Here is a 285,591-nt window from a genome sequence, read left to right as displayed (position 1 = left end):
CTCTGAACCTTCCTCTCAGTTTTGCTAAACCTAAAACTTTTTGTGAACCTAAAACTGCTCTAAAAGAAGTAAAGTTAAAAGAAAACAAAACAAAAAGAGAGAAGTCCCTGTCAGGGCCTCCCTCAAGTCCTGAGATCCCTACCCAGATCTCTCATGTCCACCTTCCGGATCCCTCGGTACTATTTCATGTGTTTGGTCCAGAAATTTTAGTTGTGGCGAGTGGGAAAGGGTGGAGTGTGCTCTCTCTGTCTTGCCTGGAACTGAAAGTTCAGCTTCTGCCTTTGAATTTTCTTCTTTCTGGGCGGTGGTGCTCCCTGGGATTGACCACTGTCCTTAGACATCATTCTGAGGTCTGTGGCGCGGCCCGTCACCTTCGCCTTCCCCAGTAACTTCCCTCCGATACCCCCGAGCCTGGCGCGGCCGACACTCGACATATGCGCTGCAGGTTCAGGCCCCGCCCTCGGGGCCCTCCTGACCTTGTCCCTGACAAGCCAGAGCGGCTTCCAGTTTGTGATGGGTGGAAGCACCTCTCTCTGCCTCCCACTGCCTCCTCCAGCAGCACAGCGTGGTTTGCCCAATCCCTGTCCTGCCGTAGGCCCTCCTGTTGATTTCCATGGCCTAACTCAGTGGTCCTCGCAGGGTAGGTACAGCTGTCTGCACATGCAAGTTCTCACCCACATTTCCAGGGGGAGAAAGGCTTCAGGCCACGAGTGCATGGAGACCTTTGGCAACGTCGAGGGTTCCTGTCCAGAGGTTCCCAGAAATTGCCTCCTCTCCTGCCTGTCCTGCATGCCAGACCTGCCTTCCCAGCAGCCCACTCGCCAGCCCCACATCCAGCTGTCATTCCCTAGAGCGTCCACCCCATGCAGTTGTCATGGACACATAGCGTTCCTCCGTGGAATGTGCCCCACCGTGGTCTGGGGTTCCTGCTTCTGTGTGGTGGGGGCCACAGTGGAGTGGGGAGCATAGCGTCCAGAGCCATTTGGCTGGTCAGATGGCATCAGGTGAGTTATTGTTCTTCTCTGTATCTGTTTTCCCATTTGTTAAATGGGAGTGATTCTAGGAGTTTATGGGGCTGTGTTGGGGTTAGCAGTAAGGTCCACAACAGCTAGGCTCCTTGTAGGTGCTCAGGAACGGGGAAGGAGAGATTTCGTTTGAGACGATGTCCCTGCTGTACTCCTGCATGGGCACCAGCAGAACGTGCTGGCTGGAGCTGTGATGTTGAGAGGCCTCGTGGTCGCGGGCTGCCTTGTGTGGAGGCTGAGCTGGCTGTGCTCTCCCTGCCCCCTTCCTGCTGCTGTGCCAAACAGACATGGAATCCAGCAGGAATGTGCAGTGCATTCTTCCCAGGATACCCGGGCCACCTGCACCATGTGGCTGGGCTCTTGGAGCACATGGACCCATGAGTTATGTCCCCACCCACACCCACTCCCACATGTGCCCCATTTTCAGAGGGAGAATCTGACACCTGGCTAGAGCTGCAGGTGAGGGAGGGAAGTCCCAGATAAGTGAGTGAGTCTTTGGAGTCTTCCTGTCCTCTTTCTCAGCCCTTCCAGGTTCCCCCCATGGCCCTGCCGTGCCTGCCTGCTCCCTGGGATGCCCTCGGCCTGTCTGAAGGCCCCTCATCCTTTAGACGCTGACCCGTCTTGTCTTCTGTAGCCTCCTAGTCCAGGGACTCACTATCGACTTAACTCAGACCTTAGCATTATTTCCTAGTTTTATGTTGCTTTCTTGAAGCAAATGGAAGCCTTGAGACCCCATTTTCGGCAGAGGACAGAGCCTGCTGATTTCAGAGCCCTGGCTCAGCTGGGGTGATAGAACCCAGGACCCCAGGTATCTCTGGGCAGGTGCCATCTTGGATGCTGTGCTGTGCCAAGCACAGTGCCTGGCACCTCCTTCTTAGGGTGTGCCGGCTGGCCAGCTGAATCCTCTTTTTGTTGTTGAGAAGCCTTGGGGCCCAGAGAGAGGAAATACCTTGCCAAAGTCACCCAGCTGGGCAGTGGTGGGGCTGGGGTTGAACCAAGGTCCGTGCTGCCAAGCATGTGAGTTCTGCCCTGAGCCAGCAGCTCAGGTGCAGCCAGCATGGGGGTGGCTGTGGGCCTGTCAGAGGGGATACCCAGCCCTGCCACCTGGAGAAGCAGGACCTGGGGCAGAGGGGATCTAACTGGGATCAAGGTTTCGGCCACTCACCAGCTCTGTGTCCCTGTGCCTGGTCAGTGAGCTCACCTGACATGCCTGTGGGCACACGTGGCCTGTCGTGCCGCAGCCTTGAGGTGAGATGGCTGGTGAGAGGGACTCAAGTGCTGCTGCATTGCAGGGATGTAGGGAGGCCTTATTAACAAGGCCAGGCCGAGGAGCCGCTGTTGTGCATCAGTTTGGTGAAAACAAGCGCGAGCTGCCAGCCTGAGAAGCTGGGATTAGGCTCCCTTTGGTGGATGCACACGCTGCACACCCATGCACATGCGGCAGTGCATGTACCACATGCACATGTGCACATACATGCCACACACACAGGGACACTTCTCCACAAGGAGGAGGAGAATGTTGAGGGATGGAAAAATGCTCAGATGGTTTCAGCCTGGACTTAGGTCCAGAGCCTCAGAGAGAAGAATCTTTCCGGACTATTGGGATCTGGTGGAAAAATCTCCTCTCTGGGGCTCCTCTGTGCCCTCTGTGGTCCCCTGAGACTCCCTGACATCTCCCAGCAGAGCCCTGAGCAGAGCATCTGCGTTGGAGCCTCCCATGGGCCTGCGTGCCTGCCTGCAGCTCTGCCTCCCTGCTCAGATGCTCAGTTCTTGAAACATGCTTCCGAGCAGCCTGCGCAGGCTCTAGGCTCTGGCAGCGTCTCCACGCTGCTCCCAGCGGCCCTTCTCCTGGCAGAGGCAGCCTGCGGCAGCTCTCCACCCAGTGGTGACAGGCTGCTTTTGTTTGGAAACAGAAGAGACACCATTGCTGCCTTTTTTGTCCCTTTCCCAAAACACGAGGCTCGAGTTCAGTGATGCCTGTAAAGCTCTGTCTCCACGTGTGCATGTAGTGGGCCCCCAGCCCTTAGCATCCTGCCCCCCTCTCTGTCCACATTCTCCTCCAAGTCCTTAGAACATAGTGACCTTGCCTGCTGCCGGAGGTGTGCCAGCCAGGGTCCCACGGGAAATCAGTCGTTTGGCTACAGACGTGTGGGGTCACTGGGCAGACGTTGGAGGCTCTCCTGATTGTCACTGACCCAAAAGATCACTTTCGGTTTTTGTGACTCAGAAATGAGCTCAACCCACCCACCCCTCAGATGTTCTAGACCTGGGCTGAGTCCTCCAAGTGGCCGTCAGCTGTGGGGTGTCTGTGTGAGCGTTTTACAGAGACCCACGCAGCTGGACTCTCCAGAGAGGAGAACGGAAATTTGACTACGTGTCTTACCAGCTTACAAAGAAGGGGGTTTGCGTTTGGTCTCCTGTTTCCTGCACCCCCGTGTGTCAGTGGTTGTTTGTTTATTTTGATCTGGGCCCTGGGTGGCACTATGTGTTGAATAAATAGGATAGGGATGGCTCCACAAATGTTCCCTGGTTCCTGGGTGGTCAGGGGGCCTGAGGAGGGACTCGGGGCCATCCTAACGACCTTATGAGTAGTCAAGGAGGGTTCTGGCATCTGGACGCCGGTTGTAGTGTAGGTGGAAAGTTGAAGAGGCTCTTAGACACAGCAAGTGGGAGAAAGAACCTGGGAGAGTGTGCCCCTGGCCAAGGAGGTGGGTATCAGGTTGAGTCACATGGGGGAGGGGTGGTTGGAGTGGCGGGCTGTGAAGAATTGGAAGAATTCAGAGGCCCAGGGAGGCCATCTGGATGGAGAGTGTGAGCCAAGGCCCAGAATGGAGCATCAAGGGGATCCAGTCTGGTCGGGCTGCAGGGTGTGGGAGGGGGCTGCAGGGTGTGGGAGGGGGCTGCAGGGTGTGGGAGGGGGCTGCAGGAGCTAAGCCTGCGAGACAGGAGGAGGCTGGTGGTGGGAGCGTGGGCACCCGGCTCCCCGACCATAAGCCCTGATGGGCCTGTGTGTGTTGGAATGCTGGGACCAGGTCAAGCCTGAGGACTGGACGTGCTGCAGGGGGCCAGGCACCCAGAGCAGCCCAAAGCCTGTGAGAACAGTGCAGGGAATGTGGGGGAGACGGTTGTGTGAACACAACCTGACCACTGCTCAGCAGGGCAAGGTGGCGAAGGTCAATGGTCCCTTTTTCTGACGCTCTTGGTCTCTTAGCCATAGTGACCATGAAAACTGGAGTGGACTTGAGATTAGAGTCTCAGTTCCCGTTTCACCTCATGGGTCTCCTCCTGGCTCTGAATTCCCTGAAAGCAACTCTGCCCTCTGGGAGGGACGACTGGGTGTAAACCTCGCATAAATGCTTCTGATGAAGGGAACCTGCCCACGGAGTACTGAGGATGTAAATGTGCAGGCCCATGTATTCTAAAGTATAGTGGGGGGCTGTAGAAAGAAAGGGACATGTTTATGTCATGGGTCTCTCTGGAAACTTGGAATGTGGGTGTGTGTGTCAGAGGGCTGAGGGGCTGTGCCAGTGGGGCTGACTCCCCAGGGCCAGTGGCGATGGTGGCTAGAGGCCTGGCTTATCACCCCAGCTTGTCACCCCAGCTCTGAGGCCTTCCACCTGCCGCTGTTCTAGGCACTAGCTGCCCCCAATGCCCTCCAGTGTATGGTTCCAAGTGGCTCCGAGCATCCTATGGCTGCCTCCACCCCTTGTCTCCACCCTCGACACCGGGGCGCACCGTGGCTGAGCAGTGTAGGGAGCTGGGGATGTTTGTCTGCACTGCTGCTGCGTGGCTGACTCAGGCGGCCTCTGTGGAAAGATGGGAGAGAGCTGGTGGCTCTGAGATGGTCTGGGTCCAGCTGTCCAAATAGACCAGTTTAGTCCTCTGATTGCCCTGGCTTTCCTAGTGTTATTCCCTACCCTCCGGCCAAGAGCAGAGCACAATTCAGGTGAGAACAGGGAAACACACTCGCACAGCTGATTTTAAGAAGACAGAAAGTATTTAGAATGGGAAGGATCCATGTGGGCAGAGTGAAGAGCCCTGGGCGTAAGTGGTTGGGGTTCCCTTCACGAGGACCAAGAGGGGACTGACACCTATTAGACACCTGCTGTGTGCCAGATGCTGTCATGAGTGTGTTATCTGGCTGGGTCTCCACTGCTCTCCTCTGCAGGGGAGATGACAGTGCCCGATCTGGTTGTAAAGAGACTCTGGGGGCCGGCCCCGTGGCTTGGCGGTTAGGTGCGCGTGCTCCGCTGCTGGCAGCCCGGGTTCAGATCCCGGGCGCGCACTGACGCACCGCTTGTCCGGCCATGCTGAGGCCGCGTCCCACATACAGCAACTAGACGGATGTGCAACTATGATATACAACTATCTGCTGGGGCTTTGCGGGGGAAAAATAAATAAATAAAATCTTTAAAAAAAAAAAAAAAAGAGACTCTGGGACGGCGACCTTAGGCAGTGGGCTGGGGTCCAGGTTGTGAGGAGCAGGAATCAGCCTTGTTCTCTCCAGGCCTCTCTGGGAAGTCCGAGCTCAAATTCTGTGCCTTTGACAGTACCCGAGTGAGGTGCCAGCCTTATGGCATGAGTGCTGGGCAGGGTGACCTGGTTGAGCCAAGCTGTTATTTACCACATGGGGTATTTCTGGGAGAAGCGCTGGGCTAAGAGCTGGTGTCGGATACCTCTGGGAGCCTTTCTAAATTCCTTGTCTCCTCCAGGATCACACAATTCTTGAGAAGGGCCTCTTCCTAGTATGTCTACACCTGCTGGGCCCAGGGCCTTCTGCGATGTGGTGGTCCACACTGCCCTGTACACGGGTTTAATCTCTCTCTGGAGGATCCGCATTTCCCAGAAGGTGCTTTCAGAACCAAGCATACCTCAGACCCTCGTCGGGACCTGCTCTCTTGGCTGGGTTGGCAGATGGCCAAGTTGGAACACTTGGGGGCATCTGGCAGCTGTGCCCATCAGACGCATCTCGGGTGTGTGAGTCCCATCTGCTTCCACAGGCCAGGGAGGGCAGGATGGGAGCCTGGCCAACTGGGGAGTGAGCCGTGGGGCCTGGACCAGGCCGTCACACTGCGATGACAACTGGGATTATCGCCCTAGGTGGTAATTCCCACATGACAGTTTCAAGTTTCAGGTCAAGAGCTGAGGCTAGTCCTCTGTTTCCTCTTACATCTGGACAGAGATCCTCGCCAGCTTGTTTTTCGGCTGGTTCCTCAGCTGTTTTGGAGACACTCTGCTCCATAGAGACCTTTGTAGCCTGTAGATTCTGAGGCCCCAGGGGAGTGGGGAAAGCTCTGCTGCTGCTGATTCTTGCTGCAGAAGAGAACTGTGGAAATGCCTTGCATCCGAGACAATGGAGGTTCCTGGTGGACCAGCTCTGGGCCTCTGAGAAGGGCAGAGAGGGACCAGCATTCGGAGCTCTGGTGGGCTTTGCAGTGGGCCAGATGAACAGAATCACTGTGCCAGGTCACCCTCTGACCCACAGCAGCCTGACAGGTGCCACAGGCCTTGCTGACAGGTGGCTCCCAGCCCTGGGAAGAACTTTCCCATTAGGCACAAGCACGTGGGCCCTGCCACATTTCCCAAAGCAAAACCCTCAGCCTCACACAGAGGTAGAGAACCATGACAAGTACACCAGGAGAAGTCAGGCAGGAGGAAATCCTGCGGTTTTCTGGAAAGGAGCGACATAGTGCCGATAACTAGCACAGGTTGGACCATATGAACAGCCAAGGCTTGTGATCATTATGATAAATGATACTTGTGCTTCTGGACGCTTCCTCCCTCCGGCAGGGGAACAGTGGCCTGCTCATTACCCCCTCAGGGTGTGTGGGTGGAGTGTCATTATCCCATTTCATTGGTGGGAACACCGAGAGATGAAACGGGTCTCTTTGGGGCCATGGTAATCCTGACTTGTTTGTTGTCTCTGTTTTGCAGGGATGAGTGAAGAAGGCCCCGGAGGTTGGGTGCGGGGGAGGCTGGGAACAGAGGAATTATATTTCCTCTTCCAAATGTAAGTCAAGGATGGGAGAGTTCCTGGCCACTTGACTCATGTGCACGGAAGGTTTTTAGGAGAAAATCCCTTGTGGCCTAGACTTTGATCCCCTCCTCCTGGTCTGTTCCTTGGCTTTTGACATCTGCTCATATCTGGTACATCTCAAATTCTGGTGCAAAATACAAAATATCACTCCCTTGCCCCAGCCCACCCCAAGTTCAGCCCCAAGATGCCTGAAGTTGGGATCCAGCTCAGGGTGTGGCTAAACCCTCTGAGGCTCCAGGCGGTGGCCTTGGCCGGGCGGACCTGCCTGGGTGGATCCCTGCTTTGCAACTCAATTTGCTAGCTGTGGGGCTCAGGACATGTTGTTTTCACTTCCCAACCTTCAGCTTTCACCTGTAAAACAAGGTACCGATGGCTGCCTTACAGAGGTGTGAGGATTCAAGGCAGCACACCTGGCCAGTACCATTGCCGCTGTTGTGTGTTGTCCCCTGGGTGTCTCAGAGCCCCTGACTCAGGCTGGCATCTGGGTGTCTTCCCTCTGTGCATCTATAAGCCAGTGAACCTCCCAGGAGTGCCATCGATTGGGGTGACCCGTGACTAGGGTGGGTGAGATTTGCAGACTAGCCCCCAGGACTGACCCAGAGAAACGCCTCTCCAGGGCAGGAATACGGGCAAGCAGATGGTTCCCTCTCCTGGTGTGGGGTCTCCAGCTCACCACTGGCCCATTTCCTCATTTGTTCCTCCAACAGAGAGGACCTGGGGATCCACCGAGAACAGAGTGGGGCTGCCATAACAGAACACTGTAGACTGGATGGATTAAACAACATTTATTTCTCACAGTTCTGGAGGCTGGGAAGTCCAAGATCAGTGTGCCAGTTGGTTTGGTTCCTGGTGAGGGCCGTCTTCCTGGCTTGTGGATGTCTACCTTCTCACTGTGTCCTCACGTACCAGAGAGAAAGCGAGAGCTGGTGTCTCTTCCTCTTCTTATAAGGCACTAATCCCATCCTGGGGTCCCTGCCCTCATGACCTCGTCTAAACCTAATTACCTTCCAAAGACGCCATCTCCAAATACCATCACATTGGAATGTGATGTTAGGGCTTCAGCATATGAATTTGGGGGGGACACAGACATTTGACCCATAATGTGCTCACAGGCACAACGTCAGTCTGTCCCCAGTGTTGGTCTCTGACTTCTGGATGCTGCGAGCTTGTCACTTTAGTCCCTTCAGTTTCCTCACGTCTGCATAAACCCCCTTTCAGAGTGGGGCAAAGGGAGTGTAGTGAACCCCCTTCTCAGGCCCTGTGTTCAGGGAGAAAGAATCTGAAAGTTCAGGGGCTTCCCACTCTGCCCTTGAGGGAGGGGCTGACTTCATTGTGCAGGGAGTTCAGAATGTGGCTCAGTTTCCATAATTTCTGACTTGTACAGTCGCAAGATATCCAGGTGGTTCCAGTCCATTCTTGAGTAGGAGTCTCGGGCAAATCCTCAGTGACTTAGCTTCTGAGCAAGAGCGGCACTGGTAAAAGAGAGTCCAAGAGGACACAGACATGTTGGGTGGCTGCAAGGTGCAAGGCCTGGCCTGTTGCCTTCTGACTGTGTGGAGCTCAGTGGCTGCCCTTTTCTTCTCTCTCTGCTGTCTGAATCCAGAATGTGGAGGTGCTGTGGGCACGCTGCTGAGTGTGGGCAACACAGGTGGCCACAGCCACCTGTGCACGCGCTTGGGATCCGAACTGGCCAACCCTGGGCTGCCGCAGCAGAGCGCGTGCACCCAACCGCTTGCGCCACTGGGTTGGCCCCCATCTTAACCATTTTTAAGTGTACAGTTCAGTGGTATTAAACACATTCATATTATTTTACAACCATCTATACCATCTGTCTCCAGAGCTCTTTCATCACCCAAACAGAAACTTCATATCCGTTAAACAATAATTCCCATTCTCCCCTCTCACTCCAACCCCTGGTGACCGCTATTCTACTTTCTGTCTCTATGAATTTGCTTATCCTAGGTCCTGGACTGAACATTTGTGTCCCCCCCAAATTCACATGTTGAAGCCCTAACTTCCAGTGTGATATTTGTAGTTGGGGCTTTTGGGAGATAATTAGGGTTAGATGAGGTCATGAGGGTGGGGCCCTCGTGATGAGATTAGTGCCCTTATAAGAAGAGACACCAAGAGCTAGTGTACATGCTGCTTGCTTGCTCCCTCCCTCTCTCTCCCTCTCTCTCCCTCTCTCTCCCTCTCTCTCCCTCTCTCTCCCTCTCTCTCCCTCTCTCTCCCTCTCTCTCCCTCTCTCTCTCTCTCTCACCCACCATGAACACCCACCAAAGTGAGGCTGTATGAGCACACAGCAAGAAGGTAGCCATCTGCAAGCCAGAGAGAGCTCTCACCAGAACCTGGCCATGCTGACACCCTGATCTCAGACTTCCAGCTTCCAGAACTGAGAGAAAATAAACTGTTGTTGGAGCCACTTAGTCTGTGGTATTCTGTTACTGCAGCCCTAGCAAACTAATACGTTCCTGTAAATGGAAGCATACAGTATTTGTCTTTTTGTGACTGGCTTATTTCACTTAGCGTAATGTCCTCGAGGTTCATCCATGTCATTGCATGTTGCAGAACTTCCTTCTTTTTTAAGGCTGAGTAATATTCCATTTTATGTACGTGCCACATTTTGTTTATTCATTTATCCGCCAGTGGACACTTGGGTTGCTTCCACCTTTCTGCTGTTGTGAACAATGCTGTTGTGAACATGGGTGTGCATGCACCCCTTTCCTGACCCTCCTCAGGCTTCCTTCAGGAGAGGCCGAGGTGGAGGTGGGGAATGCAGGTGTTCCTCCTGCCCTCCCAGGCTTGCCTGGTGAGTGCCTGCCCATGGGGCTATGATGACTACCAGATGCGGGGAACCCTTCCCTCCCACCATCTTTTCTTTCTTACCCTCCTCTTTGTAGTGGGAATGGAGGGGGACGGGAGGACCTGCAGCTGTGCGGTGACCGTGGCCCAGATCCTGGCTGAGCGCCATTGCCGGCATTGAGGGACTCCACTGATCACTTTCCAGCCTCGCTTCCCATACCGCTCCCAGACCGCGGTCCTGCCCTCCATGCCATTCTCTTGAAGGGCACTGCCCATCTTCACTTCTTTGCCTCCTTCCACCAACTCTTCTGGCCTGTTCCCTGCTACCAGGTCTTGGCCTCAGGTGCTGGAAACCCAGGCTCCCCTTTGTTCTTCCTTCTCTCTCCGTCCACGTCCTCTCAGTCTGGCCCTCTTCATTGTGTGTTCTATGTGCCTGGCGTCTATTCCCACTGAAGCTAGGCCCTCCTACCCGTTCACCTGGAGTGACCATCCCAGAAGCCTCTGGCCCAATCCCACCTGCACTGCCACACCTAGAGTGTCACCTGCCCCTGTGTGCCTGGGGCCCTTCTCGTGTTCTAGACCTCTGTGACCCCCAGTACCTCCTAAATGAAGCCTGGAGTCCTTGGCCCGCAGCCAAGGCTCTCCATAGAATTGCCCTGTCCACCTTTCTCTCTTATTCCCAGCATGCTGCCTTTCCTAGCCTTTCTGCATTTGAAAGCCACCGGAGGTCCTGCAGTTGACTTGGCCTGACACTTTCTGTGGGGCGGGGAGTCTCTGCAGCCCCTCTGCTGGTTGGAGGCTCTGTTCTATCTCACACAGACCTCGCCTCCATAAAGCCCTTCCACGTTGCTCCCAGGGCGGGGCCGTCTCTCTGTCTCTCCGACTCCACGCAGCACTTTCAGGCCCCTGGCAGCATCTGTGTCTGTCTCCTGGGGCTGCCATAACAAATGACCGCAAATTCAGTGACTTAAAGCAACAGAAATGTATTCACTCACAGTTCCTGAGGCAGAAATCCAAAATCAAGGAGTGGGCAGAGCCACACTCTCTCTGGGGGCTCCCGGGGAGAATCCTTCCTTGCTGCTTCCAGCTCCTGGTGGCTGCATCATTCCTCTCTGCCTCCGTCTTCACGTGACCTCGTCCTCTTCTCCCTGTGCGCTCTCCTCTTCTGTCTCATAGAAGGACACTTGTCCTTGGATTTAGGGTCCATCGGATAACCCAGGGTGATCTTGTCTCAAGGTCTTTGACTTAATTACAACTGCAAAGACTCTTTTTCCAAATTAGGTCCCATCTAGAAGTTCCGGGGGTTAGGATGTGGACATATCTTTTTGGGCCACCACTCAACCCACTACAGTGTCCTTCTCACCTTTGTGTTCCAGGGGAAGCCATTGTCTGCTTCTCTCACTCCATTAGGTCTTGGCTTTGTGGTCACTTCCTCGGGAAGGCAGTCTCTGCTGTCCTGCCTGAGGATCCGGCTGCCCTTCATCATGGCCTTGCTGTGATGCACACGTCATGTGCCTCCTGGGATTTTGCCAGCTCCCAAGGGCAGGGGCTGGGTCTGTGGTGCTTGCCATCATGTACCCAGCACAGTGCTCGGCACGAATTAGGGGTGCTGCACATCTTGGCTGAATATTGGGTGCTTAGTAAATACATTAGTTTGATTGTCTGGAACCAAACTGCCTCCAGGAAATCTTTCTGAACCCTGTTATTACAGAGTCAAGGTGGTGCTGAAGAAGAATAGTTACATCATCCCATGGCCAAGGGCTGCGGCTCTTCCCAGCTGGTATTCCAGCCTCTTCCTGGCCCGCCCTGGCACCAGCCGGGCCCAGGCCCAGAGCATCAATTATCTTTCCCTCCTCCAGGATCTAAGAGCTTTAGGCACAGGTGAGTTCTTGGAGACAGAAGAAGGTCCTTTATACTGATTGTGGGGCCTCGTCTGCCCACATTGGGGGCACTCAGTCTTCAGTGCTGAAAGTTACCAGCAACACTGGCCTCCTGGTGATTCAGTCTCCAACCAGCTGGAACCCAGACCCCAAGTGGGAAGACCCATGAGAGCTGTTGTATCAGTCGGCCTGTCTCCTCCAAGAGAGCTCAGCCCTGTTCAGGGCATCTAAGGCTGCCTGGAGAGCTGAGCGTCAGGCCATGAGCAGGGCAGGCTCAGGCCCTTCCAGACTGGCATTTTCCAGCTTGTCAGGGGACGTGACTAGCCTCGGGGCCTTATCTGCGGCACACACTGGTCTGAACTGTGACTTGCCCCTGCCCAGGCAGCTGGGGCTTTCCGTGCTGGCATGGTAATGTCGTTGTCAGGGTGGCAGCGTGAGGGCTGAGAGGTCCCTCTGTGCCCCTCCTTTTCCTACAAGGGCTCTGATGGCAGGCCTCTTGCCAGGGTGCAGTGGCTAACTGGATGGGGGACATCTCATTTATAAAGAACTTTGACCCACTTGATGTAGATGCCAGAAGGGGCAGCTGCCAGCCTGACAGTGGAGGAGAACACAGAAGAACCTCCCAGGGGGCTGGCCCAGTGGTGTAGTAGTTGAGTTTGTGCACTCCACTTCAGCAGCCCGGGGTTTGTGAGTTCGGATCCCGGGCATGGGCCTACGCACCGTTTATCAAGCCATGCTGTAGCAGCATCACGTAGACAAAATAGAGGATGATGGGCGCAGATGTTAGCTCAGGGCCAATCTTCCTCACCATAAAAACGAACCAACCAAATATCTCAGAAAGTACAGCAGCTTCTCACTGCCCGAGGGTGGCCCCTGGTTCTGGTGCCAGGCAGTACTGACGTCTGTCCAGAATGATGCTCTTGGTCTTCAGGAAACAGCTGGATTATGTTCTGGGTTCCCTGTTTAACAGAGAAAAACAGGTCAGTGGTTTTTTTTTAGAGGTGAAATTACGTAACCTGAAACTAAATATTTTAAAGTGAATAGTTCAGGGGCCAGCCCAGTGGCGTAGTGGCTAAGTTCACACATTCCACTTCAGCGGCACGGGGTTCACAGGTTCGGATCCCAGGCACGGACCTACGCACCGCTTATCAAGCCATGCTGTTGCAGGCGTCCCACATATAAATTAGAGGAAGATGGGCACAGATGTTAGCTCAGGGCCAGTATTCCTCAGCAAAAAGAGGAGGAGTGGCAACAGATGTTAGCTCAGGACTAATCTTCCTCACAAAAAAATAAAAAATAAAGTGAGCACTTCAGTGGCATTTAGTATATTCACAGTGTTGTGCAACTACCACCTCTGTTTAGTTCTAAAACATTTTCATCACCCCAAAAGGAAACCCCGTACTCATTAAGATTAGGTATCTACTGTCTCTCTCTATGGGTGTGCCTCTTCTGGACATTTCATATAAGTGGAATCAGAAATACATGGTCTTTTGTGGCTGCTTTTTCATTTAGCATAATGTTTTGGAGGTTCATCCATGTGTAGCATATATCAGTACTTCATTCCTTTTTAAGGCTGAATAATATTCCATTGTATGGATATACCAAAATTTTTTTATCCACTTATCAGTTGATGGACATTTGGGTGGTTTTACCTTTTGGTTATCGTGAATAAGGCTGCTTGAACATTCCGGTACAAGTTTTGGTTTGAACACCTGTTGCACTTCTTTTGGTTATATACCTAGGAGGGGAATTGCTGGGTCTTATGGTTATCAGCTTGGCCTTTTAGAAATGTCTTCTCTTTGGAATATGTTTGGAAAGCGACCAAGTAGGCAGGTGATACAAGTGGACCTGGGCGTGGTCAGGCGCCACCTATTTCTCTTGGAGATTCAGTTTCCCTGTCTGAAAAATGGGCATCTAGAAGTTCCTGCCCATTAAAGGGAGTGGGACGAATTCAAGGAGATGACATGTGTGGGTGATCAGCCCTGTGCGCAGCCCAGAGGAAGTGCCCAGCAAAGGGTAGCGGGTATTTTAGTGGGTACTTTGTCAAATATACATCAAAGATTTGAGGCTTTTCGCCTGTTTGGGAAACTTACTTCCCTGAAGGACCGCAGATGTTCCCTGACTATATGTGGGATTCTGCTACAAAGGAAAGGAGCCAGGCTTGAACACCGAGCCATAGGACCCTTGGCCCATCCCATGGATAGAATCCACTATCAGCGCACACAGTGGCTAGAGGAAGGCTCGAGGCTGTGGATGAACGTGGGGTCCAGAGCCAGTGACCATCTGTGGAACCTGTGGGCTCTTAGGTGAGACCTGGACCTCTCTGTCCCAGCCTCAGTTTTCTGAGCCTCTCCCAGAGGCGCCATGCCTCCCTGGCAGGACTCACCCCAAGGATGTGAGCTACTATAAAAGTAGCCAGCACTGCACGCCCACTACCACTGTGCTGCCTGCCTGTGACCCAGGAGAGGGCGCAGGGCTGGGAGAAGAGGGCAGGAGGCTGGAAGGAGGGCTTCTGCAGATATGATGAGTGGGGGCTCCATTCCTGCCACTGCAGAGACCTCCCACTGCAGCTGGCTGAGCCACCGGAAGGAAGATGGTGTTTGATCCGCTTTTATCTTTGCAAATAAATACAGCCCAGCTGCTGGCTTACAGTGTAAACAGGGATGGGAGACCACCCAGCCATGGTCTTTCCAAGTGATGGAGTGCCTCCCACCCCACCCAAGTTCCCCATGTCCCCTCTCCTTTCCTTCTGACCCCGGTGCATGTTTATCAGAGACTGATTCCCCTGTTCGTTTCCAGCTGTCTCCTTGTCTTTTCTGAGTGGGGAGGGCTGAGAGCATGACTTTTGTTCCTCCTGAGGGCCTGCTCCAGGCTCACGCTGGGGCACGTTGGCCTGAGGGTGGGAGAGGAGCTAGGATCCTGGAGCTCCACACCTCTGGTGGCACCACAGCAGCCAAAGGCCAGATCTGGGGACCCTCCAGGCACAGCGGGTCCAGGAGACGAGCCCCTGCAGCAGGGGAGCCCCTGCAGCAGGGGTCCCAGCAGGGCCAGGAGAGGCCTCGGAGGGAGACTCTTGCTCCATGACTTGCAGAAACGAAAATGGGGAGGGGAGTGTTGAAGTTACTGGGGGCCCGTTGAGGGGCTGTGGGGACCGAGGCTGGTCTGAGTGCAGATGGGGTCTGGCTGGCTCTCTGAGAGGAGAGACAACAGCGACTGCAGGCACGTGCGGTGCAATTATCGCTGGGTGGCAGGAGTCCTGCCTGAGCACGGCGTGTGATCTGTGATTGACCAAATCCCCCTTGACCCTCAGAAAATTGGCTGGCAGGAATCTCATCCAGCCTGGATCGGGATAGTGTGGGGGGCCAGGGAAGTGGCCCTAAAAGGGGGATGTGTACAATCTGTAAGAAAAGAGGTGGGCTGGCCCCGTGGCTTGGTGGTTAAGTGTGCGCGCTCCGATGCTGGTGGCCCGGGTTCGGATCCCGGGCGCGCACCGAGGCACCACTTCTCCGTCCATCCTGAGGCCGAGTCCCACATACAGCAACTAGAGGGATGTGCAGCTATGACATACAACTATCTACTGGGGCTTTGGGGGGAAAAAATAAATAAATAAAATCTTTAAAAAAAAAAAAAGAAAAGAGGGATATCTCAGAACCCGGCATGTGACTGCTGGAAACAGTGGCTGTGCCAGTTTGACTGGTCAGTCGGTCAGTGTGATGCCAGGAGCTCCTGTTGAGGCTGCATTTACAGAGCATACGCAAAGCTTTCCTTTATTGTCCTTATTATTAAACGAATACACAGGTAGAAGAATAGAATGAAGCCCAGGTACCCATCACCCAGCCCACTCTCATCAACTCGGGGAACACACCACTTGCGATTTTCAATTCTGTGCTTATTTCATGTTTATTTCCGATGTGGTTGCAGGGGGCTGCTGGTGATTAAGGGAAGCCCCCCTCATGCCCTCCCCCAGCACAGCCACCCCAGTATTGCTACTGGTTGGGAGGGACCTTAGGAATTTGTGTGTGCGCGTGTGTATGGTTAAGTACACATAACGTAAAATGGACCATTTTAATCATTTTTAAGTGTACAGTTCAGTGGTAAGTACATTCACATTATTGTGCAACCATCACCACCACCCATCTTCAGAACTTTTCGTCTTCCCAAACTGAAAATCTGTCCCCATTAAACAATAACTCCCTTTCCCTCCCCCCAACCTCTAGTACCCACCATTCTATTGTCTTGTCTCTATGAATCTGATGACTCTAGGGACTTCTTAGAAGTGGACTCATACAGTAAATTTTTCTTTTTGTGACTGGCATATATCCCTTAGCATAATGTCCTCAAGTTTCATCCACGTTGTAGCACGTGTCAGAATTTCTTTCCTTTTTAAGGCTGAATAATATTCCATTGTGTGTCTCTACCGCATTTTGTTTATCCATTCATCTGTTGATGGACACTTGGGTTGGTTCCACGTTTTGGCTATGGTGAATAATGCTGCTGTGAAAATGGGTGTGCAAATCTGTTCAAGTCCCTGCTTTCAATTCTTTTGAGTACATACCCAGAAGTGAACTTGCTGGATCATATAGTAATTCTATGTTTGATTTTTTTAAGGAGTTTTTTTAAACCAGTGTTGTCCTTGAGGTGTAAGAAGGGGACATGATCTGGACACTGACTGGGACTGCCTCCTGGGACTTATTCCTCCTGCTTTTTCTTTTCTTTCCAGCTGCCTTTTTTTCTTGCATCAAGGAGCATATTTTGGATTTGCGGAGTGCCGGGATTGGGGCAGCTAAACCAACTTGCCTGGAGTGGAGGAGGTTTCAAATTTCACTGTGCACATCCCTTTTCCACATTAAGCCAGTCACTGACTGCCCAGCTCTGAATCCCCAAGCTCTGAAGGGACCTCCCTCCCCTCCTCCCCATGGTTAACTGGTCACTTGATCTGCCCTCACCTCCCTGAGCCTCCTTTAGCCGTGGGATCCCAGGCCCACGCCCTCTGCTTTCCAGTATTTGGTTTCAGCTTTGGGTAGAACTTTGCAGGAAGTGCCCAGCTGCTGAGGCCACCAGGTCCCCAGTCCTGCCCAAGGTGATGAGGCCCAGAAAGGTTTTTCCCCTGGATGTTCCTGGTAGAGGAGGGGAGAGCAAGGCCTTTCTCTCACTTTTCTTGGGAGATGGCGGCTTTCAAAATTCCCAAGTAACATGCTTTATGCTCAAGCAGAGGGGGACCTTGTGTGGTGTGGGGAGCGCGGGTGTGAAAAACTGCAGAGTGAGAGGAAGGCAGGTCCCTGTGTGCTGGTTAGAGTGGGAGATAAGGAAATCGAGGGCTTCCCCCCCCCATCACCTTTGCATTAGAGCAGACTGGGAGAATCAGCGAAAAGAAAGGTATCACATCTAGATTAGTTGGGACAGTAGGCTGAAGCCCTCAGATGGAATGCAGCAGGGGTGACTGGCCATCTGGAACCCAGACTTAAAAGCATCAGCTATTCAGACATCAATTTGGGGAGATGTGTGCAGAGTGAGAGAATGGCCAGATTTCTAGCCGCCTGGATCTTCATAATTACCATGGAGTCTGGCTGCGTCCTGGTCCCTCAGTCTCACCTGGTGGAGGTGAAGTGTCCACGTCAGAGTCAATGGTCCCCCTCAATACTGGCTGGCAAATCCTCACTGGGCACTTGGTTTTGCACCAGGTTTTAGCCAGAACATTGTTTTGCAAATGTGAAATCTTGCAGTTTCTCTGGAGTGAGCCCTGAGGCTCCGAGTCTCTCCTGGAAGTTCTTACTGGGGACACTCGGTGTTGATTTGACCTTGGACGTGAGCTCAGTGTAGTCACAGGTCTGGAAATTGGGTGGCAGTGGTTAGATAAAGGGTGCTCTTCCAGGCGATGAAGAATATGTTGACTTTTTAAAAGATTGTTATTTAAAAACAAATAAGCAAACAGTTTAAAGGTTATTAGAGAGACATATGGATGCTGATAATTCTGAGCTAATGTAAAAGCCGATCCAGAGGAGGAGTAGGGAGCAGAGTCAGGGAGCTGGTGAAAGAGATGGGCTCAGGAGGGAGGGAGGGGCGTGGCTGCCGCCCTAACAGCGACAGTAAACGTGTTAGAGCTGAGTGGGCCTTTGTCAGTTGTCTAGTCCAGCGGCGTGATTTTAAAGTCAAGAAAACTGAGATACGGAGGGCTTAAGTGACCTGCACTAACTCACAGGTATGCAGCTGCCGGGGCGGAACCAGAGCCACACTTCTGAGAAATTCTCACTACAGCTCTCAGAGCCGGCCCACCCGCCCCACCTGGAGGACACCGGGTCGCAGGACTAGAGCAAGACCCCTGTGGCCCAGGGAGATCGTTCAGGTTGGCTTTAAGGAAGGCCCTACCTGACAGCTGAAGCCTTTGACCCGGGCCCCCGCCGCCTTTGGAAGCAGCTCCGTGGTAGGCAGGTTGCCAGTTGGGGCTGCTGTGACATAGGGTTCATATTGTGGATGCTGAGTGGACAAGAAGGCCTCTGTGTTTATTATATTTAAAAAAAATCTGGGCTGGCCCTGTGGCCTACTGGTTAGGTTCGTGCACTCTGCTTCGGCGGCCTGGATCCCAGGTGCAGACCTGTACCACTCAGCCAGGCTATGGTGGTGACCCACATACAAAAAATAGAGGAGGACTGGCACAGATGTTAGCTGGGGGCTAATCTTCGTCAAGCAAAAAAAGAGGAAGATTGGCAACAGATGTTAGCTCAGGGCGAGTCTTCCTCAGCAAAAAAAAAAAAAATTGTGATTCCCTGAAAGGAAGTAGAAGCTGTTTTTGGGGTGGGGTGTGGGGTTGGGGTTCTACATAAACAGGATTTTGTTTTTTTAACGCTTTTGAACTCTCCCCCACCCATTCTCAGGGATGCTGGGCGAGAGCTAGTTTAGTGCCTTTGCAAAATTTTGGGAGGAGGAAGCAACATGACCCTGGCCTCTGACTGTCCTGCAAGGACAGTACAAACCAAAGGCCAGCGGGGCTGAGTGTTGGTAACCAACTCAGTGGTCTTGGTACCCGGAGCCCCTTCAATGACCCGTGGGTTAAGGAGACCAGGGCATCTCTGTACAGCTTGTTGGGGGAGTCAGTAGGAGCCCACCCAGCTCTCGGGGTTCCCCCACCCTGTCTGCTACTCTCAAGCCACCACTGCCCTCTGCTGGGACCCTCCTGTGGACACACACACAGGCAGAACCTGCCCTGGCCTTTGCAGTCACTACCTCTGTGCAGACACCGGGGACACGGTGTGGGTCAACGTGGCAGCGATCACAGTGCCAGGTGCCGGGTTGGGGTAGTGCAGCGGATCTTGGCCCTGGCGGCCTGCTGGAATCCACCGGGAAGCCTTTACAGTCACCGGGACCCGGGCCTCCCTGAGCGTCTGATTCGGTTGGTCTGTTTGGCCCCAGCTACATTATGTTTTTGAAGCTCCCCAGGTGATGCTGACGTGTAGCCAGGGCTAAGGCCCCTTGTTAGAGGGCGTGTGACCTCTTGGGACAGAAGTGGAGAACCTGGGAGAGGCTGAATTGTGTGAGGAAGCTGGGACTTGGGCCATCTGTGGGCACCTGCAGCGTGGCAGAGGAGCTGTACAGGGCACTGGCGGCCAGTCTTAACCTGTGGTCAACGCCCAGTCACTCCAACCACGGCTCTTCTCAGCCGCCACATGGAAAGAACTGAAAACAGTCCCATCTGGGATTGCTGGGTCGGCTCTGGAAGCCCAAGGGTGGCCCTGTGCCCACCTGGCCTGCGTGGTCTGGATGCCACTGGCACCCGGAGCCTAAGCCCAGTGTGGGTGTGCTTGGTGGCAGAAATGGTTAAAAACCGTGAATGCCCGCCACAGGCGTCACCTATGGTGGTGACGTTCGGGCAGGGCTGCTTGCAAGTGAGTCGTGGTGAAAGTGACCTAGCCCTATTGATGTAACCCAGTCGGGATGACCTCTGGGAAATCCCATGGACCGTGAAGCGCCCTTTGGAAAGAGTCAAAAGTGACCTCATGTGAGGCTTGGAGCAGGCTGGGCCATTGTGGGTTGATGTCCTGGTGAGGGGTCTGCTGGATTAGAAGAATTCTGAGAACAGAGCTACAGAGAAGCCAAGGGGTATGGGCTTTGCCAGTTTAGCCAGGGAGGAAGAGAGTGACCATCTTCAGGTGCCTTTAGGATGGAGGTGTTACTCTCTGTAACTAGATAGTGCTGAACTCCAGGGAGCCTATTGTAGGAAAAGCCACTCTGTGTTTTCACAGGGACACTCAGATTGGGGTAAAGGTGGTCTAGGGTTTTGCCAGACCAGCTGGGAGGTGGGCTGAGAGTCAGTGGAGGGGCCGGGTGAGGTGAGCGGAGGGGAGGGGGCTGCAGCACCCATTCCCTGGGCAGGGCCTGGCAGACCTGGAGCGCTGATCACGGTGGCCACAGCTTGCGCCTGGACCAGTGTGCTGGCCCGTGCTCCTTGTCCCATCAGATCCTCACAGACAGGTGTGCAAGGACCGTCCCTGACAGCAAGACGCTAGCATTTAGGGTCCACCTTTTCGTAACAGCTCAGGCCCACTCCTGGGACAAGGGCACATGTGCCCCAGACAGTATTCAAAGCCCAGCCTCTTATTGTCTGGGGAGTGAGCCACTGTTTCCTCCCCTTCTTGCCCTGTGGTCTTCAGCCAGTCAGTTGTGAAGGTGAGGTCAGCGTACTTGAGGTCCTTTTTGGACATCTACGGGTGACGGATGGTGTCAGCTGGGACAGGTGGGGCATGGATGCTCCTGGGCAGATGGTCTTCCAGCCGTCCTCCCTGTCTCTAACCCAGGCTGCTTCTCTGCACACACAGATGCGTCGTTCGGAACACCACCTGGGTATGGCTGCACGGCGGACCGGGCCGAGGAGCAGCGCCGGCACCGGGAGGGGCTGCCGTACATCGATGACTCGCCCTCCTCCTCGCCCCACCTCAGCAGCAAGGGCAGAGGCAGCCGGGACGCACTGGCCTCAGGAGCCCTGGAGTCCACCAAAGCGGTGAGTCCCCAGGCGGGTGGGCCAGGTGTGAGACGGGGCTTGGGCTTGGCTCCGAGCCAGCTGTCCTTGTCCCAGTGGCTCCCTGAAGCACAGCCACTCACTCAGGGTTAGGTAGCAAGTGGGTGGTGGAGCAGCCAATGGTTGGAAGTCGGAGTCACTAAAACCTCCTTCCTCATCCCTCCACCTGGGGCACCTGCTGGTGTGGAGACCACCTGCCAGGTGCGTTAGCGGGGCAATGGCAGAACTCTGAGCCGAGCACGGAGGAGGCAGGCAGCGCGAGCTGAAAGCCACCATCTAACCCAATGGGACCTGTGGTGGGGGCTCCAGCAGTGGTGCCAAGCGGGATAGTGTCCCAGCTCCTGTCCGTGTGCCCCACACAGTGCACTTGCTCCCTTTGACCAAAGGGGGTGTTGACGATGATGCCATCCATTTGACCAGGGTCTTCCCCTCAAGGTCTCATTGTCATTAACTGTCCTGCTGTCACCTCCGCTTTACAGACATGGAACTGAGACCCCCAGGTCACGTGGTCAGTATGTAGTGGCACATTCAGCAAACGCCCTGCCACACACTCAGAGACGCCCCTGGGCTGGCCCCTCTCTCGTGGGCACATAGCTCCGAGTTGTGGCAGAGCTGGCATGCCAGCCTAGCCTGGCACGCCGACCTTACTGCTCTCAGCCATCCCACAGCTCGGGAGGGGCACTTCTGAGGTGCCCTGGGGCCCAGACATGCACCCGCTGCTGGTGGGACAAGGGCACCCCTTTGACCTCTTGGGTTCCTGCCTTCTTGGGCTGAGAAGATCACTGGCCCCCAGGGTGGGTTACACCTCTCTGTCTGTCTGGTCCATTTGCCCTGATGACAGATACCTTCCCCCTTCTGCGTAGCTTGTTTCTGGGTGATTTCCAGCCCGAGTTTAAAAACAAGAGAGAAGAACCTGCTTTTCCCTGTTGCTGTAAGGAAGCGCTGGACGCGTTATCTTTTTGCTGCGGTTGCTTCTCTGCTGGGGCTGGCACTTTAGCTGCAGGACTGCTTCTGATTTATGCTTTTGTCATTTCTAAAGTCTCCAGGGCTGGGCAGTCTTCTCTTTCTGAAACGTGAGGATAAGAGGGGAAGCCAGTGTGTGACACATACCTGCCTCGCACAGCTGCTTACCCAATGTCCAGTGTCACCGTTTTGCACATTGGGGAACGGAAGTTCAGAGAGGCGAAGTAACTTGTTCGAGGCCACACGGCTACCAGATTTGAAGCCTTCTCGATTCCTCAGCTGACACTTTCCCTCAACTACCTTGCCTGTCTTGGTGCACCCCCTCACTTCTTGCTTCGCGAGTACGGTTTGGTATAGACAAGGATCCTTACGGCCTTGAAAAAGTAGGCTGAGTCCTGAACTTGAGACGGATCGTTTCTGTCCATCCGTCATCTCTGAGGGCTGCCTTCACCTGGCACTGTCTTGCTTCACCTTCAGGCCCGTCCAGGAGGCTGATCTGCCCTTCCGTGCCCCTCAGCCCTGTGCAGCTTGGCCACCCACCCCCACCAGGATCCTGCCCTCAGACCCTCATCTACACTGACTTGGAGTTCTGCCCTCATCTTTTAGCCCCCAGTTCAGGGGTTCGTCTGCTGTGGAGCCTGTCCAGATCCTGGTCCCCCCTCCCTCCTTTAGCCCCCACGGGAGCCCGTAGACATTTCTCACGTTACACACACAGCAAGAGGCTGCACATGTGTGCCTGCTGGAGCTGGGGTCTCCAATACCAGGCCCACCTCCTGGCCCAGAGCAGGTGTCAGGAGGCGCCTGGATGAGATGGGAATTTTTCTTTTCTTTTTTTATTGTGTTAAAATACACGTAACGTAAAATTTACCATCTTGACCATTTGTTGAGTGTACAGTTCAGTGGTGTCAAGTACGTTCATGTCGTCCTGCAGCCATTGCCACCATCCATGCCCATAACTCTTTTCATCCTGTAAATCTGAAACTCTCTGCCTATTAAATACTAACTCTCCGTTCTCCCCTCCCCCAGTCTCTAGCAAGTGTAATTCCACTTTCTGCCTCTATGATTTTGACTACTCTGAGTACCTCATATGAGTGGAAGCCTACGTTATTTGTCTTTTTGTGACTAGCTTATTTCGCCTAGCATAATATCCTCAAGGTTCATCCTTGTTGTAGCGTGTTGCAGAATTTCCGTCCTTTTTAAGGCTGAAGAATATTCTGTTGTACGTATAGACCATATCTTGGTAATCCATTCATTGATTGATGGACATTGGGGTTGCTTCCATGTTTTAGCTATTGTGAATAATGCTGCTATGAACATGGGTGTACAAATATCTCTTGAAGACCCTGCTTTCAAATGCTGGGTCGTATGGTAGTTCTATTTTTAATGTTTTGAGGAACCTCCCTACTGTTTTCCACAGCAGCTGCACCACTTTACATTCCCACCAACAGTGCACAAGGGTTCCAGTTTCTCCACATCCTCGCCAGCACTTATTGTCTTCTGATTTTTTGATAGTAGCCATCCTAATGGATATGATGTGGTAAGATGGAAATTTGATTGGAGAAAGGCTGTGGAGTTTTGTTCCAGAAGCCTTCTGGTTAGGTGCTTGGAGCCCCAGGGTGGATACCCCTCACTGCCCCAGAGACAGACACAGCTTCGACTTTCTGGTTTCCCTGCCTGCTGTGCACTGAGACTTTCTTCTTTCGTTTTTGATTTCTGGTTTGAAGAAGACACAGCTGTCACTTTATAGCACCCACAAGGAGCGTGGTTGTCTTGAGGCCATAGGCGCATGATCCCAACCAGTTAGGGGTGGGGGTCCCTGCCCGCCTCTCTCCTTTCCCTGCCCTCCTGGGTCGGGCTCATCCCCTGGTGCCAAGCTCGAGCCCTTTGGGCCGTAAGGCTGTTAGGAGGACCCTCCTGGGAACTCCATGGCAATGCAGGGGCTCAGTGGACTCCTGGGTTGCAGGTCTGCTCTGTGAACACCCGCCCCAGGGGTAGGTAGGGAGTCAGCAGAGGCTGGCACCCTCTTGCCTGAAACACTGTGGGAAGGACTCAGGCAGCCACACGGGGTGGATCCTGGTGCCTGATGCTCCCTGCCAACGCTGAGAGTCTATGATGTTCTCCATCCCTGGGCGTTCTCAGAGGTTCCTGCCTGACTTGACCAAGCTGTCTGCGTTTGCTCCTTGAACAATGACTGTGGAGACCCAGACGGGGACAGAAGCCCCAGGAGAAGGCAGGCTACCCCCAGGGGCACACATCCTCCATCTCTGCAATGCAGGAGGAAGATGCGCATTAGTGAGCCCCTTGGAGGCACCAGGAAGAAGAGCAGGCTCTGTGCAGGCCGTTTCGATGACCACTGCCCCTCTCCCCTGGGAGGGCAAAGCTGGCACCACTGGCCCAAAGGAAGCAAGGCAGTGTCATGGACACTCCTGGGAGGCTGGGGCCAGAGCTGCTGGCTAGTGAGTGTGACCTTCCTTCAGCAATGTCAGGAAAAGGGATGAGGATCCAGGCATCACCCCTAGCTGCCATCCTGGGGTCAGGGGAGGCAGGGCCTGCAATCTGCCAGGTCAGTATGGTCATTCCTTCCTGGGGTCCTCAAGTGTCCTGGCACCTTCCCACCTGTTTGTTCATAGGGGGGATGTCAAGGCACAGAGAGGGGAGCTGACATTGTCTAGCAGCCTCTCCTCACCAGGCTCCATGCTTTGTGACATGCTCCGTAACTTTGTTTGCTCCCCACAGGGACCCTATCCCCAGGGTGCCAGCAAGGGGAAGGCCCAGAGACATGGCTGATACGACCCCAGCCCCCACCTTCTCATGTTCAGGGTCCTTCAGTGATGGGAGGAGCCAGACAGGGCCTCCAGCCAGAGGCCTCTTGTGGGCATGTAAGGTCCGGAAAGCACATACACACTTGGGTTCAGCTGCTGCTGCTCTGCAGAAGTGGCTGTGCCCCTGTGCTGCCTTGGCAGGTGGCTGGCAGGGCCCACGATGTTTTGGGTTTTTTTGTTTTCTGTTTTTTTTTTCAGACAGAAGCCAAAGTAAATGCGTATATTCAGTTGATCACTCAGAAGTCAATTTTGCATTTTTATAAAGGAACTGAAAGCTGTCTCAGGAGTGTTTGAAGACAAACAGGCCTGCTTTATAATTTTGCCACTGGCCATCCCCACACTTAGGACATCTGGTCAACAGTTGTGTCCATGGAACAGAAATTGTGACTCTTGACTCATGCTTTTATCTGAGCAGCCACAAATTCACTTTTATGATTCACTTGTCACGGACTTGGCGATTGTTCAGATGCCCTGGGGTGGCTCTGCACTGGGCACAGCAGGATAGACATCGCCTGCACCCTGGGGCTCAGTACCCCCTGCGTTACGCAGCTCCAGGGTCCTGACTTCAATAGGACCTTAAATAGGTCCTAACTTAAATGGTCGTCCTCACCTGTCCTCCTGCAAAGTTGGGGAAACCAGGTGTTTGCGCCCGGCTGGCCTGTTCTCTTCTCACCCGAGAGCCTGCCATGGTGGGCACAGGAATCAGACTGCCTGCCTCCCTATTTGGAGGACGGGATCTGTAGGAGCCTCCTAGCCCCTGCCCTCTGCTGGCTGGGCTCCAGGATGATGTACAGCCCCGTTGCTGATGAAAGCATGGCCCCTGCCCAGAGAGAAAGAGAGGGTCCTTCACCCAGCAGCTGTGCTGGCTGCCAGCTCCTAGCCAGGAGCAGCCCGCTGCTTCAGAGCCCAGGTTTTGCACCCCCCCGCCCTCTTGGGGTTGAGGATGAGGGGTGCTCCTTGACTTCTGCCCTGCTGTTCACATTCCTGCAGCTCAGTTCCAGCTCTGGCCCTCGGCTCACCTTGTGGGCGTGGCTGACAGGTGGCAGTTCTGTTTTCCTGTGTGCCTTGGTCAGTTTTTCCTACCTTGTTGTCATGCCCAGGTCTTCTAGCCTCAGGATTTGTGTTGTTTGCTCCCTCCGCAGTCCCCTGCCCCTTCCCTGGCCTTCCTTCCACCTTCTTGTCTTCTTTTTCCAGTTGCTCTTTCCCCCAGCTTCCTGCCTCCCCACTGTTGTTTCCCCACTGTCATGGTTCTGACTGGATTCACATGCCCTTTCCAGAACTGGCACGTGTGAAAGGCAGAGTCATAAGTAACCCTGGCCCTGGGCCTGCCCTTTGCTCTTTCTTCTGTGCCTTCTCTCCCGCCCTCTCTCCTCTACAAGACGGAGCTGGCTGGTGACCAAGTTATCCCTGTCTGATGCCGCCAGCACCATTTGGTTCAGGGTTCAGGAGCAGATTTTTAGTCTAGGAGAGGTACCCACACCGTATCTTTCCTGGCCCAGCACATTCCAGGCCAGACATTCCCTGGAGCTGGCCGCGCCCTTCAGAACAGGGAGAGCTGGACTAGGCGCCATCCTGCCTGCGTGCTTTTTCCTCCAGGCTTTCCAAACCTGTGGGTGGAAGTGAGTCGTAGTGCTACCACCCACGTGAGCACCAGCGTCTCGTGCTGGGTGAGGCTCTGCCAGCTGCTGGCGCTCACAGGAGCAGGATTGTCCTCAGGACACAAGCAGGGCTAGGCGGGTTGCTGCCGCTGCTGGAAGGGCCTTCCATTGCCTTCACCTTCACCTCTTCCCTTGCTTGAGGTGAGAATGGTGCCCTGACACAGTGGGAGGCATGTGCAGGGTCAGCTGAGAGCTGCTTCTCTGAGGCCCCCCTCAGTTACGGTGTGGCCTCAGTGGACTGAGATGAGAGGAGGCGACAGGATCCCCCCACCCTGCACGTGTGTGCACCGTGTGCAGTGGACTTGCTGACTGCAGTAGCACTTCAGGGTCCTGGAGCAGGCTGTAGTGATAGTCCTGGATCCCAGGACCTGCCTGTCTCACAGACGAGAGTTCCCTGAAGGAGCCCTCAGAGCTTCGGAAGGATGCAGCCAAAACTAGGGCACAGCCAGTTCTAGATCCATTCACTGGTTGGTTTATTCGTGAATCTTCATGGAGCGCTTGTGTGTTCCAGGCCTGTGCTGGGCGCAGCAAGTTTCAGGATCAGGCACAGGGTGTCCTGAGGCTCCCACCTATGGAGCTGCTGCCTAGAGTCCTGGGGGGAGGAGGGCTGTGTGGTGTGGACCTGGGTGTCCTTTCCTGGGGTGGCTCTCAGTGAAGGTCTTAATGGCTCCCCCATACACATGTTGCATGCACTTATGCACACATACACATGCACACACACATGCGTGTACCTAGCTCATGCACACTTAGAAGATTCTCAGAGCCAAGTGGTGGTCCAGGAAGGCTCTTTGAGTGTTCCTACTGGGCAGCAAGGATGTGCTGCAAGCCCCAGGAACACAGAAAGCAGAAGCAGGTGGGACATGGGGATTGGGCCCGCTTCCCCAGCTTATGCCCAGGCAGCAAGGCTCAGGGCAAGAGGGCAGTTGCCTGAGACGGTGGGGCTCATTGGGTAGGCCTAGCTCTAGGGCCCTGTCCCCCAACTCCTGGGCCTGGGCACTTCCTGCTTGGCCTGCCGTCTGTACCACGAAGTGCTTGCCTCCCACCAGGCCAGGGAAATGGAAAGGGACATCAGGGTTGGGAGCACAGAGGGGCCACACTGGGGGTCCTGATTCCAGTCAGATCCTTCCTGGAACCCAGTGGTTCTCTCCTGGGGGCAGTTTGGGCCCTGGGGAACATGTGACATCTGCAGATAGTTGTGGCTGTCACAACCCAGGGTGGGGAAGTGTTGCTACTGGCATCTGGTTGGGTAGAGGCCAGAAATGCTGCTCAATGCCCTCCAAGGTACAGGATGCTCCCCACCCTGTACCCAATAGAGAATTCCCCAGGCCCAGATGTTGGGTGCTGAGGGCCAGGAGCCTGCCCCTCATCAGTGATCTCCCTGAGAGGTTTGGGAAAGCGGTGACTGAAGGAACAGTGCTCTGCTTCCACACCTCAGGGCTGCCACGGCGGGGTTGTCTCACACTCGCCTGTGGGTTGGGAGACCTAGTGGTGGAATGGGCAGGGCTGTTACATCACCTTCCATGAATGTGGGGCCCCTCCCCACCTGGTGCCTCCCTCGGACTGCAGTGGGGCCCGTGGGTACAGGGCTGGGCAGAGAGAGCACAGCCTCAGCCTGGTGAAGCGCAAGTGGGCCGTGGGCATGGCCAACCTCTGGCACAATTGCCTCACTGGCCAGTGGCCAGGGAACAGGTGGGGGGATTGGCCAGGAAGTCACACAGCAGTTTTCACAGCCTTTGGCATCATCGTCTGTATTAGTTTCCTGGGCAGCTGTAACAAAGTACCCCAGATGGGGGGCTTAAACAACAGGGAGTTGTTTCTCATAGTTCTGGAGCTGGAAGTCTGAGATCAAGGTGTCGGCAGAGTTTGTTTCTCCTGAGGCCTCTCTCCCTAGCTTAGAGACGGCTGCCTTCTCCCTGTGTCTCTCGCTGTGTGTGTCAATGTCCTCCTCTTCTTTTTTTTTTATATTGAGATATAATTGACATATAACATTATATTAGTTTCAGGTGTATAACACTCGATATTTCTTTTTTTTTTTTTTTTAATTTTATTTATTTTTTCCCCCAAAGCCCCAGTAGATAGTTGTATGTCATAGCTGCACATCCTTCTAGTTGCTGTATGTGGGACGTGGCCTCAGCATGGCCGGAGAGGCAGTGCGTCGGTGCGCGCCCAGGATCCGAACCCGGGCCACCAGCAGCGGAGTGCGCGCACTCCGGCCACGGGGCCGGCCCTAACACTCGATGTTTCTGTTTGTTGCAAAATGATCACCACAATAAGTCTGGTTAACATCCATCACCACACATAGTTATAAGTTTCTTTTTCTTGTGATGAGAACTTTTAAGATCTACTCTCTTAGCAACAAGTATGCAATACAGTGTTAACTGTAGCCACCGTGCTATTACCTCCCCAGGACTTACTTATTGTATAACTGGAAGTTTGTACCTTTTGACTACCTAATCTCCTCATCTTATAAGGACACCAGTCATATTGGATTAGGGCCCACCCTAATGACCTCATTTTAACTTAATTACTTCTGTAAAGACCCTATTTCCAAATACAGTCACATTCTGAGGCACCAGGGGCCACGTTGCACATTATCACAACTAGGATTGGAACCCAGTCTTCCAGCTGCATGGACTCTACCCCCTGCATTGACATCTAGTGATGTCGGCTCTATCTTTTGGGAGCAAAGGCAGCAGAGCCTCACTGACATTTAATAGGGGCATCGACGGGAGGGTGAACCTTGCCATAGCCCACCCGTAAGAGAGTCTCTGCCAACAGAGTCAGAAGAGCAGATTCGAGGGACAAAGGCCCAAGCCCAAGGAATGGGGTTCCCCTTGAGGAAGTGGCAGCAGCTCCAGCTCCACCCCTGTGGCCAGAAGGGAGGGTGTGTGCAGGGAGGCGGTGCTGGTAGGCCCAGTCGGTCCAAGGGTCAAGTGGCAGCAGCAGAGAATCCAGGTGAGGCGAGCACCAGGCAAGGAGTGGGGAGCAGCAGAGGGAGTCCGGGTGGCCGTGTGGTGACCCCCAACACCCCCTCGGCTCAGCCTCTTCCAGAGGTCACAGGCAGAAAGTGTGGAAGGAGGCCTTCTCGGGCCTGCTCAGCTCCAGACTGCCCATTTCCTGGTGTCAAGACCAAGGGTGGCCCTTGGCTTTGCTGGGTGACCCTTCAGAATTTGCAGTGACCACGAGCGAGTGGCTGACATGCCAAGGCTCCCCTGCCTCCCTTTATTTCCCCATGGAGACTTCTCTGGAGGCTTGTCCTCAGGTTGACAAGCAGGGCCACCTCAAGCATCATCTGCCGGGTCTGACTGTTGTCTGTTTCTCCTGCAGAGTGAGCTGGACTTGGAAAAGGGCCTGGAGATGAGGAAATGGGTCCTGTCTGGAATCCTGGCTAGCGAGGAGACTTACCTGAGCCACCTGGAGGCGCTGCTGCTGGTGAGGAGGGTGAAGGGGGCTGAGCGAGAAGGAGTAGGGGCACAGAGAGCTGTCTGCTCACACGTCCCAGGTCATCCGTCGGAGCCTGGGGGCAGCCCACCCTCCCCCGGAGTCATTGAGATGCCTGTGGGTGGGGGGGTCAGAATATTCCACCTCTGTAGAAGCTGGACCTCTTCTAGGGGTGGTGGGTACCAGAGTAAGACAGGTGCCAAACCAAGCTGGCTTTAATTTTTTATTTTTAATGGAATTTAAAAATAAAAGCACGTGGGGCTGGCCCTGTGGTGTAGTGGTTAACTTCGACGTGTTCCGCTTTGGCAGCCCAGGTTCACGGGTTTGGTTCCGAGGCGCGGACCTATACCACTTGTCAGCCACGCTGTGGTGGTGACCCACATATAAAGTAGAGGAAGACTGGCACAGATGTTAGCTCAGGGCTAATCTTCCTCAGAAAAAAATAAAAAATAAAAAAATAAAATCACATATGTCACATAATCGTGATTTTCTGTGGTCATACCATGCGCCTGACAAATGGTGAGCCCTCTCATCTATGCCGCCTCACTTGTGCCACCTCACCTGTCACCTGTTCCCTCTTCCAGCCCATGAAGCCTTTGAAGGCTGCTGCTACCACCTCTCAGCCAGTGCTGACGAGCCAGCAGATCGAGACCATCTTCTTCAAAGTGCCTGAGCTCTACGAGATCCACAAGGAGTTCTACGACGGGCTCTTGCCCCGCGTGCAGCAGTGGAGCCACCAGCAGCGAGTGGGCGACCTCTTCCAGAAGCTGGTGAGTGAGTTGGCGCAGGTGCACGGCAGCCGCCCAAGAGCTCGTGGCTGGGCAGGGGTCAGGCCTCTCCTTCGACCTGCAGGGGTGTACCGTCCAGGGCTCTCAGGACACCGAGATAACAGTGACAAGTAAGAGTCTGGGGTATGTCTCACTACCTCAGATGCCAGAGGGCAGGTTGCTAGAGGGGGGCTCTTCCACAACACCCACACTGGACCCTGGCACGAGGCCCACCCCTGTGTACATCGCTGGGTCCGCTCAAGGCTCCCAGTCTCCAGACTGGTCCAGCTGCCCCTTGAGGGCCTCTTTGGACCAAAAAGATGCTGCTGCCCAGGAGACCAGGACTCGGACATGGGGCAAAGGAGACTGGGTGGGGATCGGGGGGATCCTGGAGGGGCAAGCGCAGGTGGGAACCTAGCGGAGGTTTATTATACTTTATTTCATTTTTGCAGTTATCTGAATTAAAGGCTCTTGAATCACTTGGAAAAAATTATTTTTTTAATTGGGCAGCAGGGGAGACTTGGTCAATAAAAAGCAAGGTAGTGGGAAAGAAAAGTGCTCCCAGTTCTCAAAGGAGGGCCCTGGCAGAGAGCCGTGGTGAAAATGGGCCATCCAGGTGGCCCTCGGCTCCTACCAGCAGCTGTTTTCAGAACAGCTGTTTAATGCTGGAGATTTTGACAGCGACACCTTGCAGGAATCAGGACTAGTCTTTGTGGACAGGCTGGAGAAACGCAAGAGGGGTTGGCTTGTAACTGGGGAGCGAGGACCGAGGGACATCGGCTTGCGATGTGAGGGGGTCTGGTTCCCGAGTAGCAGGGCTCGGCTCTGATCAGGGGCACAAGAGGGCCCGGGCTGCCCATCTCGCCTGAACAGAGGCAGCCTTCTAAGGCAGGTCCCATCTTCACCACCGTGCAGCTGAGGAGACTGAGGAATGGTGGGTCACTTGCCTGGACACTAACCCTGGTTTGTCTGTCTCCAAGAAGAGTGCTTTCCCCTGCCTTCAAGAGCCGTAAGACTGAAAGGCAGGTTGTGGTGGATGAAAGAAGGATTTCTGAAAGGGTTTGATGGGCCAAAACTGCCAGGAAACCGTTCGGCAGAGATGGCCATGGGTCTGGGTTCGGGTCCCAGAGGCGGAGCCCCCTCACAGGACAGGAGAGGCCCGCTGTGAAGGTAGGTCAGGGGCCTCTCGGGCCTTTGCTGACCACAGGGCCCAAGAGGAGCCAAGGATGTGGCTTGTAAAAAGTCAACAGGATCAGTACAATCTGGTGATCAGACGGAGGGTTGGCAGGCCGGGCCACACCGGGACAGGGGATGCATTCGGGGTGCACACTTAACCAAGATGTGGATAAGGTGGACCTTGTCCAAAAGGAGGAAACAGTTAAGGGACCTGGAATGAAGGAGGAAACTCTCAGGTGGGAGCTGCCAGATCAACATTTGTATTCCAACATGAGAGGTTTATGTGTAAAAAGGAGTCCCCTGCTCTTTGTGGGTCTAAAGAGGGAAGCCAGTCAGTCTCTTTAGATGGAGGCTGTGGGAGATCAGGATAGAAGAGCCTGGCAGCTATCGGCGCTGCTCAGCAAGGAGGTCACCCCCAATGCTGGGAGCCCCCGTCCTGGGAGAGTTGCTTGAAGGCTCGTGCCAGGCAGGCTTGTGTGACGGGGATTCCGCCTCTGAGGTCCGCTCATCCTGATTCCAGGGTTACCCGGTCGTCTTGTGCACGTGCACTTTCCCTGGAGTGTTCTCCCTCCCAGGGGAAACCAGTCTTCCAGGGGCAGGAGTAGCCCAAGGTCACCAGGCCCCTCTAAGTGCGCAGAGCATGGCATTTACTGAAAAGCAGGGCCCCCAGCCCTCCAGGCCGCCCAGACATCCAGCTGGCCCTGACCAGGCCAGCTGGCCTCACCTTGGCTCTCGCTTGGGCTCAAGCATTCCGTTCCAAGGCATGGCTTTCCTGTTGGTGGTCCCCGCCCTCCACGGCCCTGGGCTGCAGACATACTGGAGCAGAGATGCAAGGAACATATGAGGCGCCTGTTTTGTTGATTCTCGCTCCCTGGGACCCCTTTCCCTGTGGCCAGAGAGCAGGAGGCTGTATTTTGATGCAGGTGCTCCCATCTTTGAAGAATCATGTTGTGGGAAGAAACTGCAACCGGCACTCTTCCCCAAATAACGTTCCAAAATTACTTGGAAACTTTAAAAAAAAATTTTCATAGTCTGATGAACACTGGAATTTGGAAAGTTTCCTTTGGTTTGCCTGGTGTCCTGGAGCTACCTTTGTGCGTCAGATGTTGTAGCAGAAAGACTGGATAGGGAGGTGGGGCCACGTGTCAGGCCCCAGGAACCTTGTGTTGAGTGTTCACATGTGTGCCACCCGGGCTGGGTGCTGGGGTCTCCGCAATGACAGACAGACACGTCCCTGCTCTGTCCCTTTCAGATCAGCATGGCAGGGTTGGCCCAGCACTGCTGTCAGGCTTCCCAACTGGGAGAATCTTAAGACCAAAGGGCCCACGATGCCCTCCCCCAGCCATGGCGCTTCTGCCTCTCAGGAACTCGGGAGCCACACCTGGTAGCTGGAAAGCCGGGTCTGGACTGTGCCTGTCCCCTTCCTGTGGGGCTGCACGGGTTAACTGCCACCCATCAGGGTTTTGTTTCTGGCTGAAATTTTATCGGCTCAGTTTTTTGTTTTTCTAATTATTTCAAACTTCCAGAAGAGTTGTAAAAGTAGTACAAAGACCTCCTATGTGTCAGATAGACTGATTGTAACATTTTGCCACATTTGCTTGATCTTTTTTTCTCTTTTTCGTACATGTGCGTGCGCGCGCGCGCGCACACACACACACACACACTGAATAGTTTGAGAATAAATTGCAGATATCTGCCTTTTTACCCCTAAATACTGCAGTGCGTATTTGCTAAGAACAAGGACGTGCTCTTCCATAGCCCACAGTACAATTATCAACTTGAGGTAATTTCACGTTGATGTGATACTGTTACTTAACATGCAGTCCATAAGCAGATTTCTCCCAGGTCTCCCTCGCGTGCTTTATGGCCATTTTCATTCTCGGGTTGAGGATCCAGTCCAGGTCACGCGATGAACTTGGTTGTCATGTCTCTTTAGTTCTCTTCGGTCTATACCGGTTCCTTGGCCTTTGCTTGTCTTCTGTGACATTTTTTTGAAGGGTACCGGCTGGTTTGGGTCTGTCTGCTGTTTTGTCAGGAATAGATTTGGGTTCTGTGTTTCTGGTGGAAAAAACCACCCCAGCAGTGGTACTGTGTCCTTCTCCATGCCTCGTATCAGGAGGCATATGATCTCTGTCCCATTATCGGTGCAGTTCAGTTTTCAGTTTGCTGAAAATGTGGGAATGAATTGCTTGGAACTTCTCAAAGGCACACGGAAGATGCAAACTCCTTGAGGAAAAGAAGTAGGAGAAGAATTAACGAAAGCGGTTTTGTGTGAGTTTGCTAGGGCTGCCAGTCTGGGGGCTGAAACAACAGAAATCCATTTCCTCACGGTTCTGGAGGCTGGAAGTCTGAGATCAAGGTGTGGGCAGGATTGGTTTCTCCTGAGGCCTCTCTCCTTGGTGTGTAGACGACTGTCATGTCCCTGTGTCCTCACATGGTTGTCCCTCCTTGTCTGTGTCCTAATCTCCTCTTACAAGGACACCAGTCATGTTGGATTAAGACCCACCCTAATGACCTCATTTTTAACCTAATCACCTCTTTAGGCCCCATCTCCAAATACCGTCACATCATGAGGTGCTGGGGGTTAGGGCTTCAACATAGGGATTTTGAGGGGATGCGGTTCAGTAGTAACATGCCCTCAGGGCTCAGCTCAGCTGCCACCTCTTTGGAGAGGCTGTCCTGCCCACATCATCTAAAGTAGCCCCCCCCACCCCCGCTCTCACCCCTGCTCTGCTCTCAGCCATCCGCTGTGTTCCATGTTTGTTTACTTATTTATCGTGTGTCTCTCCTGTAGGCCACTCACAGTGTTGGAGTGATTCACAGCTGTGGTGACAGTGCTTAAAGCAGGGCCTTCGTTTTGGTGGGAAAAGCTCAGTGACCAGCGGAGGAGGGAGGGGAGGAAGTGCCCTGGGGCTGACCATTTGATGAAGAACCTGGTGGGTGGTTGGGGATGCAGTGACTCATTCGGGGTGATCAGTGCAGTAGGGGCCAGGCGGGGCCTCCCGTAGCTGCTGCCTTTCCTCCTGCGCCCCCAGGTCCTCTCTGCAGCCGCCACGGGGAACAGGGCCAGAGACCAGATAGTGCCAAGGGTGCCTGGCTCACCCAGCACCTGGGATTGTCATCTGAAGAAACATAAAATTCAATATAAATGCAAATGCCTGTAGAAATAAAATTTAGGTTCGACACAGAACAAACGTCAGGATCAGCAAAAGCCTTAGGCTTCTAGTTCCTGGTCGGCTGCAGTGGGAGGCCGGGCCAGCAGGCCCCGGTGTCCGCCCTTATTTTCCCCAGGCCTGAATTTGCTGGTGCAAGATGAGGGCTGGTTTCCCATGGCTGCCTCTCAAGGTGACCTGGGGCCCAGAGATGGTGGTGGCTGCACACACCCCGCCCCGGAAGTTGTCACTCAACTGAGTGTCTGAGTAGGAGGCTAAGTGAGGAGACCCCTATTAATGCCTTTGGTTTGACAAAGGACAAACAGAATGCCTCTAGCCTTGCAGCTGGCAGCCAGGGGTCACCCACCTGCCAGGTGCACAGTTTGACACACCTCGGCCCTCTCACCAGTTCTGGGCTGGGCTCACGTCTGGGCAGCAGGAGCCTCTCTTCTCCAAGAGCTGCTGGACTGTGTGGTTCTTACGTGTCTGAAGAGATGGGACATGAGCAGGGCCCCATGGAGGGGGAGTGACCTCCTTCTTCACTGTGGTCTCCTGCAGCCAGAACGAGAAGGTGCCATTCCATGCCACCTGCATAGAGACACTTGTCCACGTTCACTGACAACCTAGAACTTTGCTGCTGGTGGCACAGTTTAAACGGGTGGGGTGGGAGGAATAAGCAGCTGTGGAAGGGAACCGTTACCTGCCCGGGGCTGTGAGTCACTTCTCAACATATCTGGGAGAGGGAAGCGTGCTCAGTGCGTGGGGAGGGGAAGCAGGTGGGAGGCAACAGCGCAGAAGAGCTGAGGTTCCTGCAGCTCTACACTGGCTGCTGCATCTGGGGTTTTACCAGAGCTCTGCACAGAGTCCCATTTCTCAGAAAGATGGAGAGCAACGGCAACTGTCCCGCACCTGTCCCACACCTGTCCCACACACTCTTCCTTCTTCCCTGCAGGCCAGCCAGCTGGGTGTGTACCGGGCCTTTGTGGACAACTACGGAGTTGCCATGGAAACGGCTGAGAAGTGCTGTCAGGCCAACGTTCAGTTTGCAGAAATCTCTGAGGTATGCATGATGCTGTTGACAGGTGCATCCCTCTACCTCCCACAGGTGGGCTGTGGGCTGGTCGTTGGTACACTGTGACCTGGGAGAACAAGATGCACCAAACTGAGGTCTGGTCATAAACCTCAGCTCTGTTTCCAGAAGCCTCTGGGTTGGCTCTGTGAGCCCTGTGCAGGGGACACTGCTGTGAGCAGACAGAAGGAGCAGCCCAAGAGCACCCTGCCTCACAAAGGACCAGGGCCTGATTCTGGGGCTCGGCCAGGTCCCCTGGACAGATGCTCTCTTGCAGCGTCTGTGTGCAGTGGGGAGTGTCGTAGTTGCCCCCTCCCCGCCCCCGTTAACAGAGGTCTCAACACAGGAGTCCTGAGGCTGACTTTGCACCTTGTCGCTGGAGAGCAGGTGGGGAGGCGTCATGCCCTATTCCTCTAGCCTGCCAGCCACCTTGAGAGCTGGGGCAGCTGAGCAGCTGGCACAGGGGAGCGGGGCTGCTGTTGCTGCGCTCTGTAGACCCACATGGGAGGAGAGCTCCAGGCTGGTACCACACCAGGCCCTGGAGGACCAAAACCTCAAGCTCTGGAGTGTTAGCATGAGGGGCTTCGAAAGAGCCCCTCAGATACAGAGAGGACAAGTGGGCCGTCGGGGCGCTGGTGGCCGTGCTGGGGACGGAAGCCGCAGCACCCTCCCCAGGCTCCAGACGGGGGTTCTCCCTGCCCTTCCACATCTTGTTTCTGCCCCCATGGCAGTTGGGTGACATTTTCCTCTTTCTGGGCCTGTAGTCCCTTTTGATGTCTCTGACTCCTCGGAGCTCTGACTTGCCTTCCTTCCTCCACCAGACAAGGATTCTGGGTGGAAAACCTCGTGTAAGAAATCAGCATTAGGAAGAGAAATGAAACTAGAAATAGGGAGAGTTGGGTCCCTCTTGCTGGGATATAGTCACAGCCAAACTGTCCTACCTGGCTCTGTTCTGGGGCTTTGTGCCGTTTTATAATTTATTACAGGAGGTGGGGTGTGGTGGGTCCTGGCGCCGATTGTCTCCCGTGGTGATAACATGTGCCTCACTGTTCCTCCAGAGCCCATGGGGCGCCCCACTGCCTGCCTGGTGCTCCTGGGAACGGGCTACACGCACCCACGGCTCCAGGCTGGCTCCTGACTTTCCTCCCTGCCCTGGTTTGCCTGGAGCATTCAGTCCATTCCTGTCTTTAGCTCATTCAGTTAGCAAACCCCCACACCCCTAACAGCTGGAATGTTGGCACAGAATCCTGAGTGACCTTGACAAATTAGAGACCTCATCCTTTAAGAGCATGGTTAAATGGGGCCAAGTTCAAGTCTACCTGGACAGGTTTCTACAGAGGAGGGAAGAAGCAATGGTGGGACGCCACTCAGGGGTCACACGGTCCCACCGACCATGCCCAAGTGGGAATCTGAGCCGAGCCCGGGATGCAGGGAGTGGGATGGCGTCTGGGGCCAGCCAGAAGCCAGCCTTCTGTGAAGCTTGCACCGTCAGGTGGCATCCACTTTGATTCTCCATCCATGTTTCAAAAAAGACTCAGAGAAATTGGAGCCACCTAGACAGAGCAAAAAGAAGCCAGAGGAAACAGAAGCAGCAGGCCATGTAAAGGTGTTGGGGGTTGCATTCTGGGGCATCAGAGCTCAGATGTGGGGGCTGGATGATTGCCTCCAAGGACAGGGAGTGGTGGAGCAGTGGTCCTTCATCTCCTCCCGGGACCAGTCCTGAGCAGTGGGTGTGTGGCTGCGTCCTGTTAGACTGGAGTTGCCCAAGCTGGACTCTGTGGAATACTGGCTCCCAGCTGATAGATAATAGGAATTTTGGGAAAAGGGCTTCTGGAGTCGAGTCAAGTTTGGGAAATGTCAAGTTAAACCAAATTTGTAAGTTTCCTTGAGGTAGGACTTCCCTGAGCTCCGAGATGCTCGCGTGCATTGCGCTGTCCAGGGGCACGTGGCTGCTTCCCAGGCTCATGTGACCACGGCACCTGATTTTTGCAGTCTCTTGTTTAGCTCCCACACCTCCTCACACTCCCTCACACCCTTTGGGAACTGCTGGTGCAGATGTATGGAGGAATAATCACCGTGCATGAGGGGTGTTGAACTCTCAGGAAAGGTACCAAAGTGCACTGTGGAGTTTGGCCCCAGTGAACTTAAAACAGCGTCATTTTCAGTCTTGAGAGGTTTCCTGCAGCACAAGAGGTTGGGGAAGCAAACTCCAAGCCCTTTCCCGTCCCTGTGCTGTTCTTTTGTTCAGAAGCCTGAGATTAACCTCAGCTTCTTTCCAGAGACGATTTCAGGCACACAGGGATCTTTTATCCTCATTTCTCTTGGTTACCTTGGACCAAATCAGTGATGCCTTCGACGCAGTTGTGTCGAAACACGATGTGCCCACTGAAAAACTCTGCTGTCCTCAGGACTCTTAGCGCCTCATACGTTAGCAAGTATGTTTGCAAGTCAGGAGAGGGTGGGGTGGAGGTGGATATGGGTGTGAGTCTCAGTGGTGGTGCGCCCCCCGCCCCAGCCGTCTCCAAAGGCAAGTGCTCTTCTGACCCACCAGCCTCCTGCGCGCTAGTTAACTGCGCCGAGAAAGTGGTTCTGTGTGCATTTACGAAGGGCCCTGTGGTTTGCCTCAGTTTGCAGGATTCTCTGTGTCAGAAACTCTCAACCAGGGGTGATTTTGTCCCCAAGAGACACTTAGAAATGCCTGGGGATTTTTGATTGTCACAACAGGAGGCGGAGGTGCTACCACACCTGTAGGTGGAGGCCAGGGATGCTGCTCATCATCCTACAGTGCACAGGATAGGCCCCCACAAGCAGAATTTCCGACCCCAAATGTCAGTGGCGCTGAGGTTGAGAAGCTGTCCTGGGTGAACCGCACGTAGCACCCAGGACGTGCCGTGTGCTCAGCTTGCCCTGTTTTTCATGCTGTGGCCCAGGACTCACCCGTGAGGTTTGCCGCATCTGTGGCTCTTTGTGGTGAGAGAAGGGTGAGATTTCTGCTGAAGGTTCCTGACCATGGAACTTCCTGCCACATCAAAGCTGCTTCAGTCGTCCCGGGTGAAAATATGCTTTTTTCTCTGCAGAACCTGAAAGCCAGAAGCAACAAGGATGCCAAGGACCAGACGACCAAGAACTCTTTAGAAAGTGAGTTCTTTCTGCCAAGGCCTCTTCTTGCCCCTTGCGGGGGTGGCTGCTGCAAGCAGATGGGGCATCTGGTGGAAAAGTGAACACAGCGCCCAGTTGGGTCACCTGCTAGTGCCTTTGCTGCTGTAGACTTCCAATAGTGAGAGCAGGGACGAGGAAGGAGCAGCACTGGGCATGGTCCTGGATGCGGGCAGCATCAGGCTGCCACCAGCAGTAGCAACCAGGAAGAATGGCAGGAGTTAGCAAACGCCCACAGACCAGACACTGCCGAGCATTTAAAATGTCATCGTGTTGTCCTCAACAGCCCTGTAAGGAGGAGTTCATCTTCCCTTTTTTTCAGATGACAAAACAGGTTTAGAAAGAAGGTAACCCGCATGTAACACAGGTCCTAAGGGGCCGGGCAAGGGGTGAAGCCAGAGTTGTCAGGCTCCAGGCCTGCGTGTTCAGCCTCCTCACTCCGGGCAGACAGTGGGATCAGGGATGATAGGTCCCTTCTCACTTCCGATTGTTAGGATGGTGTGAACAATTATACTCACAGAGAACAGCAGACGTGGCTCCCGTGCCAGAGCTTCACCACGCTCTCAGCCTTGGTTTCCCCATCTGTAAAATGGGGTAACAATGCATGTCCTACATTAGTCATGGGAGTCATGTGAGGAAATGCACCTGATGTGTGTCAGAACCCATCTAAGCATCTGTGCCCCTGGTGGGCCAGGCTCACCATCATCACAGAGAAGTAAGATGGCCAAGGCTGGCTGGGGCTCCTGTGTTGCTGGAGTCCAGGTGTCCACAGACACTTGTAAATCCGAGAGGTGTGTCAGCACCTGAGTCAGTTCCTGCTGTTCTCAGAATCAGGCCTCCAAACTGTGCAGGGGTGGATGTGGAGAGCAGTGTGCTGGTCCGCTCCCGGGGGACCCTCTGGGCTGGAGAGCGGGCCTCCTACCAGGGTTGGGACCCTTGCCAGCCCATCCTCGCCAGAGTGCTGCCAGGCTCCCCAACCCCCAGGGGCGGGGCATCAACACTGAGCCCTTTTTAGCACTTGTCACTGAGTCAGCAGGCTTGGGTTCTGACCAGCAGCTTGGCCTTCTTGGTGCTCTGGGTTTGCCCTGGTCACTAAGCAAAAGCTGCTCAAGGTTTGCCCTTGTCATTGAGGAGGTGGGAGTTCCCAGGGGATATGGAGGTTGGGGCTGCTCCCTCCGCCCCAGCACTTGCAGTGAGGGTGGGCAGACGGATGGTCTGGGTCTGCTTTCTCTGTGTGTGGCCATTTCTCACCCTGCTCCTCTCTCCGTAGCCCTGCTCTACAAGCCTGTGGACCGGGTGACGCGCAGCACGCTGGTCCTGCATGTGAGTCGCTCCGCCCGGGGCCTTCTCACCCTGGGGTTCTTGACTGCTGCTGTCCTGGAGCTGACGCTGATGTCTGTCAGTTTTTCCCACCTGCTCCCTTATCTGTCACCTTTATTGAGGATGTGGAAATGGGTGCCTCTGCCACCCAGGGGCCCACGGGAGATGGAGGGGTGAATGGAGCAGGCTCTCCAGTTGTCCCAGGTGCTCTCCCAGGGCTGGGCGCAGGGAGGGAGCATCCTGTCGCACGTGGGAAGGGCCTTGCCATCGGGGTGGGGGCACAGAGGGCAGGTGCATTCTGGCCCAAAGGGATGACCGCTGCCTCCCAGCTGGGGACAGGGTGCGTGGGGAGGCCCCCACCTCGGTGGGGCTGCCCCTGAAGGCAGTGGGGACTCACTGAAGGGGTCGTCTTACTACTGAGAAACAAAACCAGAAAAAAAAAATGGCCCCTAATCCTACTGCCTGGGTGACTCTGTTCATATATATTTAGAGCAAGTTGAACACATGTGTTTTTTTTTTTTTTAATTTACAACCAAGTCGCTGAAGTATGTGAAGTTTTCATTTCCTTTCCTGCTTCCTCCCCACAAAGGAGCAGCCACCACCAGGATTCTGAATGCGTGTGCCACATGTGTGAACATCTTTTTTAATACACAGGTGTCATGATGTACATATCATTCCACACCTTGCCTTTTTTCCCCTTAATATTATACCATGGAGATTGTCCCACTTTGCCCCAAACAGCTCTGCCTTGTTCTTTTTTAAGCTACATAGCATTCCATCAAGTGGACATTTCATAATTTCTTACCATGGTCTGATTAAGGGTTATTGGATGGAGGGAGATGAGATGAGATTTGTGGTTTGGAAGGCTCTGGTGGGTGACCTGTTGGAATCTCAGAGACCCTCTATTCCGTCCCCTCGCCATGATTAGCCCAGGCCTGCATGGCTGAGCATCCTGGCAGGGAGAAGTCTGAGCTGCCCGGGAGCAGTTGTGGGGGGCTGACCTGTGACCCCCAACGCAAGAACCTTCCTCTGCTCTTATGTCATCTCTCTGGATTCTCCTTGCAGATAGGATTCAGGAGCTATAGACCTTGAGCACGAATTACGTGCATTCCTAGTGGAGGAGTCAGTATTCCCATCTCCATTCCAAAGAGGCTTAGGCTCTTATCTGAAGGAGGGGGAGCCGGGAAGGCCCAGGGCTTTCCCCTGACCTTGCAGGGACCAGTGGATCAATCCCTTGCAGGGACTGAAACCGACACTGCTCCCTAGGGTACATGCTGCAATGTCTGGAGACAGTTTTGGTGGTCACAACCACAGACAAGGAGGTGCTACTGGCATCTAGTGGGTAGAGGCCAGGGATGGTGCCAAACATCTCAGAGTGCACAGGCCAGCCTCCACCACAAAGAGTTATCCAGCCCAGAATGTCACCAGTGCTGAGGTGGAGAAAGCCTGCCCTAGACCCTTAGAATGGGAGCCCTTCTAGCAGTATGCAGCCAGCATGGGCTTGTGGGAGCGCCATTTAGGACCTGCTTCTGGAATGCTGCTTGCATAAGCACTGTCCAAAGAGATCCAAGCCCAGGCCTGTCGTGAGAGGTGGCGGTAACACCTGGGGAACCAGTAGCCCTGGGTTATGCACTGTGTGTGTCTGTGGTTTGCACACCACAGTGGATGCCAGGGCCGCACTCGTGTCCTTTCTCTCGGGCAGGACTTGCTGAAGCATACTCCCTGCAGCCACCCCGACCACCCTCTGCTACAGGACGCCCTCCGAATCTCGCAGAACTTCCTGTCTAGCATCAACGAGGAGATCACGCCCCGCCGGCAGTCCATGACCGTGAAGAAGGGAGAGGTGAGCGTGACCGGAGGTGGTCTGGGTTTGCCCAGCCTGTCCACGCCAGGGGACACAGGGCCCCTCTCTGGTCCTCAGCAGACTGTCCCTGGACAGTTCAGCCTAACACAGGAAACACATTGCCCTTTGGGGTCCTTGACTCTGGCTGGGTAAAATCAGTCCTGTGTGAAGGGCGTCAGGGTGGAGCGGCTGGGGTGTGCGCCTCACTTGGACACCTCTTTCCGTTGTGGCGGATTCTGTCCAGGGCCCACCTTTTCTTCCCAAACCCTTGCCAGCACGGGGTCCCCGCTGAGGAGGCCGGTGAGAAGGAGGGCAGCATTTTGTCTGCCTAGAACCACCTAGTTCCTCCTGAGTGTTCTTTCCTTAAAAACAGTTGTCACCGGATTTAAGGATTTAAAAGGGGGAAGAAAGGCATGCGTGGTTTATATTTGTGACAGGAGGAGGGCTAAGTCTTCAGCCAGAAAGGTTCTTCTTCCCCCTCCTCCCTCCCTCCCTGACAACCACCTGGGTCTTTATCTCCCTGCATGTCATCAGTAAGAGGGTGTAGAACACAGGGGCCCAGAATGCACTGACCCAGCCCGGTGGCCTCTGACCCTTCCTGGGAGGGGCCCAGCGTGGCGCTGGGCTGGTGCTGTCCCGGGCGGGCAGCGCATAGTGAGATGGCAGAGGTGTGCCCGTTGGGGAGCCGGCATGCAGCATAAACACCCTTTGTCGGAAGCAGCACCGAGGCAAGGCGAGCTGGCCCATGGCTTCTGGGGTCTCATGTGGGGACAGGAGCCAAATGACCTGGGCAGGACACGGGCTGGCAGAGAACCTGACTGTAGCTGCCCCTGAGAGCCACTTCCTCCGCTTTCTTCCGGTTCGTGTGCCAGGTGCTCTGCACTGAGGGCCGATCTGCCCAGCATCAGGGTTTCTTTTTCTCCTCCCGCCCTGGGCTGGCAGGCAGGCCGCCTTCGGCCCCATCCTCTGTACACCTCTTTGGGAAGTGGTACCCTGAGTGCTGGGTGGAAAACTCCCACGTGCCCGGAGTCTCATCAGACTTGACCACGTGTGAGGGGTTTGGTCAGTTTCTCCTGCTGGGCTGGCTCAGGAATGGCTGTGGAGGAGGGAGCTGTCCCCTCCACTCTACTCTCTGGGTTTGTCCAGGCCCTGGAGCCAGGCCCACTCTGAGATGTGATCACAGCATCACTGTTGACTCACACAGCAGGCATCCTGGACCTTACTGCCTCCCCTCCCTGGCCTGTTCTTCATCTTTATAGCAGGGTGGAAACACAGCCCCACCACACTGAGTGCCAGGGTACCCAAAGGGGCACAATTTATGGGAAGAGCCCCACCGGCTGGCACATGGTGGCAGTCCCGGCCATCTGTGTTAGCTCCTCGGCAGTCTCTGAGCTTGTGGAAGGCAGGAGTGGGTCCCCAGCACCTCCAGGGGCCCCACACCTGGTTGTCTGATGGCTGGAACCTGGGGGGATGGGGTTCAGATCTCGTTTCCTGGAGCAACAACGGGGTCCTGGTTCACCCCACCCCCGGCTCAGGGACGCCAGAGAGCAAAGCTTTGGCCTCCCTGTAGGCAGTTCACCTGGATCTAACCGGATGTGCAGTTTGCTTCTGCCAAGACTCTTTATACCCAGTCGGTTCGTACCCTACTCTCTCTTCCTCCTGGGATGCTGGCTCTTTCTCTTTTGCCGACTGTTCTTTTCTTTTCTTTTTTTTTTTTTTTTGTGAGGAAGATCAGCCCTGAGCTAACATCCATGCTAATCCTCCTCTTTTTTTTTGCTGAGGAAGACCAGCTCTGAGCTAACATCTATTGCCAATCCTCCTCCTTTTTCTCCCCAAAGCCCCAGTGGATAGTTGTATGTCATAGCTGCACATCCTTCTAGTTGCTATATGTGGGATGTAGCCTCAGCATGGCCGGAGAAGTGGTGCGTTGGTGCACGCCCAGGATCTGAACCTGGGCCACCAGTAGCGGAGCGCGCGCACTTAACCCTAAGCCAGGGGGCCGGCCCCTCACCAACTGTTCTTTAATGAGAGTGCTGACCTCCTGGGGAGCAAATTGCGAGTTCTTTTCCCCTTAGCTTTTTGTATGGTGTATCTCTAACTGCCATTCAGGATCCCCGGAGAGAAATGCCTTCTTGATCCTTGAATCATTGGAGGCAGCTGCCTTAGGGAATTGAGGAAAATCAGATGTTGCCTGGGAGTTGGCAGCCTGGCCCTTGTCCCTGCATCTGTCATAACAGGCCTACTTCCGTGCTGACCCCCAGTCGGGGTCTCGGGGTGACTGAGCAGGAAATGTGTAGGGGCCAGGGGCTTTTATCTGTGCCCATCCCCACCCCCTGCCAGCGTCTGGCCTTGTGGCCTCAGTGATATTTGCTTAGTGAGAGGGATCACTTGGGTACCTCAACTGTGAAAAAGGGAGGAGGGCTGTTGACCTCTGAAAGGTCATGAGTCCGACTTGCACGAGCCTTCATGCAGACCTTTCCGTCTGGTGCAGGGTAAGGGAGATGGTGGCTAGACCAGGATGACAGACAGATACCCGCACTCGTGCCCCTGCCCACAGCCATTCCAGGGGCAGGCATCACTAATCAATCGGGCACTGACAGCCTGAGCTTCCTCTTCAGTGTACCCTTCCGGGCTGCCCAAGCCGGTTTGCAATCCCCGTTGCAGTATAAAGGACGCTGGACAGGCGGTCTCCCGACCTGGGTTCAGTCCTACCCACTGCTTACCTGCAGTGTTGCTTTGGGGACACCCTTTTTCTTTGCAGGATGTCCATACTCTCTGAGAGCAGTGACTCAGGGCGTGGGGCCTCTCCACAGGGTTGTTGTGAGGCTGAAAAGGTTTTACGACCTGAGGGACTGTATGAAAGCAAGGGGCAATGATTTCCCCATGTGGGCACCATCTGTGTTGGAGGTGGCGGGAGCGCCTTCTGCATCACCAGCCAGGAGAGAATGTACAGGTCCCTGGACGGGTGCGAGCTGCAGGCTGCTTCCTTTTAGAATTTGCAGCTGAGGGGCCCGCCCAGTGGTGCAGCAGTTAAGTGCGTGCACTCCGCTTTGGCGGCCCAGGGTTTGTCGGTTCGGATCCCAGGCATGCACCAACACACTGCTTGTCAAGCCATGCTGTGGCGGCATCCCATATAAAGTAGAGGAAGATGGGCCCGGATGTTAGCCTAGGGCCAATCTTCCTCAGCACAAAAGAGGCATTGGATGTTAGCTCAGGGCTGATGTTCCTCACAAAAAAAAAAAAGAAGAAGAATTTGCAGCTGGGGAGGGGCTGGGCTTGGGAAATACCTATTTTTTTCCCAGGTGCCTGTCTCTAAATTTGGTATCTGACATTGAATATCAAGTTTTCAAAGAGAGAGGATCTCTGCTTCTGAATTCTCATGACAGCTCCGTGAGGTCAGAGGTGTTCTCCCATTTTACAGGTGAGGAAACCATGGCTCAGAGAGGTTGAGTGACTTGCCCATGGTCACACAGCCACTAAGTAGCGAAACCAAGATGTGAGGCATGTGTCTCCTGACACCTGTGTGTACCCCCCAGGTGTATTATGATTTGGGTCCCTCTCGCCCCCTATGGACTAACGGGACTGTCCACCCTCCTCTTGTCCCTACGTAACGGGCTACCTGGAGGTGGGTGGTTACAGGAGCAGGGTGTGCCCCTTTCTGCTTGGCACACTGCCCTGGTCTTAGGCATCAGGTGGAGCCACGTCCACGGCTTCTCCTGCTGGGAGTATGTGGTGGGGGCTCTGTTTCCAGCTCCCCTGGCATTTGGTAGGGAGAGGACAGGTGCCTCCTCCGCTTGGGCGTTTGGAGGCGTTCCATGGGCGCTGCTGGCCTCCTGGGAGGTGGCATCTCCCCACCTGCTCGGCCTGGGTTAGGGTGTGTGGAGAGGCCCAGGTGTGAGCCCTGAGCAGGGCCAACAGCCCCCACCCTCTATGGCTCCTGTAACTTCGTCATCCTTTTCAGCCAGTTCCCACAGCTCCAGGAAGTGGCTTTGGACAGCATACAGGTGACTTCCTGACGCTGAACTGTGGCCGGCAGCGTCCTGGCCCTGGCACCCCTGGGGCCTGTGAGCAGCATGTGCTGCCTAGGAGGACACCCTCCTCGGCCTCCTAGGAACCTGTCAGGATCCTGCAGGCACCTTTTCCCCCAGGCCCGGGTCCTGTGGGCTGGTGGGTGGGTGCTCATTCGTTTAGCTGAATTAACTTTGCAGTTCAATGCCCAGATCCACACTGCTGGGTGATTGCCCCATGTGGCTGCCTGTCTGTCTGCTCCGAGCTGTGTGCCGTGTGCTGCACAGCATCCCCAGCTCAGGCTTGCAGGGGAATAGGATGATCCTGTTTGGATATTTTGTTTCCTAAGAGCCAGCTGTATCCTGGAGCTATTTTCTGCCGGGGGTTCTGGAGGCCCCTCATGGAAGAAGAAGGCAGGCAGACGGGCTGAACAGGAGCTGCTGGGAAATGTCACTGGTGCAGGCTGAGGCCGAGAGGTGGTGAGGCTCAGGTGGAGGAGACAGGAGGCCTTTTGGTTGAGGATTAGAGTTTCAGGGTCCAGACTGTGGTGGGGGTGAAGACAGGGCAGGGGCTGGGGTCCCCAGGGCCACCAGATGCCAGCCTGGTGGTATCAGCTGTGGGATGGGGGTGTGCCTAGACCACGTGATGTTCACAGTTTCAAAGATGTCCACCATCTGGGGGCCATTAGTTCTGCCTTCCAAGTCCCCCATAAGAAGCTAAAGGAAGCCTTGGCAGGCAGAATTCAAAAAGACCGTGAAGCCATAAGGGCGGCCAGTGCCCCACATGTAGGCCTTTTCTTGGCCCTTCATAAATATTTGCAGGTGGAGCTTAGATTCTTGACCTCTCTGGACCCGGGTTCTGATTATTCCAGGAGCTTGGGTACATTACTCACCTCTCTCAGCCTTGCCTTCTCCGTGGAGCAGGATCCTGCTGCCTGGGACAGTTGTGCCAAGTGAGATGAGATGTTCCGTGTAACGCCTTCTCCACATGGGGTCCAGCGCCTAGAAAGTTCTCAGTGAACGATACTGCTGTGAATCGGCAGCGTGCTTCCCAGGCCCACCCCGCCCTGCACTCAGCAGGTCCCTTCTGGGCCACCTCGTGCTGACTTCATCCCCCTGATGTGTTGTCTTGTGATGTCTCTCTCTAGGGCGTGGGAAATGAGAGGCTTTCTCGGGGACCAGGGAGTGGAAGTTTGCTCTGCAGGGAGGCCAAGTAGCCAGGTGCTGAGAGCCCAAGAACAGGCGAGAGGGAGGGAGGGATGGACAGGACCCTCAGCGTCATACTCGGCTGCAGGTGTGTGGCGGCCTGACTGGGGACCCTTGTTGTTCCACCTGCTGAACCTCCAGAATCCACCAGGTCACCTCACAGCCAGGGCTGTGTCAGTGGGCCATCGCACTCAGCTAGCTCTCCTGGGGTGCAGGCCTTGCTCTGGGGGCACAGGAGTGGGGGCTGGGGCTGCTGGCCTCCACCAGGGCTAGAATGTGCCAAATCCAGCCCATGCTTGGAGCAAAGCCAGGCTCCCTCTCACCTGGCAACTGACGCCTCCACCTTGGTCCTTGCCCCAGCCACCTTCCTTCTCTTCTCACCCCCAACCTGCGCCGTCCTTAGCGACTTCCTGGTCTCACCTGGCAAGGCCCTGCTGATTTGTTTATCGTCAAACTCCATTTTTCTGTGCCTGAGGAGACTTCCCAGCACCCCCTGTGGAACCGTGGTCTCTGGCTTCTCTGTGTGTGTGTCTTGGTCTGTTTGGGCTGCTGTGGTATGCCATTAGTTGAAGGGCTTAAACAGCAGACCTTCATTTCTCACAGTTCTCGAGGCTGGAATTTCAAGATCAGGGTGCCAGCGTGCTAAGGTTCTGGTGAGGGCCTGCCTCCTGGCTTGCAGACGGCCATCTTCCTACCGTGTGCTCACGTGGCCTTTCCTCACTGCCTGCGTATGGAGAGAGATCTTTGTCTTCCTCTTCTTGTAAGAGCACCAGTCCCATCATGGGGACCCACCCTCATGACCTCACCTAAACCTAATCACCCCAAAGGCCCTGACTCCAGATACCATCGTGTTGGGGGTTGGGGCTTCAACATATAAATTTTGGGGGGATGTAGACATTCAGCCCATAACGGTGTGACTCTTCCAGACTGGTCTTCCAGAGAGGCTCTGGGTGGGCTCTACCTGGGGTGGTGGTGGTGTGGCCCAGGTGACAGCCAGAGGAAGCCGGCCAGCCTAGGGGAATACCCCTTGGGAAGGAGACACCCTCCTCAGGAGACTGGACACATGATGTAGCCTTATCAGTTTCCTTGTCTGTAGAAATGGGGGTGACAGTGCCACCCCACTAGTCACGTGGCGTGCAGGAGGACTTATGACGGAGAAGCTCTGAACGTGGGGCCTGTGCCCACAGGGAACTCAGCAAATGGTAGCCGATAGCCCCGTGTGAGGCTCATTTAATCCTCTAAAAAATACCACCAGGGGCCGGCCCCGTGGTTTAGTGGTTAAGTGCGCGCACTCCGCTGCTGGCGGCCCGGGTTCGGATCCTGGGCGCGCACGGACGCACCACTTCTCTGGCCATGCTGAGGCCGTGTCCCACATACAGCAACTAGAAGGATGGGCAACTATGACATACAACTATCTACTGGGGCTCTAGGGGAAAAAAAGGAGGAGGATTGGCAATAGATGTTAGCTCAGAGCCGGTCTTCTTCAGCAAAAGGAGGAGGATTAGCATGGATGTTAGCTCAGGGCTGATCTTCCTCACAAAAAAAAAAAAAATGCCACCAGGCAGATCTTTCCATCTACATCTTTTTTTATTTTTATTTTTATTTTTTTGAGGAAGATTGGCCCTGCGCTAACATCTGTTGCCAGTCTTCTCTTTTTGCTTTGTTCTCCCCAAAGCCCCAGTTCACGGTTGTGTACCAGAGTTGTAGCTCTTCTACCTGGGCTGCCGCCTCAGCATGGCTCAATGAGCGGTGAGTAGGTCCGCGCACGGGATCCGAACTGGTGAACCCTGGGCCGTGAAAGCAGAACGCAGAACTTAACCACTATGCCACCAGGCTGGCCCCCATCCACATCTTATCTTTAAGGAAACTGAGGCTCAGAGTAATGAAGTGGCTGAGCCAGCGTTACCTCCATGGAGAGAGGAGAGGGAGGGGCGGGCTGCCGGCAATGGCGGTGCCTGAAGGCCTGAGATGCCTCACTCTCTGGGGGGTCCTGGCGGGTGATGTTATCGGTTATTGGAGGACGCAGTGATGTTCCCCACCTGGGATGTGGAGGGGCTCCCCAAAGGGAGTGTCGCCTCACCACCTGGTGCTTTTTCTCCTATCACCACCACTTCACCCCACAACACACATGGGATCATGTACACAAGGACACACACATACACATAGGGATATACACAGACACCCAGGAACATACACATGGGGGCCCACACATGGGCACAGGGACACAGACAGACATGGAGAGACCAGGACCCGCACACCAACAGGGACACTCACATATGGAGACGCACAAACAGATTCTCTCTCTTACACACACGCTCCTGCAGTCCCAGGAGGACCTGGCTCTTCTGAGTCACTGCCCCTCAGACACTCTAGAAGCCTGGTGCTGTCCCTGTCCTGGGGTCCAGTGGGGTCCCAGCCCCTTTTCTCTCCGACAGCTGCACACAGGGGTGCTTGCTTTGGGTGAGACGCTGAGTCAAAGGACAGTCCTTTCCAACCATGTGACCTCACACCATCTCTAGACCACAGCCTGGGGCGCCAAGTGTGGCCAGAGCCCTGCCCCTGCCTGTGTCCTCTAGAGGACCTGACGGGTGGGCTGGACCGGAAGTTGGTGCTGGTTTTGAGGACCCTGGCACAGGGCTGGTGAGCATTTCTGAGAGGGGCTTGTCCTGGGCAGGCACGGGCTTCCTGGCTGTGCACTGGTCCCCTGTAGGCTGGCAGGGTTTCCCCGCAGGAGCCAAGGTTCTAGCGAGGAGGCCCAGGTGATGATGGTACAGGGTCCAGCGGCCCGTCTGGACCCCTCGCTCACAGGGCAGAGCGGCTCCTCACGAGGCCTCACGCAGATTCGCTGTTGGACCTCCATCACTGCTGTCTCTTCCTTGCATCTCCTGTCCTCCTCCTCTGGATCACTCCTCTTTCCTGAAACAGTGTCTGCACAGAGATGGGTTTGTTGCTGGTTTTTCATTGGGGGCTATTTCAGTGGCAGGATCCTCCTGGGGCTTCAAGCTAGGCTCTGAGCAGGGCTGATCCCAGGCCCCGGCTGGCCAGCCTCCTGAGCCAGGAAGGGAGCATCTGTCCAGGGGTCAGGGCCTAGCCTGTGGGTCAAGGTGGGACCACCAGGCTTGAGAGTCTGAGACCCAGGCCTAGGGGGCTGGAGGGTGTGGATGGAGACAGTGTGACACCCAGCCCCTCTGCCAGGGTCTAGGCTCGCCTCATGGATTTGCCAGTGTCATAGTTGGGAGCCCTGTTTTCCCGGGGCTGGGAGGCCCCTCCTGCCCACTTGCTGGACTGTTTCTGTTTGGGCACGCAGCAAGACCCTGGAGTGGGCTGGGGTTCAGCAGTGAGGCTCAGCTCCTCCTCGGGAGGGAGGGCAACTGTGACATGACTGGGGAGCTCGTGGTGAAAGAGGCTTACACTCAGAGGACAGCCACTGCTGTCCACCACCCAAACTGCAAGGGGCTGGCGGGTGACATGCACTGACTCACGTGCTACTCGCATGGCTGGGATGCCCCAGGGGTGGTGAGGCTGGCTAGGAAGTGTCAGGGCCCCTGCAGCTTTGGGGCATCTCTTAGAAAGATGAGGGTTTGCACAGGCAGGGGTGCGTGGAGAGAGGCCAGTTGACTGAGTCCGCCCATCAGAGCCTTGCAGGGCTGTAGTCCCAGCCCCAGGGCGGGCCACGTGCTCCCCACTGTCAGCCCTGTGTTCTCTCAACGTGGCAGGGCAGGTGTGTGGGCTGCCACAAGTGCCAGGGTGACACTTGGTGGCCTCGTGGAGGATGAAAGTGGCATCTGAGGTGGGACTTCAGATGAACATGTGAGCAGCAGGACCTGGCAGGGAGAGAGGGTGGGCCAGCTATGGGCTGGGGGGTGGTCAGGGCTGGGACTTGGGGCATTTCTGACCTGCCGACAGAGGGACGAGTCCACTTCTGAGCTGGGCATACGGGGCCCTCTGCTGGTGATGGCCAGAAACTCAGCCTCTTTGGAGAAAGAAGGGCTGTCTCCCCATGTCTCCACCCCTCACAGAAGATCCCTTGGTCTCCACCTCCTGGGCTGGGAGACCGTCAGCTGTGTCCCTGCTGAAGAGACATCCATCTATTCATTCCTCAAGGACCTCAGTGTCCCAGGACCCTTCCCGGACCTGCCTCCCCACGCAGTCAGGTCTGCCCCTGGGTCTCCAGCCAGGTATTTCCAGGTGCACACACTTTCCCGTGGGTGCCAATGCCAGGTGAGCCATCTGCCCATAGGCGGTGGGCTGAGGGTGAGTGGTGATGAGTCACAGCCTTGGCACGCCAGCAGCCTTCCAGCCTTTAGTCTCATAGGCACCAGCAGCTCTCATTTAAATCATCAGTTCCCCTGAGCCAGAGGCTGGTTAGCCATTGTGAGCTGAGCTGCATATGACGGTGACATGCAGCCTTCATACCCAGGAGTATTAAGAAGCCAGGCCCAGGCTGCGCTTGCTTCTGAGGGGCCCTGCTGTCTCCAGCTCCTGCAGAGAGTGTGGGAGAGTTCAGGGAGGCAGGGACTCTCCGAGAAGACTCTCAGGCTGCAGATGGCGGCAGAGCCAGGCACAGGGACCTGCTGGGGACATGAGAGGATAGGGATGAGCATGCGTCTTACTGGGGAGATGCTGTGGGTCTTTGCCTGCTCTAGGGTATGTACCTGACCCTTGGGACCCTTCCCTGGCCATCACAGTGAGGGGCGGGGAATCACCCTCTCTAGGGGCCTTCCTTGAGGCCAGGCTGGCTGGGTGCCCACTAAGCACTTGGTCTCTCTCTCCTGGGCTTGTGAGCTCTGAGGGCAGACCATTGAGCGTTGCCGCTTGCTCAGTCACTGGGCTGCCTGGGACAGGTGGTGGACCTCTCTAAGGCTCAGGTTTCTCATCTGTGAAATGGGCATGTGGACCTGCCCACAGGGTATTGTGGGGATTACATCAGATAGTCAGGCCACATGCTTGCACAGCACACCTGGAACGTGTATGGGGAGGGCTTACTATGTTAGCCTCTTGTTCTGTCCCTGTGTCTTCATCATAGCACATCCGACCTGGATGAGGTGCTAGACCCTGTTTGTCAGATGAATTACCAACTTACCTCCCTATGCCCATTGAGCAATCCCTGAAGCTGTGCGAGCCAGCGGGACCGTCCCTTGGCTTTCAGATGAAGCACCCGGGTGCAGAGGCACAGGTGCCTCCCGTTCCCCTGCTCATTCTGGGTCCAGTGGACCTGGGAAGGCTGCCTGGGGGTCAGCTTGTTGGCTCAAGCTGCCTACCTCAGGGTACAGGTGTCCAAGTGGGCATCAGAGGTGTAACCCCCTTCTGGAACCCTGCTCATCAGTGGGCACTGGCCTCAGGAGGACTAGGATATGGGGTCCCAGCTATGGGCCCCCCGCCTGGCTTCCCGCTGCCCTCAGAACCAGGCGAGACCTTACCGTGATTGCCAGGGCTGCCCCCTTCTTGGAGTGCTCCAGCCCACCTTCTCTCCAGTCACCAGGCTACCCCCTCCATCCCCGGAATGCCAAGCTCTTCTTGCCATGGGCCTGCGCTGTGATGGTCCCTGTATGAGAATGTCCCCTCCTTTTCATGGCTGGCCTCTTGTCCGTTCTGGGTCTCCAGTTGCTTGCCCTGGAGAGGCATAGGCCACCCTGTTTAGAGGGGTTCTCCCGCCAGCGTTTTGACAGCAGACCATTGACTTGGCTATAACATGCCCTCCCCAGCCTCCAGGCCAATGATCACTACCCCGTCCATTCACCCTCTTCCACAGGCCAAGCACACAGGAGGGGCTCAGAAGCTTTGTTGAACAAAGAGGAATGCTTGTGGTGTGTGTGTTTGCGGGCTGATGAGATGGAGGGAACACTTGGAAAGTGGATCTGAGGGTTGGAGGTGGAGGGATGAAGGCCCGTGCCCCCGAGCTGGACCGCTGCCCTAACGAGAGCTCCCCTCCCCCCTCAGCACCGGCAGCTGCTAAAGGACAGCTTCATGGTGGAGCTGGTGGAGGGGGCCCGCAAGCTGCGCCATGTCTTCCTGTTCACTGACCTGCTCCTCTGCACCAAGCTCAAGAAGCAGAGCGGAGGGTGAGTGACCACGCAGCCCTCGCCCCGCCGGGAGGGGACAGTTTCTCTCGGGGGACATGAGCTCTGTTTTGTATATGGAGGAAGCCTAGGGTTTTTTTCCATTCGACTTGAGCCTGGAGAGGTCAGTAACTATGTGGCCAGGCTGCTCTCTTTAAGCTATATTCTGTTTCCAGCTGGACATGATCCTAGGCTCAAGGTCAGAGGTCGTCATTAACAATCTGGAGACATTCTGGGTCAGGGTCGGTGACCCAGCTATTAGCTTCTCAGGTGAAGGGGAAACCTATGACTTCACAAACTGTTGGAGGACTGTCATGTCATGAGCCATCCAGGAAGTGAGAGACAGGTTGAGGGCTAGAGAGTCTGGTACAGTTCAGAGGGTTTGATGGGGAGGATGGAGGGCATCCACCCCTCCCCTACCCTTGACAGACATCACTAGATGATCACTGCACTTTGTTTCCCTGAGCCTGGTGATAGCTTCTAAGTTATCCTCAGCATAGGCCTGCAGACCCCCCACACCTCTCCTCCCAGGGATCAGATCACCCAGGTTGCACAGGCTGGAATGGAGGAAAGAAGGTCGCACTGGGAAGGGCCAGGACTGGGCTCTTCCCCCATTCTGCCCCGTTGCCATGCTGAGCAGGTTTAACCAGTCAACTCAGAAGAGAGCCTCGGTTTCCCCTTTTGCCAAGGCAGGCGATTAAACCGGGTGGATCTGCAGCCCTGGGGACGACTGCAGTCCTGTCCTGACTGTCCTTGGCAGCCTTGACGTGCTCCCACATCAGAAGCCACAGAATAAGGCACCACAGAATAAGGTGGATCAGGGCTTGCCAGACCCCTTGGGCCTGTGTCACGTGTGCGGAGTACTTGTTCCCAGGGTGCTCTGAGGCTGGTCTGCCAGTGGCCTTATGCCAGCCTGTCACACGGACCATGAGCTGGGTTTTAAGATCGGGTAAGCTGTGCATGGCCATTAGGGTTCTCCGGCTTTTGAAAGCAGTGACGTCAGCAAAGGAAGGCGGTTGGCACGTCAATGTGCTCCTTCTCCCCCTAGCAAAACCCAGCAGTATGACTGCAAGTGGTATATCCCGCTCACGGATCTGAGCTTCCAGACGGTGGACGAGTCAGAGGCGGCACCCAACATCCCCCTGGTGCTGGACGAGGAGCTGGAAGCCATGAAGATCAAGATCTCGCAGATCAAGAGTGACATCCAGAGAGAGAAGGTGGGGCTGGCTGGGAGGGAGCAAGGCCAGGCTCTGCAGTAAGTGGGCAGCAGCCCCTTACACATGGGCCAGTAGGCGAGCTCTGCTGGGCATCTGGCCCCTCTTCTGGTCTCGGGATCCCTGTGAGCCCTAGAGCGCTGGGCACCCTCGTCAGGCTTGGAGCCAGGATGTGAGGTGGGCTTGGTGCCTGGCTGCCCTGATGGGCAGTAAGTCCCGGCAGGGGTGCAGCCCCTCCAGGTGTTCTGGACTGCCCCAGGCAGGCAGCTTGTTCTTTCCGGAGAGGTTCAGAAGACTAGAAACAGTGAGGATGAGCCCCTCTTGTGTAGGGTCAGCCCAGGCTGGAGCAGGTGGGTCCCTAGAAGGTTGGGTCTTGGTCCAGGGACTCCTGGCTGAGGTGGGCGCAGCAGGACAGGTGTCCTCCTCAACCCTCACCCACCTGCCCAGCCTACTGCACCTCAAACCAGCAGGTTAAAGAATGTGCAGGGAGGGCCGGCCCCGTGGCTTAGCGGTTAAGTGCGCGCGCTCTGATGCTGGCGGCCAGGGTTCAGATCCCGGGCGCGCACCGACGCACCGCTTCTCTGGCCATACTGAGGCTGCGTCCCACGTACAGCAACTAGAAGGATGTGCAACTACGACATACAACTATCTCCTGGGGCTTTGGGGGAAATTAAATAAATAAATAAATAAAGAGTAAAAACAAAAGAAAAAAAACAAACAAGAATGTGCAGGGAGCCCCAAAACCGGCATGGACACTAGGTTGTTTATTCAGCTGGATGGGCCTGTGGCCTCCATGGCAGTGTACCCACGCAGAGGGGAAGCCAGGGCTGCGTCCTCAGGGCTTTCACTGCACTCATCCCCATTGTGCCCTTCGTCTAGCAGCAGGTGGCACCATCTCCTCCCTGGGATGGAGGGGTTGCAGGAGGGAGGCACATGGCACAGGGCAGGCAGGCCCTGGGGATGCGTCTGGCCCTCCATAAGGACCCTCACAAACACTATTGGAGGCTGCTGCTGACGTGTGGTTGGATCCAAGACAAGGGACTCTCGGGGTCATAAGGGGCCCCTGAACATTGTCCAAGTTTAGAGAGATTGAAAGAAGGGAAGTTTGTAAAGGTCTCTCTTCTCTGCCCTCATGAGAGGAAGGACTTAATTGCTTCAAGAAAGGCTGACTGAGCATGTCTAGCAGCCTGCGCTGGGCCTTGACCCTGTGGCCAGCAGTGGCTGACCGAGGCCATGCGCCATGCTGAACCACCAGATGGGGTCACCACCCTCTGCGGGCTGCGCATCCAGGGCTGTGGGGACAGGCCGAGTGGGAACAGGTAGCACTGGGCCCCAGAATGGAAACGTGACCGTGCGGCCTCTCCTTGCAGAGAGCAAACAAGGGCAGCAAGGCCATCGAGAGGCTGAAGAAGAAGCTGTCGGAGCAGGAGTCGCTGCTCCTGCTCATGTCCCCCAGTATGGCCTTCAGGGTGCACAGCCGTAATGGCAAGGTGAGTGCCCTCACCCCCACTCCACCAGCGGTCTTCCCTCAGCTCCCCCAGGCAGACCCTCCTGGCCCCCGGCTCCCAACCACCTGGAATCCTGCTGTGCTACAGCCGAGACCTGCCAGCCTGCCCGTGTGGTGGCTGTGGTCCCCCACTACTGTGTGGCCTTTGCAGTGGCAGCCCTTGTCCTCTGGAGGGTGTTGCTGCACTGAAAGAGGCTTGTCCAGAATGTCACACAGGCACAGGGGCCCCTCTGCCTGGTGCTTCGGGCTGTAGCCTCCAGGTTGAGTGGCAGCTGGCTCCACCCCCACAGCTGGGAGGTGGCAGACTCCCTGGGGTCTAAATAGGGCGGGTGGGAGGACTCACAGGTTTGTGCAGACCTGGCCCTTGGTAAGGGCCTGCTCTCCAGGGACCTCTCATGAGTCTGGCTCCTGGTGCCGTCTGTAGCCTGGGCCTCTCCCACGCACATGTGATGGGTATCACACACTGCGTGTGTGTGTGTCAGCGTGCAGCTGGGCTGTACGGGAGCCCTGTGTCTGGGTCATGGCTCAGGGCATGTGGGTTGGATGGAGGTGGCCAGGCGGCATCAGCCCTCACCTCTGCAGATCCCACCTGGTAACTTCCTCTGAGGCCCTAAGCCCCAACACGTCACCCCCTGACCCAGGCAGTCTAGGCGGGGGGCTTGTGCCTGAGGCGGACCTGCACAGGGCACAGGAGCTGTGGCCTGAAGCCCAGGTGGCAGAAAGGGCAGAGAGTGCCTGAAGCACCAGGCCGTGCTGTGAGCACACCCGGCCAGCAGCACAGAGGTGTCATACCCTGGAGGGGCGGGCCACAGAACCGGAAGTGGACGGTGACGGGGAACAGCGTCCTGGGCCTGCCGAGTGTCAGCTTGTCTGGGGTGGAAATAACGGGTGTGTTCTCCTTGCCCCCTAGAGTTACACATTCCTGATTTCATCTGACTACGAGCGTGCCGAGTGGAGGGAGAACATCCGGGAGCAGCAGAAGAAGTGTAAGTGGCCTCTGCATGAAGAGGACTTGCACTTGGGAGCGTAAGGGCTGGACGGTCATCAGTTCCTGTGGTTTCAGAGCTTTTTTCCCCCAAGGGGCTAGCAGTGGGACTCTTTTATCCAAGTGAGATGTACGTGGAGCTCTAATTTAGAAAAGAAATTGGAGAGGAACTGTCCTGATAGGGCTTCCTGCCCTCTGCTCTCCCTGCTTCCCGCGTCTCCTAGCGTCTCCTGTGCACCCCCCACCTGCCCTCTGACCTCTCCTGTGAACCCCTGCCCTTCGCCCCGGCCTTCCCTGAATTCCTTGCCTGCCTCCTGGACCTCCCTAGCCTGCTCCCAGCCTGCCCCTGGGGCCACCCTCCTCCACCCCTTGGGCCTACCACACACATAGCCCACCCCCCTTGCCTGCCCCCTGGGCCTTCCTCACCCCCAGCTGATGCTGATCCAAAGGATCCTTGGGCTGGGCAGCTACACTCTGCTGGCCCCACTGCCTTGTCCAAGTGGCCAGCCTTGACTGCTCTCAGGACAGGGTGCTTGCTTCCCTCTGGGACAGCCCATTCTCTGGGCGCCTCCCTCTGTTAGTGGTTCTTTGCCTCTCCTCCGCTCAGAGCTGCCCCCTGTCCTGCCTGGCAGTGTTCAAGTCCTGGGGCTGCAGCTGCCTGGTTCCCTCCCCTGCCCTTCAGCCGTGTGGTTTGGGATTCCTAAGCCATCATTGCTAAGAGGTTTCCAAATGCGCCCTGTATGCCCTGTTCCTCTTGCAGGGGGAGCTGGGCTGAGCACCATATCCCAAGTGGGCTGGGGCGCCACACGCCTCTGTCCTGTCCTGAGGTCCCGTCCCCCCAGGCTTGTCATTCATGCCTGTGCTGAACCACACCTTCCCCCAAGGTGCCCCTGCATCCGGGGGATGAGGCACTCCTGGCAGCTCTGATGGCTGGTGCCTGCAGCCCTGTCCGTGTGCCAGGGTTTTCTGTTATGACCAAGGGACCCAACCATTTGCAGCGTGGTAGCATCTGTTCCCTGCTCAGTGCTATACCCAGAAATAAGCCCCTTTTCCTCACCTGGTGGAGAGATAGGGGCCTGTGTTAGCAGAGTAGGGGACAGAGCTGTGCCAGGGGTCTGTTTGGGGGGACCCCACAGGAAGATGCTCCAGGTTGCCCTCAGAATTGCCTTGTGGCTGTGCTAAGGAGGCAGGCTGACTCTTTTGTTTGTAAGAGCAATGCTGAGATTTCTCCCACCCTCTGAGCCCAGCCTGGGCCCTTTGGGGCCACACCTTGCTCTGCGGCTTACCAGCGTCTCCCCAGGGAGTAGATCGCCGCATCCTGAGCCATCACAGCCTGTGCTGTGCTCCTTTACCAGGGTGGGGTGAGGGTCCAGTGGGTCAGAGAACGTGCCCTCGGTGTCCTGGGAGGTCCGAGGAGCCATGCCGACTTGCCGGTTGGTGCACCTGTGTTCCCTGCTTTCAGGTTTCAAAAGCTTCTCCCTGACATCTGTGGAGCTGCAGATGCTGACCAATTCGTGTGTCAAACTTCAGACTGTCCACAGCATTCCACTGACCATCAACAAGGAAGGTGAGCTGTCATCCAGAGGGCCGCTGTCCCTTTCTGCTGTTAGCACTGTCCTTGGGACCAGTGGGTTTTTATTCCAAAGGAATGTGTGTGCTGCTTAGGGCCTGTTGGCCTCTCCCAGAAGTGGACGGGACAGGTGAGGAGTGGCCTCTCCCAGGAGTGGACTGGACGGGTGAAGAGTGGCCTCTCCCGGGTGTGGACGTGACAGGTTAGAAGTGGCCTCTCCTGGGAGTGGACAGGGCGGGTGAAGAGTGGCCTCTCCCAGGAGTGGATGGGACAGGTTAGAAGTGAACAGGACGAGTTAGGAGTGGACTCTCCCAGGTGGCCACCACTGGGTGGTTGAGAAGACTGATGACTTCCATCCCTGGTCACAAGACACTCCTCAGACGCCCTGTGCTCTGGGTCTGGTTCAGCCCCCCTGTCCTCCCAGCCCTCCCCTCAACCAGGTGCTTCCTGCCCACACCTTTGGTCATGCTGCATTTTTCATTCACTGTTGCGTACACTCGTGCACACACAGTCACACAGGTATACACATGCACACATGCACACACACACACCATCTGTGTCACATGCTACCCTGACCCCTCTTCTGTTCTGGGAACCCTGTCACGTGTTGTCTCAGTGACTGGTCTGCCTGTGTTGTGGGCCCAGCTCAATCCTAAGGTCCCCGAGAAAAAGGCCACGATGGATGTGTTTCTGGCTCATGACGTCACCTTGCCCCGTGCTGAGCAAATGGCAGCCACACGGTGCCCCCTGCAGGGCTGATTTTGAAGCAGAGCCTGTCTTCTGCCTCCCTCTCCCAGGAGCACAGATGCTCACCTCTCTGGTCTCTTGCACAGATGATGAATCTCCTGGGCTCTATGGGTTCCTGAATGTCATCGTCCACTCTGCCACTGGCTTTAAGCAGAGTTCAAGTAAGTGGCTGGTTTGGGGAAGAAGGCAGCAGGGCACTGAGCCACAGGATGTGGGGAATGAAGGACGTGGCTTAAATTACCATCAGGAGCCTTTGACCCCTGATCCCTGCGAGGTGCCAGCATAGGTTGACTTCCAACATCCACCAGGTGTGGAGTTGTTTTCCCCAGTGGATCCTGCCCTTTCTGGTGCCTGTCTCAGGTCCTGCGAGCCGGTTAGCTGCCCCCTGCAGGCAGGTCCTATAATCGCAGGGGCTGGCGTTTGATACAGACACTAAATGCAGCCTACGTTCGAAGCCTGGAGGGCTGTGGGCAGCGGCACCCTGACCCCGATCAGCACAGTAGATTTGGCTGCTCTGACGAGCTAGACGGATGCTCTTTTCCTCCCTTCCCTCCAGGGGGCCCCTCCCAGCTACCGGAGCTGTCAGAGCAGGGAGGGCTGGTCATATTTCAGTCCAGGTGCAACACACACAGCACCTCTCCGCATGGCCCCTCCACACAAGCTCTCAGGGTCCCTTGTAGAAGGACATAGGGCAGGCACCGTGCTACTGACCTTTCCTGCTGTTGCTACAAAACACCAGGAAGTCCCCAACAAGCCACAGAATAGGAGAAGATATTTACAAACCATATATATATATCTATATATATATATGATAAGAGACATGTATCCAGAATATATAGAGAACTCTTACAACTCAATCCCAAGAAGACAACCCAGTTTAAAATAATGAGCAAGAGATTTGGGGAGACACTTCACCAAAGAAATTCAATTAGCTAATGAGCACATAAAAAGATGTTCATCTTCGTAGGGAAATGTAAACTAAAACCAGAGTGAGATACCACTTCATACCCACTTGGACAGTGATAATCAAAAAGATGCATGGTGACAAATGTTGACAGGGATGTGGAGAAACTGGAACCCTGAGACTCAGCTGGTGGAGATGTAAAGTGGTGCAGCCACTCTGGAAGACAGTTTCACAGTTTGTTAAAAAGTTAAACATACCCCTACCGTATGACCCAGCAACCCCGCTCTTAAGTATTTACTCTAGAGAAATGAAAACATACGTCCACATAAAGACTTGGAATGAACGATAAACAAAACAGTTCATCCATGCAGTGGAAAACTGCTCAGCAATAAAAAGGAATGAGCTCCTGTTACAGGCAACAACATGGATGAACCTAAAAAAAAGCTAAACAAAAGACGCCAGATGCAAAAGACTACATACTGTATCATTCCATGTGTATGAAATTTCTAGAAAAGGCAAAATACAGAGATAAAAAACCTATTGGTGATTGTCTGGGACTCTAGTGGGAGGAGGATTGACTGCAAATGAACCCAAGGGGAGTTTTTGGGGAGAGGGCAGTGTCCTGAAACGGTGGTGGGGTTGTTTGCACAAGTGTTTAAATTTACTAAAAATTCTCAAATTTACAATGGAGGATGGTATGGTATGCAAATTATGCTTCCGTAAAGCTGTAGCACGTGGATAACGGTTCCCCTGGGCCCCTGTCTCTCGGGCTGCCCATAAATGCTGGTGCTTCTGGGGTTCCATCTGGGCCTTCCTCCATCACTGCATAAACTCCCTCCTTCCTGCTCCTGGGGGGCTTCCCATCAGCAACGCAGATGACGCCAGAACTGCCTCTCCATCCCCACCTCTCGGCTGGCCTCCCTCTCTTACCTTGCTGTCTGTCTCCTCAACATCCCACTCTAAACTCCACATTCCCAAACTGAACCTGAACCTATCACTTGTGGCCCCCAAACTCATTCCTCTTATTTTATGTCCTGCCCCACTGAGGAGCGCCGCCCTCCCCCTGTAGCCAGGCCAGAAACCGCCATCCTGTTCACCGGTCCTATCAGTGAGGTGCCGTACTCCGTCAGTGGAGTTTATCATCTCTGGCCGCCTGCCACAGCCTCCATCCACCCCCGGCAGTGGCCTCCTCCCTGGTCTCTACTGCCAGGCCTCAGCCCCCTTCTCTCCCTCTGTATCCATGACCCTCCCACAGCACTGAGCTGCCTTCAGTTCCCTGTGCTGGCCTGCAGCACCCTTTGCCCCAACTCTTCACCTGGTAAAATTCATAGTGAGGTCTGCACAGCTTGTAGGCGCTTCTCCTGGCCCCCTGCCCTTCTCTGTGGGGCACTTGTTCCCCTCGTGGTGATGGCGCATTCACCTTTGCCTAGCCCACCAGCTGTAGGGTCCTGCTGGCATGAGGGCATTAGCCAGGCTTTGCCTAGTGACCAACTGAGTGAATGTCCTATGAGGTGCTGGTTCCCAGCTGCGCTACTGAGCAGGGTCACTGTGTGAGGGCTGGTGTTTGTGCTGGCTGGTGGTTTGGTGTCTTATTTAAAAAAGAAAACTGACACCATTTTTTCTGGTTTTGAAAATAACACCTGCTCTTATAGAAAATTCAGGTAATGTGGTAAGCATGATCACCCTCTCCTGTCGCCCTCTGCAGATCTGTACTGCACCCTGGAAGTGGATTCCTTTGGGTATTTTGTGAATAAAGCCAAGACACGTGTTTACAGGGACACGGCTGAGCCGAGCTGGAACGAGGTGAGGCCCTGCTTCCTGGCGAGTCTGGCCAGGATATGGTCCATGGGGTGTCTGATCCCTCATGGTTTCCCTTGCAAGTGACGCTGCCAGCTTTCCGGGAATCCCGAGGGGGCGGGGGTACGAGTCTAAGAGATTTTATCTCTGTGTTCCTGAGAATCCTACCCCTTCCCTCCCCATCACCAAGAAACGGCCTATTTTGCTGGAGAGCTTGGTGTTTACTTAGTAGGTTTCCTTAGTGTTTTTCCTCAGAAGTTAGAATGAGCTCGCCCTCTCAGTTTCTGGAAGCCTGGGGCTCTCGCACTTCTCTGGATGTGGGGCCTGGAGTAGGGACCACAGGCCCACTCCCTGGGCCTCGCTGGGCTGAAGGGTCCTTTTGCTTCTCCCGGGGTGTTGGGTCTGTGTAGTCTGCTGCTCTCTTTTCCTCCATCTTGGAGAGCTGTTCTGTGACCCACTTGTCGTCTTGCCTTGAGCCTTCGGGAGTGGAGGAATGACTGCAGAGCGGCTAGTACTGATGAAGCCCCCAGATCCGGGAGAATGCCATCTCCCACCTCCTGGGACAGCTGCGGCCCTCAAAGGCGTCATGCTTGAGGATGCGCGTGGAAGTCGCTGGGCTTCAGAGAGCTGCCTGCTCCCCCGCAGAGGAGGAAGCTATGACCCAGCGGTCCGCCTGGTCCACCCTGGATCATGTGGCTGATGGAGCAGCGGGGCTGTTACCTGGGTCTCCTTCCTTGGCGTCTGCTACTCTGGTTGTTAGACTTACTGCCTCAATAAGACTCGGGCACGGGGAGCCGATAGAATTACCTGGTCGTTATAGCCCTGGGCGTCTCTGCAGAAAGGGCTGATGGTTGCTGTGACAAGGAGGGATCAGAGCCAGAAAGAGCCACAGAAGAAGGCTTTGCAGAGAGCAAGAGGGCCTGACTCCACAGAGGCAGCGAGAAAGGGGGTCTAGACGGTATGCAAAGGGTTCAGGTGTGAGCCAGCAGTGGAGGCTCAAGACACCGAGGCACGGAGGGATCCCGAGCAGCAGGTCATCTGGCAGCCACCCTAGCTGTACGTAGGGATTGTCCAGGGGTCTTACATGTTCCTGGCACACATAGCCTTCCCACCTCGATTCAGGCTCAGAAATATCTGCTGTTTTTTTCCCTTCACCCTCCTCCATTTCCCCACCAAGAACCCATGCCTGCAAAAGCATTGGTGTGAAATGCAGAATTTCCTGACGACACCATAGGGCGATGGAGGAGAAAGTTAACAAACACCGCACAGCAGACCTCAAAAGCCTGCAGAAGCAGTGCTTTCCTCCTCGCGCCCTCTCTCTCCTGTATCACCTCCCCAGATCGATTTTTTTTCCTTTCAGATAGACTTTATTTTTAGAGCAGCTTTAGGTCCACAGCAAGATTGAGCAGAAAAGACAGAGATTTCCCCTGTATCCCCTGCCTCCTGCTGCAGCCTCCCCCACTATCCACGCACCAGAGTGAGGTGTTTCTTGTAATCAGTGAACTACACTATCACCGAAAGTGACACATCATTATCACCCCAAGTCCATAGAATATCTGCGTTTGTAACCAGCACCCCTAAATTCTGATGCAGGTGGCCTAGGGACCGCCCTCTGAGATGCTTGCTTAAGGAGTTTGGATTAGGATTGAGAGACATTCAGAGCTTCCAGAAGCGTCCAGACTGAGCCACAATGTGGTGCTCACAGGGAAGTAGCTTCTGGGGGTCTGTGTCCCAGGACTAAAGTGAGGAAGGTCCTCCTGGGCAGCAAGGAAGCTGTCTGTTGAGGAGCCATGGCTCGGAGGGCCTCTCGGGCCTGTAGTACTGACCACCACACACTTGGACCTGTTAACTGGGGACTTTCCTCTTTTCTTGGGGCTGCAGGAGTTTGAGATCGAGCTGGAAGGCTCCCAGACCTTGAGGATACTATGCTACGAAAAGTGTTACAACAAAACAAAGATCGCCAAGGAGGATGGCGAGAGCACAGATAGGATCATGGGGAAGGGCCAGGTCCAGGTAAGGCTGCCACCCTCCTGTCCCCCCCAACCCGCCCGCACACACACAGACATCGTCACGCATCTGCCCCTGGACCCGCTCACACCCCACCTCCAAATGCTCCATGTTCTTTCCCCATTCCACAGTCAGGGACACTGAGGTGGCCTGGATCTGGGTGGGGTGCGCCTGGGCTTGCAGAGTGAGGCAGGCCCATCTCTGAAATATCCACTGTCGGAGGCTTGGGCTGGTGCCTTCACAGGTCCTTTCCTGCTCCCTCTGTCTGTCTGTCTGAGTGTCTGTTATGCCCCATCTTGTTCCCAAAGGAGTTTCAGTTCAACTTGTTTTTCCAGCCGGGGCCTCAGTTCCTCCTTAGCCTTAAGAGAGCCCAAAGGCAAAACGGGGAGGTGGTTATGAGGCCACCTCTTCTTGGAGGAGCACAAGAGTCTCAGAGTCAACCCACGTAACATCCCCTCTCTGGCTTCTAGACCCACCTGGGGGTGGGGGCACAGCTGCATCCCTAAATGGGGTGGGCAAAGGTCCTCCCAAGAGTTGGCATAGAAGCCCCCAGTGGGCCAAGAGTAAGTGCCCATACAGGACCAGCAAGGGGTCCCCAGGTCCTCAGGGAAAACCATCCAGGCCCTCAGTCCTTCAGAAGCTTACCCAGCTCCTGGAAGCCCACCACCAGCTTTCTCACTTCTTGGTAGATAGGAGCTGCGCCCCCTGCTGTGTTTCTTGCAGCCTCACCTGCACAGTTCTGTACCCTGATGGGAGAAAGCCCTAATGTCTATTCACTTCCCTTGCAGAACATCTTGCCAGAGCCAGCTAAGTGGTTCCTCCCCGTCCTCCCCTGGAGGTGGGCACTGCCCCCCACCCCTGCAACCCACTTGGTACCCTTGGACCCTCAGATGAGGCCTCCAGGGAGAGTGGGTTGGGTGTTCCAGGTGGCTGTGGAAGGACAGGGCTCTCCAAGAAGCCCCACCTCCCTTCCCTAAGGGCAGGAAGTAAAACTCCTTTTGTGGTGAAATACTGCATTACAGGAATGATGGAGAGAGAGGCTGAGTCGCCCCGGACTCATTCATTGTCTTTGCTGCTGAGGGCCCACATGCTCATCATTCAGACCAGCAAGTCCTTACTTAGTGGCAGCTCCACACCCCACTCTCATTCACCAGGTTCTCGGGAGATACACGCTGCCCGTTTTCCCACCTTGGAAGCTTGTTAGGAAACTCAATGGCTCAGGGCCTCCAGGGACCAAGTCTAAAAGCAGAAATGCTCATGTGACTGCCGTGTTCCTGTCCCCAGGCCCACCCACCTGCAGACACCACCCAGAGATGGGGGGGCCCTTCTGCCTTACAAAGACACAGGGAGAGGAAGCCGATGAAATCTTCCACGCCACATACCTTCCTAGGGGAGCAGGCCCAAGGCCTCGGTCAACGCCACAGGCAGGACTTAGGGCTGGGCCTCTGAGGTAGGGAGTACCCAGGGGGTAGGGGACATCAGCCCAGGGTGACACTTGAGCAAGTCCACCGAGGTTTAGAGTGCATGTCGGGGAGCAGTGCAGCAGCCTTTCCCAGCACAGGGAGGGCAGGATCCTCGGCCTCTCTCCAATGGGGATGGTCTCTGAAGGCTACTCCCTGTCCGGGGCCACTCGGCAGATGTCCTAGAGCTGCGTCCTTCCTGTGGCTTAGCTCGCGGGTGAGGAGGGGCTGGTTCCTCCTTGCTCCCCATCAGCTCCACGTTCCATCAGACAGTCGTAGGGTTTTGGTAGAGCAGGGCTTCCGGGTGGAAGAAGCAGAAATGCAAGCTAGCATCTATCAGTCATCCCACTTCTGGGGTCCTGACCAGAATCTGTGACCAGCCAGGTCCACTCTCGACCAGAGTTACCCCATGAGAGCTTGGCGTGGGTCCCACTGTGACAGATGGGGCATTGCACGGGGGTGGCTCGCACGCGTGACGTGGATACTTAGCGCTCTACAACTCGTGTGTTGATTCTCCACAATGTCCTTGAGATCCAGCCCCGTATTTCCACACAGATCTCGTTCACCCTTTTGGCTTTACGGGGAATCCCGTGGAGTGAGTCGACCGCCTGGATGGGCTGTTCAGCTCTTGATGGACGCTGAAGTGGTTTCCAGATTTTGCTGTTCCGTGAGCGTCCTGGTGCTGGACTCCTTTGAGAACCGACATGTTTTGGCACCTCCTGGGTGACAGTGTAGTTCGGGCCCGTTCAGTCTTTACCGTCTACTCTGCTGGACAACTACAGCTCTCCCTCTGCTCCCCCTCCCTCCCCCTCCATGTTTGCATCTGCTCCCATCCCGCGCATCCCTCACCACACCAGGCCCTGACCCAAATCTTGGAGAGGCCCACGGTGAGCTGAGGACGCCAGTGGGCTAGGTGCCTGGCTCTTTTGTTCGATTCAGATTCCACTGATCTTTGACTCAAATCATCCAGATCCTCCACCACTAGAGTCCCGAAGATGGCGAGATTTGAACCAGGGCCTCAGCACTGTCGCTGGGTAACCGGGGGTCTCAGTGGGAAAGAAAAAAGAACCAATACTGATCTTCCTCTTATTGAATCAAGCCCTCTTTGGAAATCCTTTGCTACAGTACTACTGGATGCAAACAAAATATTTCTTGATGCACACAACCTGTGCTCGCAGTCAGGCGAGCACCCTGCCCCATCCCAGGAAGAAGAGAGCAGTAAGGTTGTGGGGGGCGGCGAGGTGCGTGTTTGACTTGCTGACTGTTCTCAGCTCCGTTCTGCTTTTATGCCGTTGTGCTCGGAGGGATCCTCCTCTTGAGAGCTCTCCCTGCCGTTCCTTTTAGGAGGACCCAGATATAAGATGGGAGGGAGTAGAGGACGTGGACCCGGCCAAAAAGAAATAACTCGTGACACTTGTCGAAACAGCAAGGCAGACTTTATTTAAAATGTAGACTTTATTTATCACCAGCAGTCCAGTTTTAGAATATTTGCATCACCCAAAACAATTCCCTCATTCCCATTTACAGTCACTCCCTGTTGCCACCCCCAGACCCAGGGACTGTCTAGATAGGTGTAGGCACCACTGCAGTGGGGAGAGAGATGGGGCTCAACTCTGAATACCACAAGGAAAAGTGGGGATTTATAGCCAAGGAGCAGGGGGAGGGGTCAGCAGATGGAAAATTCCTAAGAGGAAACATCAGGGGTGAGGGGGATTCAGGTGACATGGACCTGATGGTATTCTAGCTGAAGGCAGGCCAGGTGACTAGACATCCCCCGGGGGCAGAGATGGTGGAGGAATTGAATGAGATGTCCGCGGTGATCAGATGTCCAGGGTGGGGGATTCTTGCTAAAATTGGGCCCTTGAGGACATGCCCAAGGATGAGGCCTAGTTGGAAAACAGCTCAGCGGAGCCTGCTGGAGTTTGGTCAAGGAGAGACTGTCAGCATCCACAGCGCCACCACACCTCTTGTGACCTGGGACAAGTCATCGCTTTACCCATCCAGACTTGTTTCCTCATGTAAACTGTGGTGGGGGCCGTGGAGCCATCTGGGGGGCCTCCAGTGTCAGCTGTTGCCATTACTACTGTTTGTCATCATTGTTAGAAGTGAGTGGGAAGCCTGGCCCTGAGCCATCCTGAGCCAGGAAGGAATCCCAGTGTGACAGGAGGGGCATTTGTGACTCATGCCGAGTAGGTGGCGGCTGGCCCGGCCCCTAGTGACCCAGCTTCCAACAGGGCTTGTTTATGAACCAGGATCCCCAGGAGGGAGAAGGTAGGAAGTCAGAGGAGAAGTGATGATGCCCTGCAACCCAGCCAGGCCTCTTCCCCTCCTCCCGCCCACGGATGCTGTTTTCTGTGTGGGGATTGCAGGGGGCAGGGCGTCCATGACTCCAGGGGCCCAGACTAACTGAGCCCAGGTTTTTCCCAGTAACATCAGGCACCTTCTGAGCATGCCACGTAGGAGGGGAGAGGGCCTATGCCCCCCATACACACCTTGACTCGTAAGTTGAGTGGAGAGCCCTTCCCATGAGCTGGGGAAGGGCAATACGCTGGGAGTGTCCAAGGGGGGTCAGGGAGAAGTCCAGAGCCAGCCAGGAGGGCAGAGGCCAGGCAGGCCCCGAGGGTTCCCCCCGCCCCCAGCAGGAGGCCAGGGAACCAAGTCTCCAGCAAAGCTGCTCACAGCTGTCTGGGCAGGAGGCATCAGAATCATCTGGGGAGCTAAGTCCCACTCCCCTGGGTTTGGGGTTCGGATCAGTCTACCTTGACTCCTCTACATGGTGCTGATGAGCCGAGGGTTTAAGAGCCGCTGGCCCAAGGCTCAGGTTTCAGCCCTTGCTCTTCAGGGGACTGTCCTGCGTGAGTTGCCAGGTCCCCACTTCCCTTCCCGAAAGATGGAGGCTCCATGAGAGGAGAGTGGAGGGCTCCCCCGCCAGAACCCAGGGTGGGTGAGCTTGTTTGCTCAGAGCATCAGGCCACAGGCCAGTAAGGCAGAAGACACAGTGTAGCAGAGATGCAGCCCTGGGGAGCTGACTATCCAGGAAAGAGTTGCAGGCACATGAATCATAACCCTGGAGTGTGGAGGTGCAGGGGCCCCTGGCGAGGGTCCTTTCCCAGCTAGCTCTGAGCCTCAGCAAGCCGTCTGAGCGAGTAAGGCCATCCCAGTCCATCCTCAGACACTAAGAGCCTATCGTGCCACCCTAGTGGTCGAGGGCCTCCTGCATGCCGGGCCCCAGGGACCTCGAGAACAAGAAGACGTCTGTCACCTGGCTTCACAGCCCAGAGCATAGAGGCTTGGAAGAGAGGATGCTGCCAATGTGCCGAAAGCCAGAGCAGGCGCTGCCCCTGGGCAGCCAGGTGGCTTGGATGGTGTGGTTATTTGGCAAGAGTTGGGGTAGAGAGAAACCTCCACAGAGTTGGAATCACTGAGTCTGAGACTTCAGGGGAAGGATTTTCCTAAGCAGAGATGTCAACATCCTAAGTTCCGAGAACAGCAGGAGCACAAGATTCTTGGGGGGGTGCACTGGTCCCAGCGTAGCTGGAGGGCTGGCCGAAGGAGTCCAGTCAGTACCTGACCGGGTGTTGCGGGGCCAGGACGGGGGCCCAAAGGCACTGCCTGAGTGCCTGGGGCCGGGGCGGGCATCCAGGGATAATCACCAGGGTTGGCAAAGCCCCGGGAAATTGGAGCCTTGCAGCTGTTAAGAAGTTCTTCCTTCAGCCCTTTCCTTCTCTCTTCGCCATTTGCGAATTTTCTGTTGCTAAATCAGCCTGTTTCCTCTCATTAGCAAGCAACTTTATATCAAGTCCTAGAATTTTGTCCTCTAGCATTTCTCCTGATATTTTTTGTGTCTAGCTGGGCTCACAACTCACGTTCCAGTGGGGGCATCAGAGTTGATTTTTTAAGATGTTTTATGTGAGTCTCAAATGAGACTGGAGTCTCAGGTCTCTGGCTTGACCCTTTGCTTTATTCGAATCTGGTGCTTGGGGATGGCTGTATGCAGTTTCCCAAACTTCTCTGCCTGGGTTGCTTGCCTCATGCATGGAAACCTGGCTGGATACAGGCCAGCAGGCCCGAGTGTGCCCCTTCTAGGTGCGCCCTGGCACCGGCACTTCAGCCCTCACCAAACTGTGAAGTCTGCCCACTCTCAGGCAGTCTCCCCATTCAACCGCCAGTTCTGTAGCATTTGGCCCCAACAGCCCACCAAAGTCCCTGAGAACAGCTGTGTGAATGTGGAGATGCCATCAAGACTTGTACATACGTGTTCACAGCAGCACTGACCATGACAGCCCCAAACTGGAAAGAACCCAAGTGTCCATCAGCTGGTGAGTAGATAAACAAAATGTGGCACATCCATACAGTGGAATGTTATTCAGCCCTGAAAAAAGAAGAAAATTCTGACACATGTTAAAACATAGATGAACCTTGAGGACATTATGCTAAGTGAAATAAGCTAGACACGAAAAGGACAAATACTGTATGATTCCACTTATATGATGTACGTAGGATGGGCAAATTCCTAGAGACAGAAAGTGGAATAGAGATTACCAGAGGCTGGGAGGAGGACAGGAATGGGGAGTTATTGCTTAATAGGTAGAGTTTCTGTTCGGGATGATGAAAAAGTTTTGGAGATGGATGCTGGTGATGGTTGCACAACATTGTGGATGTACTTCATGTCACTGAATTGTGCACTTAAAAATGGTTAAAATGGTAAGTTTTGTTATGCATATTTTACCACCATTTTTCAAAAGAGTTAAAATGACCACAGGGTTCAGGATGGACATGGGAGCCTAGACTCAGCGAATCACCCCCTCCGTGAAATCCCCAGCCATCAGAGGGCGCAGTCGGCCCCTGCTTGGTGCAGCCTGGTGGAGAAGCCCTCCACTCTGCCTCCCTTCCCACAGCCACACCTCGGAGCCCTAGCACGCTCACCTGTAAAAGGGCAGGCACCTGGCTCTCAGCAGCCCCCAGTGCATGTAGTAAATGCTCACTCTGTGCCAATAAATGTTTTACTGTATATATATATTAAATATATTTACATTATATATCATATACATCTATGTCTGGGCACAGAGATACCACAATGAATGAAATAGACAAAGGCCCTGTCCTCAGGGAATTTACATTCTAGCTGGGAAGGCAAACATCAACCAAAATAAAGATAAGAGCCACGGAGATGCGCCAGACAGGAGGGAGATGGGGCATGGGGGAGATGTGGTTTTCAGTTGGGTGGTTGGGGACGGCTGCTGTCAGAGGATTATCTCAGAGCCATGCACCTTCGGTCCACATGTGCCGGGGCTTCCTGTGTGCCTGGGGGGAGGGAGGGTGCCTTCCTGGGTACTTTGTGGGGGCTAAGAGATAAATGAGACGTGGCCCATGTTGCAGGGACATGAGCAGGAGAGAAACCGACAGCGAGTCCCAGGGGTCTCTTGCACCAAGAACATAGAATGGGTAGTGATTGTTTTCAGCAGACACTGAGGAAGATTTTAGGCTGCAAAAGTTGTAAACGTGTAAAACCACTTGAGAAAATCCTTGTACCGATTCCCCAGGATTTGTCCTGGAGAGACATACTACTGCCACCGTGGAGAGAGTGTGGGGATGGTGAACTGGGCCCTGCCTGCTCTGTTGCGGTCCAGTTTGCTACCCTCTTATCTTTTTTTCTTTAACTGGCATACCATACGGTGCATCCATTTTTAGTGTATAATTCAACGCTTTTTAGTAATTTGCAGAGTTCTACAAGTATCACCAACAGTCCAGTTTGAGAATATTTGCGTCATCCCAAAACAGCATCCTGGTTCCCACTCACAGTCACTCCCTGTTCCCACCCCCAGACGCAGGCTGATCTGCTTTTTGTCTATAGATTTGCACATTCTGCACGTTTCATGTAAATGGAATGATGCTCTATTATGTAGTCTTTTGTGACTGGCTCCTTGCACTTAAGCGTAATGTTTTTGAGAGTCATCCACGTCATAGCAAGTATCAGCACTTCATTCTTCTTTATGGCTGAATCAGATTCCGTTGTATGTATTTATGTACCTTGTTGTGTTTACCCATTCACCAGCTGACGTACACCTGGGTTGTTTCCAGCTCCTGTGATTATGTTAACGCTGCCATGAGTGTGAGCACATGAGTCTCTGTGTGGACACCCTGGAGTGGAAGGCTTGGTTGGGCAGCCAAGTAGAACTTTGTAAGGACCTGCCCTGCTCTTCCAGAGTGACTGCAGCATTTCACATCCCAGGGGCAGTGTGTGAGGGTTCCTGTTTCTCCACATCCTTGCCAACACTTGCTACCACATGTCTTTTTGATCATAGCTGTTGCAGGGGGTGTTGCTTTATCTTTTAAAGTGATGCTGGAGCCTGCTTGGGATCAGAGAAGGGCAGCAAAGGGATAAAGATGTGGATGACAGACCTCAAGAGAACAGGTTGTAGTAATAAAAGGAGGACCGGGAGACCACATTTTTCTCCCAGGGAGGTCCTCTGGTCGTCTCTGAGAAGACCCACCTCAGGGAGTTGGTTACGGTGTAAACAGGGGGAGCTCAGTCAGGAGCGCTGGGGAAGCCTTGCTGGACCGTCCTGGGTGGTGAGGGTGGGCACGGAGGAAGCCAGTCTACAAGGTGGCAAGTGAGGAGGGAATGGGCATTTCCTCCTTTGGACAGTTTAGTCCTTGCCCCCCGAGGCCGAGGGTGATGAGTGAGAGGACCCTGCAGTTGTCCATCGGTGGCCCACCTGGTCGTGCCTACTACACAGCAGGCAGAACAGCCCCTGGTCCTCACCAAAGCTGCTTCGGGGCAGCGCTCAGCCCTGCTCAGCTTCGCCCCCACCACCTCCCTGGCACGGATGCATGCGGTAGTTTTCTAGGCAGACCTCAGGGTGACCGTCCACCACGCCCACCACCCACAATTGTTCCTTTGAGGCCCCCACCTTGTCCAACCCCAGAGGAGACAAGCAAGGATGCAGACCATCCTCCTGAGAGCACTGGCCGTGGGCCGATACCCAAGCCTGCCCAGTCCACATCCCCAGCAGCAAGCGTGTTCCTCGCCTTGACGTTGAGACCCCGAGGGGGCCCTCATGGGCGTCTGGAGTGTTCTCGGGTTTTTCCCTGGACTGCCATTTCCTGGTCCTCTCCCCTCAGTCATCTGTTTTTCCAAACCCTGTCCCCCGCTTGTTTACTTCTCTGGTGCTTTAAATAGCCACATGAGAGTGTACCAGCCTTGAATGTTGTTTGGGGCTGGACTGAGTTGAGCCTCAGATCTCATGTGTCATTCTTCATGCTGTTTCCACTCTGCTCTGCAGGCTCTGGCCTTTGGAGCTGAGCCAGCCTGGGGATGGCCTTTCCCACTGGGAAAAGTCCAGGGTCCCTATCCAGGGCCACCTCGTGGGCTGGGGGCCCAATGAGGAGCTACCTGCAGCGCCGTGGCCCAAGTCTGCTCTGGAGGCCAGCTTGTGCCACTGCCTCTGGGGCCAGGTGACTTGGGCCTGAGTATCAGTGCTGGGGGTAGACAATGGTGCCAAGCCTGCTCATCACAGGCCCGCTGTGCTCTCAGGGGTGTGGGCCATGGGGTGCCCCACCCTCAGCCCAAGATACTGTGTGCTCGTGTGTGTGTGTGTGTGTGTGTGTGTGTGTGTGTGTGTGAGGATATCAGCCCTGTGCTAACATCTGCCAATCCTCCTCTTTTTTTGCTGAGGAAGATTGGCCCTGGGCTAAAATTTGTGCCCATCTTCCTCCACTTTATATGGGACGCCACCACAGCATGGCTTGCCAAGCAGTGCGTCGGTGTGCGCCCGGGATTCGAACCGGCGAACCCCAGAGCGCGCGCACTTAACTGCTTGCGCCACCAGGCCGGCCCCAGCAGTGCGTGCTCTTACTGGGGTCACCGGCTGGGGTGGTGCAAGCCCTGGAGGGTCCTCAGGGCACGTCCAGCCGTGAGGGCGACTGGCCAGGCAGACACGTGTTACTCAGCGTCTCCAAATGCCCCCACAGGAAACCAGCCACTTGAGAAGGAAGACTGGCTTTTCTGGGCTTTAGAGAAAACCGTGACGCATTGGAGTTCCCGTAAGCAATAGGCTGCTGGTGGGGGGCGGGGATGTTTTTTCCACGCAGAGACCAAAAAAGTAGAGCCCAGGGGTGCTCGGAAGCTTTGACCTTACTGAGCCAGGCTGCGGGGCGGGGCTTCCCGTGAAGCCACTCAAAAGGCAGCCGAGGCCTGGAGCTCTCTGTGCTCCCGTCAGCTGCACTCCTGTCCGGCCACGCAGGCCTCTTGGAGCAGCAGGGCCGAGGATGCGAGAGACGCTGTCTGCCCCCGCCGCCATGCAGGGCCTCCTGCGGTACTTCCACCCCCACTGGGCAGGCCGGAGCTGCGCGGCCTCTGCCGAAAAGTACCTGTGTGCTCGAGGCACTGCCCTGTGGACCTGCATCCGAAACCTCACATGCAAGGGCAAGGTGGGCCAGGGGTGTGGGTGGGCCGTGGCTTCCCAGGTGGGCCGTGTCGGGGCAGGATCCCTGCCCCCCGCCGATGTCGCAGATAGCTCCTCTCCCTGTCCCTCTGCCTGCTCAGACTCCAGGCTGCTTGTCCACTGTGATTGCTGGTTCTCAAGGGGAGAGGGGCCACTGATGACCCTTCATTAGAGGGAAAGACAAGGGTCTCCTGCCACACCTGCTCCTGTTTCCATTTTTTAAAACTCCCAGAGGTGGTGGTCAGCTCTCCCTTTCCCGGGGAATGAGAGGAACGGCGCCTGCCCCCTTCCTTCCTGGCGGCCAGGACACGGGCGTTGGAGGTGATGGAGTCTGGTCAAGAGCCGACTCGATCTGCTGGTCCCAGAGCGTGGAAGGGTCCTGGCGTCATCCTGCTGCTGCCTGCCCTGGTGAAGACCCACCTACCCCTGGGCCCTGCCCGAAGCCTGGGATTCACTCTGGTGGAGAAGCGCCGCTGGGAGGTTTCCTTTTCTGAGTGGTTTTTAACTGACCGGTCCCCGCTCACGGACCCTGCCTCTCGGGGTAGAGTCCCCGTGGCCTGGGAGTTGTGGCCTCTAAGGACCTTCTGGGACAGATGCAGAGGAAGAACCTGTGGCCACACAGCCCTGGAGGGAGACGCTCTGTCACCTTGTGTTTTTCTGTGTCAATCTGGCCGTACATTTCAGATCCTTGGGAGTGTTAGCCAGTAGGACCTAGAAGAGGAGGTGAGCAGGGCTCACCCCCAGGAGTGCCTGTGATGAGCCTCTGTGCTGAGCAGGTCCAGGGGGACAGGCCCAGGAGCACACACCGGTGAGGGAGAGGCAGCTGGGCCCTGTTTTCCAGTGCCTCAGCTCCAGAAGGCCCAGCTGCCACCCCTTGGGTCCCTTGCAGTGGATAAACGTACGATGCCTGTCCTGAGCGCCCCTCTAGACCTGGCACTGTGCTTAGTACCGTCGTGTGTGTGTGCATGTGTGCAGAAATCGTGAGGCTTAGTCCCTGCTCTTAAGCGGCCTGCCTAGTAGCAGAAAACCGTCGCTCAAAGCAAGTGATGAGGAGTGCCAGGTTACATGGTGTCGGACAGTGTTTCCTGACCTGGCTTCACCCCAGAATCTCCTGGGGAGGTTTCACTTATGCGAACCCCAGATCCCACCTGGAGCCACTAGTCCAGCTCTGCATGTGGAGCCTGGGGAGGTATTTTTTTTAGCAAGATCTCCCCAGGTGCTTATTCACCCAGCCCAGCCCGCTGGTGGGGAGTGTGCACTTCCCACAATGGGGGAGATGGAGCCCTTGTGGATGGGGGACACGTGGCCTGCCCACGAAGGTCAGGATGTCTTAGAGCACACAGATTGTTAGGTGGTATTAAACAGCATGGTCCTACAGACCAGTGTTTGGACAGTGCTCTGTGGGGGTAGAAGTTAGAGGGGCTTCCTCCAGCTCCCCTCACTTGCTGCATGATTTGGGGCTGGGCTCTGGGTCCTTCTGGGCCTGACCTTAAGCCACAGGACTGGCCTGGGCTGGAGGCTCCTCCCGCCGTCGTGCACACTAAGGGAGAACGCAGTGTCTCAAATACTTGGATGGCATGCCCCCAAGAAGTTGCTATTGAAAATGGGCTTCCAGAAATGTCACTTAAACTGACTGCTCAACCCCCACTGAGCTGCAGGTAGCGATGGTGGGGAGATGGCTCCCACTGCCGGGCTGCCAGCATGGACTTCAGTTCCCATCTGGAAGGGGTGAAGGGAGGAGCTGGGTGCAGGGCCCTGGACTATTGCCAGTTCATACCTGGGGTGAGCCTGAGACCCAGGCAGCAAAGGTCTGAGAGCAGGAGGACCAGCCATAAGGTTCCAGGGGTTTCCACCAGGTTCTTTTCTGTCTCTGGACCCTTCTCTGTCTTGGCCTCTGGATAGAAGTGTCAGCCACAATCCAGCTCTGACTCAACTCAGGAGTGGAGAAGTAGCACGTTTGGGCTTCTGCCCAGCAGGGCATCTGATAATCGTGACTCCTTGCTTTCAGCTGGACCCCCAGGCCCTGCAAGACAGAGACTGGCAGCGGACCGTCATCGCCATGAACGGGGTATGTACCCACAGGGTTCTCTTGGCGCCCACTTCCGCCAGAAGGTTATGGTGGCCCCGGAGCCTTCCAAAACAATCAGAAAGAGGCTAAACCTGGGCTCGCATCTGAGGGAGAGCGTGGCTGGAGGAGGAAGAAGCCCTGCAGGTCAGAATTGAAGCACAGTAAGGAATCAGTTTGGTGTCTGTCACTCGCCAGGCGCTGAGCATCCCTCCTCGAACAGTGATCCAGTGGCATCACTGGGACAGACAGGGCCTCGACCCTGGGGTCTGCCTCTGGAAACTAAGACCCCTGATTAGCCTTCAGATTTAGATCTTAAAAAAAGACACTACCATGCAGCAAAAAAGGTCCTGGCATATGTGACAGAATGTTAACTTTTGATAGATGATTTGTGGCTTTTCGTTATAATATTCTCTACTTTTTCTCTAGTTATTTTTTAATTATGATTAAGAAAGGAAGAGCAGCAATAGGGATTGTGGAGTGAGGTTCTGCGGAAGTCAGTCCTTAAATCACCATAACTGTTCCTGGCTCTTGCTGAGTTGGCCGGGGGGCTGCCCCGCACTTGGCCAGCTTGCCCAGGGCGTGGAAAGATTTGACAAGACCCCGGGGCCCGTGGGAACTTGGGCTGTGAGGACCAGAAGGGTGAGGGGACCATGCCCCTTCTTCCCCTGCAGATCGAGGTGAAACTCTCAGTCAAGTTCACCAGCAGGGAGTTCAGCTTGAAGAGAATGCCTTCCCGGAAACAGACAGGGGTCTTTGGAGTCAAGATCGCCGTGGTCACCAAGTGAGTGGCAGGGGCTTGGGCTTGCATCTGGTGTTTCTGGAGGAAAGAGTGGGTGTGAGTCTCCCCTCCCTGCACAGCACGGTCGCTGCACAGGATGCCTCCCAGGCCCGTGGGACACTGTGCGCTTAGCTGCCTCCTGTGTTTACTGCGAAACTTGTCCTGTCAGCTCAGGAATGTCCTTGCCCTCTTCCTATGTGGATAGGCTGGCCCCCACACGACTCCCAGAGCTGCGCAAGGGCGGGGTTTTCTTCCCTTGACTGGAATTTGTCATAATCAAGGTTCCTGTTGAATGATGAGAACCCCTGTGCCTTTGTCACAGGTCAGTTGTCCAAGGCCTGTCTGTTGGTTTGAGGGCAGTTCTCAGAGACACAGGCTGCTTCCTCCCAGAATCTGTTTGCTTCCCTGGGATGGAATCTGACTGGGCCCCTGACCTCACTGGCCGTCTGAGCCGGGGCCTGCATCAGGCGTTTCCCGGACACCTGATTGTGTCTAAACACTGATTCCCACCTCCAGCTGCACCCCTGCTGTCCCCACAGTGCCTCTGGCCGGCTCTGGGTGTGAGCAGGAAGGCCTCTGTCAGCAGCTACCCCAAATAAGTGCCACTAATGAGGGTGGCTCAGGAGAGAGCTTTGCTGGCTCCTGAATCTGCTTGCTAAACTAGACTAGTTGCTAAAGCTAAGCCTCCAGACAGCACCGTCTCCCATTTTTTAAGTATTCTTACTCCGGGGTCCTACACAGAGGTGCTGCAATTGTCTGTTGTTAAGACTTAGAAAAGCGTTGAGGATCCCAGGATTCCGAGCGCTGGCATTGGGCAGCCCCGTGGCGCCGTTCATGCAGCAGGCTCCGGTTGAGTTGCTGCTGTGTGCAGGGTTCACCTCTCGCCAAGGCTGGAGGGGGTGGGATTCATCTCTGGAGCAGCAAGAGGGTGGCAGGCTGAGACTGGGTCCCATCTCCTGACTCAGAGACCAGACCGCTTTCCAGGACGCTGTGCCGCTGCCTCGTAACCCCAGGCCTGGGCCAGCTTTGCTCAGAAAAGCCTGCTGACCTTCCCCCAAAGACACCAGGCCCTGATGAGCTATAGGCAGTGATGATCGTGAGCTCACAGAGCAGACGAGGCTGTGTGTGCAGCCGGAACCCAAGTGCCTTCACCACCCCATCTCCAGGTGTCTGGGTGTGTAGACAGCCACGCGAAGGCTGCTGGGCACTGAGGTGTTTCCCTCCCCCGCAGGAGGGAGAGGTCCAAGGTGCCCTACATCGTGCGCCAGTGTGTGGAGGAGATCGAGCGCCGGGGCATGGAGGAGGTGGGCATCTACCGCGTGTCTGGAGTGGCCACGGACATCCAGGCGCTGAAGGCAGCCTTTGACGTCAGTGAGTGTCATCTTGGGCCGTGGGGCCGGAGGTGTGGGCATGGTGCCGAGACCCTCAGGGCACCTCTGTGGCCCATGCTTGTTATCTCCTGCTCCGCACCTTTGCTTCACTTACTGTTCTGTTATTTTTTAAATGAGAGGAAAAGGGAGTTGTGGGAGGAGGTTCTGCAGAAGCCACTTCTTAGCCTGTCCTAACTGTGCATGCATGGATCTTGCTGAGTTGGACTGGGCCCCCACCCCCGTGGAGCCGCCCCGCCTCTCACTGGGACTCGGCCTCCTTGCCCGGCGGGGGGGTAAGAGGTCTGGAAGCCGTGCAAAGGGCTCTGAGGTGACCGAGCTTCTGCCAGTGCTGTGGCATCTCGTCTTCCTCACCCTCGCACACTGAGAAGTTGGTGGAACTGCCCCAGTTGCCAGACGAGGAAACTGAGACCCCAGAGGGTCCTCAGAGTGGAAGGTGGCAGAGCCAGGACTTTCGTGCTTGTGTATGCTGCCTTCCCTGGCCTGGAGCCCTGGAAGGCCGAGCTCCCCTGGGTGGGCCCTGTCATAGTTCTTGCTCCCTCTGGGCCACCAGAGTGGACCTGGCCTGTGGCTGGGAAGACCAGTGGCCACCTGAGCCCAAAGGGAAGACCAGTTTAAACGCTAAAACGGAGCAAATAATCCCAGTGTCGTCCTGTTATCAGGAGACACTGGCAGCCAGGTAGTGGCTAGAGGGCAGAGCCACCCGATTACGGCCCAGGCACCATGCCTGTCCTCCTCCAGTAGCCTCGCAGTTTCCTTGTGGCAGCTGCCCCCTTGCCCAGCAGGGCAGGTGTGAGGAGGACAGTTGGATGAGCTGCTCAAGGGGGAGGAGCCCGAAAAGTGGTCAGTGCCAGCTGTGCTGAGCTGAGGCAGGGAGAGCGGACCCTGATTAGGGATCCACGAGTGCTCCATCTCTGCTCCATCCAGATAACAAGGACGTGTCTGTGATGATGAGTGAGATGGACGTCAACGCCATCGCCGGGACGCTGAAGCTCTACTTCCGCGAGCTACCTGAGCCCCTCTTCACTGACGAGTTCTACCCCAACTTTGCCGAGGGCATCGGTGAGCACAGGAGGCGTCTCCCACCTCCCCTCTTGTCTGCTGGTGCCCTTGGGGGGTTGTCAGTGGTGAAGTGGGGGAACCCAGGCTGTTCCCCCTCCCTCACAGTCTGCTTTGCAACCCAACTCTGCAAGTGGCGGGGGGACCGAGAACCAAGCGGGTCCTGGAAGGGCTCTGCCCGTCCTCCAAGGGCTGCCCGCTCTCCCCGTCTATCCAAGTAGCCCGAGGGTGAAACAGCCACAGGCCTCCTCACTGGAGCAGCTGCCCTTCTCCCCTAACCCCAGGTCCTGGCCTATCAAGCATGGCTTCATTGCCCGACCTGACCTTAAGTCAATCTGAAGGTGGATGTCCAATGTGGCACTGCTGGTGTATGGGGCAGCTGCAGCCCCTGTGCCTGTCTCCCAGGGCCATCCAGCAGGGGACCTGGTCCGCCCAGGGTGCACAGAGTGATGAGGCAGCTGCCAAGGCCTTGCAGCCCTCTTGCCCCTCACTTCCTGCTTCCCCCTCTGCCCAGCTTCTCGTGCCTCAGGCTCTTCCAAGCAGGAGGTAGGAATGACCAAGTTGGCCAGGAGGGCAGCTGTGCCCGGCGCCTCCTGCCACTCTGGTCCCTGTGGTTCCTTTGACCCCTTTGAGATGTAGACAAGGTTTTCATGATGGCCCACCGCCACACAAGCACCCATTACAAAGTCCTCACTGGGGGCCAGTGCTGTGTGGGCCAGGACGATGACGGGCCTGGACTGTCCTGTGCCCTCTGACATGGGCCCCGGGTGCTCCATCTGGCCACTCGAGAGAGGTCTCTAGCCCGTGGTTGTGATCACGAGAAGTTAAGAGCTGCTCCCCCTTCCTCTGCAGCTCTTTCAGACCCTGTTGCAAAGGAGAGCTGCATGCTTAACTTGCTGCTGTCACTCCCAGAGGCCAACCTTCTGACCTTCCTCTTCCTTCTAGACCACCTAAAAAGGTAAGCTCAGCTCTTCTACAGGGGCCCAGGGCTCTAGGACCCTCAGGCAGCAAGGGGTGATCTACCCACGCACCACTGGCTCCTGTCCGACTCCCCAGCACCTAGGGCCGTCTCTCTCCTCCCCTGTTGGCAGTTACTTACCCCCTCTGGATACTAGAGCCATTGCCACCTCCTCCCTCTTTGCCACCCTTCCCCTCTGCACCATGGCCCTAAGTAAAGAGCATGTTTTAGCCCCAGCCAGCTGTGTGCTCGGGCTTCCTCTCCCTGCAGGTCATGGCCCAGAGCTGGCCCAGCAACCTACCAGCCTCAAGTACCCTTCATCCTGGGCCCCTCCAGCCCAGAGGAACCAGGGTGGGGTCTGCTTTCAGCACAACCAGGGGTGGGGTGGCTGTGCTGTGGAGCCAGCCCAAGGCAAAAAGGGGTGGTGCCCTCCACTGCATTCCCTAGGACTCCAGGGTGGCCCATCCCCTCTGCCTCGCCTCCGTCCTGAAGGCGGTGTCCCAACAGCAGCCTCTGCTTTGGCCCTTCGCAGGGTGGCAGAAAAGGAGACAGTGAACAAGATGTCCCTGCACAACCTTGCCACGGTCTTTGGCCCCACGCTACTCCGGCCCTCAGAGAAGGAGAGCAAGCTCCCTGCCAACCCCAGCCAACCTATCTCCATGACCGACAGCTGGTCCCTGGAGGTCATGTCCCAGGTACGAGGAGAGAGGCTCCAACCCACACCGCCCAGCCTCACGGAGGTGGCCTCTGCCTGTCCCACCTGGGTCCTGCCAGTCATTTTCACCCGAATTGTACAAGGGAGGTGGCCAAGGTTCAGAGAGGACTTGCCCAGGGCCCCGTGGCTGGGAGGGGCAGGGAGGGCTCTTCCCTCTGTACCTTACTGGGCTTCTCAGGGCCCATCCCACCTGGTGGTCCTTCAGGTGCATCCAGATCTCTTGCTGTGAGGGGCTTGTGTCACCAGCACTTGCAGCATGAGGGTGGCCTCAGTCACCAGGCCCTGGGCTCTGGCCAGGAAGATCTCCTGCCTGTGCCATGAGCACCTCTTTGAGCCCCTTTCTTCCTCCTGCTCTACCCCGGCAGGTCCAGGTGCTGCTGTATTTTCTGCAGCTGGAGGCCATCCCTGCCCCGGACAGCAAGCGACAGAGCATCCTCTTCTCCACCGAAGTCTAAAGGTCCAACTCCATCTCCAAGAGGCCGGCAGAACGGCCTGGAAACCTCCTGGCTAAACAGGCCATCCAAAGAGTGGGAACCAAACCTTCTTGAGGAATAATTGGGCCACCATCAAGGGCCAGGCCATCTGCCAAGAGACGACTACCCATGGCAAAAGGCCAAGTGGCCTAGGCAGTTCTAGGCCCCTCAGCCCGTGGGCCTGTGAGCTCCCAGCTGGCATCAGACTGGTTTTCCACGCTGCCACCAGAGGGCACCCCAAGCCAGCACGTCTCAGAGGACGGGCCTGACCGGGGACCAGGCGAAGGGAGTGGTTGTTATGAACTTAACATCAGAGTTTAAAAGATTTCTAATGGATCACTCATCAAGATGCACCCTTTCCAGGGAGAAGGGAACACAGCCAGATTCCCTTACTGTTGTGTCTTGAATAAACACTGCTGCTGCTTCATACTGTAGGGGCCATGGCCCCGTCCCTGTGTGGGTGGGGGCATTTCAATTTCCCTGACTTAGAAATTCGACTCCTGTTTGTAACAGGGTTTGAAAAGCTAAGTCGACACTGTGTAACATTTGACCCTTTTCACCTCCTTTCTTCTCTTTTTTTCTAGAAGGATCTCTGTGCAGAAGTGAGTCTTCTTCCTGTTCTGTCCTGTTGCTTTGTTTTTGCTGTTCATGTGCTCCTCGGAAGACAGCTCCCCAGGGAGCCGTGTAACTTCCTGTCCCGGACACCAGGGGGAGGGAGGCCCAGGCTGCGCACTTTATGGCTTGTTCCCTGGGAGAGTGACCCTGTTCGCCATCCCGACTGCCCACCGGGCGGATGCTCTCCTCTTCGGCTTACAGTGAAAGGCCTTGATCGCTCTGTCTTCCTCCGGCCTGTCTCCCTCTCTGCCCGCACTCTCTCTGCCCCCTTTCATCCCCCACACAGATCACTTCATTCCCTTGCTCTCTGCTGAACAGACTCAGTAAACTTTTGTAAAAGTTTGCTCTTGGCAGCAGCTTACTGACAGCTTGTTTTAAACTTTGATCCGAATAGCCTTTTGATACTTGAATATTTTTAAGTTTTATACGTAGTTTCTAATTTTTTTCTTAACAGATTCAGATACCTAATAAGATATTAGAATGTACTCCAGGGACAGTCCGTGTCCCAGCGGCATTTTGTCTTCCTCTAAGCACCCACTCTGCTTTCATCAGGACCCCCTTCTGAAGTCTCCTGAGCATTGGAAATGTCGGCAGTTAGGATCAGGGGCTGCTCCCCACTCCAGGCCGAGGGTGGGGGCTCCCATCCCGGAGCAGGTGGAAGGACAGACCTGCCCTCCCTGCTCTCCCTGCTCTCCGTGCACCTGTGCAAAAGCCGGGCGTTCTTGGTGACCCTCCTGACTGTCTGACTTAGAGGAAGGAGAACTGCGGAGGCCACTAAGTATTTTGAAGAAACAAATCTATGAACAGTTGCATCACTTTTTTTAAAAAGAAGAGTTGGGGCGAGGAGAAAAGAAAAGAAAAAGGAAACAGAGAGGCAAATTTTCCACGTTGGTCTTGCAGGAAGAGAGGATGTAGATGACAGAGGAGAGAAGTGATGATGTGACTTAGGAAAGGGTGTTCGCTTGTCACAGGATTTCACCAGTAACGGGTGGCACAGTCCCATGATCCTTCCCGTGTCCCTGGGTGGGCGGGGAGGTGGGAGGGCTCACCTGGTGTGTCGATGGCAGTTCTTGCCCGAGCTTGCAGCACATGAAGGGCAGTGCTCCCCCTACTCTCCCTGCTTGTGGACCTGCCAAGGCAGGGGGCAGAAAGCGAAGTCACTTGAAAGTCTTACGTCTGCATACTGTATTTAGTTGTACTTTTTCCTTGCAAGGAGAGCAGACCCACCCTTTTAAAGCAATGCTGCTCTCCTGGGGGATGAGGGCAGGGAGCAGGGTCCTCTGCCCTCCGCACATTTCTGGACTCAGTGGGTTTCTTGGGCCTCCAGCTCTAGGCCTCATTCGACCTGGCTTCCCATCCCTGTCCGTCTTAGCAACCCTCCAGCCCTGCAGGGGGGACCATTTTGCTTAGAAAAGCTAAGCCCAGCCCTCATTTCTGTTTCCCCTGGTGTCTCAAGATTTGCATCTGCGGCATTGAAACTGGAAAGCAATATATCAATGTCTGTGCCAATTTTCATCCCCTCCCCCAACCCCTCCCCCTTTTTAGTTTTTATTTATACAGGATGTGTGCTGTTTCATGATGGAATGACCACTCTTCCTTGTGTAGCTGTAAAAGTGCCCTTCGCTGGGCCACGGTGGTGGCTGTCACTTGGATCCCAGCCACCTCTGTTGTCCTGTCTCACACGCAGGCCTGTGGGTTGGCAAAGCCAGCATGAGGCGAGTGAAGGCCTGGAGCCCAGATGTGACCTTCCATGCGGCTCGGCTGCTGGACTCGGCCACAAGAAGTGATGCTTTCCTGCCTCAGGCCTTGAGTCTGCAGCAGCGAGCTCGGCGCCCTCAGACGGTAGCCCGGCCTTCCGTTTGTGGGTGGCTGGTCTCAGCAGCTGCATCCCTGCTTTTGGGCTCAACCATCTATATGCCACCTGGGGGAAAGGACCGCTGACACTTTGATTAAAGTTACCTGAGACGACTTGGCATTAGTGGTGATTGTTGCAATAAAAAGGAAAACCATGCTCAGTGCCTCTGGGATGGGGGTTGGGATTGGGCAGCGGAGCTGGAAGCAGCAGCAGGTAGAGTGAAGGGCGTGGGCAGCCCTCCGGGAGGGTAGTGTGCACATGCTATGGAAAAGCCAGGCCTGGTGGGGTCTACGTGCCCACAGGCAGGCACCGCCAGGCAGTGTTAGGACACGTGGAGCAGCAGCAGCTTCTCTGCCAAGTGTGAGCTTGGGCTGTCTGGTTTGGGGCGGGGGGGGGCACCAGCCAGGCACTCTTGTGCGGGGCTGTGCCGAGCCCGGGGGCAGGGAGGGCCCCAGCCACACACAGCCTGGCCCTGCACAAGCCCCTTGGTCTTAGTGGTTTCTGCTGGAACTGAGCTCTTGATGGTGCTGCCAGGTCCAGCCTTTCTGTTGCCTGTAGGCAAGGGTCACTTAGCTACCACCGGCCTTGCCCTCAGAAAAAACCCATCCAGCTTACAGGGATGCTGTGCCCGGCTGGAGATTTGCGTGCAACGTGGGCCCTGTGCTTAGTGCAGCTTGGGGGGAGCTGGGGCCACACCTGCTCAGCCCCACATTGCCATCAGCAGTGCATGTATCAGCCGTCACCCCGAGGCTTCCCTAACAGGCTGCAAGTGACCAGTGAGGTGGGCAGAGGGTGGTTTGCTCAGGGTCTTCCTGGGACCCCCTAGAAGGGTCTCCTCATCAGCTGCGTGGTCAGCTCTCTCGGGTGAGGGGCGTTGTGGTACCTGGTCACCTGGCTGGACTGTGGTTCTCTCCTGCTGGCCTCCAACACTGCTGCCTGTGGAGCATCACCGTGGCCATTTCACTGACTGGAGGGCATGGAGTGTCCTGGTGAGAGACGGGGCCAGATGGCAGCAGCCCTGAGCTCAGTACAGCCCTTCACTGGCCCCAGGAGACCTGGGGGAGGTCATACCAAGGGTGTGACAAGATGCCCTGGGGAACCCTCATACGTGGCTCATGGGAATGCAAACTGGTGCAGCCACTATGGAAAACAGTATGGAGATTTCTCAAAAAGTTAAAAATAGAAATGCCATACGATCCAGCTATCCCGCTACTGGGTATTTATCCAAAAAACATGAAATCAACAATACAAAGAGATTTATGCACCCGTATGTTCATTGCAACATTATTCACTATAGCAAAGAAGTGGGAGCAACCTAAGGGTCCCTGGACTGATAATTGGATAAAGAAGATGTGGTATATATATACAATGGAATACTACTTAGCCATAAAAAAAGACAAAATCATCGCATTTGCAACAACATGGATGGATCTTGAGGGTATTATGTTAAGTGAAATAAGCCAGACAGAGAAAGACAAACACCATATGATTTCACTTATATGTGGAAGATAAACACATGGGTAAGGAGAACGTGGATAAACAGATAAGGAGAGTGGGTTACAAGAGGGGGAGGGGGTGGAGGGGAGGGCGAAAGGGTTTGTAAAGGGGCACATATGGAGGGTGATGGATAAAAATTAGACTTGGGAGAGGGCCGGCCCTGTGGCTTGGTGGTTCAGTGCGCGCGCTGCGATGTTGGTGGCCCGGGTTCGGATCCCGGGTGCGCATCGAAGCACCACTTCTCCGTTCATCCTGAGGCCGAGTCCCACATACAGCAACTAGAAGGATGTGCAGCTACGACATACAACTATCCACTGGGGCTTTGGGGGGAAAAAATAAAATAAATAAAATCTTTAAAAAAAAAAAAAATTAGACTTGGGAGTGAGCAAGATGCAGTCTATACAGAAACTGATATATAATAATGTACACCTGAAATTACGCAATGTTATAAACCAATATGACCTCAATAAAATAATTTTTTAAAAAAAGTTGCCCTGAGGATGCACCTCCACCCTCAGAGGCTCCAAAGGCCTAAGCACCCCCTTGCACAGCATCTCCATCCCACAAAGTATAAGGGTTGACGTTGGGTCTTGCCCACATTGGAAAAGCTGCATGTACGCTGTGCCATCTGTTCACTCTGATAACTGCTGATGAGGAACAGGTTGCCACTGGCCCTTCTTTGAGTATTTGGCCCCTAAAAGGCTCTCTATCCCTACCTCTCTGGTCCTATTTGAAGTCTTTAAGAAAAAAATGTCCTATGGCATCTCTGTTAGGACCATTTGCTGCTGCCCTAAATCTCAACTTTTATACCTCGAAGAACCCTCAGAGGCTTCTTAGACCAATCCCTTTACTTGATAGATGAGGAAACTGAAGCACACAAAGCCACCCCTACCCCAGCATCCCAGAGCCGGTTGATGAGCTGAGGCTGGGATCTCAGTGTCTTGATGGCCCCCCAAGCTGGCTCCCTTTCTGCTGTACTAGACACGGCCAGACCTCGCCCACTAGCCCTGGCCTCGACGTGACTGTGCTGGTGCGGGCACTGGGCCGAGGCCTCCTGGTGTCACACACGCACATGCCCTGCACAAATAAAGGGAGGGCAGGATTTTGTATAGAAATCTCAGAAGAACTTGTCCATCTGCCCCCAAAAGAATGCCCCCATTGCCTTAAAAGGAAGTGTTTCCATGGACTAATGATGGGCTATCATAAAGAGTTCTGGAAAGATAAACAGAAAAAGGAAGGAGGCGACACACACCCAGCTCTTAAAGAGGCCCAAATGGCCTCTGAGAGCAGCCACCACGGATCAGCGGGCAGCATCGGGGCTGAGGGTCACCCCTGGATGGGAGGGGACCGTCAGATCCGGGGAAGAGGTGTTGGAGCTCAGTCGGTGTAACTGGAGTAGGGGAGAGTGATGGGTCACCCCAGTGTTCACAGTACAGAAAGGCCAGCTGGGGCCGTGACAAACAGGCACTCATGTAGATGGTTTCCTGGAAGACAGGGCCCTATTGTATCTCTCAGATTGGATGGGAAACTAGCTGCTTCGGGGAGCCGAGGCTGCCCACCTGTAAGCTCCCGAACAAGATCCGCCAAGTGCCCTGGACCAGTCAGCTCTGCCGCACATCACATGGCCATGTATCCCCAGAAAGGCCTTCTCAGGGCTTCTCTGGCCAGTTCAGCTGGAACAGTGAGGGCTCAGTCCACATACCAACTACTTTTCTGTCCCCCTCCTGTGGGTGGAACTGGGCAGAACTGACCAGAAAGTCTCCCTGAGGGTTTTCAGCCATTTTGTGGAAACTTGAGCCAGCAGTTGGGGATGTGTAAATTTACATGGGATTCTGGTCAAAGAGGGGGCCTGAATGGTGGGGCCTTAACAAGCTTAGGTCCCAAGTAACTGCCAGCTGAGCAGCCACCAGAAGATGAGGCAACAGGATGGTGGCCACCCCAGACTCGGGGACACCCCAAGGGCTCTAGGGCTTGAGTGACCATGGACAGGCAGACCTCCTAAACCCATGGCTCAGCCCCAGAGGCCAGCATGAGAAATCCAGACCCATCCAGAGAGGCAGATGCTGCAGGTGCCCATTTAAAGACAACTACAATTTAACTACACAACCAGTGCGGCCGTGGTGGGGTGGCGCTGACTTGACTCCCGTCTGTGGCAGCCCAGCGCCCAGTGCGCCCCATCTCCCCCCTGCAACTGGTCTCCAGGGGGAAATGGGGCCATAAGGAGAGAAAAACAATGGGGAAAGGGGAATGGCTGCTATTTCTTCTATTTTCTGAAAACAATATTTAAAATGTTAGGGGGTGGTGATCAGAAGTAATTTGGAATAAGCTAAGGTGTCTGTGACCTCTGTGTTCATTAGATAAACACTCCTGAGCTACATTCCCCAGCAGGGCCCTTTCATCTGGTGGCAGCCAGGAAAAGACTCCTGAGGCTCCGGGTCAGTGGGCAGCAGCTGCAGGAGCCCTGTCCACCCCACAGCCTGGCCTCTGGCCTCTGTTTGAGTCTCAGCCCACTCAGGCCACCTCATACTAAATGCACCTCCTAATGATGCCACTCTGGGGTGCCTGAGGATAGCAAATGCCTCTCCCAGCCGGCTGGCATTACCCACACCTCCCCATGCTCCTTCCTGGCCACCCCTTCAGCTACTCAGTCTTGAGTAGGGAGGCCCAGAGTTCTGAGGTGCACGTGAGGAGCAGCAAAGCTTGAGAAGTTGGACAAGGCTGACCCCAAAATGGGGCAAGGGTGGGAGGCCTCGGGGCACTGAGGATTTCTTAACCCACAATGGAGCAACTTCTAACTGAGAAAGAAGGCTGACTGCCAGGCTGACTGGCGTGCATTGCCAGGAGGCACGTGCTGTGGCCTTTGGCCTCGGTAGTGCAAGCCACTGCTCTCAAGATGCTCAGAACTGAAGCCACATGCCTGTCCCAGCTGGACCATTTCGTCCCTAAAGCCCACTCATGGCCATCATTCCTCTGATTCTCTTTGTGAGAGCACCCCCATGTTCAGACAACATGAAGCCTTTGAAAGGGGAAGTGGCTCCTCCACAATCCCTGTCATGGGTGAATTCCTCCCACCCTCCCAAGATAGTCCACCTGGAACCTCAAAACGTGACCTGGTTTGGAACAAGGGTCTTTGCAGATATCCTTAAGGTAAGGCTCTTGAGATGGGATCATTCAGGATTCGGGTGGGCCCTAAAGCCAATGATGAGTGTCTTAATAAGCGACAGAAAAGGAGAAGACACAGAGACACACACAGAGGATGCCATGTGAAAACAAAGGCTGAGATTGTGGTGATGTGTCTACAAGCCAAGGATCGCCAAGGATTGCTGGAAGCCCCCGGAAGCCAGGAAAGAGGCAGGGAACCGATTCTCTGTCAGAGCCTCCAGAAGGAACCAACCCTGCTGACACCTGGATTTTGGACTTCAACCTCCAGAACTGTGCGAGAACCCACTTCTGTTGTTTTAAGCCATCCAGTTTGTGGTTATTTGTTACGGCAGCCTTAGGAATTAATATAGTTGCCCAGCTAGTAAGTCAAGACACTGTGACCAGATCCTGGCTCTCCAGTGGCTTGCCAACTCCCTCTCCTGGTCTCCTACTTCCAAATGCATTCCTGCTCCAAACAGATGTGGATCCGTCCCTCCTGTGCCCCTAGCTATGGCCCTTCGGTCTCCTTCTCCCCCAAGATCCCGGGAAGAGCTGCCAGCTCTTGCGGCTCACCTCCACTGCCCATTTCCTTTGTGCTCAAGTCAGCCAGGCTTTGGCTGGAAGCCCAGGGCCCCACGTGGCCAAGCTGATGGCAGCTCCCAGCCCTGACCGCCTCTGACACGGCTACCTGTCTCTCCAGCTGGTCCCCTCTCCTCCCTTGGCTGCTGCAGCAGGTGTGGCCTGCTGATCAGTTTTAAATTAGTTCGCTAGGGTGATTTTATGTTTTTTCAATGGGCTTGTCTTTCCTCCAGATCTTTCTAGAACTTCTCTGAACTGCCTTCAGGTTTTCCCACAAAAGCAGCATCATTTACTTATAGCCATGCTTTGGGCTCAAAATAGCGTAATGATACACTGTTATCTTCCTCTCTTTTTACCCATTTGCTTAAAATTTCCCCATGACAAAATCTACCCTCAAAGGGAGAATTTTTCTAAAAGGGCTGTGAGTCCTGAATATGATTCTCCAAGAGGAGATGCGGGCACGTTCAGAGCCTTGGGACGTGTGCAGAAGTCCCAGGAGGCTCATCTGGTGGGGGCAACACCAGCAGCGGGTGTGGACCCAGGATTTAGAGGCCAAGACTTGGATGACTAACTCAGCTCTCTGGGCCTTGCTTTCCTCACTTGTAAAATAAGGACTCGCTTAGACACTTTGTCACTGGGAAGTGCACACACAGGCCAATGAATATTATTTAAGCCTCAGGCACATTGTGTTGGAATCCCTTAGTCTGGCTCATTCCTGCTCTCCCTGTGTCCCCACTGTGATGTGTAGTTGTTTCTTGAGGTCCCCAGTGTTGGATGGAGTTGAATCAGGAGGCTGGACAAGGGTTACTGCTTTCTGTGGGTGGGAACCTGGATACTGAGAGATAAGAGGAACTACGTCCTGAGTCCTTACCACACGCCAGGCCCTGGCCTCTGGACGCTTACAGTCTCCAGGTCTGCAGATGCTAAACGCACCACTACTGTTTGTTAGCCATGTGAGTGCCGTGTGCCAAGGGCTTTGAAGAGAAGTGTGGTGTGCAAGGAGCACTGAATAGAGTAGGGACCTGTTATTTAGTCCCCCAACACCCTTGACTGGTGTGGGAGTACTGCCATTGTTCACAGAAGAACTGGAGGCGCAGAGAAGTTGAGGAATATACTTGAGGTCACACGGCTGATGGCTGTCTGAGCTAGGTTTTGAGCTCATGTCTGGGGACCCACAGAGTCCACATGGAAAGCACCAGCTCACTGTTCCCCTGACTGTGACATAAGAGGGTCTAACGATGTCTGATCTCTGTAGGCCATGAGGGAGAATGGACACCTTGTCCAGAGTTGGTCCCCTACCTGTATCTCTTCTGGGCCACCTACAAGCCAGCTGGGCATCCCAAGGGGCTTCCAGGGCTTCAGGCTGTCGTCGCCGGGTACATGTGTCCCTCCTGGCATGAGCAGGGTGGCTGTGGAAGGCAACAGCCCATCTCCGCTTACAGACACATCATTCTCAGCTGACAGTGGCACATTTCCCGGGACCTAGAGCTCCCCTGGCTCCAAGGGAGGCATGTCAAGAATCCCAAACTTGATGTCCTGGCACTCAGAGCTGATGGCTTGCTAACTGTTGGGAACAGTTGTTTTCAGATGAAAACTTGGCCTACAGCCGCTGCCTGTTGGCTCTTCCAGCTGTGGTGCAGACAGAGCAGCTGGGCCCGAGTGGGGCCGTCAGTGACTGGGATGGGTGTCACAGTGAGCTGAGCAGATCAGCAGGAAACCAGAGGTGCTGAGCTCAAGGGGGTCCTGGGCTGCAGCGCTTGGCCCATCTCAAGGGTGACGAGACACCAGCATGGCAGGGTCAGCCAGGCCTGACCAGAGCGGTGCTCTTAGCCCATGAATGGAGGTCATCGTAGCGTCCCAAAGCCTGCCAAGTGGCCAGGTGGAGGCTGGGCCCTGGGAGGAGCTCACACACTGATAGATAGTCTCCTGCACAGGCAGTCGGACACCTGCTTCCCCAGGTCCCCTCTTGCCTCAGGCCAGTAGCTAGCTGCCCCACTTGCCTGCTCTTTCTGACCCTCCAGTTCTGGGGAGCCGAGGAGGATGAGCAAGGTCAGGGGACAAGGTGTGGGTGAGGCTGATGGGACCACTCAGATGCCAGGACTGAGGCCTAGCCACAGACTGGTGTGAAGTCTAGAAGGTTCTGTGTGCCCCACCTTCAGATCTTTCTCCTCCCCTCTGACCCCATAACCATCCCAGACCTCCCAGCTGCCCCCAGATCATGAACAAGTCCCCTGACTGCTAGGGTCACCCTCCCCATCCTGTCTGTGCCACGAGGCCAGTCTTTCTAAAGAAGATCTTACTGCGTGTCACTCTCCTGTCCCAAAGCTGCAGTGACTGGCCCCCGTCCCCACTACAGAACCCAAGTTCTGGGGCCTGGTGGTGTGCACAGCCACGCTCCCCACTCTCCCTGCACCCTCGGTCTCTGCTCACTGAGGATGCCCTGTTTGCCTGACCTGTTTGCCGTCATTTCCTTGCTCTTTCTCCTGCTGTTGCCTGTCCCCGATATGCCCTTTTCTTATATAAACCTGCTCAAAGGCCACCTCCTCCCAGAATCCCGCTGATTCCTCCAGGACACCTTAGCAGTATCTCATTTGAGTTAGGACCAGCCAGAGAGGCTCTTAGAAGCTGAGGACCTGGTCAAAGCCACCTCTGCCCCCTCCCCAGCCCCAAGCCCGAGGTCCAGCTCCACAGGCCTGGTTGCTGCTCAGGGAATGTCAGCAGCCTCCTGCTTGATGGAAAATGGCTCTTTTGCTTTGAAATTTCTTTTTCTTTTCTGGGGGGGGGTGGTGGTGGTGGCAGCCTGTCTTTATTTAAAATGTTGATATTTTGTTCCTTGTGGCATTTATTTGCATTCATTTATATACATATTTTTTCAATTATTTTATTGAGGTCATATTGGCTTATAACATTGTGTAATTTCATGTGTAAATTATTATATATCAGTTTCTGTATAGACTGCATCGTACTCACCACCAATAGTCTAATTTTTATCTGTCACCATACATATGTGCCCCTTTACCCTTTCCACCCAATCCCCAAACAACCTTCCTTTCTGGAATTTCAATGGCAGAAAATCTAGTTTAGTAGTTTTGACTTGTTAGAAGCATTTTGCTGTGTACAAGAATGTTCATTAGGAACTTTATTCCTAATGTTAGAAGGTAATTAAAAAAAGAAGTAAAATATGATTCTTAAACAAAGAAGAATATAAAATAAATCTGTATCAAAGAGTTTACTTAACTCAATTAAACAAGGGAACCAGTAAGATGTTACCATCAGTTCAAAGTAGAATTCAAAGATCAGACACATGTATAGATCAGAAATATTGAAATAAACTTGCAAATGGAGACAAAACAGGCTTTTCCACGGTGGGGGCAGGTTGTCCTTAGGTACGAATCAATTGCAAGTAAGTAGACAAGAATTATTTGCATCCTCATCAGTTTTCTACCATTTACAGAGTTGTGAAAGAGCTCAAAGACAGTAAAAGACTCAGAGCCCCCAGAGAAATCAGAATCAGATAACCTAGAAGAGTGTGTTCTAAGGATGCATAGCTTTCCATTGGAGACACCAGGAATCTTTTTCGCTTAATCCAATTTTCCTTCCACTAATAGCTCACAACTGGAGACAACCAAATGTCCATCAGTAGGAGAATGGATAAACCATGGTACAGTAAATTCATACAATGGAACACTACACAGCAACCAAAATGATATTCATTTTGCATGCCACAGATACATGCAACAAGATGGATAAATCTCACAGACCTAATGTTGAGCGAAGGAAGGCAGACACAAAAGGATACATCCTTATAGTAGGCTGAATAATGGCTCTCAAAGATACCAAGTCCTTACCCCGGAACCTGTATATGTTACCTTATTTGGAAAAAAAGTCTTTGCAGATGTGAGATAAATTAAGGATCTTGTTATGGGGGATTATCCTGGATTATCCGAGTGGGCCCAAATGCCATCAAAAGTGTCCTTATATAAGAATCAAAGAGAGCTTTCACACGTACACTGTCTGAGGCAGAGATTGGAGTGATGCAACCACAAGCAAAGGAACACCAAGGAATGCAGGCAGCTGGCAGGAGGTAGAAGCAGCAGGGAATGGATTCTCCCCCGGAGCCTTTGGAGGAAGTTCAGAGCTTCTGAGATAGCTCTGTGTGGGAGTTCCAGCCTCCAGAACTGCCAGGCGATACATTTCCATTGTTTTAAGCCACCAAGGTTGTGGTAATTTGTTACAGCAGCCCTAGGAAACCAATGCAATATGATTCTATTTATTTAAAGTTCAAAATCAGGCCATATTAATCCTGAGTTAGACGTCAGAATGGTGGTTACCTTGGAGGAGGGTGTATTGTTGGGGGAGGGTACTGGGAAAACCGCTCAAGGGCTTTTTCTTGATCTTCACTTTTTGATATTTCATTGAGTCATACATTTATTTTGTGCACTTTAATATAAAAAAGTACCTTTTAGCAGTGTGCATAGCTTGTCAGTCGCAGTGCAATGATGGCAGGTGCCTGGGGCCAGATAGTTCTGTTGCTGCCATTTGCTAGCTGGGTGGCTTTGGGCAAGTAAAATAACCTCTTTGAGCCTCAATTTTGTCCTCCATACAGTTTACAGGGCTGGTGTGAGGATCTAAATGATGGTGAGTCCTTTTTGAACTGTAAATGCCTAAACAGATGCAACATGAACGCCCCTCACATTGACCAGGCATTTGCTGGGTGCTGGGCATCATGCTAAGCCCCTTCATGCATTATCCCACTTTATCTCCACAACCCATAACAGAACCCATTTTGCAGATGAAAAACCTGACAGGTAGTAATTGATGGAGCTAGGATTCAAGTCCAGGCTGTCTGGTTATGAGGACCATGACCTTAGTCCTATGCTGGTGTTGAACGATTGATTACCTCTAGAGCATTAAAACATCACGGCTATTCTGGTTTTAAAAAGAAAGATCCAGATCACTATGCATAGTAGACTGTCATTTGTGTAAAAAAGAAGCAAAAGAACATATCTGTTTATTTTGGATATCTGTTTTTATTCATAAAAAATCTTTAGAAGGGTATCAAGAAACTGAATACATTTAGTTGCATCTGGGAAGAGGAACTACAGGAATGGAGATGGGGTTGAGATGGTGCTTTCTGAATTTTGAAATATGTAAATGTATTATAAATGTATTCAGAAACAAATAAAAAAATAAGATTAAAACAAAACCATAAGAGAATTAAATGAACAACTTCATGCCAATGATTTTGAAAATATCAACAAAACAGACACTTTCCTGCAAAAATATAACTTAGTAAAAATAAAAATAGAAATTCTGTCCAGACTTACAACCATTAAAGAAATGAAATGCTTAGTTTAAAATCTGCATCCCATCTCAAAAATCTCACAACAAACAAAACCAAAAAAAACCCCACCAGGCCCGGATGATTTCATAGGCAAGCTCAGCAAACACTAAAAATAACAGAAAATCGTTATACATAATCTTCCAGATAAAGAAGAAATGGAAGTCTCAACTCATTGTGAATTTATGAGAAGCTTAATCTCAAACCAGACGCGGACGGTACGAGAAAGCAAAAGCATTGGCCAATATCACTTACGGATAAATATGCAAAAATGCTTAATAAAATATTAGCAACTAGTCCAGCAACGTATTAAAAATATATCAAGTTGTCTTTTTCCTAGGAAATGAAGATGATGTAATAAAAATCTATGAATGTAGTTCAAACTATCAAAGGAAAAAACCCGTAAGATAACTGCGACCTGATAAAACTTCCTTAACTTGACAGAGGATACCTGGCCTCATTTTTTTGGTGGCTCACTTGTTTACTGCCTGTGTTTTCTGCCGCACTGGGAGCGCGACGACGGCAGGGCTTGTGTGTTTTTCTCACCACTGTCTAGCTCACCACCGTCCTTGGCACACTGTAAATACATGCCGCCTGAATAGCACACCTCTGGGCTCAGGAAAACCTTTGGGACTACGGACCTCTACACGCACAACCCAGCCTCAACCAAGAGCATCCATCGCCAGGAGAGCAGCGCGAAGCGTCACGCGTGCGCACTGGCTGCCTGGGCTTTTTTTTTTTTTTTTTGGTCACGGGCCTGTTGGTAGGGCGCCTGCGCGACCCAGAGACGGGAGGGACACGAGCGGAGAAGGCGGGGCGGTAGGCGCCTGCGCGGCGGCGAGATGTGGGCGGGGTCTGTACAGCGCCTGCGCAGGCAGCGGCGGCCGTGCGGGGCGGGCAGGGGGCGGGTAGGGGGCGGGGGCCGCGAGGGAGGCAGGGCGGGCCGGGAGAACGGCGATGCGGGGTTGGCTGTTTCCCTGAGGCCGGACTCAACGGATTCGGGCCGCGCCACCGGGCGAGCTCGCCGCCCGGCCCCAACCCGGAGCTAGCGAGCGAGCGAGGCGGCGCCGCGCGGTAAGAGCCAGGGCTTGGCCCCCTCAGCATGCGCCGGCGGGCTCGTCCATCTCCTCAGTGCCGCCGGCGAGGCCAGGCCCAGGCGGCCCCGCGGACCCCGGCAGGCCCGCGCCTGCGCCGTCCCCCTCCCGGGCCCCCAGCCCATCCCGCGCCTGCGCCATCCCTCTCCCGGGCTCCCGGGCCGACCGCCGATCCCTCGGCCAGCCGGCTACCCCTGCCTGGTGTTGGGGCCCTGCTGGTTCCAGGCACCCCGTTCCCCGGCCCGGTTTGAGCTGAGGAGCCGGGTGCGACCCTCGCTCTCTGCTTTCCCTGCGCCCCAGGAGAGGCCGGGCCGCCGCCCCGTAGCCCTGGTCCCAGGTCCCCCGGTCCCCTGGTCCCCTGCCCCCGGCGGGGACAGCGCTGCTCCGGGGCTCCAAGGACGCGGCGCGGGGAGCAGGGCCGCGGGCGGCGGACCCCGGGCCCTCTGTGCGCTCTGTCTCTGCAGGGGCCGCGCCCCCATCCCCGCCCCGCTCCGCGGTCAGCCCGAAGCAGGCGGAATGTCCTTTTTCTCTTGAGACCTGGTGAATTGCATCAGGTTGGATATGAATGATCTGGTGTTTTGTTGAGGAAATTTTTCATTTCCCGTAGTCTGGTAATTGTATGGCTTAAGGAGTTATGTTTAAGACATCATAGTTCGTTCTTGGGCAGCTCCCCTGGAAATGAAAAGAAATCGGTTTCCAGGTAGTTTCAGCCTATTTACAAGACCAAGTAAAGATTCCAGTGCTCATTCAAATGCAAAGAACCTTGATTTGTTGATGCCCTTGATAATTTGCCGGCAAGTACGGGAGGGCCCAGAAAAAATTCCCATAAATTCGTCGCCTTATATTGATTACAAGGAAAAATGTTTGTGTTGTAAAAAGAGCATCTCAAAGCACTGATAGTGTTTCCTGAGTTTACAACAGATTTAAGAAACTGAGAATGTTGCAGAGCCCAAAAGCGTTTGCAGTCACCCAGGAGGATGCATCTTGAGTTGAAATCAGAGCCGTGAGCTTGGTCGATATCAGTAGATGTCAGCATAATACTTGCAGGTTATAAAATAGCCACAGCAATACAGAGGGGCATATGGTGTAAGGAGAGGTAGGGTGTTGATCTGGGTAAAATCTTTTCTATAAAGAAATAGCTAATCCGATAATTTTTTTCTCTTTAAAAATGTCTCCTTTCCCCCTTTGATTTAGTCTCCAGCAAGCAGAGTCTTTAGAGACTGAACGACTTCAGATAGCTGGAGAATGCTTCTTAAATGGCCTGTGTGTACTCTAGGTATGTAGGAATTTTCTTGACATTGATTTTCAGTAAGAAAGTGAATATTGTGCCCTAGAAAAGCTTTATCACTGCGCCTTGGTAACAGGCCAAATAGCTGATTGTCAAGTACAGTATCATAGTGGGTGGAAAGTAGTTATAGCAATTGTGGTTCAGGTGAGGTTTTCATCAAAATTTATATTTTAAACTTGAACTTTCAGGGTGTGTATCTGCAGTGTGTGATGTTGAGATGGGATTTCTCTGGAGCAGTGGTTCTCTTTATAACTGCCGTGACACAGTACATCTTGTATTTCAGATGACTCAGGTGATAGTGTTGCTTTGGTTCAAAATTACTATCAGAGTTGACTTTTCATAATGCCTCAGACTTGTGGTATAATCATATACATATTTAATCACATGGCTAACTTGTACATAGTATTACGCAACTCTCCAGCTCAGTAGAGTAAAGGAACAGTGACACGGTGTCAGTAGGCTAGAGAAATTCTCCTGGCTTTATGGCTTTGGGCAAGTCAGTTTTCCTTTCTGGACCCTCATTTTCCCATCTGTAAAGTGTGGGGGTGGAATGAGGAGATGGAAAAAGGAGCTTGAGTTGCCAGTTTTAACATTTAATGGATCCTTGCCTACAGAGTCCTCTTCCGCCAGGGATAGAACTGAGTATTCGCACCAGCTCCATGATACTGTTTGTGGTCCCACCTCAAAGATAGGGAGAGGGGGCATCATAAAGTTGGTGAAAATGAATCTTGGAGACTCTTGGTCAGGCCCTTGAAATCGAGTGTTGAGTGGGCCTTAGTGTACTGAGAAAAACAAGGGCAGTGTGGGGAGTTTTTCATAAAACTAAATTTATTCAATTAAAGGACTGCACTTTCTAAAAAAAATTGTTGTTTTCTTGTTCTGTTGTTAGTAAATGGTGATATTTCACGATGATGGTAAATGGTGGTATTTGGTGATTGTAAATGGCAAATACAAGGTTGGTTATCTTATCACAATAAGATATTTTTAGAAATAAAGAGAGCCTAGACCTATTGTTTTGCTGTTGTTAGGAAGTTTAGGAAAAAGTTCCTGGGACTTTTGCTTCTAAGAAGATTAAAATATAGATTATTTTTTTTAATAGTAAGTACGATACTTTGTGGTCATGTGTCAAAATCCATAGGCAATTGAGAAAGCTCTGTTAAATTTGCTTGGTATTAAAGATGTTCCTATTCTGATCATCTTTTCCTACTGGATATAAAATGTCAGGGTTTTTTTTGTATGTGTTTGTGACAACAAAATAAGCCTAGGCAGGGAAATTCCTCCTGGTGGTTGGAATTGTTAATACTGAATAGACTGTCTGTGGCGGTAAAGAATCCCCATGGGGGTTCTCTGTCAGCTCAGACATCTTTTAGTATTGTGGCTTGAGTCTTTTGCTGTGAAACAACGTAACTATCAAGAAATTAGGCTCACAGATTTTATTTCAGATATGCCGAGGGGGAGAAGTGGCTACGGTCTGTTCTAAAGTGAATGAAGTCTTTAAAATTTGTCCTGGTCTGCTGTTAATAGCAGGTAAGATTTAGAGTTTCTGTAAATCTTTTTTTTTTTTTTTGTACTCACAAAGCTACAATATATCAAAATGTATCAAACATACATTTGAAAGTGTCTTGAGTTAAATTAATAATGCAATCTCTAATTCTTCATAATACTCATTTCAACATTCAGAGGACTAACGGCTCTCAGCTTACTTCTGAGTTCTCTATTTTCAAGAGATAATTTGGTAACCCCATAAAGAAAATGTGTCCACGAGAGAGAGAAGAGAGTGCAGATCTATTAACAATGTTTTTCCTGACCTTTTCCCACATCTTTGTTGTAGTTCTTTTCTTTATTTTTTGGTTAAATCCACAGGTTTGCTCCTGCCTCTGTCTTTCCAAAATGTTAATCTGTTCACGGTTACCCTTTCCCCCCAGACCCCTAATTTAAAATCCTTCAATGGCTCCCACTGTCTTCATAATCCACTCTACCAGTCCCTAGTTTGGTGTCAAGGACATTTGCATCTCTGGGCTCTGGCCTCCATTCTCATCCTTCCCCCACGTCTTTCTGGGTACTTCATTGAGCTTTGCTGAACGACTCTTGGTTCCTTGAACTCTTTCCAGTCTCCTTGTCTCCCTCTGCTGGAACGTTCTTCTCTCACTTCATCCAATTATCACCTTCAAAACTCAGCTCCGAATTATCCTGTCTCCTGCAGCCTTGTCCAGCACCCTGTCCATTTAGGGTTTGGCACTGTGTTTTTGTCTGCTGCCTCCATTAGCCGGTGACACTGCAGTGCACAGCAGAGCGTGTGGCTCGATGGGAAGTTGTTGCATCTGCGAGGTGCGTTGTGTGCTACGTGTCAGCGCCACCGAGGAAGTGGGTCACTTAGTCCCTGCCCTCAAGGAGCTTTTTACTCTGGGTGCACTTGACCTCACCAGCCATGAGACACCTCTTAGTTGTGCACACCAACTTGCAAAGTCCGTTTAATTGTATCTTAGTGTCTCATTTAAATCGTATTTCTTTTTTTTTTTTTAATTTTACTTATTTATTTATTTCCTCCCCAAAGCCCCAGTAGATAGTTGTATGTCATAGCTGCACATCCTTGTAGTTGCTGTATGTGGGACATGGCCTGAGCATGGCCGGAGAAGCGGTTTCTTGGTGTACGCCAGGGATCCGAACCCGGGCCTCCAGCAGCAGAGCGAGAGCACTTAACCGCTAAGCCACGGGGCCAGCCCTAAAACTTATTTCTTGAAGGAGAAAACTCGAATGTATATTTTATCATCCAGAAACCAGGTGGGCGTTGTCTTTGTTCCTACCTCTGGAAGGAATATGCATTTGGTGCATATTGCTTCCCCTTTTCCCCTTGTATACCTTCCACCTTGAGGTTTTTTTTTTTTAATTTGATGTGTTTGGACAATAAAGGTTTGAGAGATTAAGATATTAAATTGCAAGTTTGTTTATTTTGCGTATAACCTAGGGAAAACAGAAAAGTTAAAGGCGGAAGAGACTTTGTCTCTTAAGGAAAAAAAAAGCCTCATATATACTTCTTTTCAAAAGAACTGAGCTTACATAAACAAAAAACAAAAGACCCTGGTTAACTTAGGAAGGAGGCATACAAAGAAACTGGCAGCGGTGTTAAGGTTTGTCAAGAAATACCTGTTAAAAATTAAAGTTGTTCCTTAATTCCACTCTCCCTGCTCATGTTTTTGGGAAAAATCCCAACTCAGCCATTTTCTGGTGGTACCTCTTCTGTTGGGAGTTCCTGAGGCAGTCCATCGGGGCTGTGGTTTTCCAGAACAGTCACAATTGGACACACTTTCTCCCAAGAGATGCCTCTTTTCTCCTACTTAGGAGACACAGTGTTCTGAGTAGCACTTCCTTCTTTTCCTGGAAGAGCCCCCTTGTCATGGTTTGGTTCTACCCCACGAGGCCCAAGAATTCTTGAGCAGGAGCTAGTGAATTTTCTTCTTGCGTACTTTTTTTTTTTTTTTAAACTTTGGTGGGTTTGGGCCAGTCTTAAATCTTCTGTCCCATGTTCTTGTTCTTCTCCCTTTCTGGCTGTCTGCATTTTCTGCAAACTCCATTGAATTATTACAGTTACTCAGGTTTGTTTTCTCTCCCCCTTTACGAATTACCTGGTGGATTTTTCAGTCCTAGTTCCCTTATTTTTATTTTTTACGCTCACCTCATTCGCACTTACTCAGCCTTGCTTAGTCCCCTACTCAAGGCCTCCAGCCTTAGGGGTTTTTTTTTTAGTATTTTTTTGTTCATCTCCTTCTTGCCTCAACCGTTGTCTCCCTCTCCCCTCCATTCTCCATCACCAGAATTGTCAACCTTTCATACCATTCTTCATCATTTATGTATTCATTTGAATACAAGAATACATCATATATTAATTTTCAAACGTGTATAGTTTTTTTAAATAACAGCTTTTGCCAGCTCCAGTGGCCTAGTGGTTAAGTTCGGTGCGCTCCACTTTGGCAGCCCGGGTTCAGTTCCCAGGCACGGACCTATACCACTGTCTGTCAGTGGCCATGCTGTGGCAACGGCTCACATACAAAAAAAGGAAGAATGGCAACAGATACTAGCTCTGGTGAATCTTTCTCAGCAAAAAATAAATAAAGCAAGAAAATAACAGCTTTATTGAGGTATTGTTCATATACTATAAAGTTCACCGTTTTTGAGGTGTACACTTAAGTGGTTTTTAGTATGTTCACAAAGTTGTGCATTGATCCCCACTCTCTAATTCCAGAACATTTCATCACCTTAGAAAGAAACCTTGTACCTGTTAACAGTCACTCCCCATTCTCCACATCCCCCCAGCCCCTGGCAATCACTAATCTACTTTTTTTTTTTTTTTTTTTTTTTTACGATTTTATTTATTTATTTCACCCCCAAAGCCCCAGTAGATAGTTGTATGTCATAGCTGCACATCCTTCTAGTTGCTGTATGTGGGACACGGCCTCAGCGTGGCCGGAGAAACGGTGCGTCGGTGTGCGCCCAGGATCTGAACCTGGGCTGCCAGCAGCGGAGCGTGCGCACTTAACCGCTAAGCCACGGGGCCGGCCCACTAATCTACTTTCTATCTCTATAAATTTTCCTATTCTGGATTTCATATAAATGGAATCATACAATTTGTGGACTTTTGTCTGTCTTCTTTCATTTAGCATAATGTTTTCAAGGATTATCTATGTTGTAGCATTTATTGGTGCTTCATTCCTTTTATGGCCAAATAATAGTCCATACTTTATTAGTTGATGGACATGTTTTTTTTCCACTTTTTGCTATTATGAATAATGTTGCTGTGAACATTCATGTACAAGTTTTTGTCTGTGGACAAATGTTTTCATTTCTCTTAGTTGTATACCTAGGAGTGGGATCACTGAGTCATAGCTATGTCATTTAACTATGACAAAAAATTAAACTTTTTGAGGAACCACCGAACTGTTTTCCAAAGCTGCACCATTTTACATTCCCACCAGCAGTGTATGAGGGTTCCAAATTTTCCACTTCCTCATCAGTGTGTGGGTTTTCTGGGTATACTTTTTAAAAAATGGGATATTTTTGACACTTCTGCTTCTTGTTTTCTTCACTTAATGCTTCTGGAAATTACATTAAATCAGCTGGTATCACTCTGACTCATTGTGATTAGTGGCTTCACAGTAGTATTCCACAGTATGAAGTACTATATAAAAGTACCATTTATTCATTCAATTCAGCAGGTATTTATTAAGTGGCTGCTGTGTACTAAGCACTGTTCTAGGCCCTGGGGCAATAGCATTGAACAAAGCAAACAAAACCCCTGCAGAAAGTAAAGAAGTAATATAGTATGGAGTTTTACCAGTGCAGTTTGGGTCTGTGACAGCTTTCTGAGTACTTTTCTTTTCTTTCTCTCTTTTTTTTTTATTTAATTTTTTGTTTATTGCAGTAACATTGGTTTATAACATTGTAAAAATTTCAGGTGTACATCATTATACTTCCATTTCTGCATAGATTACATCATGTTCACCACCAAAATACTAATTACAACCCATCACCACACACATGTACCGAATTATCCCTTTCACCCTCCTCCCTCCCCCCTTCCCCTCTGGTAACCACCAATCCAATCTTTGTCCCTATTAACAACATGTGTTGGAGAGGATGTGGAGAGAAGGGAACTCTCATACACTGCTGGTGGGAGTGCAAACTGGTGCAGCCACTATGGAAAACAGCATGGAGATTCCTCAAAAAATCAAGGATAGAACTACCATATGATCCAGCTATTCCACTGTTGGGTATTTATCCAAAGAACTTGAAAACACCAATTTGTAAAGGTACATGCACCCCTGTGTTCATTGCAGCGTGATTCACAATAGCCAAGACTTGGAAGCAACCTAAGTGCCCATCTGAGTACTTTTCTGAGTAGTGCTCTGCTACTGTATATGAAGTAGCAAAGGCTAGATTACCCTAAATGTTGTTACAAGTTAACTCTAAGTCAGTGTTAGTATTAATCACCTTGCAAAAAAAAAAATTTAAAAATCACCTTGCAGGTGAAAGTGGAAACCTTTTCATAAAATAAAAAATTGAAAAAAACCCACAACTGTTTAATAGGGATATGAAGTTTTTCTGAGAGATAAACTGATGAGCCTGAAAGATAAGTGTATATAAGTCCTTGGTAGCAAAGTTTGCACATTTATATTATTTTTGTTATTATTATTATTTTTTTATAATTTTTTTTATTTGTTTATTTTTTCCCCCAAAGCCCCAGTAGATAGTTGTGTGTCATAGTTGCACATCCTTCTAGTTGCTGTATGTGGGACGTGGCCTCAGCATGGCCGGAGAAGTGGTGCGTCGGCGCGCGCCCGGGATCCGAACCCCGGGCCGCCAGCAGCGGAGCGTGCACACTTAACCGCTAAGCCACGGGGCTAGCCCTATTATTATTATTTTTTGTGAGGAAGATCAGCCCTGAGCTAACATCCATGCCAATCCTCCTCTTGTTGCTGAGGAAGACTGGCCATGAGCTAACATCTATTGCCAATCCTCCTCCTTTTTTTTTTTTTCCCCTTTCTCTCCCCAAAGCCTCAGTAGATAGTTGTATGTCATAGTTGCACATCCTTCTAGTTGCTGTACGTGGGTCCCCGCCTCAGCGTGGCTGGGCAAGTGGTGCGTCGGTGCCAACTCGGGATCTGAACCCCGGGCCGCCAGTAGCGGAGCCTGCGCACTTAACTGCTAAGCCACGGGGCCGGCCACCTGCACATTTATCAATTGTATCCAAATCCTCTTACTCTGGGGATAAGTAATGGACACCCTTCACCAAAAGCCAGGTAAGGTGTATGTGTTGGAAGTTTCTGATGGATGCAGCCAAGAGTACTTTGGGGGATGTGCCAGAAATTCCAGGCCACATTCAAGAGTCTTGTTTTGTTCCCGAACTTTTATGTATTTATTATATTGCCCAATGAATTATTGAGATTGTCCCTACAGTAAAGCCTACTTTAAATTATTCATGTGGATGCTTAGGGAAGGTAATCTGGGTCATCTGGAGTGGTTAGGCTTGGAGGGAAAAATGATGTCCTCCCACAAGGGCAGATTTGTATTGCTATGCAGCCTGGTTGGGCCTCAGCGAACCCCTCTCTGTTAGCCCTAGAAGTAATGCAGTTAAAATAAACGTTTCTGGGCCGGCCCCGTGGCTTAGCGGTTAAGTGCGCGCGCTCTGCTGCTGGCGGCCCGGGGTTCGGATCCCAGGCGCGCACCGATGCACTGCTTCTCCGGCCATGCTGAGGCCGCGTCCCATATACAGCAACTAGAAGGATGTGCAGCTATGACATACAACTATCTACTGGGTCTTTGGGGGAAAATATAAATAAATAAATAAAATTATAAAAAAAAATAAACATTTCTGTTCTGATTTTGTTTTTTTCTTACATTTGACTTTGAAATGAAATTAGAAATGCACACTTTAGACACACATTTACTCAACCTTCCTATTATTCATCCAGGTCAAAAGTTTGCTCAGCCAGACCCAACTCAATCATGACAGAATGCAAATAATTTATGCATAATCGGGCCGGCCCCATGGCTTAGTGGTTAAGTGCGCGCGCTTCGCTGCTGGCGGCCCCGGTTCGGGTCCCGGGCGCGCACCGACGCACCGCTTCTCCGGCCATGCTGAGGCCGCATCCCACATACAGCAACTAGAAGGATGTGCAGCTATGATGTACAACTATCTACTGGGGCTTTGGGGGAAAAATAAATAAATAAATGAAATTATAAAGTAGTATTTCTGAAGGTCTAGTGTAGAATGTAAAAGTCAACCAGGATACTATCTAGCTGTGCTGGGATTCTTAATCACCTCCTCTCCTGCCTTTGCTTCTGACTCTCCCTCCCCTACCACGTGTGTGCTTAGTTGGGTTGGGTTCCAAAACTTTGTTTATAAAACTAATTTAATTCATAAGTTTTATGAATTTTGTGTTAAAAGTACTGTGGAATCTAACAAGCATCTATAGTAGCATAGTTGAAGTTGAAAAAGCCTTTCATTAAATGTGGTCCTCTCACAACACATCTTGAGGTAATCAGCACAACTATTGTTTTCCTTAATTTTATAAATGAGGAAACGAGGTTAAGAATACAGAGTTAACCAGTGGCCAAGCTTGGATTTGAGCCCAGGTTTCTGACTAAAAGTCCTTTTCATTGTGATATACTGCCTTTCAGCTAGAATACATTTGTCATATGATTGAAGGAACTCCAGTGCTATTTAGCATGGAAAATAGAAGACTTAGGTAGGGCATTGTTTCTCTTGTATTTGAAATATTTAAAGAGCTTTCACATGGAAAGAGGGATGGATTTATTTTGTGTTGCTTTGGCAGGTACTCTGACATCTGGTTCCATATGTGAAAAACTGTGCAAGAATTGAATGGGCTGCCCTTTCAAGTTCCCACCCAGGAGTAAAGGCTGTGAGGGTGTTGTAGGACGATGAGTGGGGGATTAAACTTGATGCCTGCCCTGTCTTACCAAAGTCCACTTCCATCCTTCACTCCTCCCTCTACACCCTTTCTTGCCTGAGTCTTGGCTGGGCCTCCTCTCTTCTCTTTCCTAATTTCTGCCTCTTCTCCCTTAAGCCACTCAGAGGCAAGTTTTAAATATGGGATGGTCTCTTGATAATATTTAATGAAAATTTTGTTTGGTTCATTTTTCTCACATTTGAAATGTATCCTCATTCCTTCCATATTATTTTAAATAAAGTGACAGTAAAGTATGAATTTGGAATTTATAATTTTTTCCAATATTATTCCTATAGGGATTTTTTTTAAACTGGAAATAAAAATTGAAGAGTGTATACTGTGATGATAGGCTAAGGCGAGGATTTATTATATGAGATACTCTGCTGAAAGGCTAACACAGTATTTGCTTTCTCACCCAAGGTTTGTTATCCTCAGAGATAACCAGCCAGGGTTCTTATCCTATTTCATTTCTAGTTGCATGTGGTTGTGCAAAATATTGTATAGGAAAAACTACACAGCGCTGCATTTGCCTGGCCAAAGGAACTATATACTTACTGCAAGTGGGTGGTCAGCAGTTGCAAGTTCTGTACAGACAGCAGGGAGTGACTTGTGAGAAAGGATCATGAGAATTCTTAGTCATTGAACATCTTTGAAAGTAAAGTTTCAGAGAGTAGTGAGGTCAAGAAGAAAAAGACATGTTATCTCTCAAACAGCTGATGAATTTTTGCATAGCAGTTGCTGGTTTCTTTGTCTTTTGTCTACATGCTTTTAAAAAAAAAATTAATTGTTAGAAGCCTGGAGTTTAGATATTTCTTTGGCGATCAAGTCTCTGTGCCACTCTGTGTCAGAAGTGAGCTTGGGAGATTCAGGTGATAGGGGTAGCTGAAATGAAAGACAGGTTACCTCAGGAAACAGGCAAGTGAGAAAGTAAGCTAGGAGAATTCTCCCCTCATAAGTACAATATAATGCTTTTTAAAATAATTGAAGTTATATTACTGTTGTCTGGAGCCTTTAGAGATGAACCATTGTGAATATCTCAGTATCCAGCTGACTAAGGTGAGTGCAAGATCTTCATGTTTCAGCTAATGTCTAATGATGCAGCAGTCCTCCCAGCCCCATGGGAATGCTTTTGGTCAGTGAGGAGGACCCAACCACTTGTAAGGCAGCTCATTGGTGTAGGGGTGTCTCTGGTTATTAGCTGGCCTGGAATCTGCCTCTTGATAACTTTCACTCACTAGTCCTAGTCTTGCCTTCTGGATCTTTTCAAATTTGAAAACAGCTGTTTTTACTTACTGAGTCGAACGTCTCTCTTCTTTGAGTTGTTTCCAGAGCCCTCTGGACTGGAAACAGGCTGGTTATTAGACTCGCTCCTTACAGTCTTGTTCTAGAACTGCACACAGTACCCTACAAGTCCTCTGAGGACCCCAGAGTCTAACTGGGACCCCTGTCTTCCTGGATGCAGACAGTGTCAATGAAATGATTAATTTCAGCCCAGGACTGTATTAATACTCTTGGAGCAGCCCTCCCGTGCTGTGGGGACACAGTAAGCTTATGCTCAGCCAAAACTCCTGCATTGCTTCGTGGAAGCATGTCTTCCAGAGTCTGTCTTTCACAGTTTTCCTCTTCCTGGGAACTTGTGGATGATAAGATCAAATCCTGACCTTTGACAGCACCTGCACCCTTCCAAAATCTGCCTCCTCTCAGTTGTCCCTTTATTTTTTGTGAGGGAGATCAGCCCTGAGCTAACATCCCTGCCATTCCTTCTGTTTTTGCTGAGGAAGACCAGCCCTGGGCTAACATCCGTGCCCATCTTCCTCTGCTTGATATGGGACGCCGCCACAGCATGGCCTGACAAGCGGTGCATTGTTGTGCGCCCGGGATCTGAACCTGGGCTGCCTACAGTGGAGCGTGCGCACTTAACCACTACGCCATGGGGCCGGCCCCTCAGTTGCCCCTTTAAATTGGAGATGATTCTCACCAGAAAAAAAAGATAAATGTGGGAGGTGATGGATATGTGAATTAACTAGATGGTGAGAATTCTTTCACAATGTATATGTATATCAATCACCATGATGTACCCTTTAAATATCTTACAGTTTTATCTGTCAATTATATCTCAGTAAAGCTAAAAAAAAATTGGGCATGAAAACATCACGTCTTGGAAAGGTCAGGGTTTCTTATCTGGGACTTTAGTCACAGAGATACGTTCTGGATTTCTTATTTGTTTCCAAATGGCATGCAAGGATGGTAGTGATCCCTGGGTTTTAGGCCCAGCGGGTTTGACACCTTATTTAGTGTACCGGCTTGAGGAAGTCAGGACACCCGATGGGCCGAGGTGTTCCAGCTGAAGCTCTGCCGTGCCTCTCCTTCGTAGGCGGCTTTGACAAACGCCCAGTGAAGGGGTGACTGTCCCTTTACTTGCTGGTGTCTCCACACTTTACATTAACTGCAGTTTGTGAGAGTCTCTAGGTTGTTGGAATGACAGGATTTCTTCTCTTTCCCTTCTGCCTCTCATCAGCTTTTTCTTTCTTATTTCTTTTTGGAATTGTGCTATCTTGAGTTGGTATCTGGAGAGGCATTCTTCTGACTTTCACCTGTACTGGTAACATATGATAATGAGAACATTCCAGGCAGGGAGACTGACACATTACTCAGATGGGTTAGTTGAGCAATTTTCTCAGTGCCCTGCGTTATGTGCTCTCCCCTTCCTAGCTGCGAGCCTGCCAACCTGCTTTGAAAGGTTGGAAATGAATGGGGGGTCATCAGCTACCCCTTGTACACAGAGGGACAGCATGTCCAAGGCCTCAATCTCTATGTAACAAGTAATGTTTTACTTACCTGCTTCTACATAAGCTGCTGATAATGGTTAGGATGTGGAAAAGGGGAAAAAGGGAATTTGGGTTTTTAGGAGTAGCTGGGGCTTGAACAAAGGAGAGGCAGTAATGAGCCTTCCTGAAGTGAGGAATTTAGTTATCGAGGGAGGGGAAGGGATATCGTTGAGTAGAGGTTGACACATTTTTTCTGTAAAGGGCCAGATAGTAAATATTTTAGACTTTGCAAGCCTTATGATCTCTGTTGCAACTAATCAACTCTGTCATTGTAGTGCAAAAGTAGCCACAGAAATACTAAATGAATGATTGTAATTGTGTTTCAGTAAAATTTTTTTTTTTTTTTGTGAGGAAGATCAGCCCTGAGCTAACATCCATGCCAATCCTCCTCTTTTTGCTGAGGAAGACCGGCCCTGAGCTAACATTTATTGCCAGTCTTCTTCCTTTTTTTCCCCTTTTCCTCCAAAGCCCCAGTAGATAGTTGTATGTCATAGTTGCACATCCTTTGAGTTGCTGTGTGTGGGACGCTGCCTCAGCATGGCCGGACAAGCCATGTGTCAGTGTGCGCCCGGAATCCGAACCTGGGCTGCCAGTAGCGGAGCACACGTACTTAACTGCTAAACCACGGGGCTGGCCCCACAGTAGAATTTTCTTTGTGGACACTGAAATTTGAATTTTAAGTTTTTGATGTCATGAAATATCCTTTTGATTTTTTTTCCCAGCTATTTAAAAATGCAAAAAATATTCCTAGTTTGTGAACTATATAAAACCAACTGACGGGCTGGATTCGGCCCATGGACTGTTTGCTGACCCCTGTCATAAAGAAACAGGAAGTGGAGAGGACGGGTTAGAGGGCCTGGGAAACCAGGCTGGGGGATAGACTGAAGGTAGTATGAAGAAGGAAACCATTTTTGTGATATGATGAAAATTTTATAATTTATAATTTTATTTATTTATTTATTTTTCCCTGAAAGCCCCAGTAGATAGTTGTATGTCATAGTTGCACATCCTTCTGTATGTGGGATGCGGTCCCAGCATGGCCGGAGAAGCGGTGCGTCAGTGCGCGCCCGGGATCCAAACCCGGGCTGCCAGCAGCGGAGCGCGCGCACCTAACCGCTAAGCCACGGGGCCAGCTGCTGAAAATTTTAAAGGAAGGAGAATTTGTGTTTATGCATGTGCCTGAAAGCATCTCAGTCTTTATTAAAACAAAACAAAACACTTCTTCACTATTGAAAATTTCAAACATATACTAAGTAGAGAGAATAATATAATAAAAAACCAGTGGTGATGTAGTCATCATGTAGCTCCAATAATTACCAGTTCTAGGTCCTTTGCATTTCTATATGAATTTTATAGTCAACTTGTCATTTTCTACGAAAAAAGCCTGCTGGAATTTTGATGTGGATTGTGTTGAATCTATAGATAAATTTGGGGAGAATTGACTTCCTAACAATATTGAGTCTTCCAACTCATGAACATGGTGTTTCTCTCAGTTTATTTAGATCATTAATTTATCTCAGCATATTTGGTAGTTTTCAGTGTATAGATCTTTCATCTCTTTTGGCCAGATTTACCCCTGAGTATTTCATATATTTTTGTTACTGTAAATAGTATTAAAAAAAATTTCAATTTCCAGTTGTTCATTGCTAATATATAGAAATACAATTGATTTTTGTATACTGATCTGATATTCTGAGATCTTGCTGTACTCACTTATTCTGGTAGCTTTTTTATAGATTTCATTGGACCATTCCATTCCATCAATGGTGTCTACAGATAAAGAGTTTTACTACTTTCTTCCCAATCTGAATGCTTTTTATTTCTTTTTCTTGCATTATTACACTAAGAACTCGTAGTATGATAATGAATAGAGGTGGTGAGAGTGAATTTCCTTGTCTTATTCCTGATTTTAGGGGGAAAGCGTTCAGTCTTACACCATGAAGTAAAATAGCTGTAGATGTTTCATAGGTGCTTTTTCTCAGGTTGAGGAGGTTCCCTTCTACTCCTGTTTACTTGGAGTTTTTTTTTTTTTTTTTAAATTGGGAATGAATGTTGCATTTTGTCTAGTGCTTTTTCTGTATCTCTTGAGATGATCATGTTTTTTTCTTTCTTAGTTTGTTAATATGGTGAGTTTCATTGATTTTTGAGTGTTAAACCAACTTTGTATTCATGGGATAAATCCTCCTTGGTCATGATGTATTATCCTTTTTCTAGATTTTTGGATTCAACTTCCTAAGAGTTTGCTTAGAATTTTTACATTTATTTTCATGAGATATATTGGTATGTAGTTTTCTTTCTTTCTTTTTTTTTTTGTAATGTCTTTGTCTGGTTTTGGTATCAGAGTAATGCTGGTTTCATAGAATGAGTTGGGAAGTATTCTGTTCTCTTCAATTTTCTGGAAGAGTTTGTGCAGAATGTTTTATTTCCTCTTTAAATGTTTGGTAGAGGGCCGGCCCTGTGGCTTAGCAGTTAAGTGTGCATGCTCCACTGCTGGCGGCCTGGGTTTGGATCCCTGGCGCGCACCGACGCACCGCTTGTCAGGCCATGCTGTGGTGGCGTCCCACATAAAGTGGAGGAAGATGGGCATGGATGTTAGCTCAGGGCCAGTCTTCCTCAGCAAAAAGAGGAGGATTGGCATGAATGTTAGTTCAGGGCTGATCTTCCTCACACACACAAAAATAAATAGATGTTTGGTAGAATTCCCTAGTGAATACGTCTGGGCCTGGAGTTTTCTTTATGAGAAAGTTTTTAACTAGAAATTCAATTTCTTTAATAAATATAGGGCTATTTTGGTTATCTGTTACTTCTTGAGTGAATTTGGTAGTTTGTTTCCTTTCAAGAGATTTGTTTATTTCATCTGTGTTGTTTTTATTGGCATTTTATTGTTCACAATAGTCCCTTATTATCTTTTTTTCTTTGTGAGGAAGATCAGCCCTGAGCTAACATCCATGCTAATCCACCTCCTTTTTTTTTTTTGCTGAGGAAGACCAGCCCTGAGCTAACATCCATTGCCAATCCTCCTCCTTTTTTTGCCCCAAAGCCCCAGTAGATAGTTGTATCTCATAGCTGCACATCCTTCTAGTTGCTGTATGTGGGACGCGGCCTCAGCATGGCCGGGGAAAAGCGGTGTGTAGGTGCGCGCCCGGGATCCGAACCCGGGCCGCCAGCAGCGGAGCGTGTGCACCCAACTGCCAAGCCACGGGGCCGGCCCGCCCTTATTATCTTTTTATAGCTGTAAAATCTGTAGTGCTGTCACCCCTCTGGTTCCTGATGTTGGTAATTTGTGTCTTCTCTTTTTCTTCTGGTGACTGTGGCTAGAGGTTTATGAATTTTATTGGTCTTCTCCAAGAACCCACTCTTGGTTTTATTGATTTCTATTTCTCCTTTTATGTTTCATGGATTTTTGCTCAGATCTTTATTATTTCCTTTCTTCTGCTTATTTTGAGTTTCATTTGCTTTTCTATTTCTTGTTTCTTAAGGTAGAAGCTGAGGTTTGATTTGAGACTTTTATCTTTTCTCATGTAGGTGTTTAGTGTTTTAAATTTCCCCTTAAGTACTGCTTTAGGGACATCCTACAAATTTTGAAATGTCATGTTTTCATTTTCGTTCTATTCAGAATACATTCTCATTTCCCTTTTGATTTCTTTGACTCATGGGTTATTTAAAAGTGTGTTAGTTTCCAAGTGTTTGAGAATTTCCCAGAGATCTTTCTGTTATTTTTTAATTTATTTAATAGAATCTTTTTTTAAAAAATGCAACCACAATACTCTTATCTCATTTTAAAAAGCAACAATTCAAAAAAAAGGAGGATAACTTGAGAACGCAGAAAGGATCAGGGAGAGAGCTCTGTCACTCAAGAAAGTGTGATGCAAGGCCAGTGGAGTGACTGAAGCAGGGTGGAGGGAGTGGATGAGAAGCGAAAGGGTTGGACACTAGGGACAAAGGAACGAGAAGGGTAAGTTTGTAGCTGACTGAATGAGGAAAGTAAAGGAAGGCTTTGTTGAATTAGACCGCAGCAGTGATGGCAGCAGTGGTGGTTAGAATTGGGAGAGGGTAGCACACACTTAGAATGCAACAATGAAGTTTTTAGTTGCTTGAAAGAACCCCTGAAGCTTCTCTGCTTAAGTCTGGGAGTAGAAGAAGCCCTGGGGATTGTAATGTGAAGAGAGAGAGTGTTGTAGTTTTGCTAGTACCGCGAGGAGAGAGAGAAAGAAGATGTAAGAAGTTTAGAGTAAAGAGAAATTTGCCTTTCTGGTTGTAGTGAGGAAGAAAGGAGACTAAAGCTTATTGTATTTCTGTGTGCTGAGAGCTTTCTTTGTTAGTTTACGCATGTTCGAAGTGGTTCTTGTTGCCGTCCTATGTGGTTGTTCCTAGTCTCCACTTACAGATGAGAAAACTGAAGTTTGGAGATGAGTAATATGCCCAGAGCCACATAACTAGTAAGTGGTGGAGCTAGCAGTTGAACCCAAGTTCTACCCGAATAATCAGTTCTTTCCACTAGATATGTAGACTCGTGAGTATATGCCAGCAAGTGTAACAGGAGCAGTTGAAAGATCTGCCTGCATGTATCATATGCTGTATGTTTGGTGTTGCGGCCTAGAGCAATGCTCTTCTTCTCTTTTTTTAATCTGTCGATTTTGTGTTTTGAAGTCCTTAGAAGAGATGGCTGTTTTTTAAGATAGTCAAATTACTCATTTATTCGGTAAATCGGATTAGACAGGCAACATTCTCAGAGGCATGTGTATGTGTACAAGGTTTTGGTAATGTTTCTAACGTAGAAAATAGTTTTGAGGGTTTAGATTTTGAAGACTCCCATCTGCTAAGTTGGGGGTAAGCTGCTGTGATGTTTGTACGGTGGTCTAGTATTCTTAATATCTGCTGCTAGTAACCTTTTACTGAAACTCAGAGTTTGCTAATATCTTGTAATATTGTGCTGAAATTTTACTTTTTTAAAATTCTAATGAAGCATTAGAAAGAAACATTTATTTTACATGTTCCATTTTCTTAATACCTAATTGGTTATGTTATTTGAAATTCTGACATGTAATTGAGCTTTATTGCTCGAACTTGCAATACATTACTCATGCAGTAAAGACAAACAGTATGATCCTAAATTGGTAACAGCAGAATCAGTGTAATTGAATTATATGGTGTGTTTCAGCATTTTAACAAGGAAGGGTGGACCATGACATTTTGAACTCAGAAGGAAATGCTTTCCATTGTTTTCCTCTTTTTCCCTCTTAACATCCTCATCCTGCCACTAATAAATAAGTAGAAGTTCTACACTCAGTTACAGGTTACAGTTACAACTGTCTTGTAACAGTCGGGCTTTGAACTGTGCAATAGGTGATTAACTCACCTGTCTAGAAAGAGTTTACTAGGATTTACTTCTGACACACGTCTGTTTTCAGCAGTGATTCGGGCTATTCACATCATAGATTTGATTTTGTCTGTTTTCGAGTGTTTGATTTCATTCTCTATATAATTATTGAATGATATCTTTAAGGCACGTGCCCTGCTTTGCCTCATATTTATGGCATTTGCATTCTAAGTGAGTCCAGGGGGGGAAGTCCCCACACAACTGCCATCTGAGAATGTGTTGATAAGTGCTAGAACAGTTATAATCCAAGTGCTGGGGGCTTCATGAGGTGGGGGAGCCCAGGTGTGATTGTGGGTGTTGGAAGATGTAGGTCCTTTGAGCTGGACTTTGAGGGGTCTTGAACTGAATTTGTCCTTTGAGATTGGCTTTGAAGGAGGAGGGAGCTTTTAATTAATGGCCGTTGGAGTTGGGGGAATAGTACAGCAGTTGGAGGGAGCTGTGTGAACCAGGCAGCGTGACTGGCACAGGGTGGCTGGTTTCATGAAAGAGAACCAGACCTGCTGCTCTAAACTTAGGCTGTTTGGAGGGGAATCCCAGTGAGTGGTTTTGGAATTGTAGGTCAGGCTGTTTTGTGGCGGACTTATGGTCAAGCAAGGGGATTTGGGCTTAATATTCTTGCTGGTTAGGGCACAAGACTTCTGCCCATCTTTTTTTGTCATGGTTCACTTTGTATATTATTTCTTGTGTTCTGTGCCTGTGTCATCCCTTCCACTCTCCTTGAGGGTCTGTGTGCCAGGCCTAGGGTTGCCGGTTAAAATACAGGATACCCAATTACTTTTGAATTTCAGACAAACAGCAAATACTTTTCTACTCTGTGACCCAAATGTTGCCTGGATAAAATGTAGTGAGGTGAGTGCGGTGGTGCCAGAGAGGAGGGGTTAAGCCAGGGACTAAGGAAATGATATTTGAGCAGAATCTTGAGGGGGCATGTGAACAGTTATTTCTCAGGCAAGAAGATGATAAGGGGCTCTCAGGGAGAGGGAGGAGCAGAAGTGTGGGTGTTTGAAAGAGTGTGGCTATGTTTGTGTGTAAAATGGGAAACGAGGTGGTGAAGGTGGGTGGGAGCCGGAGTCTGGAGGGCTGGTGTTGGTCACTGGGGTGTTTGATCTGAGCAGGCGGTGAAATAGTCCCCTAAAGGGGAGTGGCGGGGTGGGCTTTGTGCTTGAGTGTGGAGGAGCGCTTGTGGTACAGGAGCATTGAAGGCAGGGAGAATGAACGGCAGGAGGCTCTGGTAGGTAGTTGTCCAGCTGCACTTCTTCCCTGACACAGAAAGAGGCTGGAGCAGGGCTGGCAGGGGTGGTGGGGACAGAGGGAGGGAATGCTGTAAGCTGAAGACCTTTTCAGTTGCCAAGACATGTCTCCATCATTTCTTTTTCTTTCTTTCTTTTTTTTTTTTGTGAGGAAAATCAGCCCTGAGCTAGCATCCATGCTAATCCTCTTCTTTTTGCTGAGGAAGACCGGCTCGGAGCTAACATCTATTGCCAATCCTCTTCCTTTTTTTCCCCAAAGCCCCAGTAGATAGTTGTATGTCATAGTTGCACATCCTTCTAGTTGTTGTATGTGGGATGCGGCCTCAGCATGGCCGGAGAAGTGGTGCATCAGTGCACACCCGGGATCCGAACCCGGGCCGCCAGTAGCGAAGCGCGCACACTTAACCGCTAAGCCACGGGGCCGGCCCTCCAGCATTTCTAAATGTCTCTGAAGATAGAGCACGCCAAAGACCCTCTGTAGTCTCACTGCACAGGCCACCCCTTGAGATAAAGACAACCCAGGGAGTTACCGAGCTGTGGTAGAATGGCGTGGGATTTGGAGTTAGACCTACTCAGACCCCCGAGAAGGTTCTGCCAGCTGTGGAAGGCTCAGGTTATCCTTTGTACAGTGGACCTGATAATCCTACCCACCTCCTCAGAGGAAGGAGGATCGAATGAAATGAGGTGTGTGAAATCCCCAGCACAGCACTTGGTGTATAGCAGGCCCTCAGGTTTAGTTCCCTTCTTTCCCTGTTGCCATTGAGGTTTCAGGGGAACTGGAGAACAGTGGGTTTTGACCATCCGTTTCAGGTTGTCTGTCTGTGCCAGGCAGCTAGGGATTGCAAAAGGAGGTAGGGGTAAGCATTGGGCCCCTGTGACTCTTTACATTTCATTCTGGGAGATCAGAGAGAGCCCTTCCTTTGAGCTGTGTCCTTTCCCAGGAAATGTGGATGGAAATCTAAGGGAGTAACAGGCCCTGTGGCATAGACTTTCCTTTCTCTTTCAGCCAATTCTGTTGAGTTGGCTTTCTGAACTCAACAGAATGTGTATGCGGATGAGACCCTATTTATGGTATGGTACAGAAAGATGAACATCCATCCTTTCCCCCAGGTTTAAACCAATCCCTTTATGCCAAAGTTTCTCAGCCTTGGCACTATTGATATTTTGGTCCGGATGTTTGTTGTTGTGGGGGCTGTCCTGTGTATTGTAGGATGTTTAGCAGCATTCCTGGCCTCTACTCACTGCATGCCAGTAGCACCTGTCCCCCAGTTGTGACAACCAAAAATGTGTACAGATAGTGCCAAATGTTCCCTGAGGGGCAGAATTCCCCACTTTTGCGACCACTACCTTATACTCAGTAGACACAAGGAAAAAGTACTCCTTAGTATTTTTTATTAATTTTCTTTTTACCTAACCAGTGAAATGCTTGTTGAAAATATTTAGTTTTTATTAAACTGAATTCAAATTCTGATCTATTTTAACTTGTTTATTTTAGAAAGACTTCCTTTGTGCCATTGGCAAAACAATTCTCAAATCTAAAGTTTTAAGCTTATTTTTAAAGGATTTTTTACATTGTTACATTTCAATGGTTAGTGAAATACAAAAGAAAATGTTTCATTTTGTATTTTATTTATTTTATTTATTTATTTGTTTTATTTTATTTTTTTCCCCCAAAGCCCCAGTAGACAGTTGTATGTCATAGTTACACATCCTTCTAGTTACTGTATGTGGGACCCGGCCTCAGCATGGCCGGAGAAGCGGTGTGTCGGTGTGCGCCCAGGATCCGAACCCGGGCCACCAGCAGCAGAGTGTGCGCACTTAACCGCTAAGCCACGGGGCCGGCCCTCATTTTGTATTTTAGATCAGAGTTTGTTATAAATGTCAAATGTATCAAATTGATGTTTTAAATTAAAAATATGGCCGATAGTTAATTTTATGAATACGATATTGTGCAAGTTTGTAACTGCCTGCCAAAAATCTGAGTGTAAAGTCATGGTTTGAAAGGGTCCTGAATAAACGTTTTCTTTTTGTAAATATTCAGAAACCTTGGCTGAGGAGGGAGTGGCCAGAGGAGACTCAAAATTTCTTGCATTCTGGGATTTTGAATTTTGGGGAACAATTTGTTTTGGACTAAATCTGGAAAAATAATTTGTGTACTGTAGCCAAAAATTCTTTTAGGCTGTCCTCTTCCAGCCTTGTCACTTGTCTGGAATGTTAAGTATTGTCGGTAGTTTAACGGCTTTTCAGCAGTTTGTATTAAAAAGAGAGAAGATCTCCAGAAATGGATCTGAAGAGGTCTTGATATAAGATTAGGTTTTGTTATTATTCTTTGGAAAACAGTAAGAAGGAGAAACCTTATGGTTCTACGTTTGAAAAATCCAGGGAGCGTCTAGTTGTTTCTAAGTATTTCCTTGTGTTAAACCTTGTAGAACAATAGAGAGAAATCATAAATTAGTATGAGCGGGCTTTTCTATGGCCAAAACAAGTGATAGAGTTGTGCTTTTGAATTTTTGTTGCTGATAATTAACCCCTTTTTTCTAGCATCCTATCTGTTAGTAATTGTGATTTAGTGGAAAGAGCTCAGACTTTGGGCAGGCTGCTTACCTCTCTAACCTCAATTTCTTCCTCCTTTCCAGCCACATAGGGCAATTATGAGAATCAAATGTGCTGGTGCAGCGCGGGCCTTCCACAGTGGCTGGCTGGCAGTCTCCAGGCAGCTTGCTCTGGTATTTAAACAATAATAGCAACATCAACAAAGTGTCTCAACCTCCTCATTACTCTCTGACTCTCTCTTCACAAAGCCAGATTTTTAAAAAGTTCTTTATCCTTCGTCTCTTACTCAACTTTTTATCCCATTCCACTGCAGTCTGACTTTGCCCCTGTCCTTTCAGTTGGAGCTGTGTTGGCCATCACCTCCTTATGGCTAACTTGAGTGTCCACTTGGGCATGGCCGATCAGTGTGACCTTTCTCCTGGTGATTCACCTCCTGGTGCCCTTCACAGAGTGTGGCCAGGCAGAAAGGTAGCTGTGAGAGGAAAGGAGTGGAAATTGGAGAGGAGCTTCCTTCTTCTGTGACCATGAGAGCGTTTAAGGGGAGTACACACTTGGGGTAAGGAGAGGACACTGGGTTAAAGTTCCTTCCTTCGCAGGGCTGGAGGTGGAAGTGGAGGACTGGTAGATCTAAATGCTATCTTTCCTCAATCAATCATAATTTGCATCACTGATTTCTGGAAACAGGTAGAACTACCATGTTAAATGTGCACATTAGTTGACATATAAAATTAGTCACACCCTAATTTTATAAAATCTCTTAAAAATGAGAAAATATCATTTTATAATGAAAATAAGCATTTTAAAATTGTCAATAAGCATTAAAATTGTCAGTAAGCTCCTTAGTCAGTAAGCACTGAAGTATTTTGAGCAGTAATGGACTTCTGTATGTGGATCCAGACTAAGCGGAGAATCGCATTCCCAAAGGCCTCTCACCTGGGCTTTTCTTGCCTTCCTGTCTCTGTTTCATGCACCTTTTTTTTTTTTTTTTTAAATTTTATTTATTCATTTATTTTTTCCCCCAAAGCCCCAGTAGATAGTTGTATGTCATAGCTGCACATCCTTCTAGTTGCTGTATGTGGGACGCAGCCTCAGCGTGGCAGGAGAAGCAGTGCGTCGGTGCGCGCCTGGGGTCCGAACCCGGGCTGCCAGTAGCGGAGCGCGCGCACTTAACCGCTAAGCCACCGGGCCGGCCCATCATGCACCTTGAATACATGCCCACTTGCACATGTGCAGGTTTTTGACATGACAAGGCTCAGGCTTTTCCTATGAAAAGCCTTGACTTTTTCAGTGGAGTATCACTCCAAGTCTGTTTTTAAAATGTATACATTGAAATGCACTTTTCTTATTGTGTGTTATAATTCACAAGAAAGGTTAAAAACCTGTGTATGTTGAAGAATTCAGTATAGATTCAGTCTATTGCATTATGATTTATTTAATTAAAACATTTCCTATTGAATTTCTTTTCAGCGTTTTGTTTGGTGTTTGTAGAACACATGCTTTTATCAGTTGGGTTGTTGGTTTTGATTCATTTAGCAACATTTACTTAGTGACTCCAGTGTGACTAGTTTGCTAAATTTCAGTTTTCCCTTAACTGCATGATTCCTTCTTCTCAGTGTTTTAAGTCTGTTCTTAATTTACAGTTTTAATACCCTGACATTTCAAATATAGAGTTTGTGAAATAAGAGAGAGAAATGTATTTGGATTGCTTGGGTTGCAACCCTTTTTGGATTTTTAGTGGGATATTGATAGGCATAAAAAATCATAACCAATAAGCAATTTCCTTTTTTAAAGAAGTTTTGATTCCTGGTTCTGAGGGTACAAATCATGAAATAGAATTTTTAAATTTCTGAAAGAAAGATCCTGATCCAGCCTCCTCGCCTTATAAATGAGGCTTGCAGAGTCAGCGTGACATGCTTAAGGTCGTGCAGACGTGTCAGGCCTCCAGCCACAAGCCAGGTCTCTTGCTTATTGTTCCAGTGAACTCCCTACCCTATATTTTCAGAATTTCCTGATATATAATTTTCAGTGGGAAAGAATCAGAAGCAAGTGTTGTTTGTTGACATCTATGCACCATACTATATAATTTAATGTAAGTAATAAGTAAAAATCTTGTCATTCCTTATAAAGGGTTTCTCTTACAAAGTGTCTTTTGAGTTGCTGCTTTTATTTTAATAAGGCATTAGTCATGCTTGGGGCATGCAGTGTGTTTTCTATAAATTATGATAGGTCACATTTATCCCATCCTTACTGTGGGCTGTCACCCTGCTAAGCACTTCAGGTTCGTTATTTCATTTAATCCTCTCGACATCCTTATAAGGTTGGTACTGTTTATTGCCAGCCCATTTTATGTATGAGGAAACTGAGATTTCAGAGAGGTTAAGTAATTTGCCCATGGATGCAGATTTGATCAGACATGATGGGGCAGTCTCCTGGATACTGGCTTTTTAAATAAGCACAGTGGATTTAAAACTATCAATTAAATAACAGTTACATTTAAATAGTTTTAAATAACGATACGTTTTGTATAACAGAGGGAAAAAATGGTTCTAATTGGAGGTGAATAGGAGAGGACAAAGGAACAATAGTGACAGGATCAATATCCTGGTGTTAACACAGGAGGGAAGAGTTGGGGACTGCCCCTGTAGTTGCCACCAAGGTTCCTGTCCCACGCTGTGCCAGGGTTGAAGGTGCTTCTGGTGGGAGCGGGGGGGGGGGGGGGGGGGGGGGGGCTGGCTTCAGAGCTCCCTTGTGGTTTCCAGGACGATCTGTGTTCTCCTTCATTCAGAGTAGATCCTTCCTGATGCAATATAATGACAGTTAAGATGAATTCTTAAGGTCTTTTTGACATTATTTCTGAAACTCGATTGGTGTGTTTTTCATGGCTGGATGGTTGGGGAGGGTGGAGTTTCTGAATCACACAAATAAATTGCCATCCCTGATCTTGGATTGTTGCACCATTTTTCTGACCTTTGAGCCCTGGTGAAATAACTTCTTCTGGAATGAGTATGTCAGGATTTTTGTTCTTTTTCTTGTTCTATACATGTTATTTTGTACAAGAACTCTATAAGTTAGATTTTATCAACTCCTCTTTGTAGGAGAGGAAACAGTTGCAAAGGTATGAAGGTGATGAAGTGATCTGAGTGACTTGCCCGTGGTCACACAGCTTCTATGGCCAAGCTGGAGCTGCAACCCGACTCTCCTGACTTTCATTTCGGTCCTCTGCTACTGCTTTTGAGACCTGGAGGGAGGTTCTAGTGGTACATCACAGAGCCTTATATTGCTTTGTCCTATATACTTAATATTGCTATCAGTTATGTGAGTTATGTTAAATTAGAAGGTTTTTGGAGTCAGAAGGTACCTTCGAGATTGCTTAGAATCCAACCTCCTTTTCTTGTAGATGAGGATCCTGAGTGGACAAATGACTTAGATTGAAGAGAGTGTTTGTTAGAGGGAGAACTAATGGGTTTCAAGTCAAAGTCAGAATTTAAAAATATCCCCGAGTCTGAGCTTCAGGTTCATCTGACCAAATGAAAATTTTCACAGATATAGGTGTAGATTTTTTCAGAATATAAATTGCACAGCTATGAAAAGGAGAAAAGTGGAAAGTGTACTGTACAATTTCTTTAACATTTCTGTGTGTGTGAAAATTTTTGTAATAAAATGTTAGGAGAAAAAAGAGAAAAGCAGCTTAGCAGCTGTTTGTGTGAAAAAAACTTGCAAGTATAAGGTAACTGTGAACTCAATATGAGTTTCTGGTAGCTCCTAGAAAAGCAGGGGTTTTTCTTAGATTAAGTTAGAGAAGCTCAATGTCTGGATAGAGAGAAGTAATAGTTGTGCTGAACTCTGTGCTTGCCAGACCAGATCTGTCTAGTATCTGTGCCCAGTTCCGAGGGGCCACACACCATGATGCCGATGGACATAGCTGGTGTGGAGTCTGGAGGAGTGGCTGGGGATTCGTGGGGCTGACATGGGAGAAAGGCAGACTTAGAGAAGTGGCATTGTGGTCTTCAGATCCTGGGAGAGCTGTGGGGTGAGAGTGGGGCTTCTGTTTTGAGTGTCGAGCTTACCGTCAGTTCAGAGGACAGGAGTTACAGGGAAGGAGCTGCCATTCGGATGTCCTCGTACGTGCTTCCCCATTCTGTGCCCTTTCAGTCCATCCTCCACGACAGAACCAGCTTCGTCTTTAGGAACTACAAGTCTGATTTGTGTCAGACGAAGCCAGGGCTTCACTGGCTCCCTAGGGCCTTCCCCACCAGTCCTCGTTTTGACATTTCCATGTTCTAGCCAGACCCAAGTCCTTGGAGTTCTTCAGGTGAGCCCATGCTTTCCCACACCTCTGTGAGGTGTACCTTCCATGCTGTTTCCCACAGGCAGAACTGAGGACTAGACCTTTCTGCTCCCATTGGACTTGTACATATACTTACCTTGTTTTTTCAGTAGAATTTATAAAGGATGGGGACCTGTTCACTGTTCATTTGTGTATGTCGTTTCATCCACTAGACTGTGAGCTCCTTGAAAGGAGGTATTTTTGCCTTAATTATTTTTATATGTCCGTGTATTTATGCCTTGCTTCCCAGAGAATTGGCGTTTGGCTTGCCATGGCACAAAATAAGTGTTCAGTGAATGTTGAGTAAATAAAAATTTTCTTCACAACTTTTTAGTAGTCAATATCCTCCAACAGTAGATACTTGTAGCTAGAAGAATTTTTTTCAGTGATATTGCATGTGGGATTTTCTATAAATGACCTCCAAGATATTTTCCATTTTTTTTTAAGAGTCTGTGGTTTGATTTTTAAATACTCATTTATCTACCACGGGTGGAAGGTAAGAGATGGCCCTTTATTTGTTTTCCTGAGTAGGTCAGTAGGTTTTAATGATATGATCTCCTCATCGATGTGAAGGAAACTGAAGCTTCCTGTGTGGCTGTGGCTGTGGCTGTGTAATTAGCTGTAGGCAGGGCTCCTGAGCTGTAAATCCTGTCGTGAGGAGCCACGAGTACTGGGACATCCTGGTGAGAGTTCCGGCCACTCAGACTGCAGCCTTCTAAATGCAGGGTTATTTCTATAAAAGAGCAGTTGTGTCTCTGCTCATACCTAACAATTATTTTAAATAACAAAGTACCAGCTATCTATATATTAATATGGTTATAGCTAAGAATTTTCTTTTACAGCTGTTACTGCATACTGATTTAGACTTGGTAATATATTTTCTGCTCTAAAAAAAGATTTCGTATTAAATAACATGGTAATTAGTACCTTCAAAATGAAAAAATTTTGGTCAGGAATACCAGCACTGACCCATAGGACAATTAGATAAATCTAAAAGGGGCAGATTGAGCAGTATAGTTTTAGTGTTGTTACATTTTGTTCCTATCTTGTGACATATTCATTGAGATCAAAACTGCACATTCCTGAGGAAGCTCTTATGAATGGTTGCATTGGAGGCCATTTTGAGTGGCCGGCACAGTGTAGGGTTTGGATTTAGACTACTGTCACTTAAGAATGGTTGACTCAGGGAGAGTTACTTATACTCGCTGAGCCTTAGTTCCTTCACCTTTCCATGCCCACGTGGGCTCTTGTGAGGATTCGGTGAACTATGCTGGATATGGCACAGTGGGACATGGTGCCTGCCCTGTGGGAAGGGCTCAAGGCCTTCAGTGCCTTTCCCTATTTTGGGAGCAGTGCATCTGTTTTGATGTTTGTAAGAAATATTATTTGAGAAATATATGTGGCATACTTCATGGATTATTGTAGTTTGAGATTATTCTTAGCATGTATAGAGAGACAGGATCCATAGTGTTTTTGTGAGGAGAGCTACTTTTTATTCCCCCCGGACCTTGACTTCACTGGACTAGACGTGGTGGTGGGTGCGGACATGATACCCTTGAGCAGAGTTAGGGAAGGGCTAGTAGTAACTTCCACCACACCCCTTTTTTCAGCTTTCAGACCCTGGACATGCTGTGCACTGTGCTGGGCCTTTCCCTCCACTCTGTAATCCCTCTCATGCCCAGGAGACTCTGGAGGGGCTGTAGAGAGGGTCTGGCCGGCTATTTCTCGTGCTTAACCAGGTGGGGGGCCAAGATCTACTGGTGCATTATAATCTGTTTTTGAGGATCTTTGCTCTTAATAGGGGTCATTTTTAGAAAATGGTGAGAGGGCCAGCCCCATGGCTTAGCGGTTAAGTGCGCGAGCTCCGCTACTGGCGACCCAGGTTCGGATCCCAGGCGCGCACCGACGCACCGCTTCTCCGGCCATGCTGAGGCCGCGTCCCACATACAGCAACTAGAAGGATGTGCAACTATGACATACAACTATCTACTGGGGCTTTGGGGGAAAAAAGGAGGAGGATTGGCAATAGATGTTAGCTCAGAGCCGGTCTTCCTCAGCAAAAAGAGGAGGATTACCATGGATGTTAGCTCAGGGCTGATCTTCCTCACAAAAAAACAAACAAAAAAAAATGGTGAGAGCTTTTTTCGTTGTCTCAGTGGTTGGTGCGTGCTATTGGCATTTAAGAGGTAGGGGCTGGGCCGGCCCCGTGGCTTAGTGGTTAAGTGCGCGCGCTCTGCTGCTGATGGCCCGGGTTCGGGTCCCGGGCGCGCACCGACGCACCGCTTCTCTGGCCATGCTGAGGCCGCATCCCACGTACAGCAACTAGAAGGATGTGCAGCTATGACATACAACTATCTACTCGGGCTTTGGGGGAAAAAATAAATAAAATAAAAAAAAAAGAGGTAGGGGCCATGGTTTTCTAGACTCAATGAAGTGACACTTATGCAAAATGAAAACTTTTCCTGTGATCTGCACAACTTTGGAACATCTTGCTGAATAATTTATGTAGATAGAAAAAACACTGTTTATGACTGAGCATAGAATGTAATTCCATTTTACACAAAGAAAGCATTTTTTAAACATATTTTTGGTGTATATGGAATTTTCTAGGAATGCAATTACTGTAGACAGTGAATGGAAATTGTTTTGTTTTCAGCTTTACCAAGTGCATTAGTGAAGGTTCTCCAGAGAAACAGAACCAACAGGATATATAAATACACACACACACACACATACATACATATATATACACACACATACATAAAAAGAGATTTATTATAAGGAATTGGCTGACATGATTATGGAGGCTGAGAAGTCCCAAGATCTGCGTTAGGCAAGCTGAAGACCCAGGAGAGCTGATAGTGTAAGTTCCAGTCTGAAAGTTGGCAGGCTCAAGACTCACGAAGAGCCGATTTTTCAGTTGGAGTCCAATGACAGGAAAAGACCGATGTCCCAACTCAGGTAGTCAATCAAGAGGAGTTCCATCTTAGCCTTTTTGTTCTATTCAGGTCTTCAATTAATTGGATGAGGCCTACCCACATTAGGGAGAACAGTCTCCTTTACTGAGTCGGTGAATTCAAATGTTAGTCTCATTTACAAACACCCTCACACCCAGAATGATGTTTGACCAAATGTCTGGACACCCCATGGCTCAGTCAAGTTGACCTATGAAATTAACCATCATACCAAGAGTGGTTCACCCTTTTAAGAAATCACATTATTGATAGCATGCATGCTAGATAGCATGGTGTCAGAGTTACCAGTACCACCACTGCCCAAGTCCAAACTATTTGTGCCTGTGAAATTCACAGTGATTTAACTTAGAGGTGTGGATTTCTGACTGCTTTATTCCTAGTGTAGTCTTGCTTGCACATTTACATATTGAAATTTGTATTTATTTTATTATGTTACTTTTATTTTTTATATTATAGTTGCCACGTTATGTAGATATTTGTAGAAATTATGTATAAAATAGGTTATCTTTGGATTTAATTTCAGTAATAAAAGTGTGTTTACATATTTGTTAGAAAAGGGAGTTTTGGGTCCAGTGTGGTTGAGAACCAGTGGTCTAAGAGATCTCACGAGATCTCAAGCTGCCAGTTCCCTGGACCAGTCTGCATCTCAGCATCTTTAGAGCTTTTGGCTGTGCTGCTTGTCTCCTCTGAGATCTCTGCAAACCATAGTCCTCTTTATCTTACTGGGTATTTTACAGTGTTGGGATCTACTTTCCAGAAGTCCTTGTTTGATGTTGTTCATTATGTTGTTTTTTTTAATAACAGCTTTATTGAGATATAATTCATATGCCACACAATTCACCCATTTAAAGTATAAAATTCAGTGATTTTTAGTATATTCACAGGGTCATGCAACCGTCATCACAATCTAATTTTAGAATGTTTCACCCCAAAAAGAAACCCAGTATCCATTAGCAGTCAGTATCCATGTCTCTTACCCCCAGCCCCTGGCAACCTCTATTCTACTTTCTATCTCTATGGATTTGCCTATTCTGGACAATTTGTGTAAATGGAATCATACAATACCTGGTCCTTTGTGTCTGGCTTCTTTTATGTGGTATGTTTTCAAGGTTCATCCATGTTGTACCATGCATCAGGGCTTCATTCCTTTTTATGCATTGGATGGATATACCACATTTTGTTTATGCATTCATCAATTGCTGGACATTTGAAATTGAAACAAGTTATTTTGTATGTAGAAAGCATGTAATAATGAGATATGATAATATATATTCCAATAAGTAACAAATACATGCTCGTAAGTCAAAAATAATATAAATGTTAACAGTGAATTCTGTCATAGTTTATTTTAATTTTGTGAGGAAGATTAGCCCTAAGCTAACATCTGTCGGCAATCCTCCTCTTTTTTGCTGAGGAAGACTGGCCCTGGGCTAACATCCGTGCCCATCTTCCTCCACTTGATAATGGGATGCTGCCACAGCATGGCTTGACAAGCGGTGCGTCAGTGTGTGCCTTGGATCTGAACCCTGCGCCGCCACAGTGGAGTGTGCGCACTTAACTGCTATGCCACCGGGCCGGCCCCTGTCACAGTTTAATTGGGAGAATTTTTTGAGGTTGTTGGGAGAATTTTTTGGCTATCATGCATAATGCTCTTATGGACATTTGTACATAAGTTTTTGTGTGGACAAATGTTTTCGTTTCTCTTGAGTATATATCTTGGCATGGAATTGCTGGATCATGTGGTAGTTCTTTGTTTAACCATTTGAGGAACTGTCAGACTGTTTTCCAAAGCGGCTGAACCATTTTACATTCCTACCAGCAGCGTGTGAGGGTTCCAGTTACTCCAGTCTCTCCAACATTTGTTACTATCTTTTTGATTATAGCAGTGGGTGGGAAGTGGTAGTTCATTAGGTTTTGACTCCGTGACAGAGACAGCAGCAGGAAAGGGACAGTCTGTTACATTGTCCAGTATGGTAGCTACCGTGTAACTTTAAATAGATTAAAATTAAATAAAATTTAAAATTCATGGGCCGGCCCCGTGGCTTAGCAGTTAAGTGCGCGTGCTCCGCTGCTGGCGGCCCGGGGTTCGGATCCTGGGCGCGCACCGACGCACCGCTTCTCTGGCCATGCTGAGGCCGCGTCCCACATACAGCAACTAGAAGGATATGCAGCTATGACATACAACTATCTACTGGGGCTTTGGGGGAAAAAAATAAATAAAAAGGTAAAACAGTAATTGTTTAAAATTCAGTTCTTCAGTTATACTAGCTACATTTCAAGTGCTGAATAGCCACAAGTGGCTAGGGGCTGCTGTATTGGACAACATAGATATATATAGAACATTTTGATCATTTCGGTTCTGTTGGTTCTGTTGGATAGTGCTAGTCTAGAAAAAGTTAATTTGACAGCGGTTGGAGGAGTAGGCAGAGAATGGTGTAGAGTCTGAGTGGTGTTGTAGAAAGGAGTGGAGGTATGGAACTTGAGGAAGAGAAGAGAGAAACTTTGGGGAGCCATTTACTTGATATGAGACTTAGGAAAGAGAGGATAAATAAAAAGGGAAAGTGAGAAGTTGAAGGAAAGGTTCTTAGAAACTTGATTTTTCTACAGTACCCTGAGTTATGGATGGATCCATTCTAATTTCTTCATTTTATAGATGAGAAAAGCATAGAATTGCTGGTTGGCAGGGATCAGCATAAGTGTAAATTGAACCTGTCATGGGAAGCTATTTGAATCTATCTTGTTCGTTTTCAGTATCCTCTGGGAAAATATAGGAAATAGGTGATAGAAGTGAACTAGAAGGAACGCTTACTCTGGGCGGATTACTCAAATGGAATAGGAAAGTAGAAAGCAAAAGGGTTAAGAGCGGGTAGGTAATTTGATCATTACCATATGGAGCATTTTCTATAAGGAAGAACCAGGAAGTTGGGGGAAGGCTAGAGAGAAGAGTCTCTGAGGTCTCACTGTGTTTCAATTGATGTTAATAACAGTGTTCTGTTTGCTCCAAGGCCTTATCAAGGCCTTGAGGGTGGAGCAGAGCCCCCTTCGTGCCCTTTCTCACTGCTCATGCCACCAAACCTGTTGGTACAGTTTGTATTATGTGAAGGCAAGATAAATCTGGAGTGTTCGGGCAGTCTAGGTAAAATGTTTATTAAAACTATTGGAATGAACCTTTTCTTTTCCGAAAGGTTATTTTGTTAAGTTTCTCTTTATTTTTATTAGTATGTAGAAATCTTCATCAAATAGACCAAACTCTTTTTTGTGCTCAGTATAGTTTCTCAGAGTCATCATACATAAACTTCATTACATTTAAGATAGGCTTTTGTTTTGTTAGTTGTATTATTCTACCCAAACTAGGCTGTTGTGTCTTTCCAAACGTGATATTACTGTAGAGGCTGCTTTTCTAGCTCAGTTAATAAAGGTGTATTTAAGGATTTTACTGGCTGCAGCTTTGTTTGCTGCTGATGTTATTCCAAGTCCCCTAAGCTGTGAAATCAGGTATGTACCCCTTAAATGGAAGACTTGTTATATTCCTTACAGGTATATAGAATGCCCTTATTTTCTGAACCAAAAATTGAGGCTAATGTTCTGATAAGGAATTTTGATGCCGCTCTTCATAAAAGAGATATGCTGGGAAATATATTTAGATCCTGAATGTTGGAGTTTCTGGATATTCTGCTGGTTTATGTGGGGATATCACAACAAATATTTGAAATTAGGACTATGCTGGATAATTTGGAAAGTATAATCACCCTTAGTTACCTGCAGAATGGCTAATTCTCAAGGGCTAGGATGATTATTGCTTCATTAAATGCTAAAGATAATGTACAGTATATTCTGTTTAGCCAGTTCCGTTAGAGATCTAGGATATTCTTTTTACTGACTGAACTAGAACGCACAAAATAATTTCAGATTAGTAATACTCAAGAAGGAAGCACAGTAGAGTGCGTTCTGATTGGCAAGAATTTTTCAATTTTTATTTTCTGTAGCAACATCTTGCTTTCATTTTTATTTATCACCTGGTAAAATTTTTCTTTTCTTTTTTTTTTTTTTTTTTTGGCTTAAAACAACAAACATTTATTATCTCAGTTTCTGTGGGTCATCAGTTAGTTGGGTAGTTGGGTGGTTGTGGGTAGTTGTGGCTTCTGGCTCGGAGTCTCTAACGAGGCTGCAGTCATCTGAAGGTTTGACTGGGACTGCAGGACCCCTTCCCAAGATGGCGCCCTCACATGGCTGCTGGCAGGAGCCTCAGTCCTCAACACACAGCTGTCTCCATAGGGCCACTGGAGTTTCCCTGTGACATGGCAGCTGACTTCCCGCAGAGCAAGTGATCCAAGAGAGAGGCTTGGCTGTCCAGAAGGGCTTCTGGGTAATTTGCTTCAATGGAGGACTTCCCCTCTACAGGAACAGAGAACAGACGCAGAAATGTGGAGGGACCTGCAGTGCTTTGGAAAAGCAGTGCACCTCAAGGGTCTGGAAAATGGGGGCTCTCTTTCTGCCTCCTCAGTGGGGGCCACACTGCAGCCTAGTCCCCGGGGCCCCACCGCTGCACTGTCCAGGGCATCCACTTCCGCCCACAGAAGTGTTCCACCCCCACCCATGACCCTGCACTCATCCCTCCTCCCCTACGTCCTCCCGGAGCATCCCCGACTTCCACTCCCTTACCCCCATGTCTATTTCCCCACCCAGAGCCCCGGCATCTGCGCCGCCCCTCACGGCTATGTCTTGTGTCCCCCACTTCTGTGCCCCTCACGTCCAGGCCCAGCCCAGCACCCCCTAACCCCTGGCGCGCCCCCCTCCAACCGGTGTCTGACAGCCGGACAGCGGGATCTGCACAGCAAGTGAAATTCCCGTCGGATCGATAAAGCCGAAGCGCTGGCAGCGACGGGTCGATGGTTTTATCTGTCTCGGCCCCGCCGCGCCCGGCTCGCTCTAAAATTTTTCAAAAACAAATTTCTAAAGAGCTTTCTTACAATTTTGTTCTCAGTATAATGCCATTTCTTTCCACAGATTTGCTTGTAAATGCATCACGAAGAGGTAGCCCAGAATGAAGAAAACAAGCAGGAGTGTTGGCTCAGTGCCTAAAGTGTCTGGGATAAGCAAAACACAAACAGTAGAAAAAACTAAACCTGAGAACAGCTCTTCAGCATCTACAGGAGGCAAATTCGTAAAACCAGGAACAGCAGCATCGTTGTCAAAGGTATTAACGTGGCAATGTTTGAATATGTGCTGGATTTTAGGAGGAGTGAATCTTAATATGATGTTTTATATATTAAATAAACATTATTTAGGGTTCACCCTCTTCTGATGCTGGGAACACATAGCCTTTGAAGAGAGTTCATGGTATGGTGGACTTAATTGGTGTGCTTGGTCTGTCTTTATGAACGAAACCAAATAGTAGACTTATACATGAAACAAATCATTGCGCACCTGCCTCGTGCAAGGCTCTGTGCTGGTGTGAGCTGGAGGTAGAGTCTGCCTTCAAGGAGCTTGTGTAGTAATGGTTAGAGGTGAGTCACATACACAAATAACTAAAATACACGCAAAAAAGTCAGATTCCCCGGAAGAGCAGGAAAGCAGTATAAACAGTTTCGAGTAGGAAAATATTGTTTCTAGCCTGGGGAGGTTTTATGAAAAGAGCATATGTACTCGATCTTAAAGGATGACCAGCAATAACATTCCTGAAACCCCTCTCTATTCTAACTCACCCCCTTACACACCATAAACTGTTACCCTTTTTCTGACAGCTGATCCAGTGTTAATCCTAGTTAAAATTGGGTGATATTGATTTAGTGAGAGCGTAACTAGTTTTCTTTACACTCCTTTAGAGCCTTTGCTCTTGTTATTGGATAGCGATTCATTAGATCATGGGCTTCAGGAGCAGACAGACCTGGGCTTCATAGGCTGTGGTCAGGATGAAATGAGGGAATATGTAAAAGTGGTTAGCACAGGGTCTGGCACACAGCAAGCACTTAGTAAGTGATAGGTAGTAGCATTTTTACTTGTTAGCTCTAGAAACTTTTCTCCAGCCCAAGATTGACTCCTGAAAATAACAGTCTTCCCGTGGGTATTCTCACTGTCTGTTGGTTTGGATCATCCAAGGGATAAGATGGCTCCAGGCCATTTTTCTGCTGGTTAAATCTTAGATGTCATTGCACAGAGGTTCACACAGTCGTTGTCTTCTACCCTTTCTCAGTCCAGAATTCATTTGTTTGTTCTTTGCTTGTTTGTTTTAGGATGTGGTATTTTGGGTAGAAACTTTGACTCTATGGAGAAAACCTAGAGAGGGTTTTTGCTATTCTGATAGGGAGAAGCCAAGCACTACCTGAAACATGATCCATTCAAAAGCCTTTTGTCCATGCAGGGCTTTGATAGATGATGGCTTAATTATTTTAAGAAGCACCTCACAGGAACAGCTGATGAGGGACTTCCTTATATGTGTTGAAAGATCTAGCAGGAAATGCTGGTTTTTCTATTCCAGGGTTGTCGCAGCTGAACCCGGACTTACTCCATGGGCTTGGAGATGCTCCCAGATTTTCTCCTTGCTACAGTCCTGATGAGCTGCTTTGTGTCATCCTATGGCCTGGAGGATGATACCAGGAGTACACCTTTGCCCTACTTCTGTTAGTCTGAATCAACACCCTGACTTATTTCCTTGGTGGCAGTGCTGCCACTCTTTTGTGTAAGAGAGCTGGCATTTTCTGACCTAACTGGTTACTCAGTTGCTGGGGCTGTCTTCGGAGTGGAGTGCCTGTGTGACTGGGTGACCTGTTATTTACGTGACTGGAAGAACAGGTTGAAACGTTGGCATTGGATGTGCACTACTGCCTTCCTTCTGTTGCCTCCTCGTCAGTGGCAGGCAGTGTCTTTGAAGGTTTACTATGGAGTGTGTACTGAGCAGATGTGTCAGATCTTCTGAGGCTTGGATCCAGAGTTGCTGGTAGTTTGGTCTTGAACAGTAAGTACTTTCTCATTGTGAAGCAGAACTGTATCTCTGCTGTGTGCCAGCCCATGCCAGCTGTCCATAGCTTTGGCTCTGCTGTGTTGGCTGGTTTGTTTAAGTAGTTCTGTATGTTTGTGAGTGGGGTCATAGAAGAGGCGAAGCTATTTGGGAACACTACCTGGACTAGAGCAATTCCTTTTACTTGAGAGAAGAAAAAAGTCTTAGAGAAGAAAAATCTTCAATAGAAATTGAAGTAAGAAGACACAGAAGGAAAGAAGAAAACAGTGAAAATGAACAGAAAAATTAAAAAGGTTTGGAGACCCCACAAACTTGTGTTATTTTATTTTTCTAAGTTTTCATATTTCACTGTGCTTCCCTAGCATATAGACACCTCTCGCAACTTGAATTCCTTTAACTGTGATGGAGCAGTGATGATTAACCAGATGAATGAAACGTTTGGCTCTTTGTCATTTAGACACCATGCACATGTGCTCATCCACTCACGTGGACACCCACATGTATGTATCTGTCACTGCACAGTATTTTCATGACACTTATCGTGGCAGGGTATGGGAATATGTCTGTCTTTACCTCTCTCACTTCAAATGTTATTTGAGGCAAGATCTTGCTGAGAGGTAGAGGAAAGGACCCTTTTGATCCAGAGCACCTCGCTGCTGATTGGAGCTTTTGTAAATATAAAATGAAGCACTATTGCTATTCATAGTGAGTTTTGGGGAAATTGTTTCCACTCTTGTCAGTATCTGTCACATCTGGCTTGGGGCCTTTGTATGCTTACTTCTTCTTTGTCACAGCCAGTAGAGAGGATTATTTTCCCTGCTGAGATGGTCTCCTACGTGCCTGCCCTTTCCAGGTTTCACACACTGCTCAGGTGTTCATGGTTAATCCTGGTAGAAGTAATACACTTTCTCATTGTACTGAGAATACTTTTTTCTAAAAATTGATAGATGGGAATTAATAAGCAGTTACTGAAGTTAGAATGTATCTAAATAATTAATGACTCTCAACAACTATTTGTGATCGTACCTCCTCAGTGTCAAAGTTAGTTAACAATATGATGGAGCAATCCATCTCTGGAACTTGAAAGGTAAAATTTTAAAACTGATCTTAAATTTTGAGATGAAGATGCAGACTATGAAACTTGGACTTTACCTTGAGAAGCATAGATATTTTGGTTGCAGTATTTCATTATTTGTATCGAGAATATACTAAATGATTTGTGTTTTGCATCTGTTATTAAAAAGTAGGCTAAAAATCTATTCCTTCATCAGTTTCATTTTTTTGGACTGTTGATGGGTGATGTTTATGTGTGGGAATGCACATGTATTTACAGAATTGTGTGACAGAAGTTAAAAGAAATACGGAAAAATCGCAGAGAACCTTCAAGTAGCTTTGTGTAAAAGAGCAGCAAATTGGAAAGTGCAGAGTTGTTTTTACTCTTTGTTGACGTATAACATACATCCAGAAAAGTTCACAGAGCATCTGTGTTGAACTTAGTGAATCACCACAGAGTGAACATTCCCTGCAGCCACCACCCAGTTCAAGAAACAGAGCCCACCTGCACCTCAGCGGCTCCCTGTGTGTCCCCCTGTTAATCGTTGCCCTTTCCATCCTCTTCAGAAGTACCTACCATCCTGACTTCTAGCACCAGAGATTAATTTTGCCAGTTTTTGATCTTTATATAGAGGTAATCATACACCATATTCTTTTTCTCTGTGTCTGATTTCGTTAATTCAGTGATACGGTCATGATAGTCATCCATATTGTTCCTATAGCAGCGGCTCCTTCCTCATTGCTGATTACTAATCCATGGAATGACTACAAGTCCTTCATCTATTCTGCTGTTGATGGATGTCTGGAGTTTCCATTTTGTGACTATTAAGAATGATACTGTTATGATCATTTTTATAAATGTCTTTTAGTTTACGTGTGCACCATTTCTGTTGGCTCTATAACTAGGAGTGAAATTACTGGGTCATGGGGTGCACACTGTTCAGCCTTTTTTTTTTATATTTTATTTTATTTTATTTTTTTTCTCCCCCAAAGCCCCAGTAGATAGTTGTATGTCATAGCTGCACATCCTTCTAGTTGCTGTATGTGGGACGCGGCCTCAGCGTGGCCGGAGAAGCGGTGCGTCGGTGCGCACCCTGGATCCAAACCCGGGCCGCCAGCAGCGGAGCACGCGCACCTAACCGCTAAGCCACGGGGCCGGCCCCTGAGCTTTAATAGATAATAATGCCAAATCATTTTTCAAAGTGGTTACTACTTTACACTCCTGGTTGCTGCACATTCTCACTTGCACTTATGTTACTCTTTTCATTTTAACCATTCAGATGTGTGTAGAGGGAATCTGAAGTGGCTGTAATTTATATTTGCGTTATTATTGATGAGATTAAGCACATTTTCATATCTTATTTTTATGTGTTTACTGGACATTTAGATATCCTCTTTTGTGAAGTGCCTGTTCAAATCACTTGCCCATTTTTCTACTGTGGTGTCTTTTGTATTTATCAACTTTTTTTTTGTGGTAAAATAAACGTAACATTTACCATCTTAACCATTTTTATGTTCAGTAGCATTAAGTACATTCACATTGTTGAGCAACCATCACCATCATCCATCTCCTGAACTTTTTGATCTTGCAAAACTGAAAGTCTGTACCCAATAAACAACAACTCTCCATTCCCCTACTCCCTCCAGTCCCTGGCAGCCGCCATTCTACTTTCTGTCTCTATGAATCTGACTGTTCTAAGTACCTCATATGAATGGAATCATAGAGTATTTGTCTTCTTGTTACTGGCTTATTTCACTTAGCATAATGTCCTTCAAGTTCATCTACATTGTAGCATGTGCCAGAATTTCCTTCCTTTTTTTTTATATATATATATTTTTTATTTTTATTTATTTATTTTTTCCCCCAAAATGGTATCTTTCTATGAATGGAAGTTCTTAATTTTAATATAGTCCAGTTTGTTAATTTTTTTTTTATGGTTAGTTTGTGTGTGTGTGTGTTTTGTTTACAAAATCTTTACCCATCCCAAGGTCAAGAAGATAGTCTCCTATGCTTTTTTCTAGGAGAGTTATTATTTTACATTTTATATTTATATCTTCAAATCTTTCTGGAGTTAATTTTGGTGAGGAAGATCGGCCCTGAGCTAACATCTGTTGCCAGTCTTCCTCTTTTTGCTTGAGGAAGATTGTCCCTGAGCTAACATCCGTGCCATTCTTCCTCCACTTTGTGTATGGGACGCCACCACAGCATGACTTGATGAACGGTGCGTAGGTCTGCACCTGGGATCCTAACCTGCAAACCCTGGGCTGCCAGAGCGCAGTGTGTGAACTTAACCCCACTATGCCACCGGGCTGGCCCCTAGAGTTAATTTTTTAAAAGCTTTTTATTTTGAAAAAATTTTAACCTTAAAAGTTGAAGGACTAATACAAAGAATTCCAGCATACTCTTTAAGATTCCCTACATGTTAACCTTTTATCATGGCTAGTCATTTTCACTATATACATACATACATATGTAGTTTTTTCTTGAACTGTTTAGTATAAATTTTAGAGATAATGCTGCTTTACTGCTGAATGTTTCAGCGTGCGTTTCCTAAAAAACAAGGACATTGTCTTTTATAACCATAGTACTAGTACAAAATCTGGAAATGAACATTAATAGAATGCTGGTATCTAATCTAGAGACTTCAATTAAATTTCACCAGTTGTGCTAATAATGTACATTTTAGCAAAAAAGAAGAAAATTTTTTTCTAGTCCAGGATTCAATCTAGGATCATGAATTCTTTTTGGTTGTTATGTTCGTTGTTCTCTTAAATTTGGAATAGTTCCTCAGTCTTTGTCGTTTATGACCTTGACATTACCCAAAGAGTGTGAGCCAGTTTATTTGGTAGACTGTTGTCCAAATTTGCTGTTTTCTTGTGATTAGATTGGGGTTATGTGTTTTTGGCAGGAGTCCCACAGAAGCCATGTGTCCTTGGCACTGCATTTTTTTTTTTTTTAAAGATTTTATTTATTTATTTTTTTCCCCCCAAAGCCCCAGTAGATAGTTGTACGTCATAGCTGCACATCCTTCTAGTTGCTGTATGTGGGACGCGGCCTCAGCATGGCCGGAGAAGCGGTGCGTCGGTGCGCGCCCGGGATCCGAACCCAGGCCGCCAGCAGCGGAGCGCGCGCACTTAACCGCTAAGCCACGGGGCCGGCCCCACACTGCATTTTTGAAGGCACGTGACGTCAATCTACTCCATTCCTAGTGATGTTAACTTAATTTGGTTAAGGTGGTGTCTGCTAGGTTCCTCCACTATCAGGTTACTATGTTTCCTTTTATAATTAATAAATATCTAGTCAAAAATACTTTGAGACTTTGTAAATATTTTCTTTCTCATCAAACTCTCACCCTAGTTTTAGCAATTTTTGATAATTCTTTCCAGAATCAATTATTACTGTGATTTTTGCCAAATGGTAATTTTTTAATTCCATCGTTCCTTCTACATTTATTAGTTGGCATTCTACTATAAGGAAGAGTTTTTACTTTTTCCCCATTTATATATTCATTTATATTAGTGTGGATTCATAGATCCTTATTCAGTGAGCTGTCAATTGTTAGCATCATTTATTTTGATGCTAAGATTGTCCCTGATTTGGCTAGTGGGAGCCCCTTCAAGCTGGCTCCTGTGTCCTTTTGACATGTTCCTGTTATGTTTTGAGCAATTCCTTAATTTCTGTTATGATAAGTTTTCTACTTTTCCAGCCCCTGTTCTAGAATCAGCCTTTTCTTCAAGGAGGCCTTGTTCCTTTTAGTGGAGGATGGAACTTAAACAATCTAGAAGCCAGGTGTGCTCATTGCTTTTGAGTGTATTGTTGTTTCTAAGCCCGCTGAGGAGTCAGAGATCGGAAATACACGCATATACACACACACGTGCATACTCACATATCTGTATTAATTTCCGTATCTGTCTCTATTCATATATATTAAAACCTATGAGTTCACACTGATACTTGCAATTCCAGTTGACATACAAGCTTCATAGTAGCCTTTCCACTTTCCATAATTGTAATCCCTTTGTCCAATTGTGAGAAACCTGGCTTTCATTATCTATAATATATTTACTTATTTTCTCAATCCTGGATATACAGAAAATAGTTAGAGAATTGCTTACGCATACCACTGCAAAAAAACAAATCTATCAGCTAGAGTTCAAAATTTACACTTTTTTGTCTTGAGCTTGAGAGTTTGAGGATTTATGGTCAAAATACTGGTTCCAAAGATATTTGGATTTCTCCCCCAACCCCACCACGTGTGGATATGTTATTCATTTGAAATGCAGTTGGGTCCATTTGTTCCTACTGTGTTCCATTTTAGGGTTTTCCCCAGCCTTGTTTATTTTATTCCTTTATTGTGAGCATGAGAATCACTGCCATGGTTCCATATGTCAGAACTATGAGAAGATGTGCTCTGAGAAGTGCCTTCCCCTCCCCCATTCCTTCTTACTCTGTCCCACCCACCCCTTGGAGGTAAACAGTCTAATGTGGTTTTTGTTTATCCTTCCTTTGTTTCTTTTTACCGAAATGAGCATATAACATTTATATTTTTTAATTTCCCCTTTCTTACAAAAGTTGGCTTAGATATACTTTTGCACTTTGCTTTATTTCACTTAATGTATTCTAGAAATCTCTCCATACCAATTTATAGCAGTCTTTCCCATTCTGTTTAATATTTCATTATATGGATGTACTAGAGTTTATTCAGCTACTTTCCTATGTATAGGCATTTAAGGTGTTTCCAATATTTTGCAATTAAAAACAATGCTGCAATGAATAACCTTCTACATATGTATTTTTGTATTATTGGAGGTGTGTCTTCAGGTTAAATTCCTAGAAGTGGGATTTCTAGGCAAAAGGTAAATGCATATGTAGCTTTGTTAGGTATTGCCAGATTCCTTGTATAAGGCTATATCAATTTGCATTCTTATGAGCAACTTGTGAGAGTGCGTGTTTCCCCACATCCTTCCCAACAGAATCTGTCATACTTTTTCATTTTTGCCTATCAGATAGGTGAGAAGTGGTATCTCAGTGTTGTTTAATTTGCTTTTCTCCTATTGTGAGTTTGACTGATCATCTTTTTTTTGTGTGTGTGAATTGATTGTATGTGATTGTTCGTTTTGCTCACTTTTCTGTGTGGTTTTGGTCTTTTCCCCCTTGGTTTTGAAGAGTTCTTTGTGTATTAGAAATGTTAGCCCTTTATCTGTGAGATAGTGCAAATATACTCTCCCAGTTTCTCATGTTTTTTTCCTACTTTGCTTATGATAATTTTTTTGGCCATGCAAAAGTTTTTAAAAAAATTTTTAAGATTTTAGGGCCGGCCCTGTGGCTTAGCGGTTAAGTGCGCGCTTTCCGCTGCTGGCGGCCCGGGTTCGGATCTCGGGTGCACACCGATGCACTGCTTCTCCGGCCATGCTGAGGCCGCGTCCCACATATAGCAACTAGAAGGATGTGCAGCTATGACATACAACTATCTACTGGGGCTTTGGGGGAAAAAAAAATTTTTTTTTAAGATTTTAATTTTTATGTAGTCAAATTTATTAATTCTTTGTTTTATCATTGAATCATAGTTAGAAAGCCTTGGAATTTATTTATTTATTTTTTGTGAGGGAGAGTGTCCTTGAACTAACATCCATTGCCAGTCGTCTTTTTTTTTTTTTGCCTGAGGAAGATTGGCCCTGAGCTAATATCCGTGCCATTCTTCCTCTATTTTGTATGTGGGTCTCTGCCTCTGCATGGCTGATGAGTGGCGTAGGTCCGTGCCTGGGATCCGAGCCCAAGAATCCGGGCCGCCAAAACAGAGCACGCTGAACTTAACCACTACGCCACAAGGCCGGCCCTTGGAATTTATTTTTGATATGATGTGAAATAGGGCTCATTCATTTTTTTTTCCTTTGTGAATATACAATTGACCTAGCACCATTTATTGAAAAACTGATTTTTTCTGTACTGCTTCTTTGGTAATCAATCAGGTGTCTAATGTATGCGGTTTCTTTCTGGATTCTGTTCTATTCCACTGGTTTATTCATGTGCCAGTACTATACTATCATAGTACTTATGATAATTGCAGAGTTCTTGATTTGATGCTGTGATGTATGTTTAACCATTACTCAAAGACAACTGTAAACAGAGAATTGTGACAATTAAGCCACTTATCACGTGACTATGTAGGGTGGTTTTCAGATGTAATTATTATGAATGCAACGAATGTTTGACTTATGGAGGAAGAAAAATTAGTTCGAAGATAATTTTAGCTTTTATTAACAGAATATACAAGATGATTTGAAAATATAAGAGTATGTTGAATTTATTTATGATTAATAGATGAGGAACAAATTGATAAGAAGGGAGGTGTAACTTGATTTACAATTTTTTGAATTGTAGTTGATGACCAATTCCATTAACAGAATCTAGTCTTAAAGAATATGAACAATCCTTAATGATTAATGCAATATCCCCTTTCCTTGGTATATAATCTAGATTTTTCACAATGTGACAACTCTAAATTAGCAAAGCTTAATTCTGTTTAATTCATTTAAAACATTAATCCTTTTTCTGCCTCTTTTGTAGTAAGACAGATTGACCTATCTAATGGTACATTTTAACTTAAATATATAATGATATTTTTTAACTTTCATAATTGAATGATGAGAACAGAATCTACTCTATATGGAGTCACTGACATTTAGCACTGGAAAAGTCTTGGGGCTGGCCCGGTGGTGTAGTGGTTAAGTTCACATGCTCCGCTTTGGCGGCCCAGGGTTCACCGGTTTGAATCCCGGGCACGGATCTACGCACCGCTTATCAAGCCATGCTGTGGCCACGTCCCACATATAAAGTAGAGGAAGATAGGCACGAATGTTAGCCCAGGGCTAATCTTTCTCAGCAAAAAGAGGAGGACTGGCAACAGATGTTAGTGGAAATTTTTTTATTTGTAGAAATTTGTAAATTTTTTTAATTTGTAGAAATGAATTTATTATGATTATCTGAACATGGCTCCAAATAGAAAGCAGTGTAAGTCAGTTGGTTAACTTGTGTCTTCACTTTAATGGGAGAAAACATTTTGGTTCTTCTATTAAAAAGTAGTTTTTCTTTTTATTTTCACAGATCTTTAACTCTTCTATGTTCTTTCTCATATCTAGGAGAGATAAAAATAGATTTCTTCACTATTTTTTCTTAAGTAATAATTTTATACCCAATCTAATTATCCAGAGTGCTTGTTGTTTTTTTAAAAAGCTCATATTTTTTCAATAATCTTTATAAAATATAAATAAATATTACAAATGGGCTTTATCAAGTAGTGTGATCATTTAGGCTGACTAACCCTCACTCTAACCATGAAATCTCTAGTTTTTTATTTATTAGGCCTTAAAAAAATCTCCTGTCAATTTTGGCTTAAATTAGACTACTAAAAAATAGATAAGGTAAGAAAATAAATTTAAGAATAATTTCTTTTAGATATTGGCTCCATCATTGAGTCACTTGAGAGCAATGAAGATTATTTCTGACTCCCAATGGTATTTTTCTCTAGAAATTGCAAGGTGGCATTTCTTGTGGCATTATAGAACTTTCCTGAGATAGCCCATGTGATATTGCTCAAATGATCTCTGTTTATAAGGCATGTCCTAGATGGAAGAGTAACAAGGAGGATGTCTTCACTTTTCCTGTCCCTCACTAAATCTGACGTATGTGGGCACACAGTGGGCTTCCGTAAAATCTTTGGTAACATATATGATTTTCATATTTTAAAAAGAAGTGTGTGGGGGCAGGCCCGGTGGCGCAGTGGTTAAGTGTGTGCACTCTGCTTCAGCAGCCCAGGGTTTGCAGGTTCGGGTCCCGGGTGTGGACTGATCACTGCTTGTCAAGCCATGCTGTGGTGGCATCCCATATAAAGTAGAGGAAGATGGGCACGGATGTTAGCCTAGGGCTAATCTTCCTTGGCAAAAAGAGGAGGATTGGCATCGGATGTTAGCTCAGGGCTGATCTTCCTCAAAAAAAAAAAAAAATATGTGGTTGTTTATAAACCAGTAAGAGATTCTGTTTCTGTAGCGCAGTGTGATGTGCTATTTGGTAACTGTCAGAAAGTCTTTGTAGAGCTCTAAAACTCAATATAAAAGTCAAGAGCTTTGTGTAGTCTCAAAATGTTATTTAATCTTGCTTCATCTAGTCAATTTGTTATTTTCTGTTGCTTCTAGACCAAGAGCAGTGATGACCTTTTAGCTGGAATGGCTGGAGGGGTGACAGTGACTAATGGTGTTAAAGGAAAGAAGAGCACCTGCCCTTCTGCAACATCTTCAGCATCTGCCCCTGCCATGACCACTGTGGAGAACAAATCCAAGATTAGCACAGGTATGGGTGGCATTCAGTCTAAGAGTTAAACTGCCTATTTGTTTGAGTAGGCAGAGTGCAGTGGTATTTAGGGGATTCCATCTAATTATAGAAAATTTCAAACATGTACAAAAGTATTTGGTATTTCAGCCCTGTGTACTCATCACCCATCTCAAGTGATGGCCAGTCCTAACTCCTGACACCCACCTTCCCCCCTTAATTTTTTGAAGCAAATTCCAGATGTCATATAATTTCATCCACAAATATATACTTATCTTTGAAAGTAAGGATTCTTTTAAAAATATAATCACAATACTATTATCAGTCCTGAAAATAATTAATAATCATTCCTCAAATCATAAATTATTCAATAAGTATTTAAATTTCCAACTGTCTCATAAATATTACATATATATATTTACTGTCTGTTTGGATCAGGATTCACTTAAAGGTCGGTGTATAATCATTGCTGATGTGTCTTTTAAGGCTTCTTTTTTAAATTTGTGGGTTTACCGCCCCTTTTTTATTGCAATTTAATTTTTGTAGAACTGGTTGTTTGACCTGTAGAGTTGCCCATGATCTGGATTTTTTTTTTGGGGGGTGGGGAGGAAGATCGGCTCTGAGCTAACATCCCTTGCCAGTCTTCCTCTTTTTTTGCTGAGGAAGATTAGTCCTGAGCTAACATCTGTGCCCACCTTCCTCCATATTGGATATGGGATGCCACCACAGCAGCATGGCTTGATGAGTGGTGTGTCTGTCTGCTCCTGGGACTCGAACCTGCGAATGCTGGGCCGCTGAAGCGGAGCGCGCGAACTTAACCACTATGCCACCGGGCTGACTCCCATGATCTGGATTTTTTTTTTTTTTTTATTGATGTTTTAATGGTTTCTAACATTGTGAAATTTTTGGGTTGTACATTTTTGTATGTCCATCACCATATATATGACTCCCTTCACCCCTTGTGCCCACCCCCCACCCCCACTGCCCCTGGTAACCACAGTCCAGTTTTCTCTGTCCATGTGTTGGTTTATATTCCACATATGAGTGAGACCATGATCTGGATTTTGATGTCACATCCCCGTGATGTCCTTGACCATGTTCCTTTGTTCTCTGTTTACTGTAAGTGTCATTGGATCTAGAGCCTTAATCAGGTTTCTTTTTTTTCAGGACTCCTTCCTAGGTGATAGTTATCCATCCATCAGGAGGCACGTTATTTCTTGTTGTCTCTCTTTCCATGATGTTGGCAGCCTTTGATGACCAATCCTAGATCCATTCATTCCCATTCTCCCATTCTGCTTCATTCATTAGCAGCAGTTTGTCTTTAGGTTTGATGGAGTCTGTAAATTAACTCATCCTATAGTCCAAGGAGTAATGCTGTCATATTTTACTTCTCACGCTTATAGAAAAAACTTTAAAACTTGCAGTAAGCATAAGATTATGTGTTTGTGATAAAGCTTATGAAAGCAAATTGGCAAAAATTATAGCAGACCTTCTTTTGTCATCTTTATTTAGGCTGTTAGCCCTTCTCTTGTGTATTAGACTTTTTTCAAGCTCAAGTTTACCTACTGTTCTCTCTCTTGCCTTGGCCTTCTGTGGATTCTTCCTTCTGTCCCAGGTCATGCCCCACTGTTAATTATAATAGCAATGTGGTATGATCCCCAGGAGGAAACATGTAAGTCCTTACTTTGTGCTTTATAGCCATTATTCCATTTTATCCTCTCTGTAGACCTGTGAGGTTGAGGCTATTATTATCCTTACTTTAGAAATGAGAAAGCTGCACTTAGAAAGGTTAAGTATCTTGCCCAAGGACATGCATTCATTTCCCAGTAAATATTTATTGAGTGCCCGTTTTGTACCAGGCCACAAAGCTGATGGTGGAGCAAGGACTGAACCTTAGGTCTTTTACTCTCAAGCCTGAGGTTATCACCACCTTTAGTACTCCAGCTTGTGTGGTTAGAGGGAAACTAAATACTCTTATACCATCTACATCTCTTCCTATTTCCAGCCTTTAGAATTTAGTGGGAGAGATCCCATGTGTTTGCTTATGTGGTTCCATGCTGACCAATGCCACCTGTCTTCTCAAGGCTGAATTCAGTTATCACACCCCTGGATCTATTGTCCCAGTACAACTTTGTGCATCTGTATTTGTTTGCTTGGGCTGCCATAACAAAATAACCACAACTGGGTGGCTTAAACAACAGAAATTCAGTTTCTTGCTGTAGTCATGAGCTGGATGTTTCGGTTAATGATGGACTGCATGTATGACAGTGGTCTCATAACATTAGCCATATAGCCTAGATGTGTAGTAGGCTATACCATCTAGGTTTGTGTCAGTACACTCTATCATGTTCACACAACGACAAAATCACCTAAGGACGCATTTCTCGGAACGTATCCCCATTGTTAAGCAACAAATAATTGTATTCTGGAGGCTGGAAATCTAAGATCAAAATGTTAGTAGGTTTGGGGGCCGGCCCGGTGGCGCAAGCGGTTAAGTGCGCGCGCTCCGCTGCGGCGGCCCGGGGTTCGCTGGTTCGGATCCCGGGCGCGCACCGACGCACTGCTTGGCAAGCCATGCTGTGGCGGCGTCCCATATAAAGTGGAGGAAGATGGGCACGGATGTTAGCCCAGGGCCGTCTTCCTCAGCAAAAAAAGAGGAGGATTGGCGGATGTTAGCTCAGGGCTGATCTCCTCACAAAAAAAAAAAAAAAAAAAAAAAAAAAAAAAAAAAAAAAAATGTTAGTAGGTTTGGTTTCTTCTGAGGTCTCTCTCCTTGGCTCATAGATGGCTCCTTCTCATTGTGTCGTCACATGGTTGTCTCTGTATCTGTGTCTGTGTCCTAAACTCTTCTTATAAGGATACTAGTCATATTGGATTAGGGCTGACAAGCCCTTGTTAACTTAATTATGTCCTTAAGTTAATTACTCTGTCTCCAAGTACAGTCATATTCTGAGGGTACTGGGGGTTAGGGCTTCAACATATGCATTTAAGGGACACAGTTCAGCCCGTAACAGCATCTTTAATTCTTCTTCTGCTCTATCTTTACTTATTCCTGATGACTTCCCTAAGACCAATTCACTTGTCCGTATCTCAAATTCTTCTGTCTACTCACTTGTCACAATAATCCCAGAAGGGGAGCTTTTTTTCTTCATGTTCTGTCTCTTCCTTTCTTCTTGTTTCCTTACCTCTGCTTTCCTTTTGGGGCATTATCAATCCCTCTGCTTGTTACTGGCTCCTTTTGTCTTTCAGACATGCACAGATCTTTTCTTTCTTAGAATGGTTTTTGGCTTAGATAAGAAGGATGGTGGTACCATTTACAGAAATTGGGAAGAGAGTTCATATTGGGGGAAAATGTTATACCATCTTTTTCCTGTTTTGGCCTCCATTTGCAATTGTTTCTCCTCATCCTGTTACTTTTGCCTTTGAAACCTGTTCCCGATTTATTACCCTTCTCTGTTCCTATGGAGATCTAGGACTTACTCCCAATGTCGGCCCTCCTGTACTTTTACTGTACTGCCTGCCCTCATTCCTCCTTCACTGGTCTTCCTTCTTCCTCATATGTTTCACTTAGCATTCTCTAGATCAGTTTCCATAAAAATGCTCTTTCCTTATGTTTCTTCCCTGCTCAAGAACATTTATTGAACATTTATTGCTGCGACTCACTGAATTTGCTCTGGTGTTCAGGGCCCTATAGAAACTTTCTCTTGCTGCTTCCATTAACTGTGTGACCTTACTTTTCCTTTCTGGGTGCCATGCTCATTTCTACTTCCTCATCTTTGCCTGTCTTTTGGCCAGCCAGAATTCCCTGCCCTGCTCCACACCTGATCCCTGGAAAAATTAGTGCCTATCTTCCTATATCACATAGACCTTTTGCTCCCTGTTACCTCTAAAGCCTGATGCCTGCCACATAAAGAACCAGTAGGTTCTTTAAAAATACTTATTGATTAGGTCTAGATCTTATTTTTCGAAGTAAAAAATATTATAATTATTTAAGTGTTTATAGGTATTTAAACATATTCCTGTTCTTTTTATGTTAAACATATGATCATGTCAGTTCTTTTCAGGTTTAAAATTTTAACAGTTAAGTAATAGTGTGATTCAAGCAGCTTATTTGATTAACGTGCCATCATTATTTAGCATTAATGCATCATCGTTTTCTAACATTTAGAGAGGCAGTATAGCTTACTGGTTAAGTTGCAGATTCTGGAGACAGACTGCCTGCCTGCGTTTAAATCTTGGCTCATTCATTTATTACCTGTGGGATGTTGGCAAATTATTTAACATCTCTGCATGAGTTTCTTCATTTGTAAAACAAGATGATAATAATGAGGCTTGTATAAGGAAGTGTTAATATGTGTGTGTGTGTGTAGTAAGTGCTAAGTACATGTCAGCTGCTATTATTATAATTATTGTTATTGGTATTCTGTTTATGTGGCATTCTGTTGTGTGAAAACTTTTTGCATTTACTTTGATCATATTTTTTGTGTTTATTGTAGGTAGCTTAGATTTTTGTTTTGTCTGGAGGCTTCGTTTCCCTTCTTGCTCATCTACGATCTTCCTTTATCATCTGTTTCTGCAGTTAGTTTGCTACTTGACTTGCTTATCCTAGCATCATCTTCGTCTAGCGTGCCCTAGAATATTATGCCCCTGGCCATCTGTTTAAAGCCATGGTTTAGAATTCAAGTTAATGTGTCTATTTTTTTAATATAACAGCTTTATTGAGATATAATTCACCTTCCATAAAATTCACCCTTTTAAAGTGTACAATTCAGTGTATACCTTTTTTTTCCATGGTAATTAAAAGATGAATTATCTTCTCGTTTTGAGGAAACTGAATTTTACAGTAACCAGACCATAAGGCAAGATTAATATAGGTCATAGTCACTGTGTAGATCCCTAGATTTCATCTCATTAGACCTGGGGCATAAAGTATGTGCCTTTTTATTGCTAATATTTTTGCCTTAAATTATTTGTTTTAAACATGTAGGCACAAGTTCTTCAACCAAGCGGAGCACTTCCACAGGTAATAAAGAATCCAGTTCTACTAGAGAAAGATTACGTGAACGTACCCGACTAAACCAGAGCAAAAAACTACCTTCTGCAGGTCAGGGAACTAATGACGTGGCATTGGCTAAACGTTCCCGAAGTCGCACTGCCACGGAATGTGATGTTCGCATGAGCAAGTCTAAATCGGACAATCAGATCAGTGACAAAGCTGCTTTGGAAGCCAAAGTGAAAGATCTTCTCACACTGGCAAAAACCAAAGACGTGGAAATTTTACATTTAAGAAGTGAACTCCGAGACATGCGGGCTCAGCTGGGCGTTAATGAGGATCATTCTGAGGGTGATGAAAAATCTGAGAAGGAAGCCATTATTGCTCACCAGCCGACTGATGTTGAGTCCACTTTATTGCAGTTACAGGAACAGAATACTGCCATCCGTGAAGAACTCAACCAGCTGAAAAATGAAAACAGAATGTTAAAGGATAGGTTGAATGCATTGGGCTTTTCCCTAGAGCAGAGGTTAGACAATTCTGAAAAACTGTTTGGCTATCAGTCCCTGAGCCCAGAAATCACCCCTGGTAACCAGAGTGATGGAGGAGGGACTCTGACTTCTTCAGTGGAAGGCTCTGCCCCTGGGTCAGTGGAGGATCTCTTGAGTCAGGATGAAAACACCCTCATGGACCATCAGCACAGTAACTCTATGGACAATCTAGACAGCGAGTGCAGTGAGGTGTACCAGCCCCTCACATCAAGCGATGACGCCCTAGACGCACCCTCGTCCTCAGAGTCAGAAGGCATTCCGAGCATAGAGCGCTCTCGGAAGGGGAGCAGTGGGAATGCCAGTGAAGTGTCTGTTGCTTGCTTGACGGAGCGGATCCACCAGATGGAAGAGAACCAACACAGTACGAGTGAGGAACTTCAGGCAACTCTGCAGGAGCTAGCTGATTTACAGCAGATTACCCAAGAACTGAATAGTGAAAATGAAAGGCTCGGAGAGGAGAAGGTTATTCTCATGGAGTCTTTATGTCAGCAGAGTGATAAGTTGGAACACTTTAGCCGACAGATTGAATATTTCCGCTCCCTTCTAGATGAACATCACATTTCTTATGTCATAGATGAAGATGTGAAAAGTGGACGCTATATGGAATTGGAACAGCGTTACATGGATCTAGCTGAGAATGCCCGTTTTGAACGAGAGCAGCTTCTGGGTGTCCAGCAGCATTTAAGCAATACTTTGAAGATGGCAGAACAAGACAACAAGGAAGCTCAAGAAATGATAGGGGCACTCAAAGAACGAAATCACCATTTGGAGCGAATTATTGAGTCTGAGCAGAAGGGTAAAGCAGCCTTGGCAGCCACATTAGAGGAGTACAAAGCCACAGTGGCCAGTGACCAGATAGAGATGAACCGCGTGAAGGCCCAGTTGGAGAATGAAAAGCAGAAAGTGGCAGAGCTGTATTCTATCCATAACTCTGGAGACAAATCTGATATTCAGGACCTCCTGGAGAGTGTCAGGCTGGACAAAGAAAAAGCAGAGACTTTTGCTAGTAGCTTACAGGAGGATCTGGCTCACACCCGAAATGATGCCAATCGATTGCAGGACACCATTGCAAAGGTACTGTTTAAGTAGATAAAATGTTCTGGATTAGCATTATGCAGATGCAGTACATAACATGCTTACTGAGACCCAGCATCACTTGTGTGGTGTGTCATTAGCTTTGTTTTTTTTTTTATTAGCTTTTTTTTAAGCTGATCTTTTTTAAAGCTTGAGAATGGTTTTCTTTTATTAGGATAGAGTGAAAAGTATTCTTTTAATAATGTCTCTTACCTACTTGCATTTTGTTACTGTCATCCTGCCTGTGAGAGGATGGGGCTAGAGTTACAACTAACAACAGAATTTGTCCCTAGTTCTGGGTATACCCAGGGAGCATGTCTTGCAATTTTACATCTTCATCTCTAATGTATTTTGGTGTAAGAAAGATGGAGAGAGCCTGTATTCCAGTCTGTGGGATCATCAGTGTCTGCTAATTTTTACCCTGTTGTGGTTGGAGTTTTCAGAGTTCTTTTGTGAGTTAAAAATATTTTTGGATGTGGAGGCTCCTATTTCTTAGAAGCCTGTGGTTTGTTGCTGGCGGAGACCTTAGAGATCATTGATCCAGTCCCCTTGTTTTACACGCAGCATAATAGTGAGGGCTCAGTCAGAACTGCAGCCCAGGGTTGCAGGCACTCCGGTCAGGGCTCTGTGCCCCACATGATTGCTGATGCATGTTTATTTGCATGAGTTATCTGATTATTGTCTTAGATTTTATTTCCTATTGTGGTGCAATGATTTTGTATAGTATATCAAAATATTAGTATATCTTTGGCCTAATATTTGAATAATTTAGACCTTAATTTTTTTAGTGATGACTTTTAGAGATACAATTTAGGAGGTGTGTTATTTGTTGGAGCATATATATTGGGGGGCACTGTGAAGTAATACTTTTGCAGTGACAATATTTGAGAATTTTTTGTTTCCATTTTTAATTTGATATTAAAATTTTCACAAATCGGACTTCATCTTTGTGGGAGAGCATGTTAATCATTAATCAAATGCATGCTTTCAGTCCACACTTTGGAGAAGGGAAAATTTCCAAAATTTCCTCATAAATAATGTAGTTTTGTTTTTTTTTAAAATTTTTTGTTTATTGCAGTAACATTGGTTTATAACATTGTATAAATTTCAGGTGTACATCATTATACTTCTGTTTCTCCATAGATTACATCATGTTCACCACCCAAATACTAATTACAACCCATCACCACACACATGTGCTGAATTATCCCTTTCGCCCTCCTCCCTCCCCCCTTCCCCTCTGGTAACCACCAGTCCAATCTCTGTCTCTATGTGTTTGTTTATTGTTGTTATTAAATAATGTAGTTAAGTTCAATGATATGTCAATATAATTTCAGTCAGTGATGTAGCAACAAATTAGGCTTAAGGATAATACATAAAGTTGTATATTATTCTAGAGTGCTTTTTCATACTTTTCAATGGTTGTTACCAGGTCATTTTAGTTCATGCATAGCAACTCACACTTAGCTTCCATTTGAAACAGTGTATACCTCTGTTCCAGAATTTCTTAGAACAACTCTTAGTTTTTTAAGCTGCATTATCAATTTTATGTAGGTAGAAGATGAATACAGAGCCTTCCAAGAAGAAGCCAAGAAACAAATAGAAGATTTGAATATGACATTAGAAAAATTAAGATCAGAGCTGGAAGAAAAAGAGACAGAAAGGAGCGACATGAAAGAAACCATCTTTGAGCTTGAAGATGAAGTGGAACAACATCGAGCCGTGAAACTTCACGACAACCTCATTATTTCTGATTTAGAGAGTAAGCGATGGGGGAACTTTTCATTCCTTTTTATCCTATCCATTTTAACATGTGGGAATAATTTCCACTCAATAACAAAGTAAAAATTAGTAATTCTGGCTGGTGCAGTAGTTCAAAGGCAGTAGCACAGTGGCTAGCAGAAATGTGTACATGGTAGTGTACTTCACACGTTAGTTGATAGTCTTTGGACTGCAGTGTTTTGTTCCTGAAGAAGAACTATTAGTGGAAGCATTACTTTAAAACTGTGCTTAATTATGGAAAATCATTTAAGTGAAAAGCTAATGGGGTTATTATTTTCTAGATCTTAGGAAAAGCCATTTATTATCTACTTCTAGTGATTGCAAGTATACTGAGACAAAAAAAATATTGATCCTTCATAATCTTATGCCTAAGGCACAGGTTTTTATTTGTTTATTTGTCTGATTTTCCTCCTTACCGTGGAGATTTTATGATCTAGTAGAACTGAAACTCAGATTTTAAGTTGCTTTGTTTGCTTTTTAAAATAAAAGATTTTTTAAAACTATTTTGTAATTATTTCAGACTTATAAAAAAGTTGCAAAAATAGTACAAAGCATTTCTATGTAGAAAATTTGATGAGGAACAGGAATTTGCATGATCTTAAAATGTCTTCCCACAGACTGTTTATTATGTTGCAAGTGAGGAAAAAGAAACAACCAGAAATTGTATGGTGGAAAAATTGGGCAACACTTTGACCGGGTGATCATGTAAGTGACAGAGGTCAGGTACTGGACACAGTATCGGCTAGGCCGTAATTCTCTCAGAGGCATAACTTCAATTAATCGTAAAGAAACATTAAATAGACAAAAAATAAGAAATGTTTTACTAAAAACACAGGAATGGGTGGTGCTCTATTCCTCAAAAATGCCAATGTCATAAAAGGCAAAGGCTATGGAAAAGTTCCTAATTAAAGGAGGCTAAGGAGACATGACGATTAAATGCAATAGCTGTGCGTAGACTAGGTTCCAGTACTATAGGGGAACATGCTAAAAAGGATGTTATGACAAAATTGGAATGGATAGTAGATTAGATAAACATATCAGTATACATTTATGAAGTTGATAACTATACTGTGTTTGTATAAGAGAATGTCCCTATTCTTAGGAACCACACACTGAATATTAAGGGGTAAAGGACCATGATGTGTATCCTTAAAGGGTTCAGGAAAAAATTAGGGAGAAATAGGTAGAGGAAGACAGACAGGGATACAAGATAGCAAATGATCAAACAGATGGGTAAACTGTTAACAGTAGGTAGATCTAAGAAAAGCTGTTTGGTGTTCCTTATATTTTTTGCACATTTTTGTAAGTTTGAAATTATTTCCAAGTAATACATTAAAAAAATTGTTATGTATTCTTCGTTGAGATTCCTCAAATGTTAACAAATTTTCAGTTGTAATATACTTTAATGATATTCAAGTGAGAATAGGAGAATGGGAGTAACCCTTTGGATGCATTGGTTAAACCTTTTTAAACTTCTGGCTTGGGATACTGCTCCTTTGAGATCTAACAGTTTATTATTCCTTGATAGAGGATTGCTAGGCATTGCGCTGGATCCCCTGTGCTATGGATGTAGAGGAGGGGAGATGGGGAGGTTTGAACTGTTTCCAGAAGAGAGTGGGCCATTTGCAGAAGCCCTAAACGTGTCTTGCAGCAGTTCTGAGCTCTGGCTAGTTGACCCACCATCTGTAGACTGACCCCAGGGTTATTTGGAACATTCTAAGGCATCTGAATACTAAAGTAGTTGACTGCGGGACTGTGGAGCTCTTGGAGACGGTGATCGTCATAGAGGTGAATTTTCTTGTCTAAAGCTTTAAAAACTTTTAGTTTAACATTTATATCTAGTTTTTATTTCATTGTCCCTGAACTGAGAGGATTTATCTAATTTTACTACCTAAATATAAGAGGTTCTAAAGTTTTTCAGATTAATTTGGAAGTTCAGTGCATTTTCCATTTAATACTGATAATAATAGCCTTTTCCCTTGCAAGACTTTTGATTTTAATATGGAAAGAATGACACCTTGTGGTAATTGGGGTAATAGCTAGAAAAGTGTTAGATGATAAGGATTCCTGGGGTGAAATTTTACAAATCATTCCCAAAATAAAAACTACATTAACGTTATGTGGATTTTGATTATAAAGTGGCTGAAAATCCTGAATAAATTTTTTTTAGCCATGTAGCTTCTCTCTTCATTTTTTGAAATGAAAAGTTCAAATATACCAAAATACTGTGAGACTATTATAGTTAGCACCCATTGCCTAGATTTGACATTGTTAACATTTTGCCATATTTACCTTGTGTGTGTGTGTCTTTAACTGAACTAGCTGACAGTAAGTTGTAGACCTCATGACACTTAACTCCTAAATATTTCAGCATGTTCTTCTTATAACCACGATATTGTCATCACATCTAGTAAAATTAGGCATAATTCCTTTGTGTCATCTAGTAGCCCATATTCAGATTTTCCCAGCTGTCCCCAGAATGTCTTTTATAGCAACTAGGATCCAAACAAGTTTCATGCATTACATTTAGTTGTTAGATCTCCACAGTCTGATAGGAGTTATTTTTTTTTCCGTAGAGGATTCTAGCATTGGGATGCATGCTAAGTCAGCACTTGATATAGGGGACTTGATGACGGGGAATACTGTTCATTGAGAAATTGAGATTTTCTTCTGTGGAATGTTTTAGCAACCATCACCATAGTCAATTTTAGAACTTTTTCATCACCCCAGAAAGAACCCTGTACCCATTAGTAGTCACTCCTCATTTACCCCAAAATAATCCTGACTTTGGAATTAGTGGATAGGATTTTAAAACAGCTATTGTAACTGTACTCAGGACATAGAGGAAAATACGCTCGTAATGAATGAAATAGCAAATCTCAGCAGAGAAATAAAAACTGTAAAAAAAAGAACTTAATGGGTATTCTAGAACTGAAAAATTTAACAGCTAATATAAAAAGTTTACTAAATCATTTAAACAGCAAATTAGAGATACAGAAGAGGCAGTGAACTTGAAGATCAATCAGTAGACATTATCCAGTCTGAAGGGCAGAGGACAAAAGATGGAAAAAATGAGTAGAGCCTCAGTGATCTGTGGGACAGTATCACATGGCGTAACACGTAGTTGGAGTTCCAGACAGCCTCCCAGATAACATCAGTACCATATTGCTTAGACCTGGCGCAAGTACTTGGCAGTAGTGCTTGGATTTAGCATCTAAGCTAGAAAGATCTAATGTAAAGACTCACTCAGTGAATACTGTTAAGACTTCCAGTTGAAGACAGTGGTCTAAGGTCATACATGTACTTCCTCTCCCTCCCAAAGTCCTAGTGACAAGGCAGGAGAAATATAAAAATTATGATGAACCTAAAGCAAGATAGAAAACAGGGGAAGGGTCCTATCAGTAGATCAACGATTTTGAGTAATTTCTGGAACATATGAATCAGGAACTGGGGATATGGAGAAATCAAATAGAATAGAAAAACCTACAGTCCGGGAGAACACCAGAGCTCTGAGTAATGATGTTCCCAGCAAAACTTTGGGGAATGGAGGGGACTAAAACCTTCACCTCAGGGATCATAGGGACTGGGACCAGCAGCAGTTTCAGGCCGTGGTGTAAAGGATTACCAGAAGCCCGGTACCACCCTCTCCTCTCTAGAGTGTGGGCTCTGGTGTTTGCCCCCAGACTGCTGCTGGGCTTGAGCTCTTTTCTGAATGAGGTGGGGAATGGTTCCAGCGGCTCCTAGCATGATTTGAGTATCAGAAAGAGAAGTGGAGCCATGCCTGTAGTAACCACAGGCTGCCGTGTTGTCTTGAAGAGAAGACCACGCAAAGGGAAAGGCAGTTTGGCCCAGCAGTGAAATGGACACACATGCACGCACATGCACACATGCACACACCTGTTTCCTCAGTTGAAACTGCCCATTCCCCTCTTGTATGTCCAGACAGGAGCCTCCTGTAGGCGTGTATCATCTGCAGAGCCTTTAGCCAGTTGTTATATTATCTTAAAAGAGCTTTAAAGAGAAACAGTAGACGGAAGCTGCTTAACTGAGCCCGAAGAAGTACAGTTAATGACTTCACCAGCATTCCCCAAACCAAAGCTGATTGGTGTTGAGCATGGTGGGACCAGCAAGATCTCAGGTCTGGCTCAGGAGATATAACCGTCAGTCACGATTTTATCAACCACTTACTATTTGCGTAGTAATGCTCTGTGCATGCTTGCAGTTAAATATAGCACCTTGCCTGCCCTCTGTAGTTCCTGAGATGGGGGCTAGGGCCTGACATCGAACACAGGTCTTGCCCTTTTACGTGGAACACTAGTGACAGTGGCAAGCAAGGGTGGCTCGAGATTAGAGAAGTAGCAGAAGGAAATAGAGGAGAGTTGTATAATTCTGTAGTGGGAAAAGCCTTAAAGGCGGACACAGGGAAGCCATAAAGGAAAAATGTCTCATATTAAACTATATGCAATTGAAATTTTCAGTTCAGCAAAAGTACCATAAATAAATGATATTGCGAGAAATATTTGTAACACATATCAAATATATGGACAGATTCTATGCATCAGTAAGACTAGGATAATCCATTAGCTAAACCAGGTGTATGCATAGATAAGTCAGAAAAAGATGCAAAAAGATGCTTGACTTCACTTAAAAAGCAAAGAAACTCACTCAGTAAAACAAGATGCCAGTTTTCACTTAGCAGCTGTGAAAAATTAAAAAGATTGATAATGTCTAAGAGAGGAGAAGAGGGTCCTCTCATACACTATTGGAAGGAGTATGGATTGCTGCAGCCTTTTTTTTTTTTTAATTTTTATTTATTTATTTATCTTTTTTCCCCAAAGCCCCAGTAGATAGTTGTACGTCATAGCTGCACATCCTTCTAGTTGCTGTATGTGGGACGCGGCCCCAGCATGGCTGGAGAAGCGGTGCGTCGGTGCGCGCCCGGGATCCGAACCCGGGCTGCCAGCAGTGGAGCGCGCGCACCCAACCGCTAAGCCGTGGGGCCGGCCCGCTGCAGCCTTTTTGAAACGTGTTGATCAAAATTTTAAAAGTACGGCAGTGATTTAGCAATCCACTTGCAGAAGTCTACTCTTCAGCAATATTCTTACAAGTTTGCAAATGTATACATAGATAGGGAAGCTTGTTGTAGAATTGCTGGTTACCACAAAAACTTGGAAACTACCTGTATTTTCAACAGTTGAGATTTAGTTAATAACCCGCGTGCACAGTGCGTCCCTACTATGGCTGCCATTTCAGCAATGAAGATAAATGAGGCAGGTCTGTGTGTACAGGCACAGAGAAAAGCTGTAGATGAAATAAAGCAAGTCAGAGGAGGGTAGAGTGTGAGCCATGTGTATTACTTCTGTAATTAAAAACCATGAAAGTTTTACATATAACATTACCCTGAAGTGGTGGCCAGGCATAATGGTGTTCCTTAAAAAATACTGATTGCAGTGTGTTCTACACAATAAATTCTGTAAGTGGGTGATTTCTCAAAAAAAAAAAAGCTGCTTTCTTGAGTTAGAGCCTTCTAACTGGATTAACTCGGATCCTGTCGATAGTTTCAAATTGTCCTGCATCACTTCTTCCACTTCTGGAAATGTATCTTCAAGTAATATCTGAACAATTGTATAAAGACATTCATCATGTTTATAACAAAAATTTGAACCATTCTAACTGTTCGTTAATAGGAGGTTCATAGGAGTTTGCTCAAATGAGTCATGATATACCCAACTGATGAAATACTAATGTGGCCATCAAAATGGTGCCACAGACCTGTATTTATTGATAAAAGTGTCCATTGTCTATTGCTAGGTGGAAAGGCTTTTGAAGCAGTATAAATAGTATAATCCTATTTTTCTTAAAAAAATACACACACATGAAATCTGGAAGGATATGTGCCAAATGCAAATAATGGGTAATCTTATTTTTGTCACCCTTTGCTGTTTTCCAAACTTCTTATTGTGAGCGTGTATTACTTTTAGAATCAAGGGAAAAAAGTTATGTCTACTTTTTTGGGGGAAAAGTAAAAATTAGTGAATTGAAAATAAACAAAAATATAAGTAGTAAATGCTTCATTTGAAACTCACCTGTGTCCCCTTCCTGCATCAAGAATTCTGGTTTGGGGATAAAGCTGTGGCCTGGTGGCTGGATATACTGCCTGCCTCTCTTGCCTGTCCCCGAGGCATGGTATTTTAACTTGTTGGTTACTTTTGTCCTCTCCCTTCCTCTAAAAATTACACCTGATGTCATTTGGAGGCGCTTGACCAGATACAAGAGTCTGATTGAGCACTGGGATATCAGTAACCTGAGGGTTTTCTGAGATTTGGAGAACAAGAAAGGTTGCTTGTGAACTTTCATTATTTTACACCCCCGAGGGTCATAGGTTGATCCTGTGCCTGTGGTAGCTGCCTTGTAACATCTGCATGAGTGTATAGGTATATAACTGGAGCCAGAGTGGAGGCTAGTTGATCTTGATTTGTCAGGGATGGTAAGTCTTGGTGGTGAAAAGATTATGAACCCCATTATTAAACGGGCAGGGCAGTGCCCAGAATTGTTCAGAGCAAAGTTGGCCTAATAACAATAACAATAAGAATAGCAATTTACCTGATTTCTAGAATAAAAGTAACATTGTAAAATTGAGTTATAATTTGTAATTAAAAAATGAGATGATAATAGTAGTTCCTCTGTTCTTTGATAGAGTTTAATGTTGCTTTTGGGTTGAAGACAGTAGATGGCAGTGTCCCTCACACTAGAAAGACTTTGAAGAGGAGGAAAACCTCACTGAGAGGCTCCAGTTGAAGACTGATGCTGCCCTTCTGTGTGACATTAATTGGGCTGGATCGCAGTCTTCAAAACAAGGACCTAAGCACAGACTCCTTTGTTTCCAAGGAGGAAAAGCCTGTTGTCATTTTTAATACTTTATGTTACGAAGTGGAAATACAGTTGTGATTTGTAAAGCTTAAATCAGATTACCTAGAGACACTTTTAGTGCACTTTATTCTGCCTAAATATGTCCACTGGCTGCCAGCTTCCCTTCTATTTAAAAGGAGTAATAAGAAGACGTGACAGTAATAAATATGTAGTGCTGGGTGTAGAAGAATGTCCTTTTAAAAATAGTGATTATGTGAATTCTGTAGCCATGAATGTAGAGGTTGGTAAAGAGAAAAGGATAAGAACAAAAGAAATGAATGAAATCTGGGATTTTATGGTTAGTCTAAGATGGCTGTGGCCTAAAATGTCACCTGAGAATCAATCATGCTGGTTCCAGAGTCATCCTTGCCTCTGGAGATACGGATCAGTGTATTGGACTCACTCACCTTGGATGGCCCATTTGATGCCTGGTTTCCAGGTTAAATGAGTTCTTTTTTTTTTTTTTTTAATTTTTATTTATTTATTTATTTTTCCCACCAAAGCCCCAGTAGATAGTTGTATGTCATAGCTGCACATCTTTCTAGTTGCTGCATGTGGGACGCAGCCTCAGCATGGCTGGAGAAGTGGTGTGTCAGTTTGCGCCCGGGATCCGAACCTGGACCGCCAGCAGCGCAGCACGTTCACTTAACCGCCAAGCCATGGGGCCGGCCCAGGTTAAATGAGTTCTGAAGCAGCTTGTGTAGAGACAAACTTTTAAAGTTTAATTCTTTGCATATGAAAGCATCCTTTTTTCTGTCTCTAAAAGGATAAGGAGTATATCTTTCTTTCCTTTCCCTTATGTCTTAAGCACCTAGAAAAAAGCCTGGTACAAAGTAGGTACTTATGAGACATTTTTTGAATTAATGAGTAAATTTTGAACTCTTTTTGTTTCGTAGACTCAACTTTGTTGAATAATTTTGGGGTGATGAATGGGAGGAAGTTAACTACTGGCTACCAAAATTGGCCAGTTTTCCCCCCCATGTTTTGTATCATTTATTTTTTATCCAGCTTTATATATACATATATGTATATAAGTTTTGTATTAAAAATAAAAAGTCTTTGGGCAAGATGACTTTTTAAAAATGTCATATTTAAGTACGTCCTCCCTGTATATTATTCCTTTTGAATGCAGCTCTAAGAATAAATATTTAAACTTTTGTGGTCTTTTCAGATACAGTTAAAAAACTCCAGGACCAAAAGCATGACATGGAAAGAGAAATCAAGACGCTCCACAGGAGACTTCGGGTAGGATAAATCTTCACGTATTGTCTCATTTGAAAACAGTTTTCTGAAAGTTGAGTACCATGTAGTCATTGACCATGTTATCATTCATTTTAAGCTTCAGATACAGTTATAATATTGATCCCACTGGGCTTTGGGCAGAAAGCAAATCCCATCATTTCAGTTTGGGAGTGGTGCTAGATTCTGGATAGAAGAATGTGCTAGTGATTTATGAGTGATAATTTTAGAAAGATGGATTTAGGAAGCAAGTGTTATATTTTGGAAAGAAAGTTTAGCTCTTGATTATAAAGTGTCCCAAACTAATCTGTTTTCTTATAAGTTTTCTGTCTTCCGTGGATTTGATTGGCTTGCCAACGGCAATGCTGCTCAGATACAGAGGGTAGGGTGAAGTTAATTTCATAGGTTGGGTCTTGCCTCAGTTGTTCAGGCTGCCTTCATGGTGTCAGAACATTGCTTTGGGGTGGCAGATGCTGGGCCTGGGAGTGGGCAGCTGTGGCCTGGTGTTGGTGATACCCTGGGGAGGCTTCCCCACCCAGCCACACCCACATCCTTCACGGCTGTGGGAAGCAGTGGGCCGTATAGTTCCTTAGCTCCTCTCTTTGTATGATTTTTGTCTGCCTAGATTAAATTTAATGTTTTTCTTCTGGCTTCCTCTTCCTTTTCCTTTACTTTTGATTTTTTTTTCCTGTTAGTTTCTGACGTCAGGATATTTATAGTTTTTTACTGTAAAATATTTCAGTATGGGTCACACACCGTTTATCTACCGTCTTGAGCTTTTCAGAGGTAAAGCACTGTAAATTTTGGACCATGTGTTTATTTTCATAAGACTTACTTTGAAACTTGCATGAGGAAGGGAGGCTTGACATTATCATCATGAATATTTATTGAGCACTCTTTGAGTGCTCGATGCCTCAGTAGACAGATCAGCTAAAAAAATCTTTTCCTCATTAGGAACAAGTTCACTGACAATAATTGCATTACCTATTGGAAACAGGTAATAGCAATTCTTGGGGATTTAAAAGAAATTAATCATCACATGTGACAGTGCAGTACAGCAATCTGCAAACACATTTTATTGTTTTTAAATAAGTCTGTATTGCTCTCTGTTGGAAATAAAAATTTAGTCATTTAATATAGGAAGAATCTGCGGAATGGCGGCAGTTTCAAGCTGATCTCCAGACTGCAGTGGTCATTGCAAATGACATTAAATCTGAAGCCCAAGAGGAGATTGGTGATCTGAAGCGCCGGTTGCATGAGGCTCAAGAAAAAAATGAGAAACTCACAAAAGAATTGGAGGAAATAAAGTCACGCAAGTATGTTTTGAGAAACCAGTTGTGTACTTATGTTTCAACAGAGAACACTTAAGTCGCAATTTCGTGACGTGGTATGGTCAGAAGACTGACTTTGGATCTAGCGGAAGTTACTCAACATTTCTGGCCTCATTTCATCACACCTGTAAAATAGCAACTCTGAAAGATCCATAGATTGCACTATCAGTATCCATAACCAACAAATCTGGAGGGGCCAGAATGGTCCGTGGCACAAGGGTACATTATGGTTCTCTGCTTTCCTCTGTCCCCACATTCTAGCCCCGTTACTTTTCTTGAGATTATAACCTCTTGATTAAGGACGTGGACTCTGGAGGCAGACGGACTTGGCTCTCGTCCAGCTCTGCCTCTTACTAGCTGTTTGATGTTGGTCAGGGCTTCCAGTCTGTTCATCTTTAAAATGGAGACAGTGCTATTTGCTTTACAGTGTTGTTGTAAGGCTTAAATGAGATATCCTGAAAGCTTGTTAGTCTTTGAGATACATATTTAAAGGAAGTGCCTCCTGAAGGAAGTAGCATTTTGTAGAGCAGCGGTTCTCAAACTGAGGTCTGTGGACCCCTGGGGACCCCCAAGACCCTTTCAGGGGATCTGTGAAGTCAGACTATTTTCATAATACAGCTGACATGTTGTTTGTCCTTTTCATTGTGTTGACTTCTGCACTGATCCTGAAGAGCAAGTGTAAACTGTTGACGACTCAAGGCCTTGGCACCAGATTATACTTGTAGTCATCGTACTCTTCGCCACCATGCACACACATTTTGAACAATGCAGGTTTTACTTAAAGATGTCCTTGATGAAGCAGTAAATTATTTTTTTTTTTTGTGAGAAAGATCGACCCTGAGCTAACATCTGCCAATCCTCCTCTTTTTGCTGAGGAAGACTGGCCCTGGGCTAACATCCATGCCCATCTTCCTCCACTTTATATGGGATGCCACCACAGCATGGCTTGCCAAGCAGTGTGTTGGTGCACGCCCGGGATCCGAACCAGCAAACCCCGGGCCGCCGCAGCGGAGCGTGTGCCCCCAACTGCTTGCGCCACCGGGCCGGCCCCGCAGTAAATTATTAATTTTACTAAATCTCAGTCCTTGAGTATATTCTTTCTAACATTTTATTTGACGAAGTGGGAAGTCCACGTACCCAAGTATGAGGTTGTCTGGAGGAAAGCACTGTGTGATTGTTTTAGTTTGAGCTGTTTTCTTTGTCATGGAACACCATTTTTATTTGAGAGTGACTGACAGACAAACTATGGATATTCAGACTTTAGTATTTGGTGGCTATTTCTTGAAAATGATTCAGAGAGTCTGTCACTTCAAGGAAGACAACTGAGTATTTGGTGCCAAGGATAAAATGTGGGCTGTCAGGTAAATGGTAGGATTTTGGAAAACTTGAATCTGTCATTATGAGCTTGGCAGCTTCCCATACTTAAAGAGTTTTCTGATGAGATCGTTGGTGATATTAACAAATGTGACGTTTAAGAAATAAATTGTATAATGACAGGAGTCAACATTTGGAAAATCCATGTAACTCAGTGAACCAATATTTTCTCTCCGACCAATGCACAATCACGTATGGGTAAAAGATCCATTCAAAGTACAAGACAGCCCAGAGGATTTTAATGGACAGAGTAGGAAAAGTTCATTCATATGGTTTCAGATTCCACATTGCAGCTAACTTTTAAGTAACTACCACTTACTGCATTTTGGTGTAGTATCAAGAAAGAATAGCCATGGTTATCTAAAAAGCTCAATTATCAATTTTACCCTTTTCTTTTTTTTGAAGAAGATTGGCCCTGAGCTAACATCTGTTGCCAGTCCTCTTCCTTTTTTCCTTTTTTCTCCCCAAAGCTCCAGTAGATAGTTGTATGTCATAGTTGTACATCCTTCTAGTTGCTCTGTGTGGGGCGCTGCCTCAGCATGGCTTGATAAGCGGTGTGTAGGTCTGCGCCCAGGATCCAAACCGGCAATCCCCGGACTGCTAAAGCAGAGCATGGCAACTTAACTGCTATGCCACCTGGCCGGCCCTACACAATTATCTTATCTTATTTTATTTTACTTTAATTTAATTTTATTTATTCATTTTTTTGTGAGGAAGATCAGCCCGGAGCTAACATCCATGCTAATCCTCCTCTTTTTGCTGAGGAAGACTGGCCCTGAGCTAACATCCGTGCCCATCTTCCTCCACTTTATGTGGGATGCTGGCACAGCATGGCCTGACAAGCGGTGTCGGTGTGGGCCCGGCATCTGAACCTGGGCCGCCAGCAGCGGAGCACACGCGCTTAACTGCTGTGCCATGGGGCCAGCCCCAATTATCTATTTTAATATCGTTAAAATATTCTTCCCTTCTCTAACTACATATCTATGTGAGGCCTGCTTTTTTTCATATTGCCATAGATTGAATACAGAAGAAATGAGACTTTAGCAGTCTTCTATTAAGCGAGACATTAGTGAGATTTGCAAAAATGTAAAAACACTGCTATTCTTTGTATTTTTTTTGTTTTGGAAAATATAGTCATCTTTTATTAAAAAATGTTAATTATGGTAGTAAGTCGGGTTTATTTTTATTTTTAGGTGAATTAAATATTTTAAGTATTTCTTAGGTTTAAATAATAATTTGGTAAATATCAATAGATATAACCCACATAAACAAAAACTCTTTGGAATCCTCAATAATTTTTAAGAGTGGAAAGGGGCTCTAGGACCAAAAAGTTTGATAATTGTTGATCCTGTTGTCAATTCTGCTGTTGTCGATTCTTTATTAAAACTGCTGAACGTGAGACCCTCTGATATATCTTGAGGCAAAAAACTCGGTCAGAAGTGCCAAATGGCCACCAAAGACAAATTTTCCTAAGGACTGGCTTAATTTTTGTCCACCTGTGAACTAACTTGTTAGTTATATGACGTACAAACTCTGCAAGTGAAATCTCCTTCCAGATGAGAACTTTTATGTTAGTCAGCTCCGTGAATTAGAGCTGGCCAGAAATAAAAGGGAATCGATGTGTTAGATGACTCATGATCCATCATACTGAGCATCTAGCAGACTCATGTTACTGATATGGGCTCAGGTTTTTTTTTCCTTTGTAGAAATTGTTTTTGACACCTACAGCAGTTTTTTTTAAATTTTATGAGTATGAGCTTTGATTTCATTTCTTTGTATTTCTGTGTCTATGCACAGCATATTAGATAGAGTCAGCATAGATTATCCGTATGTACTGATGAATTCCCAGATTCTCCTGAGAAGGGCCGGGCCCTCTCAGCAGCACAGAGCCTCGAGATCCCTAGCTCTGAGTCAGGATCTTTGGCCAGCCTGCCTCCCATTTCACTGCTAATTGATTACTGATGTCCTCACCTTACACTTACTCAGATGAAAATAGAATCTGATGGTTACTTAACCTACTTAGGATAACCTGATATAAAAGTTTTAATATCATTTCCTGGAATTTACCAAGCAAATGAGAATGTTAGACCAGGTAATTTACTCAGCTCAACTGATAGTATTTTTTTTTTAACTGATACTTTTTAATGCTTTTTAGTTGGGAGGGGAAATGTGTATTAGTTTCTAGTATATATGTAAAAATGCTCTGGTTTCAATATTGTTTTCAGGCAAGAGGAGGAGCGAGGCCGGGTGTATAACTACATGAATGCTGTTGAGAGAGATTTGGCAGCCTTAAGGCAAGGGATGGGTCTGAGTAGAAGGTCCTCGACTTCCTCTGAGCCAACCCCTACGGTAAAAACCCTCATCAAGTCCTTCGACAGTGCATCTCAAGGTAATTTCTTACACACTGTGCCAAGGGCAGGCGGTTGTATTCACTTGGCCTAGTTTGATATTCTTTACCATCTTACTCTCTAGAGTCTCATTAAATTTCATATACTATTAATGAGTTAGTCTTACTATAAGGTGAATTTTAACAGGCGATCTGGGATCTATTCAGCTTCGGAGATTTTGGTCTCAGACATGTGCCTTACCTCCTGCAGAGATGTATCTTCACACATGCCTGTGACTTTGAGTATCTTCTCTATGCCTGAGAACATCCAGATATATGACACCAGCCCTTTCCCTTCCTCTGGACTCCTTCAGGCCTGTATATTCAAATGTCTACTTGACATTGACACTCATGTGTCTTGTAGACATCATATTATGTCCAAAACCAAATCTTGTCCCTCAGCTTCAGTCTTTCCCCTGTGTAAATAGCAGCGCCATTCCATCCAGTTACTTAAACCAGAAATCTAGGAATCGTCCTTCTTCCTTAAATCCTTCTTGTTCCTCACCTCTACATCTAATCCATTAGCAAGTCCTCTTTTTTTTATTTTTATTTTTTATATTTTTTATTTTTTTAAAATTTTTTGTTTATTGCAGTAACATTGGTTTATAACAGTGTATAAATTTCAGGTGTACATCATTATACTTCTATTTCTCCATAGATTACATCATGTTCACCACCCAAATACTAATTACAACCCATCACCACACACATGTGCTGAATTATCCCTTTCGCCCTCCTCCCTGCCCGCTTCCCCTCTAGTAACCACCAATCCAATCTCTGTCTCTATGTGTTTGTTTATTGTTGTTATTATCTACTACTTAATGAAGGAAATCATACCGTATTTGACCTTCTCCCTCTGACTTATTTCACTTTGCATAATACCCTCAATGTCCATCCATGTTGTCACAAATGCCTGGATTTCATCGTTTCTTATGGCTGAGTAGTATTCCATTGTGTATATATACCACATCTTCTCTATCCATTTGTCCCTTGATGGACACTTAAGTTGCTTCCACGTCTTGGCTATTGTGAATAACGCTGCAATGAACACAGGGGTGCGTGTATCTTTACGCATTGGTGTTTTCAAGTTCTTTGGATGAATACCAAACAGTGGAATAGCTGGGTCATATGGTAGTTCTATCTTTGATTTTTTGAGGAATCTCCATACTGTTTTCCATAGTGGCTGCACCAGTTTGCACTCCCACCAGCAGTGTATGAGAGTTCCCTTCTTTCCACATCCTCTCCAACACATGCTGTTTCCTGTCTTGTTAATTATAGCCATTCTGACGGGTGTGAGGTGATATCTCATTGTAGTTTTGATTTGCATTTCCCTGATAGTTAATGATGTTGAACATCTTTTCATGTGTCTGTTAGCCATCTGTATATCTTCTTTGAAATGTCTGTTCAGGTCTTTTGCCCGTTTTTTAATTGGGTTGTTAGTTTTTTTTGTTGTTGAGATGTATGGGTTCTTTATATATTTTGGAGATTAACCCCTTATCAGATGTATGGTTTGCAAATATCTTCTCCTCATTGTTAGGTTGTCTTTTTGTTTTGTTGATGGTTTCCTTTGCTGTGCAGAAGCTTTTTAGTTTGATGTAGTCCCATTTGTTTATTTTTTCTGTTGTTTCTCTTGCCCGGTCAGACATGGTGCTTGAAAATATGTTGCTAAGACCGATATAGAAGAGCGTACTGCCTATGTTTTGTTCTAGAAGTTTCACAGTTTCAGGTCTTACATTCAAGTCTTTAATCCATTTGGAGTTAATTTTTGTGTATGGTGTAAGGTAAGGGTCTACTTTGATTTTTTTGCATGTGGCTATCCAGTTTTCCCAACACCACTTGTTGAAGAGACTTTCTTTTCCCCATTGTATGTTCTTGGCTCCTTTGTCAAAGATTAGCTGTCCATACATGTGTGGGTTTATTTCTGGGCTTTCGATTCTATTCCATTGATCTGTGTGTCTGTTTTTGTGCCAGTACCATGCTGTTTTGGTTACTATAGCTTTGTAGTATATTTTGAAATCAGGGAGTGTGATACTTCCAGCTTTGTTCTTTTTTCTCAGGATTCCTTTAGCTATTCGGGGTCTTTTGTTGTTCCATATAAATTTTAGGATTCTTTGCTCTATTTCTGTGAAAAATGTTGTTGGAACTTTGATAGGGATTGCATTGAATCTATAGATTGCTTTAGGAAGTATGGACATCTTAACTATGTTAATTCTTCCAATCCAAGAGCACGGAATATCTTTCCATTTCTTTGTGTCGTCTTCAATTTCTTTCAGCTATGTTTTATGGTTTTCAGTGTACAGATCTTTCACCTCTTTGGTTAAGTTTATTCCTAGGTATTTTATTGTTTTTGTTGCAATTGTAAATGGGATGGTATTCTTAATTTCTCTTTCTGCTACTTCGTTGTTAGTGTACAGAAATGCAACTGATTTTTGTATGTTGATTTTGTATCCTGCAACTTTACCGTATTCGTTTATTACTTCTAAAAGTTTTTTGGTGGATTCTTTAGGGTTTTCTATATATAAAATCATGTCATCTGCAAATAGTGACAGTTTCACTTCTTCCTTTCCAATTTGGATCCCTTTTGTTTCTTTCTCTTGCCCGATTGCTCTGGCTAGGACTTCCAGTATTATGTTAAATAGGAGTGGTGACAGTGGGCATCCTTGTCTGTTCCTGTTCTTAGAGGGATAGCTTTCAGTTTTTCACCATTGAGAATGATATTAGCTGTGGGTTTGTCATATATGGCTTTTATTATGTTGAGGTACTTTCCTTCTATACCCATTTTATTCAGAGTTTTTATCATAAATGGATGCTGTGTCTTGTCAAATGCTTTCTCTGTTTCTATTGAGACGATCATGTGATTTTTATTCTTCATTTTATTAAATGTGGTGTATTACGTTGATTGATTTGCGAATGTTAAACCATCCCTGCATCCCTGGAATAAATCCCACTTGATCATGGTGTATAATCTTTTTAACATATTGTTGTATGCGATTTGCTAGTATTTTGTTGAGGATTTTTGCATCGATGTTCATCAGTGATATTGGCCTGTAATTTTCTTTTTTTTGTGTTGTCCTTGTCTGGTTTTGGTATCAGGGTAACGTTGGCTTCGTAGAATGAGTTAGGGAGCTTCCCCCCCTCCTCAATTTTTTGGAAGAGTTTGGATAGGTATTAAGTCTTCTTTGAATGTTTGGTAGAATTCACCAGGGAAGCCGTCTGGTCCTGAACTTTTATTTTTGGGGAGGTTTGTGATTACTGTTTCGATCTCCTTACTGTTGATTGGTCTATTCAAATTCTTGACTTCTTCTTGATCCAGTTTTGGAAGGTTGTATGATTCTAAGAATTTATCCATTTCTTCTGGATTGTCGAATTGGTTGGCATATAGCTTTTCATAGTACTCTCTTATAATCTTTTGTATTTCTGAGGTGTCTGTTGTAACTTCTCCTCTTTCATTTCTGATTTTACTTATTTGTGCCTTCTCTCTTTTTTTCTTGGTGAGTCTAGCTAAAGGTTTGTCAATTTTGTTGATCTTTTCAAAGAAGCAGCTCTTGGTTTTATTAATTTTTTCTATTGTTTTTTTGGTCTCTATTTCATTTATTTCTGCTCTGATTTTTATCATTTCCCTTCTTCTACTGATTTTGGGCTTTGTTTGTTCTTCTTTTTCCAGTTCCTTTAGGTGCATTGTTAGATTGTTTATTTGAGATTTTTCTTGTTTGTTCAGATAGGCCTGTATTGCTATAAACTTCCCTCTTAGAACTGCTTTTGCTGTATTCCGTAAGTTCTGGCATGTTGTATTTTCATTTTCCTTTGTCTCTAGGTATTTTTTGATTTCTTCTTTGATTTCTTCGTTGATCCAGTCATTGTTCCGTAGCATTTTGTTTAATCTCCATGTATTTGTGGCTTTTCTGATTTTCTTCCTATAGTTGATTTCTAGTTTCATACCGTTGTGGTCAGAAAAGATGCTTTTGGTATTATTTCAGTCTTCTTAAATTTATGGAGACTTGTTTTGTGGCCTAATATGTGATCAATCCTGGAGAATGTTCCATGTGCATTTGAAAAGAACGTGTATTCTTTGGTTTTTGGATGGAATGCTCTGTATATATCTACTAGGTCCATCTGTTCTAGTGTATCCTTTAAGGCCAATGTTTCCTTATTGATCTTCTGTTTGGATGATCTATCCGTTGGTGTAAGTGGAGTGTTAAAGTCCCCTACTATTATAGTGTTACTGTCTATTTCTGTTTTTATGTCTGTTAATAATTGCTTTATATATTTAGGTGCACCTACGTTAGGTGCGTAGATATTTACAAGTGTTATATCCTCCTGTTGGATTGTTCCCTTGATCGTTATGTAATGCCCTTCTTTGTCTCTTTTTACAGTTTTTGTTTTAAAGTCTATTTTGTCTGATATGAGTACTGCTACCCCAGCTTTCTTTTCATTGCCATTTTCATGGAGTATCTTTTTCCATCCCTTCAGTTTCAGTTTGTGAGTGTCTTTAGGTCTGAAGTGTGTCTCTTGTATGCAGCATATATATGGGTCTTGTTTTTTTATCCAATCAGCCACCCTACGCCTTTTTTTTTTTTTAAGATTTTATTTATTTATTTTTCCCCCCAAAGCCCCAGTAGATAGTTGTATGTCATAGCTGCACATCCTTCTAGCTGCTGTATGTGGGACGCAGCCTCAGCATGGCCGGAGAAGCGGTGCGTCGGTGTGCGCCCGGGATCCGAACCCGGGCCGCCAGCATCGGAGCGCGCGCACTTAACCACTAAGCCACGGGGCCGGCCCTCACCCTGTGCCTTTTAATTGGAGCATTTAGTCCATTGACGTTTAAAGTAGCTATTGATAAGTATGTACTTACTGCCATCTTTTAACTTTTTTTTTCTCAGTGTTTTAGTAGTCCTTCTCTGTTCCTTTTGTTCTTCTATACAGAATGGATGGTCTCTTTAGTTTGACCTCTGTCTGGAAGCTCTACTCTTTAACTCCCCTCCTCCCTCCTTTTATGTTTTTGATATCATATCTAACCTCTTTTTTGTGCATTTGTATCCATTACCCTCTTATCATGGAAATAGATAATTTTTCCTATTTGTGGTCTTCTCTTTTCCCCTTAAATCAGTCCCTTTAACATTTTTTGTAGCACTGGTTTCTTGGTGACAAACTCCTTTAATTTTTGCTTGTCTGGCAAATTTTTGATCTCTCCTTCCATTTTGAATGATAACCTTGCTGGGTAGAATATTCTTGGCTATAAGTTTTTTCCTTTTAGCACTTTAAATATATCATGCCATTCTCTTCTAGCCTGTAAGGTTTCTGCTGAGAAGTCAGCTGATAGCCTTATGGGGCTTCCTTTGTATGTAACTTGACTTTCTCTTGCGGCTTTTAGGATTCTCTCTTTATCTTTATAATTTTATTTATTTATTTCTTTTTCCCCCCAAAGCCCCAGTAGATAGTTGTATGTCATAGCTGCACATCCTTCTAGTTGCTGTATGTGGGACGCGGCCTCAGCATGGCTGGAGAAGCGGTGCGTCGGTGCGCACCCGGGATCCGAACCCGGGCCGCCAGCAGCAGAGCGCGAGCACTTAACCGCTAAGCCATGGGGCCGGCCCTCTCTTTATCTTTAATTCTGGACATTTTGATTATGATGTGTCTTGGTGTGGGCCTCTTTGGGTTTATCTTGTTTGGGGCTCTCTGTGCTTCCTGTACCTGGATGTCTGTTTCCTTCCTTAGGCTAGGGAAGTTTTCATCTATTATTTCTTGAAATAGATTCTCTGCCCCTTTGTCTCTCTCTTCTCCTTCCGGGACACCTATAACACGGATGTTAGTGCGCTTGATGTTGTCCCAGAGGCCCCTTAGACTGTCCTCACTCTTAATTCTTTTCTCTTTTACCTGTTCAGCTTGGGTAATTTCTTCTAGTCTTTCATCCAGCTCACAGATCCGTTCTTCTGTATCCTCTACTCTGCTTTTGAGTCCCTCTAGTGAATTTTTCATTTCCAGTATTGTATTCTTCATTTCTGATTGGTTCTTTTTTATATCTTCCATTTCTTTGTTGACATTCTCACTGAGTTCATCTATTCTTCTCCCCACATCAGTGAGCATCCTTAACATTCTTAGTTTGAACTCTCTGTCAGGTAGGTTGCTCATTTCTGTTTCACTTAGTTCCTTTTCTGGGGTTTTGTCCTGTTCCCTTACTTGGAATGTATTCCTTTGCCTCCTCATTTTGCCTCTTTCCCTGTGCTTGTGTCTACATATTAGGTAGGTTAGTTATGTCTCTTGCTCTTGGATAGGTAACCTTACGTAAGTGATGGCTTAGGAGGCCTGCAGTGTGCTTCCCTCAGTTCTCAATGTTCCAGGGGTGACCCCTATGTGGGCTACGTGTGTCCTTCTGTTGTGGCCTGTTTGCTCTCCCTGTAGGCGCCCAGGGAGGCTGAGTTATCCTCCTGGCCAGCTGTTGTAATGCTCAGCTGCTTGTAGTTGTTGTGGGCCCTTCAGTCTCTTTATCAGGTGTGGGGAGCCCCAGCACAGTTGGCTGCAAGTTCTAATACCACGTTTGTGTTGCAGTATTTCTTTTAAGTGAGTAGGCCCCCAGCGTGGCAGGTTGTTAGGCTCAGGGCCTTACAATTGCTGTAAGCCTCTAGCCTATTAGGTCTCTTGTCAGCTCTCTGAGGATTGCAGCTGGGTGGGGCTGGCCTCAGGCACAGGAGCACCCAATTGTTTCAGGCTTTGGAAGGTGGGGCAAACCCCCTATGTGGGTCTTTGAGAAGCACAAGTCTTCTGCAGCTGACAAGCCCTGCCACCCACAGATCCACACACACAGTCAACACATTCCTGCCCCGTGTGCGCGCCCCGACCTCCCGATGCGGACCCAGTCTCTCCACGGCGGGAACCCCACACACTCCACCACCGCCCCACACTCTCCACCCGCTCCTTGTGCACGCCCTGCCCAGCTAAAGTCAGCTCAGTTGCCAGGCTGCAGAGAATTCAGTTACCAATCTATGCAGGCCGACAAGTTGCCTGAGGGCTTGTTGTTGGGTGGGGCCAGTCTCTAGGGTGGGCTGCCTGCCCTGGCTGATCTGGATTAAATTGGTGCTCTAGTGGGTGGGGCAGACCTGGGCTAGCAGGCCTCAGGGAGAACTCCAATGGCATCTGTGTCAGCACGCCCACACCAGGCCACAACAATGGCCACCGCCAATGTCCCAGTCCCTGGAGAGGTCTCACCTCCCACCGAGATGCACCCAGCGCCTACTAGGTGAGTCTCTTTTCACCACAGCACTGTGCACCTTTCTTTCTGATGATTTTAGGACGCTTTCTGAAATGGGTGAGTTTGCGCACGGGCCCTTTAAGAGCCAGTTTTAGTTTCTTTGTGAACCAGGTTTTCTGGGGGTGCTCCCCAATGCTTTAGTAGCCAGGCAAAGTCAGATATTATGCCTCTGGTCTCGATTGTGCTGGGTCCACAAAATACCCACAGCGGGGGCGTTCCCCGGCTCAGGGCCCCGCGTCTCCAGGGAGGCTGCGTACCTGTGGGCTGCTCCCGGGCGGCCGTGAAGCTGGCGGCTTGTGAAGGCGGCGTTTTTCCTCTCCAGAAGGGAGTTTCTGCCTCTTCCACCTCAATTAGGATTGTCCATTGTTGCAGGAGTTCCTCTTATCCAGTTTTCAGTTCTGTCTCAGGGGTAATTTTTCAACGAATAGTTGTAAATTGGCTGTGTCCGCGGGACCAGGTGAGTTCAGAGTCTGCTTACGCTGCCATCTTGAGTTCCCCTTAGCAAGTCCTCTTGATCTAGCTTCCAACATGGACATCTTTGCTCTGTCTGCTTCTCTCCATCTCTGGTGGCACAATCAACTACTAGTTCAAATCACCATCAGCTATTAATTTCAGTAACCTCCTAATACTCTGCCCATTTAATTTCATGATAGAAAGGTCTTTTCTTGCCTAAAATTCTTTGTTTGCTTCATTATAGTTAGAACGAAATTCAGATTCTCAGATGCCTGCATGATTTACCTTGCCTTCCTCTTTTTTTTTTTTTTTTAAGATTTTATTTACTTATTTTCCCCCCAAAGCCCCAGTAGATTGTTGTATGTCATAGCTGCACCTCCTTCTAGTTGCTGTATGTGGGACACGGCCTCAGCATGGCCGGAGAAGCGGTGCATCAGTGCACGCCTGGGATCCGAACCCGGGCCGCCAGCAGCGGAGCATGCGCACTTAACCGCTAAGCCGCGGGGCCGGCCCTACCTTGCCTTCCTCTTACCTCAGTTGAACCACTCTTCCTCTGCCCTCTACACTCCAGCTACACTGCGCTTCAGGTCCTGAAACAAGCAGGGCTCTATATCACATATGCTCTTTTCTGCCTGGGAGCTCGCCCTCCTCACCTTCAAGTGACTGGCTCCTTTTCATCTCTCTAACCTCCTTAGCTCTGGGAAAGGGAAAGGGATGTAGCTTTTTAAAACAGCTAGTTATAATGTGTCCTAAAGCTTAAATTTTCATCTAGAAATTCTTTAAACTTCATGATAGCTTTTTTTCTAATTCACTCTCATAAGAGTGGAGTTTCTAGAATCTGTATTCTATGATTATACGCAAATCAGTTTTCTTTGACTTAAAATCAGAGCAAAAGTCACTTGTATACTCACACACAGTGTTGGTACAGACATTTTAGAGGGCAATTAAGCAATATCTTCCCATTCAAAATGCTGTCTTCACAGACCCCAAAGTTCTTATACGTGATACTGGCACAAGTGTATAAAGATGTAGATAGAGAGATACCTACCTGTCTCTATATATACGTAACACACACACGCGCAGTTTTCAATAGAGTGTTGTTTGAAAAAACTGAAAACCTGGAAATTGCTTTAATGCCCATTAAAAGAGTTAAGTCAATTATGACCCATTAAGATAGTAGAATACTGTGCATCTTTTAATAAGGATGAGGTAGATCTCAAAGTACTGGTGTTAAAATATGTCTGTGATCCTTTTTTTTTTTCTTTATAATTTTTTATTTATTTATTTTTTTCCCCCAAAGCCCCAGTAGATAGTTGTATGTCATAGCTGCACATCCTTCTAGTTGCTGTATGTGGGATGCGGCCTCAGCATGGCCGGAGAAGCGGTGCGTCGGTGCGCGCCCGGGATCCGAACCCGGTCCGCCAGCAGCGGAGCATGCGCACTTAACCGCTAAGCCATGGGGCCGGCCCGGTCTGTGATCCTTTATAGTAAGTTGCAGACCAGTATTATATAGTGTGATCTCTATTTTGTTTTTTAAAGTACATAGATATTCGCATTGAAAGTATAAGAAAGATACACTCAGAACTGTTGTTAGTGGCTACCTCTGGGTAATATGGGGTAAGATGAAAGGAGGACTTTAGAAAATATATACTTCTAAAATAAAATGATAAGGGAATGTCTATGCTAAATTAAAATGATGCAATTATTCAAAATAGTAATAAAACGGGATTTAATAGATAATCTGCTTCTATACTGCTCTTTTTTAAAAAAAACAGTATTTTCTAATAAGATACATCTAAATGACCCAGCAGTTCCACTCCTAGTTATATACGCAAAAGAAGTGAACACACATATTCAGACAAATACTTGTACATGAATGTTCATAACAGCATATTCACAATAGCCAAAACGTGGAAACAACCCAGATGTCCATCAGCTAATGAATGGTTAAACAGAATGTGGTATGTCCATACAATGGAATATTATTCAGCCATAAGAAAGAAGGAAGTACTAATACATGCTACCATGTGGATAAACCTTAAAAACGTGCTAAGTGGAAGAAGCCAGACACAAAAGGCCACATGTTGTAAGATTCCGTTTATATGAAATACGCAGAACAGGTAAATCCATAGACAGAGAGCAGTTTGGTGGTTTCTAGGGGCTGGAGAGAGATGTAGATGGGGAATGACTGCTTAATAGGTACTGGGGTTCCTATGGGGTGATGAAAATGTTTTTGGAACTAGGTGGAGGTGATGATAGTTGTACAATATTGTGAATGTACTAAATGCCATTGAACTGTACATTTAAAAATGGTTAACTTTATATTATGTGACTTGTATCTCAATAAAAAAATACATCTTTATATTATGTGAATTTTATCTCAGTAAAAAAATACATCTAAACAGTTTTAAATATAAGTACTTGGCTGCATGAAAAGGTCTGCAGTGATCTTCCTCTTCATCTTGCCCCCGCTGTGTGATTTGTTCATTTGTGTGTCCCATTTTGATTTTAACTTAGCTTCAAATGAATAACCATTTTTATGCACACTCTACCAGAATCTGTGCTAAGCCCCAATATCTAGAAGTGAATAAATTATGGATCTTACTTTTGAACAGTTCAGTCTAGAGAGGGAGACTGACATGTGAGCAAGTAATCACACATCCATGCATTAAATGCAGACCAGAAAATACATCTGACATGAAGGAAGAACTCCACAGGAGGAGGTGAGGAAAGATGAGAGGGAGCCCGCTTTCCTTCGTTTAATACAGTTAGAGAACATCCGCTACGTGTCAGGCTTCTCACCTGATGCGGTTGCAGAAATCCTCCTCTTGGGTTTTTTTGTACTTGTATTTCATTGGTTTATGGAATACTTTAACCACAGAAGTTAATTAAGTAGCGAAAATGAAATGACTAGCATAACCAGGTTTGGAAATAAAAACCACTACTCTAGGAAACAAACCACCCACCTGGTGGCCAGAGAAGTGCCGGCTGCTGGGCACAGCTGTGAGTGTTTAGTGGAGGTGAGGCACCAGTCAGGATGGTCTCCAGGGAAGCCAAGAGCATTGGTTAATCTGGTGAACCCTTAAGTGGAGACCAGTCATGAAAGCTTCCACTGTGCCGTGAAGCATTCATTATTTCCTTGTTTGTTGTTTCTCTAGTTCCAAACCCTGCTGCAGCTGCAATTCCTCGAACACCTCTGAGTCCAAGTCCTATGAAAACGCCCCCTGCGGCAGCTGTCTCCCCTATGCAGGTTAGTGCCCGTGACCGTGGGGGCTTTGGGGGCCTCGCATCTAAGAAGTAGTCCTCTTCAAAGTCATTTACACTTACATCAGAGGGGCAAATGACTGCCTTGTGAGGGATATACTTGGGATTTTTTCCCTAAAATACTGTGAATATCCTTAATTGAGATAAATTATGTAAATGTTAATTGTGTTAGTCTTCTGAAAATCTCTAATAATAGTGATGGCTAACAACTAGTTAACACTTACTGTGTGTTCTACACTGTTCCAAATGCTTTTTAATGTTAACTCATGTAATCCTCACAATAGCTCTATTGGGTATTGGGTCCTATTGTTATCCCTAGTTTTCACATGTGGAAACTGAGTCCCAGAAGGGTTAAGCAACTTGCTGAGGGTCATACAGTTAAGAGGTGGTAGAGCTGGGATTCAAACCTGGGGAGTGTGGCTTCAGAGCCCATGCTTTTAACCATCACACTGAGATACCTCTTTAAATAGAATATGGAGTTGGCGTGTTTCAACCTTTGCTGCATAGCAAATCAATTAAAAACTTAAGTGGCTTAAAATAGAAATTTTATTATTTTTCACATTTCTCTGGGTTGACTAGGCAGTTCTTTGCTGGCTTTGCGTGGGCTCACTCATGCAGCTGTGCTTAGCCAGAGGGCGGGCTGGGGGCTGGGCTCAGCAGGGATGGCTGGGCCACTCTCCCCATGTGGTCTTTCCTCTCAGGCTCCTTCATGGTGTGGTGTATCAAGCTCAAAGAGAGTGAAAATGGAAGTTAGCAAAGCCTCTTAAGACCTAGGCTTGGAACTTCGACTGTGTCAGTTCTATCCTATTCTTTTGGTCTAAGCAAGTCATAAGGCCAGCCCAGATTCAGAGTGGGAGGGATGTGCATGAGGCATGAATTCAGAGAAGCGTGATTCATCGTGGGCCGTTTTGTAGCAGTCGAGCACAAGGACATCCCTGATCCATTATAAACAAGTTTCAGAAGATGCGCTTCCTTGCTACTGTGCAAATGCAGACCAGAAGCAGGGCAGATGGGTGTTACTCTGTGGTGCTCAAGAGGCCCTTTCATTGTTCCCTTGCTAGTAAACCAACTTTTGGAAAGAGTAGCTGAGGTGGAGTTTTGCCACATAGGTGATAGTAGCCAAAGGAAAAATAGCCTGAAACCTAGTAAACCCTAGTACCCTAGTACCCTTGGCTGCACTTCTTCCCTAAAAAAAATAGGGTTTGGGAGCATTTTCTTTGAATGGAGACTTCTGCTATGTTAATTACTGGTCATGTATTTTGTGAGTGAAGTTTTAACTTTTTCTTTGTAAAGTTTAGGGTAAAAGTGTGCTCCCTCTGCATTTGTAATGTTGCGAATTAGTGGCTTTGCATTTACATTTATGTAGAATGTGCATTTACATTTATGTTATACTCTTAATTTAAAAGGAAGGCAAAAGGAATTCCATATTCCATCTATAATGAGCTTTTTTTAAAATTTTTTTGTGAGGGAGGTCAGCCCTGAGCTAACATGCGTGCTAATCCTCCTCTTTTTGCTGAGGAAGATGGGCTCTGAGCTAACATCTATTGCCAATCCTTCTCCTTTTTTTCTTCCCTGAAGCGCCAGTAGATAGTTGTATGTCATAGTTACACATCCTTCTAGTTGCTCTATGTGGGACGCGGCCTCAGCATGGCTGGAGAAGCAGTGCGTTGGTGCACGCCCGGGATCCGAACCCAGGCCGCCAGTAGAGGAGTGCGCGCACTTAACCACTAAGCCACGGGGCCGGCCCTATAATGAGCTTTTTATATGCTCTATTAATCAAACTTTTTCTAAAGACCTGAAGATATAAATAAAAACACGATAAAGGTGCAAAATATAATAAACTTCAAATAAGGTGAAGTTTCTCTAAGTAGTGTTTGTCAGTTGAAGTTTAACGTACAAGGAATGTATATCACTTTGTAAACTTTGTGAAGATAAGAGGTGAAAAATTGCCTCTTTCTAACTTGAAAAAAACTAATAATTACAAGTCACATTCAGTGTCTTTTTAGTACTTGATTATTTAGCACAGTGCTTCTCAAATCTACTTGTGCATAAAAATCATGTGGAGAGTTTTTAAACAAATAGATTCCCAGGCTTCACCCCAGTGAAGAAGAATCTCTGGGGAATACAGCCCGAGACTGGGATTGTTACTTATTTACGAAACTCCCTGAGTGGGAATCCCACTTCTGGCTATGAGGGAGTAACGGGCTGGATTATTCTGCCACCATAAGCAACTAGAAAGTTAGACAACATATAGGAAGCAGTTATATTCAGATATTGTACAACAGGCAGAAATGAGAAAATGCCAAAATGTTGGCATTTTCCAGATGGTGGTGCAGGGAGGATGAGCCCAAATGGAGCGGGGAAGGAGAAACCAGTTGGATCTGAGGAGACGCAGATCAGTGTTCAGGGAGAATGAGAGTGCTAGAATTTGTGGGGCAGAGTACCTGCGAGGAGGGACCTGTGCAGAAAAGGGGATCTAGAACTCTGCAGAGGCATCCCTTTGAGTCTTTTCTGAATCCCAGTCTGCACACGCACAGGGAGAACCCCTACAAAGCTGGTCAAGAACAGTTTCCCAGGAAAGAACAGTGGCCAGGGAGCTGTCAGACAAACCGTACTTCACACAGGGCAGGGAATCATTTGAGTTCCCACTGGCTACTGTGGCAAAACCTCTTTGAATATTTGCAGCATTCATTAGAGACTCCCAAGGGCCACACCGTAAAGTGAAACTAAATAGCCCTAGAGTAAACACTATTCTAGACCTGCCCTAAATGGCCTTAAAAGTAAGCCTCAAAAGGACCAGTGAGATCCATAAGTAACTGGGGAAGGCACCCTCTGAAATGCTTCCCAGTGGTCCACACCTCCTGGTAGTCATGCTCTTGTGTAGTCTGCTCCTCCTGAGGGTTGGCTGGACTTCATGACTAGCTTCTGATGAATAGAATGTGGCAGGAGTGCTGGGATGTCACTTATAAGATAAAGTTATGAAAAGATAGCTTCTGTCTTGAGTACTTATCTTGCTGTTACTTAGATCCAGTCGCTCTAGTGAACAGTCGGAAATTGAAATATTTAGCAATAAATTTAATAAAATATTGTGTAAGACCTATACAATGAAAACTGTAAAATATTGCCGAGAGAAGTTAAAAAAGTAATAAATGGAAAGATGCATCCTATGCATGGATTGGGAGACTCAGTATTGTTAATATCTTGCAGTTCTCTCTCAAATTGATCTCTGGATTCAACAGAATCCCAATTACAAACTCAGCACCCTATTTTTTAGAAATTGATAATGTAATTTTAAATTTATATGGAAATTCAGAAGACTCTGAATATCCACAGCATCTGGGGGAAGAAAAAGAAACAAGTTTGAGGACTTACACTACTTGATTTTAGTACTTAGTGTAATCCAGACAGTGTGGTACTGATAGAAGTTTAAATGTAGGCATTAGATCAGTGGACTAGGTAGAGAATTCAGAGATAGGTCAATTGATTTTCCACAAAGGTGCCAAGGTAGTTCAGTGGGAGAGGAATAGCCTTTTCAACAAAGTATTCTGGGACAACTAGATATCCGTAGGGGAAAAAAAAAACCCACAACTCTTACCTCATAGCATTTATAAAAATTGAAATTTGCTATAGACCTAAATGTAAAAGCTAAAACTGCAAAACTTCTAGATGAAATCATTAGAGAAAATCTTCAAGAAGGCAAAGATTTCTTTTTGGGACACAAAAAAGAATATACCATGGGGGCCACCCCTGTGGCATAGTGGTTAATGTGGCGCACTCCACTTCGGCGGCCTGGGTTCGCGGGTTCCGATCCTGGGTGCAGACGTACACAACTCATCAGCTGAGCTGAGGTGGCGGCCCACATATAAAGTGGAGGAAGATTGGCACAGATGTTAGGTCAGGGCTAATCTTCCTCAAAAAAAAAAAAAAAAAAGAACCATAAAAGAAAATTGATAAATTGGGCATAAAATTTAAAATTTCTCTGAAAGACATTAAGAAAATGAAAAGACAAGTTACAGACTGGGAAGAATATATTTACAATACATTTATCTGTCAAAAGACTTTTATTCAAAGAAGACTTGTTTGTCTTCAACCCAATAAATAATAGACAAAAGATTTTAAAAGTCCCTTCCCAAGAGAAGTTACATGAATGGCCAATAAACACATGAAAAGATGCTCAACATCGTTAGTCACTGGGGAAATGAACATCAAATCCACGATGAGATCTTAGCACACACCCTTTAGGATGGCTGAAATTAGTGGCAGGCCCCGTGGCGTAGCAGTTAAGTGCACACGCTCCGCTGCTGGTGACCTGGGTTCGGATCCCGGGTGCGCACCGACGCACCGCTTGTCAAGCCATGCTGTGGCGGCGTCCCATATAAAGTGGAGGAAGATGGGCTCGGATGTTAGCCCAGGGCCAGTCTTCCTCAGCAAAAAGAGGAGGATTGGCATGGGTGTTAGCTCAGGGCTGATCTTCCTCACACACACACAAAAAAAGATGGCTAAAATTAAAAGACAATATCGGGTGTTGGTAAGGTTTTGGACTTTCTACTGGGAACATGACGGGAGTAGATAGAAGTTAGCTAGATAATAAAGCACTAGGGAAAGCTGAGAAAATAAGCGGGGGGAAAACAGATGGGGAACAGCACAGTCTGTGTGGAGATAAGTAATTTGGAGGTTTGAACATTACCTAGGGGTGGCAGGAGATGAAGCAGAAGAACTGAGAGGTTTTAAGTATTTGGTGGATACTTCTGGCTGCATGTAGATGGATCTATGTATAAGACTGGAGATGAGGAAGCCGTGACAAAGCTGGTGGGGTAGTGCTGAATTAAGATGACAGGTTGTATGGGTACAGTTGTAGTAGGAGAGTTAGTGGGTAGCGGGAACAGAATTGAGATCTACTTGGAACCAGTGCATGAATGGCCCATAAAAGTACAATAACAGCACATCCATAGTTTGCTCGCTAATTAGCATGTGATATTTAAGAATTCTCTTTAAACCAAAGATTGAGATTATACTCAGAATACCAGTGGTACCAGGGGTCAGTGATAGGGAGTCGGGGAGGGGGAGAGAGGGTATGACTGTAAAACGGCCAAAGGAGGGATACTTACTGCGATGGAAATGTTCTGTGTCTTGACGACATCAATGGCAATATACTGGTTGTAATGTTATACTATAGATGTTACCATTGGGGGAAACCAAGTAAAGGGCACGTGGGATCTTTCTGTGTTAATTTTTTAAATAGTATTTTGATCACATTATATGCCTATAAGAGTGTGTGTGTGTTAGCCTTATTGTAATGTATATGGAAGGAACTATGCAAATCCATAAGTAAATGTTTATTCACTGCAACATTTACTTTCTTTGTAAGTCCCAGCTCTAGATTTAACCTGACTTTGACTCTGTTTATCTTCTGATTTCAGAGACATTCCATAAGTGGACCAATCTCTACATCCAAACCCCTGACAGCCCTGTCAGATAAGAGACCAAACTATGGAGAAATCCCTGTTCAAGGTACATCTCATCTGTTGCAGTGTTTCACTTTTTGTTATTAATTTTTTGATTCTCCTGACGTTTTTGGCTAACTAAATTGTTATTTTCTTTGTTCTTGACATTATTTCAACCAATCTGGTATACATCTTTATCAGAAGTTTACTAATAATATGTCTTAATTACAGATGGGTAACTCATCTTGGAAGACAGCTCTCTCACAGCATTAGCATAGGTAATAGAGAGTGCACCCCATTGCTAGGCACTGTGTTTTCATAGTTCTTCATAGGGTAGGTATTATTATCTGTATTTTACAGATAGTAAAAATGAGGTTTCAAATAGTTAAATAACACAGGTTAACCTAGTTAATGAACAGTAGGCGGAGGCAGCCTGACTCCAGAGCCCATTCTTTTAATCTCTGTGCTCTGCATTGTTCATAAGAGGAAACTGAGACTCTGAAAGATGAGGTCCAGCAATTCTTTTGTGCACTCGTGAGGGGGCTTACCTGTTGTCACGCAGCTCTTTGTGATAGCAGCACCAGAACCCAAGTCTCCTGCCTTTCGAGGTCAGGGCTCCTTCTCTTAGCCCATACTGCCTTTTTATGTGTGGTGCTGTGAAAGGCAGCACCTCATTTGGGAGAGGTGTGGTGCTGCTCAGCAGTTGTGTGTGTCACTCAGGAGCCTAGGGCTCCACTTAGCTGATGCAGGCCAGTCTCCTCTGTGCATTCTCCTGGGCATGGAAGTTAGATTCTGTGGGTGAGACTACAAGGTTTCGATAGGTGTGGGGAAGAAATAAGCAGACTTGTGTGAATTATTCCCTTAAAGAACCTAGGGGACCGGCTCCATGGGCTCCGTGTAGCACCCGTGCAGGAAGAGTTCAGTTTGGCAGCTGAACTGGCCCTGTCCTTGCCAGTCTTGGATGTTCAGATAAGCTGGTTGTGCACACATTTAGGGACAATGGAAGACAAGATGCTGCTGTTGCTACCTTCCCTGCACAAAGACTTGCCTTTTACCCCTGCTTCTTGGCTTCTGATTTATTCATCAATTATGACCTGAGGTCTTTTTTCCCCTCAGAAGATCCTCTTGCTAAGAGAACAAATAGTGGAATGTTTAAAGTCTCTCTTTACATCTTTTACCATGTTCCCAACCTCGCCTCCCAGATGGATCCGTCAAGGATTATGTATGTGTATGGTGTGTAGATCATTGGACTCATGTGTCCTGGCTATTGGCCTCTTGTGATGCTGTTTCCTGGTCTGTGAATTGGGAATAATCACGAATACCCGGCTCACGGGATTCGTAAATCCTCTCTTCCCAGGCTCTGCACTCAAGCTCTCACCCTACCGTTCCCCCGCAGCTGCTTTCCTTGAAGTTGTCGGTGACACTGTGCCCTAAGCTGGTGAGCTCTCAGTCCTAGTCTGATGTGAACTGTTGGCAGCATTTAGCCCTGTTGAGTACTCCCTCTTCCAGGATGTTCTTTTTGGTTTTCATGACCCACACTTTTGCATCTCCTCCTCCCTCCCTGGCCGCTCCTCTGTCTCCTGTGCTCGTTTCTCCTCCCTGACCTGTAAGTGATGGTGTGCTCCAGAGCTCAGTCTCAGCCTCTCTTCTTGTCTGTCTGTACTCACTCTGTGATTGCATCCTGTCTCATGGCTTTAACTACTCTTCGTCACATTGATATCTCCAACCTGTTCTTTCCACTGGACTCCAGACTCATATATCCAATTGCCTACTTGACATCTCCATTTTGATATTGAATATTCTCAGACTGAGTGTGTTCAGGACAAGATTCCCACATTTCCCAAATTTGTTCTATCTGTAATTTGTCTTCTCCATCGCAGTTATTGTCAGTTTCATCCTCCAGAAAGCTTGGAGTCATCCCTAACTCCTTTCTTTATCTTAGATCCCGTATCAGAGATCTGTTCAGTTCTTTGAGAAATGCTATTGACTCTACTTTCAAAATATATCCAGACTCAGAGCATTGCTCTTCCCTCTGCTACCACATCCTTGCTCTAAGCCACCGTCATCTGGATTTTGGCAAAAGATTCCTAGTCCCCCTCGCAATCTATTCTTAACCCTAGAGTCAGCGTAATCTTGAAGAATATAAATTGGAGCATGTCATTTTACTCAAAACTCTCCACTAGCTCCTCATTTCTTTCAGAAGAAAAGCTAGGGCCGGCCCCGTGGCTTAGCGGTTAAGCGCACGCGCTCCGCTACTGGCGGCCCCGGTTCCGATCCTGGGTGTGCACCAACGCACCGCTTCTCCAACCATGCTGAGGCCACGTCCCACACACAGCAACTAGAAGGATGTGCAACTATGACATACAACTATCTACTGGGGCTTTGGGGAAGGAAAAAAAAAGGAGGAGGATTGGCAATAGATGTTAGCTCAGAGCTGGTCTTCCTCAGCAAAAGGAGGAGGATTAGCACGGATGTTAGCTCAGGGCTGATCTCCCTCACAAACAAAAAAAAAAAACAAAAAAAGCTAGAGTTCTCCCACTGGCCTCCAGACTCCCCAGCCTGGCCTCAGTTGCCTCTCTGGCTTTGCCACTTTTCTTTCTTGGTCACCTTGCCCAGCCACGCAGGCTTCCTTGTTGTCCCCTGGGTGCTTGTGGACACTCTTGACTTAGGAACCTTGCATTGGCTCTTTCTCTGCTGGACTACTCTGTCCAGGTGTCCAGATAGCTCACTCCTGCTCTCCTTCAAGGCTTTGCTCAAATCTCACCTTAGCCCTGAGCACCATATTTAAAATTGTAAACCACTCTCTCCTCCATACATCCCTTTGCCTAATTTCTCTCCCCTTTAAAAAATTTCTTTAACCTTAGTACTTATCCCTTCTGGCATACTATATAATTTACTTATCTGTCACTTTGTCTGCCTCCCTCGATCACGAGGTCTATGAGGTCAGGCATTTGTGTCTTGTTCACGGAGGCATATTCAGCACATGTAATAGTACAGGCATATACCTCAGAGATATTGTGGGTTTGGTTCCAGACCACTGCAGTCAAGTGACTATCACAATAAAGCAAGTCACGAGAATTTTTTGGTTTCCCAGTGCATATAAGTTAGGTTTATACTATACTGTAGTCTATTAAGTGTGCAATGGCATTATGTCTAAAAAAATAATGTATACCTTAACAAAATGTGACACAGAGACACGAAGTGAGCAAATGCTGTTGGAAAAATGGCACCAATAGACTTGCTCGACGCAGGGTTGCCACAAACTTTTAATTTTTAAAAAACAGAGTATCTGTGAAGTGCAGTAAAGCGAAGTGCAATAAAATGAGGTATGCCTATATTGGGCTCTAGATAAAAAATTGTGAGATGAGTGAATGAAATACAAGTTAAAGCATGTAAAGTGCTTAGCACAAATTTTAGCCCATAGTAAATGCTCACTGTTAGATTTTATTACTATTATGTGTGAACTTTTTCTTAGCAGCACAAGTGGCTGAGAATGATAGTTCTTTATTGTCTATGAGTAAAAGATTTGAATTCATTGCAAGGCAACCAAAGTCTGCAGGATTTTGCTTAGCTGCCAACAAGTAGCTGTGAGACAGCACCAATACACGTTATGTTCTGGGCATCTTTAAAAAGCTGCATGTGTTGAGGGCAAAGATGGAAGCTAAGGGTTCAGGAGCACTCCCACTTGGCTGCCTGTTACGTGTGCCCCAGTTCTGTCAATAAAGTCAGCCTTTTGACCTACAGTCGGAGCCAGGAGCCAGGATGCCACAGTCTTTGAAAGTATGTATAGCCCTGGACTTGTGATAGCCCTGTGGGAGAGACTCTTGTCTGGATTGCATTGAGGTGATCCTGGGAGACCAGAGAATACTGAGTCCCCAGGCCCCAGCTGGCCTCGGAGGAGGGTGGGGATTATCCAGTGAGAAATGGCCCAGGGCTTTTCCAAGCCTCCTGAGGCCTACCCTTGGAGCCTTCTCCTGTTTCAATGGCTACCTTCTAGACTGTTTTTGACCAGCTCACAACAGGGTAGGGATTATCAGAGAAAGGCAGCACCAGCAATATTTCTCGAACTTACCTATTGATAAGACTTAACCTGAGTCACATGGTAAAATATGGAATCTTGGGCCTCACCTCAGATCTGTTGACATGGACTCTACAGGAAAGGGAGCTGGGAAACTTCATTTTCACAAGCACTCCAAGTGATTCTTAGAAAAGGACAAATTTGGGAAACTGGGCAAAGAATACTGTTTAATTTTTCCTATTACTTTGGCTTTTGTGGGTGGAGATTGGGGTGTGGAAGGGCCATAGACCAAGCTTGTTGAAGAGACAGACTAAATGTGTTAAGTGTCTTTAGGGCTCTGCTGAATTAAACCTTTTCCTGGCTCTCCTCGTTTTATCTGGTAATGCATCAGATGATAATGCCATTGGGCGTGGGGTGTGTGCAGTCAGTCTGTGTTAACGCTGGTCTAATTCTCCTCTTCAGTCTGTTATAATGCCTTAATGGGGCTTAGTTGAAACAGCGCAAATACAAGGGGGAGAGGAAAACACACTTAGGTGAATTTTTATCTGAGAGTTTGTTGATAGTGTGACGTTTTATTTTAAATGGTCACTAGAGAAAGAAACCACTTACAAAACTAAGAACAACCAAATTATTCTTGGTCATAAAAAGCCACCGTAGTTATCCAAACTGATAATAGAGTAGAATTTTCGAGGTCTGTATTGAACTGCTTTTCTTCCTTGATTGTCTCTTTTATCTTGGCATAAATCAAAAAACGCAGTCTATAATTTTCATTTTGAAAGTTTCCATGGCTTCATTACTAAAATTTAAGAAGGTGCTGCCTCTAGTTCTACCACACTTAACTTAGAGAATTTGTTGTTGTTTTGTGCAGTTAAGCATTTTATTATAGGTGCGGTTTTTTGTTTGTTTGTTCTGTTTTAGCATTGTGCTTGTATGTCAGTTGCTGGAAGATGTTTCAGACCAGAGAAATCTTATTATAAATGGACTAATCAAATGCTCTTTTGTTGGTATTGTTGTCGGGAGTTCAATTAAATGGTTAGGGTCATGACTGGTGCCGCCTCAGTGAATCTTTGTAGTTAGTATGTGAATTAGTGTTTGTGACCTAAGCAGGAAGCGGTAGATCTGCCACCAGGTACATGGATATAGGTAGTTGAAAAGGTCTTTACTGTCCCCACTTGCACAGTGATCTTATGAAGTCCAGAGTGTTAAGCCAAGACCTTGACTGTATGGTGCAGCTGGTTGGGAGCCTGGGGTTGCCCAGCATCAGTGTGACCTTGTGAGTGTCATGACTGTCTCGTCAGCTCAGACACAGGTATCTGAGAATGTTGATTAGTCCAAGTGTAGTCATATTCTGCAAAGAAAGTCATACTTATTATCTGTCTAAACTGTATTACTTGAGGCTAGAGATGTAAAAATATTTTAAAACTCAGTATTTTGAGAAGATTGCTTTATGGTAAGGGTACATATGATAAATGTGTACAAAGTTAGGAGGTTTTACTAGAAAGCCAAACCTTTGTTAAAAGTTATTATATCTTTTAAGTTAAAATAAAGAAAAGAAAAGGAATCTTCTGTTAAAAAAGTTTCACAGTGATTTTCATTCTCCAAAAGGTAGATCTAAATCAGATTCTGGCTTAGCTCTGTATGCAGCCCTAACAGGGAGATTCCCAGGAGAATTCCAGTAGCTACCCTACCCACCTGTATGTACAGTCTAATGGAGGTCTGTTCACTTCTAAAGGTTTTTCCTCCCCCTTTTTCCTTCTCTTTTCTGTGGTTCTTGGTATTTGTCTTGATAAACCAAAGTATCTACGCTCCTATTTTTTTCTAAAATATTATTATGAAAATTTTCAAACATACAGAAAAGTTGAAAGAAATTCTATAATAAATAGCCACACTCACTACCTAGATTCTACAGCGTTTTGCTATATTCACTTTATCACTTATTCACGTGTTTATCCATCCCTCTATCCTTCAGTCCGTCTTTTTTTTTTTAATGCTTTTTCAAGGTAATTTGCAATTACTACGCTTCAGCATGCGTAGCAATGTTTGTTTAAGGTATTCCCTCTGTCTTTAAACTCTTTCTTTTGAGATAAGTTTAGATATACGAAAGAGTTGCAAAAATATTAGAGTTCTCTTATACCCTTCTCCCAGCTTCCCGTATGTGAACATTCTACATAACCATAGAACAATTACAAAAGTGAGAAATTAATATTGGTAAATTTTTATTAACTAAACCACAAACTTTATTTGGATTTCATTTTATTTGGATTTTTCCACTGATATTCTTTTTCTATTCTAGGATCAAATCTAGGATCCCACTTTGCATTTAGTTGTCTTAAGTCTCTGCCAGTTTGCAACACTTCTCAGTCTTGCCCTGTCTTTCATGATCTTGACACTTTTGAAGAATACTAGTCAGTTAATTTTTAGAATCTCTCTCAGTATGAGTTTGTCTGATATTTTCTCCTCATTGGGTTGGGGTTTATATTACTAGAAAGGATACCACAGAAGTGATGTGCCCTCTTAAGTGATTCATATCAAGGGGCACGTGATGTCAGTATGTTTTATTACTGGTGATGTTGACCTTGATCACTTGGTGAAGGTGGTTGTCTGCCAGTAATTAATAAATCCCATTTCTGCTTAAACTTTCTCCCATTAATTTTAGCATCTGTTTATGCATTTTGCCTGCAACAGTTATTATTGTGGTGTTCTAGTGGTGATTTTCTATTTCCTCATTTCTTCTGAAGGAATTATTTATATTATTGTTATATTTATAGCATTTGTTTATATTAGTGTAGACTCATGGATATTTATCTTATTCTTTAGGTTGATTACTTATTTTGTTGCTCAAGTTATTCCAACTTTGGCCATTGGGAGCTCTTTCGCATTGACTCCTTGCTCTTTTGATGGACCCACACAAAGCACTTTCTTACTTTCGGGCGCCACAAAATGCTCCAGACCTGTTTTTTTCCTGTACCAGCTCTGGAATCAACCATTTTTCCAAGGAGCCCTGGTTACTTTTATTAGAGAATAGTATTTAGAAAATAAGATCCGGGTGCTAGATGTGCTTATTCCTACTAGAGGCTCCACTGCCTCTAGTCCTTCTCTGGATAGAGCTAGGAAAATTGTTTGTTTGCATGTATACCAACCCAGTAATACACACATGTAACTATTGTTTCTGTATCTCTCTCTCTGTCAAAAACCATGAGCTGCTTCTGATGCCTCTGACTCTAAGCCAGCACCAAAGGGTGCCTTCTAGCCTTTTCCCTTTCCTTATTTATAACTTCTTTATCTTGCTAGTGAGAAACCTGGCTCTCATTATCTACAGTATATTTGCTTATTTGTTCAGCCCTAGTGTCAGTATGCAGTAGTTTCAAGATTGCTAAACGTATCCCTGTGAGAAGCAAATTTACAGAGTACAGTGTTTGTGTACAGTTCTTTTTGTGTTTAGCTTTAGAGTATCCAGTCAAAATACCTTTTTTCCCAAAGTTACTTAGGTCAGCTCCTTTTCTCACCACTCCCTTCAGTGTGGTTATGTTATGCCTGTGTAATACAGTTACATTAATTTTGTCACAGTCTGCATTCCATCCACCCCCCCATGCCAGCTGATTAAAAAAAATTATATACACCAAAATTCACTCTTTGTTCTGTGCATTATAGGATGTTTAGCAGCATCCCTGGCCTCTACCCACTAGACAGAAAGCACCTCCTAGGGCGCCAGTAGCACCTCCCCCTTACCAGTTGTGACAACCAAAAGTGCCTCAAGACATTGACATGTTGGCAAAATTGCTACCAGTTGAGAACCAAAGACATGGTTCTCACAGTTTTATTTGTCTGATTTCAGCAGAGAGATGGAAACTATAAGTTTCCGTCTTATAAAATCAAATAGGAGATCCTAGCTGATCTTGCATGTTGTCTACTGTTTCCATCAGAGGCTTTAACATAGTAATCATAGTTATTTTAAATGCCCTGTTGGATAGTTCCAACATATGTGTCCTATCTGAGTCTGGTTTTATTGGTTACTTTGTTTCTTGAGCTGGGTGTATTGTTTTTTTCTTGCTTTTTGTATATTTTATAATTCTTTGATGAAAGCTGGACATCTTGGATAGGACAGTAGATCGATTTTGTACCTTACTTGGACACCTCTTTCCTTCTGCTAGGTGTTTAATGTGGGTGTGTGAGTTACTCTGCTCAGGAGCTGGGCTGGGTTTGAGCTTTGGTGTTGGTGTGATGTCCTCAGTGCACAATAGGCTTCCAGATGCTCTAGTAATACTTTGTGTTTAGAGTCGGGGCTGGTGTTCCAGAGGGTTTTTCTCAATGTCTGCTCCAATTTCAGCTTTAGACTGTTCTTGGCATTGCATCTCAGAGAGGGCCTGTCTCACACTCTCATAACTCTTTCAGCTGAGATTTCCTGTTTGTTCATTTGTTGAGAACATATTTTCTTTTATAACATTGAGCATATTTGTAATAGCTGCTTCAAAATTCTTTTCTGCTAATTCCAATTCTGCTAATGTCATCTTTGAGTAGGTTTCCATTTCTTTTGAGTATGGGTCACTTTTCCCTTTTCCTTTGTATGTCTAGTAATTTTGGATTGTATCCTGGGCAGTGTGAATCATTGTAGAGATTCTGTTTTGTTTCTTTGCAGAAAATTGGGTTTTGTTAGCAAGCAGATAACTTGGCTCACCTCAAACTCCAACCTCTTTCCTTTGGTTGAAATACCTGTTCAGTTATTTTGTCCTTAATTCAACTCCTTGGAATCTGAGTGCTTGTGGATTTCAGAGGTCAGTGAGAGATTTGGGCAGAGTTTTTATGCAGAATTTGAGGCTTTTTTCTTTCTGGTATTTCCCCTTATCCCTCTCTTTCCAGCAGCTTTGCTTGTCCTGAGATATGTCCCCTGCTTCCAGGCAGTAAGGCTGTAGGTTTTCTACCAGATTTTAGCTGTACTACATGGCCTCAACTGGGGCCTACACTCATGCCTACAGCCATAAAACTGGGAAACTCACCCAATGCTATGTCCTTCTTCCAGGTGTGGACTCCTTTCATTTTCTGCCTGCTTTTCATTTCTCTTCAGTGCTTTTAAGTAGTTGATTTTCATATTTTTTCAAGATTTTATAGTTGTTTTCGGCAAGAGCATTGATCCATTTGGAACTACCCTCTATGAACAGAAGTTGGATATTTAGGCTCTTATTTGTAAACCTACTATTTTGCCTATAAATTTGATTTCAGAAACAATAAAGGAAGAACTGCCTCTACCTGTTTATTTCTATGATTTCTAAAATAAGAGAGAGTTAAGAAGCAGACCTCGTATGCTCATGTTATTGCTACCTGTCTGCTGGAAGTGAACAGAATATCTCCGTGTAGGTTTATCCCTTTATCTGAGCCCTGGATCTCATCCCTTGGGCTTTCACAGATGCTGTTAGCCTCATGCTATTCTTCCCTTCCCCTGTGTCTTCAGCTTTACCCTCTCTGCTGGCTCCTCTCCATCATCATTTAAGAATGCTCACATCTCTCCTATGTTAAGAAAAAAACCTCCCTCTCTCCCCTGCTTCCTCCAGCTACTATACTTTCTCTCTTACCCTTGCACAGCTTGTCTCCTTCCTATCTCTCACTCATTCCGCAACACATTCTTACCTTACTTTTGTTCTCGCCAGTGTATGAAATTGCTCTGACCAAAGTTACCATAACCTCCATGTCACCAAGTTCATTCTCACTCCATCAGCTATATGCTGATGATTTCCAAAACTATGTATTCACTCTGACTTTTCTTCTGAACTCCCTCTCTAACTGCTTGCTCCACATCTCCCTGGGTGTCTCACAGCGTTCTGAAATTCAGTGTATTCTCATCTCTTTTCCTCCCATAATACTCTTCCCTTTTCTTATCTCTGTACATGGAACTCCTTCCTTCTCACCTCCATGTCCACTTGGTCAGCAAGTCTGTTGATTCTTCCTCATTGAAGAGCCCTTGAATCTATTTACTTTTCACCATCTCACCTGGTATCACCCAAGTCCAAACCATTCTTATCTCTCCTCCATACAGTCTAACTCATCATCCTGTGTGCACTATTACCCCTCCAGTCCACTGAAGCCAGAAGGATGCTCATCTAATAAAACCTCCATTGGCTTCTCATTGCCGACAGGGTAAAGTTCAAACTTCTTAATGATTTGCATCGCCTGCATGCTTTGCTCTTGCCTGGTCTGGCCCTCCCAGCCTGCCTTTGCAACCTCAGCTGCTCCTCTTTACCCTCTGCCACCTCACCTGCTCCTTTTTTCCCTCTGCCCTCTGAACATTGCTGTCCTGGATTTCTTTTGGTGTATGCTGAGCGCTCAGCTGGAAACACTCCTCTCCAAGCTCTCCTTTGCCTGTATAAAAGCTATTAATTATCCTTCTAGTCTTAACTCAGATGTCATTTCCTGAGAAGCCTTTCCGGACCTCCTCTTAAGAGCAGGTCACGTCCCTTGCTATGTTCCCGGAGCCCCTTGTACTTGATCTTTCCTAGCATCCCTTACTTGTAATGATTTCTTAAATGTCTGACTTCTGCTCTAGACTCCGAGTTCCATGAGGGCAGGTTTCCTGCCTCCTTTCTTCCTTTCTCTGACCTTTGCAATAAGCCCAGTGCCTAGCAAGTAGTGGACACCCAAATGATTTTTGTTTAATGAATGGATGAAAGACAGGAATAGCTCTATATGGCAATAGAATAGACTCTATTACTATGAAATATAATCTCTCCTGCCTGCCACACTGGACTGTAATACACTAATCTTATTTCCTGAAGAGGGATAAAGTGACAGTTTGACATGAAGATGGAATCTAGCCTGCTTATGTGTAGTAAATGGACACGTGTTCTTCCTGTGACAGGTGCCTCTGAGCAAGTTTGATTCTCACAGTGAAAATACTTCATGAAATGGCAGCAGACTGCATTGTGCCTGTTGAAAATTACCACAAATAATTTTGAAAAGAATAACCTATTGGGGCTTTCAGTACCATTTTGTACATTTTCAGGAAGTAAGTGTTGGTCTATGGTAGGAACTGTCTGCCAAGTTGAGACAGACTTGAATCCTTAGACATGCAATAAGAAGACGACTTAATCAGGTGTTGGGCAAATGAATCAGCAGTAAATTCTATGAACTTCGTTTCAATTTTGTGCCTTTGTGTGCAGTGTAAAAGAGACAGAAGTAAGGCAACTTAGAAACACTTTCCATGTAGGGAGTGACAAGAGCTTCTGCCTTAGTGGCCACACTCCTTGTTTCGATTCATTTGTCTTTATTACCTTTGTTTTCACTTCTTCATTTGCTGTGTTCTTGGGGAGATTAAGATTTTAGGGAAATGACCAGTTTCATAATTGTAAAATGGAAAATTTGATTAGATTCAAAACATTAATTTCTGTTTTCTACTGTTTCCTTGTTCTGCTTTGTTTTGTCTGTCAGACTTTGTGCATAATATGCTCTTCCTGTGAGGATGAATGCCAGCTGCTGACAGAGTTCAAAATTCTGATTGATGCTTGCTTGTAGGCTCTTTGCTCAGAGGTGATCTTTGTTGAAGATAAGAAAGATGTAATGACTCTAGGCTGTGTAAGTCCTATCTTCATTAGGAAAGGAAGTCCATCCTTGCCGCTCCCTTCCCCTCCAAAGTAGTGTGTAATTACAACCAAATGTTCCTCACATGCTTAGAAAATAAATTTTGGAATAAAAGATGTGCTATCCTTGAAAGATAATGTCATATGCCATTACTTTTGACATCATGATATTTTGAGAGGGAGTATTTTTTAAATTGTCAGTTCTTAAAAAGAGGTGTTGAATGACCTGTTTGACTAGTGTCCGGTAAATTTTGCCTTTCCCCTTGTTAAAATATGTTTGCTGGGGGGATATCTTGGGCAATGAGACTAATAGTCTTCATTATTTTTTCATATATTGTAAGGGGTGGTGTTTTCCCTCTTCCTAGTCACACATCCCTAACACACCTTGACCGAACACATCTAGTCTGTCCTTTTGCTTGTCGTCCTGGCCTAATGACAATCTTGTCGGACTTGTAGCCCTAGTAAGAAGTGTGCCGATCTGTGTTTGGGGCTCCCACTACAGGGGTGCAAGTCCTGAGAAAATGATGTTGAAACTGGACCCGAAGGATGATAAAGGTAGCCAGGCTAAGGAGGGAATGGAGGAGGAGTATAGGAGGTGAGGGAACAGCTTTTGCCAATGTTCAAGGAACTCAAGAAACTCCAAGACAGCTTGTGTTTGGAAAGTAAGGGAGGAGTAGAACAAGGCGTGGCTGGAAACGTAGACGGTAGAGGAGTCTGATTGTGTCCTTCACTGAATGCTCGATGCCTGGCGCTTTCTTGTTGTCTTCAGACTAAAGTCCACATACCAGGTAATGAAGGCTCTCGTCAGTCAGCCTCACCCTCACATTACAGCCCCTTTTCCTGCCGCCCTTTCTGTTTTCCATACCCCCCATGTTTTAGCCACACTGGGATTTTATTATTCTCTAACTTGAATGTCCTTTTACCTTTTCTCTGATTCTTGTCTGGCTGAAATACCATTTCCTACCTGTCTTCTCTACTAGTAGAGCCCAGCTTAATGTCATTATGTTGTTGAAGCCTTCCCTCTGCCTGAAATCACAGTGAATGGCTTCTCCCTCTGTGGTTTGATAGCACTTTATCATTCTGTTGTTCTAATTATCCCATCCTCACTTGTTTGTGGTGGTATGTATGTATGGCTTACCCACTAACTATAGGCATGTAAGGGCAGGCTTTTATTTAGTTTGAACCTTTAGACCTAGATACAGTAGGGGATCTTTGAATTTTGGTTGAATTGCATCCAAGAGGTAAGTGGCAGTTGATGATTTAGAAGCATTCACCTGTGTCAAATGTATCATTTCCCTAGAAATAAAGCATTGAATGTTTTCCCATGTTACTTGTCTACGAATGTTGTTTTGTATAAGTGGGTGGACTCTCTGGGGAATTGAAGCACCCTGGATTGAGAGAGAAGGATGAGCCTCCAGGGTGAGAGGAGTAAAACTCACCTTCTTGCTACTTTTGTTACTTCAAAGTTCAGAGTCAGATTTCTTTATTGTGACCCTTTCCACTTTGTGCAGAGCATCTATTAAGAACATCTTCAACCAGCCGACCTGCTTCTCTGCCGAGAGTACCTGCCATGGAAAGTGCCAAGAACATCTCAGGTAATGACTTTTATCTGAAATTTCCTTAAAAAAAACTCTTGCACAAATTTTAGTAATGGTACTGAGTACTTTCTCTTTAGACTTATTTAACTTTACTTGCTTCTTTAGCTCTTGAGTTGATTTTTTTTCACTCTGAATTTCCCCTATTGTATCTTCCAGATTCTATAGAAGTCACATTTCATCGCCCTGATTTAAAAAAAACAAAAACCAAAAACTAGATAGTTCCATTCTTGTAACAAGTAGTTTATTTAGTGCCTAGAGTGGGTTAGATGATGTGCTGAAAATATAGCTTTGTACCAAGTTGGTACAGTTGTGAAAGATTAGAATATTTATCCCAAGGCATATCATGACTGTTTTTTTTTTAAATTTTTATTTATTTTTTTGGTGAGGAAGATTGTCTCTGAGCTAACATCTGTGCCCATCTTCCTCCATTTTGTATGTGGGACGCTGCCATAGCATGGCTTGATGAGTGGCCCACGAACCCTGGGCCACCAAAGTGGAGCACACAAACTTAACCCCTGTGTCACCAGGCTGGCCTCAATGACTGTGTTTTTTTTTTTTTGTGTGAGGCGATCAGCCCTGTGCTAACATCTGCCAATCCTCTTTTTTTTTTTTTTTCTTTTTTTTGCTGAGGAAGACTGGCCCTGGGCTAACATCCGTGCCCATCTTCCTCCACTTTATATGGGACGCTGCCACAACATGGCTTGCCAAGCAGTGCGTCAGTGCGCGTCCGGGATCCGAACCGGTGAACCCTGGGCAGCCGCAGCGGAACGTGCACACTTAACCGCTTGCACCACCAGGCCAGCTCCCTCAATGACCGTTTTTGAAGAGTTATTTCAGAGCATGCTAAAAATTCTCTAGAAGCCAGATTTTTCCAGTATGGTAAAGCCATCTTGTACTGATGAATTTGGAGAGTTTACTCTGTTTGTCTCCTAGAGCTAACTCTTCAGTTTATCAGTTGTTCACATTATTTTCCCTTTGTGGCCTTTTCTTACCCTTAATTCCTCAACTGGAAAGTGGACCAGGAAAGGAGAAATTCCTATAACTCTGCCTCATAACAGTTAACGTCCCACTTGTGTGTGGATTTAAGTTAGTACAGTTTTTATACATCATAACTGGGTCTTTAAATCAGTGAGAAGTCCGGCCAAAATTACCATCCCAAAGCCCAGATCCCAAAGCCTTTTCCTCTAACGGAGTTCTTCCAATTCTTTCTCAGTCTCTTTCCTCTATTTTATATGAAATTATGAAAGGTGTTCTCATCCAATTTCCTAGCACACCACTTAAAAGAAACTGCTGTTTTAGGGCATACAGAGATCTGACATTGAAAGGAAAAACAAGAATTATAAAATTAAATCAGAAATATGTAAATGCATCATTCTAATAAGATCATGTAATAAGAGAAAAAATCCATCTCCTCTCGGTCTTTAAAGACATCATTTTACTAATGCAGAGTTATAGTCTGCTTGTGGTTATCCTGGAATCATCAAGAAAAATTTAGCCAATAAAAAGGGGGCAGTTTCAGTAATCGGGGAAAAATTGCTGGTGTATAACATTGATTATATTACAACCAGCCCAGAGGTGATAAGTTGATGGCTCCTACATATCTAGCATCTTCTGAGGTGAGAGAGAATTTGTCTGAGGTCAGGAACTTTGTCTCATATCTCACTTCTCACTGTGCTCAGCCCAGCATCGTGAGCACCTGCTTGTACTCAGCACATCCTTGCTAGAAAGCTGCTTTTCTTGTGGCTCTGTTGTCAACGGCTGAAGTGGCTACTTGCACTTAACACTTCTCAGAGCTTTCTGTAATTCTAACAAGGTACAATGTCTTACTATGCTGGACTTTCAAAATAGGACTCTTCTGATTGTTTTTATTTCTCAGTAGTTGACTTGATACCTTTTGGTTTTCTGTCTGTCTCATTGATTTATGTTTTTTAAAATATGGCCTGACCCAGAATTAAGTGTAGCCCTATAATGAAGTATCTCTTTCCTTTCCTTTCCCTTAAACAATGTTTTTGGCCAAGTTCAGAAAGGTTTTGTTGATTTCAGTTGTGCATGAGTATTTTTCAGGTATTATTTTAATTAGCCTCTGGTTTTTAGCTTTCTTTGTGATTAAACGAATGTTTGTAGAGTACTCACTGTGTGCTAGGTAGGTCTGTGAGTGTTATAGGGGTGGATAAGACACATTCCTTGCCTTTAGGGAATGTGGGGTTCAGTGCATATTTCAATTACTGTATCTTTTTTACAGTTTTTTTTTTTTAATAAAAAAGTAAACCCTTGCAAGTTATCAGTACGATAAAGAAAATGTTAGTTTTTCCTCCTGTATGGTAATTTCTGCTCTTTTTGGAATCTACTGAAGAAAATGTCTCAAGAACTCAGTTTAAAATGTTTTTGCTATAAAGTGCATAATGACTGTTTTTCACAATCAGTGTCTCGACGAAGTAGTGAAGAGATGAAACGAGACATCTCTGCACCTGAGGGAGCGTCGCCGGCCTCTCTGATGGGGATGGGAACCACATCACCACAGCTTTCCCTTTCCTCCTCTCCCACGGCATCTGTGACCCCCACCACCCGAAGCCGGATAAGGTAGAGAACAGCTAATATTGATGCATTTCATGTGTGCCTTTCCTGGCCTTTTGAGAGTAAATGACCAGGTTGTAAAATAATGGCATTAGAGCACTGATTTTTTTCTTTCTTTGTGTGTTATTAAGTGTTTTCTGATCTCCTTTTCTGTACTGGAATTAGGTAAGATAGCATAGAAGTAAAAAGTGAAATAAAATAAAAGAGATCCTTTCCCAAAGCAGCTGGTGTTTTGGGGGTTTTTTGGTTTTGGTTTTTTAAATTAGAGAACGGTTGAGTACAAAAGTAAGTCTTGTGAAATTTGAATCCTGGGGTGTGGATGGAGTTAAGGGAAGTGTTGGAGTGGGATCGGAGTGGGGCTTTGAAGGTGGTGGATGGGGAGGAGGGTGGGCATTACTGGCAAGGTCAGTGACTTGAGTGATTGTACAAAAAGGATGAGTAAGCGAGGAGTTGGGGGAGCTACCAACTGAGGAGGTGGTGCTGCATATGCAGAGGGGACAGGTACCGAAGACCAGAGGAAGGTATGTACCTACCATATCCAGGGCAGTGGAAAAAAAGATGGACTAGGTAGGGTGTGGCCAGGCAGTGGAACCTCTTTAAAGTCAAATTGAGTCACTTTGATGTAGTAGCAGCTATAAAATGGGATAAGTAAATTAATATGAGAGGGTGATTCAAGGATTATTCTATTTCTGTACAAAAGTTGGGGAAAGCAAATAAAAGAATATTATAATGTTTCTAGGACAAAGTCATCAATCTGGACCAGGGTGATAGCAGTGGAAATGGTGAAGGGAGGGTTGGACTCAGGAGAGTTTTCAAAGGGAAAGATGATTAATTTCGGCAACAGATTTTTAGAAAAGGAATGAAAGAACGAGAGCTACCGAAGATGGCTCTAATTGTTTAGACTGGGAGCTGAGAATGTGATGCTACATTAATAATTGATAAACAGTACATGAAAATTTAATATTTTATTCATATTTCTATTATGTCAGAAGCCATTTGGGACTAAGAAGTATTTATAATTTAGAAGAAGAAAATAGATGTCAAAAATTTAGCATACATTGTTTATAGGAATGACGAAAAACTGTTGGGATGTATTAAGAAGAATTGAAGAAGGGATAGGAATGGGTTTCAGAACTTTAGCCATATATTGACTTACAGGTTTGAAGATAAAATGGAATATTTAGCCGCTCAAATTCAAATTATGTACAGTCATGCACCACATAACGATGTTTTGGTCAATGATAGACGGCATATACGATGGTGGTCCCATAAGATTAGCAGCATATAGCATAGGTGTGGAGTAGGCTCTACCATCTCGGTTTGTGTAAGTACACTCTATGTTGTTTGCACAATGACGAAATCGCCTAACGACGCATTTATCAGAACACATCCCTGTCCTTAAGCGATGCATGACTGTACTTACTTTTAAAGCCCTGCCTCTAGGGGACCAAGCTCTTAGAATAGTGGTCCCATAAGCAGTGCGCCATTGGAACAAGTTGGGGGTGCAGTGATGAGGGTAGCTCAAGCTCTGCCCTGGCTGGTGCAGGGGAGAGCACTGTCCGCGCCTGTCTTTGTGTCCTAGGCGATAGGCTACCTGCGTGTGCCTGTGGGAAGGGCACCCACTCTTCCTGTCTCCCCTACTTAGAAGCTATCATCTTCAACAAGGCATCTCCTGGCCTTAGTTTCCTCATCTTACAATGAAGAAGTTACAAATGAGATGACCCTCCAGCTCTAGGGGGCTCTTTTCTGCAGCTTCTCATTGTGTCCATAGAGTTTACTCTTCTTTGATGCTTTTTAAGCTGTTTCAATAACAAAACGGACCTGGTGTGAGCCAGGGTAAACCTTTCACATACAATAATTGTAGTAATTTTTATTTTGAGCATGATAGAGATTTTTTGGCTTGCTTTTTTGCATTCATTCACATATCTTAACTTTATCTTCATTCTCTTTTCCTGTGTTCGGTGGTGTTATAACAAATTTGTTTGAACCCTTTAAACCAAAGCAGGAATCTAGTGGGCTGGCACACGAACATAAAAGTATATTTCTTCAAGGCAGCAATCTAATGCATGTTGAAATATTTTTGTATTTTGCTTTTGGTTCTAAGGTAAATAAAAATTGGTGTTATTTGAGTGCACCTCTCAATTGGAAAGGCTTCAGTTCTGAATGTGTACTCTTCGATTTCATAGCATGCTTTGAAGGGTGAATACAGACAAAATCAATGTGCTGAAGAATGCCAAGCCACTTGTGACATAATAACCTCTAGGACATTTACTGGGCTAGAGTCTCCACTTTACTTATAAAGTAATCACTGAAAAACAGACCAAGCTTTTAAGAGTCTGCTGCTTGTCGAGGGGCAGGTTATTTTACAGAGCATTCTCTCTGTCTCCAGGTAATCCTTAGTGTTCCGGTTTACTGTAGCTACTGGAAGGAAGAACGTGGTAACTGATTAAGAAGGGTTGTATGCCTCCCCTGCTTCATCCGGAGAGTGATCACAAAATTTTTTTTGATTCAGTGTCTGGTCTGGGGCAGGATATTTATTCTGCCTCAAGGCAATTGGCAGTGCCCTAAAGTATCCCATATAATTTTAAGAAATGAGTTAGATATAGCCATTGTTTTTTTTTCTAAGCTTCTACAGTATTTCCATCCTACAGGAAACTCTGAAGTTCCCTGAGGGGGCAGAGCCCTGTGTTGTTCACTGTCCATTGCCCAGCACTTGCACATTACCTAGCACAGTGGTGCTCCATAAGGAGGAGGTATTGAATGTGTGTGTGTTTACAGAAAAATCCCATTTTCTATGCAAGGTAAAATTCTAGTTACCTACAGTCAATTAAGAGTGTACAACATAGCAGTAAACACATTTGAGACATTTTATGGATGTTTTAAATGTTTATTGCCATCTTTTGTCTGATCTGCTTCCCCCAGTTTTAAGCACCTTGAAGGCAGAAACTATGCGTTATAACTGCACCTTGCATAGCCTTGTCGTTTATATTTACAGTAAGTGATTGTTTTTTTAAAAGATGAAATGATTGAGGATATAAAAGGTTGGAAACAAAAATGAGTAAAATAAAACCAAAGCATAAAGATTATGGAACGGTAAGGTATTGAATGAAAGGCAGCCATAACAACTTTCAGATGCTGCCAGTATCAGGTTGTTTTCCCCCCTTCTGAGTATCCTGGAATGTATTCCATTAATTGTGAATGCATGCTGTACTGAATCTTTGCCAGTTTCCGTGAGGATAATGAGTAGAGTCTCTCCCTCCAGGTAGCAGAAACCCCTGATAATCGTGGATCAGTGGGGACCCTGTAAAAGTTGGTAGGTAAAATCAAAGGAATGAAAAGATACATCTTGCCACTGGGTGCCTTAGTGTGTGCATTTATCTTGTTCAATAATGCAAACCAACACTGTTTTCTTCTGTTTGTTGGATTTCTGGTTTATAATGGTGCTCAAATAAAAAATATTTCAACGTTGGGTTCCTTATTTTCGCTTATCAGGGAAGAAAGGAAGGATCCTCTCTCAGCATTGGCAAGAGAATATGGAGGATCAAAAAGGAATGCCTTGCTGAAGTGGTGTCAGAAGAAAACAGAAGGCTATCAGGTAACCGTGTGGTTCCTTTGTCCCACGTGAGCAATTGCCAAACCAAATGTTGGAGTGTCATAGCTTGCTACGTATCTCACGTCAGAAATGTTGAATCCTATACTGAACTTCAGAAACACATTCAACACATTCAAAGTCTACTCTAAACTTGGCTGAGTGTCACTTGAATGGAATAAGTTTCTTACCTTTCTAGAGTAGCTAATGTTTGCAATACTTTTGTGTGTGTGTGTGACGAAGCTTAGCCTTGAGCTAACATCCGTTGCGAATCCGAATCTTCCTCTCTTTGCTGAGGAAGATGGGCCCTGAGCTAGCATCCATGCCCATCTTCCTCTACTCTATTTGGGATGCCACCACAGCATGGCTTGACAGGCGGTACTCTGTTCTGTGGCCAGGATCCGAACCTGCAAACCCTGGGCCACTGCAGCGGAGCACATGAACTTAACTGCTACACCACCAGCCGGCCCCTGCAATACTTTTATTCAGCTATTATAGCAGTTTCTTATTTAAATCCTAGTTAAATGCTTTTGTTGAGGTCTCATCTGGACCAAGACTGAAAATATATTTATTTTACTTTAAATTAATATTTTAATTATCATGTTTAAAGTTTTCTTTTGGCTAAGTTGTTTTTCATAGTATTCCCCCTTCCCACTGTGCTGTCTGTGTGCCCTCATCATTTCACGTCTTGACTGTTTTAATAGCCTGCCCTTTCCGCCCGTCTGTTGTCTTTCTGTTGGTTTCTCTCTCTCTCTTTTTTTCTTTCAATATTTTATTCCGGTTTTATTTTAAATGCTGTTAAATATGACATTTGGAGAAGTAGTCCTAATTCTACTCAAAATGGAAACCTCTAAACTATTTCCATTAGAAAGCTAAAAAGTAGGGCCAGCCCCATGGCTTAGCAGTTAAGTGCACGCGCTCCGCTGCTGGCGGCCCGGGTTTGGATCCCGGGCGGGCACCGACGCACCGCTTCTCCGGCCATGATGAGGCCGCGTCCCACATAGAGCAACTAGAAGGATGTGCAACTATGACATACAACTATCTACTGGGGCTTTGGGGGAAAAAAAATAAATAAAAATTAAAAAAAAAAAAAAGCTAAAAAGTACAATTTAGATTCCCAGCATCCTCACAGATGATTTTAGGTACAGAGACTCTTCCTAGCCTGCAGCCACCGTTCTCGATTGCCATTTCATATTTTGGTGCAATTGCACTGAAGTACAACATGAGAAAGGAATTAGAGTTCTGTATTCTTGGTCTCATCACGTCAGCCCTCATCTCACCAAAATGACATAAAAGAACTACCTGCAACATTTCCCAACAATTTTTGGGTATAAGAGATAATGAAGTAGTGGAGGAACAAATTAAGAAGATCTGCCATAAATAAATCCCTTTTGGACAAATTTGTACATAATTTCAGGCAGTAATCCTCAACTCATTTAGGATAAAAGAGCCAACTGTATTGCAATGGACTTTCAGTTCTTAGAAAGTCAAATAAATAGTCAGTGAGGATTTACTAAGTGTCTACATGTCTCTAGCTTCCGTTTGATAAAAAGGAGACTACTAGTGTTGGCAAGGATGTGAAGAAATTGGAACCGTTGTTCACTGGTGATGGGAATATAAAATGATGCTACCACTGTGGGAAAAAGTGTGGTGGTTATTCAGAAAATTAAACATAGACTTACCATATGATCCACAGCAATTCGCCTCTCGTGTATATATCTACCCAGAGTAATTAAAAACATGGACTTGATCAGATATCTGTACACCTGTGTTCATGGCAGCACTGGTCACAATAGCCGAAAGGTGAAGGCAACACAGGTGTCCATTGACAGATGGATGGGTAAACAGAATGTGGTGTACCCATACAGTAGAATATTATTCAGCCTTAAAAAGGAAAGAAATTCTAACATATGCTGCAATGTGGGTGAACCTTAAAGACATTATGCTAAATGAAACAAGCCATATACAAAAGGACAAATATTTTTTGAGCCTGCTTATATGAGTAGTCAGATTTATAGAGACAGAAAGTAGAGTGGCGGTTGCCAAGGGCTGGGGCAGGGCGTACTGGGGGGCAGGGGGAAGAGTACAGAGTTTCAATTATGCAAGATGAAAAAAGTTCTGGAGATGGATGGTGGTGATGGTTGTACAACAATGTGAATGTACTTAATGCCACTGAGCTGTACACTTAAATATGGTTAAAATGACAAAATTTATGTATATTTTACCACAATAAAAAAAATTACTTAGCAGAAAAAAAAAGTAAAGGATTGGGATACAACCAGGTAGAAAATCAGCAAGGACGTACAAGACTTGAACTATATACTATATGTATGAACTAAATACTAACTAGACCTGTAGGACGTCTATGGAACACTCTACCCAACAACAGCAGAATACACATTCTTCTCAGTTGCACATAGAATATTCTAGGATAGGCTATATAGTGAATCATAAAACCAGTCTCAATAAATTTGAAAAGATTGAAATTATACAGAGTATCTTTTCTGATCACAATGGAATGAAATTAGAAATTAATAACAGAAGGAAAATGCACAACATACCAAAACTTACGGGAAGTATTTTTTATTTATTTATTTATTTATTTTTTCCCTCAAAGCCCCAGCAGATAGTTGTAGGTCATAGCTGCACATCCTTCTAGTTGCTGTATGTGGGACGTGGCCTCAGCATGGCCGGAGAAGCGGTGCGTTGGTGTGCGCCCAGGATGGAACCTGGGCCACCAGCAGCGGAACGCGCGCACTTAACCGCTAAGCCACGGGGCCGGCCCGAGAAGTATTGAAAGCAGTTTTCAGAGGGAAATTTATAGCTGTAAACACCTACCTTTAAAAAGAAGGAAAAGATCTCAAATCAGTAACCCGACCTTCCACCTTAAGAAAGTAAAAAAAGAAGAGCAAACTAAACCCAAAGCAACCAGAAGGAAGAAAATAATAAAATTTAGAGCAGAAATAAAAGAAATAGAAAAATAGTAGAGAAGATCAAATGAAACCAAAAGTTGGTTCTTGGAAAAGATCAACAAATTGACAAACCTTTAGCTGATTGATAAAGGAAAAAAAAGAGAAGACTAAAATTACTAAAATCAGGAATAAAAGAGGAGACATTACTAATCTTACAGAAATAAAAAGGATTAAAAAGGAATGCTATGAACAGTCGTATGCCGACAAATTGGATGACCTATATGAAATGGACAAATTCCTAGAAATACACAAACTATCAAAATTGACTCAAGAAGAAAGAGGGGCCGCCCCGTGGCTTAGCGGTTAAGTGCGCATGCTCCGCTACTGGCGGCCCAGGTTCGGGTCCCGGACGCACACCGACGCACCGCTTCTCCGGCCATGCTGAGGCGGCGTCCCACATACAGCAACTAGAAGGATGTGCAGCTATGGCATACAACTGTCTACTGGGGCTTTTGGGGAGAAAAAGAGGAAAAAAAAAAAGAAGAAGAAAGAAAATCTGCATAGACTTATAACGACTAAAGAGATTGAGTTAGTAATCACAAACTTCCAACAAAGAAAAAGCCCAGGACCAGATGGCTTCACTGGTGAATTCTACCAAGCATTTAAAAGAAGAGTTAACACTAGTCTTTCTCAAAGTCTTCCAAAAATAGAAGAGAGAACACTTCCTAACTCATTCTGTGAGGCTAAAATTATCCTGATAACAAAGTCAAAAAAAGACGTCACAGGTAAAGAAAAGTACAGACCAATATTCCTTATGCAAAAATCCTCAACAAAATACTGACAAAAGGAATCCAGCAGCAAATAAAAAGAATTATACACCATGACCAAGTGGGATTTATTCCAGGAATGCAAAGTTGGCTCAACATATGAAACTTAATCAGTGTAATACACCATATCAATAGAATAAAGAGAAAAAAACCACAAAGTCATCTCAGTAGATGCAGATTTGGCACAATTCAAAACCCATTCATGGTAAAAACACTTAAGAAACTAGGAATAGAAGGGAACTTTCTCAACCTGTTAAAGGGCATCTGTGAAAAACCCACAACTAACATCATACTTAATTGTAAAAGACTGGATGCTTTTGCCCTAAGATCAGGAACAAGAAAGGATGTTCACTCTCACCACTTAAATTCAACATTTTAATTTGAAGTTCTAGAGAGGGCACTTGGGCAAGAGAAAGACATAAAAGGTATTGAAAAGGAAGAAGTAAAACTATTTCTGTTTGCACATGACATGATTGATACCTTAAAGAATTCACATAAAAACTGTTAGAACTAATAAATTCAGCCAAGTTGCAGGATACAAGGTCAATTTAAAAATCACTTGCATTTGTATATACTAGCAAAGAAAACACTAAAAATAAAATTAAGACAACACTTCCATTTATAATAGCATCAAAAAGAATGAAATACGTAGAAATAAATTTAGCACAGGGGGCACAAGGCTTGTACGTGGAAAACTACAAAACACTGCTGAAAGAAAATCTAAGTAAATGGAAAGACATTCCTTGTTCATAGATTAGAAACTTTGATACATGCTACAACATGGATGAACCTTGAAAATATTGTGCGAAGTGAAAGAAGCCAGACACAAAACTCCAGCCTGAAAGACTTGGATACTCCAGACCTGAAAGCAGGTATAAAACTGATGCTCTCAGCTTTGCTTAGTGGCAAGAACATCTGTGCTGGTGGCTACGAGTTTAATCTAGGACTGAAATCTCAAGCATAAATTAATATTGTACAACCACCTAATTTTTTTTCTTTAGAGCATTTTTTGAGATATGCTTCACATAAGTTATAATTCACCCATTTAAAATGTACATTTTAGTGGTTTTTAGTGTATTTACAGAATTGTACAACCATCATCACAATCAATTTTAGAATATTTTCATCAATCCAAAAAGAAATCCTTTACCCATTAGCAGTCACTCCCCATTTGCTGTAGGCATCCACTAATCTACTTTCTATCTCTAAAGATTTGCCAATGGTGGACGCTTCACATAAATGGAATCACATAATATGTGGCTCTTTGTGACTGGCTTCTTTCATTTAGCATAATATTTTCAAAGTTCATCCGTTTTATCAATGAACTCTCCTTTTTATGACCAAATAACATTCCGTTGTATAGATATATACACCACATTTTGTTATCCATTCATCTGTTGATGGACATTCGGGTTGTTTTGGCTGTTAGATATAATGCTGCTATGAACGTTGTGTATAAGTTTTTGCATAGACATAAGTAATTATCTTCCTGTCCATCTTCTACTCTGTTGCCGAAATGACTTGAAATTGTGATCTGCTTATTTCTCTTTAAGCTGCTTCCCCTTTGCCATTCGGTCAAAGTCCAAGGGGAGCAAGACCCCTTATGATTCATCTGGCCCCTATGTAGCCTTATTGACTCCTCCTCATTCTTGAGGAGGAATGAAATCCCCATTCTAACCTTGGCCCCGAATGCCCACCGTCCTCTCACTCCACCCCTTCCATGTGGGGAGTCTCTGCTCACTCAGCTAAGAAGTTAGCGTCTATGCAAAATTGTTTTTGTCCCTGCCCCATCCCTGCAAGGGTTCATCCCTGCAAGGGTTCATCCCGAGACATGCCCCTCCCCCTGCTCCTTACAGAGCCCATGGAGCACAGTTCTTCCTTGACTGGACCTCAGTCCAGAACAGAACATTTTCTGTGTTTCAGAGCATATTCTTTGGGGGTCTTTGCATCTGTATTTCATTTTCCCTGTGTTCGCAAATTACAAAGGATATATCATAAGGGTATTGAAGTTGTCAGTTTGTGTATCTGTCTTCCTTTCTAGACTGTAGCTCCTTAAAAGGGCCTATCTTTGCCTCCTCAGCGTCTAGCATAAGGCTCAGCACATGGCAGAGCTGAGTAACTGTCAGAACCTGTATATTGAATATAATGGAATACATTGGAGGTTCACTTTTAGTACAGTGGTTCTCAAACTTGTATGTGAAAACTTGTGAAGATTGTAGAAAAAGTGCAGATTCCTGAGAACCACCCCTAAAGATTTGTAGTTCAAGAGGTATAAAGTGAGACCCTAAAATCTGCTGCTTTTTTTTTTTTGGTGGGGAAGATTAGCCTCGAGCTAACATCCACTGCCAATCCTCCTCTTTTTGCTGAGGAAGCTTGGCCCTGAGCTAACATCCGTGCCCATCTTCCTCTATTTTATGTGGGTCGCTGCCACAGCATGGCTTTGATAAGCGGTGCGTAGGTCTGCTCTTGGGATCCGAACCTGCGGAGCGCACGAACTTAACCACTATGCCACCTGGCCGGCCCCGCTAAAATCTGCATTTTTACAAGCACTGCAGATGATTCATAGACCATACTGAGAATCATAGAGAGTAGTAATTAAGACCTTGGACTTGAGTGTTAGATAAGGTTTGAATGTCAACTCTTAATGTGTGCCCTTATGCAAATTACTTAGCCTCTCTGAGCCTCAGTTTCCTCCTCTATAAAATGGAGGATTAACTAAGGCAGTCATGTACATTTCATGGCTTATGCTACACGTTTAATAGATTTTTAAATTATTTTCTTCTATGTTATTGGATGTCGTCTTGTAACATAAGCTTTAAATTTTCCTAGACTGCCACTTAAATTGAGTAATTTTAGATAATTATAAAGTACCTCCCCTTGATTATGGAACTTTGCCAAGCATCAAGTTGATTAAATAATTAAATAGTCAGGGCTGGCTTGGTGGCTTAGCAGTTAAGTTTGCGCACTCCGCTTCGGCAGCCCAGGGTTTGCTGGTTCGGATCCTGGGCACAGACCTATGCGCTGCCCATCAAGCCATGCTAAGGTGGCGTCCCACATAGAACAACTAGAAGGATGCACAGCTATGACATACAACTATCTACTGGGGCTTTGGGGGAGAAAAGGAAAAAAGGAGGAAGATTGGCAATAGATGTTAGCTCAGGGCCAATCTGCCTCAAAAAAAAAAAAAGAAATAATCAAGTTGATTGAGATAATTCAAGCATTACATCAATCATTTGACTAATGTCTCTTGGTTCCTTCCTACGTAAATTCTCTGATTCTATGATTTTAAGGTAAATTGTGTTAGGTTAAAAAAATATACACAAATCAGTTACTTAGGAACTTCAGTAAATAATTAAAATTTTTTTCATTTACTGGGTACTTACAATTCGGGAGGAAATATAATGCAAAACATTATAGTTAATATCCGTAAAGAAAAGTTTTGGTATGCTAGACAGTCTTGTGCTACAAACCCAATTTCCTCCTTACTTACTTACTTTCTACGGACACTTCTGTAATGATGTATATGGATGGCTTTTTTTTGTTTGGCTTTCATTTTCCTATGAGACAGAGATCTGTTCTTGATGTTTAAAAGTAGATAAGTTCCTGGGTCTTTTATTTCAGGGTCTGTGAGGTAAAATTGAATAGTCTGAAATGCATAATCTTTTTAAACTGAAAGATGTATCTGATAGAACTCTTAATTTGTCAAGAGCCATATAAGAAGTGCCAGAGCCGTTTCCTTATCTAGCTGTAAATACGAATGAGCATACTCATCCTTTGGAACCAGCAGTTTGGGACCAGTCGTTTGGTCTCTGACTACTCTCAGTCTGCAGGGGGGGTGGGTTGTGACACTTGACTAGCTCACTAGAGCAGGAGCTGTTACGTGACACTAAGCACATACTGCTTTCTCAAGCCCCGCATGCATCATTACTGCCGGGGCCATGCATGCTTTATGTCGTCGGAGCTGTCTAATCAACGGAGATAGATTCCCTAATACCCGTATCATCTTACTTTGACTCTCTTAAGAGTCATCCTAAAATAATTGTACTAATCACTGTAATTTCATTAACCCTCCATTATAAAACAAACCCTTGTGATTTGCCTTTTATCTAACAAATACATTTTTCTCTTTTAAATTGTGCTCTGTCACTTATTGTTCATTGGGGTTTTAGAATACTAGAATGTTATTGTTGAAAGGACCTTGAAGTTCTGATTTATTGTCAGCTTTACAAATGTGGGACTGAAACCCCCAATAAGGATAAATGACTACCTCACGTCTATATCATGAGTCCATGGCATTACGTAAACAACCTTGGGTACTATTGCCTTAAGGATTAACTCAGCCCTTTTTTTTAAAAATCAGTGCCTCAGTTTGTATACAATTATGTTTTTAAATTTAAATTTAATTTAAATATGCAGTTAACTTGAATAATTCTTAAGTGCTTATAGAGAGAAGTGATGATCTGCTGCCCTATTCCATCATCTCTGTAATTTCTCCTTCCCAGAGGCAACTACTTTCAGTTCTTTTTGCTGTTTCTTTAGAGATTGACAATACAAGATTGGTAATACAAGAGTAACGAGGTAAAAGAGAAAATAATTTATACTTTCAGTAAACTTTTCTTTGGTTCTAAATTTTATATTTAATAGCTTCTGTTGTACCATTGTTTTCTTGTTCTGGAACAACCTAACTGAATATAATCAAGGAGCCTCTAAAGGTTAATTTAAGAGAGCTTTACTTTGGATGAAAAATCTCATTGTTTTCTGATAAAATGCCAGACCTAGAAATGGATTAGTTAGTCCAAAGGATAATGAAAACACTTAATCTACTACAAAATATTTTAATAAATGAACAAAAGCTTTTAGTACTGCCTGAGGTAATTTAATCTCAAATAAGCATTAAGAATGCAGTTTTATTGAAGGATTTCCTCATTAGTGGTTGGGCCGAAGAAGAAAAGATTGTACATTTCTTAGCGGAGATTAGTGGAATCAGAAGAATTGATGCACTTGAATGATTTAGGAGTGATGGTTTTATGTGCTATGCTTTACTTCCATTCTAGCAATTTTTCCTAATATAAAAATTAACTTATCAAATACATACCAAGCTCTGTGCCAGATAGTATGCTGGGTGTTAAGCAGAAATCAGGATATAAAAAGGTAGCTCCTGTTCTCAGGAAGCTTGTGGACTAGTCAGCATCAGTATTTACACATCAGTAATTAAAAGTCAATATGGACTTCTGTTTATGGTTATGATAGAATATCAGACCAAACTCTGCTGAGAACTACTATAAAAGTTGTTTAAAATACAAAAAAATAAATAAATAAAAATAGCTTTGAAGGCACTGGGGGCTAACTAAGGTGGCCAGGACAAATTTGGCAGGAGCCAACAGTGCAGAGAGAAAGAAAACGCATTGAGTTGAGCCTCGTATTTACTCCTGCTCTCTTAAACCCCTGTAGCCTTTGTCAGCTCCTGGCATGGGGCAGAGACCAAACAGAAAGCAGTGGTCCAGAGCTTGTTTCAGAGTCCCTAGGCTGGGAGGCTAAAATCTGAATTCAGAGCTCCTAAGGCAGCCAAGATTTGAGGGTCTTCAGTCCCAGGGAAAAGCCAGTCTCAGAGTACTGAACTCAAGTGACTTAGCTTTTGCTCTCAGGGTATGTGTCACATCCTAAAATGTGTGGAGGTAGATTTAGAGAAATTCAGCAGAAAGCTGCTCCCAAGAGGATAAAAACTTAAGCACAGTTTTTGTTCTCGTAGTACTAGGGAGACAAAAATTAGAGATCAAGGCCAGCCAAAGAGGAATGACCTTGGCAAACAGCCCAGGATTTCAGTTGAGACCTCAAAAGAACTATGCCTTACAAATAAAGGTTGGCTGGAAGAGATCAGCTTGAAATTCAGCTTCAAAACTTTCACTGATTGGACCAAGGTGATCAGCCCTTACTCTAGGTATGCTCCAGAAGAAACATAAAACCTCTCTGGAGGGAGATGACATCATCCAGCCCTTTACACTCTGAAACACAGTGTCTTACATTGGATCAGAAATACCAGGCATGCCAGTGAACATGATCAAATGACTGAAAATCAAGAGAAATAACAAGTAATAGGAAAGAACTTCAGGTGATCCAAATATTGGAACTCTTAGGCCTTTGGAATAGCTGATTAATGTGTTCAAGAAAATAGATGAAGCAAAAAACCAAAAAAAAAAAGTAGATGAAGAGAGAGAATTTTACCAGAGAATTGGAATCTATAAAATAGAATCAAATGGAAATTTTAGAACAAAAAAAGACAATAGCTGAAATTAGAAACTCAAATACATGTGTTTAACAGCACACTAGACACAATAAAGATTTGTGAATTGGAGGATTGATCGTTAAAAATGTCCATAATGAAGCCCTAGAAGATGAAAGGATGAAAAATGCATAAGACCATAGTAAACACATGAAACACAATAGAAGGTTTAACACATATGTAATTGGAGTCCTCGGAGAGGGAAGGATAGTGTCACAGTAAAACTGCTAAAAGTCCAAGTCAGTGAGGAAAAATCATAAAAGAGAGAAAAAAGATACTAGATTCAGAGGAGTAGTGATGAGATTGGCAGCTGACTTCTCAGTAAGTCAACAAAATCAGAATTTGTCACCAGCAGGCCCACTCTGAAAGAAAAAGAAATTCTTCCAGCAGAAAGAAAATGATCCCATAGGGAAACAAAATTGCAGGAAGGAATAAAAAGAAATGGAAAGAATAAGTATATGGGTAAATATAAATGAATATTGACTATGTGTGCAGTATAATAAAAACGTCCTGTTTAAAGATATACTTAGGTTAAAAATATAAGATAAAATGTCTCAAGAGGTTGGTGGGGCAGTAAATGTAATTAACACGTTGTAAGGTCCTTGATTGTCCAGAAAGTTATAAAATTCTTAATTTATGGTGTATATTAATAAGTTAAGGGTCACATGCTATATAAATCTCTAGGGCTGCACTGTCTTGGCCACATGTGATTATTGAGCACTTAAAATTTGGCTAGTCTGAATTGAGATGTGCTCTAATCATAAAATACACACCAGATTTTGAAGATGGAAAAAAAGAATGTAAAATATCCCATTTAAAAATATTGATATGTATTGAAATGATCACATTTTAATATATTAGGTTAAATAAAATATATTAATGTTATATATCTTTTTTTTTTTTTTTTGAGGACGATTAGCCCTGAGCTAACATCTATTGCCAATTCTCCTCTTTTTTGCTGAGGAAGATTGGCCCTGGGCTAACATCCGTGCCCATCTTCCTCTACTTTATGTGGGACGCTGCCACAGGATGGCTTGATGAGCGGTGTGTATGTCCACGCCTGGGATCCAAACCTTCGAACCCTGGGCCGCTGAAGCGGAGTGCACGAACTTAGCTGCTATGCCACTGGGCTGGCCCCTGTATGTCTTTTTTTATGTGGCTGCTAGAAATTTTAAAATTATAGATTGGTAACAACTAAAACGGTAATAAAAAATGGAAAATTAAGAGGCTAATAGAGAGGGGAAGTGGAATAATAGTAAATACTTGATTAATCCAAAAGAAGACAGGAAAGGAGAGAAAAGGAACAAAGCATTAAAAATACAGTAGTAAGGGCCGGCCCCGTGGCTTAGCGGTTAAGTGCGCACGCTCCGCTACTGGCGGCCCGGGTTTGGATCCTGGGCGCGCACTGACGCACTGCTTCTCTGGCCATGCTGAGGCCCCATCCCACATATAGCAACTAGAAGGATGTGCAACAATGACATACAGCTATCTACTGGGGCTTTGGGGAGAAAAAAGGAGGAGGATTGGCAACAGATGTTAGCTCAGAGCCGGTCTTCATCAGCAAAAAGAGGAGGATTAGCATGGATGTTAGCTCAGGGCTGATCTTCCTCACAAAAAAAATAAAAAATACAGTAGTAAATTTAAACCCAAAATATTATAATTGCATTATATGTAAATAGACTGAATATTCCAGTTAAATGATAAAGATTTTCAGATTATAAACAACAAAGTCGACCATGTTTTGCATACAAAGAACACACATTAAATGGAAAGACTAAAGATAAAAGAATGGAAAAAGGTATACTGTACAAACACTAACCAAAAACTGGGAGAGCTATACTAATTTCAGACAAGGTACATGTCACAGAAAGAAATATTACTAAGGATATAGGGGGCATTTCATTTTGATGAAAGAATCAAAATAACTACAATAGTCCAGGCAGTCTCAGGAAGCACAATTGGAAGACCTACACTGCCCAATAAGAAGACTTCACAGGCACTTGCAGGACATCCTGAATTTGCATGTGTCTAATAACATACCCCAATGAACATGAAGCGAAAACTGACAAAACTGAAAGAGAAATAGACAGGCCCTCAGTCATATTTGGAGATTTTAACAGACCTTTCTCAGTAACTAATTAAAGAAGCAAACAGAAAATTTTAGTAGAGCTGTAGAAGATTTGAGTAACCACTATTAACCAATTTGTCCTGACAGCTATAAGATACTGCACCAGACACTGCAGATTGCACATTTCTTTCACTTGGCCACAGAATGTTTATCAAAATTGGCCATATGCTGAGCCTTGTAGCAAGTCTCAAATAATTTCAAAGAATTAAAATCTTCAGAGGAAGTTCTCAAAATGAAAGGATAAATATGATCTAATCTCAACAGATGCAGGAAAAGCTTTTGATAAAATTCAGAACTGTTCATTATTTTTAAAGAAAGGAAAAAATTTGTAACAAACTAGGAAGAGAAGGAACTTTCTTTACTCTGATAAAGGTTATCAAGAAAAAATCTATAGTAGACATCAAGCTTAATGGTAACATTGAAAATTTTCTTCCGGAGATGAGGAAAGCAACAAGACTGTCTGCTCTCACCACTTCTCTTCAACGTTGTATTGAAAGTCCTAGCCAGGCCAATAAGGCAGAAAGAGAAATAAAAAGTGTAATGATTGGAAAGAAAGAAATAAAACTCTTTATTCACAGATATAATTATCACGTAGGAAATCCTAACAAAGCTGCAAATAAAATATTAAAATTAATAACAAATAATTGAAATTTTTTTTTTTTTTGGTGAGGAAGAGCAGTCCTGAGCTAACATCCATGCCAATCCTCCTCTTTTTTGCTGAGGAAGAGTGGCCGTGGGCTAACATCTGTGCCTATCTTCCTCCACTTTATATGGGACGCCGCCACAGCATGGCCTGACAAGCGGTGCGTTGGTGCGCGCCCGAGATCCAAACCCCGGCTGCCAGCAGCGGAGCGCGCACACTTAACCACTATGCCATGGGGCTGGCCCCTGAAAAAAATTTTAAAGATCTAATTTTTATTATCATTTAAAAATCAAGAACATAGAATAAATCTAATGCAAGATGTACAGAACAGAGAAAAATACGAAATATAATTGTAAGAAATTAAAGAAGACCTAAGTAAATGGCATGGTATGCCAAGTTCATTGATTGGAAGAGCAGATAATGTATAAAGTAAATGTAATCCTAATCAGAATACCAGCAGGATTTTCTTCTCTTTTTCTTTTTTTTAATGGGAATTGACAAGGTGATTAAAACATTTTCATGGAAATCCACATGGTTAGATAGCCCAGGCAGTCTTGGAAAACAAAGTTGGAGGACTTATACTACCGAATAAGAAGACTTCAGGGGCTGGCCCCATGACATTGTGGTTGGGTTCAGCGTGTTCCACTTTGGTGGCCCAGGTTTGCGGGTTCAGATCCCCGGCGCGGACATACACCATTCGTTGGCTATGCTGTGGCGGCAACCCACATATAAAGTGGAGGAAGATTGGTACAGAGGTTAGCTCAGGGCTGACCTTCCTCAAGCAAAAAAAAAGGAAGATTGGCAACAGATGTTAGCTCAGGGCTAATCTTCCTCAGCAAGAAATAAAAAAAAAAAGAATTCACAGGCACTTCATAAAAAAAGGACATCCCATGGCCAGTAGACATTGCCGATGGAATTTTAAAGTGTTTGAGCACTTTGGAAAACTGTTTGGAAGTATGTGCTGAAGCTGAATGTTCACATGTCACAGGAGCAAGCAGTTTTATTCCCAGGTTTATACCCAACAGAAATGCATACATGTGTTCACCAAAAGACATGTATGAGATTGTTTACAGTCTTGATAAGAGTGAAAACTGGAGACAACTCAAATATTCATCAAGAGGTAAATGGATAGATAAATTGTGATATATAGAGTACTGTATTGAAACAAAAAAGAACAAACTGTTGCAACATGGATGAATCTCACACACATAATATTGAGAAGAAGCGGCCAGATATGAGAGCACAAACTGTGTGATTCAGTTTAATTGAAGCCCCCAAAGTGGCAGGATGAATCTATTATGATGTAGTGGTGGTTACAGTAGTGGTTACTCAGAATAGTGGTTACTTTTAGGAGGGTCAAGGGAGGCTTTCTGGGTTATAAGTACTGGGTAGCTAGTACTTAGAAAAAATGGAAAAAATATGAATTTTGTCATTTTCTACATAGACAATTTTGTCATCTATAACTAAAGATAGTTTTAATTCTTCCTTTACAATCTAGATCACTTTTATTCCTTTTTCTTGACTTACTGTACTGGCTGGAAGCTCCAATACAATGTTGAATAGAAGTGATGGGAGTGGATATCCTGTCTTGTTTCTGATTTTAGGTCAGGGGTCAGCAAATTTTTTTCTTAATAGACCAAACAGTAAATATTTTAGACTTTGTGGGTCGTAAGTCTCTATTGCAGCTGTTTGACTCTGCCATTGTACCTCTAAATTTACCATAGATAATACATAAATGAATAGGCATGGCTGTGTTTCAATCAAAATAGGCAGGAGGGCCATAGTTTTCTGACCCCTATCTTAGAGGGAAAGCATTCAGTCTTTTACCATTAAGCATAATGTTAGCTCTAGGTTTTGTCAATGCCTTTGATCAGGCTGAGAAAGTTCCCTGCTATTCCTAGATTGCTGAGAGTTTTTATCAGGAAGAGATGCCGGATTTTGTCAAATGCTTTTTCTGTATCTGTTGAGATGATAATATGGTTTTTCTTTTTTGATTTGTTAATGTGGAGAATTGCATTCATTTATTTATTTTTAAAAATCTTTTTATTGTGGTAAAATACGCGTAACAAAATTTACCATCTTAACCATTTTTAAGTGTGCAGTTCAGTGGTATCTCATTGTAGTTTTGATTTGCATTTCCCTAGTAATTAGTGATGTTGAGCATCTGTTCATGTGCGAGTGGCCATTGGTACATCTTCTTTGGAGAAATGTCAATTCAAGTCCTTTGCCTAGGGTTTTTGAATAGGGTCGTATGATTTTTTGTTAAGTTGTGGGAGTTCTCTATATATTCTGGATGTTAATCCCTTATCAGATATATGATTTGCAATTATTTTCTCCCATTCTGTGAGTTGCCCTTATAAAGTGCAGTTTGTCTTATTTTTTTTGTTTGTTTATTGCTTGTGCCTTTGGTGTCATACCCAAGAAATCATTGACAAATCTAATGTTGTACAACTTTTTTTTTTTAATTTTTTGTTTATTGCAGTAACATTGGTTTATAACATTGTAAAAATTTCAGGTGTACATCATTATACTTCTATTTCTGCATAGATTACATAATGTTCACCACCCAAATACTAATTACAACCCATCACCACACACATGTACCGAATTATCCCTTTCGCCCTCCTCCCTCCCCCCTTCCCCTCTGGTAACCACCAATCCAATCTCTGTCCCTATGTGTTTGTTTATTATTGTTATTATCTACTACTTAATGAAGGAAATCATACGGTATTTGACCTTCTCCCTCTGACTTATTTCACTTTGCATTATACCCTCAATGTCCATCCATGTTGTCACAAATGGCTGGATTTCATCATTTCTTATGGCTGAGTAGTATTCCATTGTGTATATATACCACATCTTCTTTATCCATTCGTCCCCTGATGGGCACTTAGGTTGCTTCCAAGTCTTGTCTATTGTGAATAACGCTGCAGTGAACACAGGGGTGCATATACCTTTACAAATTGGTGTTTTCAAGTTCTTTGGATAAATACCCAACAGTGGAATAGCTGGATCATATGGTAGTTCTATCCTTGATTTTTTGAGGAATCTCCATACTGTTTTCCATAGTGGCTGCACCAGTTTGCACTCCCACCAGCAGTGTATGAGAGTTCCCTTCTCTCCACATCCTCTCCAACACGTGTTGTTTCCTATCTTGTTAATTATAGCCATTTTGATGGGCGTGAGGTGATATCTCATTGTAGTTTTGATTTGCATTTCCCTGATAGTTAGTGATTTTGAACATCTTTTCAGGTGTCTGTTGGCCATCTGTATATCTTCTTTGAAATGTCTGTTCAGGTCTTTTGCCTGTTTTTTAATTGGGTTGTTAGTTTTTTTGTTGTTGAGGTGTATGGGTTCTTTATATATTTTGGAGATTAACCCCTTATCAGATGTATAGTTTGCAAATATCTTCTCCTCATTGTTAGATTGTCTTTTCGTTTTGTTGATGGTTTCCTTTGCTGTGCAGAAGCTTTTTAGTTTGATGTAGTCCCATTTGTTTATTTTTTCTGTTGTTTCTCTTGCCTGGTCAGACATGGTGCTTGAAAATATGTTGCTAAGACCGATGTCGAAGAGCATACTGCCTATGTTTTGTTCTAGAAGTTTCATGGTTTCGGGTCTTGCATTCAAGTCTTTAATCCATTTGGAGTTAATTTCTGTGTATGGTGTAAGGTAAGGGTCTACTTTGATTTTTTTGCATGTGGCTATCCAGTTTTCCCAACACCATTTGTTGAAGAGACTTTCTTTTCCCCATTGTATGTTCTTGGCTCCTTTGTCAAAGATTAGCTGTCCATACATGTGTGGGTTTATTTCTGGGCTTTCGATTCTATTCCATTGATCTGTGTGTCTGTTTTTGTGCCAGTACCATGCTGTTTTGGTTACTATAGCTTTGTAGTATATTTTGAAATCAGGGAGTCTGATACCTCCAGCTTTGTTCTTTTTTCTCAGGATTCCTTTAGCTATTCGGGGTCTTTTGTTGTTCCATATAAATTTTAGGATTCTTTGCTCTATTTCTGTGAAAAATGTTGTTGGAACTTTGATAGGGATTGCATTGAATCTATAGATGGCTTTAGGAAGTATGGACATCTTAACTATGTTAATTCTTCCAATCCAAGAGCACGGAATATCTTTCCATTTCTTTGTGTCGTCTTCAGTTTCTTTCAGAAATGTTTTATAGTTTTTGGTGTACAGATCTTTCACCTCTTTGGTTAAGTTTATTCCTAGGTATTTTATTCTTTTTGTTGCAATTATAAATGGGATGGTATTCTTAATTTCTCTTTCTGCTACTTCGTTGTTAGTGTACAGAAATGCAACTGATTTTTGTATGTTGATTTTGTATCCTGCAACTTTACCGTATTCGTTTATTACTTCTAAAAGTTTTTTGGTGGATTCTTTAGGGTTTTCTATATATAAAATCATGTCATCTGCAAATAGTGACAGTTTCACTTCTTCCTTTCCAATTTGGATCCCTTTTATTTCTTTCTCTTGCCTGATTGCTCTGGCTAGGACTTCCTGTACTGTGTTAAATAGGAGTGGTGACAGTGGGCATCCTTGTCTGTTTCCGTTCTTAGAGGGATAGCTTTCAGTTTTTCACCATTGAGGATGATATTAGCTGTGGGTTTGTCATATATGGTCTTTATTATGTTGAGGTACTTTCCTTCTATACCCATTTTATTCAGAGTTTTTATCATAAATGGATGCTGTATCTTGTCAAATGCTTTCTCTGCATCTATTGAGATGATCATGTGATTTTTATTCTTCATTTTATTAATGTGGTGTATTACGTTGATTGATTTGCGAATGTTAAACCATCCCTGCATACCTGGAATAAATCCCACTTGATCATGGTGTATAATCTTTTTAACGTATTGTTGTATGCGATTTGCTAGTATTCTGTTGAGGATTTTTGCATCGATGTTCATCAGTGATATTGGCCTGTAATTTTCTTTTTTTGTGTTGTCCTTGTCTGGTTTTGGTATCAGGGTAATGTTGGCTTCGTGGAATGAGTTAGGGAGCTTCCCCCCCTCCTCAATTTTTTGGAAGAGTTTGAGAAGGATAGGTATTAAGTCTTCTTTGAATGTTTGGTAGAATTCACCAGGGAAGCCGTCTGGTCCTGGACTTTTATTTTTGGGGAGGTTTGTGATTACTGTTTCGATCTCCTTACTGTTGATTGGTCTATTCAAATTCTCTACTTCTTCTTGATTCAGTTTTGGAAGGTTGTATGATTCTAAGAATTTATCCATTTCTTCTGGATTGTCGAATTGGTTGGCATATAGCTTTTCATAGTATTCTCTTATAATCTTTTGTATTTCTGAGGTGTCTGTTGTAACCTCTCCTCTTTCATTTCTGATTTTACTTATTTGTGCCTTCTCTCTTTTTTTCTTGGTGAAAGGTTTGTCAATTTTGTTGATCTTTTCAAAGAAGCAGCTCTTGGTTTTATTAATTTTTTCTATTGTTTTTTTGGTCTCTATTTCATTTATTTCTGCTCTGATTTTTATTATTTCCCTTCTTCTACTGATTTTGGGCTTTGTTTGTTCTTCTTTTTCCAGTTCCTTTAGGTGCATTGTTAGATTGTTTATTTGAGATTTTTCTTGTTTGTTCAGATAGGCCTATATCGCTATAAACTTCCCTCTTAGAACCGCTTTTGCTGTATCCCATAAATTCTAGCATGTCGTATTTTCATTTTCATTTGTCTCTAGGTTTTTTTTGGTTTCTTCTTTGATTTCTTCGTTAACCCAGTCGTTGTGCAGTAGCATTTTGTTTAATCTCCATGTATTTGTGGCTTTTCTGATTTTCTTCCTATGGTTGATTTCTAGTTTCATACCGTTGTGGTCAGAAAAGATGCTTGGTATTATTTCAGTCTTCTTAAATTTATGGAGACTTGTTTTGTGGCCTAATATGTGATCAATCCTGGAGAATGTTCCATGTGCATTTGAAAAGAACGTGTATTCTTTGGTTTTTGGATGGAATGCTCTGTATATATCTACTAGGTCCATCTGTTCTAGTGTGTCGTTTAAGGCCAATGTTACAACTTTTGCCCTGTGTTTTCTTCTCAGAAGTGTTATAATTTTAGGTCTTACATTTAGGTCCTTGATCCATTTTGAGTTAATTTTTGAATGTGGTGTAAGGTAAGGGGCCAACTTCATTCTTCTGCATGTGCATATCCAGTTTTCCCAACACCATTTTGTTGAAAAGACTGTCCTTTCTCCATCGAATAGTCTTGGCACCCTTGTCAAAAACTATTTACATTTATTTATTTATAAATAAATCACCTCATCATTTATTTCCAGTCTCTCTATTCTATTCCATTCTCTCCCTGTACCAGTACCACACTGTTTTGATTACTGTAGCTATGTAGTAAGATTTGAAATTAGAAAGTGTGAGTCCTCCAGCTTTGTTCTTTTTCAAGATTGTTTTGGCTATTTGGGGTCCCTTGAGATTCCCTATGAATTTTAGGATGAGTTTTTCTATTTGTACAAAAAATGTAATTGGGATTTTGATAGTTAGATTGAGTTGAATCTGTAGATTGCTTTGGGCAATATTAACATTAACAATATTGAGTCTTCCAATCCATGAACATGGGATGTCTTTCCGTTTATTTATGTCTTCTTTAATTTCTTTCAGCATGTTTTGTATTTTTTATTGTACAAATCTTTCCCCTCCTGGGTTAAGTTGATTCCTGAGTTTTTGGGGGTTTTTTGATGCTATTGTAAATGGAATTTTGTAATTTCCTTTTCAGATCGTTCATTGTTAGTGTATAGAAAAGCAACTGATTTTATTTGACTTTGTATCCTGCTACTTTGGTGAGTTAATTTCTTAGCTTTAACAGTTTTTTCATGGAATTTTTAGGGTTTTTTACATATAAGATCATATCATCTACAGAGATCATTTTACTTCTTCCTTTCCATTTTGAATGTCTTTTATTTCTCTTTTTTGCCTAATTGTTCTAGCTAGAACTTCCAGTACTATTTTGAATAGAAGTGGTGAAAGTGGACATCCTTCACTTGTTCCTGATCTTAGAGGAAAAGCTTTCAGTCTTTCACCATTGAGTATGATGTTTGCTGGGGGGTTTTCTTATATGGCTTTTATTACATTGAGGTAGTTTCCTTGTGTTCCTAGTTTGTTGAGTGTTTTTATCATGAAAGGGTGTTAGCATTTTATCAGCTGCTTTTTCTGCATCAATTGAGATAATCATGTGGTTTTTTTCCTTCATTCTGTTAATGTGGTATATTACACATTAATTGATTTTCATATGTTGAACCATCCTTGCATTCCAAGAATAAATCCTACTTGGTCATGGTGAATGATCCTTTTAATATGCTGCTGAATTTGGTTTGCTAGTATTTTGTTGAGGAGTTTTGCATCAGTATTCATAAGGGATATTTTTCTCTAGTTTTGTTTTCTTGTTGTGTCTTTGTCTGACTTTGGTATCAGGGTAATATTGGCTTCATAGAATGAGTTAAGGGGTGTTTGCTTCTCTTTGCTTTTTGGAAAAAGTGTGAGAAGGATTGGTGTTGTTTCTTCTTTAAATGTTTGGTAGAATTCACCAGTGAAGCCATCAGGTCCAAGGCTTTTCTTTGTCAGGAGGTTTTTTGATTACAGATTCAATCTGTTTACTAGGTAAAGATCTACTGAGATTTTCTATTTCTTCATAATTCAGTCTTGTTAGGTTTTGTTTTTCTAGGAATTTGTCCAGTTCATCTAGGTTATCCAGTTTGTTGGCAGACAGTTGTTTATAGTGCTCTCTCATAATCCATTTCATTTTTGTAGAATCAGTAGTCATGTCTTCACTTTCATTTCTGACTTTAGTAATTTGAGTGTTCTCTCTCTTTTTCTTAGTTTGTCTAGCTAGAAGTTTGTCAATTTTGTTGACCTTTTCAAAGAACCAACTTGTGGTTTCATTGATTTTTCTGTAATGTTTTTCTATTCTCTATTTTCTTTATCTCTGCCCTAATCTTTATTATTTCATTCCTTCTGCTAGCTTTGGGTTTAATTTGTTCTTTTTCTAGCTCCTTAAGATATAAAGTTAGTTTGTTGACTTGAGATCTTTCTTATTTCTTAATGTGTGAGAGTTTATAGCTATAAATTTCCCACTTAACATTGCTTTTGCTCTGTCCCATAAGTTTTGTTATGTTGTGTTTTAATTTGCATTTTGTTTCTAATTATTTTCTAATTTTCCTTGTGATTTCTTCTTTGATTTTTTGTTTGTTTAAATAATTTATTTTTGAATGTTAAACCAACCTTGCATTCCTGGGACAAACTCCACTTGGTTATGATGTATTATCCTTTTTCTGTATTGTTGGATTCAGTTTGCTAAAATTTTGTTTCGAATTTTTGCATCTATGTTTATGAGGAATATTGTTCTACAGTTTTCTTTGTTTATAATGTCTTTTTTTTTTTATGGTGAAGAAGATTGGCCCTGAGCTAACATCTGTGCCAATCCTCCTCTTTTTTTTTTTTTATATGTGGGATGCTGCCACAGCATGGCATGACAAGCAGTGTGTAGGTCCATGCCTGGGATCTGAACCCGCGAACCCTGGGCAGCTGAAGCAGAGTTTGTGAACTTAACTACTGTGCCATTGGGCCAGCCCCAGTTTATAATGTCTTTACCAGGATTTGGTATCAGAGTAATGACCTCGTGGGATGAGTTGGTAAGAATTCTCTTCTTTAGTTTTCTGGAAAAGGTAATGTACAATTGGTATTATTTCTTCCTTAAACATTTGGTAGAATTCTCCAGTGAAGCCGTCTGGGCCTGGAGTTTTTTTTGTGGAAAAGTTTGTAACTACAAATCCAATTTTTTATATAGATACTTCCTCTTTTTTTTTTTTAATTTTTATTTATTTTTTCCCCCAAAGCCCCAGTAGATAGTTGTATGTCATAGCTGCACTTCCTTCTAGTTGCTGTATGTGGGACGCGGCCTCAGCATGGCCGGAGAAGCAGTGCGTCGGTGCGTGCCCGGGATCCGAACCCGGGTCACCAGCAGCAGAGCACGTGCACTTAACCGCTAAGCCATGGGGCCGGCCCTATATAGATACTTCTTGAGTGAGCTTTGTTTGTGTCTTTCAGGGAATCTGTCCATTTCACCTGAGTTATTGAATTTATTGGCATAAACTTGTTCATAATACTCATTTATTATCTCTTAGATATTTGTAGAGTCTGAAGTGTTGTCTCTGCTCTCATTCCTGATATTGCAATTTGTGTATTCTCTCTTTTTTCCTGATTAATCTCGCTAAAAATTTATCAAATTTATCTTCTCAATGAACTGGTTTTTTATTTTATTTATTGTTTTTGTTTCTCCATTTCATTCTATTTTCAGATCTGTACTCTGGTCTTTATTTTATTTTATTTATTTTTAAGATCGAGACTGATATATATATATTTTTTTTGTGAGGAAGATCAGCCCTGAGCTAACATCTGCCAATCCTCCTCTTTTTTTTTTTTTTTTGTGAGGAGATCAGCCCTGAGCTAACATCCGCCAATCCTCCTCTTTTTTTTTTGCTGAGGAAGACGGCCCTGGGCTAACATCGGTGCCCATCTTCCTCCACTTTATATGGGACGCCGCCACAGCATGGCTTACCAAGCAGTGCATCGGTGCATGCCCGGGATCCGAACCAACGAAGCCCGGGCCGCCGCAGCGGAGCGCGCGCACTTAACCGCTTGCGCCACCGGGCCGGCCCCGCCAATCCTCCTCTTTTTGCTGAGGAAGACTGGCCCTGGGCTAACATCCATGCCCATCTTCCTCTACTTTATATGGGATGCTGCCACAGCATGGCTTGCCAAGTGGTGCGTCTGTGCACGCCCGGGATCCGAACCGGCGAACCCTGGGTCGCCTTAGTGGAGCGTGCGCACTTAACCGCTTGCGCCACCAGGCCGGCGCCTAGACTGATTTTGTTTTTATTGAAGTATAGTTGACATACAATATTGTATTAGTTTCAGGTGTACAACACAGTGATTTGACATTTATTTACATTACAAAATGATCACCCTGATAAGACTAGTAACCATTTGTCACCATACAAAGTTATTACAATATTGTTGACTATATTCCCTCTGCTGGACATTACATCTCCATGATTCATTTATTTTATGACTGAAAGTTTGTACTTCTTATCCTCTTCACCTCTTTGGCCCTTCCTGACTCCGACTGCCTCTGGCAACTGCTGGTTTGTTCTCTGTATCTATGAGTCTGTCTGTGTTTTTTTTTGTTTGTTCATTTGGTTTGTTTTTAGATTCCACATGTAAGTGAAATCGTATGGTATTCTTTCTCTGTCTAGCTTATTTCACGTGGCATAATACCTTCTAGATCCATCCATGCTGTCACAAATAGGAGGATTTCATTCTTTTTTTTTTATGGCTGAGTAATATTCCCTTGTATACCACATCTTCTTTATCTGTTCATCTGTTGATAGATGCTTAGGTTCTTTCCATATCTTGGCTATTGTAAATAATGCTGTGAACATGGGGGTGCGTATATATTTTCAAATTACTGTTTTTTTATTTTTTGAGAAAGATTAGGCTGAGCCAACATCCATTGCCAATCCTCCTCTTTTTTCTGAGGAAGATTGGCCCTGAGCTACCATCCGTGCCCATCTTTCTCCATTTTTTTTTTTTTTTTTAAATATGTGGGATGCCTGCCACAACATGGCCTAACAAGTGGTGCATGGGTGCACGCCCGGGATCCGAACCTGTGATCCCCAGGCTGCCGAAGCAGAGCGTGCGAACTTAACCACTACACCACCAGGCTGGCCCCAGTGTTTTTGTTTTCTTCAGATAAATACCCAGAAGTGGTATTGCTGGATTGTATGATGGTTCTATTTTTAATTTTTTGAGGAACTTCCATACTGTTTTCTGTAGTGGTTGTACCAATTTATATTCCCATCAACAGTGCACAAGGGTTCCCTTTTTTCCACATCCTTGCCAACACTTGTTATTTGTTGTCTTTTTGATAATAGCCATTCCAACAGTTGTGAAGTGACATCTCATTGTGGTGATTTGTATTTCCCTGATGATTATTGATGTTGAGCCATCTTTTCATATCTATTGGCCATCTCTTATCTTTGGAAAAATATCTATTCAGATCCTCTGCCCATTTTTTAATTGGATTGTTTGGTTGGTTGGTATTGAGTTGTATGAGTTTTTTATATACTTTGGATATTAACCCCTTATCAGATATATCATTTGCAAATATATTATTCTATTCAGTAGATTGCCTTTTTGTTTTGTTGATGGTTAACTTTGCTGTGCAAAAGCTTTTTAGTTTGATGTAGTCCCATTTGTTTATTTTTGCTTTTGTTGCCCTTGCCTGAGGAGACAGATTCAAAAATATATTGCTAAGATCAAAAAGAGTTTACTATCTACATTTTATTCTAGGAGTTTTGTGGTTTCAGGTCTTACATTTAAGTCTTTAATCCATTTTGAGTTTATTTTTGTCTATGGTATAAGAAACTAGTCCAGTTTCATTCTTTTGCATATATCTGTCCAGTTTTCCCAACACCATTTATTGAAGAGACTGTCTTTTCCCCATTATATATTCTTGTCTCCTCTGTTATAAATTAATTGACCACATAGGTGTGGGTTTATTTCTGGGCTTTTTATTCTATTCTATTGATCTGTGTCTTTTCTTTTGCCATCGCCATACTGTTTTGATTACTATAGTTTTGTAGTATAGTTCAAAATCAGGGAGTGTGATATCTCCAGCTTTGTTCTTCTTTCTCAAGATTGCTTTGACTATTCAGGGTTTTTTGTGGTTCCATACAGATTTTAGGATTAGTTGTTCCAGTTCTGTGAAAAATGCCATTGGTCTTTTAATAGGAATTGCATTGACTCTGTAGATTGCTTTGGGTCGTTCGGACATTCTGACAATATTAATTCTTCCAATCCATATGCACGGTATATGTTTTCATTTCTTTGTGTCATCATTAATTTCTTTCATCAGTGTCATATAGTTTTCAGTAGACGGGTCTTTCACCTTTATTGTTAAATTTATTCCTAGGTATTTTCTTTTCAATGTAATTGTGAATGGGATTGTTTTCTTAATTTCTCTTTCTGGTAATTCGTTGTTATTATATAGAAATGCAGCTGATTTCTGTATATTTGTTTTGTATCCTGCAATTTCACTGAATTCATTTATTAGTTCTAATGGTTTTTTGGTGGAGTCTTTAGGGTTTTCCGTATATAGTATGATGTCATCTGCAAGTAGTGACAGTTTCACTTCTTCCTTTCCAATTTGGATGTCTTTTATTTATTTATTTTCTTGTCTGATTGCTCTGGCTAGGACTTTCAACACTATGTTGAATAAGAGTGGTGAGAGTGAGCATCCTTGTCTTGTTCCTAATCTTAGAGGAAAAGTCTTCAGCTTTTCACCATTAGCTATGATGTTATTTGTGAGTTTGTTGTATATGGCCTTTATTATTTTGATGTGTGTTCACTCTATACCCACTTTCTTGAGGGTTTTTATCATAAATAGATATTGAATTTTGTCATCTGCTTTTTCTGCATCTATTGAGATAATCGTATGATTCTATCCTTTTTTTTTAATCTGATGTGTCACATTGATTTGCAGATATTGAACCATCCTTGCATCCCTGGAATAAATCCCACTTGATTTATGTGGGATCTTGGTGTATGATCCTTTTGATGTGTTGTTCAATTCGGTTTGCTAATATTTTGTTGAGGATTTTTACATCTATGTTCATCGGGGATATTGGCCTATAATTTCCCTTTTTTGTGACTTCTGTGTCTGGTTTTGGTATCAGAGTAATGCTGGCCTTGTAGAGTGAGTTTGGGAGTGATCCTTCCTCTTCATTTTTTTGGAGTAGTTTGAGAAGGATAGATATTAACTTTTCTTTAAATATTTGGTAGAATTCACCTGTGAAGCTGTCTGGTCCTGGAGTTTTGTTTGTTGGGAGTTTTTTGATTACTGATTCAATTTCATTACTAGTAACAGTCTGTTCGAATTTGCTATTTCTTTGTTGTTCAGTCTTGGAAGATTGTGTGATTCTCGGAATTTATACATTTCTTCTAGGTTGTTCAATTTGTTGACATATAACTGTTCATAATAATTTCTTATGATCCTTTGTGTTTCTGTGGTGTCTGTTGTAACTTTTTCTCTTTCATTTCTGATTTTATTTATTTGAGCCCTCTCTTTTTTTCTTGATGATTCTGGCTAATGATTTGTTAATTTTGTTTATCTTTTCAAAGAACCAGCTTCTAGTTTCATTGATTTTTTTTTTTCTATTTTTTTTAGTCTTTCATTCATTTATTCCCATTTTGATCTTTATTATATCCTTCCTTCTGCTAACTTTGGGCTTTGTTTTTTTTTTTTTTTTTAATTAATTAATTTATTTTTTTCCCCCAAAGCCCCAGTAGATAGTTGTATGTCATAGCTGCATAACCTTCTAGTTGCTCTATGTGGGATGCGGCCTCAGCATGGCCGGAGAAGCGGTGCGTCGGTGCGCACCCGGGATGCCAACCCGGGCCGCCAGCAGTGGAGTGCGCGCACTTAACCGCTAAGGCACGGGGCCGGCCTGGGCTTTGTTTATTCTTCTTTTTCTAGTTCCTTTAGGTATAAAGTTAGATTGTTTGAGATTTTTCTTGTTTCTTGAGATAGGCCTGTGTTGCTATAAACTTCCCTCTTAGATAACTACTTTTGCTACATTTCTTAAATTATGGACTGTTGTGTTTTTGTTTTCATTTGTCTCAAGGTATTTTTTGATTTCTCTTTGATTTCTTCATGACCCATTGGTTGTTTAGTAGCATATTGTTTAGCCTCCAACTGTTTCTGTTTTTTCCAGTTTTCTTCTTGTTGTTGATTTCTGGTATCATACTGTTGTGATCAGGAAAGATGCTTGATGTGATTTCAGTCTTCTTAAATTTATTAAGACTTGTTTTGTAGCCTATGCTATCTATCCTGGAGAATGTTCCATGTGCATTCAAAAAGAATGTGTATTCTGCTGTTTTTAAATGGAATGTTTTGTATATATCTCTAAAGTCCACCTGGCCGAATGCATCCTTTAAGGCCAGTGTTTCCTTATTGATCTTCTGTCTGGATGATCTTTCCATTGATGTAAGTGGAGTGTTAAAGTCCTCTACTATTATTGTGTTTCTGTCAATTTCTCCTTTTATGTTTACTGATATTTGCTTTATGTATTTAGGTGCTCCTATGTTGGGCACATAGATATTTACAAGTGTTATATCCTCTTGTTGGATGGTTCCCTTTATCATTATGTAACGCCCTTTTTTTTGTCTCTCCTTACAATTTTTGTTTTAAAGTCTATTTTGTCTGATATAAGTATTTCTACCCCAGCTTTCTCTTTACTTCATTTGCATGGAATATCTTTTTCCATCTTTCACTTTCAGTCTGTGAGTGTCTTTAGATCTGAAGTGTGTCTGTTGTAGGCAGCATGTATATGGGTCTTGTTTGTTTTTTTATCCATTCAGCCACTCTGTCTTTTTTTTGTGTGTGTGTGTGAGGAAAATCAGCCCTGTGCTAACATTTCCCAATCCTCTTTTTTTGCTGAGGAAGACTGGCCCTGGGCTAACATCCATGCCCATCTTCCTCCACTTTATATGGGACGCTGCCACAGCGTGGCTTGCCAAGCAGTGCATTGGTGCGCGCCTGGGGTCCGAACCGGCGAACCCAGGGCCGCCGCAGCAGAGCGTGCGCACTTAACCGCTTGCGCCACCGAGCCGGCCCCTGACTCTATGTCTGGGCTGGCCCCCCACTCTATGTCTTTTCATTGGAGCATTTAGTCCATTTACATTTAAAGTAATTATTGATAGGTATGTACTTATTGCTATTTTGTTACTTGTTTTCTGGATGTTTTTGTAGTTCTTCTCTGTTTCTTTCTACTTGTCTTACTCTCTTCCCTTGTACTCTGGTCTTTATTATTTCCCTTCTGCTTACTTTGGGTTTTATTTGCTCTTCTTTAGTTTCTTAAGATAGAAATTGTTGTCTTGATTTGAAGCTTTTCTTTTTTTCTGCCATAGACATTTATTGCTAGAAATTTCCGCTAAATACCACTTTAGTACCCACAAATTTTTATATATTGTGTATTCATTTTCATTCTGTTTAAAATACTTACTATTTTAATTTCCTTTCAGATTTCTTCTTTTGACCTATGGATTATTTAGAAGTATACCATTTAGTTTCCAAATACTTGAGGATTTTCCAGAGATCTTTCTATTTTGATTTCTTATTTAATTCCATTGTGGTCAGAGAACATACTGTCTATGACTTGAATCCCTTTTAAATTTATTGAGACTCATTTTTTGACCCAGAATATGATATATAGTTTTAAAAAATGCTATTCTGCTGTTGTTTGGAGAATATTCTATAAATGTCAATTAGGTCCCATTGGTTAGAGTGCATTTCTGTGTCTTTAACTATTTTCTGTCTACTTACTCTGTCAATTGTTGAGCAAGGGGTATTGGAATCTCTTGACTGTAGTTATGCATTTCTCTATTTCTCCTTGCAGTTCTAATAGTTTTTGCTTTGTGTATTTTGAAACTGTTATTAGGTACATAAATGTTAAGATTATGTCCTCTTGAGAAATTCACCTCTGTCATTATGAAATGATCTTCTTTATCCACGATAATGCTCTTTGCTCCGAAGTCTACTTTGTCTGATATTAATACACTCACTCTAGCTTTCTTTTGATTACACTTGGCATGGTATATATTTTTCTAGTGCATTTCTATGTGTATTACCATATTACTGTTTTTTAAGGTTATTGTCCTAATGATTACTTTAGGGGTTACAATATACATCTTATCACAGTTTACTTTAAGGTTTTTCTGACTTAATTTGGTAAAATAGAGCAACTTTGCTCCAGTGTAGGTCCATTTCCTCCCTCTTCCTTTGTGCTATTATTGTCATATATATTAGATTTATTTGTGTCATAAACCCAATAGTAGTGTTATAATTATTGCTTTATACAATATTATGTTTTTTCAAAAATTAAAAGAAGAAAAGTGATGAAAAAAGCTTCAGGCAAGAGGGTCACAGCCCCCCACTCTTCTTGCCTGAAGTTTTAGTCTGTTTTCGTAATCAGCCCTGAAATGATTATTTTTGACTGTTTATCCAGTTTTATATTTGCTTTTTAGGGAGAGGATTTGTCTACCTCTGCTCCAGCACAGCCAGCAGTTTCCTAGCATGCTTCCTTTTGGGGTTCTTTTTTATTTTCCTGACCCTCTTGCACTAAGCAAGAACAAAGGAGCACTTACCCTTTATTCTCCCTGGTTGTGTGTCCCCATGGATTGAAGAGAGTCAGTAGAGTAAGAATTCATGGACAGATAAAAATAACTCAGTCCTTCACAGCCTCCTCTGAAATATTAGGCTATCTGTAGACAAATAGGAGAAAAGGAAGTTCTCTTAATAAACTGTGTGAAGTGTTCATATGACACTTGCTAGTGTCTACCTGGATAAGCCAGGCTCTTGTGGTCTCACCACACTCCCTCAGGCCACTACTCATTCCCGCATTTTGAAGCTTGTAGGGTGAGTGAATTCTCTGCATAAAGGTAGCTTTCCTCTCCTGAAGACATTGGCCCCAAAAGCTCAGGTTTCTTGTGATTTTCTTGGTCACTGCGTGCTGGGAGTGGCTGGGGAATAGAGAAGCATCCTCTGCACACATGACTTCTCTTCTCCTTGTCTGTCCAACGTTGAAAGTGGAATGTTATTTCTGTTGATACCCCTCCTCACTTTTAAATAGAGCTTCAGTCTCTTGGGAAAACATTACAGAGTGCCACTTTCCCCTGACTCTTCCTTCCCTTTCTTCCCTTTCCACCTTCCTAGCATCTTCCTGTGATTCAGGTGAGGACTGGGGTAGGTGGGAGTGGAATGGGAAAGGTTAGGAAAGCTGGGAGTCCTGCCTGTAGACAGAGAGCAGCTAAAATAATGCATTTAGAATTCCTGATAGTCAAAGCAAAGCTGAGTTGCTTTAATTTCCTCTTCTATAACTGGAATCTTAGGTTGTAGGATTGGCTTCCCAGAGTTAAATTAAAAAGATGCTGGCAGTAGATAAGGGTTTTGACCTGAATCAAATCTAGGTTGAAAGTCTGAATTTTTTTATTTTACATTGTCACTTTGCATGGAAGCTGTTTGCATACAGAAAGATCTTATTGTTTGTAAATATCACTGTGTTCCAGGGATTAAAAATACTTGAACAAAAGGAAAAAGAATGGCCAGATTTGTAGTTGCACCCATTCTTTATGTGGACTTGCATATAGTCACAAGTTCTCTACAGTGAAGGGTCAGGACTGCCACGGTCTAATCATTCTCTGTCCTGATGACATGATGTCTTCATGCAGAAAGCTCATGGTGGCCGGGCCAGAAGGTCATGTGTCTACAAGAAGCCACCAGGGAATAGGGAGAACTCACGTCGCCAGGCTCTTCCTGGGCCTGTGTCCTCTGTTGCACACAGCAGGGTTAGACGATCGCCTCATGGTCATAGTGGAGTGAAGGAACTGTTTCCTGTTTTCAGGGGATTCCTTTTAATGCCAAACATAGCAGCTGGGAAACAAAGTTTTCCCAGAATCACAGTGTACTTCTTGTGTTCTGTTTAAACTTGATTTGACAGTAACTATTAACATCTATTTCCAGAAATGTCAGGGCTGTAATTTTTTAATTTAATTGTTTAGTACCATTACCATAAATTAGTTTGATCAGTGTTTTAGTGTGCAACAGGTAACACTACTCAATCAAGTTTTTTTCCCCCCGCTGGCTGGCACCAATTAGATATTTCTATACAGGTGAAAGAGTGGAGGAATTACATATAGCACCACTTCTTAAATGCTGATCTTCACTTTTCTCATTGTGCACATCTTTCAGAGCTACATTCAGGGCCCATAAATTTGGAAAGATATTCTATAATGGTGACCCAGCTGCCTGGCGGAGGCATGGACTGTCGACAGCAATAGCCGTCTCTCAGATTTCATCAACAGAATGGGCCTGTGAAAGTGCTGGAGGTGGGAGGGACTTGAGGATTTTTAACAGGGCCATGGAGGCTTGTCGTTCTCCTTAACTCAGGGTCTGTTCCTCTTGCCTTCATTCTTTCCCCATTTAACTCCCACTGATGACATAGAGAAAACCTGGTGATGTAGTAAAGTAGTGTGATTGCCAGTGCTCTCTGTTAGCTTTGAGATAATTGTCTCAGGAGTTCATTTGCTTAGATAAAATTTGAAGTGCTTCACCTGAATCAGCACCCCAAATTCCATTCTCAGAAGTTGGAGAAAGTCAGACTTGAGACGGTCCCTAGAAATCACACAGACACAGGTGAGGAAACTACAAATCAGAAAGGTGACGTGCTGCCTGAGGTCATACAATAGGGTCTCCATGCACCCAGCCCCAGGCTCTTTCTACTAAGCCATCCTGCCTCCCCAGCAGTGTCCTGGAATCTTCAGTAAGTTTCCAGTAAGTAGATATTTTTATTATGAGTAACACTGAGAAATAGAAGTGAAATCAGATAAGTAACATTTTCAAGAGCTGCTTAATTATCTTGCTAAAAGCAGAATCATTAAATTGTCTGGGTCAAAGAATCTTTATGTATCATCTCAAATAGTCTTTTACTTCCTTACATCATGAGAAATCTTTTTTTTTCCTTATGCTTCATGCACTTTGGATGGGATGCCAACATAACAATGTGAAGTCTACACAAGAGTTGAAATTTGACAGGTTAATTTCATTATGTACATGATGCTCTGGCTTCTCACAAATGAGTTTAGCCCGAGGTCATTCAGGAAATTTAGGTTGACCTCTCCATTTGTGGAAGCAGGTTATTTGTAAAGATGCTCTTCTGCTGCTTTATGACATATAATTATGGAAAGGGTAATTAACCATTAGATACTGTGGGGAGGAGGAAAGAGAAACTAGTTTCCTTTCTGAATGGGCTCTTTAATCCAGGAGAAAGGAGGCTGGTCTGGTTATTTACTGCTGCATAACAAACACCACCCCAAAAGTTAATGGCTTAAAATAACAATGACGTTTATTTAGCTCATAAATCTATGGTTTGGGTGGGGCTTAGTGAGGACAGCTCATCTCTACTCCACGCAGCTTCATCCGAGGCACTCGGAAGGGGCTGGAACCATCTGAGGCTCTCGTCCTCACCTGCCTGATGGTTGATGGTGGCTGGTGGCTGAGACTTTCACTGGGCTGTGACTGGAAATCTACATCCAGCTTCTTCATGTAGCCTGGGCTTCCTCACAGCATGCTGGCTGCATTCCAGGGCAAATGTCCCCAGAAAGAGAGACAGGCAAAAGTCTCTTCACCTTTTTTGACCTAGTCTTGGAAGTCACATAGTGTCTCATCTGCCGCGTTCTGTTTGTCAAGGCACTCACAAAGGCCTGCCCAGTTACAAGCGGAAGGGAAACAGATGCCACCTGTTGATGGGGCACAGCAAGGTTCTGAAGAAGATGTAGGGCCAGAAATATTGCCATGGCCATTTTTGAAAAATGCAGTCTGCCACAGAGACTATTGTCTCTTATTTAAGAAAGTAGAGAAGCTAATAACGTGACACTAACGTGGCAGAACCTTATAATGATTTTTAAAAAAACATTGCCTCACAGATGGGAAGGATCCTGGGTACAGTAGTGATCATCTGGTGAAGAATTCCACCATATGTAAGCTAGATGTGTTTACAGGTCCATGTAGCGAATCACCTAGATATAGCCTGTGTCATGGAACACTCAGGACATGACCCTCTGCCTTTTAGAGCCTACCTAGGGTGTCTTCCATCAGACAGCACCTTTGGACTGTATCTGCCTGCATCTGGTTCTACCATGGTTTAACCCTGTACGGCATTCAGTTACAAACTCTGAAATACTGGGAATAAGTAAAAAGCTTAAAAACTGAAAGAGCCTATGTGGCACTTAAATGTGTTTGTGGCCCTGGGATTCCTTTTTTTTCTTTCCAACAACTGTATTGAGGTAGAATTGACATAATAAACTGCATGTATTTAAAGTTTACAATTTGATGACTTTTGACTTGTGTACGCCTGGAAACTACTCCACGTATGATGAACATATTGATCTCTGTGCAAGTTTCCTAGTGCCCCTTTGTACTCCCTTCATCCTGCCTCTCCCCACCACCACCACCATCCCCAGGCAACCATTGGTGTGCTGTCACTGTGTGGTGTTTGCATTTTTTATAATTTTGTATAAATGGAATTCATAGCATGTATAGTTTGGGGAGGGTTCTGGCTTCTTTCACTTAGCATAATTGTTTTGAGATTCATTCATATTGATGTGTGTGTCAATAATGCATTCTTTTTTTTTCCTGAGGTGAGGTCCATTTTATGGATACATCACCATTTGCTTATTCGTTCAGCTGTTGATGGACAGTTGGCTTGTTTCCAGTTATTGCTTATTGTCAGTGAAACTCCTGTGAACATTCATGTGCAAGTGTTTGTATAGACATCTGAAAAGTGGATTGGCTGGATCAGTGGTAGGCACAGGTGTAACTTTGTAAGACGCTGCCGGGGGCTGGCCCGGTTGTAGTTAAGTTCGCGTGCTCCGCTTCAAATCCCAGGTGCAGACGGACGCACCGCTCATCAAGCCCAGGCTGTGGTGGCGTCCAGCGTACAAAATGGAGAAAGATGGGCACAGATGTTAGCTCAGGGCCAATCTTCCTCAGAAAAAAGAAGAGGACTGGCATGAGATGTGAGCTCAGGGCCAGTCTTCCTCACACACAAAAAATAATCAGCAGCAGCAGCTGCCAAACCATCTTCCAAAGTGGCTGTAACCATTTTACGTTCCCAGCAGTGTACAAGAGTTCCAGTTCCTTTATATCCTCACCAAGACTTTGGTCGGCCTCTAGCCATTCTAATAGGCCTGTAGTGATTATAATTTTGCAATTGCCTATGAACTGTGGTGTTGAGCATATTTCCATGTGCTTATTTGCCATCCATGTGTCTTCTTTGGTGAAGTGTCTGTGCACAACCAGAGAGGTCATTAAATACAAGGAGAGATATAATGCAGTTTAGATCATGACCTTTGCCCTCAAGGAACTTTCACAATTATTTCTAAAACATAAGCATATTTCCAGGCCTTTTAAAATTATGCCTTTTCCTGGGCATAATTGAACCTTTTTATGACTTGGATTTGTAATCACAAGCATTTATTACTGTGCTTTGTAGAATCCAGGTTTGAGTGGCCGTTATACTTCTGCTGCCATTTTATCCCTCCTTATGGCCCTCAACCCTGTCTCTCTGGCTGCATCCTAATGTGTTTTATACCAAGAAACCAACAAAAAGAGCTTGTAACCAACTCGTATGTAAAATAAAACCAGAAAAGTAAGTATGGGGTCAGGAGTAAAGTGCCATTTGCAAGGCCCACATGGAATGCAGGCTCTCCTCTGGGGCCTGGTGATGGCTCTGTCTCGTTCTTCCACTGGTGGTATCTGGTTATATTCCAAAGTAAAGTGTTGTACCATTTCTCTTAATCATTTATTGCACTAAAGGAAAGTAAGTAAACCATGGAGTATGGGGCTCTGGAGAGAAGTACAAGAGAGTGGTACCACAGGTGTGTTACCTTTTTTAGATGTTTTGCCATTTTCTCTCTGCCAAAATGGTACCTTGTAGGTGTAGAAACTTAATACACTGACAGAACTGAAAGAACACTTCAGTTCCTGCTGTAAGCAATAAAAAAAGTTCATCCTAAGGTGAGCACGCTATATTGAGTGTCTCTTTCCTGAGATCGTTTCCTTCCCAAGCTACTGTAAGACCAAGGGCCATTTCATGTCCAGGCTGTATTTGAGTGTCCTGGGTCAGACCAGATACATTACCTGCGATTTCAGAAATGGGAAGTGCTGTGCCGGGGAAGACCAGTCGTCCTTCCAGGCTCACATTCTGTCTTGGCTCGCATCGGAAGGTGTTCTGAGGTGCGGGCAGGTGGTTTTCCTCTGAAATATGAGTGCTAAGCGAATAATGATGCATCCAGATGGGCATCTTCCAGTGCAGTGGTCTCCATCTTTGCTCTGTACTGAATTAATAGTATACTGTAGTCTCTGTGTGGTAATATCTTTTTTTTTTTGCATAAATCATATTTTTCAAGTGTAAGGTGTTTGAACAAGTCCAGATATACTCTGTGTCTCTCCTTTATATGCTTTATAAAGTGTTGTCTTCTCTGCTAGCAGCCCTCATTTTTAGAAGCTGAAGCATTCTTTCGTTTGTTTGTTTAAAGCCTGTGTCTATACTGAAGCTTTCAGATCCTCTGAACTTTTTCCCTGGATTTTCTCTACTTTCCCTCAGAGATTTTTCTTCCTCTTCTTTTTCTTTCTTTTTTTTTTTTTTTTTGTGAGGAAGATCAGCCCTGGACTAACACCCGATGCCAATCCTCCTTTTTGCTGAGGAAGACTGGCCCTGGGCTAACATCCATGCCCATCTTCCTCCACCTTATATGGGACGCTGCCACAGCATGGCTTGCCAAGCGTTGCGTCAGTATGTGCCCAGGATCTGAACCTGCAAACCCCAGGCCAGCGAAGCAGAGCGCGCGCACTTAACCACTGTGCCACCGGGCCGGCCCCCCTCAGAGTTTTATTAAACCAACACATTGCTCAGCACACCATTGCCGAGTGCCTGAAGAGTGTGCCGGGGTTGTCTGTTCAGTGCTTAGTGAACAGTCCTACCCTTGAGGAGCTGTAGCCTGAGAGAGAGAAACAGAGTCAGATAATTGCTGTTCATTGCAATAGGCGCAGTGGAGACCCGTGACAGAGTCCCTGTGACTGTTCACAGAACCATCAGATCTTCATCTCTGGCCCGAATGGCAAATGTCCTGAATTCTGGGGTATTACTAGAAGAGAGAACCAGCGGGGCTGGCTTCTGGTACTCTGAGGCCTCTCCTGGGGCAGGAGAAGCAGTCTCTTGTTTCACCTTGTTTGTGTTAGAAGGTGGAATCAACACTGTCTTGAGGGAGGTGAGAGAAGGGGACAGGATATGCCGAGCTCCACCCAGAGGAGCTGTTCCGTGTACCTTACAGACACTATCTCATTAAATCCTCATAATTGGGTATTTTTCCCATTTTGCATATGAGAAAGTTGAGACTCCTCCAAGTTAAACTGTATGCCCATAGTCCTGTAGCTAGTAAGAAGTGGCCCCAACATTCAAAGCCAAGGTCCAAGGGATTCTAAACCCCACAGTACCTCTGCCACACCCCTCTGCTTTTCAAACGATGATCTACAGAGAGGTGGCTTTCAAATTGGTATAAAGAATTTCCTAAGACTTAAAATGGAGGAGCAGTTGGTCTTGTGAGGTAAAGAGCTTCCTTCCTGTCACCAGAAGGTTCTAGCATAGACTAAAGAGCCTTTTCTCAGAGAAGGCATTTGGAAAGGGTTTCCATGTGAGTCGTGGCTGCTTACATTGGGCGGCCTTCAAGGCCCGCATCGCCCAGACTGCACTGCATCCGTCTGTTTCAGAGCCTGAGTACAAAATTGGTGACCTTTGTCCTAAGGATAAACTAAATGAGGCCATTCCACGGATGTTTTGAAAAGCCTAATTTTCTCCCCTCAAATACACCTATTCTCAGGGAAGCCATTGAGAGTCGGGACGAGGAGACACCACTTCTGCACCCTCTCTTCCTCCTTTGCCGAGGCCCTTCCCCAGAGCACACACCAGGGTACATGTTGCTTGAGCATTTCTGTGAGTGTCTCCTTTAGTTGAAACGGCATTTTAGTGAGTAATAACCCCTGCCAAAGCTAAACTAAATCTAGAAAAGGTGGAACCAATTCTTAAGCTGCTAATAAAACTGCTCACAACATGCCCAGGGTTCATGAATCAGCTGTGACCTGGCCAGTGGTTCTCACCTACCATGTCTTCCTGGTGGTGGTTTCCTGAATTTTCAAAAAGCAGACATCATGGTTCCTGTGTGCTCCTCCACAAAAAGTCTCCCTTTGGAGGGGTTTATGAGAAACATGTGGGGACATTAATCCCATCTTTTAGGGTGACATTTGCTGACTTACTCTGAACTGTCCCTTCAAAATAAATTCATTTGACTAAAAAAAGTTACAGCACGTTAAACCCCAAACATATTATTATACCTTAGATTTTGTTTTTGTGAAGCTTCAATATAGTTGGAGCTGTATCCTAGAAGTGTGCTGGCTACTTTGAGCATATTGGACGACATCATTGTGGTTAGATATGGCAGCTTCTCTCTCAGAATCTTGGGAAGCCTCCCTTTCTTGACTTGGAAGCAGCTGTTCACAGAGGATGATCAATCAGTTTCCTTTTGAGTTACCAGAGCTGCTCAGTTTTCCTAGTGGTGAAGGAAGCTAATTGATATCCTGCCTCCTACCCTTAGCTGCTTGTTTGTTTTTAGGAAATTAAAAAAATTTTTTTAAAGCAGGACCAAGAATAAGTCCCATAAAACTGACTCGTGAATCATTAAGTTTAAGCAGTATAACTTCTCAGTAAACACTCTAGGATAAGCTTGTTGCTTATGAGATCTACCTGGTGTATAGAGTTATTGAGCATAAGCTACTTCAGAATGTTTGCCAATTTTTTTTATTGTGGTAAAATATACATAACATGAAATTTAACATCTTAGCCATTTTTAAGTCTACAATTCAGTGGCATTAAGTCCATTCACAACGGTGTGCATCCATCACCACTGTCTAGTTCTAGAACCTTTTATCACCCCAAATGGAAACCCCAATACCCATTAGCAGTCACTTCCCAGTCCTCCAGCCCCTGACAGCCACCAATCTGCTTTCTGTCTTTGGATTTCACTGTTCTGGATATTTCATATAAATGGACTCATACAATATGTGGCCTTTTGTGTCTAGCTTTCACTTAGCATAATGTTTCAAGATTCATCCATGTTGTAGCATGTATGACTACTTCATTCCATTTCTTTTTGTTTGTTTTTGGCGAGGAAGATTGGCCCTGAGCTAACATCCATTGCCAATTTTCCTCTTTTTGCTGAGGAAGATTAGTGCTGAGCTAACATTTGTGCCCATCTTGCTGTATTTTGTATGTAGGATGCCGCCACGGCATGGCTTGATGAGTGGTGCATAGGTCCACGTCCGGGATTCAAACCCGCAAACCCCGGGCTGACAGAGCAAATCGTGTAAATTTAACCACTGCACCACCGGGCCAGCCCCAACTTCATTCCTTTTTATGGCTCAAAAATATTCCATTGTATGGATGTACCACCTTGTGTTTATCCATTTTCCATTGGTGGACATTTGAGTTGTTTCCACCTTTTGGCTATTGTGAATAATGCTGCTGTGAGCATTCCTGTGCAGGTATTTGTTTCAACACCCATTTTCACTTCTTTTAGGTGTATACCTAGGAGTGGAATTGCTAGATCCTATGGTAATTCTATGTTTAACTTACTGAAGAACAACTTTTCCACAGCAGTGGATCATTTTATATTCCTGCCAGCAGTGTACAAGGGTTCTAATTTCTCCACATCCTCACTAGCACTTATTTCGATTTTTTAAAATAATATCCTAGTGGGTATGAAGTGGTAAGTCATTATAGTTTTGATTTACATTTCCCTAATGACTAATAGAGTTGAGCATCTTCTCATGTGCTGTTGGCCATTTGTCTGTCTTCTTTGGAAAAATATCTTTTCAGATCCTTTGCCCATTTTTACGTTTGGGCAGTTGGGTGGTTTATCTTTCTGTTGAGTTGTAGGTTGGTTTGTCTTTATATTTTCAAATATACACTAAAGTGATGAGAATAGTAAAATGACCCTCATGTGCGTATCGCCCAGCCACAAGTCATCAGCACACAGTCTTCTCACTCTTTCCCTCTCACCTGGATGATTCTGAAGCAAATCCCAGCCATTCAGTGTCGTCATATTCAGACAGAGTTCCAACTTCCCGAATGAATCATAGTTTTATAGTTGATTTGCTTGAATTAAGATCTAAATAAGGCTCACACATTATATTTGGATAGTATTCCTCTTTAAGTCTATTTTAATCTTAAAATTTCCCTCCCTCTTTTTCTTTTCCCTTTCCCGTTGTCTTTTTGAAGGAACTGGATCATGTGTCCTTTAGAGCTTCTACATTTTAGGTTTTGCTGACTGCATCCCTCGAGTGTTGTCCCTGGTATACACTGGAAGATAGAGCTAGGGGTTAGATCTGATCCCACTTCACATTTTTGGCAGACATACCTCAGTTGTGGAGTTGTGTCTGTCTGTCTGTCCAGCAGAGTAGAGTAGCACTGGTGCTCTCGTTCTGTGGTGTCACTGGCCACTGATAATCATTATTGCCAGATGGTGCCCTTCTAATTCTGTCCGTCACTCCTCCTTCATTCATTAGAATTCCTCTTTACAGACAGACTCCTTCATCAGCTGTTCGATTGCCTTGACCTCCAGTTCGGTCAGGAAAGTTCCATCCGGTGCTTGATCCTCTCCCTTGATTTCTCAGCACTCGGGATCGTGAGTGGTTTCCAGGCTGGGCTGGGTGTGCTGCTGTGAGCATCATCATGGACTCACAGATTTAACCTTTGAGATGTTCATGTCCACTGCACTTCCACCCACCTTCAGTTTTTAGATTCGTGGTCCTGCCGCTTGGCTGCACACTGAGGTCTTCTGGGGACGTTTAAAGAAAATGATGCCCAGACAGCTGGATCAGCCTCTCTGGGTGTAGAGCTAAGCATATGTCACCTTGAAAAGGTTTTGCAGGTGATTCTGATGTACAAAGAGGATTGAGGGTCCTTACTGGAACCCTCTCCCTCCACACGGGGCATAAGATGCAGGGTCGCTGGGCTGCCTGCCCTGGCTTCCTTCCTTCCTCCCTCTTTACCACATAAGTCCCAATACCTGGACTTCATGATGAGTAAGCCTCAGACTCTCCTTGGACACATACCCCTCCCCCTCTCCCCCCTCCTCTTCCTCTCTCCTTCTCTCCCCACCCTCCTCCTCCCCCCTTCCCCCTCTTGTGACCTGGAGCAGAGTTTGGCTAAACTTCAGAAAGAAGACAGCACCCTTAGATCTTCAGCCAGAGTGGGCCAGCAGACCTGCCAGTTTATACTGCAGCAACCCTGGGCACCAAGCAGGCTTCTGCTTGTTACTCCCAGGGCCTTCTGGGGCCTTCTGTATTTAATAGTCACTACCAGGAATGGTAATAACTGTCTCTTGATGGTTTTTTCTTCTCTTTTAGACATTACATCCCCCCCGCCGCCGCCATACCACACAGAAAAAGGCCCCCCCACCTGCCTCACTCAGATTCTCAGACACCCTCCAGACCTTGCCCCATGGCCAGGGGCTGAGGCACTGTGGGCCGGGGTTTTGCTTGTAATAAACTCCTACCTCCTGAAGGCTAGGCTGTGACCCCCAGCAGATGTCATTCCCAGTATATCAGTCACGGGAAGGACCCTGCCTCTGCCTGTGTTTGGACCTGTGGACACTGCTCTCGACAGTTGGGACAGGCATAAGGAAATTGGTGCTCGTGTGTGTTAGCAGAGAGATGAATCATGGCTTTTGGCTTCTTGCCCTATGCCCATAAAAGTGGCATTTCCTTAAATAGATCAGAACCTTAATAACAGTTTAAAGAACATGTGGTATTTGGGGGTGTATTTTATGGCCTTAATTAAACTTCAGACAAATTAAAACATTTTAAGATGTTTTGTGATATTTTTTAATCTTTTTTTTTGTGGATATTTGTGTAATTTCTGGGCTGTTATACCCCACCCCTCAACTCTTAGTGTGTACAAAGTCCCGCTGAAAGGGGCCCACGAAGGCCACAGAGAGAAGAGAGCGTCATGTCTAAAGTCACAGGAGCAGGAGAGGGCTTCTGTCCCAGGTCCAGAAGCAGTGAGTGGAAAAGGCTCCGCTGTGCCTGCGCAGGGGTGAAGGGTGTCGGGCGATCTTCCATGTCTGTCTGAGTTCTTATGAGAGGGAAAAGGACAGCAAATAGCCCCGTGAAACAGGCCACGTGTGTCAGCCCCGTCAGATCACATAGTCAACACTTTCTGGACAGAAGGATGTGCGCCTTTAGGAGAAAACAGGGCACAGTGCCTCCTTAGAGTCAGTGCTTAAGGCTTTTTTGGACTTTTTTCTGGCACGTATCATAACCCTCTAGTTTTTGTTCGGCCTAATCCAAACATAGGCTTATCTTGTAGAGTAGAAAAGCCCTTAGGTGACCTGAAGACTTAAGTGCAAAATCTGAATTCATTAATTAGGAACTTGCATTATAATTACTAGCATGTTTTCTGTGTCTCTATTTTAAAAAGAAAATTGTTTCCTTCTTAGAGAGCTTGGCACCGTTGCCTGTGTATAGTGAACAGCAGAAAGTCTTTCCATTAGTGTACATGTTCCCCTCAAAACATGGAGTTTTTGGCTTTAAGAATAGTTTATTTGAAAGGGATTGGCTGGCCCGATGCAGAAGCTGTTGATGTAGGAGTCAGGACACGCAGGGTGGAAGGCCCTCAGCCCTGCAGCCCCTTCGTTCATCTGCAAAGTGTGGACGGGCCCTTCCGCCCGGAGAGAGATGCACTAGAAGATATGTTTTACAGACAAGGACTTTCCTTATGCACTGAAAATGCCACTTTTTAAAAATAGAAATTCCATTTCTAGACAGCCTTTGTGAAATAAACATGTAAAAAAGTATACCTGTGAAAGTTTTAAGACTATTACAGATAATTTAACCTCATGATGTGATGGCTTCTTAAAACTTAATTTGTGAGTGCTCTTCCCTTAATATTTGCCATTGCTCACTATGGTCAATGGCAATCCAAACGTTAACTAAATTTAGGAGATTTTTCAAGGCTTCTGTCCTCTCAGCAGCACTAATACTGTTGACCATTCTCTCCTGTTTTGACACTCTCTTCGTTTGGCTTCTGTTTTCTCTCCTACCTGTCTGGCCTTCCTCTGAGTCCTGTTGAAGGCCGTTCTCTTCGTGGCCCTGACATGTGGGAGTTCCAGGGGCTTAGTCTGAGGCCTTCTTCCTTCTCACTGTCCGCTCCAGCCGTGCCCAGGTGATCCTACCCAGGATGCTGCTCCAGTCACCATCCTTGCATGTTTATATCCCCTGTACCCACTGCCCTCCTGAGCTCCAGACCCTCGTGTCCACGCCACCAGGCACCTCCCTGTGAGCACTGCAAACATAACCTGTCAGAAGTGCATCTCCCCCGCAGTGAGCTCTGCCTCCCTGAGGGTCGCCACTGTCATCCAGTTCTGCGAGCAGAAACCACGGTCATGGCATTGCACGCTTCCTCTGCCCTCAAATCCAGTCTGTCACCACATCCAGGTTGCTTTAGTTCCAGAGTATCTTTGTAGCCCTCACTCTCTTTCCCCGCCTGCCACCTCTCACGGGGGCCTCTCCAGTCGCCACCCAGTGGCCCCTAATGGCCCCTGCTCCCAATTCAACCACACTTCCCTTGAAGCCTGCCCTGAGCCCCGGTCCGTGGCAGTCCACCTGTCAGGCTCTGTCCTACAAGACAGCCCACTCCAGGAAAACTCACTGAATTGTACACTTTATAATTTTATTTATTTATTTATTTTTTCCCCCAAAGCCCCAGTAGATAGTTGTATGTCATAGCTGCACATCCTTCTAGTTGCTGTATGTGGGACGCGGCCTCAGCAGCGGTGCGTCAGTGCGATCCCGGGATCCAAACCCGGGCCGCCAGCAGTGGAACGTGCGCACTTAACCGCTAAGCCACGGGGCCGCGGCCCTGCTGGTGTATTTTGAATGAATATTTAGGAGTTGGGATTTTGAGGTAGCTTGTTATCTGAGTCCCTCATCCAAACCTCACTCAGAGAGAGAGTAGAAAGGAACCACACACCACACACCACGTGGGGTTGCTCCACGTTTTTATATGAAGGCCCCATTGGGTGGCAGGTGAAAGTTTACAAGTTACATAAGTGCTGTGAGGGTCAGCCGAATTGTGACCATGTGGCCAGGAGCAGGGGCTTCAGTGAGGGAAGAGCACCCTGGGGACATTCTTGATGATTCTGTTGCCTGTTGGTGTCCTGGATGGGATTGGTGCCATCCACTACAGAGTATGTTTCTGTCTCCTCTGCAGTAAGTAAACAAGACCATAAGAATCCCTTGCGTGTCTAGAACACTTCACAGTTTCAAAGCGTGTTAACAACTCTTCTTGGGTGGGCTGGGGTTTGTCCACTTTAGAGGAGGGAAGCTGCTCACTGGGGGTCGGCGGCCTGTAAATGTCAGGCCTGTCTCAGACCCCTGCCCGAAAACTTTGTACTGGTGGTGTTTTGTTTGTTTTTTCCAAGGCACAAAAACTTGAGCTTTTTTCCTCAATTGCCAAGAAAATCCAGGGTCGGTACTGTTCACCTAGCCCTCGTGGGCAGGTGAAGTGACCATGCGTTGCAGGGACCAGGAAGTGACAGGCAGATTTACCTGCACCTGTTGCTGCCTTCCTCAGAAAGCAGCAATGGAGAGGTTGGCCCCAGACCTCATGCAGGCCATTCTGCAGGGTCCAGGCGGGAAGCAGGGGAGTGGAGGGGGCGATGGCGAGAGGCGCAGTCTGGTGGTGGCCTGCAGACGCATCTGCCTTCTGGTTTCCATCACCAGGTAAACCCCGTTAGGGCCCCAGGATCTTCCTCCCGTCACTGCTCTGCCCTGGAAGCCTGGAGCCCACTGGTGGTCCTGGTTTGGGCTCAGCTGGTGGGCTGCAGCTCTATGTGTGTGCGGCAGTGCCTGGAGGACCGGGTGTGAGCAGGCCCCGCTGGGCACTGGTCATGGCTTTAGTGTGGGGAAGGGAACTGGCTCCTGTGGGAACGGCCATTTCTCTGATAATTTAATACAGTTTTGTACCTTTCTGTGCGTGTATTCCTATTAATCCTGTCATTATATTAACAGGCTGTGATAGCCATGAAATTAAGAGCTCCAGAGAGGAAGCCAGGGGAACTTTCCCATCTTCCCATCTGGATTTTCTAGCATTGTGCTTTTCAGCCTCAGAACCAGCTTTGTTGTTTATAGACTTTTCTATATTCAGTCTGCATTATTTCATAGTAGTTTGATTTTTCAGCCTTGAACATTAAAAACAATTCAGTAACGGGGTGAGGCGGGGAGCAGAGGGTGCAGGCCAAGCACTGCTGTGGAGGCGGCCTTGCCTGGGGCCTGCTCTCAGGCTGTAGGCTTTTCCCCACTCCCTTTGAAGCTCGTCTATTTCAGGACCTGGCTCATTTGCCCCCAGGGTATCTCTGGACAGGGTTAGGGAGTGGAGGGGCGAGGAGGGCGCTCAAAGGTCTCACTTGGGTTTGGTGCTTATTGGCCTTGCCTGTCCTCTGCCGGGTGGGGCGCCCGGCCGGCTCCTCTCCAGCTCCTGAGGGGTAAGGGAGGCAGTGACCTGGCCAGCCTGCCTTGGTTTGAGCTTTAGTTGTTTGGAAGTTGTTTGAGAGTTTGATTGTCAGGTATTTAAAAGTGAACTCCCCCTACCCTGGAACTCACAGGGCCATTGTTTCCTCATTGTTTAAATCGCTTTGGCATGTTTTGTAAACAAAGTTGCTGCTTTGACTGGAGGTTCCAGGTTTGGGGCTGGGTTTGTCTTGAGGAAGGTGGGGAAGGCTGGGGTTCCCACAGCTGGGTCCTGGGGCGCAGCCGTTTCCTCTAGTGCAGGAGCCTTTGCTGCGAGGCGCAGTGAGGCCAGGCACGTAGGCGACTCTGCCAGAGCCGCCTGCCTTTCAGGGAGCTAGAGAAGAGGCTGTGGCGGCAGGAAGTGGAGATTTGTTTTCCTCCAGAAGTGACTGTGACCTCTGGGGGCAAGGGTCAGGAGTCCTCAGCAGCCGTATGCTGCCACTGGCCTCGCACAAGAGCTCCGACACGTCATTTAAAAGTTTCTTGCCCTGTTGTCCGTGTGACAATGCCCGGTGTCCTCGGCTCTTTCATCAGCATTCTTGGTCACAAGGACTAGTCGGATTCCTCGGAGGAGCACAGATAGGCTTTGCACTTAGACCTGAGTTTGAATAATCGCATGGACCAGCTACGTGACCCGGGCCTCTCTGAGCTCCAGCCTCCTTATTTAAAAAGGCTCCTGGGTGATTGTGAAAAATAAAATGACATACTGCCCATAGGATGCTTGGGACAAGGATTCCTGTCCCTGTCCTCCCTGCTGCCAGCCCAGTACCTTGGACAGGTCACTTCCTTCCCCTGGTCCTAGTTTCCTCCCAGATGGAGCTGACACCCCTGGCTGCTGCTTCCTGAGATTCCGAGGAGATGAAAGAGGCACGTTTGCTCTGGCGGTTAGCAGCAGTAACTCTCGAGCACCGTTCATGGCGTGGCGCCTTCATGGGAGGCAGCGGCTGTTACTGTCCACCAGGGCAGAGGCCCCTCGGAGGGCAGCCCGGGCCCGTCGGGAATGTAGCGGGGTGCCTATTGGGACTGTGTCTTCAAGGCCAGGAAGTGTGAGGCTGGCAGCACTGAGGCAGGGAGGATCTGCCCGGGCCCAGTTGTTTGGGGGAGGGCTGGTGTCACTGGACGGCTAGCGGTTGCACTCTCAGATGGCAGCCCGCTGGCCACCACAAGCTCATGCAGCCTTTCCCTGTGACTCTTGGCAGGTTTGCATCTCTTTGTGCCTTAACCTGGTAACTTTCCTCCCAGCAGTTTATGAGCAGCACCTCCAGGCCAGGTCGGGAGACTGGCAGCAGCAGATGATTGGGTTACTGAGGGGGAATGACCTCTGGACTAATGGCCCACAAGCTGCTCCCTTCAGAAGGCTTGGGTTTGAGGAGAAGCCCCCAGAGGGCAGTGTTCTGGGCGCTGGCAGTTAGGGGCTAGACAGTTCATTTATATATATATATTTTTTTTTTTGGTGAGGAAGATTGGCTCTGAGCTAACATCTGTGCTCATCTTCCTCTATTTTCTACGTGGGATGCCGCCACAGCATGGCTTGATGATTGGTGCATCAGTCTGCTGAAGTGGCACGCGTGAACTTAACCGCTACGCACCGGGCCGGCCCCATAGGTCATTTTGACGACAAAACTTAGGAAAAGTTCAGCCTTGTGCTCCTCATTACCTGCTGCTTTTGTAAGGAGACTGACCTCGAGCTGTGAGACTGGGCTGAGATGGTCTCCCCGGCCTGGTCCCCATCCTGCCCGGCTCCCCTCAGCCCTGAGCTGCAGGTTCCCTGCTCAGTTTCAAGACCTAACAGTTTGTACAGGAGGCTCAGGGATGGCAGACTTTGCAAAACTCTAGAAATAGTGGTATTGCTATTCTGTGATCACTTGTTCTTGGAGGAATAAGAACAAGTCCCCAGGGTGCCGGCCCGGTGGTGCAGGGGTTAAGTTCATGCGTTTGGCTTTGGTGGCCTGGGATTTGCCGGTTCGGATCCTGGGCGCACACACAACTATGTACTGGGGGCTTTGGGGAGAAAAAGGCAAAAAGAAAAAGAGGAAGATTGGCAACAGATGTTAGCTCAGGGCCAATCTTCCTCAAAAAAAAAAAAAAAAAGAACCAGTCCCTGGGAGCTGGTGGTCTGCCTTCAGCAATAAGAGTTGGGCTTTCTCCGTCACCTAGGCAGCTAGCTCTGGATGCAGTTGAAGGCTGCATGAAATGAACAGTGAGACATCGAACAAGAGGTGTTTGGGAGGTGCTCTCTTTTTCAGTTTGTGGCGTTTACATAAAGTGTGTGAATTTCCAAAATTTAATTGTGGAGTTTCATCTTCAAAAGGATTCTTGCAGGGGCCGGCCCCGTGGCTTAGCAGTTAAGTTTGCACGCTCCGCTACTGGCGGCCTGGGTTCGGATCTGGGCGCGCACTGTTTGTCTGGCCATGCTGAGGCGGCGTCCCACATACAGCAACTAGCAGGATGTGCAACTACGACATACAACTATCTACTGGGGCTTTGGGGAGGAAACAGGGAAAAAAAAAAGGAAGAGGATTGGCAGTAGATGTTAGCTCAGGGCCGGTCTTCCTCAGCAAAAAGAGGAGGATTAGCATGGATGTTAGCTCAGGGCTGATCTTCCTCACAAAAAACAACAACAACAACAAAAAAAGGATTCTTGCAAATAAGGAGAAAGGCTACGTACTAGCTGAATTGCATTATCATATCATAAAATATTCTGAATGATATGTTACTTTCGTAGTTGCAAATAATTTAATTTGAATATGGAGTAAGGTACCTCTTACAAAAAGGTCAAGGTGGTTCTCGGAGAAGCGCTGTGGAAGCACATGGCCCCAGCAGTGTCGGCTCCAGATCCTCCCACTGCACGAGGGCCGCTGCTGATGTCTTCAGAATACAGAGGGTTTTGATGTCCATAAATCTTGCTTCGAGTCCCTAGTAGGGGAGGTCAGGCTGAATCATAACTGTTCTTAACATAAAGCTGCTATTCCCCAGCGTCCCTTGAGGCTGTGGAGCTGCAGGACCAGCTCCCCATGCCCCTGGTTTTTCCAGCAAAGGTGGGGTGGCTCACACCTTTGCCACTGCCATGGCAGCGATCTGCAGGTGGTGAGCGGGATGGGGTGGAGAATCGATGGAAGGGTCAGTCGCGGACACCAGCTGGGTCTTGGGACACGGCCCCCAGCACACCATGCTTTCTCCTGAGGCTCACTCTGCCTGGGGTCTGGAGGCCATGTGGTGTCTGAGGCCTCCTCCACCCTCCTCGGAGTGTCTTGAGAAGATCCCAGTGTCTCTTGCTTACATGGTCTTCTTTTTTCCTCAGAATATTGACATTACAAACTTCAGCAGCAGCTGGAATGATGGGCTGGCCTTCTGTGCTCTCCTGCATACGTACCTTCCAGCCCACATTCCATATCAAGAACTGAACAGCCAAGATAAGGTAAGGCAGGCTACGAAACGGCCAGCTCCCGGAGTCTCATCCCAAAGGGAGAGGTGGGGGTGAGAAACAGGCAGCACCTTCTATCCATGTGATTTCACACACCACATCACTGGCTCACGATGGCCCCGACCCAACTTGGTCTTATTCTGGGATTGGATTTTTTGTGCTGAGCCAGCCAGTCCCTGACCACCTTGTGTGAGACGTTTGGCTGGTCCCCAAGTGATGACATTCCCAGTGGGAGCCGTCAGGCTTTTCTGGGTGACCACATTTAGGACCAAGAACTGGCCAAGGAGAGCTGCTCCAGACATGAGTGGTCTGGGCAGTGCCACCCCCAGCAGGCTGGCCTCCTGCTACCTCCAGGCCAAGAACTGACTGAAAGCACAGCTCTGTACAGTCCAGGGCGTCATCTGAGGCGTCCCATTCAGGGTACTGCTTGGGGACAGGGTTGGGGGTCAGCCCCTGCCCCAATGGGCACTGGAAGGGGACCCAAGCCCAAGCCCTCTTCTGGTCCCCTGCTGCACCCCCGCATCAGCCCCCTCCCATCCTTCAGACAGCCCTTGAAGGTTCCCACAGGGAGGAAACTCATTTGACAGGTGTTTCTTATTAGCTTTTGGGGTATGTGCCCAGGCAGCTCAGGACCACCATGTCAGAAGTGGCCCTTTTCCACAGTAAGGAAGGAACAAGTTTGGGGATCACTCCACAGCTGGTGACAAGACGAGCGGGCGGGGCCCTGCGAGGGGCGGAAAGCACGTGACCAGGGCACTAGGAGTTGGCCGGGAGGTGTGAGGGCCTCTGTGTAGGTGTGTGTTGATACCACATGGGGGTGGGTGTCCCTCTTTCCCAGCAGCATGTGGGAAAGTCCAGGTCGCCTTCCTCCTGGCCTTGTCCACTCCAGTCACACAGTCTCTTTTACAGCGAAGGAACTTCACGCTGGCCTTCCAGGCAGCTGAGAGCGTCGGCATCAAATCCACTCTGGTGAGCCGCCGTCTCCCCTGAGTCACTGAGGGCCCCTCCTTTTTGTTAGGAAGAGCCTCCTTCTTGTTCAGGGAGATCCCTGGGTGGTGCAGGGCCTGATAATAAGGAGGCTACTGGGTGAGCATGGGGCCCACGCCGTCCCTGTGCCAGCGAGTGAGCCTCTTGTCGGTGAGGGTGCAGAGGGGGCTTTCACCCCTGCCCTGTGAGCGCCTTATGCCTCTCGTGCAGCATCCCAAGGAAGCGCCCCCAGTCGGGTGGGTTGTCTTGACTGCAGTCCCTGCAGCCTTGAGCTGGATTCTTCCTTAGAGTCGCCTTCTTCCTTAACTGAATCCTTGGGTTCAAGTTTATAAGTGTCATTGTCAATGGGATATTCTAGCAGGTCTATCTGCCTTTTATCAAACTAGAGGGAGAGGGTAGGGTGAGTGCTGAGTCGAGGAAGGTGGCTTCAGAGGCTGAACAGGTGGTTCCCGCACCTCACAAGGGCCACAGGAAGCTGCTGCTCATGGTGTGGGAAATGAGCTGTGAAGACCACGGGTTGTGGGTCCCCGATGGCCTCTGCTTAGCGCCTGCAGTAGCTCAGAACAGACGTGCTTTCTGGGAGAAAATATTGCAACCAAATGCAAAGCCAGTCCTTCCACACCTAGAGACACTTTCCTTAAATAAACTGTGCTGAGGGGTATTGTGTAGGAACACCCACAGATCATCGGTGCACAGCTTGGGGATTTCCACAGAGTAAAGAACCCTTTGGGGCCAGTTCACAGACCCCAGGATCTCCCTTGGGGCCTCCCGGTGCCACCTCCCCACCCCAAGGGTACCCATCACCCTGACTTTTAACAACTGGATAGCTTTGAAGAAGTATTTATACTACAAGAGTGTCATGTAGAGTTCCATAAATATATCTTCTGAATTTACAGAAATATGCTTTTTTAGGGTGGCTTCTATTCAATTGCATAGAGAGAAAGAGAATTTAGAGTTATTGAAGTATTTCCTATTATCTGGATATTTTATATCACGTGTAAAGTTGTAATATATAAAAAGTGGGCAGTTTCCCCACCCTAAGTCCTTGACCTTAGTCAAGATTCTTATATTGAAAAAACATGTTTTCTTTTTTCTATACCAAGTCACCAACGGGTGGCCCGTTCCATCCTGCTGGCTCTGGCAGCACGTTCCGTGTCCCTCACCCATGGAACATCTCAGAGCAGTGCCCTTCAGACCGGCTCCCTCGGAAAGTCATAGATGTTCTTCAGCAACGGCAGGTCTCTCTTGGAGGCCTCCTGGTCATATGTCAAGTCCAGGGTTTCCCACCTTCCTTTTCCTGCATCAGTTAACATCTCACAGATCACTGGTACTCTGCAGGATACAGTTAGAGAGCAGTGTCTTCCATGGTTTCAGATGTTTGCCGTGGCGAAGGGTATTAGCATGTTGAGTCTGGGAGCCCCCGCACGCACAGGCACTCCCAGGATGATGACTGGGTGAGAAGGGCTCTCAGAAGTGACCAAGAGGAGAGGTTTAAGAAGAGAGGCAGGTGGGGGAGAGGGTCCTCACAGGAAATGACACCCTTCCAGCCCGAGAGGGCTGTGGCAGGGAGCAGGGTGGTGACCTGGTGTGGGGCTCTGGGGCAGGGCTCGAGCAGGGGCGGGTGGCTTGGGGGTGGTGCTGACACCCAGGGAGGAGGCGCTTCCCGGGGGCACTTGGTCAAGATGGAGCAAGCGTCTTGGCCAGGCCTTTGACGTGTGTGATCCGGGTCCTTTAAGCCCCCCCAAACCTGAGAGCCCATATTGCTGTGGCCAGGAGCCTGTTGAGACAGGCCAGGAGCTGACCTAGAATTCTAACCAGGCCTCTTCCTTCTCTGTCAGGACATTAATGAAATGGTGCGGACTGAACGGCCCGATTGGCAAAATGTGATGCTGTACGTGACAGCGATCTACAAGTACTTTGAAACCTGAGCACACCAGGACGACCCTCCATAGTTATCAAGCAACACCAACGCCATTACCTACATGCCCTGTAAAGCTTTCAGTGACTCTCTGGGTTGCCCCACAGTGTGTGAGCCTTCAAGTTGGGGCCTCCGAGTTGGGAGAACGCGGGCCTCTGTGGCCCACGACTCAAACTGGGCTCCTCCCTCATGACCTGTCCAGTCAGAGGTCAACGTGGGCTCAACACACATCATGCTGATTGGCAGCCGGAGTTTTCCTTCTGAAGAGAATATTGAACTACGTTAGTGCTATGGGGTGTAAAAAAAAAAGGGCTCATGGCACAGCAAAACTTGGGAAAGGGGGTTAAATTATATGGACAGCTCACACAGGGTTAGTGACAGCTGTAGCCACAGTGCTTCTTGACTGCTCGCTGTGCAAGTTCCATCACCCGTGAGAACCAAGTAGGGAAATCAGGGCCTGGCAGAGGTTCCTGCTTCCTGGTGCTGGGCAAGTGGGCCTCGGCCCTTTACGTGGGCTTCGGGGAGTGTGTCACCACAGCAGTGGGAAAGCCACCCCTTCCCTGTGACAGGGCTGTCCTAGCCAACACAATTTAGGTTTTTTCACCGTGAGCTAACAGATGGTCAAGACCTGCGTTCCTGGCTCTCAGGATCGGCTGCTGTTGACAGGCCACATGGCTGTGCCTCCATCGACAGGAGACAGGTCAGGTCCCCTTTGCTGATACGCTGCTGACCTGTCCTCCAGCCTTGAAGGTGCCGGGAAACCTGGCTCTGACTTTAGGTTTCTGGACAAAAGATTGGTCATAAGGAGTTCTCTAGTTAAAAAAAAAAGTTTTTTTCTTAAGAGCAATACTGGGGGAAAATAGCTCTTGTTTTATTAGTACCAAAGTTAAATTGTTTTAGTAAACATAGAGGTAAAACACAAAATCTGGACGTTCGCCTGGTGAAAGTCTGGAATGAAGGTGGAAGTAGCAGGAGAAAAAGCTGAACAACTTGAGGGATCCCAGACAGTGTGATTTAAAATCACTTCTGAGTGGCTCAGACGTAACCCTCCTAGGCAAGAATCGAAGAAAGTGCCTTAACTCTCCTTGCAAGGGTAGCCATCGTACAGAGTGTCTCAGAGGCCACCGCCTCCACAGCCATGGTAGGATGTCATCGGGCTTGCAGCACTGCAGCCCAGGGATGGAGTTGGTCCCCTGCCATGCCGCCCTTTCCAGGTTCTGAGCGACAGGAAGCCGCACCACAGCCCCTTCTATGCGGTTTGAACTGAAGCCTTATCACAAGGTGTTCTGTTGAGAAGACTCGGGCTGGGACTCGGCCCTTCTTGGGGACAAGGAACCCACGTCTCATGTGCGCCTAACACAGTAGCTGTTCGTTTGAACGATGTCAAGACCTGTTGCTTCCAGAATACAACTGAGTTTGACACCTGCAAAGTAGCAAGAGAAGAGCTGCCACCAATGGAAGCAGGATCGCTGCCCCAGCCACAGGATGCAAGGAGGGGACCCGCAGAAGGCCACCCAGCATGTGGGCTGAGGGTTCTGCATGATGTTTTAGACTAGGAGTTTGACGTGTCTATAGCCTAGAAAAGAATGTGGTTATTATGAAATGGGCTGTGTGTGTACAGCCTGCTGGCCCACGGTCACCAGGTGGCTGATAAATGCCCTCAACCCTGCCCAGATGTCCTAACCTGGCAGCTCCGGCTGCTGCCCCAACTGGAGGTGTTCTGTGAAATGCCCGTTTTAAGCTAAGGAAGGAGAAGCCCGGTGAGCAGAGGCCAGCCCCGGAGCACAGCAGAAGACCCTGGTGGACGCCTGTCCCCATCGTTCTTGTTTCTGCTGCTCTGTTGACAGTTGTGCTGTGCTGTCAGCTGAGGGACTGTTAGGGGGAGAATCATTGTTTTTAAATGTCTCTCCACTTGGTTTTTCTGCGTCCCACTTTTGCTCTTGTTTGCCCTCACGGAGGCCTGTGCACCTGTCTGGACCCAGTGTGTCTGATCTGAGGCCATGTGTTTATTTATTTATTATGTTGGGCAGAAGCTGTTTTATCCTTTGACAGAGAAGACTTTCTTGGGTCTGTAGGTCACACATTTGTCCCTTCCTAGCCAAGTGAGCCAGCCCTGGCGGCTTGTGTTTTCAGGGAGTCACCAGTGTCTTTGGAGGAAGGTTTTAGAAGGTGGCTGCTGTTGATGGGCTGTGCCCTCATGGCCGGCATCGCCCAGCATTGTGTGCAGGGGTTGGTGACAGGGCAGAGAGTGGCCACGGAGAGGGTCTGGCCTGGGCTGTCAGCATTTGCATGTGGGTCCGCGGGTGAAAAGATTCCAGAAGCATGACTTTTTGCTTTTCTAATAGAATTCGTATAACACTACTGGCTTTATGAGATGATTATAGACAGTCATATATACCTAAGAGTGAGGCTCTGAGGTGCTTTAGTCCAGTGGCACTTGATGTGGAGCCTCCAAGAAGCCATTTTGCCTCTTTTTCCTTCAAGCACAAGCTTTACTGTAAGAGGGCCAGTTACGTTTCTATTTCTGTCGACCACAGGCTTCTGCTGACTGATGATACTTTTTAATTTTGTTCTATTATTATTCTTGAATGTATTAAAATTGCTGAAACACCTCAGGCTTGGGCTTTTGTAGCTCACCGCTCCCTGCTGCCCCTCTGATATAGCGTGAACAGGACCCTCGCTGCCTCCTGGGACTGGCTGTGGCCATGTGAGCCCTGAGCCCAGCCTCCGTCCCTCTGGCTGCCCCTCCCTGTAGCTCTTGGGCCAGGAAACATCGTGGGGGAAGGACTCGACTGCGGGTTGGGAGAAGTCCCACCCTGGGCTGCAGCACATAGCTACGTTCTTGGCAGATGGCCCAAGTGAGCCCAGAGGTTCTGACCACCACTGTGAGCACTGAGGTTCTGTGACAGGTGCCGAGGCCCCAGAAGCACTGTCCGAGATGCCCTACAAGGATGGAAGCCCCGGCATTCCCCAAGCAGACCCCAGACACATGCTGTTTTGGGGCGGGGCGGGGGGTGCCTTGAGGTTTTTTTAGAAATGTATTTTCTTGGAGATAATTTTCAGAACATATAAAATTATAGAGAAACAAAGAAAAATCAATAATTATACCACTCAAAGGCAAGCAACCAGTCAGGCCTTTTTTCCTGTGCATCTCGTGTGGAATGATTATGAATCCATGGAGCACAGCCCAGAACAACACTGCATCTTGTCACGTTGCACATGTCATATGCAGAAGGGTCCCTGGGGCTGCCTGCCACTTCACACTGGGTGACTCAGGGCGCCCTTCCCAGCCTGAGACCCCCCTCCCCAGGGTCAGGGGGTCCATCCGTAACTGACTTGCTCCCGGGGAGGCCCGGAAACCCACTAGCCTGAGTTAAGGTGTGTCCTGTGAGTGCTCACGAGCCCCCAAATGGTGCTGACAGCCATGGGCATCCATTGTGGCCCGGCTCCCAGAGCGCAGCGCCCAAGCCCCTGGGCTGCAGGGCTGGGCGTGGACAGGACTGAGCCAGGACCAGGTGTGGCTCTGGCTCCTCCCCACTCACCAGCTGTGGGGCCTGGGGTTGTCGCTCAGACACAGCTCATGTCCTCCGCTATAGTATACGGAGGTCATTCTGCTGTGGTCAGCATGAGGCTGCTGAAGCAGGCACATCAGGGCCTGCGTGCAGTGGGCACTGGTCACGGCGGCAGGAGGGGTGACCCCACCCGGGACCCCTGGGCAGCAGGAGCAGTGGGGGCAGCACTGGCTCTCTCAGCCTCTGCCCCCAGCCCTCTCCCCAAAACAATCCCTCCTGCCCGTTGTGTCAGCTGAGGCAGGCCACTGAGGGGGTCCTTCTGCAGCCCACCTTCCTAATGGGCTCAGAGCCTGTGGGGCTCATGAGGCTCCTCTGCCTGGCTGGGCCTCCAGTGAGTGGGGAGACCTGGCCAACCCAAGGCCTGTGCTTCCCTCGACTTGGCCCTTGTTCTTCCTGTCCCAGGGCAGCACCTCTCAGAAGGGAATCATTTTCACCTTGATTTAGGGGAGGTTCTAGAGGGGCCAGCTTTGATGGGTGGAAGCAGGAAAACAGGTTCCTGGGGGAGAGGAGAGATCCAGAATGGATCTCACACCCTCCATCCACAGCCTCATGGGGCTGGGGTCCTGGACCTGGGTGGCCATGAACTGGTGGCACACGGTGGCCAGCTCTCTGGCCCCACCCTCACAGGGCCGCACTTCCTGCAGCCTTGGGTTGGTTTTTTGTTGTTGTGAGGAAGATCGGCCCTGAGCTAACATTTGCCAATCCTCCTCTTTTTGCTGAGGAAGACTGGCCCTGGGCTAACATCCATGCCCATCTTCCTCCACTTTATATGGGGCGCCACCACAGCACAGCTTGCCAAGCAGTGCGTCGGTGCGCGCCCGGGATCCCTACCGGTGAACCCCAGGCTGCCTTAGCGGAGCGCACGCACTTAACTGCTTGCGCCACCAGGCCAACCCTGGGTTGGTTTGGGTTGTTTGAGGTTGTCCCTTAAGTGGAGGACAGGAACAGACATAAGGGGTCTTGTGCTTGCAAGCACCGTGCTCTGCGTCAGGTGGGTGAGGGGTGGATTCTAGTCAGGGTCCCAAGTTGCTGGGGAATTGCCAGCTGGAGCTCTGACCCTAGCAGGTCAGAACTTGGCTGGGCTGCAGCTGGTCATCTGTGCAGGAGGCAGGGTGGGGGCCCAGGAGGACAAGGCCCCACGCTCCCTGGGCCCAGCAGAGCCCGACGGCTGTGAGCGCATGGGGGAGCAGGCTGGTGTGCGGGAAGGGCCAGGAGCTGGGTGCCATGAGGGAGGATCAGAAGGGTGGAGAGTGACCAGGCACAGCCTGAGCAAGAGAAGTCCGAGCAGCCCCTGGAGGATGTCTCCATTATCGTGTGTGTGTGTGTGTGTGTGTGTGTGTGTGTGTGAGAGTTGGGGTTCTGAGGGAGTGGGCATGGGAGGGAGCCTACAGGTCTAGGAAGAGGCAGAACCAGAAAGGCCCAGGAAGAACACAGGATGGCGCATCACCGGGCAGGAAGCAGGTTGCACGCGTGGGAGTCAGGACACCCAGAGCCCTGCAGGTCTGCCAACACTTGTGATGGGGTGGGGCTGTTCCATTTCTGCAAAATGGTGACCCCAAGAAGGGGCTCCTCCTGGACCCTGTTACCCAGGCATCTTGCTCTTTATGAGGTATGATAGGGAGGTGCCTGGTGGGGCAGGAGGCTGGGGGCGCGGGGATGGTGGGGAGGAAGAGGGGGCCTGGTTTGATGACCTGGCAGCTGCTGCATGCCAGTGCCTGGGCTCCTGGCTTAGGGCCATTCTTAGGGTGGTGAGTGACAAGCCCTGGCATGCAAAGGGCTGTCTCTGCCCACTGTGGAGCCCAGGATAAGGCCTCTCTCTATCTAGACCTCAGTCTCCACATCTACTCCAACGCGCCCAGATCAGCTCAGAGGCATGGGGTTCCTAGCGGGGTTACTGTTTGACACCCAGAAGCTGACATGGGCTGAAGCATCTTCCTGGGGGCTGGGCTAGAAGACGGGCTGGGGGCGGTTGCTCCTGCGGCTGCCGTGGCTGTGGGCGGCTCAGGGAGCTTCCTCTGCCATGATTCGGCTTCTCAGAGCCTGCCTTAGTCTGAGCATAAACTGGAGCCCTGTGAGGGCCCCCCAATTCCTCAATTCCAGAGCCCCAAAGTCTGTGGTGCCCGTCCCCTTTGGAGGAGAAGCTGGCGAGTACCTTAGGGTGCCCTGTTTGGTTCTGGGTGCTTTATCCTGGGTCTGACATTTCTTTCTCCCCGATGTGGCCCAGCTGGCCCCACAGCAAACAATCAGGGGCCATAGGCCACCCAGGTGCATCCTGGACAGGAACAAAGCCAGCAGGGAGGGGTGGGGTGGGTAGTCTGAGAACAGAATTCTGGAGTGGGAGCAAGCCCAGCTGGCCCTGCTGCCTGGCCTGAGGAGCCCGGGCTTGGATGGAAGGAAGGGTGGGTGCCCACAGCCCTCAAAGCCCGCTTGGGGCTGGGCAGCGAAACCAAGGCCCAGAGATAGAAGTGGGGCCTGCCAGGGCCATCCCCGTGCCCACTGAGGAGCAGCAGGCCTGTGCCCCCACCCTCGGGCCTGCAGGGCTGCCCAGGTGCAGGCACCTACCTGCACAGGGGCCTCCCCCAGTCCCTCGGCCTGACAACTGAGGAGTGTGGTGGGGCTGACGGGGGCACAGGACTGGCAAGAGCACAGCAAGGCCAAGAGTGAGGAGGAGCACAGGCCCCTCGTGTTAGGGGTGTGGCAGCAGAGGGTCCCCCAGGAGGGCCTGGAGGAGAAGATGTGGGTCAGCCATGAACACGTCCACTCGATAGAGGAGGCAGAGTTTGTGAACAGCTCTCCCAACATGCCTGCTTCCTGTCATCACTGAACTGGAGGGTCCCCGGAGTGTGCTGTCTCTGGGCAATGGCTTCACTAAAGGCACATGACAGATGACACAGGACCACTGCAGCAGCTCCTTCTGCCTCTAACAGGCGGGAGGGGCTGTCGTAGGGGAAGACCAGGGACCTGGCGCTGCCTCTAGGGGTGGGTTCCAGGGGCCTGGGGAGCTGGCTCTGGGGCTAGATCCAAGCCAGGCCCTCCCTGACCTCCCCCGGCTTGAGGGCATAGCTATCCCAGGCCTGGGGCACCCACACTGAGGGGTAGGAGGCTTCCCACTGGGCCCCAGGGGTGAACTCTGAGGGCTTTGGCACTCTGACCCTGAGGACTAGCTGCAGAAGTGAAGCCTTCAGTCCCTGCCTGCTGGGCACAGCCTATGTGGAGGCAGGTGTTGCGTGGCCAGGCCACATGTGGGGAGGTCTGGGTGGGAAGGGTGCTGGGCCCCAGAATGGAAATGGCAGGGGAGAGAATCACTGGGGCTCATGCTGGGGGTTAGGGGACAAGAGTGACCCCTGGATTGGCTGAGTGTTGGTCTCTGCCCCATGAACCCCATAATCCCTTCGGGCCCCTCTCAAGGTGAGTCTCAAGACAAGCTGTTCCTTGCATTTGTTGAGTGAGGACTTGAATGAATATGGGCCCAACAGATGTGGACAGGAGTGTTTTGTCCCTGCTGCAGGAGGAGTTTACTCCGCGATGGCCCAGAAGCAGGAGTGGGCCAAGGGCCTGGGGGGAGGGTTCCCTGGCCAGGCAGCGCCCCCAGCCTGTTCCTTATGTCTGATTCAGGAAGTGGCAGGGCAGAAACAAGGGAGTACCATTTTACAGGTAGGCAGTGGGTCCCTCAAGGCCTGCGGGAAAGCCACAGCACCAGGGCAACCTCAGCCAGCAGTCCCAGGATCATTGTCCCCACCTGGTAGGGGAACTCCTTCACTAAGCAAGCAAGAGCCATGGGAGGATGGGCGGGACACTCCTTTGGGCCCCCGTTCTGCTTCAGTGGAGGTGAGTGAGGGGAGGACAGCATAGCCAGCTGAGGCTCAGCAAAGGCCTGGACAGGGAGCGAGTGGGGGCGAAGGGTGCGACAGGACCAGATTGAAGATGGGAAAGGCATCTGGGGACAGCAGGACGTTCCCAGTTCGAACATTCTCACGCGTGCCTCACCCCATGACGTCTTGGGTTTTTCTCAAGTTGGGGTCGCGACCCCTCCCAACTGGCCCTCCTCCAACTCCTTTGGCCTTGGGGGCCCCACTGGACATTAGGAGAAACGGACTGGGGAGCTAGCAGGCCAAATGAGGAAGAGAGTCCAGGCTTTAGCTCAGGAATGAGCTGGGGAGGCTGCCAGGCGATCGAGGCTGAGTCCAGGCAAGTGGTGGGCTCTCCCTCCTCGGACAGACAGACATGCTGGCCAAGCGCCCGTGCTCCCCCTTCCCACCTGCCCTCACCTCCCGCCCCGCCTGGCTGTGCAGAGCTGCTGTGGGAGACGTGCTGCCGCCCCGGCCTCGGCCTGAGGGTCCAGCTTGGCCCTGGGGGAGCCCCTCTGCACTGGGCCTCTTGCCACGACCCCGCCGGCCCCAGGAAGTTCAAGAATGCAAGGGTTCCCGCAAGACCTTGGTCACCAGTGGCCATCTGATGCAGCTTGTCCTGCTGTGCACAGAATTGCGGTTACTCCAAGTCTATCCAGATTCCAGTGTAGAAGGCAGGTAGCCTTGTATGGCTGGGCTGGGGCCAGATGTGAGGTCATTTCCAATTTGGAGTCTCCAGAACATGGGCCTGGGGAAGCAGGGGGAGGACAGACTCCCAGCCCAAGGGTCTGAGATTCCAGGTTAGTCTGTGGTGCAGGTGACTCCCCTCCCTATGCTCAGAGAAGTAGAAGCACTAGAAGCTGTAAGAATAGGAGGGGTCCTGGCCCAGAGTCTGGAAATTGGGGTGGTTTCTTAGAGACATCTTTTGAGCTGAGGTTCCACCCTGGCCCCCAGGGCAAGACTCAGGAAGGGAGGGCAAGGCCGGGGACTGGGCAGTGGAGACCCTGAGGGCCTTGAACTCCATGGTAAGGAGGCTGGACTTTTATCCTTCTGGAACTGGGGAGCCATGGAAAGATTTGAGAAGGAACGGGCACTGGGCACTTCCCAGGCCACAACTGGACACTGGGGAGGGGATGACACAGGAGCATGGACCCAGCCCAGCTCCGATGATAAGGGACACCAGAGCTCCCGAGGACAGAGCAGCAGGGGCAGCCCTGGGGGCTTCTTGGACAGGAGAGAGCACGGGCCTGAGGCCCGAAGGGCTTCACCAAGCGGGGAGGGGGACTCCGAGGCAGGACGCTCCTCGAAGGGGAGGGGGTGTGACGCTGGAGGATGCGAGCCTCGCGGGGAGAGCACGCTGGGGGGCCACGAACGGGGTATGCGGCATGGCCAGGGCCTGACGCGGCGTCGCCCCGTCGGGAGTATCGGCCGGGCTCCCAGGCCGGCTGCTCGGGTCCCCCGCCGGCCTCCCTGGCGCCCTCGGGGCCTCGGTTTCCACGCGCGGCAGGGCGGGGCGGGGACAGCGCGGGTCTCGAGGCCGCCTGCAGGGGGCGCCCGTGAGCGGAGCGGCCGGAGCGGAGCCCGAGCGGCCGCTGAGACAGCGGGAGGCGGCGCGCGAGCGGCAGGTCAGCCAGGGTCCCGGTCCGGGGTCCCGAGGGTCCGGGGAGGGCGGCCGGGCGGCGGCGGGCCGTCGGAGGCTGCGGGCCGGGAGGGACAGGCGGCTCGGGTCCCCTGCCCTCAGGGCGCCCCGCCGCTCCGACCCTCTTCCCGCCTCCCCGGGAGGAGTTCATGGGCCGGGGTCCGAGCCCTGCCCCGCGGGGCGGCTGCAGTGGCGGTGCCGGGCGCGGGCGCACGTCCTAAGCCCGGTCGAGGGCCGTGTGCGGACGCTCTGGCCGCCCCAGACCGGACCGGAAGGTGCGCAGGGGTGGCGAGAGGGGAAGGGGTGCGGGAGCGGCGGCCCAGCGGCGGGGGTGTGGAGCCGGCGTCCGGACCCGCAGGTAACGGGCGGGGACCGTCTATCGGTCCGTCTGGGCGCACAGCCGGTCCCAGGGCACTCGATGACCTTCGGGGCGCCCCTGGCGGGGCTGGGCTGGGGGCGCAGAGGCGCGGCCTTGGGGGCAGGTGGGGTCCGGGGACGAGGGGCGTGGAGCCGCCGCGGGAACCGGCATTCCGGGGGCGGCGCGGGCGGACCTCGGCATCTCCAACGCCGGGGCGCGGCGAGGAAGGGGAGTCTGACCGCCGGGCGCGTCCCGTGGACGGTGGTGGCGGGAGCCGGACTTAGGGGACCCAGGAGGGGCCGGAGGACGGGCGGGATGCGTGCGTGATTCGGACCGGTCCTGGCCGTCTGCCGGGCAGCCCTGAGCTGAGGTAGGAATGGCGGGAATGGTGGCAGCTCTCGAGGAATTTGGCGCAGGGCGGCCCAAGGGATCAAGGAGGGGGCCACGGGCCAGGGGAGCAGAGAGCTCTGCGTTCCGGGCACCGCCATCCCGCTTTAGACTTTAATTTCCCCGACTGTACAATAGGAGGAAGGGGGAGGCCGAGAGCTCTGCGGCGGGAGAAGAGAGACAGCGAAAAGCAGGACGGGTCTCCCCACCGCCTTACCCCAGGACTGGAGTTGCCCTTGGCCTCTGGGGGATGATTAGGCCGCCCCCTTTAGCCAGCTCTCCCTCCCCACCGCGGGCAGCACCCCCGCCCGTTTCCACCCACAGGGCCTGTGCTTCCCTCTGGTTTGGAGCTCAGGCTGCCCTCCCCTGGGCCTCTGCTGTCCAGCTGCCGTGGGTTCCCAGGGTCTGCACCCTCCAGAAGACTCTCCATGTCACCTCCATGCCCAGCCAGGGCTGCCCCTGGATTTCCTGGCCCTGGGGACCTTGATGGAGAGCCCTTTGGAGCACAGTGGGCCAGGGAGGATGCTGTGGGGTCAGGGGCTGCCTCATTAGTTCTGCTGTGGCTGGTCCTGGAGGCCTTGGGTGGGCTAGGAAGGCACTGCCCTGTGGACTGGACCCCCATCTCAGGGTCTCAGCAGGTCCATGGCAGGAGCTCCTCACTGTGGCTTGTCCACTGGCAGTGGTGTCAATACCTCCTTGCTCTGCCCTTGCCCTTTGGGGTCTTCCTGCCTCTCCCGGATCCTAGTGTCCCTCGGGCCACTGCCCCTCCATCCCCATCCCTTTAGTGCAGATCAGTTTCTGGGCTAAGCCGGCTTTCTTGTTCATTGCCTCTGGGAGGCTGAGGGCAGCCCAGACACGGCTGGCAGGAGACAGGCTTTGGGGGCTTGCATGTTGCCGCCCTCATGTTGGCCTGTGAAGTGCAGGTCCCTGACCACACCCTGGTCCTGCCCCCTAGGAGTCCACAGCCTAAGAGGGCAATGGCTGGCTTCAAGGGCAACCTAATGGACTGGATATTTTGATGCCCAAACCTGTGTTCTGGTCTTGACTCACTCGCTGGTCGGCTTTGGACAAGTCACTGCCCCTGCGAATCCGTCTTCTCATCTGTAAAACAAGCAGAATGATAGAAACAATGCTTAACATTCAGGTTTGTGGTGGAGAGTAAATGAAAGGCGGGCATTGGCTGGGGGAGAGGGGCAGACCAGAGGACAGGTTGGGGTCTGTGCTTGAGCTGGGGAACCCTGGAGGGAGGCTATTAGCTTTGTGGGGTCCAGGGACACCACAAGGGATTGCTGTCAGCAGAGGGACATGTGGACTAGAGTTGGACTGTCAGCAAGCACTTGGTTTCAGGGCATCACACCCCACAAAATTCAGGGTCCAGGTAACCCTGGGCAGTGCCTGTGGTGTAGGACCACAGCCCCTGGCGGCTCTCAGCAGTTACCTGAAATCCCACAGTAGCTCTTGCTACCATTTAACCTGCCTCATTTCTGAGCCACCTTACCCCGGAGGAGCTGCAGTTGCCATCCCACCGTCTTGTGGGGTGTGTCTTGTCTGCCAAAACTCAAACTGGGCACTGGAAGATATGCACACGGGAGAGCCAAGGGAAGGATGACCAGATGGACAGCAAAGGCGTGAAGGATGGGCTGAGAAGGGGTTTTGGTGAGTGTGTCAGGGGCTGCTGAGGAGACTGCCAGAGTCAGGTGCTGAGTTGACAAAAGGGATGAGTCCCAGCTCCCAGGGAAGGGGTTTTGGCCCAGGGAAGCATTGGCGGCCACAGAAGGGAGGGGTTGCCCCGTGGTCTGGAGGTTGGAGGGAGCAGTGGGGGTGCGGTGCCTGAGGGTGGAACCCTGAAGGTCTGTACTGGGCCTACAGATGGAGGAAGGGAATTGGGGAATGGGCAGGAGCTCAGAGCCAGGATGCAGAGAGAAGCCCCAAGACACTGCTCACCTCCTGAACACAGCCTGTGAGCTCTGGGTGGTGGGAAGGGGCAGTGTGGTAGTAGAGGTCCCCAGCCCCTGCCCACAGAATCATGGAAGGGGCTGCTGCAGTGTGGAAGCATGGGATCCTGCCAGGGACAGGAGGGTCTGGATGGAGGGGAAGAGCGGCTGCCCCTCACTCCAGCCCAGGGAGGGGGGTGCCTAGGGAAGGCAAGATGCTCCAGCTTTCCAGCACCCCCAGGCCTTCTCTGACATGCCTCTGAGCCTTGCACAGGCTATTGTCTTTTCCTGGAATCTCTCCCCTCACCTCCCTATCTTCCAAGTCCAGCCCAAATGGCCCCTTCTCTGAGAAGCCTTCCAGATTCCTCTGGATCCACACCCCCTTCTGCAGGACAGGCCTGTTTTAGAAGTTGCTGGGCAGGGGCTGGCACTGTCTTTCTGTGGTTCCCATCTCTGCTGCTGCTGCTTCTCCTGCCAGCCCAGCTGTCACCTAGAGGAAAGGCTGCCTCAGCATGCCGTGGAGAGGCGGGCAGTGTCACTCTGGTGCCTCCCCTGGTGTCTGGGCTGGTGGTCTCTGCCCAGACGCCCCCAGGGCTGGTGTCAGTCTGCCCATCCATCATAGACACATTCACCTCTGGCTCCTCAGTGGCCTCTGCAAACCATGAGCTGGGCACAAGGGACCACTGAGTGGCCGAAGGAGCAGTGGCAGAAATGTGTGGCCCCTGGCCCAACCCATAGGCCGTGCTTGAGCCAATCCAACTCACCCTCCTGCCCTCTCTCTTTAGCTTCCAGGGCTGCGCCATCACACCTTCATCCCAGAGACCCCAGAAGCAGGTCCACCTCCCTCCTGTCCTCAATGTAGCCACCCTCTGGGGAGCCCCTGGGGCCATGGACCTGGCACTGCCCCTTCACAGGCCAGCCTTCTGCCAGGGTCCCACCCCAGGCTCACTATGGTCTGTTCTCAGGGCCATCTAGAACCGCCCTCCCCCATTCCCCTCTTCAGGCACCATAGTGCCTGTCATCCCGTTATTAGCGGGTTCATTTGAGGGAGGAGTGGGTGCCGAGTACCGTCCGGCATGCCATCTCACAGCAACCTGCTGTACACATGCGGAGCTGTGGCACAGAGGGGAAGCCTCTTGCTCAGGGTTTCAGGGAATGTAGGATGGAGCAGGAGTGGGACCCACCTGGGCTCCTTCCACAGGGTGGGCACCCAGCACCCTTGTGTGAGGAGTGGCCACTTGGAGGGGTTGTCAGATGAGGTGGCCAGTGAGGGGGTGAGTGGCCACCTCAGGCTGGGAAAGGCGGGGCCTGCAGCCTCTCTGGCATCTGGCCTGGACACGTGGGGATGGGAGGGGGATTCTGGGCCCCCAGTGGGAGAAGGGAGCTGTGGCAGGCCGTGTGGGCCCTAGGGGCTGGTGATGTGGAGGCTCCTCTGGGGGCCAGGCTCAGTGCAGGGAGCTGGCTCTCCGCCTTTTTCCTGCCCACATCCTGCCCCCAGGAGCTGAGAGCAGCAGCTGCACACCCGAGGGGTAGTGGGGGAGGGGGCCCCACTGGGTGCCTGCCTCCGTACCGCGGGCCCAGCCCGCACCAAGTTCCTGAAGTTGGAGCCGCTGGCAGCCCTGCAGGGAGGGAGGGAAGCGGCGCCAGCGCTCAGTGGTTGCTCACCTCCAGGCAACACTAGAAGACACCTGCCCTGCTCCTATTGATGAGTTTGCAGAGGGGCTTGGTGGGTCCTGGGGCCCAGGGGTTCTGGGAGGCTTGTGCCCAGGCCTGGGCCACTCCAAAAGCCAGTCGTGCAGAGCCAGTGGAGGGCTTGTGGTTGGGAGCAGGAGCCGAGCTGCCTGTCCAGCTGTTTCTTCTTTGCTTGTTGCCCTCTCCTCTCCCTGACTGAGCTCCCACAAGACAGATGTTGGCACTTCTTGATTTACCTTCCATGTCTCTCCACTGTCTCCTCAGAGACTTTGTCTCTTTGTGAGGTTTCTGTGAGAATTCCTATCCTCAAATCCCCAAATGTCTGCTCAACTGTGTCCATACCTGAAGCGTATCACATTGATTGTGTTCTCTATCTCAGTCTATTTTTCATTTCCAGGACTTTATATTATTTCTTGTTCATATTCGCCTGTTCTTGTTTCTGCCAATTGATTCATAAGTTCTCATTCTTGTTTATGGATGCTGTTCCTTTATCTCTTTGAAGATCCTAAATGTCTTTGAAAATCATTTTTAGATTATTACCTTCACCTCTTCTGGAATGAATTAATCTCCATATTTTGGATGCTATTGCTTATCTTTCTTAGCCTGAATTTTCCTCTTGTGCTTTAAAACTGTGGTTTACAGGCTCCTCTTAGGTGGGAGCTGAAGTCCTGGAGGCAGGGAGTGACCTGCACACCAGGGTAGCAGCTGGCTCTCAGGACAGTCTCCTGGGACAGCTCCTCCTTCGAGGGCCTTGCTGTAGGCTCAGGGCCCTGCTGGGCCAGGCCAGCAGCAGGTGGCGCAGAGCTCCCTGGCACCTAGTGGGTATATGGAAACATTTGCTACCAGCAAGTAGTGGAGGATTCTCAGGCCGAGATTCTGGAACCCAGGAATGGGCCCAGCGTGGCTGCAACAGGTCTAAGTCGCTACGCTGGGCTCAGTACTTTGCCCTTAGCCACACCCAGGAGCAGGTGTGCAGGGTCCTGTCTGGAAGCTGGTGGGCACCTCCATCCAGCAGGCTCTGGGGGGTACGGCCATCTGGGCATGGGTATAGAAAGCCTTGCTAGTCTGACGTACAAGGAGCCAGAAGTGGGCCAGGAAATATGTGGGTTTTGATTAAATAGAGTTTTAATTAAAGTGGTCAGGCCGGTAGAGGTGAGGAGGAAGGCAAGAAGAGGCGGCAATTTTGGGTCTGCGTGGTGGGAATCCTATGAAGTTGTCTTTTCAAGACTTATCAGGCACGTTCCTTAGCGTGTGTCTCCAGTTTGCATGGGACAGCTTCTGCCCTCTGCCCTGTCCCCAACAAGGGACAATCACAGGGAAATATTACATTATTAATATTTAATTTCCCTCCCTGGCTAGCAACAGATGACTAAAGGATTAATTAGACAGACAGAGCCAACAGAGAGGGATAGGAAATTGCCAGATCCTGGCCCCACCCCCGGCCCCCTCCCCCTGGGCCTCCCTTCCTGTCTCTCTTGGAGGCCTCTGAAGGGAGAGAAGCAGAGAGGGGCTGGGAGGCCCCAGGAAATCTTCCTGTTGCTGTGTTTTCCATGGGCATTTCCCCCTGCTCTAGTCCACCCTTTTGTGCTCACGGTAAGGCTGGGAGAGGTCATTAACCTCTTCGGGCCTTAGCTTCCTCATCTGTAAAATGGGGTTCATGGGGCCAATGAGAACACAGATGACCCCCGACGCCCCCACGCCCTCATTTCCCAAGCTCCCAGGCCACACAGGCTATTTAACAAGGTCTGGAGTAGAGTCCTGGTGTCTAGGCAGAGAGCCCCTGGGAGAGTGTTGGATTTGGTGGCTTCTTGGTGGCTGGAGCCCGGTGGCACGGGCTCTTGTGAGCTGTGTGCGTTGACTCCCAATTCCTGTCAGTGACACATTAGTAGCTTAAAATTGGCCATAATGGGAGCATTTATACCACAAAAGTCTGGGAAAGGCCACAAGTCATGACGCCCCCACCCCTGGGCCCATTTGCTGGCCTACAGCTGGAGAGCTCCCAACCTTCCCGCAGAACAGCTCTGCCGGCCCTGCGGTGCCACGGGCTCTGGGCTGGGAGAGTCTGGTTTGGCATGTGTTCAGGTTGCTTGTGGAGCCAGGCCAGCCTCACCCTGGGGTGTGCTGGCAACAGCTGGAAGAGCCTGTAGGAATGCTGTCGGAAGGGCAGAGGGGGAGCCGGACCTGCAAGGAGGCAGCTTTTTAGGCCCTGAGCAGCAGTAGGGGTAGGTGTGTCTTTAGCTCCTTGCAGGACTGACCTGGGCAGGAGATCTGTTGCATTCAGTGAGACTTGGGAGGGCCCCCAGGCCTGGTGGACAGCCGGAAGGCAGCTTTGGTTTAGTCAGGCAAGGGTGTTGGTATCAGGCACTGTTCAACAGGGGAGCCCACAGCACAGAAGGTGGTAGGGAGACCCTGAGGACTAGGGGTACACAGGCCGGCACCCGGGGCTGCCCGGAGAGCCACACTGAACAGAAGGCTGGGTTAGGCCCCTCAAAGGCCCTTCCACACTGGGCATCCCAGCTCATGTGGACTCAGTCCGGCATCCAAGGCGGGTGCTGGAGTGTGACCTCCGTCAGCAGGGCTCTGGGCAGTGGAGCCGGCAGCCTGGCCTCAGCTCCACAGAAATGTGGTACGTATTTGGGCTAGGTGGATCATTGCCCCCGAGCAGGGCCCTCTGAATCTGGACGATGGTCTGGGGCTGAGTCAGGCTTCTAGCTTGGGTTGGTCAGATTGGCAGAGGCTGTGGTGCCTCTCAATGCAGATTCCCCTGGAGAGGCCAATGCCGGTGTAAGAAGGATGGCCAGCGGTTGTGAGGAGGCTAGGAAGGTAGGCTGCTCACTGTGGTGGGAGGCAGGGTCCCTGGGGCTCGCTGGGCCTGACTGGACAATGGACTGCTGCTCTGCTGCTGCTGCTGGGCCTGGGAGGCTCCCAGGTGGGAGGCAGGCCTGGGTCTGTCACTTCCCTTCTGTAGAATGGGGACGAGACCCTGGATACACAGCCTCTGCAGTTGGAGAGCCCGTGGTGAACACTGCTCTGGGCTGCAGGCTGGGAGCACAGAAGGACACTCTGTGTGGCCAAGGATGGCACCAGGAAACTTGGTCTGGCCCGCCTCTGCCAGTGACATGCTTTGTGAGCAGCTGGTTGGCAAGTACGCCACATTCATGGCCCCTTGGTCTGCCCCTGCCACAGGCTGTGGAAACCTCTCTGTTTCTCAGGGGCTTGTTCTTTCTCTCCTCCTGCTCCCTGGTGTGTGGCGCTCCACTCCGAGCCTCCTAGTGGGCACAGAACATGCCCCTTGGGAGTGGCTGCAGCCCATGCCCACCCAGCTCCAGCCACCTGAGGCACATTAGAGTTAGAAGGAAGCTCGGGGTTCACCTACTGCAGCCCTCCATCACCTCCTGGATGGGGTGAGGGGAGCCTGGCCCTTTGAACACAGCCAAGGACCCCGAGCAACCTTCTCCCAAGTCCCGCTCGATCCCTCGTGTCCTGGAGCAGAGAGAGAGGATGCAGCCCCCTGAGCCCACGTGCGGGCAGCTGAAAGGCAGCTTGGGGCTTCTTGTCCCTGGGCAGGCGGCAGCGGCTGCCCACGTACTCCTTGGGCCCCATGAGGGCCCAGGACTGGAGGAGGGGGTGGATTTGGCATGGGGGGACGCCACTGGGAAGCACATGTGAGTGTGACAAGGTAGGGGCAGAGGTGGTAGGGAGAGGCCCCTGGGCTGGCAGTGGGGATGGAGAACATTTCACAAGCTCAAGGGGGAACCCTGGGGGTTGTGGGGGGAGACCGAGACCTCTACTTCTATTTCTGCTTCTGAGGGGTGTCAATAATTCTTTACATTTCTACGGCATTTTGACACTGGGGGAGCCCTTTCAAATCTGTTTATTTCCTTCTCAAAGAATCACGGGTGAGAGCCAAAATGCCCCCGAGAGGTTATCTGGGGTCCAGCCTTCTCACTGTATCAATGGGGAAACTGAGGCCCAGAAAGGAAAAACATTCTTGCCTGCAGTCCCTCAGCAAGTCCCAGCTGAGCCCCTTGCTATCTGCCCAGCACCAAACTGAATTCAGTCTGTCCCCGCATCAGCCAGGCAGAGGAGCAGGCTGGGAAGCGGGCGTGGGAAGAGGAAGGAGAGGGGGAGGGGAGGTGGCTGCCCCGCCCAGATGTGCAGTCAGCTGGCGGGGCTGCTGAGGGGCGGGCTCCCTTTGTGCCTCTCTGCCACCCTGTGCAGCACCACCGGCAAGGGGAAGGGGGCCTACCTGCCAGCAGTGGGAGACAGGACCACACGGCCCCCCAGATCCTTCCAGGTGGGAGCTCTAGGGGTCTCGGCCTGCTCCTTAACTGGGCAGCATAGGTGGGTGCTGGTAGTTCCCAGGGAGAGCTCTTGGGGGATGCAGCAGACTGAGGCTGAGAGAAGGTAGGTGGGCCTGGGAGAGCCCCAGGGGTGAGGGGGCCTTTCCAGGAGGGTCAAGGAGGTGGCGGTGAGCTCAGGGACCCAGGAGACTGGCAGGGCTGTCACAGAAGGCTTGAGAAGCTGAGCATGGGGGGCTGACAAGAGTGACTTCAAAAAGAATCCCGGCTCCCCTAGAAAACACCAAAGACTGGGGCTGATTCCCAGCCCTCTGTCTCCAGGGTGGGAGAGGCAAGGTACAGTGGGTCGTCCTTAGGCTGACGCCTGGCCTGCAGGGAGGGCATTGGTGAGATGGGGCTGAGGGCTGGGAATCTTCAGCTGTGCCCCCTCTGCCAGTGTCCACCTCCTCATGAGGCTTCTCCCTTGGCAGGTGCCTCAGGAACTCTGAAGTCAAGCAGAGACAAGATGCCGCGGGAGCCCCTGGAGAGGGCCTGGTTTCTGGAGACTCGGAGTTGGCTGTGAAAAAGCCTTTGGGGAGTCTCCCCCCACCAGCAGGGACGCTCTTGGCTCCTGTGAGGAAGGGGCTCAGGGGCCAGGGCAGGGCCGGCTGCGCTGCAGCTATGGACCGTGAGCTGGCCCGGCCCGCGTCCTTGCTCACCCTGCCCGCCTGCAGCCATGCCCCCCACGGATTCCTGGGTGTACATCATGGTGGAGCTGGCCATCGCTGTGCTGGCTATCCTGGGCAACGTGCTGGTGTGCTGGGCTGTGTGGCTGAACAGCAACCTGCAGAACGTCACCAACTACTTTGTGGTGTCACTGGCGGTGGCCGACATCGCTGTGGGGGTCCTTGGCATCCCCTTTGCCATCACCATCAGCATAGGGTTCTGTGCTGCCTGCCACAGCTGCCTCTTCTTCGCCTGCTTCGTCCTGGTCCTCACGCAGAGCTCCATCTTCAGCCTCCTGGCCATCGCCATTGACCGCTACATTGCCATCCGTATCCCACTCCGGTGAGCCGGTGGGGAGGGCTGGGCTGCCCCCCGTTCTCCTCCCTGGCACTCCTCACGCTGCACTTCACATCTGTGAAAGGGCTGCTTGTGCCAGGGTCTGGTCTGTGCCCAGGGTCTGGGTGAGCCTGGGGTCAGGGTGATGTCTGTGGTGGGTCTGTGGTGTCAGCACGTTAAGCTGAGGACAGGGCTGTGGGGCTCAGTCTGGGGCTGCCCAGGCCTTGGCACGTGGCCGGCAATCGTGCCAATCTAGCTGATCCCCATGGGCACAGGGCACCCTGGCCCTCCCTGGACCCCTCCAGGGGAGGCTGAGCCTGCCATGCTTTGGCTGTTGGCAAACATGTGTGGCTTGGGCCTGGGCGGGTGCGTCTGGACTGTTCTTTACACAGCACGATGCTGGGGCGGGGCACTGCGGGAAACCACAGGACCTCAGAGCCAGAAGCTCGCCTGCCCACCTTCCTCCAGCTCCTCTGGGCTGGCCTCGCAGTTTGCGCATTAGGAAAATGACCCAGAGAGGGGAAGTGACTTGGCCAAATGCCACAGTGAGTCACTTGGACTTGTATGCAAATTCTGTGCTCCTAAGGTCACCGAGTGCTCATAGTCTTGGAGACAGCCTGTGCAGTCAGGGGGCTGGCTGGTGGACGGGGTTTTCATGGTGAATCTTTTATGAAGTGACTTCAGCCATGTATTGTGTAAATGAAAACTTTCCCTGAGGGTGAGTTTACTTAGCATGGCCTCCACCTACCAGGCTATGGATGAGGCTAGAAAGTACCTCCGTTCCCTGTGGGGGTCTGGGGGCCTTCTGCCCCATCTCCTTGCCTCACCATCTTGGAGCTGGATTTCACATCCTGGGTGGCTGCAGGCCCTAAGGGAAGTCTCAAAGGACTGGGGTACCCCATCCATCCCCATGGTGAATTCTCCCAAACAGGTAGGGCGCCTACCTACGGAGCAGGCCCCAGCAGCCCCACGCCAGGCTGAGGGCGCCCCATCTGGAAGGAGGAGCAGGCTCAATGAGCAAATGGAAATTGAGTGTCAAACCCAAGGGGGCCCTTCAAGGTCATTCCCTCTCATCTTCTGGATGGAAAACTGAGGCTCAGAGAAAGGAGCCAGCCCTCAGGGCCACACGAGTTGGTAGCACAGCTGGGTCTGGGAACAAACGTGGCCTGCCAACCACTGTGACTTCAGTCTTTGCAGAGCTGGGTCGCAGGGTGGCCCCAGTCTCTGAGACCTGTCACCTGGGCTCAAAGGGGGAAGTAGGCACCCTCATCATGCTGCTCAGATGAAGGAGAGGAGCCCTATAGGAGCTCTGCATCGTGGGAGAGCCTAGGACCCTTGTCAAAAGAGAAGGGGACTCTGGCCGGCCCTAATAAAGGACAAGCCTAAGTGGGCAGAGCAGAGTCTAGAGTCCAGGCTCATCAAGGGACAGCTCAGAATATGGAAGCCTGTCTGTGGGCTCCCCGGTGGACCAGAGAGAGAAGGATTGGTATCCACTTCAGGGGCCCGGCTGAGCATGGGCTGGGCCCGGGCTGGCCCTGGTGGGAATATTCAGAGGGAAGGCAGAGGCCTTGCTTTCACTTTCTTCCCTGATTCAAAGGGCAACAGCGATTCTAGGGAGAGAGCAGGGCTGCTGGTCTCAGCTGAAAGGGCCTCGGCTTCCTTTTCTTGTCTCTGTTTTCTCAGCGTCAAAAGAATGACTCCCTGATGTAGAAGGATGGGACATGCTGTGTGACCAGGGAAAGTCAGCTGCCCCTCTCTGGGCCCATTTCCTCATCTATAAAATGGGAAAGGCCTCTCTGTCCCTCTGAGCTCACAGAGGTATGGTGAGCGTCCAGTGAGTGGATGGGAGTGACGGGGCCCTGAGGAGGGCCGGCAGGGTGGGGTGGGTGGGGATTCAGCTCTTCCTTGAGCTGCTGGAGGTTCAGAGCCAGGCCCCTTGATGGACCCAGGCACCCCCCGCCCCCCATCTATATCCCAGACTCCCATGATCTTCCAGAGCGAGACCTAGATCCACCCAGACCTTGGCCATTTGCGCTCCACTTGCTAAGGCTTTGGAAGGCTCAGCCTGGATCTCGGATATGGGGGCTGATGGGGATGACACGATGATTGCTGCTCATCCTCTCCCTCGGGCAGAGAGCTTCACAGTTGCCAAAGGATGTTAGGGCAGTGTCTCCTTTGATCGTCACAGCCTGCCCGGCACTCTGGCCAGGGCAGATGTTATGACCTTTGTGTTACTCATGAGGAGGCCAGAGCCGGAGAAAGAAAAGTGTCTCCTGACGCAGATGGACTCCAGGGCCCCGCACACTGTTCTAGATTCCCTCGGGTCCCTCTACTTTCCTATTCCTTAAGAGCCCTGGGCTGGCGAGGGCCAGGAAGGACGAGGCGCATGAGGTGTCTGTGGGGCCTCCTGAGAGCAAGCTGTGCACCAGGGGGAACTAGAGGAGGCAAATGAGAACCAGAGCTCCTGGCAGCTCTGGGGCCCTGCCCCTCCCCCTGTCCCCTTCCAGCTGGGGATCTAGCCTCCTCTACATGCCCTTTCCACTCCACTCAGTAGGTCCATTTGGCTACTCTGAGGTCTAGTCTCTGACCAATGCCCTGCACGCCTAGCCCCAGGCCTGCACCACTCACCATTAATTTTTTTTTTTTAAATAGTTCAGTTTTGGAAAAATCTATGTGCTCCTTCCCAAGTGCAGGGACCCTGGTGTTAGGGCAGGGCCTGGTCAGGAGTTGGTGAGAAAGAAGCCTAGCCAGAGGCAGAGATGGGAGCTCTTGGTGTCCCCAGAGGAGGGCAAACCCAGGGCAAGAAACAAAGGCTTTCTTTTCCCAGGGGACTTTTGTACCATTGTCTCCTGTCTCTCACGTTAGCCCCTGGTGGGCGCTCTCTCTCCTTGGGAAACAGGCCGAGTATCAGGCAGCAGTTGGTGCAAAGGCCTAAAGTCGTATGTGGTAAATTGCTCTGTGGGGACAAAACCTGAGTGCCCTGCCTTCTAAGGAGGGCAAGATGGGGAGAGAGGGCTCCCTGGAGGAGGTGACGCTGGATTGGTCTTACAAGATGTGTGTGTGTGGGGGGACAGGTTACAGGAAGGGACCAAGCCTGGGCAAAGGCCTCAAGGAAGAGCATGTGGGCTCTGGGCCAGGGAGAGGTGACAGAGGGAGACGAACAGGTGGGCAGGGAGTGTGTGAGGCTGGCTCAGGCCTGCCTGCCCGAGCCTGGGAGTTTGGGTTTCACTCGTAGGTCAGTGGCTCTTTAATTCTTGGATCACTGGCTCCATTGACAACTCTGCCTTCTCCTCAGTGTAGGACAAATGCACATGAAGCCCCGCCTAGAATTGTGGGGGGTATTCTTGGATCACAGGGTAAGTCCCCAACATGGAAGAGGCAGCCTGAGCCTGTGAGCTGGAGGACACAGGGATGCAGGGGCACCTCCAAATGCAGCACCTGCTTCCTATGACACCTCTGGGCTCCCTGGAATGGCAGAGTGTGGTGCTGGATGGCCTTGGCACCCTCGCCACTGGACAGTCTACGTCTGGGGCCCAGGAGACCAAGCTATGTCTGTCTTAGTCACTGACGCAGCCTAGGGGATGCTGCTGGGCCAGGGTGTGGCTCAGCTGTGGTTCCATTTGAGCCCTAAAGCTATTCCAGCCCCCCCGGAGGACTGGGTCCAGGGCTCTCAGCCTAAGGGGCTTTCTTTTGAATAACAAAATTAATCTGTTTTTTTTTTTTTAAATAAGTAATTCCCGCACATACATCAAAAAAGAACAAAAGGGTATACGGTGAAAAATTGTCCCCCTTGGGGCCGGCCCCGTGGCTTAGTGGTTGAGTGAGCGCGCTCCGCTGCTGGCGGCCCGGGTTCGGATCCCTGGCGCGCACCGACGCACGGCTTCTCCGGCCATGCTGAGGCCGCGTCCCACATACAGCAACTAGAAGGATGTGCAGCTATGACATACAACAATCTACTGGGGCTTTAGGGGGAAAAAAAAAATAAAATAAATAAAATTATAAAAAAAAAAAAAATTGTCCCCCTTGCCCCCTGCCCCACCTCCAGTTCCCTTCCTGAAAGGCAGTGTTGGGAATCCTTCCAGAGATATTCTTTGCACACATAGGCAAGTGCTGTTAATGTGTGTTTGTTTCTGTGTCCACATGGGGCTGTCTTTTCAGAATGCAGTGGCGGACTTCCCCTCCTGGGTTTCCTTGTCTGTAAAAGTAGACAATTGGACAGGCCAGAGATTTTCAGACCATATCCCCAGAAGCCTTCGAGTGGCCAGGCCCTGATGTCCCCACTACCTCATTCATTCAGTGAATATCATTCAGCCCCTCTCTTTCCCCACACCTCCACTTCCAGATTGCCTGGAAATGCGGGTGGGAGGGGCTGCTGCTGGAGGACAACTGGAAAATCCCCAAAGCAGGTGGCCTCCAGTGTCTGCTATACACTGGATATATACAGTCCCTATAGCTGCTTGCTTCTGCTTGATTGCCTCAAATGACAGGAAGCTCACTACTACCTGAGGCAGCCCATTTCTCCTGTGAACAGCTCAGCTGAGCTCTTACTTACCCTGAGCCACGATCGCCTCCCTGTAATTTCCACCCACTGATTCTACATTCTGCCCTCATGGAGCAGTGCTCACAGTCCCCGGATTCTTAGTCCCATTTTACAAATGAGGAAACTGAGGTTCAGAGAGGCAGAGTGACAGAGCATGGCTAAAAAGGAACACACCAGCACTAGAACCCAGGAAGGGATGTACTTTTCTCAGGAAAAATATCAACATTAAAACAGCCTCCCATTCAATGAGATTATATAAATTACTATTTGTAGAGTACTAAAAACAGGGTGGGCACAGAGCAAGCACTATGTAAGTATTAAATGAAAGGGAAAAAAAAAAAAAAAAGCCTGTGACTTTGCATTTGAGCCTCCAGAACAGGCAAACAGGGCAGTGCGGGCTCTCTATGGCTTGGTAGAAATGAGTGAGTCCATGACCCTCTTCCTGCCCGGCGCTGTTGCAGGCACCCAAGCCACCACTGAGTGGGGCCGCGGAGCTCCTGGGAATGGCCCACCTGGTTACTGTTTGGATTTAGAATTGACAGAGATTCAGAACTGACAAACTTACCTTGGCCCAAGTTGCCTCTGGGCTCCTAGAACATCCATAGCAGGTCTATTCCTCTCCTTGGGCCTCAGTTTCTCCACCTATAAAACGAGGGGGTTAGACTAGATTAGGGGTCAGAGGCCACAGGTTTTTTGTTGTTGTTGTTTTCTTAATTTGAATTAGTTGACAAAATTTAAACCGTGGGAGATTTTACTGAGGCAATCAGCTCCCCAGCCCCTGCTGAGGTCCAGCAATGCTGGGTGCATATTTTGCATGGAGGCCAGGGGCTGAGCAGCATCAGCTGCCTCCTGCACAGAGGAAGTGCCCTGCCAACCTGCCTCACACATTTGTCACCTGTAGGCCCCTGTGTTTGTCACCCATGGACTATATCGTTTCTATGGATGCTTCCAATTCTAGAATTAAGTAAAGCATATTTTTTCTTGGCATCTGCTGTGTGTCCCTGTCTCAGTGCTGGCAATGCAAAGAGGGGTGCAGGAAAGCCCTGCCCCCAAGCGGCCCCAAGTCAAGTGGGGAAGGAAGCGCGTGGAGCACAAGACACATGAATCGCCGACAGGTCTGATCTGGCTGGTTCTGCCCCCAGCCAATGAGTCCACCCTCCTGACCCATCCCCACTCTGAAGGGAAACCTGTTCTAGCATCAACTAAGAGCAACATGGAGGTGGTAACTTCTTCCCCCCTGAAAAAAAAAATCACTTATGAATTCCCTCAACCAAACTAATTAAGTTCCAGGACTACTGGTAATACTATTCAATAATCGTCTGAATGTCTGTGCAGTGGTTCCCCTTTCCAGGGTGCCGGCTCTCCCATCACCTTCTGTGAGAAAAGGCAAGGCTTAGACCTGCACTGAACAGAAGAGGATGCTGAGGCTAGGAGGCAGGGAGCGGCTGGTCCAGGACCTTACCCCCAGTGACAGGGGGATCAGGGTGCCACTCTGGGTTTCTTACCCTGGGCCCTGCCTAGCCCTTTTTTCTCAGGCCTCTGATGCTGGTCTCGTCTCCCCAGGTACAATGGCTTGGTGACCGGCATGAGGGCCAAGGGCATCATTGCGGTCTGCTGGGTGCTGTCGTTTGCCATCGGCCTGACGCCCATGCTGGGCTGGAACAACTGCCGTCAGCAGAGGGAGGGCAAGAACCACTCGAAGGACTGCGGGGAGGGCCAGGTGGCCTGTCTGTTTGAGGATGTGGTCCCCATGAACTACATGGTGTACTACAACTTCTTCGCTTGTGTTCTGCTGCCCCTGCTGCTCATGCTGGGCGTCTACTTGCGCATCTTCCTGGCGGCCCGGCGACAGCTGAAGCAGATGGAGAGCCATCCTCTGCCAGGCGAGCGGGCTCGGTCCACGCTGCAGAAGGAGGTCCATGCCGCCAAGTCGCTGGCCATCATTGTGGGGCTTTTCGCCCTCTGCTGGCTGCCCCTGCACATCATCAACTGCTTCACCTTCTTCTGCCCTGAGTGGGACCATGCCCCCTCCTGGCTCATGTACCTGACCATCATCCTCTCCCACACCAATTCCGTTGTGAATCCCTTCATCTACGCCTACCGCATCCGCGAGTTCCGCCAGACCTTCCACAAGATCATTCGCAGTCACATCCTGAGGCAGCAGGAGCCCTTCAAGGCATGTGGCACCAGTGCCCGTGCCTTGGCAGCTCAGGGCAATGATGGAGAGCAGGTCAGCCTCCGCCTCAACGGCCACCCTTCTGGGGTGTGGGCCAACGGCAGCGCCCCCCATCCTGAGCGGCGGCCCAATGGCTATGCCCTGGGGCTGGTGAGTGGAGGGAGTGCCCACAAGTCCCATGGAGACACGGGCCTCCCAGACGTGGAACTCCTTAGCCACGAGCTCAAGGGGGTGTGCCCAGAGTCCCCTGGCCTTGAGGGCCCCCTGGCCCAGGATGAAGCAGGAGTGTCCTGATGACCCATTGAGTTTGCCCCTTCCTAAGGGAAGGAAATCTTTCTCTTTCTGGTTGGAGGAACCCGTCACGTTGGGAGATGAGTGCGTGTGCCAGGAGACTCTTCCTGCGGCCAGTTCCCACTTTGGACTGAGAGGAGGGAGCCCCAGCTGGAGCAGCATGAGGGCCAGCAGGAAAGGTCTGGAGTCCGAGGAAGTGGATGTTTCATGTTGGGAGGTCCTGCACAAGGCCAGGGCCACGGCACCAGAGCATCTTGGCTGGAGAGGGCCTGGTCCCCCACTCTGGAAGCATGTAGAAGTGCCACCTTGTCTCTGCAGAGCAGCTGTGGCAGAGCAGACTGGCTGGCCCTAAGGCTGGGAAAGGGCTCTAACAGGCACCCTGCCACACACACACCACCCTCCCCAGACTTTCCGAGGTTCTGGAGCCGCTGTGCACGGAGGTGGGATTTGACTGTTTTTTCCCCAGGAGAAAATGTAAGCGTGAGGAAATCCTTTTTATTTTGTTATCTTCCCTCCCTGGCTGCTGGGTCTGTTGTTGGTCCTGCTGCTAACCTGGCACCAGGAGTTGGCCCAGGGAGGCCCAGGCAGTCCTCTCTGGCTGCCATGAGCTGCCATACACTTCTCATCCGTCAGTCCTGAGCCCATCTCTTGGGGTGACAAAGTTGGGCTTGGGGACAGGGAGTTGTAATAGAGTGGTGCCAGAGCGTGGGCTCAGGGGAGGAGTTCGGGGCTGGCCAGCATGGGGTGTGCCTGGGTAGCTCAGAGCTGCCCATGTAGAGGCCCTATCTAACTGCCTTTCCTTCTGTAGAGAATGTTTTTTTCTGAGATAAAATAAAAATGAGCCATGTTGTGTTTTATGCTTGTCCAGCGAGAGTGGCGTCTGAATTCCTTTCCCTACTCCATAGCCAGGCCTGGCACACATATATAGGTGTGTGTGGCAGGTGTGAGAGAGTGTGTGCATATGTGCAGGCAGACAGACAGACACCCTGCCTGCCCGGGGTGGGGGCCTCCCCAGGCTCCCATCCTCCAAGAGGACAGGCTGCCTGGTTGCACCAGAATCTAAATGCCCACTCACAGCCCCAGACCTGCGTTCCTGTGCAAAGGGGCTGTGGGAGGAGGGCGCTCGTTCCCCTGCCACTTTCCCTCCAGAGGCCCTGACCCCTGCAGCCCTAGGCATTCCCTTAGTGTGGGGACCAGCCTCCTCCCTCCCTCCTGAACTTCCTACTGTCCTCGGAGGAAGATCTCTTTGTATATTACCTTCTCAGAGTTGTGCCCCACCCTCCCCATCTACCTGCTCCACCCCTCAGCTGAGAGACCACAGAAGGATCTAGAAACAGATGGGTGAGGGGGTTAAACTGCCTTCCCCTGGAGTTACCCACCTCCTACTCCCAACAAGAAACCTGCAAGGAAGGGAGTTTCCTGCTCTGATGCCTGCCCCTGGGCCCCTGCCTGAGGAGGTGGTGCCATCCTCTGTGATGGACAAGTTTGAGGCCCAGGGGGAAGGCAGCAACCTGCTCCAGTCTGAGGGCCAGTCTGGTCTCAAGTCTCGAAGGGACACTCAGGCAGGGCCGGGGCAGAGTGTTAGAACTTTGTGAGCCCCATTGTACAGATGACTAAACAACAGAGAGACTAAACAACCTCTCTTGAACAGAGAGGTTAAGTATTTGCCCCAGGTCACACAGCTAGTAAGTGACAGAAGTCAACTTAAAACCCAGGTCTCTCTCATTGCAACATCTACGATGTTTTTTTTCCCCTATGGTGAACTATTTCAACCAACCTCAAAAGTATAGAACAATACCATGCTCCCACCACTGTGCTCAAGAAATGAAACATTACAACCACAGGGGAAGTATCTGACCCCTCCCCATGTTATTACCCTGCTTCCTTCACCTAGAAACAACCACTTTCCGGGATTTCATTTTGTTCCATGACTTTTTACTTTTTTTTCCATCTTTATACTTTTACTGCATAGATGCAAATGTGAGCATCCCCAAACCAACACAGATTTGTTTCAGCTATATTTTACTGTTACATCAGCCAGAGGTCTTCTAGACTGGCTGCACAGAAGAGACACCTAGGACGCTTTGGAAAGCACCGAAGCCTGCGCCCTTGCCCCAGGGACCCTGGGTGGACCCAGGTAGCAGTAATCCCCCAGGGTTTTTAATGGACAGCCGGCCAGGGCTGAGAACCTCTGAAATAAATGCCCAGCCCACCCCTGTCCTCACCAGCTTGCTCCTCCCTCCTGCACACTCTGGTCGGTGCCGGCCGTGGGCTGAGGGCAGAATGGTGGCCTGGGCTGTGCTGAGGAGGCCAAGAACACAAACGCTGTTAGTCCTCATGGCCAGTTGTGGGGAGAGGCCAGAAAGAGAACCACAAAGGTAGGGAAGGAAGAAACATCCTCCAGCTTTTTCTGAGGCCTCTTGGGAGCCAAGCTTTGGGTGCTGGGCTTCATGTGTACAGGCTTTGGGGTTGAGGGACAGGGAGCCCCAAGCCCTCTTAGGGCCAGCCCTTAGGCTGGCTCTGGAGCCCAGGCCAACGTGACCATGCCTCCTCAGGTCTCCAGGGGGCCCAGCGTCCCATCTCCACCCCCACCCCATGCAGGCTCCCACTGTGATCCAGGCCTTGAGTGTAAGGCCACATACATAGACATGGACAGGTCATGTGTCACTCCCTGACCATAAGGGGCAAAGTCCACCTCAGCAGGAGAAGGTGCCCAAAGAAGCAGCATCAGGGAGATGTGAAAACTGGCCCGGCCCCATGGGGCACAGACACATGTATTCCCTGGGCCAGGCTGCAGCGGACACTACCAGGGCTGCTCCAAGCCCTATAGCTCTGTCTAAGGGCCCCTCTGCCCTCACCTTGCTCTTTCCAAAGGGCTGGGGGTAGATGGCATGCCTCATTCAGGTCTGTCCTGAGCATGAGGGTCCCCTTACAGAACCTGTCCTGGTGGTGGCCCCGGCCCCTCTCCAGGGAGGCCTGTGAGCAGAGCCCTGGCTCAGGCTGGGTCCTGGCTCATCACTAGCCCTCATGAGAGACAGGACCTTTGGACGGCTCCCTTTTCCCCTCCTCCAGTCACCACCCCTCTTGAAACTCTACTTTTAGGCTCTCCCCATTTGTATTACGGCCCTTTCCTCTGGGAGGCCTCACACAAAACACTTTAGGCTCCTGGAAGCCTGCTTGGGGAGCAGGGTAGAGCCTCAGTCCTGTGCGTCCTGACCAGGGGACAAGCTCTGGGGACAAACGTGGCAGGGCAGGGATGAGGGGCAGCCTGGGGAATAAGAGGAAATGAGATGCTGACACCTCTGAATCTACCCGGCTGGGACTCAGCATCCCAGAGGCGGAATGCTGGCCTTCTTTTCAACTGTGGTGGGGAAACAGGAACGTGGGGGCTCGTGGAAGCCAACTGCTCAGGGAGTGGGAATAGTTCTTTGCAGCCTGCCCCCACGTCTGGGACCGGAAAGGTGTGTCAGGATGGCACTCTGTGCCTGGAATGCTCCTATCCTGTCATGCCATGCAGTCCCCTGGCATGGTTGCTCCTGTGGGTTCTCGCCGTGGTGGGCACTCTTCCCCTGAGCTCCTGTGCTGGGCCCAAGTGCTGCCTGAGCATGCTAGGTGCCACCTCTCTGCTGATGGGAGAGGTTACATTACAGGGTAAAGAACGCGGGGAGACCTGACATCTGCTGTGAGGCAAGTCACTCCCTCCCAGGCCCTCATCTACTCTGAGGGGTGGAGAGTGCTCTTTAAGAGTGTCAGATTACCACCTCTCCCTCCGCTCCACACCTATCCCTCCTCTGTCCTGAGGTGCCCCTCACTGCAGCTGACACTCATCATTAGCGGTAACTGTCACTGTGGGGACAGCCAGTCGGGCTGCAGAGCTGGGGAGGGGGCTGGAGAATGTGAGATGACTCACGCAGCCTCAAAGGAGAGGGAGGGACACAGAACACAGAGCCTAGGTGCGGGAGGCACCTTTCGAGATGCTCTGCCCCGACTCATTCTTCTGCCTGAGAAAGAGCAGCTCAGCAGAACTTCCAGACAAGCCCCCTGTCCTCCCGCTAGGCAGGCTTGGAGAGGGGCTTGCCACGGGGAGAGGCCAGGCCAGAGCATCAGCATCACAAGGCTAGGCAGGTGACAGGTGTGACTGACCCAGTGTCCTCTGAGGGAGGGATTTTTTTCCCGCCAGTGGGAAAGGCTTTGCATGCAACCATCCACACCTCTTTGCCTGGCCCAGGGAAGCATTTGTGTGTGTGTGTGTGTGTGTGTGTGTGTGTGTGTGTGTGTGAGTGACTTTGCAGGACCAGCCATCTGGACTGGCCCCTCACAACCAGTAAGCTCTCAGAGAGAGCTCGGTCAGGATGGAGCAGGCTAGAACTTGAGCCCCTTCTCCTGACTCTCTGTCTTCTCTCAACCACTTACTGAGCACCTGCTGATGAATGCTGAGCCTCAGGCGGCAGGGGGCACAGGGAGCCAACAAGCAACTGAGGAAAATAAGCCAGGTGCAGCCTGTCGGGGCAGCAGGAGGTGAGGGCCGTGAGTGGGATACAGGCTCTGGGAGGTCAGAGGAGGATCAGGTCTCAGACAAGTGGGGAATGAAGTCAAGTTAGTCTCACAAAGGCCAGCGGTCAACTCCGGGGCCCATCCCTTCAAGGTGTTTTTTAGGAGACACCAATGAGAAGGAGCTGAGTAAATGTGCACCTGATTTGCATCTGCCTACACAGAATTATGCCATCCATTTGCAGGCAATTTTCAAGTTAAAATGTTGTCAGAGGGTTGTCACAGTTTTGATCTTTCTTTTCTGTTCTTTCTCAATCCACCCACATTTTCTAGTTGGGCTGGAAAGGGGAGTGAGGGGGATAGAGCCTGGTTTAGATTCAGAGATTTTTGGTATTGTTAAAGTTAGATGGGATTTTAAAAAATTATCTAGTTTTCTCTTAGGAAAATTCAGGCCCAGAGCCGAATGTCACAACCGTTCTACAGAACTTTTAGAGACTGGGCCGGGCACTCTGCAGTCATCCACAGACTATCTACCGGGTTTCAGCTTGATTCTCTTTTCTGCCTAGTCTAGAGATGCCCAAGAATCCCACCGCTCACTCCTTCCAACCGCCACCCTGCGTCGCTGAGCTCTGAATGGGGAGTCGGCACCAAGCTCAAACCCTGGCCTTGCCACTGACTTCTTCTCTGACTGTGGGCAAGTCACTCTGAGCTGCCATGCCTGCTTTTAGATAAAATAGGGTAGTAAATGTGAAAGTGCTTTGGAAGGTTTTGTAACATAAATGCCCAGGATTATCATTAGTGCAATAACAAAGCCATTCTCGGTTCAGAATACACAAGAGGGCAAGCCATCATAGCTCCGGGGTTCAGAGAGTGGAAAGGAGGCTGGAAGGGAAGAAAGACAGAAGGGGAAAAGAAGGCTGCTCACCTGGTTTCTATAGTCTGTTCACTGACATTGCCCAGCCATTGCCAGATAAAGAAGCGTGGTGGGTGTGAATTTAAACCAGGCACCTGGAAGCCTCTGGTGTCAGTGGGGCTGGGAGGTGAGTGTGGGAACTGGCAGACAACTTAGGCAAGGGGCTAAGAATCATTTGCTGTCTTCAGCCCCATCCTGTCCCGTATGTTTATGCAAGTCTCGAATCCAGAGCAGTTGGGGCTTATCAGAGGTGAACAGAGAAGGGGGATAGTAAATGTCTGGGCTGACAGAATCAGGATTCAAAATGACCTCAGGAGGCCAGACAGACAAAACCGAGCAAAGATCAGTGTGAAGTCCTGCACTGAGTTTGAAAAAGCAAATATGCAGGAAGAAGACATCCGTTCATGAAAAAACAGTGTCGACATTTCAGCGGCTAACTTCAGCATTGGGTAACTCCATGGGAAATGCCAGAAAAAGAAGCAACTGCAGCCTCATGCTGCATCCCGTCACCGTTAACAGGAGCCCCAAGCTGCAGGAGCTCACGGTCCGGCTTAGTTCTCAACACCACAGCTGATCATTGACAAACTCAAATACCATATGTGAACGTGCCTACCGCGAGATGGTAGTTTCAGTTACACCCAGCAGAATTAACAAGTGGCCGAAGGAAGGCGATCAAGACAGGGAAGGTCTGGACACGGGAAATGAAAATGGTTGGAGAAGTGAGGTTGGAGACGACTTAGGGAGCGTTATGGCAGCAGGTGAGCAGACCAGAAGAGGGAACCTGCTTGCCATGTGCTATTTCAGAGAGCATAACTAGGCTTGGAAGGACAACCTATAGGAGTTCCAGGGCTCACAGAGCTCTGGTGGAATAACTAGTTCACGTTTGAGGCCACCAGGCTGCAACTTCTCAGCTGAATCTTCAGTGCACTCCAAGGGCACTGAGACACTAACTGGCCTAGAGGGGGCCTGGGCACCCTCGTGGGCCCTTGAGGAGCCTCCCCTGAACCACCAAGGCACAAGGCCAGATAAGAATGGCTCCCCTTTCATGGGCAGAATTGTCAGTATTAGGATCCTGGAAGCCCAAAGCAGGTATGAGGGATAAGACAACTGATTGGGAGGATTGAATAACAAAGTATAAAAAAAAAGAAACCACCTGAATCAAGTTTATGAGTATAAGTGAAAGGCCATTACCTGGCGTGGACTGAAAGGAATCAAAAAGGCCGAGTGCCCTGTATCAAGAGAATACACCCAAGGCCTGAAATCCTCCCATCAGAACTACCTGCTGAAGGGCACTGCCGTCTGGTGGGGGTGGCATCTGGTGGAAAAGCCTGGTGGACTGGGACATGGGATAGGTAAGGTTTCATGCAGCACAAGGTTAAGCCAACTTTGCCAACTTCACAAAATGTTCTCACTCACTGAGTGCCAGAGGGCGAAATATGGGAGGGTCCTCACCTACCTTCTTTCTACCCCATCCTTCCCACTGCCACTCCTAATCTCCCTAAATCTATTAATGGGGGTTGCTTTCCTTATCTTCCAAAATCCAATCTTTTGCCTTCTGTTAATTCTTCTTTCCAAACATCTTCTGAATCTGTTGCATCCGTTCTACTTTCCAGTTACCCCCTAAAAGTCATGGTTGTTAGCTGAGCCCTCATCACCACTCACCCACCTGGATAAGCTCCAAACTGACCTCTCTGCCTGTCTTTTTACCACAATCCATTCAACTCTGCAGTCGGAATACTCTTCCCACAGCATACCTCCAATCATGTCCCTCCCTTGCTCCAGAACATTTAGTGGGCCCTAAATGTGTATCAGATCAAGCCTCATCTTTGGTGTGGCATTCAGGGCCACAGCTTTGCTCTCTAGCCTGCCTCTGCCCACCCACTCCACCCACCTGCCCTGACTGAGCCAAACTGAACAGCTACCATCTCAACTCATTCCTCGCCTTTCCCTTTCAGAGAGGCCTCTGCCTAGAATGCTGTTCCTCCAAATCTCCCCTACTTGAAACATTCCCATGCTTCAGACACCGCCTGAAGAGCCATCTGCTCCACGAGGCCTGCCTGAACCCGCTGCTGACAGCCTCTTCTCCCTCTTCTGAGTTCCTCTGGCTCTCAGTGCCTGTCCTCTGAACCAGAAGTTTGCTGCCTCCTTCCAGTAACATCGCCACTTCTGCTAAGGTATGAACTTAGCTCCTGAGTAATGTGCTGGTTTTCACCAGTGTGTGTTCTATCTCCCTACCTAGACCGTAAATTCTAATCTCAATCATAGATTCCCAGAGAGTGGAGTGGGAATGGTATCTCCTCCATCCCAGGGCTAAGCGTAGTGAGCACTTGATAAGCTAACCAGATGTGGTGAGAAATAGTGTGGCCATGAAGTCAAGAGATCTGGGTTTTAGTTCTCTGCTGTCATGAATGGGTCGTGTGACTTGGGTACAGTAGTCAAGTTTCCACCCCTGCAAAATGATGAAGCAGATGGACGAACACAAACATCCCTTCTAGCTCTGGTATTCTCTGAGTCTATACGACTGGGGACTGACCCAGCCCTAGGCTGTGCTAGGGAAGGAGCAAGGGAGGCTATGGACCAGCCCTCAGACGGAGAGAGAAGGAGATGGGGAGCTAATAGTTCTGGAGGAAGGAAGGACATACTAGGCTAATGGGATAATTGGATAATCCTCAGAGCTAGAGGCTGCCAGGCTGGGGCCAGCTGTTAGAAGCAGACACAAACAGCGCAAGCAAAACAAGGGCGCTAGTGCGGGAAGCAAGCTTGCTGAGAGATGTGGGGGGGGGGGGTGATGGTGGCCAGAGGGTGGGGGAGGGGGACGGAAGGGAAACTGAAGCCCCTGTCCTATGTGGATGTTGAGGACGAGCCTTTAGGGACCTCGCACTCTGACCCTGTAACAAAGATTCCATGTAGGGGCCTTGGACCCCCTTCCGCATTAGGGAATATTCTTAGAGATCATGGACTTATCCTGGCCTCAAGGGTGTCCCTCCACCGAGACGGCCCTTAGGGACCATGATACCCTCATCTCGGCCTTTGGGGGTTATCTGAAGATGGGCCATCTGTTTGACATGGCTGTGAAAACTGCTAGACTCTTGTAAAAATAACAATTTTAGATGCAGCTCTCAGGGTTCCCTTCATTTCAGGATAATAAGTGGATCTGTCAGTAGGGTTGGGCATAGAATAAAAGACATTTGGGAGGGGGCTCTGGTCTAGGAGTTGGAAGCCTGGCTTCTGATCCTTCCTCTGCTGGGTCACATAATTCATGATGTGATCTCTCTGCACCTCAGTTAGCCGATCTACAAAATGCAGGGTGACAAGCAATACCCTCTCTTCAGGGCTGTTGTAGAGGTAAAATGAGATCATAAATGGGAAATTTGAAATTTACAAGTGCTCTGCAAAACACTTTAGTCTCAACTCTTTCTAAATCTGTAAGATTTTAGAAAGGCTGTTTCCTTTTTCTGAGTTCCAGTTTTTTCCACTGTAAGGTGATAAGATCAAACGAGATGCTCTGTAAATTCCCCTCTAATTCTAATGACTCTAATCCTTATAAAAATGGTATATTTACATTTGTATACAACTATCAGGAAAGGGCAAGGGAAATTTTTTTCTTTTTAAGATTTTATTTATTTATTTATTTTCCCCCCAAAGCCCCAGTAGATTGTTGTATGTCATAGCTGCACATCCTTCTAGTTGCTGTATGTGGGACGCGGCCTCAGCATGGCCGGAGAAGCGGCGCGTCAGTGCGCGCCCGGGATCCGAACCCGGGCCGCCAGCAGCAGAGCGCGTGCACTTAACCGCTAAGCCACGGGGCTGGCCCAGGGCAAGGGAAATTTGAAGCCAAAATTATTCATGAATATAGACACAAAATACTCAATATTAACAAACCATACCTAGCAATGTATAAAAAATAATGTAAATCATGACCCATTAGGGTTCATCCCAGGAATGCAAGGATGGTTTAACACTAGCTAATCAATGTTATTCATATTAATAAATTAAATAATATTATAGAAGTATCTCACTAGATGCAGAAAATGAATTTGATTAAAAAAATTCAACACCCATTCATAGTAAAAACTCTTAGCAAACTAGAAATATGAAGGTATTTTCTTAACCCAATAAAGGGTATTTTTCAAAAACCTACAGCAAACATCATACTTAACAATGAAATATTAGAAGCGTTCCCCTTCTAGTAAAGACCAACCCACTGTTCTATTCAATGTTGTACTAAAGGTCCTAGAGATCACAATAAGATATGAAAAAGAAAAGATACAAGACTGGGAAAGGAAATAACGTGGCATTATTTGCAGCTGAATTAAGTGTCTATAGAGAAAAATCCAAAAAATTTCTTTGGGAGTATTATTGGAACTAATGAGAGTTCATCAAGGTTGTTGGATATAAGATCAATTTAAAAAATCAGTAGCGTTCCTATATACCAGCAAGAATTATTTTAAGAAGTAATTTAAAAATATATCATTTACAATAGCAACAAAAACTAGAAGGCTCCTAGGAATAAATCTCCCATATACGTATAAAAAAGAAGACTCAAATCAATGAAGAGATGTGCCGTGTTCATGGATGGGAAGAGTCAATATTGTAAAACTGGCAATTATCCTCAAATCAATTTGAAATCAAATGCTATTCTCTTAAAATCCCCAATATGGTTTTTCATTGAATTTGACAATCTGGATGCTAAAAATCATGTGAAAAGAAAAAGGGCCAAGAAGAGCTCCAATAATTTTCTTTCTTTTGAAGGAGGTGGAGGTTTGCCCTAACAGATATCTAAAGTGTAAAACTCAAGTCATTACAACAGTGTGGGGCAGGAAGAGCAAACAGACAAAGCGAGTGAGATGTAAAGGTGAGAAGCAAACCTCTCTGTGTACGGGAACATGTTGTGGGGTAGAGGTCACACGTGCAGACCACAGAAAAATGATGCAGTGTTATGAAATGAACAAAATAGAGGTGAAAAAAAATTTAACACTTCTGAAAGCAAATATAAGAAAGTATCTTGATGATGTCTGGGCAAAGACGATTTCTTAAAACACAAAAGCAAAAGCCGTAAAAGAAAATGCTGCTGAACTGACTAATGAAAATTTTTAAAAACATTTTTTTAACAAAGAACAACATAAAGCAAGTGCAAAGAAAAGCCACAGACTGGAAGACGGTATCTGCAATGCAAATAATCAACAACCAATAAACAATTAGTGTCCATAATATATAACTCCTATGAAAATAAACAACCTATTAGATAAATGAGTGAGGTTATGATCAGACAATTTAGAAGAAACCTAAATGATTGATAAACGTGAAAATAAGTTCAATCTCACTAGTAATGAGGGAAATACAAATTAAAATATATTTCACAGCTATTCACAGTCAGCCAATTGGCAACAATTTAAAAGTGTTGGTGGGCACCAATCATGTGATTAGAGGACTGGGGCTTTAAGCTCGACCCTCAGGCAGGGGAGGGGGACTGGAGACTGAATTCAGCATCGTGGCCAGTGATTCAATCAATCATGCCTATGTAATGAAAGCCCAATAAAAACAAAACTCTGGACACCAAAGCTCGGGTCAGCTTTCCTGGTTAACAATACTCTGTGGAGCTGGCCCCGTGGCTTAGCGGTTAAGTGCGCACACTCGCTACTGGCGGCC

At 47.5% G+C, this 285,591-nt stretch overlaps 3 protein-coding genes across 11 annotated transcripts in view; all 3 read left to right on the top strand.

The window, feature by feature from the left end:
- BCR (BCR activator of RhoGEF and GTPase) overlaps nt 1–84,053 on the top strand; it is a 129,789-nt gene extending 45,736 nt beyond the window's left edge. The window contains exons 2-23 of one of the 3 annotated variants that reach the window (XM_058531969.1): nt 20,555–20,736; nt 29,525–29,629; nt 30,223–30,408; nt 35,686–35,793; nt 38,880–38,940; nt 40,229–40,281; nt 41,981–42,121; nt 53,275–53,396; nt 54,442–54,610; nt 55,978–56,097; nt 57,025–57,100; nt 58,562–58,666; nt 59,503–59,577; nt 62,026–62,123; nt 63,999–64,130; nt 76,040–76,099; nt 76,771–76,880; nt 78,109–78,248; nt 79,193–79,327; nt 80,177–80,282; nt 80,815–80,977; nt 81,363–84,053. In XM_058531969.1, coding sequence (XP_058387952.1) covers nt 20,555–20,736; nt 29,525–29,629; nt 30,223–30,408; nt 35,686–35,793; nt 38,880–38,940; nt 40,229–40,281; nt 41,981–42,121; nt 53,275–53,396; nt 54,442–54,610; nt 55,978–56,097; nt 57,025–57,100; nt 58,562–58,666; nt 59,503–59,577; nt 62,026–62,123; nt 63,999–64,130; nt 76,040–76,099; nt 76,771–76,880; nt 78,109–78,248; nt 79,193–79,327; nt 80,177–80,282; nt 80,815–80,977; nt 81,363–81,452 — 2,537 coding nt within the window. In that variant the 3' untranslated portion in view covers nt 81,453–84,053. Of the gene's footprint in view, nt 1–20,554; nt 20,737–29,524; nt 29,630–30,222; nt 30,409–35,685; nt 35,794–38,879; nt 38,941–40,228; nt 40,282–41,980; nt 42,122–53,274; nt 53,397–54,441; nt 54,611–55,977; nt 56,098–57,024; nt 57,101–58,561; nt 58,667–59,502; nt 59,578–62,025; nt 62,124–63,998; nt 64,131–73,558; nt 73,631–76,039; nt 76,100–76,770; nt 76,881–78,108; nt 78,249–79,192; nt 79,328–80,176; nt 80,283–80,814; nt 80,978–81,362 lie in introns of those variants that run through there. The other 2 variants (XM_058531970.1, XM_058531971.1) reach the window with 2 other exon arrangements.
- An 11,420-nt stretch (nt 84,054–95,473) lies between these two features.
- On the top strand, nt 95,474–251,374 carry SPECC1L (sperm antigen with calponin homology and coiled-coil domains 1 like). 3 transcript variants are annotated; one of them, XM_058531966.1, is made up of 17 exons: nt 95,474–95,572; nt 96,787–96,868; nt 129,666–129,855; nt 140,863–141,016; nt 145,983–147,613; nt 149,168–149,375; nt 157,476–157,549; nt 158,684–158,859; nt 162,474–162,637; nt 173,492–173,583; nt 179,018–179,108; nt 192,136–192,219; nt 194,646–194,802; nt 198,289–198,391; nt 245,732–245,848; nt 246,764–246,823; nt 248,680–251,374. In XM_058531966.1, exons 3-17 carry the CDS (start codon nt 129,703–129,705, stop codon nt 248,767–248,769), a joined length of 3,354 nt encoding a protein of 1,117 aa, XP_058387949.1. In that variant the 5' UTR covers nt 95,474–95,572; nt 96,787–96,868; nt 129,666–129,702; the 3' UTR covers nt 248,770–251,374. The 3 variants fall into 3 exon arrangements, with proteins under 3 accessions (XP_058387949.1, XP_058387950.1, XP_058387951.1); XM_058531967.1 differs by lacking the exon at nt 96,787–96,868; XM_058531968.1 differs by lacking the exons at nt 246,764–246,823; nt 248,680–251,374 and adding an exon at nt 217,912–217,975 and having other exon boundaries at nt 245,732–245,783.
- Nucleotides 251,375–257,749: 6,375 nt separating this feature from the next.
- On the top strand, nt 257,750–275,405 carry ADORA2A (adenosine A2a receptor). Of its 5 annotated transcripts, XM_058531962.1 has the most exons (4): nt 257,765–257,804; nt 259,519–260,219; nt 266,961–267,537; nt 273,635–275,405. In XM_058531962.1, exons 3-4 carry the CDS (start codon nt 267,206–267,208, stop codon nt 274,539–274,541), a joined length of 1,239 nt encoding a protein of 412 aa, XP_058387945.1. In that variant the 5' UTR covers nt 257,765–257,804; nt 259,519–260,219; nt 266,961–267,205; the 3' UTR covers nt 274,542–275,405. The 5 variants fall into 5 exon arrangements, with proteins under 5 accessions (XP_058387944.1, XP_058387945.1, XP_058387947.1 ...); XM_058531961.1 differs by lacking the exon at nt 259,519–260,219 and having other exon boundaries at nt 257,750–257,804; XM_058531964.1 differs by lacking the exons at nt 257,765–257,804; nt 259,519–260,219 and adding an exon at nt 258,132–258,176.
- The last annotated feature ends 10,186 nt before the right edge of the window (nt 275,406–285,591 follow it).

Source organism: Diceros bicornis, chromosome 35 (genome assembly GCF_020826845.1).
Source record: "Diceros bicornis minor isolate mBicDic1 chromosome 35, mDicBic1.mat.cur, whole genome shotgun sequence".
NCBI lineage: Eukaryota > Metazoa > Chordata > Mammalia > Perissodactyla > Rhinocerotidae > Diceros > Diceros bicornis.
Note: the sequence above shows the minus strand (reverse complement) of the source record. Positions and strands in the feature narration are given on the sequence as shown.

Bases quoted from the DNA above. Each gene is read 5' to 3' on its own strand.
- SPECC1L (XM_058531967.1), top strand. From the start codon at position 129,703: ATGAAGAAAACAAGCAGGAGTGTTGGCTCAGTGCCTAAAGTGTCTGGG. The intron at 147,614-149,167 runs GTACTGTTTAAG...AATTTTATGTAG, and splicing joins TGCAGGACACCATTGCAAAG to GTAGAAGATGAATACAGAGC. The intron at 194,803-198,288 runs GTAGAGAACAGC...TTCGCTTATCAG, and splicing joins ACCACCCGAAGCCGGATAAG to GGAAGAAAGGAAGGATCCTC.
- ADORA2A (XM_058531961.1), top strand. From the start codon at position 267,206: ATGCCCCCCACGGATTCCTGGGTGTACATCATGGTGGAGCTGGCCATC. The intron at 267,538-273,634 runs GTGAGCCGGTGG...TCGTCTCCCCAG, and splicing joins GCCATCCGTATCCCACTCCG to GTACAATGGCTTGGTGACCG.